Genomic DNA, 235,987 nt, shown 5'->3' on the forward strand with positions numbered 1-235,987 from the left:
TCAATGAAATGACCTCCCATTCTTCTAAACTCCAGAGGATATAGGCTTATTCTACTCAATCTCTCTGCATCGGACAACCTTCTCATCCCAGGAATCAATCTACTGAACCTTCATTGAACCCCCTCTGAAGCAAATATATCCTTCCATGGGCAAGGAGACCAAAATTGTACACATACTCCAGGCGTGGTCTCACCAGAGCCCTATATAATTGCAGCAAGACCTCCTTAATCTTATACTCCAACCCGCTTGCAATAAAAGCGAACATACCATTTACCTTCCTAATTGCTTGCTGTATCTGCATGTTAACTTTCTGTGAAACGTGTACAAGGACACCCAAATCCCTCTGACTCCCAACATTTCTTAGACTCTCACCTTTTAAAAAATATTCTGCTTTTCTATTCTTCCGACCAAAGTGGATAATTTTACATTTCCCCACATTATACTCCATCTGCCACCTTCTCACCCATTCACTTATCCTGTCTATATCCCTTTGCAACCTCTTTGTGTCCTCCTCACAGCTTAGTTTCCCATCTAGCTTTGTATCATCAGCAAACTTGGATACATTACACTCGGTCCCCTCATCTAAGTCATTGATATTATTGTAAACAGCTGAGGCCCAAGCACTGATCCTTGCATCACCCCACTAGTTACAGCCTGCCAACCCGAAATGACCCGTCATTCCTACTCTCTGTTTTCTGTCCGTTAACTAGTCCTCAATTCATACTAATATATTACCTCCAATTCCATGAGCCCTAATCTCGTGTAACAACTTCTTGTGTGGCACCTTATCAAATGCCTTTTAAAAATCCAAATATACTACATCCACTGGTTCCCCTTTATCTACCCTGCTAGTCACACCCTCAAAAAACTCGAATAGATTTGTCAAACACGATTTCCCTTTCATAAAACCGTGTTGACTCTGCCTAACCATGTTATGATTTTCTTCGGGCCCTGTCACTACGTCTTTAATAATAGATTCTAGCATTTCCAGCTTAAACTAGTTGATCATTTAAATTTGTCACTCACAATTGGGTCTCCATAATTTAAAAAAAAAGTATGTTGCTCTTCCAAGACGGGAATAACAATAACTGTGCTGGGAGGTACACGAATGACCCATAGAAATTCCCTCTTCGTTCTTTACCCTCTCCTTGTGTGGAAGGGTCTGAGCTCCACTCATCACCTTTCCCCGAGAACGGGCCAGAGACTGGGTACGCACCACGTGGAGAGATAAAGAAAGAAAGACTTGCATTTATATAGCACCTTTCATGACCTCAGGATGTCCCAAAGCGCTTTACAGTTAATGAAGTAATGTAGGAAATGCGGCAGCCATTTTGCGCACAGCAAGACAAACAACAATGTGTTTACGACCAGATTATCTGTTTTAGTGACGTTGGATAAGGGGCAAATATTGGCCAGGACAGCAGGGAGAACTCCCACTACTCTTCTTCAAAATAGCACCATGGGATCTTTTACGTCCATGTGAGAGGACTACAACACCAAATTGCCTGCAGCAGATCCTTGGATTCATTTCAAAAAAAGTCATTTAATTAATTTTTAAAGTACTAAACAACTGCCAGGTCTATCAGCAGCAGTGTGAACGCTAAAACATTGCTGAGTATTTAGGAAGTATTAGCCATAAGAAGCCACACATGAACAGGCCAGCTTGGATGACTTTACACAAAAAGGTGCTAATGTCACCTAACCACTAGAGGTACTCTAATCAATCAGTTTACATTTCCTCACTAAACGGTTCAATTTCCATATTTTGCCTACTTCTGCGCCTGCATCTTGATTTTCTATAAAGTGATAATCCCAACAACTTTCCTTGTGTCTTCCCAATAATACACCCATATCTCTCATCAACTCTTATGCTGGTTCAGGGATTCTCTCTCTCTCTTTCTTGTCCTAATAGATCAGTCCCTCCAAATTTCTCCTCTTCCTCCTCTGGATGCCAACTGGTCCCCTAACGGTAGTTATGGTGTAGGCACCCTAGCAGTAGTTATAGTGTTGGACAGAGTATAAATCAGGAAATTAGAGCAGCATGTAACAAGGGTAATGCAATAATCATGGGGGACTTTAATCTTCATATAGACTGGGGAAATCAAATTGGCAAAAGTAGTTTGGAGGATGAGTTCATGGGATGAATTCAAGACAGTTTGCTAGAACAATATGTCAAGGAACCAACTAGGGAACAAGCTCATTTAAATCTAGTATTGTGTAATGAGACAGGGTTAATTAGTAATCTTATAGTAAAGGATCCTCTGGGGCAAAGTGATCATAATATGATAGAATTTCATATTGAGTTTGAGAGTGTTGTAGTTAAGTCCAAAACTAGGGTCTTAAATTTAAACAAAGCCTATTATGTAGGTAAAGAGGCCGAGTTGGCTAAAGTAGATCGGGAAATTAGATTAAAAGATATGACAGTAGATAAGCAACGGCGAACATTTAAACAAATAATTCATAATTCTCAGGGAATATGCATTCCCTTGATGAATAAAAACTCCACGGGAAAAATGATCCAACCATGGCTAACTAGAAAAGTTAAGGATAGTATTACATTAAAAGAAGAGGCTTACAATGTTGCCAAAGAGAGTAGTAAGCCTGAGGATTGGGAGGGTTTTAGAAATCAGCAAAGGTTGAGCAAGAAATTGATAAAGAGGGAGAAAATAGAATATGAGAGTAAACTGGCAAGAAATATAAAACCAGAAATCGTGTTTGACAAATCTATTAAGAGTTTTCTGAGGGTGTAACTAGCAGGGTAGATAAGGGGTAGCCAGTGGAATGCCAGTGGCATTCGATAAGGGGCCACACATGAGGTTGTTGCACAAGATTAGGGTTCATGGGATTGGGGATAATATATTAGCATAGATTGAGGATTAGTTGATGGACAGAAAACAGAGAGTAGCAAAAAAAAAAGTGTCATTTTTGGGTTGGCAGGCTGTAACTAGTGGGGTGTCGCAAGGATCAGTGCTTGGCCCTCAGCTGTTTACAATACATATCAATGACTATGACGAGGGGTCCGAGTGTAATGTATCCAAGTTTGCTGACGATACAAAGCTAGGTAGGAAGGTAAGCTGTGAGGAGGACGCAAAGAGACTGCAAAGGGATACAGACAGGTTAAGTGATTGGGCGAGAAGGTGGCAGATGGAGTATAATGTGGGGAAATGTGGAATTATCCACTTTGGTAGGAAGAATAGAAAAGCAGATTATTTTTTAAAAGGTGAGAGACTTAGAAATGTTGGTAGTAAGAGGGATTTGGGTGTCCTTGTACACTATTCACAGAAAGTTCACATGCAGGTACAGCAAGCAATTAGGAAGGTAAATGGTATGTTAGCATTTATTGCAAGCGGGTTGGAGTATAAGAGTAAGGAGGTCTTGCTGCAATTATATAGGGCTCAGGTGAGACCACGCCTGGAGTACTGTGTACAATTTTGGTCTTCTTACTTATGGAAGGATATACTTGCCTTAGAGGTTCACCAGATTGATTCCTGGGATGAGAGGAGAGATTGAGTAGAATGGGCCTATATTCTCTGGAGTTTAGAAGAATGAGAGGTGATCTCATTGAAACGTATAAAATTCTTAGAGGGCTTGACAGGGTAGATGCTGAGAGGCTGTTTCCCCTGGCTGGAGAGTTTAGAACTAGGGTTCATAGTCTCAAGATAAGGGGTCGGCCATTTTGGACCGAGATAAGGAAACATTTCTTCACTCAGAGGATTGTGACTCTTTGGAGTTCTCTACCCCAGAGGGCTATGGATGCTCAGTCATTAAGCATATTCAATCATAGAAATATAGAAAATAGGAGCAGGAGTAGGCCATTCGGCCCTTCGAGCCTGCTCCGCCATTCAATATGATCATGGCTGATCTTCTATCTCAATACCATATTCCCGCTCTCCCCCCATACCCCTTGATGCCTTTTGTGTCTAGAAATCTATTTAGCTCCTTCTTAAATATATTCAGTGACTTGGCCCCCACAGCCTTCTGTGGTAGAGAATTCCACAGGTTCACCACCCTCTTAAGAGAAGAAATTTCTCCTCATCTCAGTCCTAAATGTCCTACTCCGTATCCTGAGACTGTGACCCCTCGTTCTGGACCCCCCAGCCAGGGGAAACATCCTCCCTGCATCCAGTCTATCTAGCCCTGTCAGAATTTTATATGTTTCAATGAGATCCCCTCTCATTCTTCTAAACTCGAGTGAATACAGGCCGAGTCGACCCAATCTCTCCTCGTACGACACTCCTGCCATCCCAGGAATCAGTCTGGTGAACCTTCACTGCACTCCCTCTATGGCAAATGTATCCTTTCTTAAGTAAGGAGACCAAAACTGCACGCAATACTCCAGGTGTGGTCTCACCAAGGCCCTTTATAACTGCAGTAAGACATCCTTGCTCCTGTACTCAAATCCTCTTGCAATGAAGGCCAACAAACCATTTGCCTTCCTAAACATGCCATTTGCCTTCCTAACATACCATTTGCCTTCCTATCAAGACTAAGGTCAATGGATATTTGGACACTAAGGGAATCAAAGGATATGGGGATAGGGCGGGAAAGTGGAGTTGAGGTAGAAGATCAGCCATGATCTGATTGAATGATGCAGCAGGCTCCAGGGGCCGCATGGCCTCCTCCTGCTCCTAGTTCTTATGTTCTTACGTTCCGCTTAGCTTTTTCTCACAGTGGCAGAGCCAATAAAAGACGTTGCTGGCATGAAAAATATGCACTGCTCCTTGGCGTGTATTGGTAATCCAAGGCAGACGCGTCCAACCTGCAGCCCTGAAGCCACTTGCAGCCCCGAACCCCGGCAATCTGGCCCCATTAGCCTTGGCAACTCAGTCCTACATGTGCTTATTTCTTATCTGCTGATTTGTCCTCTTTGATTTTTGAAGTGTGAAGTTTTGGAAAGGTCTCTTGCCCTTATTGGCAGATAAATCTTAAATCAGAGCACCAAGATCTGTTAGCATCAGCAACTTGAGATACATGCAAATTAGTGGGAACATTGATTTAAGCTTCATATGTGGCCCGAGGCTCCATGCTGTAGACCTAAGCTGCTCATAAATACAACAGGCTTGGATAGCCCTGTCCGGAGACGCTGCACACCCTCTAAACTAAGGTTGGCACCAGCTCAAAGATTAGCCTTACACAGAATTGAGCATTTCAACCGGAGATGACATAAAATTTGCAAACTCTGTGAATTTCAAAGCTGTAACAGCCAGAGGCAAAATCATCATTTGACGTCAATTGGAGCCGCTTCATCTACCAAGCAGCACGATACCAGTACGTCGATGTTGGGACTACAAATGACGCCACACCACGTAAGTAGGTGGAAGGAGGGGGAAAAACTGGCTTCTATTTAAAAGATGACTTTTGGTTTCTGGTTTGAGGGAACAGTTTGGAAAATTATTAAAAGGTGAATCAGATGGTACAAATCAAAACCATTGATAGTCACCCGACTCAAGGCCCTCAAATTGTCATTACTAGTACCACTGCAAAGGAAACCTTGCTCTTTCATACACTGAGATAGTTCTTGGCTGGTCTCGTCACCAAAGAATGTAACAGCAGCAAAAGTTTTGTGTAACCCAGATTCTTCAGATTTAATCATGGAATATTACTTACTAAACATATCCTGCTGCCATTATATACTTTGATGTTCATGGAAAGATTAGTATGGTTTACATTAGAAGAGTCTGCTACTTTAAATGGGTTCCAGGGGAGTCTACTAAAATTCCAGACTTTATAAATGGAAAACATTTTAAAGCCATGTGTACGAATTCTGTGTTGTACTGTGAAAAGCCAGTATGAGTTGTACTGTGTTCATTGTCTAAACTTTCCCTCCTCCATTCATCCCCATCCATTTGCTCAACAGTGTGGCTGGGAGGTAGTCAATCTAACCTCACCTTCCCAACAAGATCATTTTCGAAAAGGTCTGAAAGATGCCTTTTCCCTCCAGTTTTCTCTCCTGAGGGCTGTGACTCCTGCTGGAGTCTTCTCTGGTACCTTGCTTAAATGACCATCCTTAATATTGTGGGGGAGGTGAGGGGTACATCACAGTCAAATCTAATCCGGTTCTGAACTGATGTCCACACATGTACACTTTCCAGCAGGGGGTTTCATAGTTTCATAGTATGATACAGCACAGAACGAGGCCATTCGGCCCATTGTGCCTGTGCTGGCTCTATGAAAGAGCTATCCAGTTAGTCCCATTCCCCTGCTCTTTCCCTATAGCCCCGCAAATTTTTGCTGGATTATGATTAGCAGTTTGGAAACCCTGGCTGATTTTTTTTCCCTCTCCCTAGCTCAGGGCATTAAGGACAATTGCAATTCCTCTGCTTCTGCTACCAGTTGAGAATAGCTAATTTAGAATAGGCAAAAGGTGGATGAAAGAAAGAAAGAAAGAATGAATTGCATTTATATAGCGCCTTTCATGACCTCAGGACATCCCAAAGCACTTTACAGCCAATGAAGTATTTTACTGTACTCACTGTTGTAATGTAGGCACGTCCTGAATCCAAATGGCTCACTTCTGCACCACCCTGTCCATTTACCAATTTAGCCACAAGGGAACTCATGAAAGATAACATTACTGATTAAAAATCACTCGTATGGAGAAGTCAAAATGTAGAGAATGGGACGATGGAAGTTGTGGAATATTTTACTTACTCCATAAGTGACACATAATGTAGAACTTACAATGACTTTGGGTCTCTTCATGAACAGGATAAGCATCCATTTCCTATGTAGTACATTAGTTATACCATGTCCACATTCCAGTTTCATATTTTGTTGCAAACTTAAGACCTTCGGGCCCAAAGAAGATCGGAATGAGGAAGAGCGACACCAAAGATACCTACGTGCACAGTTCAGCTGCATTTTACTGCCATTTTGTTCTGTTTCCCCACACACACCCAGAAGCCAGTTCGCTGGGGGGGGGAGGGGGGCGGGGGGGAAACTACACATCACAGGGTGATTGCACATTGCAGGCAGGCCAAAGAACTGGAAGCTGAACCAGTCCAGTGTGTCAACATGTTCACTTTGGGATGCTAATTTGCGTCACGACGGAAGCACACTGAACCAGCCCAGCGCACTTAGCAAGCCATAGGAGGAGGAGGTTGTTCTGTCACTAGATCGGGAGACTGTCGACCGTACAGAGGTCAGATCAATTGCATTTATGACCGACGTTGCAGCTACGAGACCAACATCAGCAGTTGACAGCATTCTATTACAGCTTACAACTATATAGAAAGAAAGAACTTGCATTTATATACCGCCTTTCACATCCTCGGGTCATCTCAAGGCACTTCACGGTCAATGAAATACCGTTGTAATATCGGCAAACACAGCAGTCAATTTGCGCACAGGAATTGCCACAAAAAGAAATTAAATAAAATGACCACATAACCTGTTCTGGTGCCACTGGTTGAAGGATAAATGTTGGCCAGGACACCGAGGGAATCTCCTCTGCTCTTCTTCAAATAATCGTACGGGATCTTTTACATCCACCTGAGGGGGAAGGTGGGGCCTCGGTTTAATGTCTCATTCAAAACACAGCACCTTCAACAGTGCAGCACTCCCTCAGTACTGCACTGAAGTGTCAGCCTAGATTATGTGCTTAGGTCTCTGCGGTGAGGCTTAAAACCTTCTGACTCTATAGGTGACAGTGCTACCACTGAGCAATGGCTGACACCTATACAGCTTTTAGAGCAGCCTAACACCTCAAAGCACTTACAATTGTGAGGACAGACCCAAATAGGAGTAATGGGGGAGGGTTAAGGGATCAAGGGATAGTCAAAGAGACAGATCTAAAAAACCTTTATAAATCACTGGTTAGGCCTCAGCTGGAGTACTGTGTCTAATTCTGAGCACCACACTATAGGAAGGATGTCAGGGCTTTGGAGAGGGTACAGAGGAGATTTTCTAGAATGGTACCAGGGATGAGGGACATCAGTTATGTGGATAGACTAGAGAAGCGGAGACTGTTCTCCTTAGAGCAGAGAAGATTAAGGGGAGATTAAATAGGTGGGTTCAAAATGATGAAGGGTTTTGATCAAGTAAATAAGGAGAAACTGTTTCCATTGGTGGATGGGTCGGTACCAGAGGACACAGATTTAAGATAATTTTCAAAAAGCCAGAGGGGAGATGAGGAGAATTTTTTTTTATGCAGCGAGTTATTGTGATCTGGAATGCATTGCCTGAAAGGGTGGTCAATTGTAAACAATTTTACAACACCAAGTTATAGTCCAGCAATTTTATTTTAAATTCACAAGCTTTCGGAGGCTTCCTCCTTCGTCAGGTAAATGGAAGGAGGAAGCCTCCGAAAGCTTGTGAATTTAAAATAAAATTGCTGGACTATAACTTGGTGTTGTAAAATTGTTTACAATTGTCAACCCCAGTCCATCACCGGCATCTCCACATCATGAAAGGGTGGTGGAAGCAGATTCAATAGTAACTTTTTAAAGGAAATTGGATATATACTTGAAAAAGGAAAAATTGACAGGGCTACGGGGAAAGGGCAAGGGGAGTGGGACTAATGGGATAATTCTTTCAAAGAGCCGGCACAAGCACAATGGGCCGAACGGCCTCCTTCTGTGCTGTAAGATTCTATGATTCTAAGGCATTTGAAGGCGAGGAGAAATGCAGTAAGGCACAGAAATTTAAGGGACAAGGTGTGGTGCAAGGTGGCTGAAAGCTCTGCCACTGGTGGTGGTGGAGCTGGGGAAGGTATACAGTAGACCAGAATGGGAAGATCAGAAGATACAAAAAGGACATAAGGTTCAGGAGGAGCCAGTAAAATAAACTTACCTTTTGACAGTGGAGATTTGATGGAGTGCGATCAGTGCACCGAGAACTGCAGCAGTCGGCATGGTGATGAGTAGCATGCTTGCAGACACTGAGAGCGGGTACGGGTCCCCTCATTACACTGGGCCAGCTGTGCAGCACAGGTGTGTTTTTGCTTTCGGTACTGATGCCACAGAATGCTCAGCGGCAGTAAATCGGGGCAAGTTGCTACGGTTACAGCTGGCACTCACCACTGCTGAGTGCCAGTACGCAGCTGTTTGAAATCTTTTCCTGCAGCTCCTGGAAGCTTCCAGTAAAGTAGCTCTGATCAGGCATTTTATGTCTCGTTTATGAAAGAAAGAAAGACTTGCATTTATATAACGCCTTTCACGACCTCAGGACGTCCCGAAGCACTTTACAACCAATGAAGTACTTTTGAAGTATCGTTACTGTTGTAGTGTAGGAAGCACGGCAACCAATTTGCACACAGCAAGATCCCACAAACAGCAATGTGATAATGACCAGATAATCTGTTTTAGTGATGCTGGTTGAGGGATAAATATTGGCCAGGACATTGGGGAAAACTCTTCAGCTCTTCTTTGAATAATGCCATGGGATCTTTTACGTCCACCTGAGAGGGCAGACTTGGTTTAACATCTGATCTGAAAGACAGCACCTCAGACAGTGCAGCACTCTGTCAGTATTGCACTGGAATGTCAGCCTAGATCTTGTGTTCCAATCTATGAAACATATACACCCCAAATTTCATACTGCATGTTCACACAAAAAAACTTGCATTTATATCCCTTCACTTCATCACCTTCGCGGGACATCCCAAAGTGGGATGGATTACTTTTGAAGTGCAGTCGCTGTTCTTACAGCCATTTTGCAGACAAACAGCAAATGAATGAATGACCAGGTAAGCTATTTTTGATTGAGGAAGGAATGTTGGCCAGGAGACGTGGGGAACTTGCCTGCTTCTCTTTCAATAGTCCATGGGGTCTTTTTATATCCACCTGAGCAGGCAGATGGAGTCTCAGTTTAACATCTCACCTGAAAGGTAGCACTTCTGACAATGCTGCACTCCCTCTGTACTGCCAGATTATGTGCTCAAGTCCCTAGCAGGGTTTGAACCTTTATGACAGAGAAAAAGAAAAAATTTATACAGCACCTTTCATGACTTCAGGATGTCCCAAAGCACTTTAGAATCATACAGCACAGAAGGAGGCCATTCAGCCCATCGTGCCTGCGCTGGATGGCCAATGAAGTACTTTTGTAGTGTAGTCACTAATGTAATGTAGGAAACACGGCAGCCAATTTTCACACAGCAAGATCCCACAAACAGCAAATAATGACCAGATAATCTGTTTTAGTGGAGTCGGGTGAGGGATAAATATTAGCTAGGACATCAGGGAGAACTCCGCTACTTTTCTTCAAAATAGCACCATGGTATCTTTTACATCCACCTGAGAGGGCAGACAGGGCCTCAATTTAACACCTAATCTGAAAGACAGCATCTCAGACAGTACTGTACTCCCTCAGTACTACAAGGGGAGCGCCAGCTTAGATTATGTGCTACAAATCTCTGAAGTGAGACTTAAACCCACAACCTTCTGACTCCAAGGCAAGAGCCCTACCAAACTGAGCCACAGCTGACACCACAAAGAGGGGAAAGTGCTATCAAATGAACCAAGCTGACACTGTAGCAATGACACAGTTATCACATGGTGTGACTGGCCAGGTAAGTTAGATTTTAAAAATTCCCAATTCTGTGCAAGTGTAGATCAAGAGCACTGAAACCAGAACCAGGCTTGTGCAGACACATTAACTTAGACATGTATTCAACAAAAAAATTCAGTATATTTTTTTCTTTTGCTTAATTTATTTTGCTCACCAAGGCAAAGGGCATCAGTGCAGATTATTGGACTCTTTTTCCCACTGATTACACCCACTGTCCAGCCAGCATCAAACAAGGCCTGTCCATTGCTGTCAATGGTGCTTCCTGATCAGTGGACTGGAGGGAGCACAACCCAGGTAGACAAACTTATTTCCCACCAGAGGGCACCAAATACTCTCTGTGAGGTTGACTTTTCATCAACATTTGGTGGGATTTTAGCATCAACCAGTGGTCACAAATTCAACAATGTGAATGGAGTAAGTGCCTCAATTCTTAGAAATCCCATCTTGCTCCAAGTCAGGTTTCGTGTCAATATAGTAAATGTGATATCCGTAACATGAAAAACAAGTCAAGTGTTTCAAAAAAAAATGAGGAACTTTGACAGACTATTTATTATACAGAAGTCTTTTACTTCCTATTCCTTGGTTCTACTTTAAACCGAGCAGCTACTGAAACACTGTATTGGGAATGTTTGCAAAAATGCAGAACTCAGCATTTCTGAGCTCCTCCTGCTTCAGCACCTATTTATTGCAGATGTATAGAATTGCCTGAGCAATTCAGAGTCACAGTGTTTGCATTTTAATACGTTGATCCCCATGAATTTTAATCTTCACCTTATAATTACTGATTGAAAAGAATCGATGTCCTGAGTCTGGGAAGTGGTGTTTTCTGCATAGATCTACATAGGCTAAACAGAAAAATAAGCAGCCAGTTTGTTGACAATATTGTTCATTTTTGGCACATTTTTTTCTTTAAATGTGATACATGCTTTATCTGCAACAAATCTTTTTTTAAAAAAAAAACTTGATTGTGCAGAACAACTGCGAGCTTAAAAGGTTAATTATATCCTGTATCAATTTAACTCTGGCATCACATTTATTGAGAATGGGTGCGCCTGATTGGAGGGGTGAGATCTGCATATCCAACCAGTCGGTCAGAACGAGAGATACGATTCTCTGATTGGGTCCCTTTACTGTCGGTGGAGAAGTCCTTCTGCCGTCGGGTTACAGGGTAGAATCCAACTCTTCACTAGTGCATCAAAGGACCTCCTCACACCGGCACTCCCAGCCTGTCGGGCAATAGGCAATCTGACAAGTGACCGGGTCCCAGGCTTCCAACAGGACAACAAGGAGGTGTGCAAGACAAGAGCGATTTACTCCCTGGTTCCTCAACCCCTCCACTGCACCCTCCTCTCCTCTCCCTACCCCGCCCTCCTGACTCTGCCCTACCCCACCCCACCCCACCCTCGAGTCCCCCCTCTGAGCTGTGGTGACACCAGTCTAAAAGCATCGCCAGCACTCGCCATTCACTCACTAGTTCTGCGATGTTCAGATTTGTTTTTAAACGCAGGTGATTTTGACGCGAGAAGTTTTGATTTTTTAAAAAAGAAACACATCTCTCAAGTGAATTAAAAGAATAAAATAAAAATCCGCGCCTGAAAAAATTCCAGTAAGTCTGTTACGGTGCGGTTTGTCAACCCACATTCTACCGCCCTGGGCCAGTGTTCAGAGCATCAACAGGTTGTAATCAACGCACTAACCATTCCGATGATCTGTTGCCCACCCCAAAGTGTTTACCTAGTGAACAATGTGAGGAATGCATTACAAGGCCAAGAATGTGAACAACGCAGTATTATTCATTTACCCTCCCTCTTGCCTGGGTGATTCATGGAATTTTAGGCGACCAAATGTCAGTTTCAAGCAGAGCTAGCTGCAGCCTAAAGCTCCATCTCCCCCCCCCCCACCCCAAATTGGCCTAGGTTTTTAATCTGGTCTGTCGCCTCTCCCAGGATGGGGAGGGAAGTGTATATACATTGTGATGGCGGTTGTGTGGGACAGGCTGGATGGACCAGTGGGTCTTTTCCTTTCCGCCTAAGTTCGTACTGTTCCCCCCGCCCCCCAACCTCAGAAAAGCACCGCAGACGGCAGCAGTGTGAGATGCAACAACAACAAAAAAAACAGGCCCCCCCAACATCCTTATGACCCGAGTGAGATTTTGGACCAAGTCGCAGATAATTTTGCGCTGTGGGCCTATATCTGGCTCCTAACAACTGGCTTGGCATTGCCCAGACTTGTTTACATAGGATCCTTCCAGCCAACAGACGAAGTAGATTTTCATCCCACCACCTGTGATAGCTTTGATTCAAACCCAGATCCTAAAAGGCAAAAGGAATGTGTGGTAACCTACAGCACCATCCAGTTCTCCCGCCTCCCCCACACCGAGAGCACACGACTGACCTACAGGACTTTTTGCACCTGCTTTACAATCAAGGGGCTTCACTAGGAGAAAATTTGCCAAAGTGACTGCTACGCAATAAATATGCAGAGTGCGAAAAGTCAATTCAGTATTGCAAATATTTGCGTGCACACATGTTTTGTTATTTATTCATTCTTGTGATGTGGGCATCGCTAGCAAGGCCGTCGTTTATTACCCATCCCCAGTTGCCCTTGAGAAGATGGTGGTGAGCCGCCTTCTTGAACCGCTGCAGTCCGTGTAGTGAAGGTTCTCCCACGGTTGTTGGGTAGGGAATTCCAGGATTTTGACCCAGCGACGATGAAGGAACGGCGATAAAGGGAAAACCCTCAAATCCTACAGCCTATTAGGAATGGACTGAGATCAGGAGGAATCTTGCATAATTTCTAAGTTGCATTTAACAGCAACCTTTGGAATCACTATAAAAGAAAGAGACTGTACTTGAGTCATAGGATGCATTTTAGGGAAAGGCCTTTCAAACTAATACCGAGGCACAATTTTGCTGCTGTTAGTTTCAATCGTGCCCACTATTTCCCATTTACAGACACAGCGTAAGGGCTAAAGGTTTACACATCCTTAAAGAGGAAATCATTTTGGGCCGACTTACACTATTAATTTCCACTCACACCCAAGGCCATTCTCAGGCACAGATTAGACATAAGGTCTAATCAAGGAAACAAATATGTATTTAACTGCTTTTACAGTAAATGCCTGGGGATCCTTTCCATAGTCCTGAGTTTCTTGGCATTTTGGGGGGGGGTGGGGGGGGGGGGGGGACAGTCACATGTCAGCTAGGTATCCTACTAAGGCCCCTTTAGGCTGGCTGACTCGACCTGATTGAAAAAGTTGCCATAAGGACTACAGGACCATCCTTCTCCCTTTCCTCAGCAACATTCATCTCACTGCTGCCAATCACTCAAATGTACTTAAAACAAATGTTGTTTGTAATTTGTTGCTTGCCAGCGATGCCCACATCCCGAGAATGAATTAAAGAAAACATTACATGCTGCTAATATTGCAGTGGCAAACAACTCGTAGAGCCGAATCACTTAATGCTCATCCAATGATGACTATGCATTTTGAGAGTCATCCAATATGCAGCAGAGCGTAATATGACCTTAAAATGGTATTTCATACCATCCTTTTCTCAGAATGCGCCCAATGTATGCAGCACTCCCATGGGTGAAACTCATAAGTTATGATACTAAAATTATGAAAACATCAACTTAACTAAAACAAACTTTAAAGGTTAGATATTCCACCCATTGCCTATTGCCCTTAAACTATTTTAGGAATGTAGTCTGAATCTTAGTGTTATGTTTACAGACAATGTGTTTCTGCAAGATCCTTCTAAAAAATTAGCTTCAAATTTAAAATGCAATATTTATTTAATAGCCTAATTTTAAAAATATGCAATTCACCAAAGGGAACTGTCTCTTTTTCAAAAAAAAGACATTCCCATAATGAATGGGGTTTCATGCACGCTGAACATTTTTGCATGAGCTATTTTTAATACATATTTTAAAACTTTATGAATGTAGCTCTCAAGGCAACCACTTCCTCTCCAAAATGAAAGCAGAGCAACCGGTTAGTTAACAGAACTTACTGAAAAATTCAGATTAATTTTAAAAACTGACATGATGCTCTTTTTTAAAAGTTTTTATTTATAGTGTGCACATCTATCTGAAATGACTGTAGTATAGGTTTTACTTTCCTTAGCCTGAATGTATGACTGCAGACTCTGATAGGTTAACTGCATGACAGCAGTTTGCATTTGAATAGCACTAATCTGATACGGGATAGTATTACCCTCTTTACATGATGGGCGTGACTGTTACTCAGGTGCAACGTTCCGAAAACTGATACTAAAAACGGAACTGCTGATCGTTAGCAGTTAAGATGTGTGAGATTACACGACTGCGTGTGATTACACAACTGTTTGACTACATGATTGTGTGTAACTACATGACTGTAACTACATGACTGCGTATAACTACACAACTACAACTGTGTGTAACTACATGACTGCGTGTAACTACACGACTAAAACTGTGTGCAATTACATGAAAACTACATGACTATGCGACTACACGACAGTGTGCGACTACACGACAGTGTGCGACTACACACTACAGGCTTCAGCTTCACTCACGAAGATGTCTAGATAACTCACCAGTGAGTATGGTTGCTTGGAATTATTGCAGAGTTTCTCTATATTATATAAATACCTTCATTCTGGAACCACCGCCGACTACATGCGTTGAATTAGCAGAACATTCACACGACACATTGCTTGCAACCTCCTGCCTGATAGAGGGGGGTGCAGCTGACAGCAGAAATTAGTAATGCCCCAGGTATTTGTTAAAGTTAAATGCACAACATCAAAACTGACATCAAATTGTTTCACTGGAATAAAATTTTAACTCTTATGGAGTCCTATATGTAGGGTACAAACAGCCAAACCAAACCTTCTGCTATCACATTTGCAGAAGTGACCCCATATGCCTGTCACATGAAGTTATATGCCAGAGGTTTTTTTGTCACGATCCATCATGTGAGTACAGTGACCCACATTTTTCTTTCAAATCACCAATAAACACTACATAATGTATGTTGAAGCATTTGCCCCGATACAACGTCCCAAGATAGAGCCTACGTTCCTCCCAGTCTGGCATTCAATTGTTTCTTAAATAATTCCAGGGTTCCATCTCCACTGCTCTAGCCAAAAGTCATACAAATTTGTGGATGCCATTAAAAAATTACAAGTTTTACTTTTCTTGTTTTCTCTCTTGCAGGGAATAGAAGATGACAGAACAATGCTCTCGTTTCTGGGTCTGTTTGGTGCTTAAAACATACAAGTCCCTTTCTCTACAAGAATTTTGGACAAAAGAAAATCTATAAAATCTGCACATGGCATGTGAATAGATTCTGACTGAAGTCCCTCCAATATTTTAGATTTTCACTCCTCCCAGCACTAAAAGGAGTATTTAAAAGTGAATAGCCTACTTAGAAAAAACCTCGAAACACAAGTGTACAAAATGTGTCTGCTCTGCATCACAATATAGAGCCAATGGAATATTATGTAGTAAACTCACATCAGAAATGTCTTAACTACTGTGGGTTGAGTATTGCTTAAATACAATAAACATCTTTTATCCCTCTTTAGTGCACTACACTTAACGTGATAACTTGCATTGCATACAGAACTGGAAGGACACTACAGGGCTGTAACAGATGATGTTACGAACTGCCAGAGCCAAGCTCCAGTCTATCTGTTCCCAATACTGGATTACAGGGTTTAACTCCTTCCCGAATTAGTTTTTTGACACCTCGCATTGTTCCATGACCAGGGTAGCAGGGTGAGAAGCTCTCTGCTCTCTACCAATACTACTGTTCAGCTAATCCTGGATGCAATGCACAAGAACAACCTGAGCTAGGGCTAAGTGCCCAATTTCTGCTCAGCACCTCCCAAGTACAATTTGCACAAAATACATTGTGTCAATTAAATGCATTAAAGGTAACTGCAATATATAACCTGAATGCAATAGATATAACATTATCAGCTGCAACTCACTGGTTTAGATACAATTTAGTATATAATTACTGGACGGTTCTAAAACAGCTATCTAACATAAAACCAATTCAAATGATTGTGTTACACTACTTGCCAGCATTATGTGGTTTGAATTTTGTTTTTAAAAATTCCCTTAAGAAATGCGCACAGCTTCTCATTCATGCAAGGAATGTAACTGAGGCATTGTGCAATGCAGTGTAATTAGTATGTTTTATGATTGGTCGTGTTAACTGGAAACTTAATTGCAAGTAGCTTTTGCTTTGGCTGTGTTTTATCAACGCAGAGTCAAGTGAAATAGTTTTAGAGGAAGACTTCACGTTGTTGCTTGCAACTAAATTGATCTAAAAAGTAATGCATAAAATCAACAGGCTCTAGGTCACTAGCAGAATTATTTATACTAAGAATTTGTTTCAGATTTGCACAGAAGAGCTTCACTGGCGAAATTGCCCCCTGTTGCAAGATAGCTAGAAAGATGTTGTGGATCTTTAGCCTTAATTGACCCTGACCAATTAAATCGTGCTAGATTTTTTTTAAATTCTTTGAATTTTTGAAAAAAAAGAAACAGGAAGCTTTGTTATAACTTCAGGGCTCTTACTTACTATACCACATACTTCCTCTATAGAAACTGTGAACCAGCACGTTGAGAGACATTTCTCTCAATAATCTTGTTCAGTGACTACAAATCCAATACCTGTATTAGGTTCTCACAGAAAACAGGGTGCAGATCATACTGTATTTACAGATAAGACATATTTAGAACATTATCTGCAAGAAAAAATGTAAGATACTCAATTGATTAAGTGAAATTAGTTGTTAATTATTGTGCCACCTACAATGATTGTGGGTTTTATACTGATCGACAGTTAAAATCATTGGCTACATTACATATGCAAAGGTAGAATAACGTAAATAAAAATGTTCCAGGCAAATAGTAATATTGGAATATCTTGTCACTTACCATTGCAGGAACTTTTTCCTGCATGTGTTCTGAATAGGCGAGTTCCCCATTTATGCCTCGTCCCCTCAATGACAGTTCGACTCCTGTCAACCTACTTGCGCAAGTTCAACGAAACCCTTTCTCTCGTTTCCCCCCCCCCTCCCTTTCCAGAGATGTCCTTCTGGTGCTTTGCATTCCAGTCAGTTTGTTGTATGTTGGTCTCTGAGCACCGGTTGCCTGTAGTCAGTCAGTCAGCCTCTTGTGGTCACACCCCCTCTCCGCGCGCGCGGCCGGGGGGGGGGGCGGCGGCGGCGGGCTCGCGCTGCGCTTCACCTCTCTCCCCCTCACTCCTCGCGGGAGCGCGCATTGCAACCGGAGTTACCGTAAACCCAAGAGTGCACGCGAGTGAGTGATGCACATTGCAGCCTCCGCTCATGTCCGGATAAAGAGATAGAAGAGGGCAGGTGGGAGGAGGGGGTGGGTTGTTTTGCATTTAAGGTACGTTTGCAGTAGGTGCTGCAGTACATGGCCCCCGCTTAAGATGTAAAAAATATATATTTATTTTTTTTGCATACCACCTATCCTAGTTTGTCTCTGTGGGCAACTTGTGAGTTCATTTGAGGTACCTAATTTGCATACAGATAATTGCATTAGAATTGGAATTTAGATATTTGTTCATCCATTGCTGTGCGATAACTAATAGTTCAGTCACTTCCCTAAACTGGGGGTCCTCAGAGTCACGTGCTATCGACTTGGAGATCTGGATCCCTGTGGAGAACTTTTGTAGCACAAGGCCCTGGATGAAGGTTATGAATCTAACCTGGCCAATCACCACCCTATCAGACTCACCGATCATCAGCAAAGTGTTGGACGGAGTCATCAATGGAGTCATCAAATGGCTCCTACTCACCAATAACCTGCTCACTGATGCTCAATTTGGGTTCGGCCAGAACCTCTCACCTGATCACAGCCATGGTCCAGACATGGATGGAAGAGGTGAATGTCAGAAGGGAGATGGGAGTAGCTGCTCTCCACTTGACGGCAAAGTTCATAAGAAACATAAGAAATAGGAGCAGGAGTAGGCCACATGACCCCTCAAGCCTGCTCCGCCATTCTTTTTTTTTATTCGTTCATGGGATGTGGGCGTTGCTGGCAAGGCCAGCATTTATTGCCCATCCCTAATTGCCCTTGAGGAGGTGGTAGTGAGCCGCCTTCTTGAACCGCTGCAGTCCGTGTGGTGAATGTTGTCCCACAGTGCTGTTAGGTAGCGAGTTACAGGATTTTGACCCAGCAACGATGAAGGAACAGCGATATATTTCTAAGTCGGGATGGTATGTGACTCAGAGGGGAACATGCAGGTGGTGCTGTTCCCATGTTCCTGCTGCCCTTATCCTTCTAGGTGGTAGAGGTCGCGGGTTTGGGAGGTGCTGTCGAAGAAGCCTTGGCGAGTTGCCGCAGTGCATCCTGTGGATGGTACACACTGCAGCCACAGTGCTCCGGTGGTGAAGGGAGTGGATGTTTGGGGTGGTGGATGGGGTGCCAATCAAGCAGGCTGCTTTGTCCCGGGTGGTGTCGAGCTTCTTGAGTGTTGTTGGAGCTGCACTCATCCAGGCAAGTGGAGAGTATTCCATCACACTCCTGACTTGTGCCTTCTAGATGGTGGAAAGGCTTTGGGAAGTCAGGAGGTGAGTCACTCGCCGCAGAATACCCAGCCTCTGACCTGCTCTTGTAGCCACAGTATTTATATGTCTGGTCCAGTTAGGTTTCTGGTCAATGGTGAGCCCAGGATGTTAATGGTGGGGGATTCTGTGATGGTAATGCTGTTGAATGTCAAGGGGAGGTGGCTAGACTCTCTCTTGTTGGAGATGGTCATTGCCTGGCACTTGTCTGGTGCGAATGTTACTTGCCACTTATCAGCCCAAGCCTGGATGCTGTCCAGGTCTTGCTGCATGCGAGCATGGATTGCTTCATTATCTGAGGGGTTGCGAATGGAACGGAACACTGTGCAATCATCAGCGAACATCCCCATTTCTGACCTTATGATGGAGGGAAGGTCATTGATGAAGCAGCTGAAGATGGTTGGGCCGAGGACACTGCCCTGAGGAACTCCTGCAGCAATGTCCTGGGGCTGAGATGATTGGCCTCCAACAACCACTACCATCTTCCTTTGTGCTAGGTATGACTCCAGCCAATGGAGAGTTTTCCCTCATGATTCCCATTGACTTCAGTTTTACTAGGGCTCCTTGGTGCCACACTCGGTCAAATGCTGCCTTGATGTCAAGGGCAGTCACTCTCACCTCACTCTGGAATTCAGCTCTTTTGTCCATGTTTGGACCAACGCTGTAATGAGGTCTGGAGCCGAGTGGTCCTGGCAGAACCCAAACTGAGCATCGGTGAGCAGGTTATTGGTGAGTAAGTGCCGCTTGATAGCACTGTCGACGACACCTTCCATCACTTTGCTAATGATTGAGAGTCGACTGATGGGGCAGTAATTGGCCGGATTGGATTTGTCCTGCTTTTTGTGGACAGGACATACCTGGGCAATTTTCCACATTGTCGGGTAGATGCCAGTGTTGTAGCTGTACTGGAACAGTTTGGCTAGAGCCGTGGCTAGTCCTGCAGCACAAGTTTTCACCACTACAGCTGGCATGTTGTCGGGGCCCATAGCCTTTGTTGTATCCAGTGCGCTCAGCCATTTTTTGATATCACGTGGAGTGAATCGAATTGGCTGAAGACTGGCTTCTGTGATGGTGGGGATATCGGGAGGAGGCCGAGATGGATCATCCACTCGGCACTTCTGGCTGAAGATGGTTGCGAACGCTTCAGCCTTGTCTTTTGCACTCACGTGCTGGACTCCGCCATCATTGAGGATGGGGATGTTTACAGAGCCTCTTCCTCCTGTTAGTTGTTTAATTGTCCACCACCATTCATGACTGGATGTGGCAGGACTGCAGAGCTTTGATCTGATCCGTTGGTTGTGGAATCACTTAGCTCTGTCTATAGCATGTTGCTTCTGCTGTTTAGCATGCGTGTAGTCTTGAGTTGTAGCTTCACCAGGTTGGCTCCTCATTTTTATGTACACCTGGTGCTGCTCCTAGCATGCTCTTCTACACTCCTCATTGAACCAGGGTTGATCCCCTGGCTTGTTGGCAATGGTAGAGTGAGGAATATGCCGGGCCATGAGGTTACAGATTGTGCTGGAATACAATTCTGCTGCTGCTGATGGCCCACAGCACCTCATGGAGGCCCAGTTTTGAGCTGCTAGATCTGTTGTGAATCTATCTCATTTAGCACAGTGATAGTGCCACACAACACGTTGGATGGTGTCCTCAGTGTGTGGACAGGACTTCGTCTCCACGAGGAACTGTGCGGTGGTCACTCCTACCAATACTGTCATGGACAGATGCATCTGCGACAGGTAGATTGGTGAGGACGAGGTCAAGTAGGCTTTTCCCTCGTGTTGGTTCACTCACCACCTGCCGCAGGCCCAATCTGGCAGCTATGTCCTTCAGGACTCGGCCAGCTCGGTCAGTAGTGGTGCTACCCAGCCAATCTTGGTGATGGACATTGAAGTCCCCCACCCAGAGTACATTCTGTGCCCTTGCTACCCTCAGTGCTTCCTCCAAGTGGTGCTCAACATGGAGGAGGACTGATTCATCAGCTGAGGGAGGACGGTAGGTGGTAATCAGCAGGAGGTTTCCTTGCCCATGTTTGACCTGATGCCATGAGATTTCATGGGGTCCGGAGTCAATGTTGAGGACTCCCAGGGCCACTCCCTCCTGACTATATATCACTGTACCGCCACCTCTGGTCAGTCTGTCCTACCAGTGGAACAGGACATACCCAGGGATGGTGATGGAAGAGTCTGGGACGTTGGCTGAAAGGTATGATTCTGTGAGTATGGCTAGGTCAGGCTGTTGCTTGACTAGTCTGTGGGACAGCTCTCCCAATTTTGGCACAAGTCCCCAGATGTTAGTGAGGAGGACTTTGCAGGGTCGACTGGGCTCGGTGTTTTGCCGTTGTCGTGTCCGGTGCCTAGTGGTCCGATGCCGAGTGGTCCGTCCGGTTTTATTCTTATTATGACTTTTTTTTGCGAGATTTTACAACTGAGTGGCTTGCTAAGCCATTTCAGAGGGCAATTAAGAATCAACCACATTGCTGTGGGTCTGGAGTCACATATAGGCCAGACCAGGTAAGGACGGCAGGTTTCCTTCCCTAAAGGGCATTAGTGAACCAGATGGGTTTTTACGACAATCCAGTAGTTTCATGGCCACCATTACTGACACTAGTATTTTTTAAATTCCAGATTTTATTTAATTAATTGAATTTAAGTTCCCCAGCTGCCATGGCGAGATTTGAACTCATGACTCTGGATTATTAGTCCAGGCCTCTGGATTACTAGTCTAGTAACATAACCACTATGCTACCGTACCCTATTATTCAATAAGATCATGGCTGATCTTTGACCTCAACTTCATTTTCCTGCCCGATCCCCATATCCCTTGATTCCCCTAGAGTCCAGAAATCTATCAATCTCAGCCTTGAATACACTCAATGACTCAGCATCCACAGCCCTCTCGGGTAGAGAATTCCAAAGATTCACAACACTCTGAGTGAAGAAATTCCTCCTCATCTCAGTCTTAAATGGCTGACCCCTTATCCTGCGACTAGGCCCCATATTTCTAGACTCTCCAGCCATGGGAAACAACCTCTCAGCATCTACCCTGTCAAGCCCCCTCATAATCTTATATGTTTCAATGAGCTCACCTCTCATTCTTCTAAACTCCAGAGAGTATAGGCCCATTCTACTCAACCTCGCCTCAAGGGACAACCCTCTCATCCCAGGAATTAATCAGTGAACGTTTGCTGCACTGCCGTATGATCCCTGTTCTGATGCTCAGTGTCTGATGTACTTGGACCTGCTGTATGATCTCTGTTCTGATGTTCAGTCTGTGATGTACTGGGACCTGCTGCATGATCTCTGTTCTGATGTTCAGTCTGTGATGTACTTGGACCTGCTGTATGATCTCTGTTCTGATGTTCAGTCTGTGATGTACTGGGACCTGCTGCATGATCTCTGTTCTGATGTTCAGTCTGTGATGTACTGGGACCTGCTGTATGATCTCTGTTCTGATGTTCAGTGTGTGATGTACTTGGACCTGCTGCATGATCTCTGTTCTGATGTTCAGTGTGTGATGTACTTGGACCTGCTGCATGATCTCTGTTCTGAAGTTCAGTGTGTGATGTACTTGGACCTGCTGCATGATCTCTGTTCTGATGTTCAGTGTGTGATGTACTTGGACCTGCTGCATGATCTCTGTTCTGAAGTTCAGTGTGTGATGTACTTGGACCTGCTGCATGATCTCTGTTCTGATGTTCAGTCTGTGATGTACTGGGACTTGTTGTATGATCCCTTCCTTAGATAAGGAGACCAAAAATGTACTCAGTACTCCAGGTGAGGTCTCACCAAAGCCCTGTACAATTGTAGTAAGACTTCCTTACTTTTGCTTTCCTAATTGCTTGCTGTACCTGCAAGCTAACTTTTTGTGTTTCTTGTACGAGGACACCCAAATCTCTCTGAACACCAACATTTAATAGTTTCTCACCATTTAAACAATATTCTGTTTTTCTATTCTTCCTACCAAAGTGGATAACTTCACATTTCCTCACATTATACTCCATCTGCCACCTTCATGCCCACTTACTTAACCTGTCTATATCCCTTTGCAGACTCTTTGTGTCCTCCTGACAGCTTACTTTCCCACCTAGTTTTGTATCATAAGCAAACTTGGCTACATTACACTCGGTCCCTTCATCTAAGTCATTAATATAGATTGTAAATAGCTGAGGCCCAAGCACCGATCCTTGTGGCACCCCACTAGTTACAGCCTGCCAACCTGAGAGTGACCCGTTTATCCCTACTCTCTGTTTTCTGTCCGTCAACTAATCCTCTATCCATGCTAATATATTACCCCAACCCCATGAGCCCTTATCTTGTGTAGCAACCTTTTATGTGGCACCTTATCGAATGCCTTTTGAAAATCCAAATATACTGCACCCACTGGTTCCCCTTTATCTACCCTGCTAGTTACATCCTCAAAAAACTCTAATAAATTTGTCAAATATTCGACTGACTATGGCAACAAGGTAACAAAACTGAGGTCAATAGGGGTCAAAGGAAAACCTTCCAATGGCTGGAGTCTTACCTGGCAGACAGGAAGATAATCATGGTTGTCAATGGCCAATCATCACATCTCCAGGATATTGCTGCAGTGTTCATCAGGGCAGTGTCCTCAGTCCAATCATCTTCAGCTGCTTTGGCAATGATCTTACCTCCCTCATAAGGTCAGGAGAGGGGTTGTTTGCTGATGATTCCAAAGTATTCAGCTCCATTCACAAGTCCTTCAATAATGATGCAACCCATGCCAGCCTACAGCGGGGCTTGATTAACATCAAGGCTTGGACTCGGAAGCAGCAGGTAACGATTGCACCAGATGAGTAGCAGGTGATGACCACCTCCAACAAGAAGCAGCAGATCCACCTCCCCTTGACCTTCATGGCACCACCATTGCTAAGACCCCCACGTCTTGAGGCTGGGTGTTCTGGCCTCACCTCCTGAACGTTCCCCACCATCTACAGGGCCTAAGTCAGAAGCGTGATGTTAAACTTATCACTTGTTTGGTTGTGTGGAGTTGCAACAACACTCAAGAAGCTCGACACCATCTACGACAGAGCAGTTTGCTTGATTGGCACCCCTGCCACTGGGAGAATATCCACCACCGCCACACTGCGGCTGTCATATGTACGATCTACAGGATGCACTACAGCAACTCACCAAGGTTACTTTGACAGCATTTCTCAGCAACGCCACCTCTACCAGTGAGAAAATCAAGAGCATGGAAACACCATGGCCTTCGAGTCCCCCTCCAAGTCACACGCCATATGCTTGGATGTATATCGTCATACATTTGTTGTCAATGAGTCAAAAGCCTGGAATTACCCACCTAGCACCATTGTGGGAGAACCATCACCACAAGGACTTCTGAAGTTCAAGAAGAAAGCCCACCGCCAAGGCAACTAGGGATGAACAATAAATGCGGCCTTGCCAGTGATCCCCAGATTCTGGGAACAAATAATTTTAAAAATCAGGCCTGGATATGTTATGTTGTCTCTTACTCGCAGCTTATTCATTGGGCTCTTTACCGGTTTGGTATCTCTTTATTTTTGAATAATAATACTGTGGCCCTGACAATGCGCGGGCTGCACTCACAGCAATTACGCCAGGATCGTACCATCAAAGGACCTCTGCTGCTGACCTCGTCACAGTTTATGGGGTCAGCAGCAGATTCCTTAATCTGCATGTCGCGTCTCTAGAGGTGTGACTCAGGTGCCCAACCATAGTGAAAGTGCCGCAAATTGTGGCAATGCCATTACCATCCGGAAGGGTGCCGGGCCCCCCGGAAAATGGACCGAGAAATCCTCACTCCAAGCAGAATCTTCAGGGTCCAGGCTTGAGAAACCTGGTACACCTGGTTTGACCATCCATACCAGCCACTGATGTTCCGACAGGCCCCCAAGAGGCCAGGAGTGTTGGAACTTCTGACATAGAGAGTTCCTGCTCCCTCTCTGTCAATGGCCTTGTTTAGAGTGGGTGGTGGCTTCGCTCCCAATCAAAGGCCACCAGAAACTCCCTGGCAAGATCGGGACCAAGCACATAGGATTCTATCTAGAGTTACGGTAGATATGCACTGGAGGGACTGAGGATTTTTAGCCCCTGTGCCCGTTGAACTAATTAAAACCAGTTTGGGTATTTAGCAAAGCATAAGGGTAACCTACATTCTGGTGGAAAAAACTGTAACTATCTCAGAACATAACCATTTCTAGTCTGTACATTATGCAATACTATTTACAAAGATGCACTGCAGCAACTCGCCAAGCTTCTTTGACAGCACTTCCAAAACCAACGACCTCCACCACCTCGAAGGACAAGGGCAGGAGGTGCATGAGAACACCATCACCTCCAAATTCCTCCCCAAGTCACACACCATCCCAACTTGGACATATATCGATGTTCCTTCATCGTCGCTGGGTCAAAGTCCTGGAACTCCCTACCTAACAGCACTATGGGAGAACCTTCACCACACGGACTGCAGCGGTTCAAGAAGAAGATTCACCACCACCTTCGCAAGGGCAACTGGGGATGAGCAATAAATACTAGCCTTGCCAACGATGCTCATACTCCAAAGAGTTAATTGAAAAGTACAATTATATCAAGATTGTTGCATTGGTCTTTCCCTGACCAGAAAACTAAATAGTTTCAGCATGATGCCTCATGCTTACACTCCACTGATTTGACTACAGTTACTGCATCTTGAGTACTGAATTTGATTTGTCACAGAAACACATTGGAAACATCTAACCCTTAGATGTGGTTCAGAGAAAGACTCAATGGTTCATCCTTAGCATCACACAAAATAGACTTATAAGGAACAGTTAGAAAAACTTGGACTCTTAAGCCTGGAAAGGAGACAAATTAGAATGGAGCTTTAGAGATATATAAAATAATAAATGGAATAGAAAAACAATCAACTCGGAGCACTATTTCAAGTTAAACCATGAATATAGGAGATGGGACATAAGTACGAAATAGTAAAAAGCAAGTTTGGGACTGATGTCAGGAGACACCTTGATAGACAAAGGGTGATAAATACTTGGAATGGTTTCATTCATTCATGGGATGTGGGCGTCGCTGGCAAGGCCGCCATTTATTGCCCATCCCTAATTGCCCTTGAGAAGGTGGTAGTGAGCCGCCTTCTTGAACCGCTGCAGTCCGTACGCTGAAGGTTCTCCCACAGTGCTGTTAGGGAGTTCAAGGATTTTGACCCAGTGACCAAGAAGGAACGGAGATATATTTCCAAGTCGGAATGGTGTGTGACTTGGAGGGGAGCTTGAAGGTGATGGTGTTCCAATGCACCCGTTGCCCTTGTCCTTCTAGATGCTGGAGGCCACGGGTTTGGGAGCTGCTGTCGAAGTATGTGCCAACCATATGCTGCGTGACAGCTGCAGGTATCCTTGCAGCAAACGGCAGAGCACAGCTTCTGTCTCTCTGCTGACCTAGACACTGAGAAGTCACGGTCAATGGCAGGTAAATGCGCCTAAGCCTGCAGAAATAGTTGGTGGCATTTTGGTGGATGCAGCCAATCAGGCAACACTGACCCTTGACCACCCTGGCACTGATGTTTTAGTTTTTGATGTGGTACCAGTGAGTGAACATAAGAACATATGAAATAGGAGCAGGAGTAGGCCATACAGTCCCTCGAGCCTGCTCCGCCATTCAATAAGATCATGGCTGATCTTCAACCTCAATTCCACTTTCCCGCCCGATCCCCATATCCCTTGATTTCCCCAAGAGCCCAAAAATCTATCCCTCTCAGCCTTGAATATGCTCAACGACTGAGCCTCCACAACCCCGTGGGGTAGACAATTCCAAAGATTCACAACCCTCTTAGAGAAGAAATTTCTCCTCATCTCAGTCTTAAATCAACTTTTTATTCATTTAAAGATGGTACATAAATACAAGTGTTACTACTGCATTATTTATATTCAAACATTTAATCCAAATTGGTTGCTGTAGCAACTGGTCTGGATCAGGCCTATTGTACGTCTGATAATAGCCTGTGGCATGGGTGCTGTGGATCAAATTTGCATCCTGTTTAACTTGCATTGTAAATTACATTCCATTTAGATATAACAAGCTAGCACTCGATGCTCAATCCAAGAAGCCTGGCTGCATAAGATGGAAGCATAACAGAGTGTGCAATTCTACATCATCACATGATCAATGCAGGACAACATAGATTTATGTTTTTATTCCATTTTCCAAGCTCATTTTCTTCCCATTCTGTAATCTTTCCCCCACTCCCCCACACTCACTCCCAACCACAGTGTGCACCAATGCTTGAGTGAAAAGATGCACAAATCACGTCTGGCAAAAAAAATTATTCATTCCCAGCACTGAAAGGTATGAAAGAGTCATCAGGAACAATTGGTCCAATATTTTGTTCACTGCCTTCTATTGAAAATGCACTACAAAAGGTGCTCCTGCAAAAATTTAAAATGGTGTAGAATAATATATAACAAACCCATGACCTCAACCACCTAGAAGGACAAGGGCAGTAGGTGCATGGGAACACTATCACCAAAAAGAGACCAAAAAGGAGATCTACGCATGGAGGCAGAGGGCATGGCTGAGGTACTAAATGAGTTCTTTGCATCTATTTTACCAAGGAAGAAGATGCTGCCAAAGTTACAGTAAAAGAGGAGGTAGTTGGGATACTGGATGGGCTAAAAATTGATAAAGAGGAGGTACTAGAAAGGTTGGCTGTACTTAAAGTAGATAAGTCACCTGGTCAGGATGGGATGCATCCTAGGTTGCTGAGGGAAGTAAGGGTGGAAATTGCAGAGGTGCTGGCCATAATCTTCCAATCCTCCTTAGATACAGGAGTGATGCCAGAGGACTGGAGAATTGCAAATGTTACACCGTTGTTCAAAAAAGGGTGTAAGGATAATCCCAGCAACTACAGGCCAGTGTCAGTTTAACCTCGGTGGTGAGGAAGCTTTTAAAAATGATAACCTGGGACAAAATTAATTATCACTTGGACAAGTGTGGATTAATAAAGGATAGCCAGCATGGATTTGTTAAAGGCAAATCGTGTTTAACTAACTTGATTGAGTTTTTTGATGAGGTAACAGAAAGGGTTGATGAGGGCAATGCAGTTGATGTTATGTATATGAACTTTCAAAAGGCATTTGATAAAGTGCTACATAATAGGTTTGTCAGCAAAATTGAAGCCCAAAGAATAAATGGGGCAGTGGCAGCATGGATACGAAATTGGCTAAGTGACAGGAAACAGGGAGTAGTGGTGAATGGATGTTTTTCGGACTGAAGGAAGGTATACAGTGGTGTTCCCCAGGGGTCTGTACTAGGACCACTGCTTTTTTTGATATGTATTAATGACTTGGACTTGGGTGTACAGGGCACAATTTCAAAATTTGCAGATGACCCAAAACTTGGAAGTGTAGTAAACAGTGAGGAGGATAGTAATAGACTTCAAGAGGACATAGACAGGCTGGTGTAATGGGTGGACACATGGCAGATGAAATTTAACACAGAGAAGTGCGACGTGATACATTTTGGCAGGAAGAATATATAAACTAAATGGTACAATTCTAAAGGGGGTGCAGAACAGAGAGACCTGGGGGTATATGTGCACAAATCTTTGAAGGTGGCAAGACAGGTTGAGAAAGCAGTTAAAAAAGCATACAGGATCCTGGGCTTTATAAATAGAGGCATAGAGTAAAAAGTATGGAAGTCATGATGAACCTTTATAAAACACTGGTTCTGCCACAAGTGGTGTATTATGTCCAATTCTGGGCACTGCACTTTAGGAAGGATGTGAAGGCCTTAGAGAGGGTGCAGAAAAGATTTACTAGAATGGTTCCAGGGATGAGGGACTTCAGTTATGTGGATAGACTGGAGAAGCTGGGGTTGTTCTCCTTAGAGCAGAGAAGGTTAAGAGGAGATTTGATAGAAGTGTTCAAAATCATGAAGGGTTTAGATAAAGTAAATAAAGAGAAACTGTTCCCATTGGCAGAAGGGTCGAGGACCAGAGAACACAGATTTAAAGTGATTGGCAAAAGAACCAAAGGCGACATGAGGATAAACTTTTTAAAGCAATGAGTAGTTATGATCTGGAATACGCTGCCTGAAAGGGCGGTGAAAGCAAATTCAATTGTGGCTTTCAAAAAGGAATTGGATAAATACTTGATGGGAAAAAATTTCAGGGCTACTGGGAAAGAGCAGGGGAATGGGACTAACTGGATTGCTGGATTGCTCGATGGGCCTAATGGTCATAGAATGTAACCATTCTATGAATCTATGATTCTATTCTATGACAAGGGCAGCAGGTGCATGGGAACACCATCACCTCCAAATTCCCCTCCAAGTCACACACCATCCCAACTTGGTTATATATCACTGTTCCTTCATCATTGCTGGAACTTCCTACCTAATGCCATCAGGGCAACTAGGGATGGATAATAAATGCTGGCCTTGCTATCAATGCCTAAATCTCAAGAATAAAAAGCTGGTATTAATAATCAGGGCAACTAGGAATGGACATTAAATACTGGCCTTACCAGTGATGACCACATCCAGAGAATGAACTTTAAAAAAACATGAAAACAAGATTATTTGTTAATAACATTTTAAACAAAGCAGGAAGACTTCCTTAATGTAGCAAATCTGTTCCAAACGAATGATTTTACTAGCAGTAGTAGCCAGAAGAAACATGGCCCCAAATAAAATCAGTACACGCTGGAAGTAAACAGCAGGTCTGTCAGCTTTAGAGAAGAGACAGGTGAAGTGATAAAAGTTAAGCAGCAAAAATAACAACCCTATCTTTTCTCAGAGGCTGACAGATCTGCTGTGTGTCTGCAGCGTTTTCTGTTTTAATTTCAGATTTACGGCATTTGCAGTTTTTTAATCTTCTTTGAAATCCCGCCCCCAATAGATCTGATGTTAACCAAGCGTTCTTAACCCCATATACAAGTTGGCAAATGTAACAGTTTATATATATATATATATATATAGGTTATAGGTACGATCTTGCAATTCCAGCATTTAATACGTTTTGAAACAAATGAATGATGAATTAGGAACCCGTCACATGGTAGGTTTAACAAATATTTCAAAAGTATATGTTATTAGTGCTTATGAAGGTAGGAATGTTAGTGCCAGGGAATAATACTTTTACATTTTCAACACCCATTGTCAGCATCAAGCAATACATGGTCGACATAACACTGCCAGATACTGAATAAATCCTCCTCTAACTCTACAACATGCTTCCATCCAACCTGAGAAGACCAAATCCCTATTGCACTACTGTGTAATTTTTTGCCAATCAGTCTAAGCTGCATTCAAACCCAGGCCCCAGAGGTGAAAGTTCTGCGTTTGGGGAAATATTGCCACCCACTTACTGTTTCCAGTGGATTTTTTTTTAGCGGTAGTTGAATTTTTAGCCTAATTGCCTTGCACTCACATTTCTCTAATTGAATTGAACATAGCAACAATGAATTAGAACATAAGGACCAACATGCTAATTAAACTACTAAAATAAACCAAGGTGCCATTTTCTGCATTTTGAGTGTCTGCCAAACATCAGGAACAGCGGTTAACATCCAGTGACCTGCTCCGTTAGAGAAATGCTTCTTCAGAAATCTGCTTCACGTACTCTGCTGCACATGAAACTGTTGTGATTTATAGAACTATTGGGATTCATCATCATTTTACTGTGGTTCAATCACAGAGGACTCTTAGGATTTGTAAGTGTGGGAAATATTCAAATTACTTGCAGCTGACAATTGAGTCATATTTGGAATCAAATTGTACTGAAAGAATGGAGGCCAAAGCGATGTGAACAGGATGAAGCTGTTTACTATCCCTTATCCAGATGATCAGATAACAGTAACTCTTCAGGATTTATTTATCAACAATATACACATTTCCAGATCCCAGAAACGCATGTTTAAGAAACTTACACAGACAACGTTAACTGCTTGATTACAAATTTTAGAGGCATTTTTTAGAATTTTTAATCAAATATGGAGAATAACTTTTTGTTAAGAGACCGAACCTCAGATTTGCAAGAGTGTTCTCTCGCCTGCGAGTGAGCTTGGGAGAAGTGTTGCTGAGTTGCAGCTTTTTCTGTGGGTTTCGCCCCTCCCTATCTCTGTAAGCTCCTCCAACTCTACAACCCTCCGAGATCTCTGCGCTCCTCCAATTCTGGCTTCTTGCATATCCCCATTTTCCATCGCTCCACCATTGGCGGCCGTGCCTTAAGCTGCCTAGACCCTAAGCTCTGGAATTCCCTCCCTAAACCTCTCCGCCTCTCTCTCCTCCTTTAATTCGTTCCTTAACACCTATCTCTTTGACCAAGCTTTTGATCGCCAGCCCTAAAATCTCTTTATGTGGCTCGGTATTTTCTCTAAAGCCTCAATATTCTCCCTATAGTGTGACAGTTTGTGGGGGGCTGGAGGAAGCACTCACTGCCACTCACCTCTCTCCACACAGTCTGAACCATCGGTTTTTTTAGGGATTTTCTGCCCTCAGTCCCCAGGAGACTTTCTCTTTTGCACCATATCTCTGCCATAAGGACATGCACTAAAGCAGCACTAAACCTGTGAGTACTTCCCGATGCTGCCCCTTCCCCACTCGTTGCTGCACTGTTCTGCTGTTCCTTGCCAAAGAAAATCAGCTGCAGCGTTTGAGGTGCTACAGCACCTCTGAATCTCTATCCCTTCCAACCAATAGATAGTTGTTCTCCCGCTGCCATCCTGCCCCGCATAAATAATAAGCGCCATCCCAGGAAACTTGAGCTGGTTAGTAGTGGAGGTCACATGGGTGGGCAGAAGTCTGCCAATCGGAGGAAAATCCAGCCCATTGTCTCCAAACACAGAGAACTCCCAGCAGCATTTTCTCCCCTGTTTTTGTCGTCCATTTTTATCAGCCATCAATGAATTGTAAAACGGTGGATCCCCTCAGCGTTCCCTTCTTTCAACAAAAACTACCAGCTCTTAGGAAGGAACATAGCAACAGGAGTAGGTCATTAAGCCCCTGGAGCCTGTTCCACCATTCAATTAGATAATGGCTGATCTGTATCTTAAACTCCATCTACCCACTTTGATTTACCTTGCATTCTTTCTTTGGCCTTGGATTGCGAGTGTCAGCGTATGAAAACTTACCGCCTTTGTAGGACATTCCTCTGCTTGCTATTTTATTGTAGATCTGTCAACCCATTTAAAATAAATGGTTTAGCACCTCTGCTGAAACAGCGAACTAAGGAATTGCATACAAGTGCATAAACCAGAATTCTAGTCCACATTGTCCCCTACACTGAAGTATGCATCTCCATCACCTCTGCCCTTGCCAAGCTCTACCATTTTCCCATGTCCCAGAGGTTTTAAGGTTTTGTCCTAACCTTCACATCTTTTCATGATCTAGTCCCTCCCTACCTCTGTGATCTCCTTCAGCTCTATATTACTTATTATTATCTGTTCTAATCCAGAACACACTGCCAGCAAGGGTGGTGGAAGCAGATTCAATAATAACTTTGAAAAGGGAATTGGATAAATACTTGAAAGGAAGAATTTGTATTATGCTCCAAGTCTCTGGAGTAGTCCTGCTGTTTGTTCAGAGAGAAAGCCATGATATTGTCATGTATCAGGATCTAAAAGATACTTGAGATTTAAGGGGTGATCTCATGCTCCCAATTTGAAGAATTTGTATCCAATCGCCAATTTTGAGCGCAACTGGAGGACCAAAAGAAAACTGAACCCTGCAGCTGACAGGCAATGCGATCTATCTGGCTAATGAGTTCTTCAAAAACTAAAGGAATAATTCCACACTATCAGTGGGCAGCTGCCCTTGTAAGTAAAGCAGATCAGAGAATTAGAGTTCCAGTTTTGCAGCCCGATCTCCGACCTGTACACCCTGCGAATGCTGCTTCCCTGTTTAGAGCATGAGATCAGCCCTTAAAACATAGAAATATAGAAAATAGGAGCATGAGTAGGCCATTAGGCCCTTCGAGCCTGCTCCGCCATTCAATATTTTTAAGAAAGGAGAGAGAGGGAAACCGGGGAATTATAGACCAGTTAGCCTAACATCTGTTGTGGGGAAAATGCTGGAGTCTATAATTAAGGATAGGGTGACTGAACACCTCGAGAATTTTCAGTTAATCAGAGAGAGCCAGCATGGATTTGTGAAAGGTAGGTCGTGCCTGACAAACCTGATTGAATTTTTTGAAGAGGTGACTAAAGTAGTGGACAGGGGAATGTCAATGGATGTTATTTATATGGACTTCCAGAAGGCATTTGATAAAGTCCCACATAAGAGACTGTTAGCTAAGATAGAAGCCCATGGAATCGAGGGAAAAGTACGGACTTGGTTAGGAAGTTGGCTGAGCGAAAGGCGACAGAGAGTAGGGATAACGGGTAGGTACTCACATTGGCAGGATGTGGAGTCCCGCAGGGATCTGTCTTGGGGCCTCAATTATTCACAATATTTATTAACGACTTAGATGAAGGCAAAGAAAGTCTCATATCTAAGTTTGCCGATGACACAAAGATTGGTGGCATTGTAAGCAGTGTAGATGAAAACATAAAATTACAAAGCGATATTGATAGATTAGGTGAATGGGCAAAACTGTGGCAAATGGAATTCAATGCAGACAAATGTGAGGTCATCCACTTTGGATCAAAAAAGGATAGAACAGGGTACTTTCTAAATGGTAAAAAGTTAAAAACAGTGGATGTCCAAAGGGACTTAGGGGTTCAGGTACGTAGATCGTTGAAGTGTCATGAACAGGTGCAGAAAATAATCAAGAAGGCTAATAGAATGCTGGCCTTTATATCTCGAGGACTAGAGTACAAGGGGGCAGAAGTTATGCTGCAGCTATACAAAACCCTGGTTAGACCGCACCTGGAGTACTGTGAGCAGTTCTGGGCACCGCACCTTCGGAAGGACATATTGGCCTTGGAGGGAGTGCAGTGTAGGTTTACTAGAATGATACCCGGACTTCAAGGGTTAAGTTACGAGGAGAGATTACACAAATTGGGGTTGTATTCTCTAGAGTTTCGAAGGTTAAGGGGTGATGTGATCGAAGTTTATAAGATATTAAGGGGAACGATAGGGTTGATAGAGAGAAACTATTTCCGCTGGTTGGGGATTCTAGGAGTAGGGGGCACAGTCAAAAAATTAGAGCCAGACCTTTCAGGAGTGAGATTAGAAAACATTTCTACACACAAAGGATGGTAGAAGTTTGGAACTCTCATCCGCAAACGGCAATTGATACCAGCTCAATTGCTAAATTTAAATCTGAGAGATAGCTTTTTGGCAACCAAAGGTATTAAGAGATATGGGCCAAAGGCAGGCATATGGAGTTAGATCACAGATCAGCCATGATCTTATCAAATGGCGGAGCAGGCACGAGGGGCTGAATGGCCTACTCCAGTTCCTATGTTCCTAATATGATCATGGCTGATCCGATATCTCAATACCATATTCCTGCTCTCTCCCCATACCCCTTGATGCCTTTTGTGTCTAGAAATCTATCTAGCTCCATCTTAAACATATTCAGTGATTGGCCTGCACAGCCTTCTGTGGTAGAGAATTCCACAGGTTTACCACCATCTGATTGAAGAAATTTCTTCTCATCTCAGGATGATTCTTAACCGCACACTAAAAAGGCCTAGCAAGCCACTCAGCTGTACAATCTCACTTAAAAAAGTCATAATAAGAATAAAACCGGATGGACAACCCGGCATCAGACCACTACGCACCGGACACGACAAAGGCAAACCAAGCCCCGTCGACCCTGCAAAGTCCTCCTCACGAACATCTGGGGACTTGTGCCAAAATTGGGAGACCTGTCCCACAGACTAGTCAAGCAACAGCCTGACATAGCCATATTCACAGAATCATACCTTTCAGCCAACGTCCCAGACTCTTCCATTACCATCCCTGGGTATGTCCCGTCCCACCGGCAGGACAGACCCATCGGAAATGGCGGTACAGTGATATACAGTCAGGAGGGAGTGGCCCTGGGAGTCCTCAACATTGACTCCGGACCCCATCAGGTCAAACATGGGCAAGGAAACCTCCTGCTGATTACCACCTACCGTCCTCCCTCAGCTGATGAATCAGTCCTCCTCCTTGTTGAGCACCACTTGGAGGAAGCACTGAGGGTAGCAAGGGCACAGAATGTACTCTGGGTGGGGGACTTCAATGTCCATCACCAAGAGTGGCTCGGTAGCACCACTACTGACCGAGCTGGCCATGTCCTGAAGGACAAAGCTGCCAGACTGGGCCTGCGGCCGGTGGTGAGCGAACCAACACAAGGGAAATACCTACTTGACCTCGTCCTCACCAATCTACCTGTCGCAGATGCATCTGTCCATGACAGTATTGGTAGGAGTGACCACCGCACAGTCCTCATGGAGACAAAGCCCGTCTTCGCACTGAGGACACCATCCAACGTGTTGTGTGGCACTATCACCGTGCTAAATGGGATAGATTCAGAACAGATCTAGCAGCTCAAAACTGGGCATCCATGAGGTGCTGTGGGCCATCAGCAGCAGCAGAATTGTATTCCAGCACAATCTGTAACCTCATGGCCCGGCATATTCCTCACTCTACCATTACCAACAAGCCAGGGGACCAACCCTGTTTCAACGAGGAGTGCAGAAGAGCATGCCAGGAGCAGCACCAGGCGTACCAAAAAATGAGGTGCCAAACTGGTGAAACTACAACTCAGGACTACATGCATGCTAAACAGCGGAAACAACATGCTATAGACAGAGCTAAGTGATTCAACAACCAACGGATCAGATCAAAGTTCTGGAGTCCTGCCACATCCAGTCATGAATGGTGGTGGACAATTAAACAACTAACAGGAGGAGAAGGCTCTGTAAACATCTCCATCCTCAATGATGGCGGAGTCCAGCACGTGAGTGCAAAAGACAAGGCTGAAGCGTTTGCAACCATCTTCAGCCAGAAGTGCCAAGTGGATGATCCATCTCGGCCTCCTCCCGATATCCCCACCATCACAGAAGCCAGTCTTCAGCCAATTTGATTCACTCCAAGTAATACCAAGAAACGGCTGAGTGCACTGGATACAGCAAAGGCTATGGGCCCCGACAACATCCCGGCTGTAGTGCTGTAGACTTGTGCTCCAGAACTAGCCGTGCCTCTAGCCAAACTGTTCCAGTACAGCTACAACACTGACATCTACCCGACAATGTGGAAAATTGCCCAGGTATGTCCTGTCCACAAAAAGCAGGACAAATCCAATCCGGCCAATTACCGCCCCATCAGTCTACTCTCAATCATCAGCAAAGTGATGGAAGGTGTAGTCGACAGTGCTATCAAGCGGCACTTACTCACCAATAACCTGCTCACCGATGCTCAGTTTGGGTTCCGCCAGGACCACTCGGCGCCAAACCTCATTACAGCCTTGGTCCAAACATGGACAAAAGAGCTGAATTCCAGAGGTGAGGTGAGAGTGACTGCCCTTGACATCAAGGCAGCATTTGACCGAGCGTGGCACCAAGGAGCCCTAGTAAAATTGAAGTCAATGAGAATCAGGGGGAAAATTCTCCAGTGGCTGGAGTCATACCTAGCACACAGGAAGATGGTAGTGGTTGTTGGAGGCCATTCATCTCAGACCCAGGACATTGCTGCAGGAGTTCCTCAGAACAGTGTCCTAGGCCCAACCATCTTCAGCTGCTTCATCAATGACCTTCCCTCCATCATAAGGTCAGAAATGGGGATGTTTGCTGATGATTGCACAGTGTTCAGTTCCATTCGCAACCCCATCAGATAATGAAGCAGTCCGTGCCCGCATGCAACAAGACCTGGACAACTTCCAGGCTTGGGCTGATAAGTGGCAAGTAACATTCGTGCCAGACAAGTGCCAGGCAATGACCATCTCCATCAAGAGAGAGTCTAACCACCTCCCCTTGACATTCAACGGCATTACCATCGCCGAATCGCCCACCATCAACATCCTGGGGGTCACCATTGACCAGAAGCTTAACTGGACCTTTTAAAAATTTGTTCATGGGATGTGGGCATCGCTGGCGAGGCCAGCATTTATTGCCCATCCTTAATTGCCCTTGAGAAGGTGGTGGTGAGCCACCTTCTTGAACCACTGCAGTCCGTGTGGACGAACCATATAAATACTGTGGCTACAAGAGCAGGTCAGAGGCTGGCTATTCTGTGGCGAGTAACTCACCTCCTGACTCCATAAAGCCTTTCCACCATCTACAAGGCACGAGTCAGGAGTGTGATGGAATACTCTCCACTTGCCTGGATGAGTGCAGCTCCAACAACCACTCAAGAAGCTTGACACCATCCAGGACAAAGCAGCCCGCTTGATTGGCACCCCATCCACCCCCTAAACATTCACTCACTTCACCACCGGCGCACCGTGGCTGCAGTGTGTACCATCCACAGGATGCACTGCAGCAACTCGCCAAGGCTTCTTCGACAGCACCTCCCAAACCTGCGACCTCTATCACCTAGAAGGACAAGGGCAGCAGGCACATGGGAACAACACTACTTGCACGTTCCCCTCCACGTCACACACCATCCTGACTTGGAAATATATCACCGTTCCTTCATCATCGCTGGGTCAAAATCCTGGAACTCCCTTCCTTACAGCACTGTGGGAGAACCTTCACCACATAGACTGCAGTGGTTCAAGAAGGCGGCTCACCACCACCTTCTCAAGGGCAATTAGGGATGGGCAATAAATGCTGGCCTCGCCAGCGACGCCCACATCCTAAGAACGAATATATATTAAAAAAGTCCTAAATGTTGTACCCTGGATCCTGAGACTGTGACCCCTCGTTCTGGAGCCCCCAGCCAGGAGAAACATCCTCCCTGCATCCAGTCTGTCTAGCCCTGTCAGAATTTTATATGTTTCAATGAGATCCCCTCTCATTCTTCTAAACTAGAGTGAATACAGGCCGAGTCGACTTGTATCTAAAACTCAAATATCTTTTAGATCCTGGTACATGACAACATCATTAAGCTGAAAGGGTTGAATGGCCTACTGCTGTTCCTATGTTCCTTGCTTTCTCCCTGAACAAGCGGCATAACTACTCCAGAGATTTGAGCATATAATCTCGGCTGACACTTCAGTCCAGTCATGAGGGAGTGCTGCACTGTCTTTCAGATGAGATGTTAAACCTAGGTCCCATCTGCCTCCTCAGGTGGATTAAAAAAATCCAATGGCACTATTTTGAAGAAGAGCTGGATACTTCTCCTGATGTCCTGGACAACCAATACCAACAAAACAGATCTTCTGGTCATTCGCCTCCTTGCTGCTTGTGGGACCTTGCTATGTGCAAATTGACTGCCATCTTTCCCTACATTACTACCGTGACTTCAATGCAAGTTCTTTCTGTTTTTCTTTCTAACTATACCTATATAACTTGTCTTCTTTTGTGTATTCATGATTTCAAAGCTTATTCAGTTATACGTACATATAAGTTTGCATATAATTACCATTTATTGTAATTTGTAATAGATATATCTAAAAAGATTTGAATTACATTATGTTAGGCAGTATGGGTCTATCTTTCATTGTAACATTTAACTAATGCAAACCCTAACATAAAATACTGAAGATACATTTAGCTTCCTGCAGAAGAATTTTATTTAAGGTTCCCATAAATAACTCCACTTATGTACAACTTCCTGAATTGAGCACTAAGACTTCCCTGTAGTTATCAGACTTGCCTAGACCAAGCCTGGTTGCAGATAGTTACAGTAGTTCTGTAGAATAAAGGAGAAGACAGACGGCTCCACAGATAGTGAATAAGAACATAAGGAAATTCAAAGTGAGAGACGGCCATTCGGCCCATCAGGCCCACTCCATCCAGAGTCCGTTTACAATCATTCCATCATTTCCACCCACATTGCCTGTTGCTCCCCTATTTTAGGAAACATTCATTTCCATCCCCAACCTCCTCTGAAATAAAAATCAAGCAATGTTGTCAATATATTCTGTTTTGCAATCCATATAAGGTCAAAATGGGATTGTCAAAATTAAAGGCAGTTTTGTGCTGCGGTTTCTTCCCCTCAAACTCCTTTCCTGTAGGACCCTTACAATCAGAGGAGACTTTCATCCAATTAGTCTGGGCTGGATTTTGAAATCAGGTCACAGAGATGAAAGGCCAGTGTCTAATCGACTGCACCACCCAGTTCCTGCATTGATGTGTTTTGAAATGAATTGTGTCAAACAAAAAATGAACCCAGCAAACAACAGACCGGGGGGTTTGACTTTTGGAAACCCTTGTTAAAGATCATGGAGCATCTGGATATCATAAAAGATAGGCAACATGGGTTCATGAAGGTTGTGGGGCGGTGGGGGTTGGGGGTTGGGGGGGGGGTGGGGGTCTTGCCAGTTTAACTTACCGGTTTTCTTTGAGGGTGTGACAAAGGAGCTTGATCTGGGTAAGGCAGTGTGGTGTACTTGGATTTCAGTAAGGCCTTTGATACAGTTCCTCTGGAAAGGCTGGTACTGAAAATAAAGAAAGTGGGAATCAGTAGAAATATTTTACAATGGATACGTAATTGGTTGACCGACAGATCCCAGAGGGTAGTGGTACAAGGATTGTCAACAGCCTGTGAAATACTACCAGAGGGGTCCCCAGAGGTCTTTTTTGAGACCTCTTTTGTTTAATATCTTCATAAATGATTTGGAGCGCAGAGCCACAAGCACAGTGGCGCATTTTGCAGATGATACGAAGCTAATGAAGGTGGTAGACTCCAAAGCCGAACAGGATATGCTCCACAGAGGGAGTTGAATGCGCTTGGGAATTGAGCAGGCAGGTGGCAAATGAAATTCAATGTAAAGAAATGCAAAGTGCTTCACATGGGGACAAAAAATTCAGGCAGGGTCTACTACTTAAATGGAAAGAAAATAAGATGCATGGAAAATGAAAAAGATCTGGGGGTCCTGATTGACAATAAATTGAAGCTATCGCAACAATACTTGGTGGCAGTGAGTAAAACAAATCAGATATTGGGGTGTATTAAAAGATCAATAATGAGCCGAAATAGTGAAGTAACGCTGCCACTTTATAAACCTTTAGTGTGGCCACACTTAGAATACTGTGTACAGTTCTGGTCGTCACAGTATGAAAAGGATATTGCAGCTATTGAAAGGATACAGAGAGAGCAACCAGAATGATTGAGGGGATGGAGGGATTGGATTATGAGGACCGAATATGTAAATTGGATATGTTCTCATTGGAAAAGAGAAAGTTGAGAGGTGATAGGATTGCTGTTTTTAGGATTCTAAGGGAACTAGATAATGTAGACCATGACAAGCTATTTCCACCTTGTCCAGAACAGTAGAATCAGAGGGCTATGATAGAAGGGGGTAAATTCAAAACTAATCTGTGGAAACAATATTTTAGTGAGCAAGTGGTCAATCTAAGGAACAGGTCCCTAGGGAGACAGTGGAAGCAGAGTATTGAATCATTCACATGCAAATTAGATAGATTTCTTTCAGAAAATAACATTTTGGGATACGGTGTATGAGGAATTTGGGACATAACATGTGGTAAGTATAGTACGCTTGGGAGGAACAGGTGACTTTGTAGACTTTGACCAGGACTGTAGAAGGCGAACTAGATGGACCTTGGACTTTTGTCATCTTGCAATTCCCTATGGTTCCCAAAGCTCTCCACCACTGCGGTTTTCCTCGCCTCATGTCTGGGTCAGTTGTAGACTCATTGATAGAGATTGTTTGCTATGATTGGTCAACAACTCCATTATCATTGTACCATGTGACTACCAGGATTGTAGAAGGCAAACTAGATGGACCTTGGACTTTTTTCATCTAGCAATTCCTATGTTCCTATTTGCCTACAAAACTGATTACACTTCAAAAAATAATTAATTAGATGTGAAGTGTCTTGAGACATGCCGACGATGTGATAAGGTGTTATCTAAATACAAGCTCTTCTGAAGCACTCACTGTAATTTTTTTTGTGCTGCTCAACTGTGGTATTTTCTCACAAGCTGTGTTTACTTAGGAATAGTTTACCCAGAAGTATTTGCTGACCTGTTTGCTCGATGTCAACACATAGAGGGCTGATTACTCCTCTGTGTATCCGGCTGAGACTGCTTGTTTACATTGACTGATGATTCTTGACAAATTGGCAGGACTACAAATGCTTTGCAAAAAAGCTAAAGTTCAAATGTGTGCAAAACATTTACCTTTCTTAAAAAATTACAACTGCGCCACCCTACAGCAACTTGCGAGTGTAACATGTTATATGTTGTTTACTGCCTATATTAACTATTGGGAATTGTTTAAGAGACACCATTTCATGATGGAGGGCAGGCAGATAATCTGTGCCCGGATCTCCATCATTTCCCTTCATGAGCCAGGGATTCGGTGGTATGCGTGTGTATATACGGTGATGACTTGCTTTATGATCCTTTATTTTGCCTTTTTTCTGGGCAAGACTTGCATTTATATAACACCTTTCAAGACCTCAGGACATCCCAAGTGCTTTACAGCCAATGAAGTACTTTTGAGGTGTCGTCACTGTTGTAATGCAGGGAAATGTGCTGCCAATTTGCGTGCAGCAAGCTTCCAAAACCAGCAACGTGATGACCAGATAATATGTTTCTTAATGATATTGGTTGAGGGATAAATATTGTCCAGGACACCAGAAGAACTCCCCTGCTCTTCTTCAAAATAGTGCCATGGGATCTTTTACGTCCACCTGAGAGGGCAGATGGGACCTTGGTTTAATGTCCCATCGAAAGGACGCACCTGCGACAGTGCAGCGCTCACTCAGTACTGCACTGAAGTGAGTGCCTCTCCTCCATCATCCAGCTCAGATGGGAATTAACTCGCAGAAGACAGGAGTGTGACTCGCTGATCTCACCCTGGTTGTTTAGGGCGGGCACCAGCCTTCCATAAAGGAAAGACAACCACTTAGCTTCTGAACACCTGTTAACAATTAATTGCAGACATTTATGGTGTGCGGGGGTGGGTAGGGAAGAACTCAAAGAGCTGACCAAAATTAAAACCAGAAAAATGTTCACAATGACATTTTGCCGAATGATTTCACATTAAATTTATGATACAGTTTCGGATTCTGAAATATTCTGGATAGCCTCCAGAAAACAGGGATTGGTATCAATTGCAGCTAAAAGCAATGAAAGCTGCCCAGGATCTGGCAGAGGTTTTAAATGGCTACTTTGCATCAATCTTCACTACTGAAGATGATGCTGAATTACCAGCAATACATCGTATAGTCAACATTAAAGTTGAAAGCAGCAAAGTGCATGCGGATACAGTCCTGGCTAGAACAAGGGGTCGTGAAAGAAATCGGGCTGCTGGTCCTAGAATCATAGATTCATACAGCACAGAAGGAGGCCATTTGGCCCATAGTGCCTGTGCTGGCTTTTTGAAAGAGCTATCCAATTAATCCCATTCCCTTGCTCTTTCCCCATAGACCTGCAACTTTCTCCCCTTCAAGTATTTATCCAATTACCTTTTGAAAATTACTATTGAATCTGCTTCCACCACCCTTTCAGATCATAATAACTTGCTGCGTATAAAAAATTCTCATCCCACCTCTGGCTCTTTTGCTGAATTACCTTAAATCTGTCCCCTCTGGTTACCGACCCTCCTTATTTACTCTATCAAAACCCTTCACGATTTTGACCACTTCTATCAAATCTCCTCTTAACCTTCCCTGCTGTAAGGTGAACAATCTCAGCTTTTCTAGTCTGTCCACATAACTGAAGTCCCGCATCCCTGGTACCATTCTAATAAATCTCCTCTGCACACCCTCTCCAAGGCCTTGACATCCTTCTTAAAGTGTGGCGCCCAGAATTGAACACAATACTCCAGCTGAGACCTAACCAGTGATTTATAAAGGTTTAGTATCCTGACAGCATTTACCCGATGGTGCTCAAAGAAATAGGAGCCAAGCGCAGCAATCCCTTTGCTCAGATACATAAAAAACAACTGACCATGATCTGGGATTGTTCCCATGGATCGGAGGGAGGCCCATGTGATGCCATTATTTAAAAGGGGCAACAAGTCAGAACAGAGGAATTACAGGCCCATTAGCTTGACTTCAATTACAGGCAAGTTGCTAGAAGGAATCATTAGGGTTGATTTGGACGATCATCTTGACAGAGAAGGGTTATGAGAAGCTCTCAACATGGCTCAGGGGAGCAAGGGGGCTGGGGGGTCAGGGGATGGGCGCCTGGGTGTGAGGGGGCTGGGGGTCAGGGGATGGGGGCCTGGGGGTGAGAGGCGGTTGGGGGTCAGGGGATGGGGGCTGGGGGGGAGCGAGGGTGCTGGGGGTCAGGGGATGGGGGCCTGGGGGTGAGAGTGGACTGGGGGTCAGGGGATGGGGGCCTGGAGTTGAGAGGTGGCTAGGAGTCAGGGGATGGGGGCTCGGGGGAAAAGAGGGGGCTGGGGATCAGGGGACGGGGGTTTGGGGAAGAGAGGAGGCCAGGAGACTGGGGAATGGAGGGGGTGGTTAATGGATAGGGGTTCAGAGTGGGAGACTGGGGAACCAGGGGGACAGGAAATAGGAGTAAGGAGATGGGGCTTGGACACGGGAAAGGGAGATGGAACTCGGGGGAAAGAGGAAGGCTGGGAATGGGGGAGTGAGAGATGGGAGCTTGGAGAAGACAAGATGGGGATTAGGACTTGGACAGGTGAGAGGGAGACTGGGGCTTCAGGATTGGGGCTTATGCAGGATAGAGAGGGAGACTGGGCAAGGGGGGTGGATTGGGGCCCAGCATTTCTTGCATAGCAGCAGCGATGTGGCGAGTGGGAGCAGCGACGAGAGAGGAGCAGCCAGTAAAGCGGTGAGTGAAAACCAGGGACTTTACTGTGGGTAAATAGCAAATGATTGTTTCCACTATCGGATGAATGGGGAACAAGGGGATGGAGACTGAGGATTCTTACTGGAAGAACCAAGGGGAGAAGGAAGGTTTTCACACTGAGGGCTATTAGATGATAGCATGCTTCACCACAAAGGGCGATTGAGGCAGAAACTAGAACATCTCACTGATGTTTCCTCTCTCTGTCCCTGGGTCAACGGGTAGTGATCAGAAGCAGGATCTCACCAATGTTTCCTCTCTCTATCCCAGGTCAGTGGGTTGAAATCAGGGTTAGGGTCAGGTTGCCAACCCTCCCAGAATGTCTGGGAGTCTCCAGAAATGGAAGATTAATCTCCTGGAACTCGAACCCCAGAAGAAAAGTAGAGGTCGGACTTTAAATTCACAGTTAACACCTTTGTGCCTGTGTACTTTCTTCGCCTGCTCTCGAGAGGCCGCCAGGTCCTCAGAACTACTTGCACGACAGCTGCTGTGCGAAACCTTTATAACAACAACTTGCATTTATATAGCGTCTGTATCGTAGTAAAACGCCCCAGGTGCTTCACAGGAGCGATTATCAAATAAAATTTGACACCGAGCCGCACAAGGAGATTTTAGGACAGGTGACCAAAAGCTTGGTCAAAGAGGTAGGTTTTAAGGAGCGTCTTAAAGGAGGAAAGGTAGAGAGGGGGGAGAGGTTTAGGGAGGGAATCACAGACCTCAGCTGAAGGCATGGCTGCCAATAGTGGAGCGATTGATATCGCGGACACGCAAGAGGCCAGAATTGGAGGAGCGCAGAGATCTTGTAGGGCTGGAGGAGGTTACAGAGATAAGGAGGGGCAAGGCCATGGAGGGATTTGAAAGTGCAATATTTGTAAACTGCAGGCAAATGTCATGTGATCAAACGTCCAGGAATACCTCACATGGTGGGTGATAGAGGCCTTAAAAGAGAGCCACTAGACTCAGGATATGGGCTGGGCGATGTATGACTGAGATGAGGAGGAATTTCTTCACAGAGGGTGGTGAATCTTTAGCCCAGAGGGCTGTGGGTGCTTAGTCGTTGAGTATATATTCAAGACTGAGATTGATAGATTTTTGGACTCTAAAGGAATCAAGGGATATGGGGATCAGGCGGGAAAGTGGAGTTGAGGGCGAAGATCAGCCACGATCTTATTAAATGGCCTACACCTGCTTCTATTTCATATGTTCTTATGATACCTAGTTTAACAGGCCTTAGTTACCACAATCGGCTGAGAGAGCTGGGGGGGGCTTTTTACTCTCGGAAAGTAAAGAGTTTGGAGAAATTTGATTAAGGTCTTCAAAATAACGAAAGGGTTAGCATCAATCCTGATTGGCTATTTGAGATAGATAGGTTAAGGAAGACCAGGGGACATATGTATAAGTTATGTAAACGTAGAACCAGGTCAGAGAGTTGTCGACCTAAAGAACAAGTTGCCACTTGTGCAGCTAGTGCGGATTTGCTGCAAATGTTGAAAAGGGAGCTGGACAGGTCCCTAACCGAGGCTGACAGCACTATGTACAAAATGTAGGTGGGGTATTGGGGGGATTGTCTCCAAGTCACCGTGGTCTCCTGAACTTCGGGAGTCAGAGAGGAATTGCCTGGAGCTCCCCTCCCCCACCCAAAATAACATAGGGGTTTACTCTTTTTTTTGTCTCTCCCAGGAAATTGTGTAGCTGGGTGGCTGCAGGGGGGTAAAGAGAGGGGGAGTCATGGTGTGTATAAGTTACACCGTGACAGCGTAGGACACGTTTGATGGACCAGATGGTCTTTTTATATCCGTCATTTTTATATGTTCCTAAAGCAAATTTTACAAAAGAAAACACATCCAACTGAAAAAGTAGATGTTTTTATTCACATTCAGTTCATCTTCAGTTAACAGATACACATCTAAGACCTGATGGAAATGCACAGCAACGACTGGTGGGATTTACAGTGTTTGCTAACATGCTTTAGGACATTAACAATCTTGTATGTTTTTAAAAAAAAATTTTATTGGCACAGAATCCATTCCATTACTGGACAGTAGAAAGAATCTGACGATGGTCCTACTGGATCTGGAGCCTTAGTAAGCACAGGTGACTATCAAATCAACATTGCTTGGGGACGACCGAGAATCACTGGAGCTAACCTCAGCAGCGCCTGCACTGGTAAATGTAGCCGGCTGAATTTCAGCAGGAGTTCGGAAAAACTTGCAGTACCTAAAGAATAAAACACAAGTACAGTGCATGTGAAAACAGGAAATTCAGCTGTTTCAGGTCATCCCAAAGTGCACAGAGTTAGACACTGCAATCTAAAATCTGATGGGATACTGCATTTAACAGGGGGACACATGAATGAAGTGCAGAGAGACGTCTTTCAGATGAGGTCTCAAACCAAAACCATGTCTGCTCATTGTTTAGGTGAACCTAAAAGATTCCACGGCGCTATTCGGAGAAGAGCAGGGAGTTCTCCTAGTGTCCTGGCCAACACTCCTTCCTCAGCCACCATCATCAAGGAATGAATAAATAGTTGTGGATTTCATTTGCTGTTTGCGGGACCTTGCTGTGTATAATTAGCTGCGTTATTTGTCTACAAAAGTAATTGGTTGTGAAGCAATTTGAAATGTCCTGACAATGTGATACAGTGCTATATAAATGCAAATTTGTTCGCTCTTAACATTATTTTCCACAATGACCGGAACAGTCATCTGCAATATGTCTAATGTGAATTTTTTTAAATAGAGAACTTGATTTATATAGAATCATTACAGCACAGAAAGAGGCCATTCGGCCCATCGAGCCTGTGCCGGCTCTTTGTAAGAGTAACCAGTTAGTCCCATTCCCCCGTAGCCCTGAAAATATTTTCCCTTCAAATATTTATCCAATTCCTTTTTGAAAGCCACGATTGAATCTGCTTCCAACACCCTTTCAGGCAATGTATTCCAGATCATAACTACTCTGCGTAAAAAAGTTTTTCCTCACGTTGCCTTTGGTTCTTTCGCCTATGGTACCTTTCAAGACCTCAGGATATCCTAAAGCACTTCACAGCCAATGAAGTACATCTAAGGTGCAGTCACTGTTGTATTGTAGGGAAACACGGCAACCAGAAAGGTCCCACAAACAGTGATAAGATAAATGATCAGTTAATCTGATAATTTTGGTGTTGGTGGACGGATAAATAAGATGGACGAAAGTACCCAAAGGGAAACAGACCTAAGCAGATATATAGAGAGGAACTCCTTAAAGATCAGAGGGGCTGAATTATACACGGGTCAGGGACACTGGTGGGAATTGGTCAGTGCCACAGCAACGAATGCTCCCCCATCCCCATTTTTAAAAAATTTGTTCATGGGATGTGGGCGTCGCTGGCAATGCCAGCATTTATTGCCCATCCCTAATTGCCCTTGAGAAGGTGGTGGTGAACAGATTTTGAAAAGATAATCCTTGAAGCAGCCAATCCCATCGAGGGGGCCAGCGCAGTTAGGGAGTATGCGGAGCGTTATCCTTGGAGAGGTGGATGGACACCTGTGGAACTGACCCGAATGACAGGCTCTCAAACGCCAAAGATCCGGCTCAGCCACATCGACAGATACCTCCTGGAGGTAGCTGCCCAGCTCAGAGTTGTAAAATACTTACAAACATACAACCAGTGGCTTTTATTTTTAAGGAATTATTCTTAGATTAGGTCTTATTCTTATTATTCTTAGATTAGGTCTTATTCTTATTATTCTTCGATTAGGTCTTATGCTTATTATTCTTAGATTAGGTCTCCAAGGTAATGGGAATAAATGAGGATGTGCAGGTCCATGGGTAGCTGAAAAGAGAAGGCAAGTTAGTAATGTTTTGGGTAGAGACCCTTCATTAGAAGATTCCGTTAGTCGATCCCACAGTTCTGATGAAGGGCCTCTACTTGAAATGTTGAAGTACTTCTCTCTCCAAGTGCTGACAGATCTAATACTGATTTCCAGTATTTTCTTTTTTTTTAAATTTGCAGTTTCATTTTATAGTTGATTTCCTAATAGTTTTTCAATCTTGCATCACACAATCCATGTTCTGCAAATAACAAGGGACTTAGAATCATAGAGCACAAAAGGAGACCATTCGGCCCATCGCTCCTGTGATGGCTCTTTGAAATCCAATTAGTCCCATTCCCCTGCTCTTTCCCCGTAGCCCTGCAAATTTTTCCCCTTCAAGTATTTATCCAATTCCCTTTTTGAAAGTTACTGTTGAATCTGCTTCCCTTTCAGGCAGTGTGTTCCAGATCAGACTTGGGATAAAGTTTCACCCTTACCTTCAATTCCTGTTGCTGCTATTTGCTGGAGTGTAGGGACAGAATGATAAACTAAGAAACAAGCCAGCATACTGATTTGTGATTCGTCCACAGGCTGACTACTTAGGTAGGAATGTAACAGCACATCGCCCGATGCTAGAAGAGGAGGTTGGGGAGGAAAAAGACACAAGCATTTTGATCATTTTAATTCACAAGTATACAGTGGACTTTCTGTAACTGATTATTGATGTGTTTATTGTGAGCATCACATGATCTCCATTTGTCAGTCTTGTAAAGACAGTTCTGATACACCAACGTTTGTCTCCCCCCAATGAACTGATGTTTCTAACACCAGCCTACTTCCCATTCTCTGCTCTCTCATTTCTAACAGGTGCTTCCGCCATTTTGCTCCTGACCTCTCACCTTACCTCTTTTTATTTTTTATTGGATGAGGCTGGCAATTTATTACCCATTCCGAGTTGCTCTGAACAGTGGATATTGGGGCTCCTTCTTGAACCGTTGTTTTTAAAACTGATTGGGTGGCTCGGTCTTGTCAGAGGACATCAAGAGTCAGCCGCATATTGCGGGGTTGGAGCAACATGTGGGCCAGACCAGGCAGGCGTGGCAGGTTTCCTTCCCTGAAGGATATTAGTGAACCAGTTGGGTTCTTAGATCAATCCAGCAGTTTTCAAGATAATTTTTTCTGGCACCAGCCCGCAAATTACCAGATTTATTTAATTCAATTTTGCGACTTGCCCACGGTGGGATTTGAACCCACGACCTCTGGGTTGCTCGTCCAGTACCTTAACCCAGCCTTGTCATCTCCCCCCCCCCCCCCCCCCACTTCAAAAGCTATTTAAAGACCTTTCTTTTTGACGCTGCTTTCATTTCTTCCTATTCCCTCTCGACATCTATACTTTCCGAACGAGGCAACAATCGATGTTGTGGAGTCAACCCTCGGCACACTCTGACTCAAACCAACTCAACTAGCCATGTCCTTTGGACTGCCAGGTGTTGTTTCTGATGAGAGCTTGCAGCAGTGGTGGCAGTGAGAACTTACTGTGTTTGACCATTGTAATAATTTTCCCAGCAAACCACAACGCGTCAATTTTCAGCTTCAACATCAAAGAAAAATCTCCACAATAGGAGTCGGGAGTTGCCTGCTGGGTTGTAGGGTGCTCTGACGACATCATTGTGTTTAGTTGCTTGCTAATCTCGAGAACCAGTGTCTCAGGAGGGGAGTCAGAGAAAATAACCATTTTAACCTGGAGTATTAGGGTACGGAAGAGACACATCCTTTGAGGCGGAAAATGCTAGCCACACATCCAAAGCAGTTTGGGTCGCTTAGCTTACAGTGAAGGCAGTGTACCAAGGTCATTTCTTGCAGCCAGAGACCACCAGAACAATACTTTTAGTTCAACTTTCCTTCATAGTTCATGCCGAGGGTCAGAACCGGTCTCTCAAACCAAAATTACTAAGCCAAAGTAAAAAGTGTTGGTGAGATACCGCACAACCTACTTCCTGTCATAGGCGGCAGAATGACTGGTGACAGGAAGTGCTGCTGGGGTTACATAGCTGCTGCTGGGCGGAGGGAAGAGGTTGTGATACTTGATGATGTCATTGCCACTGTCTTCAAAATGCCTGCCCCAAATCATTGTAAAATTTAATGGCCAACTCATGAATAATTCCAATTTGGCTAGGGACAAAATTTTGAAACCGAAAATTGACAAATATTGCAGTTTGTTGGGAAAATTATGATGGTCAAACACACTAAATTAGTTAAGTTAATTATGAACAAGTTGCTTCAGAACATATACAGATAATTGAACTCATGGTCCTATAAAAACATAATTCTAAACATTATTCCCTTCCTTGTGTTAAGCCATTGTATATTTTATGCAGGCAGTCAAATTACACATTGATGACACACAAAGACTGCAGTTAGTAATACAATACTTTGATATGTTTGGACTCAGTCATAGCAGAAGCAGGCAGTGCAGAAGGTTTATTTGTTTATCAGACAGGAATAGGCTCTCAGCATTGGAGTATTATCTAGCTCCATTATCTAGTTGTGTTAAAGATAACATTCATGAGAACACCAGACAGATAAAATCATTCAATTGTGTTTGTCACTTCTGCTTTTAACACTTCAAGTAACCATGGCTCTCCCCCCTCCTTCCTGGCTTACAGTTCAACAGGTACCGGTTGCCTTCCGCCACCTAGCCCACGTGTCCATTTACCGTAGGCAGTAAGTGTTAGCAGGTCATTTGAGTGTAAGGGACATCATTGCCGAGCCCAATCCTGTCCTCGGCCGGAAGTCCACACACGCTTGTTTGCCAGCAGGGACCAAGAGCGAGAGCCTGGCTGATTTCCTCCTCCCTGGCCCAGGGGGCACCCACACTAATTGTAGCACACCGACTGCCACCCAGCTGAATATCAGCAAACTCAGCAGACCTGGGATTGAATCTGGGACCTTCTAGTTTGTAGGATTGGGCTACAAGCTGTCTTTAGCAACTGAGCATCAAGGGATCTGTGTGTATTATCTTCACCAGGAAGCCACACTGTTCTGCTCCGTCATTTTTAGGCCTCTGATTGTGAGACACAGATCAGGAAGGTCCTAAGATCCATAACTGTGCTGAGGAGAATGAGGCATTTGTGGTTGGCCTCAATGTCCTTGGGCTTAGGAATGGCATAAATAAAGAGAGTCTGGGGTCCCACTCCATCCCCGATTGCTATCCAGCGACCCCTGCTGGAAACGGCATGTATGGGCATCGAGTGAGGATGGCTGTGATGCGCTTTCCAAGGTCAAAATGCATGCCAACACCTACTGTAGGCTCACACATGAAGAATGGCCCCTGACATGAGGTATTGGAGGGCTGGAAGCATCCAGGGAACCTTATCTCAGCATGAGTCATGAGTCACTGCCTTCAGAGCGGAGGGGAGAAAATGGAAAGAGAATTATAACGAAATAGAGAAGGATTACACGCACCTTGTTCAGGGCCTGGGTCACCATAAATAAAACTCTAATTACACCGGCACATTTATTTAACTTATATCTCATATATATTTTGATTTTAAAATTATTTGATTTTTAAATGATAAAATCAGCACCGGTCAAATATAGTTAGGGCACAGGCTGATGTTTTAGATTTGGGGGTTATAAATTGAGCAGTGTTTATTTTAAAACCACATGACTTGCTGAGATTAGCACCTTAGAAAAAGACATGAAAAATTGAAGAATTTGAGTGTTGGACAATTTTAGTGTTTACAATTAATAGAAAAACAGCAATAATATTGTACATATGCATTACAGGAATACTCAATTGGAATTAGTGAGTAGTTAATCTTTTTTTGAGCTCTGAATTCTCAGTTTGCTGCATTATTTACGATGCTCAATTCAAAATTATTGGATCATTTGACTTGGAATTATCAGGAGGAGACTGCACTTGTTGAACAACTAGTTCTGGCAATGCCTGTCTCAGTATGACCGACACTCAGGAAAGACAACAGTAGCAGTTATCTCTGAACATTTACAGTTCCTCATTGAATTCTAAAACAAAAAGAGTCTCCGGGTAAGCCCAAACAATGAGGTTTTGCTTCTTACTTCATTATCTGCCCCGTGTGAAAGGATGAGTACAAGTTCTCGTGTGTTTTACCTTAATGTACCCTTGCTGCTGTTTCTTCCTCCCCTTCTAATTCATTTTGTGCAATCGAAAATATGGCTCACTCATTTCAATGCGATGGATGTACTGCAATGATACATGTCCAAGGACTCCCCACAGAATGTTTACTTAATAGGATTCATTTTTCTTCTTCTCCCCATGTCTCCCAAAGGTGTTGACTCCTTGACTGGGGTATGAGGTTTCATGAGGCTGGTCACCCTCCAGTACCTTGTCCAAGTGGCCATTATTCTTGCTTGCACCCTTGGCCGTTGGCAAGCAATTGGACAGTGGAGAGGGTACCACTGCTGAGCCCAATCCAGGCCTTAACTAATGTCCACAAATGCACACTTTCCAGCATGGGCTTTGGGATAACGATTAGGAATGGGATCAATGGCTGTTTTTTTCCCTCCCCACCGCCCCTCCCTAACCTGGGGGTACTGCAGCCGTCTTGCCCAAGATCAACTAACTCAGGTCAGAGCTTCCTAGGCTACTTGTCGCCGAAGCCTGTGGAGTCATTGGAGGAGCTGATTTTGCTCATCTTTTACCAATCATTCAGTGGGAATAGGAAAAAAAACTCCCCACAAAAACAACCCGAGAACAGTCTGTAAGAGGACCAGCCGCATAAATTGCAAGGTTTTCAATTTTCTTCTTCCAATACCATTAATGTCTCCCTTCCATCCAAATTGTTTTTGTTTTTAAAATTGGATTTAACTCAACTGTTATAATTTTTGAGATAAAACGTACAGGTTCAACTTTAAAATCGCACACCCCAACCGAAACGGCACAAGAGGCCATCGACAATCTAAACATAAAATTACCGCAATTGTTTACCGTGGAGCCACTGATCCAGGGTGTTATCTAACGTGCTCTTCATGGCAAGGAGAAACTCGGGGTTGATGAGAAGTCCAGTGCTGCTGTTTTTAAATTTATCCTGGAGACAAACACATTTATAGAACTGCTGCACTAATTTTATCTGCCACAGCTCGAAGGTTTCAGACATCTCTTTCCGTTCTAATCTCCTCACGGCCTGAAATGGGAAGAGTAAACGGTGCTAAATTGATCCGTTTTTTTCCTCAGTTGGACAACAATGCAGTGCAATTTAAAAAAAAAAATTACTTAGGAAAATACAGCGCAGCGTATCTTTGAACTATTTAGTGAATGAAAATTTTTTTTTCTATTTGGAAATTTCTATTTGGTTCTTTAAAATTCATAGGTTCTGTGGTTTAAAGAGAACCTTTTCAAATGTGCGATGGATGCTGGGGTAGCCACACTTCCTAATTGCAATTATTATGCTCGTGTTTTGTGAGCACCAACAGAAAGACTGTGGGAACGTCGGTTCCGGAAACATCTCTGCAACCCTACAGCAATGGCCACAGGTGAAACAAAGGTCTGGGTTACTAGTGGTACCCAGACTGTATCAGGATTACGAGTGCTCTATACCCACATATAGGAGAGCGCCGTACACTGTGGATTCAATGCATGGAGACAGGGAACGGGAACAGGTGGATTCATGGCTGAAATCCTATACGAGTTCCAGGTTTTAATCTCGGCCATTACGAGAAGTCACTCGACAGAAGCTGAGCACAACAAAGTGGGAGAGTTTCTGCGGGTTCACCCTTCTGCACCTCCCCAGTGGCTGGTTTCATGTGCAACTTAATGTAAAGAAGGGAGGCACTACACTGTGGAGGAAAAACAAGGAACGGGAGTACGTACTCAATGGAAAGGCACTGAAGGATGTGGATAGACAGAAAGGTTTGGGGTTCAAATATATAATTTCCTGAAAGCACAAATGCAGGTAGATGAAGCCATAGAAAAGGCCAATAGAATTTATCAATAGGGACATTGTGTGGAAGAGTGAAGAGGCAATGATAAATCTGTACAATGCAATGCTTAGGTTTCTGGTTGGTTGGTTGGTTGGTTACCAACTCCTCTGGTGTGGACACGTCATGCGCCACCCCGAACCTGACCCTGCCAGAGCATTCATCACCAAAGCACCATCAACATAGAAGAGGCCACAAGGTAGACCTAGAACAAGATGGGAGGACAACATAAAAGTGCTCCTTAACAGCATGAACATTACTGTTGACGAGGCACAAGCGAGAACCCTCAACCATAATGGTTGGAAGATGCTGGTGGAGGCAATGTCCTCTTATGGATAAGCCTCTCGAGGACAACAACAGTGCTTAGGCCACAGATAAGAGTAGTGCACACAATTTTGGGCACTTTATTATAGAAAGGATAATAAAGCTATAAAGAGAATGTACAGCACAGATTCACCAGGAAGACACCAAGGATGTTATGAGGAAAGACTTGAGATACTGGAACTATTTCTACTGGATCAGAGAAGGCCAAGAGGAGATTTAATAGTGGCTTTTAAAAATATGAAGAGTTTTGATTGGGAGAATGAGGAAAGACTATTTCCTCATTGGGTAGTCAGTGTCAAGGAGTCACCAATTTAAAATTGTCACCAAGAGAGTGAGAAGAGGTCAGGAGAAATTTCTTTACATAGAGTGAGAACGTGAAATGGTCTAACAGGGAGTGTTTACATACGAACATATGAATTAAGAGCAGGAGGAGGCCATTCGGCCCCTCGAGCCTGCTCTGTCATTTGATAAGATCATGGCTGACCTGATTGTGACCTCAACCCTATTTTCCCATCTACCTACTGTAACCTTTGACTCCCTTGTTAATCAGGAATCTATCAAACTCAGCCTTATAAATATTCAATGACCTGCCTCCACCGCTCTCTGACTCACGACCCTCAGAAAAAAATTTCTCTCATCTCCGTCTTAAATGGGAGACCCCTTATTTTTAAACCTAGTTCTAGTCTCTCCCACAAGGGGAAACATCCTCTCAGCCTCTACCCCTTCCAGTCCCCTCAGGATCTTATGTTTCAATAAGATCACCTCTGATTTTTCTAAACTGTATACAGGCCCAACTTGTCCAACCTTTCCTCATAAGATAACCCCCTCATCCCAGGAATCAGTCGAGTGAACCTTCTCTGAACCGCCTCCAAAGCAATTATGTCCTTTGTTTGAGGCCATTGGATCTTTTAAAGGAAATTGGATAAATATTTGAATTTGAGGAAGTTACAGGGCGAAGGGCAGAGCACGTGGCAGTGGAAATAGTAAAGGATTGGTGTAGCAAAGAGCTGACACAGACATGATGAGTCGAATGGCTTTCTTCTGTTCTTTAAACTTCTATGGTTCTAAGTGAAATTGGTAAGAAATCTGGGAATAGATTTCATGCTGGTCTCCTCAACCAAAGTTAGTTTGCGGCATGGAGAGATGGATGAGACAAGAAGGGGAATAAATGGTGAAAATAACCTAAGAATCCACAAGATAGCTATTTTACCTGGTCAATGGCCATATATGTAGGCAGCATTTCTGGCTTCTCTTGAGTAACGCATTCATACAGGATAGATGAGAGCAAGTCCAGCACTTCCTGTTTCTGAAGGGAGAGAATGGTTTTATTGATAAAAACAATATTATGTTATTAACAATCACAACAGGAACGGCATAACAATCAATAATAAACTACTTTCCGCCTTGTCATATAGATAGGTGAAATGTTCTCAGTAATGAAGCAACAACTCCAATGGGCCCGATTGTGGATAATTAACTTTAGCGTTCAGATTGGGCCTTAAGAGTGGATTTACTATGTTAAAAAAAAAAGTCTAACAATTACTCTACTCAGGCCTGAAAATCAAGCTTAGCTTCTGGCAAAAAAAACCTCTCAAGGCCTGAAACTTCACTATCTTGGTTTGATTGAGTTATCTGCAGGGCTGAAGTGGTGGGTATAGGAGTGCCAATGCAGAGTGGTGAATGTGCGTTTGGACCCAGCACTTCCCACATCTCCAGGTTTCCAACATCAGTTGCATCTCTGTGGGCAGATGTTGCACAGAGTTCAAGCACTCTACGCAGCAAAATACCCATGACCTTCCAGACTTAAAAGAAAAATGAAAGCAACACCCGACTGACGGTTTTTGCTTCCCTTGATTCAAAACAGAAGTAGCAGAGCATCAAATGCCAGAGGCTAAGGGTTCTTGCTCTGCAAGTTAAAGCAGTACCTGACACTTTCACCTTATAAATGCTGCCTCGCCCAGCTATTACACACTGTCTCCGTGCCATTGAAGGTTACAATTACTTTGCAATCATTAAGGGAACAAAAGCAAGTGCCCAGCAGCTCAGGGAGTGGCAGCGCTACAGAAAGGTCCCAGGTTCAATCCCCCCAGTCCATGCTGAGTTAGCTGATCTCAGACAGGGCAGCAGTTGGAGTGCTACAAGTGGCTGCAGCACCCTGCATTGGGTAGGACAGGGAATAAAAGAGAAACCTGCCTCAATCCCCACCTAGCAACCCCCTGCTACACATCAGTCGACAGTAACAGACTGTGGGAATCACATCAGTCGACAGTAACAGACTGTGCGGATCACATCAGTCTACAGTAACAGACTGTGGGAATCACATCAGTCTACAGTAACAGACTGTGGGAATCACCTCAGTCTACAGTAACAGACTGTGGGAATCACATTATACTACAGACTAGATTGATTCCTGGAATGAGGGTTGTCCTATGAGGAAAGATTGAGGAGAATGGGCCTATATTTCCTGCAGAGGATCCTTAAAAAAAGGGTGTAAGGATAAACCCAGCAACTATAGGCCAGTCAGTTTAACCTTGGTGGTGGGGAAACTTTTAGAAAAAATAAACCGGGACAGAATTAGCAGTCACTTGGACAAGTGTGGATTGATTCGGGAAAGCCAGCATGATTTGTTAAAAGCAAATCATGTTTAACTAACTTGATAGAGTTTTTTGATGAGGTAACAGAGAGGGTCGATGAGGGCAATGCAGCTGATGTGGTGTATATGGACTTTCAAAAGGCGTTTGATAAAGGGCCGCATAATAGACTTGTCATCAAGATTGAAAACAATTTTACAACACCAAGTTATAGTCCAGCAATTTTATTTTAAATTCACAAGCTTTCGGAGATTTCCTCCTTCCTCAGGCAAATGTTTCAAGAGCTCCTTGAAGCCTACGCATTTATACATATAGAACAATACATGGTGTTTACAGACTGCCCCTGCAACTGCCCGTTGCCAAGGCAATCACCGTGTTCAGACAGAGAGGTGTCACCTGCAGAACCCCCGAATACACATTCAACAAAAAAACAAACAGGGAAAAAAAACAGAGAAAAAAAACAGAGAGAGGCAGAAACATCCGGAAGGCAGAGAGAGCCAGCAAATGACCCATTATATTAAAAACAGATAACATTTGTTCGCTGGTGGGGTAACGTGTAGCGTGACATGAACCCAAGATCCCGGTTGAGGCCGTCCTCATGGGTGCGGAACTTGGCTATCAATTTCTGCTCGACGATTTTGCGTTGTCGTGTGTCTCGAAGGCCGCCTTGGAGTACGCTTACCCGAAGGTCGGTGGATGAATGTCCATGACTGCTGAAGTGTTCCCCGACTGGGAGGGAACCCTCCTGTTTGGCGATTGTTGCGCGGTGTCCGTTCATCCGTTGTCGCAGCGTCTGCATGGTCTCGCCAATGTACCATGCTCTGGGGCATCCTTTCCTGCAACGTATGAGGTGGACAACGTTGGCCGAGTCACAGGAGTATGAACCATGCACCTGGTGGGTGGTGTCCTCTCGTGTGATGGTGGTATCTGTGTCGATGATCTGGCATGTCTTGCAGAGGTTACCGTGGCAGGGTTGTGTGGCGTCGTGGACGCTGTTCTCTTGAAAGCTAGGTAGTTTGCTGCGAACGATGGTCTGTTTGAGGTTGGGTGGCTGTTTAAAGGCGAGTAGTGGAGGTGTGGGGATGGCCATAGCGAGGTGTTTGTCCTCATTGATGACATGTTGAAGGCTGCGGAGAACATGGCGTAGTTTCTCCGCTCCGGGGAAGTACTGGACGACAAAGGGTACTCTGTTGGTTGCATCCCGTGTTAGTCTCCTGAGGAGGTCTATGCGATTTTTTGCTGTGGCCCGTCGGAACTGTCGATCGATGAGTCGAGCGTCATATCCCGTTCTTACTAGGGCGTCTTTCAGCGTCTGTAGGTGTCCATCGCGTTCCTCCTCGTCTGAGCAGACCCTGTGTATTCGCAGGGCCTGTCCATAGGGGATGGCCTCTTTGACGTGGTTAGGGTGGAAGCTGGAAAAGTGGAGCATCGTGAGGTTGTCCGTGGGCTTGCGGTAGAGTGAGGTGCTGAGGTGCCCGTCTTTGATGGAGATTCGTGTGTCCAAGAAAGAAACTGATTCTGAGGAGTAGTCCATGGTGAGCTTGATGGTGGGATGGAACTTGTTGATGTTATCGTGTAGTCTCTTTAGTGATTCCTTGCCGTGGGTCCATAGAAAGAAAATGTCGTCGATGTATCTGGTGTATAGTGTTGGTTGGAGGTCTTGTGCAGTGAAGAAGTCCTGCTCGAACTTGTGCATGAAAATGTTGGCGTATTGGGGTGCGAATTTGGTCCCCATGGCTGTTCCGTGTGTTTGGGTAAAGAACTGGTTATCGAAGGTGAAGACATTGTGATCCAGGATGAAGCGGATGAGTTGTAGGATGGCTTCCGGAGATTGGCTGTTGTTGGTGTTGAGTATTGATGCTGTCGCAGCGATGCCGTCATCGTGGGGGATACTGGTGTATAGTGCCGAGACGTCCATCGTGGTGAGAAGTGTTCCTGGTTCAACTGGTCCGTGGGTACTGAGTTTTTGTAGGAAGTCTGTAGTGTCGCGACAGAAGCTGGGGGTTCCCTGTACGATGGGTTTCAGGATGCCCTCGATGTATCCAGAGAGGTTCTCACACAGGGTTCCGTTGCCTGATACGATGGGACGTCCGGGTGTGTTGGCTTTGTGTATCTTTGGGAGGCAGGAGAAGTCTCCCACGCGGGGATTACGTGGGATGAGAATGCGTAGGATGCTTTGAAGGTCTGGATCGAAGGTCTTGATCAGTTTGTTGAGCTGGTGGGTGTGTTCTTTGGTCGGATCTGCGGGTAACCGTCTGTAGTGTTCCTGGTTGTCCAGGAACACTACAGACGGTTACCCGCAGACCAACACACCCGGACGTCCCATCGTATCAGGCAACGGAACCCTGTGTGAGAACCTCTCTGGATACATCGAGGGCATCCTGAAACCCATCGTACAGGGAACCCCCAGCTTCTGTCGCGACACTACAGACTTCCTACAAAAACTCAGTACCCACGGACCAGTTGAACCAGGAACACTTCTCACCACGATGGACGTCTCGGCACTATACACCAGTATCCCCCACGATGACGGCATCGCTGCGACAGCATCAATACTCAACACCAACAACAGCCAATCTCCGGAAGCCATCCTACAACTCATCCGCTTCATCCTGGATCACAATGTCTTCACCTTCGATAACCAGTTCTTTACCCAAACACACGGAACAGCCATGGGGACCAAATTCGCACCCCAATACGCCAACATTTTCATGCACAAGTTCGAGCAGGACTTCTTCACTGCACAAGACCTCCAACCAACACTATACACCAGATACATCGACGACATTTTCTTTCTATGGACCCACGGCAAGGAATCACTAAAGAGACTACACGATAACATCAACAAGTTCCATCCCACCATCAAGCTCACCATGGACTACTCCTCAGAATCAGTTTCTTTCTTGGACACACGAATCTCCATCAAAGACGGGCACCTCAGCACCTCACTCTACCGCAAGCCCACGGACAACCTCACGATGCTCCACTTTTCCAGCTTCCACCCTAACCACGTCAAAGAGGCCATCCCCTATGGACAGGCCCTGCGAATACACAGGGTCTGCTCAGACGAGGAGGAACGCGATGGACACCTACAGACGCTGAAAGACGCCCTAGTAAGAACGGGATATGACGCTTGACTCATCGATCGACAGTTCCGACGGGCCACAGCAAAAAATCGCATAGACCTCCTCAGGAGACTAACACGGGACGCAACCAACAGAGTACCCTTTGTCGTCCAGTACTTGCCCGGAGCGGAGAAACTACGCCATGTTCTCCGCAGCCTTCAACATGTCATCAATGAGGACAAACACCTCGCTATGGCCATCCCCACACCTCCACTACTCGCCTTTAAACAGCCACCCAACCTCAAACAGACCATCGTTCGCAGCAAACTACCTAGCTTTCAAGAGAACAGCGTCCACGACGCCACACAACCCTGCCACGGTAACCTCTGCAAGACATGCCAGATCATCGACACAGATACCACCATCACACGAGAGGACACCACCCACCAGGTGCATGGTTCATACTCCTGTGACTCGGCCAACGTTGTCTACCTCATACGTTGCAGGAAAGGATGCCCCAGAGCATGGTACATTGGCGAGACCATGCAGACGCTGCGACAACGGATGAACGGACACCGCGCAACAATCGCCAAACAGGAGGGTTCCCTCCCAGTCGGGGAACACTTCAGCAGTCATGGACATTCATCCACCGACCTTCGGGTAAGCGTACTCCAAGGCGGCCTTCGAGACACACGACAACGCAAAATCGTCGAGCAGAAATTGATAGCCAAGTTCCGCACCCATGAGGACGGCCTCAACCGGGATCTTGGGTTCATGTCACGCTACACGTTACCCCACCAGCGAACAAATGTTATCTGTTTTTAATATAATGGGTCATTTGCTGGCTCTCTCTGCCTTCCGGATGTTTCTGCCTCTCTCTGTTTTTTTTCTCTGTTTTTTTTCCCTGTTTGTTTTTTTGTTGAATGTGTATTCGGGGGTTCTGCAGGTGACACCTCTCTGTCTGAACACGGTGATTGCCTTGGCAACGGGCAGTTGCAGGGGCAGTCTGTAAACACCATGTATTGTTCTATATGTATAAATGCGTAGGCTTCAAGGAGCTCTTGAAACATTTGCCTGAGGAAGGAGGAAATCTCCGAAAGCTTGTGAATTTAAAATAAAATTGCTGGACTATAACTTGGTGTTGTAAAATTGTTTACAATTGTCAACCCCAGTCCATCACCGGCATCTCCACATCATCAAGATTGAAGTCCATGGAATAAAGGGGCCAGTAGCAGCTTGGATACAAAATTGGCTAAGTAACAGGAAACAGAGAGTAGTGGTGAACGGTTGTTTTTTGGACTGGAGGGAGGTGTACAGTGGTGTTCCCCAGGGGTCAGTACTAGGACCACTGCTTTTCTTGATGTATATTAATGACTTGGACTTGGATTTGGGTGTACAGGGCACAATTTCCAAATTTGCAGATGACACAAAACTTGAAAGTCTAGTCAACAGTGAGGAGGATAGTGATAGACTTCAAGAGGATATAGACAGGCTGGTGGCATGGGCGGATATGCGGCAGATGAAATTTAACCCAGAAAAATGCGAAGTGATACATTTTGGTAGGAAGAACGAGGAGAGGCAATATAAATTAGAGGGCACAACTCTAAAAGGGGTACAGGAACAGAGATCTGGGGGTTTATGTGCACAAATTGTTGAAAGTGGCAGGGCAGGATGAGAAAGCGGTTAAAAAAGCATACGGGATCCTGGGCTTTATAAATAGAGGCATAGAGTACAAAAGCAAGGATGTCATGATGAACCTTTATAAAACACTAGTTCGGCCACAACTGGAGTATTGTGTCCAGTTCTGGGCCCTGCACTTTAGGAAAGATGTGAAGGCCTTAGAAAGGGTGCAGAAGAGATTTACTAGAATGATTCCAGAGATGAGGGACTTTAGTTACATGGATAGACTGGAGAAGCTGGGGTCATTCTCCCTGGAACAGAGAAGGTTGAGAGGAGATTTGATAGAGGTATTTAAAATCATGAAGGGTTGAGACAGAATAGATAGAGAGAAACTGTTCCCATTGGCAGAAGGGTAAAGAACCAGAGGACATAGATTTAAGATGATTGGCAAAAGAACCAAAGGTGACATGAGGAAAACCATTTTTACACAGCGAGTGGTTAGGATCTGGAATGCACTGCCCGAGGGGGTGGCAGAAGCAGATTCAATTGTGGCCTTCAAAAGTGAGTTGGATAAGTACGTGATAGGAGAAAATTTGCAGGGCTACGGGGATAGGGCAGGGGAGTGGGACTAGTTGGATTGCTCGTGCATAGAGCTGGCACGGACTCGATAGGCCGGATGGCCTCCTTCCGTGCTGTAGCCGATGATTCTATACTCTCTGGAGTTTAGAAGAATGAGCGGTGATCTCATTGAAACATAAGATTCTAAGAGGGATTGATAGGGTAGATGCTGAGAGGATGTTTTCCCTGGCTGGAGAGTCTAGAACTAGAGGATATAGTCTCAGGATACGGGGGTGGACATTTAGGACTGAGATGAGGAGGAATTTCTTCACTCAGAGGATTGTGAATATTTGGAATTCTACACCCCAGAGGGCTGTGGAGTCGTTGAGTATATTCAAGGCTGAGATAGATAGATTTTTGGACTCTAAGGGAATCAAGGGATATGGGGATCTGGCAGGAAAGTGGAGTTGAGGTCGAAGATCAGCCATGGTCTTAATGAATGGTGGAGCAGGGTCGAGGGGCAGTATGGCCTACTCCTGCTCCTATTTCTTATGTTTCTACAGTAACAGACTGTGGGAATCACATCATATTACAGCAACAGACTGTGGGAATCACATCATATTACAGTAACAGACTGTGGGAATCACATCACATTACAGTAACAGACTGTGGGAATCACATCACATTACAGTAACAGACTGTGGGAATCACATCATATTACAGTAACAAACTGTGGGAATCACATCATATTACAGTAACAGACTGTGGGAATCACATCACATTACAGTAACAGACTGTGGGAATCACATCATATTACAGTAACAGACTGTGGGAATCACATCATATTACAGTAACAGACTGTGGGAATCACATCATATTACAGTAACAGACTGTGGGAATCACATCATATTACAGTAACAGACTGTGGGAATCACATCATATTACAGTAACAGACTGTGGGAATCACATCATATTACAGTAACAGACTGTGGGAATCACATCACATTACAGTAACAGACTGTGGGAATCACATCAAATTACAATAACAGACTGTGGGAATCACATCACATTACAGTAACAGACTGTGGGAATCACATCATATTACAGTAACAGACTGTGGGAATCACATCAAATTACAATAACAGACTGTGGGAATCACATCACATTACAGTAACAGACTGTGGGAATCACATCATATTACAGTAACAGACTGTGGGAATCACATCACATTACAGTAACAGACTGTGGGAATCACATCATATTACAGTAACAGACTGTGGGAATCACATCATATTACAGTAACAGACTGTGGGAATCACATCATATTACAGTAACAGACTGTGGGAATCACATCATATTACAGTAACAGACTGTGGGAATCACATCACATTACAGTAACAGACTGTGGGAATCACATCAAATTACAGTAACAGACTGTGGGAATCACATCACATTACAGTAACAGACTGTGGGAATCACATCATATTACAGTAACAGACTGTGGGAATCACATCACATTACAGTAACAGACTGTGGGAATCACATCACATTACAGTAACAGACTGTGGGAATCACATCAAATTACAGTAACAGACTGTGGGAATCACATCACATTACAGTAACAGACTGTGGGAATCACATCATATTACAGTAACAGACTGTGGGAATCACATCACATTACAGTAACAGACTGTGGGAATCACATCATATTACAGTAACAGACTGTGGGAATCACATCATATTACAGTAACAGACTGTGGGAATCACATCATACTACAGTAACATAGTTCAGGATCACCCAAAGAAAAATACCCACATTAAAAATCATGACAAAAAACTGCCAAAAAAGATCAGGCAAAAATATGGAAATGTATAAGATACATAAATATCACAAAATTTGGCCATTTGTCTCTTCCTAGCCCACCTCGAGACAATAAATCTATAATCACCTCATCACATCATCCAATTGTTTGATAAACAATTCAGGGTTTCTGCCTCTAAAGAGGTTCAATTCACATTACGATCACACTCTCTCCAGTTTTTTTTTATTTCCAATCAACGAGCTTCTCAATCAAGGTGCAGTGTGACAAATAATTGACTATTTCTTACATTAACTACCAAACAGATTCCAGCTGAACCAGTTAAACACATTATTTCTCTCTTCACAGTGCAGTTCAAGAGCTAAATGTTTTGTTCATTATAGCAAAGTGCTTTGGCAAATATTCCACACAATAGCAGAAAAGAAAAGTTGCGAGCAAAGATCGGGTGGACCTTATAAAAGACACAGGACTATACACAAGGATTAGCATTTTATGTACTATTGCTACTCCAGTAAGGAACGCTTACCTGCCCTTCTTTCTTTGAATGTTTGCAGAAGTACTCTGCAAACGACAGCAGAGCTGGGTCAGAGGTAAAAGCTGAAATGGCTTCAGGCTGTAAAGAAAGCACAACGGAGTTTTAGAATCCAGTCGGCTCAATGAAGTCAAGATAAAATAATCGCTGCGCGTTTTTGTCATAGATTTTAGTAGCCAAGGCACAAGCCATTTCCTAGACATCAGTATACTTTGCAGAAGCAGGCCAGAAGGAAGCAGTCCTGTGGTTGTACCTTGATAGAAAGGAACTCGGGGTTTCTGTGAGTGAAAGTCTGAGCTAAAAGACTGCGAAACCCTTTCGGATCCTCGGTGTAGGACAGATGCCCGGCTCGGAGCTTGACGTAAAGAAAACCATCCTTCGACAAAATTGATCTGTAAGAAACAGACTCCATGAGCACTGGGTGATAACAAATTACCAAACGTAGACAGCACTACATTGCAGCATTCCAGTGTTCCTTTACTCAACAAAGGAATAGGACAAGATGGGAGGATTCAGAGAGGTGTAGAGGAACAAAGGGACCTTGGAGTCCATGTCCACAGATCTCCAAAGGTAGCAGGACAAGTAGATAAGGTGGTTAAAAAGGCATATGGGATACTTTCCTTTATTAGCCAAGGCATAGAATATAAGTGTAAACAATTTTACAACACCAAGTTATAGTCCAACAATTTTATTTTTAATCCCACAAGCTTTCGGAGGCTTCCCCCTTCCTCAGGTGGTGTGGAAATTTCCACACCACCTGAGGAAGGAGGAAGCCTCCGAAAGCTTGTGGGATTAAAAATAAAATTGTTGGACTATAACTTGGTGTTGTAAAATTGTTTACAATTGTCAACCCCAGTCCATCACCGGCATCTCCACATCATAGAATATAAGAGCAGGGAGGTTATGCTAGAACTGTATAAAACATTGGTTAGGCCACAGCTTGAGTACTGTGTACAGTTCTGGTCACCACATTACGGGAAAGATGTGATTGCACTCGAGAGGGTACAGAGGAGATTTACAAGGATGTTGCCAGGACTGGAGAATTTTAGCTATGAGGAAAGATTGGATAGGCTGGGGCTGTTTTCATTGGAACAGAGGAGGCTGAGGGGTGATTTAATTGAGGTGTACAAAATTATGAGGGGCCTAGATAGAGTGGATAGGGAGGACCTATTTCCCTTAGCAGAGGGGTCAGTGACCAGGGGGCATAGATTTAAAGTAATTGGTAGCAGGATTAGATGGGAACTGAGGAGAACTTTTTTCACCCAGAGGGTGGTGGGGGTCTGGAACTCACTGCCTGAAAGGGTGGTGGAGGCAGAAAGCCTCAACTCATTTAAAAAGTACTTGGATGTGCACTTAAAGTGCCGTAACCTACAGGGCTAGGGACCAAGTGCTGGAAATTGGGATTAAGACGGATAGCTCTTTTTTGGCCGGCATGGACACGATGGGCCCAATGGCCTCCTTCTGTGCTGTAACTTTCTATGATTCTAAGATATAGACAAGGTATTATGTTACAAGAATACTCACTGCAAACTTGGAGGTCCTTTAGAGAGATCCATCATAATCTCCCAATACTTGGGACCTTTCACTTTGATCTAGAAAGAGCAAGCAGTTGTCATCTATCTTCCATTTTCTCAATGAGGCTACTCATTTTTTTAACTAGGTCTGTCACTATTATGGCTTTGTGATTGGGTTATACGCAGGATAAGTTCTTTTACAGCACCTCCAATAACTAGAAGGACAAGGGCAGCAGGTGCATGGGAACACCATCACCTCCAAGTGCCCCTCCAAGTCACACGCCATGCTGACTTGGACATACATCGCTGTTCCTTCATCGATGGGTCAAACTCCTGGAACTCCTCACCTAACAGTATTGTGGGAGAACCTTCATCACATGGACTGAAGCAGTTCAATGAGAAGGCTCACCACCACCTTCTCAAGGGCAACTAGGGATGGGCAATAAATGTTGGCCTTACCAACGACACGCATATCCCCAGAATTAATTTTTTAAAAAGCGATTTGATATAGTGCCACTTCTCATGAATTTCCAAACTAGCCACGTGTGGTGTGATTTGCCCCTCAAAAGGCAATCAAAATGTTGTCCTTTCAGCAGATCCAAACAATAGCAAATCACTTGCCCTATGAAGCACCGTTATAAAAGAACAAGTGAACCATGTTAGTTTATCTTGGTTTCTCTCTCCCCACCTCCAATGAGCACTGCTACCACAAAACGCTCAATAACGAAGCTAAGAATTTTAAAAATGATCAATTTCGACTGGCCGTGCTGAAACTCAAAGCTATAACCATTTCATTGGGGAACGAATGAAAAAAATGCACTACTTTTCCAATATTATTGCATACTTTACACATTCATTGCATATTTAATCTACAGAAACAGTCAATAAAAATTGTACAATCAGGATGAAATACTGCAAGTTGTATTACTTTAAGTCCTACAATGGAAAATCATTAGGTTGATCTTACCAACAACACTCTTAGCAAAGGTCTACTTTACCTCTTTCAACAAGTGTAGTTCAGGAAGAAGGCTTGGTGCCATGAGGTTTACTGTCATTTCCTCACACCACTGAGAAGCCTAGATTAAAAACAAAGATATCAATCTATTGGTGAAATATTTGAATGGCCGTCTCTAATAATACTGCACAGTACAGGGACTCTGCAATGTCCTCCCTCAACACTTACAGGATTCTAGAATGTATCAAGTCAGGCCTGGCACTTTGTCTTGTCTTAACTTAACTAGCTTATCTAGTAATATGTTTTTTTTATTTTAATGTCAAGATTGTTTGACAGCTGGTCTTACAAAAACCCCAATTACAACTTTAAAACCCCCTGAATGTTAACAAGAATTGCTCATTTCTATATGGATAAAGTATCCGTTCTACTCTTTCCACTGTGACATAATTGTTCACTTGGCATTTTACAGTTCTGTAGTGCTTGAGAAAATCTGACGACTACATAATGAAGTGGGGACTGGGTAGCACAGTGGGTTAAACACACTGTCCTTTTACCTCTGGGACCAGGGCTTTAATCCAGAACATGTTGATTTAATAAAAGTTTCTCCTCTGTTGGCTGAAAATTTCCTCAAAGTTTGAGCCGTCTCAACTCAGTTCTAAAATGGACATAAGTACAAAAATACTTTTAATGAGAAAGCGCGAGCGAGAGAGAGAGAGAGCGTGCACAAGTATAATTGGTGTAGGAAATGTCATAATGGCTACACTGCTGTAGGAGTCTTTTTTTCAGGTTGAAGTTAAGGTACGTTGTGTACCAAATAAGGAGTTCTACTCTACATATAGCAAATGCAGTATCTGACTCGGTAATGCTTGCTGCCAATACTGGGAGCAAAAGTGGAAGGGTATTTCCTTCTACAGGACTGACAGCCCTTAGCTTGGTCGGCAGAAAAAAAATCCTCAAAATATTAGTATAAAAAGAACGCAATTACAATGAAGGCAAGAACCTCCTACTGCCTGATTATACAGGCAATATTTTAGTGAGTGCTATAAATGAACTTTTTTGATATTGGCGGCAGTTACCCTCTGCTCACTCATCCAAGCGGCCATGTGTTAGCTTTGATGGTTAGTGTCAGCAGACTATTTGATTAAGGGATGGCGGAGAAGAGAGAGCATGACAGCTGCGTCTGATGTCTATAAGTGCACAGGTCCAGCAGGGGTTCCTGAACATCAACCACAATGAAAACCACGGCCGATTTTCCTCCCTTGAACATAAGTTTAATTGTTGTGTTCCCATCATTGCCCTAGCTGGGATCAGCTAACTCGGAAATTGGTCACTGAATCTGGCATCTTTTTTTGGCTCTCTATGGCTCAGCTGCCTTAACTGGATGGCTGCTGAGGAAGCTAGAAATATCAAAATTCAGCTGTTGTGATTGAGCATTTATTGTATTTAACGTACAATAAGTCCTCTTGAATGGCCCATGTTGCATGCAGTTTGTGCATATTATTTTTTTCTTCCAATTTTCTCCTCTCCCATTCTCTTCTAAAGGCGTTGACCAGTTCCATGGGTGTTTTTTTTTTATCCTCCAGTACCTCGACTAAGTTGTCATTATTCATGCGCGAGCCATCACAGAGAATGTTGGCAGGCTATCCAATTTTGGGGGACCAAACTCCGTCCTCCTGCTTGATCCCCATACTAAGAATCACGAAGTAGCGATGAAGATGATTTTCTCTTTCCAAACCGAGGGCACTAATTCTAATGCCTCTACCGTCACCCCAGCTCACATCAACCCACTCAGCACAGACTGGAGATTGAACCTAGGACCTTTCCAGTGAGAGGTACACACCCAGAACATCATAACCTGCCTTTTCTCTCCATAGATGCTGACTGACCAGCTGCGTTTATATTTCAGAGTTCTGACATTTTCACTTCTTCCTTTTCATTTCACTTTCCTGATCTGAATGTGAAGCAAAGAAGTCTTGAGCTCTGAGCTACTGGGATAACTCGGAGATTTCTAAATTTCCAAACTGTTCACGTCAGCAGCCGACAGATTGTAGATCACTCGCAAGCAAAATGCCCATGCAAACAGAATGCTTCAAATTGTAACTCATTGTAAAATACGGACAACCTAAAATTCCTGGGGGCCCGCTCTGCTGTCACAACTGTGGTGGGGCAGAACATTTGCCTGCCTATGCCTGTAGCCGTTGACCTTGTCCCAAATTGCAGGGACTGGGTCATCTGCATGGTCGGGCAGGTATATTGTGCCCGTAAGGGTGCTTCAGCGGTGCCCTCCCTGATAGGTCCTTGTAAGGTGGAGCAGTCGCGGTCACTCTGCCCAAGGCGCTCCCAGGCTCTTCCCAGGCCGAAGAAAGAGGATTAGGAAGTCTTCAGTTCCTAGTGGAGCCATTCTGCCTGCAAACGCAGGGCAATTGTTTACCTTAGTTTCAGTAAGATTCGGGGCCTTTCGATGGGCCGAACTCCCGAAGTTGCCTGAGAACTCCTCGGCACGCCTGCTTGACGTACAATCCGCCCACTTGTACTTAAAGGAACACTGCAAAAGGCGGAGGGGACGGTGGGGATGGGCGGTGAGGGAGAGGGATGGCGCGCTCTTGTCCCTGGGCGGAAATCATCCAGTACACCTTTGCGCAGCCCAGCAATTTCAGGATCTAAGTCTTTCTCTACAGATACCCTTTAACTGCCACAGCAGGGCTGTGAACTGTCACTCATATTGCTTCAACTGAATGAAAACTCTATTCCAGTAATGTCTTTTTAAACAGTGGACATAAACTCGTGTATCTTTCTCTCAAATGAAGTTCAAGCACGATGCAGGCAAGTCGGTAAGTAGTGATCCTTCAGAAAGGGGCAGAATCCAGGGGTCGCAATCTCAGGTTATGTAAAGCCAGAACTAGGTTAGATGTCAGGAGGCGGTTCTTTCCCCAGAGAATAGTAGTGGACCCGTGGAACCAGCTGCTGGCTCGTGCGGTGAACGCTGTTTCACTGAGTTTCTTAGAGAGAGAGAGAGAGCTGGACCTGTTTCTGGCTGAGACGGAGATCAACTCGTACACAAGGTAGATACCGTACAACATTGATCAGGGCCAGAGTGGTCTCACGGAGTAGTCGCCCAAGGGGATCAGAGAAGAATTTTCCGGATATTTCCCCCTAATTGGCCTGGGTTTTTAATCTGGATTTTAACAAGATTACACGGCCACTGGGTGGGGTGGGGTGTGTACGTATTGTGATACACAAGACATCACAATTGTGTGGGACAGGCTGATGGACCAGAGGGTCTTTTCCTGTCCGTCACCGTTCGTAAGCGGTGCTTATGGAAACATAGCTCAGCAGGAAGCAGTCAATGCCTTCAGGGAAAAAGAGAAAGGGAGCAAAGTTGGAGGGAAATCTGGTGAGAAACAAAAAAGGGACAGGGGAAGACAATCGAGGAGGCCCAGTCAGCACTGGATTTGAGTTTGAAAATGGGACTTGGAGACGATGATTCTTTTTAATTGCTCCTCGTCCCTCAATGTTATCCTTTTGTGTCCACGCTGTCCAACTCAGTCGGGAGGGTAGGACAGTCCTGTCCATCAAGAGCTTCACAGATGCTACTCGTTGGTTGATTTGCCAGCAAATTCAATTGAGCAGTGAGGAGAGAAACCTTCCAAGCCAGTTTTCTCACTTTCCCTTAAAACAGCAGCTCCACAGATGAGGCTGTGAAAACTCATCTCTAGGGGAAACCAGAGTGTGAAGATTTCAATACTGCTCTCAGCCAGTAGTCCAACACTCCAGTGCGTTGTGGCTACCTAGTTGACTCTTTTTAAATGCAGCGTTTGATTGTGTGAAGATATTGGGGATAGCAACAGACACCAAAGGCCTTGAAACGACAGTTTAAAATCGTTTTCCAGAAGTCCAGAAATCAGCCTGTGCTACTGTCTTCGTCCTGTGACTAACACAAATATCTGAACAAGAAAAGCTTTGCCTTCACTGCAGATCAGCGTCAAAACGACTAGTGGTACCGAAGGAATAAAGGAACTAAAGCTAAAATAGAATTAGTGAGATGCTGCTAGTGACTGCACACGCCTCTGTCAGTCTGTGCACAGGACGCAGTCAGCTAAACCAGTGTTGTCCAATAAAGACTGGTGACTAGCCACAGGTATAGCTAAGGCAATACCGTTTCAGCCACAGGCACTAATGTTAGTGGAAAACTCCTCACACACAATACAAGTAAATGGACTTCACGTGTATATTTGCCTAACGAGCCCCCCATAGTTGTTAGGATCAGTAATTGCACTAACAGAAAGGGCAGTGGAATCAGATTCCATAGGAGCTTGCAAAAAGCAACTGGACAGGTACTTGAAGAGGACTAATTTGTCGGGTTATGGGGAAAAAGTTGGGCATGGGACTGAATTGGACAGCTCTTTCAAAGAGCCAGCACAGGCACGATGGGCCGAATGGCCTCCTTTCTGTGCTGCAAGATTCTATGATCCGACACATCTATCACCATTCAGTGCAAAACTTTGCAGCCTTTCTCCCAGCGGTAAGTAAAAACGGAAAAGACTGGCAAAGGCAAATGTGGGTCCCTTACAGACAGAGACGGGAGAATTTATAATGGAGAATAAGGAAATGGCAGAGAAATTAAACAAATACTTTGTATCTGTCTTCACGGAAGACGACAAAAAACCTTCCAGAAATGCTAGAGAACCAAGAGGAACTGAAGGATTCATGAAAGGGAAATCATGTTTGACAAACCTATTGGAGTTCTTTGAGGATGTAATTAGTAGAATAGATATGGGAGGAACCAGTGGATGCGGTGTATTTGGATTTTCAGAAGGCTTTTGATAAGGTCTCACACAGGAGGTTGGTGAACAAAGTCAGAGCACATGGAATTGGGGGCAATATACTGGCATGGATTGAGAATTGGTTAACAGACAGAAGAGAGAGTAGGAATAGATGGGTCTTTTTCAGGTTGGCAGACTGTGACTAGTGGGGTACCGCAGGGATCGGTGCTTGGGCCCCAGCTATTCACAATATATATCAATGATTTGGATGAGGCGACAAAATCTAATATTTCCAAGTTTGCTAATGATACAAAACTGGGTGGGATAGTGAGTTGTGAGGAGGATGCAAAGAGGCTTCAAGGGGATACAGACAGGCAGATGGAATATAATGTTGAAAAATGTGACGTTATCCACTTTGGTAGGAAAAACAGAAATGCAGAGTTTTTTTTTTAAATGGTAAGAGATTGGGAAATGTTGATGTTCAAAGAGACCTGGGTATCCTTGTACATGAGTCACTGAAAGCTAACATGCAGGTGCAGCAAGCAATTAGGAAGGCAAATGGTATGTTGGCCTTTATTACAAGAGGATTTGAGTACAGGAGTAAAGATGTCTTACTGCAAATATATAGGGCCGTGGTGAGACTGCACCTGGAGTATTGTGTACAATTTTGGTTCCCTTACCAAAGAAAGGATATATTTGCCATAGAGGGAGTGCAACGAAGGTTCACCAGACTGATTCCTGGGATGGCAGGATTGTGGTAGGAGAGATTGAGTAGACTAGGCCTGTACTCACTAGAGTTTAGAAGAATGAGAGGTGATCTCATTGAAACATACAAAATTCTTACAGGGCTCGACAGGGTAGATGCACGGAGGATGTTTCCCTGGCTTGGGAGTCTAGAACCAGGGGTCACAGACTCAGAATAAGGGGTCGGCCATTTGGGACTGAGATGAGGAGAAATTTCCTCACTCAGAGAGTGGTGAATCTTTGGAATTCTCTGCCCCAGAGGGCTGTGGAGGCTCAGTCATTGAGTACATTCAAAACAAAGATCGATAGATTTCTAGATATTAAAGGCATCAAGGGATATGGAGATAGAGCAGGAAAATGGCGTTGAGGTAGAAGATCAGCCATGATCTTGTTGAATGGCGGAGCAGGCTCGAGGGGCCGGATGGCCTACTCTTGCTCCTATTTCTTATGTTCTTACGAAGGTATTTCTTTTTTTTTTATTCATTCATGGGATGTGGGTGTTGCTGGCGAGGCTGGCATTTATTGCCCATCCCTAATTGCCTTGAGAAGGTGGTGGTGAGCCGCCTTCTTGAACCACTGCAGTCCGTGTGGTGAAGGTTCTCCCACAGTGCTGTTAGGAAGGGAGTTCCAGGATTTTGACCCAGCGATGATGAAGGAACGGCGATATATTTCCACGTCGGGATGATGTGTGACTTGGAGGGGAACGTGCAGGTGGTGTTGTTCCCATGTTCCTGCTGCCCTTGTCCTTCTAGGTGGTAGAGGTCGCGGGTTTGGCAGGTGCTGTCGAAGAAGCTTGGCGAGTTGCTGCAGTGCATCCTGTGGATGGTACACACTGCAGCCACAGTGCGCCGGTGGTGAAGGGAGTGAATGTTTAGGGTGGTGGATGGGATGCCAATCAAGTGGGCTGCTTTGTCCTGGATGGTGTCGAGCTTCTTGAGTGATGGAGCTGCACTCATCCAAGCAAGTGGAGAGTATTCCATCACACTCCTGACTAGATGGTGGAAAGGCTTTGGGGAGTCAGGAGGTGAGTCACTCGCCACAGAATACCCAGCCTCTGACCTGCTCTTGTAGCCACAGTATTAATATGGCTGGTCCAGTTAAGTTTCTGGTCAATGGTGACCCCCAGGATGTTGATGGTGAGGGATTCGGCAATGGTACTGCCGTTGAATGTCAAGGGGAGGTGGTTAGACTCTCTCTTGTTGGAGATGGTCAGTGCCTGGCACTTGTCTGGCGTGAATGTTACTTGCCACTTATCAGCCCAAGCCTGGATATTGTCCAGGTCTTGCTGCATGCGGGCACAGACTGCTTCATTATTTGAGGGGTTGCGAATGGAACTCAACACTGTGCAATCATCAGCAAACATCCCCATTTCTGACCTTATGATGGAGGGAAGGTCATTGATGAAGCAGCTGAAGATGGTTGGGCCGAGGACACTGCCCTGAGGAACTCCTGCAGCAATGTCCTGGGGCTGAGATGATTGGCCTCCAACAACCACTACCATCTTCCTTTGTGCTAGGTATGACTCCAGCCACTGGAGAGTTTTCCCCCTGATTCCCATTGACTTCAATTTTACTAGGGCTCCTTGGTGCCACACTCGGTCAAATGCTGCCTTGATGTCAAGGGCAGTCGCTCTCACCTCACCTCTGGAATTCAGCTCTTCTGTCCATGTTTGGACCAAGGCTGTAATGAGATCTGGAGCCGAGTGGTCCTGGCGGAACCAAACTGAGCATCGGTGAGCAGATTATTGGTGAGTAAGTGCTGCTTGATAGCACTGTCGACGACACCTTCCATCACTTTGCTGATGATTGAGAGTAGACTGATGGGGCGGTAATTGGCCGCATTGGATTTGTCCTGCTTTTTGTGGACAGGACATACCCAAGCAATTTTCCACATTGTCGAATAGATGCCATTGTTGTAGCTGTACTGGAACAGCTTGGCTAGAGGCGCAGCTAGTTCTGGAGCACAAGTCTTCAGTACGACAGCCGGGATGTTGTCGGGACCCTTGACCTTTGTTGTATCCAGTGCACTCAGCTGTTTCTTGATATCACGTGGAGTGAATTGAATTGGCTGAAGACTGGCTTCTGTGATGGTGGGGATATCGGGAGGAGGCAGAGATGGATCATTCACTCGGCACGTCTGGCTGAAGATGGTTGCAAACGCTTCAGCCTTGTCTTTTGCACTCACGTGCTGGACTCCGCCATCATTGAGGATGGGGATGTTTACAGAGCCTCCTCCTCCCGTTAGTTGTTTAATTGTCCACCACCATTCATGACTGGATGTGGCAGGACTGCAGAGCTTTGATCTGATCCGTTGGTTGTGGAATCGCTTAGCTCTGTCTATAGCATGTTGTTTCCGCTGTTTAACATGCATGTCGTCCTGAGTTGGAGCTTCACCAGGTTGGCACCTCATTTTTCGGTACGCCTGGTGCTGCTCCTGGCATGCTCTTCTACGCTCTTCGTTGAAACAGGGTTGATCCCCTGGCTTGTTGGTAATGGTAGAGTGAGGAATATGCCGGGCCACGAGGTTACAGATTGTGCTGGAATACAATTCTGCTGCTACTGATGGCCCACAGCACCTCATGGATACCCAGTTTTGAGCTGCTAGATCTGTGCTGAATCTATCCCATTTAACACGGTGGTAGTGCCACACAACGCGTTGGATGGTGTCCTCAGTGCGAAGACGGGACTCCTACCAATACTGTCATGGACAGATGCATTTGCGACAGGTAGATTGGTGAGGACGAGGTCAAGTATGTTTTTCCCTCGTGTTGCATCACCCACATTCCTTGGAAATACAGCCAAGCTGGATAGGTTCTGGGGAAATCATATGCTAAGCACACACATGAAAATATTTTCATCACATCACAGACAGATGGTGCCACGTGTGGTCTCTTCCTGCATCTAAAAAGCTCCAGAACCTGCGCCATTGAGTCAATTTGCTTTGATATGAAGGTATGAAAGAGTCAGCCATGGCTCAGCGGTAGCACTCTTACCACTGAGTCAGAAGGTTGTGGGTTCAAGCCCCACTCCAAAGATGTGGGCACATAATCTTGGTCGACATTTCAGTGCAGTACTTAGGGAGTGCTGCATTGTCGAAGGTGCCGACTTTTGGATGAGACGTCAAACTGAGATCCTGCCTGCTCTCCCAGTTGGATGCAAGAGATCTCATGGTGCTATTCGAAGAGGATCAGGAGTTTTCACAGCTCCTCTATTTTTTGGGCAGAAGCACAGGAGCATATTTCCCTTGAGAAGCAAACAGGTCTATCTCCACACAACGCTTAAAAATGCCCAAGAATGAATTGCAAGATGACTGAGTGCTCTTGCTGCTGTGTTATCTACCCTACTAAATGCTAAGCCAATGAAGTAATCATGTGAACCAGACACCAGCACACTAGAAGGACAACATCTTGACAAAGGGCGCTGGGACAGGCCACCTCCTCTGCTTGCTTAAGTAGTGGATCACCATGGGCTTTCCCAATACTGTGGTTCTCCAATCCTGTTCCCTCGATAAAGTCTGTGCATGTCTCAGTAGGAGGAGCCTTGCATGAGAACGATGCAGATGGGAACTGTGTCCTGCCAGTAGATGTGAATTAAGCATTCCCACAGCAAGGGCTGGGAGTACAAAGTCATGCTTGTTTAGAGGTGCTTTCTTTTGTTAGAATTTGAAAGAACTCTCAATGTTCCTCAGAGATATGTACGCACTTCATATCGACTATCCCTATGGCTTGAAGGACATCCACGCTAACCAGTAAGGAGGTTGTTTCAGTGATAACACGGGGGACATCTTAGCTCAGGGTTGTGTTTCTGTAGGGAGTCCTGTGTTACTGGACTGATAATTAGCTTCTTGGAGGATTTAGGTGCTGCCCTTGATTTACATCAAATTTGCCAGCAGTTGGTGCCAACACCCTTTTGGTGCTTGTGCCATCTGACACTGTTGAGTTCTTGGCAGCATGACTGAAATCATTCAGTCCTCAGCACAGTGTTGGCGCTTCCCGAGCACTGACTGGCGGTGTGTGTTCAGCAACACCCTACTTGGCTCAGCTGGATTTCTTTGTGGCTGATTATTCAGTACAAGATAGACAAGCGCAATGTGGGAAACGGTGGTGCAGCCATTCTTTACAGGTGATTTCTTCAACCAGAGACAAGCCTGGCAAGTCGCAGTTATCAGGTTCAGGTCAGAAGGTCAAATGGTTGAGATCCCAGCATCATGAATGGAAAAACCTCTTCAAGTGACAAGGCCCCTCATGATTTGTTTGCTTTGATAAACTGGTTGCTCACGCGATATGTGCAAGATACTGGAATGAAGAAAGTCATAACCAATTATTCAGTTCTGCTTTGATCATAAACACAGCCAACTCCAACTCACATACCTTGTAGGTAACCTTGATGAGGGCATAACATGGTGTGTTTGTATCCACATCAACGGGCACTAGGAGACGTGGTTCAGCGGCAAGCACGTACAAATGCCTCAGTGCCTGAAGGTGATATCTGTATATAAAAGAAAAAAGTACAATGACTCAGCCCTCACTGCTTCAAGGTCTCCAGATTGTGTTGCCCAAAAATTAAATTCTCAGCAGCAGCCTCAAATGTGTCTCTCATGGTTTACGTTCCCCTGCATTACGGCTGTTTGGCATGCATAGAAGCAGTATGGCCATTCAATAAGAAAGGAATCGTCAGTTTTAAACAACCAAGGTCAGATAGAGGCCAAAAAAAAAAGGCTAAAGGAGAACATCCTGTTCTTCCTGGATTTTCTATCTTAACTGATGTAAGCTTTTGGAGGATATAAATCCCTGTACTTTTTCTACCAGCCCGCTTGGCCTGTCAGACAATGCACCACTTGTGGCAGAGAAGATATCCAGCAATGGTGGCGGTTTTCAACCACCCATCCGGAAGCCCAAGATAAAAGCCTGCCCATGCCACTCGCACTTATTTTTTTTCTACCCTCTGTGTCACGACAAACACCCACAAAAAAAAAATTTGAAAATGGAAGGGCATAAAGAGGAAAGTGGATGGGAGAAATGGGCAACAAAATTGGGGAAGATAGCTTAGGTACGAAGTTGCTGAAAGTCAGTGTTCAGACCAGAGGACTACAAGACGATACTCTTCCAGAAGTTTGGTTCAAGCTTGGTCAAAACAGTGTCGGAAACCAGAGACAGAAAGATCAGAGTGATGGTGGTGGGGGGGAGGGGGGGGGGCGGTGAAGTAGAGAGCCAGAAGTAGCCAGGATAACATTTGGCAGACACAAAAAAAAGTTTGGCTAAAAATCTACATTTGCTGTCCACAACGTTGTGGAGACTATACCACAAGCAGGAAATACAGTCAATGTAAATTGCTGTCTCACACCAAAGAAGTGTTTGGGGCCCTATGTTGTGGCGTGGGAAGAAGTAAATGAACAGGGGTTGCATCTGTTGTGGTTGCATAGAGAAGTGCCTGGGGAAGATTAGAGTCAAGGTAGGATAAGACTTGTTCAATGGGACAAGAGCAAGCTGAAACAATGAGTTAACAGGGACAGGCCTGTTTGCATTATCTTGGGACGGGTGTAGAAATGGGCTGTATGGGATTGGAACAAGATTAGAGGGAGTGAAGGGAAGATCTCCGGAAGTTCTCAGATCAGGGACAGTCTAGGAATTGAAGGTTTGATATTTGGTTGTAGGACCATGGCCCAGAGAAAGATAGGAACAAGAGTCAAACAGTTGGTGTTTGACCTCAGCCAGGTAAAGGGACTTCCACCATACAACAGCAGCATCACCTCTGTCAGGAGGGTTGGAACTGAGAGCTGCAAGCTCAGAGGGAGAGAGATTAGAGTAAGGGGAGTGGAGAAACACAGTTCTCGATGAAAGTGCAAGAGGCCAAAGGGAGGTGGGTCTTGAGACAAGAGAAAGGGTCAGATATAAGGGCTCAGCGTCACATCAAGCTTGGAATTATTTGAGGTGTGGGCTTAGGGGGATGAAGATAAGGCCCCTACTGAGGGCAGATTGTTCAGAGTCAGAAGCGGAAGGGTGGAACGATGATGAAAACCCACCATGTCTGGATTGCAATGGGATTAGACCTATCAAGAGTTAGAGCACTCCTGGATAAAATCTATGGGATTCAAGTTGACATTGGTACGCTCCAATTTTTATTTAAGTAGCACAAATACACACTTACCTATTGTCAGTGCTGTGAGCTGGGAAGCGAGGATAAAGTGCACAAAGAAGAGCTGCGATAGCAGAATTAGATGTGCACAATGAGTATCTGTAATAGAAATTTAAAGGGACATTTAAAAAAAACACAAATAAAAACAGTTGTAGGAAGACTCATCTTTTTACAAAATAACTGTTAAAAGCAGGTTACCAGAACCCACAAAGGATACCGATTTCAATCACATAGAAAAGCATGTGGGTACTGTTTTACATCATAGTTGTGGCTATACAGAAAGTTCACCCGATTATCTCCATTCCGGTGTATTTTGCTGAGCCCATAGAAAAGGTGGGTTACTGAGTGAGGTGTGGGTGAGTATAGTGAAAGGAGGTGGCTGCAGTAAGTGAGGTGGGGTGGGTGAGTGAGATGTGTGGAATAGGGGGTAAGGGCAGGTGAGCGAGGAGATGGATGAGTGGGGTCAGAGAGGTGGATTCATGGCAAGGGGATGAGTGAGGTGTGTACAGGGGAGCGAGTGAGGCGGGCAGGCAATTAAGTGTAGAGGATAGGGGAGATGCGTGTGGTGAGTGGGATGGGGTAAGAGTGTGGGGTGGTGAGTGAGATGGGTGGGGCGGTTACGTGGGTGAGACAGGGACGGGAGGAATAGCGGTGAGGGGATAGGTGGACGGGCGGGACGAGCGAGTTACGAGGTGGCTGAGTGCGGCAGTTGGATGAGTTGAGTGAGCAGAGGGGCGAGTGAGAGTGGTCAAGTGAAATAAGGTGGGTCGGTGAGTGAAGTAGGTGAACAAGCAAGGCGAGTGAAATAAAACACCCATTTAGGACAATGTACACCTCACGTACACACAGTGATGAATCCCTCACATTTAACAATCAGTACTGATTTGCACCATTTAAAACACAATTGTGCTCTCTGGGAAAAGTAGAAAAATGGATACATTGTACCTGTGAAACATACACATCTACTGATAGTAATTGGAAATTGTTCTGTGATCCTATCAATCATAACTTGCTTTCCCTCTCTCCCAATTTTTCACGCCTCCTTTCCTGGAACGCAGCCATGGTATGTTGCCGTGGGCGCCGGCTGCCCTCCGCTACCTTGGCCAAGTGACCATTCTTGGCAGTGAACATCAGTGGGCTATTCAACTGTGAAGAGCATCACAGCTGAGCCCGATGTTGACCCCACCCGATACCTGCCGGTGCACTTACTGGCAGGAGTCACTGCACTGGGAGCAGGAGAGAGAACAGAATATGCTGGAGGTGACACACAGCAGGTCTGTCAGTGCCTGGAAAGATAAAGGATAGATTAGTGTTTCCTGTTTACACCATTTATCAGTTCTTATGAAGGTTCAACACCCAAAATGTTAACCTGTATTTTCTCCGACAGATGCTGACAGACCTGCTGTGATTTTCCAACATTTGCCGTCTTTTTCTCTTCCGTGATTAGAAATGGAACTTTTTCTTTCCTTGACCTGAGGAAACTGCGGCCAATTTAAAAAAAAATTCATTCATGGGATGTGGGCGTCGCTGGCAATGCCGGCATTTATTGCCCATTCCTAATTGCCCTTGAGAAGGTGGTGGTGAGCCGCCTTCTCGAACCTCTGCAGTCCATGTGGTGAAGGTTCTCCCACAGTGCTGTTAGGAAGGGAGTTCTAGGATTTTGACCCAGCGACGATGAAGGAACGGCGATATATTTCCAAGTCAGGATGGTGTGTGACTCGGAGGGGAACGTGCAGGTGGTGTTGTTCCCATGTTCCTGCTGCTCTTGTCCTTCCAGGTGGTAGAGGTCCCGGGTTTGGGAGGTGCTGTTGAAGAAGCCTCGGCGAGTTGCTGCAGTGCATCCTGTGGATGGTACACACTGCAGCCACGGTGCGCCGGTGGTGAAGAGAGTGAATGTTTAAGGTGGTGGATGGCGGGGGGGGGGGGGGGGGGGGGGGGGCAATCAAGCGGGCTGCTTTGTCCTGGATGGTGTCGAGCTTCTTGAGTGTTGTTGGAGCTGCACTCATCCAGACAAGTGGAGAGTATTCCATCACACTCCTGACTTGTGCCTTGCAGATGGTGGAAAGGCTTTGGGGAGTCAGGAGGTGAGTCACTCACCGCAGAATACCCAGCCTCTGACCTGCTCTTGTAACCACAGTATTTATTTATATGGCTGGTCCCCTTAAGTTTCTGGTCAATGGTGACCCCTAGGATGTTGATGGTGGGGGATTCGGCGATAGTAATGCCGTTGAATGTCAAGGGGAGGTGGTTAGACTCTCTCTTGTTGGAGATGGTCATTGCCTGGCACTTGTCTGGCGCGAATGTTACTTGCCACTTATCAGCCCAAGCCTGGAGGTTGTCCAGGTCTTGCTGCAGTTGTTGCAGGCTAAAGTTAAACTAGCTGAGAAAAACTAGGGATGACTCCTGATGCTTCCCTGGTGAGTATACTCAAAAATACTTGTAATTAGTGAATATTTAACAAGTTTTACATATTCACAAAAATTTAAAAAAATTAATCTTAAACGCTGGCCTTTCACCTCTGGGATCTGGTTTGAAAATCTAGGCCAGACCTATGGGATGAAAGTTTTCTGAAGGTCTGTGAAATGAGCATTTATCCAGTTCCTAGTGGGTGTGGGCCTACATAGCAAAACTGTCCCTAATTTGACATTAATTGGTAACCTTACTCTGATAGCCCACAAGATGGCTGCTGTGGGAAATTGGAAAATGTCACACTGGTGCAGTAGGGGGCGCTCTTCTGAGATTGGGGTTGAGGCACTTTGTTTGGGCTGAGTGGAGGGGGTTTTTACTCTGTATCTGGCAGTGCTATAAGTGACCTGGAGAACTCCATACCAACACTGGGTAACTGAAATAGGAAGAGTTCAATTGCCTGGCACCAACATTCCTCAGCTCGAACACAATCCTGTTAATGTAGTTGGTAAATAGAACGGTTCAAAGTTACCTTCCCCCTCCCAAGAACAGGAGGCCAAGAGCCATATGAGTCGCCATGTGAAAGCCGTAATTCATCTCTCCTCCAGTTCTTTTATGCATGAATCGACACAGTTGAAGGACTTTCAAGTTCCCAGTGCCTGCCATCACTAAGGCAAGGGAAAGCAGAACCACACTCAAACAGGTTTCCAGGTTGTGATGGCCAGCCTGTGAAGTTGAAAGATAACCACCTGTGAAAGTCAACCGGTTTCTTCCTTTCTTTTCCCCATCTCTACTTTTGTTATTTATTTTCTCCTGTTCTTCTTGAGGACCACGGCACTGTTCCCTGACTAAGGTGTTTGGGCAGGTAGCCCATTCCCTGGTCCCTGCTAACAGCGCCTTTGAATCAACTGTTTCAAAGTACAAGGGAGAAAGGTGACTCCCTCCTCGAATATCTCATCTTTCAGATTGCATTAGGCCATTTGACTGTGCTCACTGTGGAAGCAACCACAGTGCATCAACCACCGAATACACGTATGTCACTGGCCAACCCCTCCTTAATTTTGCGATACTATACTTTTGACTGTTGAACAAACGAGAAAGACCGTAACGTGTATTCACCAGTCATTTAGAAAATCAGACCTTTTGATAACGGTGCTTGTGACTGAAGCCTATTGGACCAAGTCTACTGGCAATTTCTATTGATTTTTTTAGCAAGAAAGTTATGCTAAACCTTTATACAAAAGTAAGGAAGGTATGGTAAACTTTTATAAATCACTGGTTAGGCCTCAGCTGGAAAAATTGTGTTCAATTCTGGGCTCCACACTTTAGGAAGGTTATCAAGGCCTTGGAGAGGGTGCAGAGAAGATTTACCAGAATGATACCAGGGATGAGGGACTTCAGTTACATGCAGAGACTAGAGAAGTTGGGATTGTTCTCCATTGAGCAGAGAACATTAAGTGGAGATTTAACATAGGTGTTCAAAATTATGAAAGGTTTTGATAGAGTAAATGAGGAGAAACTGTTTCCACTGATAGGAGTGTCAGTAACCAGAGGACACAGATTTAAAGTAATTGGCAAAAGAACCAGCAGGAAGGTGAGGACATTTTTTTTCACGCGGCGAGTTATTATGATCTGGAACGCACTGCCTGAAAGGGTGGTGGAAGCAGATTCAATTGTAACTTTCAGAAGGGAATTGGACATATGCTTGAAAAGGAAAAATTTGCAGGAACTTGGGGAAAAGAGCAGGGGAGTGGGATTAATTGGATAGCTCTTTCAAAGAGCCGGTGCAGACATAATGGGCTGAATGGCCTCCTTCTGTGATGTAAGATTCTATAATTTGAAGTCTTTAATGGTAAGAATCATTTATGTTGACAGGTTTAACAGCTTTAGTACTACAAAATATACTGTGGGTTACAACATGTAAACTTATGCACATCGCAGTTATTTCCAGCATCATCATCTTTGGTTAAAGCACATGCCTTTCTATTTCGCTCTTCCTCCACAAACCACGATCTTATCGGCCTTTCTTTTCCACTCCCTTAGGTGTCTCTTTGCTGGCGGACAGTTCCACATACACTGGTTGCCCTCTGGTACCTCGCCTGACTGACCGTTATTTAAGTGTGAGCCTTGACTGTTAGGGGTTGGTAGATAACTTGACTGTGGAGGGCATTATAGAGATCCTGTCGTCACCTAATGTCTGCATATGCACACTACCAGGAGGGGCGGCTGGACAGTGATCAGGAGTGGAACCCAAAGTCGATTTTCCCCCTCTTCCCTAACTGAGGGCAATTGCAATGCCCCTACGTACTGCCCCACCCGAGACCCGTAACTCAGCAGAGTACAGCTGCTAACTGGATAAACTCCCTGAACCATCAGGGAGCTTCCTTCGTTGCTGCTGCTGATCTTTCTGGCGCATGCATCGGCCGTAGCCGAGGAACTGGCCAGGTGAGCTGTTCCCAGCTCGCAGCCAACTTTGTCACTGCCGACAGGAAGGAGGTGAACAAGGTGGGACCTGGCAAGAATTCCCGCAGGGAAACTTCAGACCTCCAATTAACATGGCGAGATTGACAGCTCAGCTGTTTGGAAGGAGGGGGCACCTTACCATCAAGTCACACAGTAGCAGGCTGAAATACACTTTCCAAACACAATTCTGTAACGGGCCATCATTTAAGAAAACTATGTGAAGCATCAATTAAGGACACCCATTTTTTAAATGTTCCTTACAATTCGCTTATTACGTGTTTCACACTTTTGAATATTATCTTAAGATGAATGCATCCTCAAAAAAGTGGGAACTGTGGGTTTTTTCACCTCTGGGACCTGGGTTCAAATCCAGGCTGGATTGATGGGATGATGAGTCCTCTCTGGCTGTAAGTGTAATTTGTGAAATGAGTTTGGCCAGTTTAGTGAGCATGGATCTACAGGAAAAAAACTGCCCATAATTCACACTAACTGGCAATGTCACTGGGGCACATAAAAAGAAAGACTTGCATTTATATCGTGTTTTTCACGACCTCAGCACGTTCCAAGGCGCTTTACAACCAATGAGGTACTTTTGAAATGTAGTCATTATTGTAATGTAGGAAAAGTGGCAGCCAATTTGCGCACATTGGTGCAGCAGTGTAGAGTATACAGCAGGAGTAATTTGAGACATGACATGTGGTAACTGTAGCATGCTTTGGAGGAACAGGTGACTGTGGACCTTTTTTTATTCATTCATGGGATGTGGGCGTCGCTGGCGAGGCCAGCATTTATTGCCCATCCTTAATTGCCCTTGAGAAGGTGGTGGTGAGCCGCCTTCTTGAACCGCTGCAGTCCGTGTGGTGAAGGTTCTCCCACTGCTGCTAGAAAGGGAGTTCCAGGATTTTGACCCAGTGACGAAGAAGGAACGGCGACATATTTCCAAGTTGGGATGGTGTGTGACTTGGAGGGGAACGTGCAGGTGGTGTTGTTCCCTCGTGCCTGCTGCTCTTGTCCTTCTAGGTGGTAGAGGTCGCGGGTTTGGGAGGTGCTGTCGAAGAAGCCTTGGCAGGTTGCTGCAGTGCATCCTGTGGATGGTACACACTGCAGCCACAGTGCACCGGTGGTGAAGGGAGTGAATGTTTAGGGTGGTGGATGGGGTGCCAATCAAGCAGGCTGCTTTGTCCTGGATGGTGTCGAGCTTCTTGAGTGTTGTTGGAGCTGCACTCATCCAGGCAAGTGGAGAGTATTCCATCATACTCCTGACTCGTGCCTTGTAGATGGTGGAAAGGCTTTGGGGAGTCAGGAGGTGAGTCACTCGCCGCAGAATACCCAGCCTCTGACCTGCTCTCGTATCCACAGTATTTATATGGCTGGTCCAGTTAAGTTTCTGGTCAACGGTGACTCCCAGGATGTTGATGGTGGGGGATTCAGCGATGGTTATGCCATTGAATATCAAGGGGAGGTGGTTAGACTCTCTCTTGTTGGAGATGGTCATTGCCTGGCACTTGTCTGGCGCGAATGTTACTTGCCACATATCAGCCCAAGCTTGGATGTTGTCCAGGTCTTGCTGCATGTGAGAACAGACTGCTTCATTATCTGAGGGGTTGCAAATGGAACTGATCACTGTGCAATCATCAGCGAACATCCCCATTTCTGACCTTATGATGAAGGGAAGGTCATTGATGAAGCAGCTGAAGATGGTTAGGCCTACGTCACTGTCCTGAGGAACTCCTGCAGAAATGTCCTGGGGCTGGGATGATTGGCCTCCAACAACCACTACCATCTTCCTTTGTTCTAGGTATGACTCCAGTCACTGCAGAGTTTTTCCCCTGATTCCCATTGACTTCAATTTTACTAAGGCTCCTTGGTGCCACACTCGGTCAAATGCGGCCTTGATGTCAAGGGCAGTGACTCTCACCTCACCTCTGGAATTCAGCTCTTTTGTCCATGTTTGGACCAAGGCTGTAATGAGGTCTGGAGCAGAGTGGTCCTGGCGGAACCCAAACTGAGCATCGGTAAGCAGGTTATTGGTGAGTAAGTGCCGCTTGATAGCACTGTCGACGACACCTTCCATCACTTTGCTGATGATTGAGAGTAGGCTGATGGGGCGGTAATTGGCCGGATTGGATTTGTCCTGCTTTTTGTGGACCTATGGTTCCCAAAACTCTCCACCACTGTGGGTTTTCCTCGTCTCATGTCAGGGTCTGTTATAAACTAATTGATAGAGTTTGAAATCTATGATTAGTCAACGACTCCATTATCATCGTATCAAGCGACTAACAGGATGGTAGAAGGCGAACTAGATGGACCTTGATCTCTTTTCGTCCAGCAATTCCCATATTCCTAGAATGACCTTTCTCTGCTTTTGGCTGTGTTCTACCAGAGCTGGACTTGCTTGATAAAACATCCCTTACCTTGATAAACACAAAAAAAGGACAGCTACAAATAATTTAACCCTTTAGTTATTCATTGATCATAAAATGCAAGGAGACTAAAAATAGAACTTACCAGTGCTGCCACAGGTGAGGAGACAGACTCCAGAAACATTTTCACATATTTGTACTAGAAAATAAAAACAATAGTTACTACAGTACATATGGAAACATTTTCTGGTACATTAATTGGTAACAGCAGCCAACAACAATTGCAAAGTGACAAAAACTTCATGAATTTAAGGTTCCCCATTTAAAAAAAAAACAGCATTGAATTTGATGACATTACTCACCAAACAATTGAAAGCTGCTGCATTGGATGAACCTGCAAATCGAAGGCCCATTGCCATACAGGCACCAGCAATAATGTTGATATGAGCTTGGCTGTAAGGTAATTACATGAATGGGGTACAAATTACTCAAAGGAATAGTAACAATTTATTCACGTACACAATTTTGTTGTTAGAATGAATATTGTTTTTGACAGGGTGGTGGGGGTGGAGGAGCTCCACATTCTGAAACAAGTACCTGGATAACTTCTTCAAAAAAATACTTTCAGTTTCCATTTCTTCTGGCAACATGTTAGATCGGTGTTGCACATGCTGGAGGGGAATGGTTACCGTTGATATTTGCAAACTGATCGAGCACGGTCAGCAAGTTGCCCTTTGCAACTTCCAGTAGTCAAGTGTTGGGCCGAGGGGGAAAAGGGAGAAAGAAAGAAAGAAAGAAAGAAAGAAAGAAAGAAAGAAAGAAAGAAAAGATTTACATTTATATAGCGCCTTTCATGACCTCAGGGCGTCCCAAAACGCTTTACAGCCATTTAAGTGCTTTTGAAGCGTAGTCACTATTGTAATGTAGGAAGACGGACGACAGATGGAGGCAGGCCAGAACGTCCAGCTATTCCAACTAGCATTAGGCGGTGGGAAGGATGGGGTGGGAGGATGGAAAAATATTGGCTTAGTGGGTACAGGAAGCATCTATTTCAACAATTCTGTATTTGGAAAATTGTGTCTTAAGCAGTGGGTTGTCCACTTCCGATTAATTGAGGTGCAATGCTGTCTTGCATCCACAGACCACTCTGGATATATGCCTTATTTAACAACAACTTGCATTTATATAGTGTCCTTAATGTAGTAAAACGACACATGGCACTTCATAGGAGCAATAGCAAACAAAATTTGACAAACAAATGACAAGTAACTGGGGAGAAAATAAACCTTGCAGCTTAGTAAGATGGAAACTGAGGTTGAGGAAATCCAGATAAAGGTTTAATACAGAAGGGAAAATAATCATAACGGATGTAAGTCTGTAGGTAGCAATTACGTGTCCAAATTTTCATGCAGATACCCTGTCAAACTTGAAATTTGTAAAGCTAGGGACACTGTCCAATTAAATTGGAAGTTTATGTGTTCTTCTAATATGTGCATATTTTCAGCCTAAAAGCAATTCCATAGGTAAAATATCATGTTTTTTGTCTGAATTTTCTTAAAACAATTACAAACAGTAAATGAGTTGAAATCGCGTTGTGCGTTTAGTAACTAACGCATTAGTGCACAACATAATTTGAAACTAAAAGATAAAAGAAATGTCGGCTTAAGGCACAACTTGCATCTAATTTGCAATGTTTTTTTTCCCAAAAACCTTCTACCTTTCAGTCAACTCACAATTTACTGACTATTATTTCCTATTCTATTTTTGTTCCATCATTTATTCTACACCACTTTCCGATACTTGTAGTTCACACTGATATGGTTGAATCATATCAGGAACTTCTTCCTCTGAGTAATCTGACAGAAAATCACCTCCACCCTCCCCTGTCGAACCACTTCAGCACATGGTTTCAGAAAATCACTCACTCAAAACTCAGGTGTGTTTAGAAGAGGAACTCAAACAAGGAGGGAAGTGTGAAATCGTACAAAAGCGTCGTTTTACACCTTTTTGACTTAAAAAAAAAACAAATAAATCGCCTTTCATTCCATTTCTTAGTTTAAGTTGGACCACAAGTGCAAGTCAAGGTGCTAACTGGTAACAAGCAAGTCCAAGGCTGATGGTAGGAAGCAATTCTTCAAACAAGAGCGATTGATATCGGGAATAATCTTCCAGGTAGTATAGTGGAGGCAGAATGGGTCAGGAGATGGGTGCTGTGCTGGGCAGACCATAGGTTTCAGTTTAACGTCTCATCTGAAAGACGACACTCCAATAGGAAGGATGAGCTAGATGGGCTGAATGACCTCCCTCACCGGCGATACTGGTAACCAGCTACATTCCATAAATCAGGCTTCTTGCTTGTGATCCACTTTGTGAACAGTTTGTGTGTGGAAGTCTTACAAAAGAAGAAAGTCTTGCATTTATATAGCGCCATTCACGACCTCAGGATGTCCCAAAGCACTTTACAGCCAATGAAGTACTTTTGAAGTGTAGTCACTGTTGTAATGTAGGAAACGTGGCAGCCAATTTGCACCCAGCGAGGTCCCACAAACAATGTGATAATGACCAGATAATCTGTTTTAGTGATGTTGGTTGAGGGATAAATATTGGCCAGAACACCAGGAAGAACTCCCCTGCTCTTCTTCGAAATAGTGCCATGGGATCTTTTATGTCCACCTGAGGGGGCAGATGAGGCCTCAGTTTAACGTCTCATCTGAAAGACGGCACCTCCAACAGTGCAGCCCTCCCTCAGTACCGCACTGGAGTGTTAGTCTAGATTATGTGCTGAAGTCTCTGGAGTGAGGCTTGATCCTACAACCTACTGACTCAGAGGCGAGAGTGCTACCAACTGAGCTATGATTGACACTTAAAATGCTTCTTTTAAAAAAAAAGAATAGCCTGAACTTAAAACTTACCGCATGGTTTGCAAGTCAACATCTTCTGGTGCTTGCCCATCCATCGTGTTTAATGATGCATTGTTTTGTCTAACAATCTATAAAAAAGATGTGCCAAGTTGAAGTATTAATTGGAGGACACGGATGGAACAATATCATTCTAATGCAGTTAAACCCCTTTTATAATAGAAAAATGTTATCCAACAATGAAATTTCACCACATTACGATCCAAAGTAACTGCCACATTCAGGACATAGATTCAAAGCATCTAATCCAGAAGACACCATTTACGCTTGCTGAGTTTGTCAGATATTTACACTTCGTAAAACAAAAACCATTATCCTAACGCCAACTCTTTCATGTATGGGAATGGAGCAATTTTTTTTTTAATTTTCAAAAATCATACTAGATAAAATAGAAGTCAAAGAAATAAACACCAGAGAAAAAAACTATAAAGTCTTCAATCTTCCACCATTGTATTTTTCAGCATCAAAGGCTGAAGGGATGCTACAGCTGCAGGCATCTGTTAGTTGGGACATAATGCTCCTATTGACCAATCTAGGTTCAATGCTAATTATGTGAGGTAACATGATTTGTATTCGACTGATTAGCTTCCCAAGGTAACAACAAGGTCAGTTAAAGCAAAAGGTTCCGGCAGAACAAATGGATTATATCCTTGCCAACAGCACAAAATTCTGGGAGGTCAGCAATGATGGGTGCAGGCAAGGGGTAAAGAAAGGGTGGGGGGGGTAAAGAAAGGGTGGGGGGGGTAAAGAAAGGGTGGGGGGGGTAAAGAAAGGGTGGGGGGGGTAAAGAAAGGGTGGGGGGGGTAAAGAAAGGGTGGGGGGGGTAAAGAAAGGGTGGGGGGGGTAAAGAAAGGGTGGGGGGGGTAAAGAAAGGGTGGGGGGGGTAAAGAAAGGGTGGGGGGGGTAAAGAAAGGGTGGGGGGGGGTAAAGAAAGGGTGGGGGGGTAAAGAAAGGGTGGGGGGGGGTAAAGAAAGGGTGGGGGGGTAAAGAAAGGGTGGGGGGGGTAAAGAAAGGATGGGGGGGGGTAAAGAAAGGGTGGGGGGGGGAAGAGCGAGAGCAAAAGGGGTGGGGGGGGGGGAAGTGAGCAAAAGGGGTGGGGGGGGGGAAGAGAGCAAAAGGGGTGGGGGGGGAAGAGAGCAAAAGGGGTGCGGGGGGGGAAGAGAGCAAAAGGGGTGGGGGGGGGGAAGAGAGCAAAAGGGGTGGGGGGGGGGAAGAGAGCAAAAGGGGTGGGGGGGGGGGAAGAGAGCAAAAGGGGTGGGGGGGGGGAAGAGAGCAAAAGGGGTGGGGGGGGGGAAGAGAGCAAAAGGGGTGGGGGGGGGGAAGAGAGCAAAAGGGGTGGGGGGGGGGGGGGAAGAGAGCAAAAGGGGTGGGGGGGGGAAGAGAGCAAGAGGGGGGGGGGGGAAGAGAGCAAAAGGGGTGGGGGGGGGAAGAGAGCAAAAGGGGTGGGGGGGGGAAGAGAGCAAAAGGGGTGGGGGGGGGAAGAGAGCAAAAGGGGTGGGGGGGGAAGAGAGAGACAGAAAGGGGTGGGGGGGGAAGAGAGAGACAGAAAGGGGTGGGGGGGGAAGAGAGAGACAGAAAGGGGTGGGGGGGGGAAGAGAGAGACAGAAAGGGGTGGGGGGGGGGGAAGAGAGAGACAGAAAGGGGTGGGGGGGGGGAAGAGAGAGACAGAAAGGGGTGGGGGGGGGGGGGAAGAGAGAGACAGAAAGGGGTGGGGGGGGAAGAGAGAGACAGAAAGGGGTGGGGGGGGAAGAGAGAGACAGAAAGGGGTGGGGGGGGAAGAGAGAGACAGAAAGGGGTGGGGAGCGAGAGAGAGAGAGAAAGGGGTGGGGAGCGAGAGAGAGAGAAAGGGGTGGGGAGCGAGAGAGAGAGAAAGGGGTGGGGAGCGAGAGAGAGAGAGAAAGGGGTGGGGAGCGAGAGAGAGAGAGAGAGAGAGAAAGGGGTGGGGAGCGAGAGAGAGAGAAAGGGGTGGGGAGCGAGAGAGAGAGAGAAAGGGGTGGGGAGCGAGAGAGTGAGAGAAAGGGGTGGGGAGCGAGAGAGAGAGAGAGAAAGGGGTGGGGAGCGAGAGAGAGAGAGAGAAAGGGGTGGGGAGCGAGAGAGTGAGAGAAAGGGGTGGGGAGCGAGAGAGAGAGAGAGAAAGGGGTGGGGAGCGAGAGAGAGAGAGAAAGGGGTGGGGAGCGAGAGAGAGAGAGAGAAAGGGGTGGGAAGCGAGAGAGAGAGAGAGAAAGGGGTGGGGAGCGAGAGAGAGAGAAAGGGGTGGGGAGCGAGAGAGAGAGAGAGAAAGGGGTGGGGAGCGAGAGAGAGAGAGAGAAAGGGGTGGGGAGCGAGAGAGAGAGAGAGAGAGAGAAAGGGGTGGGGAGCGAGAGAGAGAGAGAAAGGGGTGGGGAGCGAGAGAGAGAGAAAGGGGTGGGGAGCGAGAGAGAGAGAAAGGGGTGGGGAGCGAGAGAGAGAGAAAGGGGTGGGGAGCGAGAGAGAGAGAGAAAGGGGTGGGGAGCGAGAGAGAGAGAGAGGGGTGGGGAGCGAGAGAGAGAGAGAGGGGTGGGGAGCGAGAGAGAGAGAGAGAGGGGTGGGGAGCGAGAGAGAGAGAGAAAGGGGTGGGGAGCGAGAGAGAGAGAGAAAGGGGTGGGGAGCGAGAGAGAGAGAGAGGGGTGGGGAGCGAGAGAGAGGAGAGAGGGGTGGGGAGCGAGAGAGAGAGAGAGAGGGGTGGGGAGCAAGAGAGAGAGAGAGAGGGGTGGGGAGCGAGAGAGAGAGAGAAAGGGGTGGGGAGCGAGAGAGAGAGAGAAAGGGGTGGGGAGCGAGAGAGAGAGAGAAAGGGGTGGGGAGCGAGAGAGAGAGAGAAAGGGGTGGGGAGCGAGAGAGAGAGAGAAAGGGGTGGGGAGCGAGAGAGAGAGAGAGAAAGAGAGAGAGAGAAAGGGGTGGGGAGCGAGAGAGAGAGAGAGAGAAAGGGGTGGGGAGCGAGAGAGAGAGAAAGGGGTGGGGAGCGAGAGAGAGAGAGAGAAAGGGGTGGGGAGCGAGAGAGAGAGAGAAAGGGGTGGGGAGCGAGAGAGAGAGAAAGGGGTGGGGAGAGAGAGAGAGAGAGAAAGGGGTGGGGAGCGAGAGAGAGAGAAAGGGGTGGGGAGCGAGAGAGAGAGAGAGGGGTGGGGAGCGAGAGAGAGAGAGAGAGGGGTGGGGAGCGAGAGAGAGAGAGAAAGGGGTGGGGAGCGAGAGAGAGAGAGAGGGGAGAGAGAGAGAAAGGGGTGGGGAGCGAGAGAGAGAGAGAAAGGGGTGGGGAGCGAGAGAGAGAGAGAAAGAGAGAGAGAGAGAGAAAGGGGTGGGGAGCGAGAGAGAGAGAGAAAGGGGTGGGGAGCGAGAGAGAGAGAAAGGGGTGGGGAGCGAGAGAGAGAGAAAGGGGTGGGGAGCGAGAGAGAGAGAGAGAAAGGGGTGGGGAGCGAGAGAGAGAGAGAAAGGGGTGGGGAGCGAGAGAGAGAGAGAGAAAGGGGTGGGGAGCGAGAGAGAGAGAGAAAGGGGTGGGGAGCGAGAGAGAGAGAGAAAGAGAGAGAGAGAGAGAAAGGGGTGGGGAGCGAGAGAGAGAGAGAAAGGGGTGGGGAGCGAGAGAGAGAGAAAGGGGTGGGGAGCGAGAGAGAGAGAAAGGGGTGGGGAGCGAGAGAGAGAGAGAGAAAGGGGTGGGGAGCGAGAGAGAGAGAGAGAAAGGGGTGGGGAGCGAGAGAGAGAGAGAAAGGGGTGGGGAGCGAGAGAGAGAGAGAGAAAGGGGTGGGGAGCGAGAGAGAGAGAGAAAGGGGTGGGGAGCGAGAGAGAGAGAGAAAGGGGTGGGGAGCGAGAGAGAGAGAAAGGGGTGGGGAGCGAGAGAGAGAGAAAGGGGTGGGGAGCGAGAGAGAGAGAAAGGGGTGGGGAGCGAGAGAGAGAGAAAGGGGTGGGGAGCGAGAGAGAGAGGGGTGGGGAGCGAGAGAGAGAGAGAGAGGGGTGGGGAGCGAGAGAGAGAAGGGTGGGGAGCGAGAGAGAGAGGTGTGGGGAGCGAGAGAGAGAGAGAAAGGGGTGGGGAGCGAGAGAGAGAGAGAGGGGTGGGGAGCGAGAGAGAGAGAGAAAGAGAGAGAGAGAGAGAAGGGGTGGGGAGCGAGAGAGAGAGAGAAAGAGAGAGAGAGAGAGAAAGGGGTGGGGAGCGAGAGAGAGAGAGAGAAAGGGGTGGGGAGCGAGAGAGAGAGAGAAAGGGGTGGGGAGCGAGAGAGAGAGAGAAAGGGGTGGGGAGCGAGAGAGAGAGAAAGGGGTGGGGAGCGAGAGAGAGAGAAAGGGGTGGGGAGCGAGAGAGAGAGAAAGGGGTGGGGAGCGAGAGAGAGAGAAAGGGGTGGGGAGCGAGAGAGAGAGAGAGGGGTGGGGAGCGAGAGAGAGAGAGAGAGGGGTGGGGAGCGAGAGAGAGAGGGTGGGGAGCGAGAGAGAGAGAGAAAGGGGTGGGGAGCGAGAGAGAGAGAGAGGGGTGGGGAGCGAGAGAGAGAGAGAAAGAGAGAGAGAGAGAGAAAGGGGTGGGGAGCGAGAGAGAGAGAGAAAGAGAGAGAGAGAGAGAAAGGGGTGGGGAGCGAGAGAGAGAGAGAAAGGGGTGGGGAGAGAGAGAGAGAGAAAGGGAGAGAGAGAGAAAGGGGTGGGGAGCGAGAGAGAGAGAGAAAGGGGTGGGGAGCGAGAGAGAGAGAGAAAGAGAGAGAGAGAGAGAAAGGGGTGGGGAGCGAGAGAGAGAGAGAAAGGGGTGGGGAGCGAGAGAGAGAGAAAGGGGTGGGGAGCGAGAGAGAGAGAAAGGGGTGGGGAGCGAGAGAGAGAGAGAGAAAGGGGTGGGGGAGAGAGAGAGAGAGAGAGAGAAGGGGGTGGGGAGCGAGAGAGAGAGAGAGAAAGGGGTGGGGAGCGAGAGAGAGAGAGAAAGAGAGAGAGAGAGAGAAAGGGGTGGGGAGCGAGAGAGAGAGAGAAAGGGGTGGGGAGAGAGAGAGAGAGAAAGGGGAGAGAGAGAGAAAGGGGTGGGGAGCGAGAGAGAGAGAGAAAGGGGTGGGGAGCGAGAGAGAGAGAGAAAGGGGTGGGGAGCGAGAGAGAGAGAGAAAGGGGTGGGGAGAGAGAGAGAGAGAGAGAAAGGGGTGGGGAGCGAGAGAGAGAGAGAGAAAGGGGTGGGGAGCGAGAGAGAGAGAGAGAGAAAGGGGTGGGGAGCGAGAGAGAGAGAGAAAGGGGTGGGGAGCGAGAGAGAGAGAGAGAAAGGGGTGGGGAGCGAGAGAGAGAGAGAAAGGGGTGGGGTGCGAGAGAGAGAGAGAAAGAGAGAGAGAGAGAGAAAGGGGTGGGGAGCGAGAGAGAGAGAGAAAGGGGTGGGGAGAGAGAGAGAGAGAAAGGGGAGAGAGAGAGAAAGGGGTGGGGAGCGAGAGAGAGAGAGAGAAAGGGGTGGGGAGCGAGAGAGAGAGAGAGAAAGGGGTGGGGAGCGAGAGAGTGAGAGAAAGGGGTGGGGAGCGAGAGAGAGAGAGAGAAAGGGGTGGGGAGCGAGAGAGAGACAGAAAGGGGTGGGGAGCGAGAGAGAGACAGAAAGGGGTGGGGAGCGAGAGAGAGAGAGAAAGGGGTGGGGAGCGAGAGAGAGAGAGAAAGGGGGTGGGGAGCGAGAGAGAGAGAGAAAGGGGTGGGGAGCGAGAGAGAGAGAGAAGGGGTGGGGAGCGAGAGAGAGAGAGAGAAAGGGGTGGGGAGCGAGAGAGAGAGAGAAAGGGGTGGGGAGCGAGAGAGAGAGAGAAAGGGGTGGGGAGCGAGAGAGAGAGAGAAAGGGGTGGGGAGCGAGAGAGAGAGAGAGAAAGGGGTGGGGAGCGAGAGAGAGAAGAGAAAGGGGTGGGGAGCGAGAGAGAGAGAGAAAGGGGTGGGGAGCGAGAGAGAGAGAGAAAGGGGTGGGGAGCGAGAGAGAGAGAGAAAGGGGTGGGGAGCGAGAGAGAGAGAGAAAGGGGTGGGGAGCGAGAGAGAGAGAGAAAGGGGTGGGGAGCGAGAGAGAGAGAGAGAAAGGGGTGGGGAGCGAGAGAGAGAGAGAAAGGGGTGGGGAGCGAGAGAGAGAGAGAAAGGGGTGGGGAGCGAGAGAGAGAGAGAAGGGGTGGGGAGCGAGAGAGAGAGAGAAAGGGGTGGGGAGCGAGAGAGAGAGAGAAAGGGGTGGGGAGCGAGAGAGAGAGAGAGAAGGGGTGGGGAGCGAGAGAGAGAGAGAAAGGGGTGGGGAGCGAGAGAGAGAGAGAGAGAAAGGGGTGGGGAGCGAGAGAGAGAGAGAGAGAAAGGGGTGGGGAGCGAGAGAGAGAGAGAAAGGGGTGGGGAGCGAGAGAGAGAGAGAGAAAGGGGTGGGGAGCGAGAGAGAGAGAGAGGAGAGAGAGAGAGAGAGAGAAAGGGGTGGGGAGCGAGAGAGAGAGAGAGAGAAAGGGGTGGGGAGCGAGAGAGAGAGAGAGAGAAAGGGGTGGGGAGAGAGAGAGAGAGAGAAAGGGGTGGGGAGCGAGAGAGAGAGAGAAAGGGGTGGGGAGCGAGAGAGAGAGAAAGGGGTGGGGAGCGAGAGAGAGAGAGAGAGAAAGGGGTGGGGAGCGAGAGAGAGAGAGAGAGAAAGGGGTGGGGAGCGAGAGAGAGAGAGAGAGAAAGGGGTGGGGAGCGAGAGAGAGAGAGAAAGGGGTGGGGAGCGAGAGAGAGAGAGAGAAAGGGGTGGGGAGCGAGAGAGAGAGAGAAAGGGGTGGGGAGCGAGAGAGAGAGAGAAAGGGGTGGGGAGCGAGAGAGAGAGAGAAAGGGGGTGGGGAGCGAGAGAGAGAGAGAGAGGGGTGGGGAGCGAGAGAGAGAGAAAGGGGTGGGGAGCGAGAGAGAGAGAGAAAGGGGTGGGGAGCGAGAGAGAGAGAGAGAAAGGGGTGGGGAGCGAGAGAGAGAGAGAAAGGGGTGGGGAGAGAGAGAGAGAGAGAAAGGGGTGGGGAGCGAGAGAGAGAGAGAAAGGGGTGGGGAGCGAGAGAGAGAGAGAAAGGGGTGGGGAGCGAGAGAGAGAGAGAAAGGGGTGGGGAGCGAGAGAGAGAGAGAAAGGGGTGGGGAGCGAGAGAGAGAGAGAGAGAGAAAGGGGTGGGGAGCGAGAGAGAGAGAGAAAGGGGTGGGGAGCGAGAGAGAGAGAGAGAGAGAAGGGGTGGGGAGCGAGAGAGAGACAAAGGGGTGGGGAGCGAGAGAGAGAGAGAGAAAGGGGTGGGGAGCGAGAGAGAGAGAGAGAGAGAAAGGGGTGGGGAGCGAGAGAGAGAGAGAAGGGGTGGGGAGCGAGAGAGAGAGAGAAAGGGGTGGGGAGCGAGAGAGAGAGAGAAAGGGGTGGGGAGCGAGAGAGAGAGAGAGAGGGGTGGGGAGCGAGAGAGAGAGAGAGAGGGGTGGGGAGCGAGAGAGAGAGAGAAAGGGGTGGGGAGCGAGAGGGAGAGAGAAAGGGGTGGGGAGCGAGAGAGAGAGAGAAAGGGGTGGGGAGCGAGAGAGAGAGAGAAAGGGGTGGGGAGCGAGAGAGAGAGAGAGGAGGGGTGGGGAGCGAGAGAGAGAGAGAGGGGTGGGGAGCGAGAGAGAGAGAGAGAGGGGTGGGGAGCGAGAGAGAGAGAGAAAGGGGTGGGGAGCGAGAGAGAGAGAGAGAGGGGTGGGGAGCGAGAGAGAGAGAGAGAGGGGTGGGGAGCGAGAGAGAGAGAAAGGGGTGGGGAGCGAGAGAGAGAGAAAGGGGTGGGGAGCGAGAGAGAGAGAGAAAGGGGTGGGGAGCGAGAGAGAGAGAGAGAGGGGTGGGGAGCGAGAGAGAGAGAGAAAGGGGTGGGGAGCGAGAGAGAGAGAGAGGGGTGGGGAGCGAGAGAGAGAGAAAGGGGTGGGGAGCGAGAGAGAGAGAGAAAGGGGTGGGGAGCGAGAGAGAGAGAGAGAAAGGGGTGGGGAGCGAGAGAGAGAGAGAGAAGGGGTGGGGAGCGAGAGAGAGAGAGAGGGGTGGGGAGCGAGAGAGAGAGAAAGGGGTGGGGAGCGAGAGAGAGAGAGAAAGGGGTGGGGAGCGAGAGAGAGAGAGAAAGGGGTGGGGAGCGAGAGAGAGAGAGAGAAAGGGGTGGGGAGCGAGAGAGAGAGAGTGAAAGGGGTGGGGAGCGAGAGAGAGAGAGAGGGGTGGGGAGCGAGAGAGAGAGAAAGGGGTGGGGAGCGAGAGAGAGAGAGAGGGGTGGGGAGCGAGAGAGAGAGAGAGAGAGGGGTGGGGAGCGAGAGAGAGAGAGAGAGGGGTGGGGAGCGAGAGAGAGAGAGAAAGGGGTGGGGAGCGAGAGAGAGAGAGAGAGGGGTGGGGAGCGAGAGAGAGAGAGAAAGGGGTGGGGAGCGAGAGAGAGAGAAAGGGGTGGGGAGCGAGAGAGAGAGAAAGGGGTGGGGAGCGAGAGAGAGAGAGAAAGGGGTGGGGAGCGAGAGAGAGAGAAAGGGGTGGGGAGCGAGAGAGAGAGAGAGAAGGGGTGGGGAGCGAGAGAGAGAGAGAGAAAGGGGTGGGGAGCGAGAGAGAGAGAGAGAAAGGGGTGGGGAGCGAGAGAGAGAGAGAGAAAGGGGTGGGGAGCGAGAGAGAGAGAAAGGGGTGGGGAGCGAGAGAGAGAGAGAGAGGGGTGGGGAGCGAGAGAGAGAGAGAGAAAGGGGTGGGGAGCGAGAGAGAGAGAGAGAAAGGGGTGGGGAGCGAGAGAGAGAGAGAAAGGGGTGGGAGACGAGAGAGAGAGAGAAAGGGGTGGGGAGCGAGAGAGAGAGAGAAGGGGTGGGGAGAGAGAGAGAGAGAAAGGGGTGGGGAGCGAGAGAGAGAGAGAAAGGGGTGGGGAGCGAGAGAGAGAGAAAGGGGTGGGGAGAGAGAGAGAGAGAGAAAGAAAGGGGTGGGGAGCGAGAGAGAGAGAGAAAGGGGTGGGGAGCGAGAGAGAGAGAGAAAGGGGTGGGGAGCGAGAGAGAGAGAGAAAGGGGTGGGGAGCGAGAGAGAGAGAGAAAGGGGTGGGGAGCGAGAGAGAGAGAGAGAAAGGGGTGGGGAGCGAGAGAGAGAGAGAGAGGGGTGGGGAGCGAGAGAGAGAGAAAGGGGTGGGAGCGAGAGAGAGAGAAAGGGGTGGGGAGCGAGAGAGAGAGAGAGAGAGAGAAAGGGGTGGGGAGCGAGAGAGAGAGAAAGGGGTGGGGAGCGAGAGAGAGAGAAAGGGGTGGGGAGCGAGAGAGAGAGAGAAAGGGGTGGGGAGCGAGAGAGAGAGAAAGGGGTGGGGAGCGAGAGAGAGAGAGAAAGGGGTGGGGAGCGAGAGAGAGAGAAAGGGGTGGGGAGCGAGAGAGAGAGAGAGAGAGAGAGAGAGAGAGAGAAAGGGGTGGGGAGCGAGAGAGAGAGAGAGAGAGAAAGGGGTGGGGAGCGAGAGAGAGAGAGAGAGAAAGGGGTGGGGAGCGAGAGAGAGAGAGAGAGAAAGGGGTGGGGAGCGAGAGAGAGAGAGAAAGGGGTGGGGAGCGAGAGAGAGAGAGAAAGGGGTGGGGAGCGAGAGAGAGAGAGAGAAAGGGGTGGGGAGCGAGAGAGAGAGAGAGAGAGAGAGAGAGAAAGGGGTGGGGAGCGAGAGAGAGAGAGAGAAAGGGGTGGGGAGCGAGAGAGAGAGAGAAAGGGGTGGGGAGCGAGAGAGAGAGAGAAAGGGGTGGGGAGCGAGAGAGAGAGAGAAAGGGGTGGGGAGCGAGAGAGAGAGAGAAAGGGGTGGGGAGCGAGAGAGAGAGAGAGAGAAAGGGGTGGGGAGCGAGAGAGAGAGAGAAAGGGGTGGGGAGCGAGAGAGAGAGAGAGAGAAAGGGGTGGGGAGCGAGAGAGAGAGAGAAAGGGGTGGGGAGCGAGAGAGAGAGAAAGGGGTGGGGAGCGAGAGAGAGAGAGAGAGGGGTGGGGAGCGAGAGAGAGAGAAAGGGGTGGGGAGCGAGAGAGAGAGAGAAAGGGGTGGGGAGCGAGAGAGAGAGAGAAAGGGGTGGGGAGCGAGAGAGAGAGAGAAAGAGGGTGGGGAGCGAGAGAGAGAGAGAAAGGGGTGGGGAGCGAGAGAGAGAGAGAAAGAGGTGGGGAGCGAGAGAGAGAGAGAAAGGGGTGGGGAGCGAGAGAGAGAGAGAGAAAGGGGTGGGGAGCGAGAGAGAGAGAGAAAGGGGTGGGGAGCGAGAGAGAGAGAGAGAGAGAGAGAGAGAGAAAGGGGTGGGGAGCGAGAGAGAGAGAGAAAGGGGTGGGGAGCGAGAGAGAGAGAGAAAGGGGTGGGGAGCGAGAGAGAGAGAGAGAAAGGGGTGGGGAGCGAGAGAGAGAGAGAGAGAGAAAGGGTGGGGAGCGAGAGAGAGAGAGAAAGGGGTGGGGAGCGAGAGAGAGAGAAAGAAAGGGGTGGGGAGCGAGAGAGAGAGAGAGAGAAGGGGTGGGGAGCGAGAGAGAGAGAGAAAGGGGTGGGGAGCGAGAGAGAGAGAAGAAAGGGGTGGGGAGCGAGAGAGAGAGAGAGAGAAAGGGGTGGGGAGCGAGAGAGAGAGAGAGAAAGGGGTGGGGAGCGAGAGAGAGAGAGAGAAAGGGGTGGGGAGCGAGAGAGAGAGAGAGAAAGGGGTGGGGAGCGAGAGAGAGAGAGAGAAAGGGGTGGGGAGCGAGAGAGAGAGAGAGAGAGAGAAAGGGGTGGGGAGCGAGAGAGAGAGAGAAAGGGGTGGGGAGCTAGAGAGAGAGAGAAAGGGGTGGGGAGCGAGAGAGAGAGAGAAAGGGTGGGGAGCGAGAGAGAGAGAGAGAAAGGGGTGGGGAGCGAGAGAGAGAGAGAAAGGGGTGGGGAGCGAGAGAGAGAGAGAAAGGGGTGGGGAGCGAGAGAGAGAGAGAAAGGGGTGGGGAGCGAGAGAGAGAGAGAGAGGGGTGGGGAGCGAGAGAGAGAGAGAGAAAGGGGTGGGGAGCGAGAGAGAGAGAGAAAGGGGTGGGGAGCGAGAGAGAGAGAGAAAGGGGTGGGGAGCGAGAGAGAGAGAGAAAGGGGTGGGGAGCGAGAGAGAGAGAGAGAAAGGGGTGGGGAGCGAGAGAGAGAGAGAAAGGGGTGGGGAGCGAGAGAGAGAGAGAAAGGGGTGGGGAGCGAGAGAGAGAGAGAGAAAGGGGTGGGGAGCGAGAGAGAGAGAGAGAAAGGGGTGGGAGCGAGAGAGAGAGAGAGAGAGAGAGAAAGGGGTGGGGAGCGAGAGAGAGAGAGAAAGGGGTGGGGAGCGAGAGAGAGAGAGAAAGGGGTGGGGAGCGAGAGAGAGAGAGAGAAAGGGGTGGGGAGCGAGAGAGAGAGAGAGAAAGGGGTGGGGAGCGAGAGAGAGAGAGAAAGGGGTGGGGAGCGAGAGAGAGAGAGAGAGAGAGGGGTGGGGAGCGAGAGAGAGAGAGAGAGGGGTGGGGAGCGAGAGAGAGAGAGAAAGGGGTGGGGAGCGAGAGAGAGAGAGAAAGGGGTGGGGAGCGAGAGAGAGAGAGAAAGGGGTGGGGAGCGAGAGAGAGAGAGAGAAAGGGGTGGGGAGCGAGAGAGAGAGAGAGAAAGGGTGGGGAGCGAGAGAGAAAGGGGTGGGGAGAGAGAGAGAGAGAAAGGGGTGGGGAGAGAGAGAGAGAGAGAAAGGGGTGGGGAGCGAGAGAGAGAGAAAGGGTGGGGAGCGAGAGAGAGAGAGAGAGAGAAAGGGTGGGGAGCGAGAGAGAGAGAAAGGGGTGGGGAGAGAGAGAGAGAGAAAGGGGTGGGGAGAGAGAGAGAGAGAGAGAAAGGGGTGGGGAGCGAGAGAGAGAGAGAAAGGGGTGGGGAGCGAGAGAGAGAGAGAGAGAGAGAAAGGGGTGGGGAGAGAGAGAGAGAGAAAGGGGTGGGGAGCGAGAGAGAGAGAGAAAGGGGTGGGGAGCGAGAGAGTGAGAGAAAGGGGTGGGGAGCGAGAGAGAGAGAGAGAAAGGGGTGGGGAGCGAGAGAGAGAGAGAGAAAGGGGTGGGGAGAGAGAGAGAGAGAAAGGGGTGGGGAGCGAGAGAGAGAGAAAGGGGTGGGGAGCGAGAGAGAGAGAAAGGGGTGGGGAGCGAGAGAGAGAGAGAGAGAGAGAAAGGGGTGGGGAGCGAGAGAGAGAGAGAGAGAGAGAAAGGGGTGGGGAGCGAGAGAGAGAGAAAGGGGTGGGGAGCGAGAGAGAGAGAAAGGGGTGGGGAGCGAGAGAGAGAGAAAGGGGTGGGGAGCGAGAGAGAGAGAGAAAGAGAGAGAGAGAGAGAGAGAAAGGGGTGGGGAGCGAGAGAGAGAGAAAGGGGTGGGGAGCGAGAGAGAGAGAGAAAGGGGTGGGGAGCGAGAGAGAGAGAGAAAGGGGTGGGGAGCGAGAGAGAGAGAGAAAGGGGTGGGGAGCGAGAGAGAGAGAGAGAAAGGGGTGGGGAGCGAGAGAGAGAGAGAGAAAGGGGTGGGGAGCGAGAGAGAGAGAGAGAGAGAGAAAGGGGTGGGGAGCGAGAGAGAGAGAGAGAAAGGGGTGGGGAGCGAGAGAGAGAGAAAGGGGTGGGGAGCGAGAGAGAGAGAGAGAAAGGGGTGGGGAGCGAGAGAGAGAGAGAGAAAGGGGTGGGGAGCGAGAGAGAGAGAGAGAGAGAGAAAGGGTGGGGAGCGAGAGAGAGAGAGAGAGAAAGGGGTGGGGAGCGAGAGAGAGAGAAAGGGGTGGGGAGCGAGAGAGAGAGAGAAAGAGAGAGAGAGGGGAGAGAGAGAGAGAGGGAGGGGAGAGAGAGAGGGGAGAGAGAGAGAGGGAGGGGAGAGAGAGAGGGGAGAGAGAGAGAGAGAAAGAAAGGGGTGGGGAGCGACAGAGAGAAAGGGGTAGGAGAGAGAGAGAGAGAGAGAGGGAGGGGAGAGAGAGAGAGAGAGGAGAGAGAGAGAGAGAGAGGAGAGAGAGAGAGGGAGAGAGAGAGAGGGGAGAGAGAGAGAGGGGAGAGAGAGAGACGGAGAGAGAGGGGGGAGAGAGAGAGAGGGGAGAGGGGAGAGGGAGAGAGAGGGGGGAGAGAGAGAGAGGGGAGAGAGAGAGAGAGAGAGAGAGAGAGAGGTGGGGAGAGAGAGAGAAAGAGAAAGGAGTGGGGAGCGAGAGAGAGAGAGCGAGAAAGGAGTGGGGAGCGAGAGAGAGAGGGAGAGAAAGGGGTGGGGAGAGAGAGAGAGAAACAGGTGGGGGAGAGAGAGAGTGAAAGAGGTGGAGGAGAGAGAGAGAGAGAGAGGGAGAGAAAGAAAGAGGTGGAGGAGAGAGAGAGAGAGAGAGAGAGATGGAGGAGAGAGAGAGAGAGAGAAAGAGATGGAGGAGAGAGAGAGAGAGAGAAAGAGATGGAGGAGAGAGAGAGAGAGAAAGAGATGGAGGAGAGAGAGAGAGAGAGAGAGAGAGAGAGAGAGAGAGAATGGGGTGGGGAGAGAGAGAGAGAGAGAGAAAGAAAGCGATGTTGGGGGAGAGAGAGAGAAAAAGGGATGTTGGGGGAGAGAGAGAGATAGATGGATAGATAGATAGATAGATAAAGGGGTGGGAAGAGAGGCAGCGAGAGAAAGGGGTGGGGGAGTGGCCACAGGGTAGACGGGATGGCTTGGAGATGTTAATCATCCATGTACAGCGAGATTCTGTGACCCACCCTGGCCATCGTGGAACTGTGACTATCTGGATCGGTTCAGACTTGCAAGGGCTCAAATCATTCGGCCAAATAGAGGTCACAGCAGGTAACCCTGACGTATCCATCTTGAAACACCAAAGCTAACAAAAGAAAACAAGACGACTTGCATTTATACAGCGCCTTTCACGACCTCAGGACATCCCAAAGCTCTTTACAGTCAATGATGTCATTTTGACGTGTCGTCACTGTTTTAATGTAGGAAACACAGCAGCCAATCAGCACACAGCAAGGTCCCACAAACAGCAATGTTGACAGTTGAAATTTGTTTCTAAAACTGCCATCAATATCCAGAAGAATGGAAAAATTCCAAATCATTGAGGTCCAGAACTTGCACAACTTCTCAGTGTGGACTCGAGGATTTGTAGAGACATCATGAATAGGATATGTTAATTTTCCATCCACAGCGGGAGATTTATATTACCTGTATAAACTCCCCGAGGCCCAGCTCACCAGATCTCCTGACAAAAGCCACAATGTCAAAAGTGGTTATGGCGGCTACTTGGTCCAGCCATCTTAGCAGTTGTTTTTGTTCTTCAGGCAGATTCATTCACTTTTAAGATCTAAAACTTTGTACTGGATTTGCTGCTGTAACTATGATCTCGCCAACTCGAACCTGGAGAAGCTCTTACATCTGCCTTTACCCCAAACGTCGTCTCAACACATAGATGCTCTCAATCCTACTCGGACGTTGGAAGTCACAAAGGGTCATAACTGTCGATGTGACTTAACTAAGATCGATCTTGGCAAAAATAGGGTAATGCAGAGTTAAAATATTATGCAAACTTTGTAAAACGCCTCATCATATTGATGGGGGATAGGTCACCAATCACTTTGCCCAAAACTTATTCCTCCACCAACGCTGATTCTTGTACTTCTTTTTAATATATTCAAGGTTGCTCATATTTAGTGAGTCACATCCCAGAGCACCTTAGGGTGCTACGTAATGGAAGAGCATCACTGAGATTTCCACTCAGTATGTGGGTGGTCATTAAACAAATTAAGAGTTCAGTTACATGATAAGTAAATGGGGGCATTGGAATCTTAAGTCTAAAAGAAATTGTACAAGCAATTTCCATTGCATTTAAATACCGTAGATTAAAATGTGCCACTGATCATAAATTAGAAAGTTAACTAATTTTTTTTTTTAAATGGCCTGCTTATTGCAACAAGGTCTGCCTGACATGCCTGAGTACTGTTTGAGATAAACATGGACACAACATGCGTTAGATTTTCACCTTTGGCGTCCCGTCCAATTTTCCTTTTAAAGGATAAATCAGGCAGCTGATCCGCTACAGCCCGTGTCCCGCCACCACCGATTGTTAAATTCTACCCCAACGTGTCAATAACCACCGAGCTAAGTGGAAAATCCCCTCAATACGCCGCCTCTGCTGTGGAGGTGGCAAACAGTGGACTCCACACTTCGGTCTATATCTAATTGTGTGTATAAGTCCCTAATGATGCTGCTGCCCAGTCCATCTTATCACATTACGTCATTCAGCCAAATCCTTTGCCTTCCCCTTGATCCACTGCCAACTTTTCCCAGACAGCAATACCAACAACTGTCCTGGTGATTCTCACATAACGTACCAACTGCACATCATTTTTCTGATCATAATCAACCCCCATCACTTTTCTCTCTTCTTGGGCTGGTGCAGGGACAATGTCATTATCGCTCTAACAATCTTTTTCACCATCTGGTGCGACAATCCCTCTTTAACTGAAAGGAGGAGAACGCAATACGCAAAAGGATGTACCATCAGGAGGTCCCAGAACTACTAATTTCACGAGATGTGCGCAGCAGCTCTGCGAACCAGCTTACATTATCGGGGGGAAAAAAAAAGACATCTGATAAGTGACCAGAAACTGGATTAGACAATTTCATAAAGGCAAGACTCAGAATGCATGCAGGAACTAGAACTCATAGTGGCCAAAGAAAACAGGAGAAAAAAAAATCTAGTGAGGGATGGAACGTAGGATGTGGGAAGGGAGGAAATAAGGCGACTTACAGTATGTCTGTTTTAGCAAAACATTTTAAAAAGGTTCTCCTGTTTTCTTTGGATGCTGTGGTGCCCCTCTGAGTTCCAGTTCCTGCATGCATACCTGTGTCAGTTCTCCTTTGAACAACTGAGCAATTTAAGTGGTATGTGCAGGATATGCAAGGGAGAATTTATCTTTCTTCCTTACTACTTGACCTCCCCAAGCCCTTCAGATGCTTCTCGCTAGATGGTGATCTCAGAAGGTAAGAGGCCCGGGAATTTAACTTGTACCTTTCAACAGCCAGGCAATGAAACAAATCTAACATGAATCCCACACTCTGATTGAAAATGGACCCCCGAGACCAGAAAGGAGCTGTAACAGCGACCCTGGCTCAGTTTGCCCATATTTTCTGCAGAACCCTGGAAAACAGAAGCGGAAACAGAGGAAAGCCATCATTAGGCTTCTCTAACAGAGAAAAAACAGTTGTACTTGAAGGCTACTGCTCATCATTCTTGAACGGCCTTCAGTTGCTCCATTTTTTTTGTGGCTTGTTTCCAGAGTGATTTGATTTGCCAGAAAACAAACGCAGTTTGGGCTGAGAAGGCCATTTATTGGGCTTGGTGCCAGTGAAGGACTTTCTGACAGAATGCTCAGGATTGGGTTCTCCTGTTTATCGGGAAAACATAACTATCCGATAATAGGTCCATCAGGGTCTGGAAGACCTCGGAGCAAAGCCACAGCATCAGCAGTTTTAGTTAGCCATTAGGTTTCAGACCTGTTTATCTAGGGAATAAAGATTCACCATCACAGTATGAAAGAAAGGCGCAGTTTGCAACCAGCATCTCAAAAAAATCTTTCTGGACCATGCAGCTTAAAAGCTACCATAGAAGCTCAACGAATCTCTACCCTCAGAAAAATAGCTGGGTAACTGCAGAGTTGAGGAACGCCAATGCAGTGATCTTAATGAATCTTGCATCCAGCACAACAGACACTGCCATCAACAATAAATCACACTTAGATGAAGCTTTTAACATAGAAAAAAGTCCCACAGCACTTCACAGGTATAAGGAAAAATGGACGCCAAGCTGAAGAAGAGATTCAAAAGCCTTGGTAAAAGGGTCAAGAGTTTTAAGAAGGGATTTAAAGAAAGTGGGAGATGGTGTAAGGAGGGTTTAAGGAGACAATTCCAGCGAACGGGACCTCTGAAGCACTGCTGCCGATGGTGGGGTGAAGGGAGGGGAGGGGTAGAAAGAAACCACGAGACCGAGTCAGAGGAATGGACAGTTCAGGAGCGATTATGGGTCTGGAGGAGGTTACGATGTGGGAGGAGCGGGGGAAGATATTGTAGGAATTTGAAGACAAGGATTTTAAATTTGAGGCTTTGGAGGATCGGGAACCAACGAAGGCCAATAGGGACTGGGGTGACGGGCAAGCAGGAGGTTTCTGCTACAAGGGTAATGAACAGAGCCTATGGTGCATGGCACTCTCAAGTTTGTACACCTTAACAAGGGATGCAAGCTATTGTCCAAGCCCTTTTCTGTCATGGCCCAAAAGGAAACCAAATGGAGGTGGTTTCGACAGGATGCGAAAAACCACATCAGCCTCTTGGAGCATAATTCTCGAGTGGAAGGATATTAAGCACCGATGCAACTTGGACAATGAGGTGTGCAATAATACTGTGTCATGATCTTTGTGAAGAATGGGGCCAAAGTCAGAAGTTGGTGCAATAAGTGAACAACTTGCATTTACATTGCGCCTTGAACGTCCCAAGGCGCTTCACAGGAGCGTTATCAGACAAGATGTTGGGTCCATTAGGGTGACAGCAATGGCAATTGGAGGTTGCAAAAGCATGCTTTCTATCCCCGAGAAGGATTAAGGCACCAAAATGGTCAAAACAGATCTAAGTTGCTTTGACTAATTCAGTGAAAAGGTAGCCAATGCAACGCACTGAGCACAGTATTAATGCTAAGACAAATATAACGAATGAGGAAGAATGGAACTGTGTCTCATCAACTAGATGACAACAGAAACATTGTCTTAGCTCATCTCCAACTAATAGTGAAAACATTTGTTGTTTTAACAGTCAGTTGATAAAAGGCACCATTGCACACTGCAACAGCACAGTAGCAGTTTATGTCATCAAGGAAATCTTCGGTTTAGAAGGCAATATTAAAAAGGTGTCATCCATCATCATTTACTGGATGACTACTCAAACGTTTGTGGGCAACATTGTAAAATGAACCACAAGGGCGTTTCAGTAATGAAGATGGACAACAAACCTTAACTGTAAGAAGTCTATTCATGCATGCTACTGTAAAAATAGAGAGCGTGGAGAAAGGAAATGCCATTTGGCCAATAACGCACGCTTCTTCCAGCAAATGTTGTAGAATCTGGACCTTCCCCAGCTCAGTGGAGGCATCAATTTGAGTTAGATGCTGAACGAGACAATTAGGTCAGGCAAAGCAGATATTAATCAAATAGCTTTCTCTCAAGACACACTGTTTCTGCTACGCACTCTTGTACTTAACCGGTCAGTTTCTCTGTTTCTACACAATATCTTTCCCACCTTCACTTCCTCACTGGAAACCCACATGGAGGAACCTTTGGCATCTTCCATGCACAGATCTTGTGTTTGTTCACTAGTTTATTTAATCTTTCCCAGTTTTTAAGAATGATCAAAGCAATTATTGTTAAACCCATTTTGTTCTTCATCCCCTCCCCAAAACCTTCCATTCTTCCCTCCACCCCATTTAACTTACTATTCCCCAACTAAGACAGCAGACAGAAGACAGACGCATCCTGATGGCAGGTCTCTGCTGACTTTCCCAAATGGTTAACCCCTCAGCAGGAGCAATTCAACCCTTTTTGATGAGTGCTGCAGATAGCAGAACCACAATCAGGAACTTAACATGTGGCAAATTCCCTGGGCAAACGAATTAACGTATTCACGAGTGTGCCACCAGGTGCCCAAGGTCTGTCACTTCTAACCTCAATAGATTACCACTGAAAGTTGTTTGGCGCTGGAAGAAAAAACATATCTTTGGAAGTACGTATTTTGTAACATCACAATTTGACAGTTCCCACAACATGACACTGAATAGCGTTGCTGTAAAACCAAACGTATATATGTTGCACCTTCCTACATTTCTTTGGCTTACAAACCTGCGGGTGCAACTAACACACCAGCACACTCTCACGATTTTGCCAGCCAGCAAATGGGAAAGCAGTGGGTGCCACTTCAACATCAGTGTAACTAATAAGTTAAATCTTACAGTAACATCCTTTAAACAGAAGTTATTTCTCATGAGTTTAGAAAAAAACCTTGAACTGTAGCATGAGGTGTACAGTCAGCAGTACGGTCGGTAGCTTGTATCGAAAGTAGTCACGGCAGGAATTTTAACGTCAATTTTCTCCTCCCATCTTTTTAACCATTCCCCTCGCCCTGATGTTACCTACAGAGAGATCAAGCAATGGGACCGGCTCTCAGCCCCTCTAGGCGTTCCCCTGGTATCCGAAAGGCTCAAATCCCCTTGGTACTCCAAGTTGACTTTACACACTTATAGCCAGTAACTCTCCGGTTCACCTTTACCTCCCATACAGGCTAGCTGAAGCGGGGGCTGCGACATGTGTGGAACTGAGGATGGAAATCTGGGAATTAAGCGCCCCTACTTGTGATATAGGCGTTTCCACAAATGTAGTTGGTATCCCGAAAAGGCTTCAAATCCCCCTTGGTCTCTTTGACTTTACACCTTATAGCAGTAACTTCCGGTTCACCTTTATATCACCTGCTAGTTACTGCTTGTTAGAATTTAATATTTTGAGAAACTTTTACTGACTCTTATGTTGGTGGTGATGTAATGAGGTACTAAAGCTCCTGAAAAGATGCAGGAAAAAAAAAACAGGTGCAAGAGAGATGAAACAATATTAAATGAGAAAAAGTACTTACAGGCGGTACGTTGCTATTAATCCACGTTGGGTTGGGCTTTATTTCGTCCCACATAATTAATCCCCTTGCCAGAGTCTGAGGAAAGAATCAAAAACATATTATGCATTGCAAAAATAAAATTCAGGAAGATTCTGTGTGATCTGATGATATCTAATACAATCCCATAAATTATTTGTTGCATTATGACAGGTAGAAGGAGCTTTGTTCCAATTTCCTCCCCATCTCTACTATAGGTCTTAAAACCTACCTCTTTGACCAAGTTTTTGGTCACCTGTCCTAATGTCCTGGTGTCAAATTTTGTTTGATGATGCTCCTGTGAAGCGCCTTGGGACATTTTACTGCGTTAAAGACGCTATATAAATGCAAGTTGTCTTTGTAGGCCATTTAGGACTGAGATGAGGAGAAATTTCTTCATCAGACAGTGGTGAATCTTTGGCATTTTCTACCTCAGAGGGCTGTGGAAACTCAGTCATTGAGTACATTCAAAACAGAGATCGATAGATTTCTAGATATTAAAGCCATCAAGGAATACGGGATGGTGCAGGAAAATGGCGTTGAGGTAGAAGATCAGCCATGATCTTGTTGAATGGCGGAGCAGGCTCGAGGGGCCGGATGGTCTACTCCTGCTCCTATTTCTTATGTTCTTATGTTGTTGTAGGTGTGTATAGATTAAGAGAAAACAGTTAGAAGTAACCAGCATGGATTTCAAAAGGGGCGATCGGGCTTGACAAACGCCCTGGTAGCAGACATGGTAGATGGGAGAAATGCAGTGGATGTAGCGTGTATGTAAACTTTAGTAATCTTCCGTGTGGTACCTTGTCTAAGGCTTTGCCAGAGATGATTTAGGAGGATGGAATTAGGGGGAGGACAGCAAAGTGGAATAAACATTAAAAATTAGAAAACAGGGAGTAGGAGTTAAGGGCAGTTTTCAGAGCGGTTGAAAAGGGATAATGGTGTCCCACAGGGTTCAGTTCTGGGGCCACTTCCGTTCACTGTACATATCAGTTATTTGGATATAGGCCCAGAGGAAGTGGTGTGCAAATTTGCAGATGATATCAAAATCGGAGGTATAGTTAATTCTTTACAACACCAAAGGAAGCTGTAAAGACATTGATAAGATGGGTGAATGGACTAGAAAGTGGCAGATGGAATTGTACATTAGCAATTGTAAGTTGAAGCATTTTGGTTTAAAATACTGGCAGTAATTATAATCTGAATGGAAGTAAGCTTGGTGCTGTAGAAGAGCAGTGGGATTTGGGAATATAATATAGGCAGCATCTCAAGTTAACGAGGTGTAAAAAAAAAATGGAATTCTAGGTTTCTTTCTCAAGAGGTAGGGAATATGAAAGCTAAGATCTCAGTTACAGTACTGTGTGCAGTTTTGGGCTCCGCACTATGGGAAGGATATTGAAGCTTTAGAGAGAGTACAACACAGATGCTGCCCGGTACGAGGAGATATAAATATGAAGAAAGACGTGAAAAATTGAGGCTTCTTTCGCTATAGCGACGCAGATCACGGGGCAATATGATAGAAGTATGTAACATTATAAAAGGTTGGGACAAGATAGATAGAAGCAGTCTGTTTACAGTAGTTGAGGGGTCTGGAACGAGGGGCCATAGATGCAAGATTAAGAACAGAGAGCAGGGGAGCCTTCTTTAGATAGTAGCTAGGCTGTGGAATTCAATTCTAAGGTTAACGGCTGAGGAGGGAAAGTATGTCAACATTCAAGATCATATTGGATAGGCAGAGAAGGAAAAGGGGATGAAGGCATATGGAAACAGGGTGGATAAGCATGATTAGGACCATTTGCCCACGTTGAGGGGAAATATCGATACGGGCTGGTTGGGCTGAATGGCCTTGATTCGGTGTTGTAACTTCTACGTGTGGTTCAGTACCACATGGAGCAGTGCAAGTGGGGACTGGCAGCAGCATCGAGGCACAGGCTGGAGAGTGGTGGTGGGGAGGGGAGGAAGAGGCAGTAACACAGGGACTCAGGCCAGCTGGCAGACGGATGTGTGGGAAGACAGAGTGCATTAAGACCCATTCTGCTGGAGTGGGCGGGGGGATTGTCTTGATTGGCATCGACTCCAGCAAGTTGGGAGGAGCCACTGCACTGCTGCCACCCTCTACGAGTATTGGTCAAAACATTAAACTCAAGTGACAAAGGTACAGCCTTCGTGAAATATTCCAATGAATAATCTAGCAAATTACAATCCATGTTTCTGTAAGACATTGGTGCTTTTTCACTGTGGTACCTCGATGAACAGATCTGCTTATTTGTAACATTAACTTCATACAACAAGTTACAACAGTCATAAACGCCATTTCTGCAACACAAAATAGCACATCTCATAGAAACAACAGCAAAAGGCCTGTGCTATCACTTCAACTAGAGCTATCTACTCATATCCCATTCCTTTTATATCTTCCCTTTTTAGATACTTATCCAGTTCCATTTTAAATGTTGTAGTCTCTCTCAATTGCGACTTGTGGTAAAGCATTCCACGTTTCTTCTCAACAACAACGACAACTTGCATTTATATAGCGCCTTTAACATGGTAAAACGTCCCAAGGCGCTTCACAGGAGCGCCCAAATCCACCCCAATCCTTCCTGTGATAATTCTGAGTCTATGCCTCCTTGTAACTGATTTGTGAATCAGCACTAGCAATTTTTCACTACCCTCTCAAAACCACTCATTTTGAAAACCTCTATTAGACTGCCCGTTAACCCTCTCTGTTCCAGTGAAAAAAGCCCCAATTTTTCAAGTCTATGATTTATAACTTCTCATTCTTAGTATTCAAGTGAATCTCCACTGCGCTCATTCCTTGGCTTTCACATCCTTCCTATAATGGGATGTCCAGAGCTGTATGCAATTCTCCAACTGTGGCCTATGTCTTGTACAAATTTAAGTAACTTCTTTGCTTTTGTATTCAATACCTTTTACACAAAGAGCTCCATGTGTGTTTTGAACGCCCTTTTGTACCTGCACTCCCACCTTTAAAAATCTATAGGCTAGATTTTCCACCTGTTCAGTCAATGGACAAATAATCCAGCTCCGTGTACCTGCATCTCTCTGTTCCTCTGTTCTGTTACGAATCTTACCATTTAGCGCACTCTTCCCTTCACTATTCCTTGCCACAAAGTGCACCACTTCTCTGCATTGAACTGTCGTCGTCCATTCTGCAAACCTGTTAACATCCTCTTGCATTCTCCCTCACATTTTACCGTGCCCCTGATGATTTGGTATCATCAGCAAATTCAATAACATTCCGTATGTGCCCATGTCCGAATCATTTACATAATTGGACAACATGAGAGGTCCCAGCACAGGCCCATGGGTCACACAAATACATCCTGCCAATCCAAAACACATCCATTTATCCCCACTCTTTGCTTTCTGTCCCCTAGCTATCTCTCTATCCATGCAGGTAAATTCTCTTTAATACCATGTGCTTTAACCTTTACACAATGTTCTTGTGTAGCATCTTATCAAACGCCTTCTGAAAATCCACATGCAGCCTCCACGGCCCTTTATATGTGTTTCACGTATTTCTACTGAACACGTGGCTTGCTCTCATGCTTTTGATTTCAATCCAACAAATGAGAGCACTGCTCTAATTATGTTCAGACAAAGAAGGTCATCACAGAATTTGCTTCATGTTGTTTTTTTTTCAATCTTATTACCTACCCGCATTAAAAGAAATTCTGGCTTCACGAAGTCCAACAAATACTGAGTGTCTGGGGCTCGTAGCCAGTCTGCTATAGATCTAAGTAATGTAGAAGGAGGGTTGTAAGTAATAATGTAGTAATAAGGGTTGGTTATACTACTGTACATCTCACAAAAACAATTGAAAGCAACATTTTTCAAATATGTGAAAAGGAGGGAGAAGGTAAATTAAGAATTTTCATACTACATTTTCAAAGGGGCTTGCGACTTCCTGAAGATGCCCCTTGCCTCGGCAATATTTTGAAGATGCTCCTCAGTTAGGCACCTTTCTGAAGATGCTCCTAGTCTAGGCTTATCAGCACAAGTGTAAATTTTGAAGACCTCCCTCAAGGTCATGGTTAGCATAGTTTGCTTTGTCGTCACTTATCTTTTTTACTTAACCATTCATTCTGTCACACACAGGCCTCATAGCAGCAGTTCAGTGTAACACACTGACGTCTCTTGCGACGTGTAGCTATGTTTCGAGCAGTTTATTACTTCAAGCACTGTATATTTGTCCTTCTGCTCCTCCAGGTGCTCAAGAGGAGGAACTGGCCCAGTCAATTATATAATCTCAATCCAGTACCTCATACAATCCAGCATCACCTATTCCTACAGTGGCAAGCATTAACAGAGATATATCAACTCCAGGCAGATCGGTTAGTGAGCATTTGATGAAGCACCGAGCGCAAGTGAGGAAGAAAAAGGGAATTGGAGAAGATGCAACCTGCTGACCCAAGGCCTCAGTCAGTTGCTGTGACCCAGGGATTCAGACCTCACAGGGCCAGCTTACAAACGTTCTTAAATAGCATAACTTGAGCACTTCATGGAGTAATACAAGCCACACAGCTTGTACAACTTGGAGGCATGCAACCCACATCTGTGCAGTGCTGCATGACCGTCTGACTGAGCTGCAGACTATCGAGGAAAGCTGGGAACTCCAGGATCCTACGCAGCAGACCACCCTCCCCCCTACCCCCAAACTTTGCTTAGGTGCTAATCTTGGGCTTTACTTCTCTCAGGAATGGCTGGATTGGTGCAATGGAGACCTTCAGCCCTTTTTTTAAAAAAAAAACCTTGGAAATTCCATCACAGACGCTTTACATTCCAGGTTCACTTTAGCTTTTGCCTGTTAAGTAAGTTTCTGTTGGAAGGGCAATTTAAATTAAAAGGAATTCCAGTCTGAGGGCTTTAGCTGATAACAAGTTACTGCACAGACGTAGAACAAGCAGGGACAGTCTTTGCTGATAAGAGATTCAGCAAGGCAACAGACTTTGTTAGCTCCAGCCTTGAAAAGGCACCTGCCATAGATCTGGAAAATTAGGGAATGTAGTCAAGTTATGGGAGTTATTCTTGTTAAAACTAAAGTCCAGCTAACTGTCGAGGTAGTACTTTGAAACATGTGACTAATTAGATAGCACTTTCAAAGAGCCCGCACAGGCACAATGGGCCGAATGGCCTCCTTCTATGCTGTATGATTCTATGATTAATGATCATGTGATAATTGATTACTCAGTTCTGCTTTTTGTTTTGCAGTGCGATGAGAAGATTTCTTATTCACTTTTACAATTTACCTCGGCAATAACGAGGTTACTCTGAAATAATCAGCTTTGTATTTTTTTTAAAAACGTCACTCGATGGAGCTGTGGTTAATTACTGTACAGTAACTACTTTGAAGGAGAAATAATGAAAATGAAGATCCCCCCACAACCGTCCAAGCAATACCTGCTTAGCTGGAGTATTTTACCTCTCTTGTACCATACCTGTTGTTCGTTTTCAGATAAAGTAAGGCCAAAGCCAGTGTAGCTCCAGGACATGTAACGTCCACATTCACAGTGTCCCCTTCCTGTCAGAGCAGAATTGTAATCAGTCTTTAAGAATCATCAATGAAAACAAACCTAGTCCTAATGCAACCGTTTCCCTCTCTAACACTAAATGACAGAACTTTAAAAGGAGAGGAGTAGAGGGACTTAAGGGTTCAGATACCACAATTTTTTTTTAAAAAGAGAGGACAAGCTTTTGAAGCAGTAAAATAAAAACCATATATGATTCTAGTGGTTTTTTTTTTAAGAACAGGTATAGAGTATAAAACCAAAGAGGTAATGCTAAACCTGTACAAATCATTAGCTCATCTGCAGTTAGAATATGAGGCCCAGTTTTGAGCAACTTACTTCAGCAACGTTGTGATGGAGAGGATGCAGAAGGGAGTCAACAAAGATGACCCCAAGAATAATATTCTTCAGTTATGAGGAGAGGCTAGAGAAACTAAGGCTCTTTCCATTAGAACAAAGAAGGTTAAGAGAAGGTCTGACAGGGTTTTTACAGGGTTCTGAGCAGATAAATTGGGGAAACCATTTCCAGTGATCAGCAAGTTGGGAACAAGAAGGCATAAACTTAAGATCATCACCAAAAGAACAAAGGGAGAGGTTAGAAGATATTTACTTATTTATTTACAGAGGTTTCTTAGGACATGGAATGTCCTCTCAGTGGTGAAAATGGAATCCATAAGAGCTTTTAAAAAGGGAAATGGATATATATTTGAAAAAGACAAAAATCAAACAAGATGGGGGAACGGAATAAAATAGATAGCTCTTTCAGAGGGCTGGCACAGGCACGATGGGTTGAAAGGCCTCCTTCTGTGCTGTAAAATTCGATAAGATTTCAATATTCATGAATCTCACATAGAAACTACAGATCCACAACGTAAAACTATCATTTAGGTTTTGTAGCATTTGTTAATATTACACACCACAACAACTGAACAACTAAATAAAAATACGTACCTTGATTTGGTAACTGGGCGATTTGTGCTTTTCTCTGTGGATTCCAGGCTGGGCACGTCTGTGTCCTCCTACCATGTATTGGTATAGCTGGTCTGGGACATTCAGGTCAGACATGCCTATAAGGTTACTCCCATGCTACAAGGAAACCCAGCAAGACAACAGAGTATGTCATGTTATTATTAACACAAAGGGATACAAGTACCACTTTGGAACTTAAAAGCAAGAAATGGGAGGGGGAAAGCTTTCAGCCCATCCGCAGATCATGTACAATCTGCACCATCAAGTACTCTGCTCTACCCGAAGACAAATTCAGCGCGGGTGATCCCTGCTGAAACCCTCATCCATGCCTTAGCTCTAGACCTGACGACTCCAATGCTCTCCTGGCCGGTCTCCCACCTTGCAACCTCTGTAAACTTGAGCTCATCCAAAACTCTGCTGCCCCTATCCTAGCCCACACCAAGTCCCGTTCACCCTTCACCCCTGCGCTCGCTGACCTACATTGGCTCCCAGCCGGGCAATGCGTCGATTTTAAAATTCTCATCCTTGTTTTCAAATCCTTCCATGGCCTTGCCCCTCCCTATCACTGTAACCTCCTCTAGCCATACAACCCTTTGAGATCTCTGTGCTCCTCCAATTCTTGCCTCTTGCGCATCCTCGATTTTCATCACTCCACCATTAGTGGCTGTGCCTTCAGCTGCCTAGGCCCTAAGCTCTGGAGCTCCCTCCCCAAACCTCTCCGCCTCTCTTTTCTCCTTTAAGACGCTCCTTAAAACCTACCTCTTTGACCAAGCTTTTGGTCACCTGTCCTAATATCTCCTTACGTGGCTCGGTGTCAATGATAATGCTCCTGTGAAGCGCCTTGGGACGTTTTACTCAGTTAAAAGTGTTATATTAATGTAACTTGCTGTTGTTGATCCCCAAAGATAATTAAGCAAAACTGCAAAACATTTGTCATCCCCACAATGCAGCCCTGTCTGGCTGCCCTTCTCAGACCCAGAGACCATCATGTCGTGTGCAGTACTTCACTGTCTTGATCTATACCAAGAAGCCTTGGGATGTTTTACTATGTTAAAGGCGCGATATAAATGCAAGTTATTGTTGTATACTTCTATACCAAGATTCAATCCCATTCTCAACCAGGTATTTATCCAACTCCTCTTGGAAGGAATTATCAACAGAGCGTCAGCTCCTTCAGGAGTCTGTTTCACATATCCACTACTCTATTGGGAGAGAAAAAGTTTCCACTCATTAGTCTTACTAGAAGCTGGCCAATTTTGAAACTGTACCCTCTATCTCTACAGCCTCTGTCCAAGTCAGACAGCTTGCTTACCTCTACATCATTTACGCCTCTCAACAATTCAGAGACCTGTGCCCCTTGCTTTTTTTCTCCTGCAATGAAAACAAGTTCAGCTCTGCAAGTCTTTCTTCATAACTTAGAGCTCCGAGTTCTATAATTACTCCTGCCGTTCTTTGAGCTCTTGCCAACGCTTCCGTTTTGAAGGCAGGGTGCCAAAATGTGACCTCAGCATTGGCTTAGAGGATGTTAGGATCTTTGACATGTTGTCAAATGCCCACCAGATCCATGTCAGCATTCGTAGCTTTGTTGACACCAGCTTCATATTGAGTAGATGTGTCCGATGAATAGTCAATAATTGCGCAGAAATCCTTTTGTTTTCCATCTTTGTTAATTTTAGACCTTCATCATGTACATAATTTCTCTTTCAATTATTGCCTTACTTCACATTTACCTAAATTAAAATCCACTTATTAGTCTGATTTGTCCAGACAGCTTTGAGTGTTACAAAGTCCCTGAGCCACAGAGGCTGCCACAACCAGCAAATGTTATATTGTTCAGTACTTTCCTGCTGTTCACCTTTAGTGAATAGGTGAACAGCAGGTGACCCTGAAAAGACCCTGGCAGATTCCACCAGTCACTGCTTCCCAGGTGGAGCTTTCTCCATTTATCACCACCATCTGCTTCCTATTGCCACAACAGGTTTCGGTTCAAACTTTCAAATACTTCCCTTGCGATTGCGAGAATTCTTCTTCTTGCAATAACGGAAGAATTAAAAATACACAGAAGAAAAAAATGAGTGTGGTACATTCAATTATTTGATCCTGATATAAAATTAGCCTATTTGTTGCATCTGGTGTATAGTCCAAAACAACAAAAAAAAACTGCAGTTGCAGTACTGGAAATCTGAAATCAAAAGAGAAAATGGTGGAAACACTTAGCAGGTCAGTCAGCAACTGTAGAGAGAACATTTCAGTTCCGACGTAGGGTCCAGATCTGAAATGCTAATTCACCTGTTCCCTTCGCAGATTCTGCCTGACCTGCTGTGTATTTGATGTACCTCACGTTACCTTGAAAAGGAATCCAGTCCTTCAAAGGCAGAAGCTACACATTAAAGTAAACCAGTGAACCCATCTCAGAATGCAATAATCACCTAACTATGTTCTGTAACCAGGAGAGGAAAATTACAGCTGAAAGTTTAAGTTCATGAGAACTTGGCAGGTTCATCAATGTGAAGCTGCATTACGAAGTTAGTTTGTCAATGACAAGTGTCAGATGGGAAAGGAACCAGGGGAGAAGATGAGGAGATTTTTTTTTAATGCAGCGAGTTGCTATGATCTGGAATGCGCTGCCCGAAAGGGTGGTGGAAGCAGATTCAATAGTAACTTTCAAACGGGAATTGGACATATGCTTGAAAAGAAACAAGTTTGCAGGCCTATGGGGAAAAAGAAGCAGGGAAGGGGGGACTAATTAGATAGCTCTTTCAAAGGGCTGGCACGGGCACGATGGCCTCCTTCTGAGCTGTACCATTCTATGACATGCTGTAAACTTCAGCAAAAGTCAACAAGAGGTCCTGCTCCTGATGTGTGTGTGTGTGTGTGTGTGTGGCGAGGATTGGACTCACTCTGATCTTCCCCAGGACCGTATAGACTGCCAATACCACAGCTTGAAGACGAAAGCATAACTACAGTTTTCAAGTGGTTAAATCCTTTATGTAAAGGATGTTGATAAATAAAACAAAATCACAACCATCTGTCCAGCTGATACTTACCCCAAGACAGACCATGCCAAGGGCCAGACCAGCCGCCAGTGAGTACGACTCCCGATCGGTACAGTTCTCCATCTCAGGTCCTGGAGGGCGACCTAAGCCAAAGAAACAGAATTTGTTGACTTGTAAGTAATTCTCAAATGAAATCATTTTTTAAAAAAAAAGATAAAATCTGCCACCAGAATAGTCAACTAAACAAGAGATGGATTCAACCTTTTCAAATTTTGTTTTATTTAAGAAAATGCTGACCAAAAGTCATCACCCTGAAACATTAACTCTACCTTCCTCTCTCAGCAGACTCTGGCTGACCTGCTTAGCGTTGCCAGCATTTTTTGATTTTTATTTCAGATTTCCAGCATCTGCAGCATTTTGCTATTTATTTAAGTGTTTGGTTTCCAGAAGTACAAGATCGTTATTTTCAATTGTTAAATCATTTACTTCAATAAACACTTGTGAGGTAAAACTTAATGTGCAGCATTGGCAGCTGAGTGTTGGCAGCTACTGCCACTTCAACAAAAGCACCATTTCTACATCATAATCACCCATGACAATCCTTCCACCCCACCCCACCCCCAAAAGATTTCTAAATGATTCCTGAACAGTTTTTACTGTATAGTTTTTGTGTATCTGAATACTCAAGACTTGCCAACTCAAAGATTTCTGAATATCAGCACGATCTTCAGTTGCTTCCAAGTCTTTATTCACAGCGATCGCCCTTCCATGTCGTGCATCCCCTAGACAAGCTCCCTCTTATAAATGGATACGAGAGTCTCCAATTGATACCCACCACCTCAATACAATTAACACTAATTGATACAATCCACCTGGATACAATTAACAATATTGAGCTCATAAACCCTAACGTAAAACCAAGACTGAAGGTCATGGAGGAGGTGCTGTAATGGCCTTTTAGCTGAGCTTAAAAGCAAAACCATTGTAACGTGAGGTTGAGAGATGAAGAAGGGACACTTAACCTAGGCTGTACTGGTCATCATTCTTCCTTCAGTCAACACCACCAAAAACAGATTAATTGGTCATATATTTCATTTGCTCTCTGCGGGATCTTACTGTGCCCAAACGTTGCTGTTGCATTTGCCATCATAATAACAATGACCGCAATTCAAAAGCAATTCATTCGAATGTGAAATGCTTTGCGATGTCCGAAGGATATGTTTAAGGCGCTACTGTAAATCCTTTCTTTCCTGATTTTTGTTGTTGTGAATTTCACGAGATTTAATTCCCAGCCCCTCCTTCAGCTGCAAACAGAGGTGATGTCTGATCTGGCCTGGGCATTGACAATTACAGGCAGTCAAACATCATCAATGGCAAGTCTACCTTTGGAGTCGAAAACTCAACGATCTCTACAATTTTGAACTCGAAAACGTTAACATCTATCTGAACCACTTGGTTTAATCTCTCTCATCTGAAGGACAGCACCTCCAAAAAATGGAGAGAAGCTTGAATCTTCTGACTCAGAGACAACACTTCTACCAACTGAGTCCAGCTGACACGACAGGCTTTCCCAGACTACTGCGGGTGTGGTGGAGTGAGTCAACGAGAGGTATGTAGCTGCTGTAGAAATATAGAATATTACAGTGCAAGATAACAACTTGCATTTATATCGTGCCTTTAACGGAGTAAAACGTCCCAAGGCGCAACACAGGCGCGTTATCAAACAAAAATTTGACACCAAGCCACATAAAGAAGATATTAAAACAGGAAAAGGTTGGTCACAGAGGTAGGTTTTAAGGGGAGTCTTAAAAGGAGGTGGGAGAGGCGGAGAGGTTTAGGGAGGGAATTCCAGAGCTCAGGCCCCAGACAGCTGAAGGTCATTACAGCACCTCCTCCATGACCTTCAGTCTTGGTTTTACGTTAGGGTTTATGAGCTCAATATTGTTAATTGTATCCAGGTGGATTGTATCAATTAGTGTTAATTGTATTGAGGTGGTGGGTATCAATTGGAGACTCTCGTATCCATTTATAAGAGGGAGCTTGTCTAGGGGATGCACGACATGGAAGGGCGATCGCTGTGAATAAAGACTTGGAAGCAACTGAAGATCAGGCTGTATGTTCCATCCTCCACCACCAACTCTCCGATTTTTTACAAACATATCAAAGACTCAGAAAGGCTCCGCAGCACGATTCCAGGCCATAATATAAAATAGCGTATCTATTTACTTGTATAGAAAAGAATAAACATGTAGATGTAATAAACATAAATGAGAAAATTAGAACTATCCCAGGCTATCTTATATTACAACAATTACAGCCTCACAGATTTGGTTGACATTCTACAGATATTGCCTGTCCGCTACATACGCAGGTTGTTTTAATTCTAAGATTTTAACCACAGAACCAAAAATGAAAGTGACACAAGTGATTCTTTCACATAAAATGGATTTTTTTTTTTTTTTAAAAAAAGAACTATTTCTCAATCTTAATCTCCAACAACCCGATCAGGTCACCTCTCAACTTTCTCAGCACGAGTGAATAATGCTCTAACTTCTCAAGGCTCTCTTCATAACTGTAACCTCCATGTCTCTGGCAACATCCTAGTTAATTTGTGCTGTATCTTTCCCATCACTCATATCCTTTCTATAATTAAGCATACATTTTTTGAGCACCACATGACAAGAAGCATATAATACCTGTCAGTCAATTCAACGGCACGCATTACCATAAAGGTTTCCATATCCTTATCATTCAGGTGATGAGCAATAATCAGGTCAACACGTCGCTTCTTCATCCGAAACCACTCTTATCTGCCTAGTTGAGATTAACTGACTAAGTTTCCTTTTGGCGGTAGGGGAACAGAAATAATGGTTTTGGAATGAACCCCTGACCCTAGATTCTGTAACTCTGCTTGTCTTTGATGAATAGTGTGTCCCGGGTCTTTTACAGAAAGGGATCACAGTTTAACATCTCCTTCAAAAGGACGGCACCTCGGACTTTACCGAAGTGCCATCTTATGAGGTCAAACTTCTGTCAAGGGCTAAAACGCAAACTTCTGCTCCACAGACCAACTGAGCCCAGCCAACATTTCAAAAAACATACGTATACTTTTTGAGTTCAGAGCTGAAGAGAGCTCACCTATTTCAGTTAGAAGTACTTCGGCAATGTGCCTGTGAGCAGTTCCTTGGTATACAAGCCCTACTCCCATAACAGCTGCAACCTGTAGGTTGTGGGGGACGTCCAGCTCAGTTGAGGTAGGTGGTAACAGTGCGGGGATATGAATGCTCAGGAGACGGGTGACTGATATATCCATCGTGCCTAGTTTTGCAGCTGAAATTCCCAGCAGCAATCCAATGCTGGTCATTTCATGGCCCTGCCATAAAACACAAGAAAAACATGTAATTTCAGAGATAACAGGTTAAAAAAATAAAAACTGAAAAAAGACATGGTTCTTATCAAAACAATTGTTGCATACCAGGTTTGTAAAGCAAGACTTAAAACTACATGTGGTACTCGTGAAATTTGTAGTAGAAGCAATTATGAAAGTAACAGTGGAGTCCAGGCAAGTGGTTAGAACTTATTTTTTTTAATCTTCATCAGCCCTGTTACCAGTTCCCAAAATAAATTCTGCATATGTCGCCACCAATTTTAGGTCACCACCCATTCCATGGGGAGAAGAGGCAGGGAGAGCAGCCAGCCTGCTATTTGGCCTTCAATAACACAGCCCCATGAATTGGTTGCTTGGTTTGCTGGCAAGTAGGCCCGAGTGACTGACAGATAATTTTGCGTCAATAGAACATAAGAACGTAAGAAATAGGAGCAAAAGTAGGCCATACGGTCCCTTGAGCCTGCTCCGCCATTCAATAAGATCATGACTGATATCCAACCTCAACTCCACTTTCCCGCCTGATCCCCATATCCCTTGATTCCCTTAGTGCCCAAAAAATCTATCAATCGCAGTCTTGAATATAATCAACGACTGAGCATCCACAGCACTCTGGGGCAGAGAATTCCAAAGATTCACAGCCCTGAGTGAAGAAATTCCTCCTCATCTCAGTCTAAAATGGCTGACCCCTTATCCTGAGACTATGCCCCCTAGTTCTAGACTCTTCAACCAGGGGAAACAACCTCCCAGCATCTAACCTGTCAAGCCCTCTCAGAATCTTGTATGTTTCAATGAGATCACCTCTCATTCTTCTAAATTCCATGATGTGGAGATGCTTTCGGAGGCTTCCTCCTTCGTCAGGTGAACATCGTTTTCACATCGTTCACCTGACGAAGGAGGAAGCCTCCGAAAGCTTGTGAATTTAAAATAAAATTGCTGGACTATAACTTGGTGTTGTAAAATTGTTTACAATTCTAAATTCCAGAGAGTATAGGCCCATTCTACTCAATCTCTCCTCCTGGGACAACCCTCTTATCCCAGGAATCAATCTAGTGAACTTTTGTTGCACCTCCTAAGGCAAGTATATCCTTCCTTAGATAAGGAGACCAAAACTATACACATTACTCCAGGTGAGGTCTCACCAAAGCCCTGCACAACTGCAGCAAGACTTCCTTACTCTTGTATTCCAACCCCCTTGCAATAAAGGCCAACATACCATTTGCCTGATGGATTTGCAGGCGCAAACCCAGAATATCACCAATCATGGTATGAACATGCTGCAGTGTTGACGAGGCTGCGCTGTTCTTAACCAGTTTATTTATCAATCCTTCAGTTTAAATAAAACTACAGCGACACACAATGGTAAACTTGATAGTAAGAGTTAAATTCAATAACCTCCGAATCCGGGCGCGAGGGTCGCGGCACACGATTAACCCGTGTCGTTGAGATGCAGGCAGTATGTGAGATTCGTGCTGCCTGGTCACGTACCTGATATCCGCGAGCAGCCAGGCCTACCTGCGCTGTTGAGTGGCTGCTCATCAGCAGGATGGCCCCGATATCACGTGTGTGGCTAACATCACGTAAAGGCAGCCTGCACCTCTTATTTGCAAAATATAAGATACGGGTCCACACGGAGATCAGACATCGCACACGTAAAACACAGATGCAGGTCCCGTCCCTACGTTTACAAACTGATGAGTTATGGTAAAATATTGAATAAAGGTTACGCACTACTAAATACCACATCCCCCAATCTGCATGCCAGACCTCACTAATCTGCCAGTCTGAGCTTGTATCAGGCCTGCGAGAGGGCGTGCACCAAGGTTCTCTAATGATGCACTGGGTTCTGCCAGGACCACTCGCCTTCAGGCCTCATTACAGCCTTGGTCCAAACATGGACAAAAGTGCTGAATTCCAGAGGTGAGGTGAGAGTGACTGCCCTTGACATCAAGGCAGCATTTGACCGAGTGTGGCATCAAGCAGTAAAATCGCTGCGACAGCATCAATACTCAACACCAACAACAGCCAATCTCCAGACGCCATCCTACAACTCATCCGCTTCATCCTGGATCACAATGTCTTCACCTTCGATAACCAGTTCTTTACCCAAACACACGGAACAGCCATGGGGACCAAATTCGCACCCCAATACGCCAACATTTTCATGCACAAGTTCGAGCAGGACTTCTTCACTGCACAGGACCTCCAACCAACACTATACACCAGATACATCGACGACATTTTCTTTCTATGGACCCACGGCGAGGAATCACTAAAGAGACTACACGATAACATCAACAAGTTCCATCCCACCATCAAGCTCACTATGGACTACTCCTCAGAATCAGTTTCTTTCTTGGACACACGAATCTCCATCAAAGACGGGCACCTCCGCACCTCACTCAACCGCAAGCCCACGGACAACCTCACGATGCTCCACTTTTCCAGCTTCCACCCTAACCACGTCAAAGAGGCCATCCCCTATGGACAGGCCCTGCGAATACACAGGGTCTGCTCAGACGAGGAGGAACGCGATGGACACCTACAGACGCTGAAAGACGCCCTAGTAAGAACGGGATATGACGCTCGACTCATCGATCGACAGTTCCGACGGGCCACAGTGAAAAATCGCATCGACCTCCTCAGGAGACTAACACGGGACGCAACCAACAGAGTACCCTTTGTCGTCCAGTACTTCCCCGGAGCGGAGAAACTACGCCATGTTCTCCGCAGCCTTCAACATGTCATCAATGACGACGAACACCTCGCTATGGCCATCCCCAAACTTCCACTACTCGCCTTCAAACAGCCACCCAACCTCAAACAGACCATCGTTCGCAGCAAATTACCCAGCTTTCAGGAGAACAGCGTCCACGACACCACACAACCCTGCCACGGTAACCGCTGCAAGACATGCCAGATCATCGACACAGATACCACCATCACACGAGAGGACACCACCCACCAGGTGCATGGTTCATACTCCTGTGACTCGGCCAACGTTGTCTACCTCATACGTTGCAGGAAAGGATGCCCCAGAGCATGGTACATTGGCGAGGCCATGCAGACGCTGCGACAACGGATGAACGGACACCGCTCAACAATCACCAAACAGGAGGGTTCCCTCCCAGTCGGGGAACACTTCAGCAGTCAAGGACATTCAGCCACCGACCTTCGGGTAAGCGTACTCCAAGGCGGCCTTCGAGACACACGACAACGCAAAATCGTCGAGCAGAAATTGATAGCCAAGTTCCGCACCCATGAGGACGGCCTCAACCGGGATCTTGGGTTCATGTCACGCTACACGTTACCCCACCAGCGAACAAATGTTATCTGTTTTTAATATAACGGGTCAGTTGCTGTCTTTTCTATGTTTCTACCTCTCTACCTCTGTTTTTTTTTGTGATTTGTATATTCGGAGACCTTGCAGGTAACACCTGTCTGTCTGCACACTGATTGCCTTGGCAACGGGCAGTTGAAAAAACTGTCTGTAATCACCAAGCATTGTTCTGTGAATTATAAATGCGATTTCATTTCGAGGATTTCATTTCCAACAACGTTCACCTGAGGAAGGAGGAAGCCTCCGAAAGCTTGTGAATTTAAAATAAAATTGCTGGACTATAACTTAGCGTTGTAAAATTGTTTACAATAGTAAAATTGAAGTCAGGGGGAAAACTCTCCAGTGGCTGGAGTCATACCTAGCATAAAGGAAGATGGTGGTGGTTGTTGGAGGCCAATCATCTCAGCCTCAGTATATCGCTGCAGGAGTTCCTCAGGGCAGTGTCCTGGGCCCAACCATCTTCAGCTGCTTCATCAATGACCTTCCCTCCATCATAAGGTCAGAAATGGGGATGTTCGCTGATGATTGCACAGTGTTCAGTTCCATTCGCAACCCCTCAGATAATGAAGCAGTCCGAGCCCACATGCAGCAAGACCTGGACAACATCCAGGCTTGGACTGATAAGTGGCAAGTAACATTCGCGCCAGACAAGGACCATCTCCAACAAGAGAGAGTCGAGCCACCTCCCCTCGACATTCAACGGCATTACCATCGCCGAATCCCCCACCATCAACATCTTGGGGGTCATCAATGACCAGAAACTAAACTCGACCTGCCACGCAAGTACTGTGGCTACAAGAGCAGGTCAGAGGCTGGGTATTCTACGGCGAGGAACTCACCTCCTGACTCCCCAAAGCCTTTCCACCATCTACAAGGCACAAGTCAGGAGTGTGATGGAATACTCTCCACTTGCCTGGATGAGTGCAGTTCCAACAACACTCAAGAAGCTCGACATCATCCAGGACAAAGCAGCCTGCTTGACTGGCACCCAATCCACCACCTTAAACATTCACTCCCTCCACCAGCGGCACACTGTGGCTGCAGTGTGTACCATCTACAAGATGCACTGCAGCAACTCGCCAAGGCTTCTTCGACAGCACCTCCCAAACCAGTGTCCTGTACCATCTAGAAGGACAAGGGCAGCAGGCGCATTGGAACAACTCCACCTGCACGTTCCCCTCCAAGTCACACAGCGTGCTTAGAAATATATCGCCGTTCCTTCATCGTCGCTGGGTCAAAATCCTGGCACTCCCTTCCTAACAGCACTGTGGGAGAACCTTCACCAGACGGACTGCAGCGGTTCAAGAAGGCGGCTCACCACCACCTTCTCAACGGCAGTTAGGGATGGACAATAAATGCCGGCCTTGCCAGCGACGCCCAGATCCCATGAATGAATTTTAAAAATACCCTTGGTTAACAAAAATCTATCAATCTCAGTTTTAAAATTAATAATTGAGCGAGCATCAACTGCCGTTTGCAGAAGAGCGTATAGAAGTGTTTCCTAACTTCACTCCTGCAAGTCCTGGCTCTAAATGTTAGGCTATGTCCCCTAGTCCTAGTATTCAAGTATAGAAGACCTCCAAAAACAGGTACCAATGCATCAGCAGCCAGAAGCAATAATCCAGCAACTAACCTGTAAATCCTGCATGATCTCTTTAAATAGCGCTGGTGGCGGGGGGTCTTCCATGCTGTTTACGCCTGTTCAGATGTGCGAGATTAGGACAGTGCGTTGGCTGGAGCGTTAAGTTCCAAATTTGTATTTGTCCCTTTAAATCGGCATTGCACACTGATCCAACATATTTTCTCCTTACTTTACACGCTGCCGGCGTTCGTTTTCTGCATGTGCGCAAACGCCTTCACCACGATGCTGTCCAGCACAAGTCACGCTGGAAGCTCGCGCGCGCATTCCGGATGTCATTTTGGGTCCTTAGGAGACCGCATCGCGCTTACAAAATGGGTGCTACACGGCCCAATTTACAGCCCTACATGTCTCGAATGAGGTCTGGAAAGCTCCAACGTGATATGTAGGTTATGCTTTTTTCTCTATAATATTCAGTGAAATAGAAGCACTAAAGTTTGAATCAGCTGGTTCAATTGCGAGAGCCTGCTGTGCACGTGAAACAGATGACTTTCAAACTGGCTCACTGCATGGACTTATAAATACCTTCAGGCAGCTGTTACCAAAAGAATATCGAGTCGGAGCATGTTTTAAGCCAGTAACACGAGAGGGGATCAAACCACATTGATAAATCACAACTGCTACAAATCTTGCAGTTCAGGACTTAAAATTCTGAAGGCTTCCATAAATACAAGCTATGATATCCTCCTATATATCTGTGACCTCCTGAGGATCTGCTGAGGTGCTATATAAATGTTTCTTTTCTTTACAACACCCGATGAAATAAGTCCCGATATCACGACGGTTTGAAGTGCTACAGTGATATTTCAGTTTAACTCATGCAAAATGATCCTTGGAGCTGGCTATCTGCCACAACAATCCCACCAGTAATCATTTTTATTGTTAATTATTTGTTCTAAAGATGCAGGCAATGCTGGCAAGGCCACAGTTAATGCCCATCCCTAGCTGCCCCAAGGTGGCGGTGGTGGTGGGCCTCCTCCTTCAACTGCTGCAGCCCTTGAGCTGACTGTGTTCCCATTGAATGGTGTTTGGGAGGGAATTCCAGGATTTTGACCCAGTGATGGTGAAGGAACGGGGCATATGTCCAAGTCAGGAACTTGGAGGTGGTGGGGTTCCCACGATCTTGCTGCTCTTGTTCTTCTCAGTAGGGCTGGGAGGTGCCGTAAATAAAATAGACACTAGCAAAACAGAGTTAAATAATTTAAATGTAGGCCAATTTTCTGTCACTGTTGTGCTCTGACTCTTTCATCTTCAGCAACAAACGTAACAGGGGAAAAAATGTAAAGTTTCCAAATATGATATGCATTATACCATACTCTGGAATGTATTCTCAGGCAGTGAAGCAAATAAAACCACTTGGCATTTTCTCCTGTATTTTAGGACATCATTTAAATCCCATAATGTGCTATAACTTTGTAACCTACTGCAGACTATGTAAATCCTCTATGTAAATCAATCATTCTTAAACTCACGGTTATTCTGTGTCTGTTGCAACTTCATAGTTTATATTTCTGATTCATATCTGAGCAAGATGTAAACCTGTGCACCTGAAACAAAAACTCAGAATAATATTTTATCTGATCATAAATTCCTGATGTGGCTGCTCAAAACCCTCATTACACAAGAGTTGTGTCACATCATGGCTTGTGCTTCCTTTTTTTAAAAAAAAAACTATTTTCCAAAATTTCAGATCTAAAAAAAGTATCAAGTTATTTGCGGGGTTATGTAGGATGCTGGAGGAGGAGTGAGGAAATGATTGAAACTTCAACACTGATGTCAAGGAAGATTTTAGCTGGAACTGCAAGAATTCTCCACAATGGAAAATTATACAGTAAAAGTGAAACCATACTCCACTTTTACATTTCCTTCTTCACTTTCAGCATAGTGAGAGCAGAATGACAAAACCTCAAAGTTGTGCAACGTGCTACCTTAACTCTCGTTGATCCCACAACACTAATGCTGCTCCTTGTCGACATGCATTACACTGAAGAAACTGTTTAGCACTTAATGAAAGATTGCTGTTATTGGCCTCATTCCTTCCTTTTACAAAAAGTATTAAGATTGTAATTCTTGCCGGTTTAAGGTAATAGAAAACATCAAGGGAGTCGCAAGGTGCAGAGGAAATTCTGCAGTCAAAGGTTACTTCACTCACCAGTAACTACCCTCAACCCTTTAAGAAGTGAGTTTCCCTTCAACCTCAACATTTGAAGCAGTTTTTTTTATTTTCCTCTTCCTTTCCTAATTACTTTCACTTCTGATCATGGGACTGTACCCTTTTCAAGTGTTAATGATTCTTTCAAAACTGCCCATCACCATGTTTCAATTATAGATGAGCTGTATCATAGTGCTGTACTGAAAGTAAGTGTAGTACAGCAGAAAGCTAGCTCACCCTGCATCTTCGGTCAGGAAAACATAGGCAGCATCTGCTTACAACTGGTGAACGGTCAATTTAGGACAGATAATAGGGAGACCTTCCTCATGCGAAGGAGCGATCAACACTTACAGCCTGCGGTAAAACTGAGACCAAGGTTTTATCAACTGACATTGCATCTTCCCTTGAAGGATATGTCACAGAACGCACACAACTCTCACTTTCCTAATGGATCTGGTACAACTGATTGTTTTTAAGGCTGTATTTATAATTTTGCTAATTTTCAGTGGAACTTTTCTCGGTCTTAAAAGGAATTGTGCATGAGGCCAATAACAATGGGAATAAACTACGCCCTGCGACAATACATTTTTTTTATTCGTTCATGGGATGTGGGTGTCGTTGGCAAGGCCAGCATTTATTGCCCATCCCTAATTGCCCTTGAGATGGTGGTGGTGAGCCACCTTCTTGAACTGCTGCAGTCCTTGTGGTGAAGGTTCTCCCACAGTGCTGTTAGGTAGGGAGTTCCAGGATTTTGACCCAGCGGCGATGAACGGCGATATATTTCCAAGTTGGGATGGTGTGTGACTTGGAGGGGAACGTGCAGATGGTGTTGTTCCCATGTGCCTGCTGCCCTTGTCCTTCTAGGTGGTAGAGTTCATGGGTTTGGGAGGTGCTGTCGAAGAAGCCTTGGCGAGATGGTATACACAGCAGCCACAGTGCGCCGGTGGTGAAGGGAGTGAGAATGTTTGGGGCGGTGGATGGGGTGCCAATCAAGCGGGCTGCTTTGTCCTGGATGGTGTCGAGCTTCTTGAGTGTTGTTGGAGCTGCACTCATCCAGGCAAGTAGAGACTATTCCATCACACTCCTGACTTGTGCCTTGTAGATGGTGGAAAGGCTTTGTGGAGTCAGGAGGTGAGTCACTCGCTGCAGAATACCCAGCCTCTGATCTGTTCTTATAGCCACAGTATTTATATGGCTGGTCCAGTTAAGTTTCTGGTCAATGGTGACCCCCAGGATGTTGATGGTGGGGGATTCGGTGATGGTAATGCCGTTGAATGTCAAGGGGAGGTGGTTAGACTCTCTCTTGTTGGAGATGGTCATTGCCTGGCACTTAAGTGGCAAGTAACATTCGCACCTGACATCAGCCCAAGTCTGGATGTTGTCCAGTTCTTGCTGCATGCGGGCACGGACAGCTTCATTATCTGAGGGGTTGCGAATGGAACTGAACACTGTGCAATCATCAGCAAACATCCCCATTTCTGACCTTATGATGGAGAGAAGGTCATTGATGAAGCAGCTGAAGATGGTTGGGCCAAGGACACTGCCCTGAGGAACTCCTGCAGCAATGACCTGAGGCTGAGATGATTGGCCTCCAACAACCACTACCATCTTCTTTTGTGCTCGGTATGACTCCAGCCACTGGAGAGCTTTCCCCCTGATTCCCATTGACTTCAATTTTACTAGGGCTCCTTGGTGCCACACTCGGTCAAATGCTGCCTTGATGTCAAGGACAGTCACTCTCACCTCACCTCTGGAATTCAGCTCTTTTGTCCATGTTGGACCAAGGCTGTAATGAGGCGTGGAGCAGAGTGGTCCTGGCGGAACCCAAACTGAGCATCGGTGAGCAGGTTATTGGTGAGTAAGTGCCGCTTGATAGCACTGTCGACGACACCTTCCATCACTTTGCTGATGATTGAGAGTAGACTGATGGGGCGGTAATTGGCTGGATTGGATTTGTCCTGCTTTTTGTGGACAGGACATACCTGAGCAATTTTCCACATTGTCGGGTAGATGTCAGCTGTACTGGAATAGTTTGGCTAGAGGCGCGACTAGTTCTGGGGCACAAGCCTTCAGCACTACAGCTGGGATGTTGTCGGGGCCCATAGCCTTTGCTGTATCCAGTGCACTCAGCCATTTCTTGATATCACGTGGAGTGAATCGAATTGGCTGAAGACTGGCCTCTGTGATGGTGGGGATATCGGGAGGAGGCTGAGATGGATCATCCACTCGGCACTTCTGGCTGAAGATGGTTGCAAACATTTCAGCCTTGTCTTTTGCACTCACGTGCTGGACTCTGCTACCATTGAGGATGGGGAAGTTTTCAGAGCCTCTTCCTCCCATTATTTGTTTAATTGTCCACTACCATTCATGATTGGATGTGGCAGGACTGCAAAGCTTTGATCTGATCCGTTGGTGGTGGAATCGCTTAGCTGTCTATAGCATGTTGCTTCCGCTGTTTAGCATGCATGTAGTCCTGTGTTGTAGCTTCACCAGGTTGGCACCTCATTTTTAGGTACACCTGATGCTGCTCCTGGCATGCACTTCTACACTCCTCATTGAACCTGGGTTGATCCCCTGGCTTGTTGGTAATGGTAGAGTGAGGAATATGCCGGACCATGAGGTTACAGATTGTGCTGGAATACAATTCTGCTGCTGCTGCTGATGGCCCACAGCCCCTCATGGATGCCCGGTTTTCAGCTGCTAGATCTGTTCTGAATCTATCCCATTTAGCACGGTGATAGTGCCACACAACATGTTGGATGGTATCCTCAGTGCGAAGACAGGACTTCGTCTCTACGAGGACTGTATGGTGAGGACCAGGTCAAGTAGGTTTTTCCCTCGTGTTGGTTCGCTCACCACTTGCCGCAGGCCCAGTCTGGCAGCGATGTCCTTCAGGACTCGGCCAGCTCGGTCAGTCGTGGTGCTACCAAGCCATTCTTTGTGATGGACATTGAAGTCCCCCACCCAGAGTACATTCTGTGCCCTTGTTACCCAGTGCTTCCTCCAAGTGGTGCTCAACATGGAGGAGGACTGATTCATCAGCTGAGGGAGGACGGTTGGTGGTAATCAGCAGGAGGTTTCCTTGCCCATGTTTGACTTGATGCCATGAGATTTCATGGGGTCCGGAGTCAATGTTGAGGACTCCCAGGGCCACTCCCTCCTGACTGTATATCACTGTACCGCCACCTCTGGTGGGTCTGTCCTGCCGGTGGGATGGTGAAGGAAGAGTCTGGGACGTTGGGTGAAAGGTATGATTCATGGTCCAAAGCATCACTTAATATTTTTACAAGGTATCTGGAGGAAGCTTCTTCAAAAGTACTTAATTAATTGTAATGCACTTTGGGATGTCTTGAGCTCGTGAAAAGCGCTGTATAAATGCAAGTCTATCTTTCTCTTCCATAGAATTTCTGCAAAAGTGCCTGCCATGAGTTCTTGGCCTATGGGCAAACTGCAAGTGAGTAAAATGCTGCACCACGACGCTAAAATCTGTAAATTAGAAGATGTCATGGTACTGTCAAGTGTTCTGGTCAGGCTGCACCTGGAATATTGTGCCTGGATTGGACACCAAGATACAAGCAATACATTCAGGCCAAAGAGACAGCGCAGAGAAGAGCAGCGAGGTTGACCCCGAACATCAGATGGTCAAGTCACGAGGAAAGTCTGGGGAATTGGGCAATTTAGCCCAGAAAGGAGGCAACTGAGAGAGAATCATATATTGGCATAAAATATTTTAAGCGTTGTAGATAAGGTAAATCTGAAGTACTACTTCAAGGGGGAATAGGTTAAAACTGGCGAAAGGTCAATTTAGGACAGATAATAGGAAGACCTTCCTCGTGCGAAGGAGCGATCAGCACTTGGAACGGTCTTCTGGGTGCAGCAATGGAAGCAAAATCCCAAGAGTCACTCAGTAGTCCAGTTTAGTGGAGTGACAGGAAGACTGGATTGCAAGCTTGTTTTTCCAGAAGGATAAGGTAAAATGGGCTGAGTAATCGTCCTCATCTGTATTCACTGTGATTTTTTTTTTGAAAAAATGTTGCCGGCAGATTAATAGCCTTTTTCCTCCCACTGTGGAAAAGTGACATTTCTTGTTTCGTAGCCAAACTGTGTGGGTGCTTTTTAAAAAAAATATGAAATTTTAATTCTGGTCAGTAAAAGATTTTGTAACCAAAACTTGTCCAACACCTTGAAACAACACAAACACAAGTTGGCTCCTTTCTTCAGAAAACTCACAGACCTGCAATTTTTTTTTAAAAAAAGAGATAATACAAATTGGACAACCAAACATCAACTTCGATGCAGAGAAGATATTTCCACTTGCGGGGTAGACCAGAACTCGGGGCCATATATATAAGATAGTCACTAATAAATTCAATAGGAAAATCAGGAGAAACTTCTTTACCCAGAGAGTGGTGAGAATTTGGAACACGCCACCACAAGGAGTAGTTGAGGCGACTAGCATAGATACATTTAAGGGGAAGTTAAATAAGGGCATGAGGGAGAAAGGAATAGAAGGATATGCTGATAGAGTTAGATGAAGTAGGGAGGGAGGAGGCTCCTTTGGAGCATAAACACCGGTATGGACCTGTTCGGCCAAATGGATTGTTTCTGTGCTGTACATTCTATGTAAACAGAATTGAATGATTGCCACATTAAAAGTTTGATTGAAGAAATGCTAATACAGAGGTAAAACCCACAAAAGAGGTAATGCTAAAATGAAATTAAACTTAAGTTTTTTTTAAAAAAAAGGGTATTTTAAATGAATTGTTGACAGTGCTGACTCAGTTCAGGCACGACACCATTCTCATTGGAGAATGAAATAACATTGTCCCTAAAATCTCAGTAGCAGTTTGCACACATATTCTCACTGAATCAATAGAGGGACAATTCTGTCAACTGTAATAAACGTACCACCCTTTCAACCACAGCCTTTATTTTATTCTTATTTTAATTCCCCCACCCGCCCCCAACTTTTCTCTGCCAATTTCTTCCCTTCCACTTACGAAGGTCCTGAACTTTTGCTGTGGTGTGGGTTCTATCGGTGGTGGTTATCCCCCGATACCTTGCTCAAGCCATCGTCAACTGCGCATGAAAATGACCATGAATCGTGCATTGCTCTAAAGAGTGGGTCTCAGCAGGCTAATCAGAAGGGAGATGGCAGCGGAGCCTCATTCTGTCCTCGCCTGAAGTCCACATACGTGAATTTCCAAGCAAGAGTCACCAGGTGGAGATCAGGAGCAGGAATCTTGGCCGACTTCACGTGCCCCTAGCCCACAGGCTCCGACGTCACCTGGCTGAGATCGGGCTCAGTCAGCATAACTCAGGGACTGAACCCTGGTCCATAAAGCTCCGTTACATGTTGACTTTACCAACATGTGTCAGGCAAGGCCCCTTGGATAATTCTAGTCACCACTTAAAATTGCAGCCGACAAATATCTGATACGATACACTTTTAAAGAGAGCAAAGGCTCCTGCGTTGGAAATCGTAAGTGGATAGGAAAACTGTGCCCTGACTGGGAGGAGTTTACGAATACTTGAAGTACCAGTTTAATGGCTGATTTACCCAACGCACCAGACATCCTGCTTCAATCCATCACGACTCTTAAGCACACAGGAGTTGCCACAAACGGGTTAATATTTTCTGCGCGTTCAACGCCTACCTTACTGAGGTAGTCATGAATGCTCATCGTAGTCAGTTTGCTCAGGTGCCCGTTGAGCCCCAGTGCCATTAGCAAGCCAGCGTACTCGTTCGTCAGCTCTGTGTTTTTCTGTCGGTTGTACACGATCCAGGCAGAGTCGATCTGGGAAGCCGGGGCTATCTTCAGTCCAGCAGCCACCCCATTATGAAAGCTGGCCCAACTGGCCATGTTGGGCGGCACATCAATATTCCCGCTGTTCAGGTCAACTGTCGTGTTTCGAGGAGGAGCTCGTCCTAATAATCAGAAACAACAACGCACAACGCCAATGAGCAGGGTAACAATGCTTATTTCTCACCAGCAGTTTATCATAGCAGGTGCAGCACAGAAGGAGGCCATTCGGCCCATCTTGCCTGTGCCAGCTCTTTGAAAGAGCTATCCAATTAGTCCCATTCTATAGTATTGTAGTAAAAGTCTTCAAGTAAAATGTAATAATGAAAGACTTGCATTTATATAGCACCGATCACAACCTCAGGACATCCCAACGCGCCACACTACCAATGAAGCACTTTTGATGTGTGGTCACTATTGTAATGTAATAATGCACATTACAATGTTGTATCCCTCTCCACTCACATCACCCTCCCAACCCCACTTCTTTCTGTGTCTGCCCCTGGAAAAAACTCTTCCCCAAGTCACTTACAACAGCACTTTCAAAATTCCCAATTGTCTAGCCTTTGGCCTTCCATTCACGACATTTCTGCAGCTACCGATCTGCTCAATCACACCCTCACCGCCACCTTTGAAGTCTTCGTCCCCATTAAAACCGTTACTCTCTCTCACCCTGGTCATTCCCCCTGGTATGGCCCTCATCTCTATGCCCTTAAGTCCAATCGACACATTCTTGAACATTTATGGCGGACAACCGGTTTCGCGATTCATTGCTAGATCTGGCTGGACCACATAAAGCACTATCGGGCCCTACTCTCCTCTGCCAAAACGGCTCACTGTTCCAGGACCATTCTGGATTGCAAAAATAACCCCTGGCTTCTCTTCACTACAAACCGTCTTCTTAAACCCCTCTCCCCTGCCCCCTTTACCCTCACCTCCAACGACAATTGCAAGGAGCACACGGACTTCTTTGTCACTAAGATTGAGACCATCCGTTCAGCTGCCTCTGCCGCTTCCCACCCCCTTCCCCTAGCCCACCAAGCTTAATTTTCCCGAAGAATCCCCCCGGTCCTAACCCCGAACTCGCACCTCTCTCTAGTTTCTCTCCGATCTCCCCTCATGCCCTTTCCGAGTTCATCTTTACCATAAGACCCATCTCCTGCTCCTTTAACCCTATACCCACCAAATTACCGACCACACAACTTCCCTTCCTAGCCCCCATGTTTGCTGGTATTCTTAACGGTTCCCTCTCCTCAGCTACTGTCCCCTTCCCTTTCAAATTTGCCGTCATCACCCCCCTCCTCAAAAAACCCACCCTTGACCCCTCTGTTCTTGCAAACTACCGCTCCATCTCCAGCCTCCCTTTCCTCTCAAGTCCTTGAACATGTTGCCTCCCAAATCCATTCCCATCCTTCCCACAACTCCATGTTTGAAAATCTCCAATCAGGTTACCGCCCCTGCCCCAGTACTGAAATGGCCTTTATCAAAGTCACAAATTGCATCCGATGTGACTGTGACGATGGTAAATGATCCCTCCTCGTCCTGTCTGCTGCCTTTGACAACACCATCCTCCTCCAACGTCTCTCCTCCTTCGTCCAGCTGGGTGGGACTGCGCTCGTCCGGTTCCTTTCTTATCTATCCAGTCACAGCCAGAGAATCACATGCAATGGCTTCTCTTCCCGCTCTGTTACCTCTGGAGTCCCCAAGGATCTGTCCATAGCCCTCTCCTTTTTCTCATCTACTTGCTGTCCATCGGCGACATCATCCAAAAACGCAATGTCAGGTTCCACATGTACGCTGACAACACCACCCAGCTCTACTTCACCACCACTTCTCTCGACCCCTCCACTGTCTCTCATTTGTCACACTGCTTATCTAATACTACAATATATCCAGTATTGGATAAGCAGAAATTTCCTCCAACTAAATATTGGGAAGACCAAAGCCATTGTCTTTGGTACCCACCACAAACTCCATTCCCTAGCCACTGATTCCATCCCTCTCCCTGGCCACTGTCTGAAGCTGAACCAGACCATTCGCAACCTTAGCATCCTATTTGACTCAGATGAGTTTCCGACACATGTCCGACACTATCACCAAGACCGCCTACTTCCACCTCCGTAACGTCGCTTGCCTCCGCCCCTGCTGCTGAAACCCTCATCCATGCCTTTCTTACCTCTAGTCTTGACTATTCCAATGCTCTCCTGGCCGGCCTCCCACCTTGCAACCTCTATAAACTTGAGCTCATCCAAAACTCTGCTGCCCGTTTCCTAACTAGTACCAAGTCCCGTTCACCCATAACCCCTGTGCTCGCTGGCCTACATTGGCTCCCGGTTCATAGAGTCATAGAAGTTTACAACATGGAAACAGGCCCTTTGGCCCAACATGTCCATGTCGCCCAGTTTATACCACTAAGCTAGTCCCAATTGCCTGCACTTGGCCCATATCCCTCTATACCCATCTTACCGATGTAACTATCCAAATGCTTTTTAAAAGACAAAATTGTACCCGCCTCTACTGCTGCCTCTGGCAGCTCGTTCCAGACACTCACCACCCTTTGAGTGAAAAAATTGCCCCTCTGGACCTTTTTGTATCTCTCCCCTCTCACCTTAAATCTATGTCCCCTCGTTATAGACTCCCCTACCTTTGGGAAAAGATTTTGACTATCTACCTTATCTATGCCCCATTAAAAGCACCATTAACATAGAAAAGCATTTGAAAGCATACCACAGAAGCGTAATTAGACAAAAAAAGACGCTGAGCCAAAGCAAATATTAGGAGGGTTAAGAGGTGCATTTTAAGAAGGGTCTAAAATCAAACAAATATAATTAGAGAGAGTATGTGTTTTACAATGTAGGAGGTCAGGCTGCATCAACGACAAGATGTTTAGAATATCTGAATGAGGGGAACGGGTGAGAGAGTATTTGCACTTTGGTCTTTAAACACTGGAAACTGGGTTTGGATCCAGTCCAGAATGATGGGATGAAAGATTACATCGATAGTTGTAAGAATACAATGTGAAATGTGTTTGGTCAGTAACAATCAGATTACTAGAATCCACAGCACAAAACTGTCCTTAATTTAACACAAGTGGCACTATATTATCAGTCACACTCAGAGAGGTCACAGGAATTGCTGGCATGAGAAATGGAATATTCTAAATGGTGCAGTAGAAGTGATCTTCTGAGATTGAGGTCAAAGAATATCGTTGAGGCAAAAGCAGATGGAGCTTTACTCTATCACGCTGTAATAGGTCTAACCTGGTAGTGCTTGACATTGACACTGGGAGACCGCTGTGGAAAATAAGTCTCCTATTCTCCAGTTCATCAGCAGCGATATCACTCAAACTCTGAGTACAAAAAAAAATCCAAAAATATCTACCGTACAGCCGTACATTACAGTATGATGGCATCATTGTACTCCATAATTCTCTACATGGTGAAATCTCACTCCCAACCAATACCATCTGGGGACAGAAAATCACATGTTACTCAAGCTACTCTTCCATACCTCCTGCTTCAATTTGGATTGGCAGCTATCCCAGATTCCTAAAAGCCATGGTCGCCCATTTAATAGAACAGGTGTCCCCACCTGTTATGTGGGACCAATAGCAGTCAGCCGTGGCTCAGTGGTAGCACTCTTGACTCTGAGTCAGAAGGTTGAGGGTTCAAGTCCCACTCTGGAGACTTGAACACATATTCCAGGCTGACACTCCAGTGCAGTAATGAGGGAGTGATGCATTGTTGGAGGTGCAGTCTTTCGGATGAGAAGTTAAACCGAGGCCATGTCTGCCCTCTCAGGTGGACGCAAACGATCCCATGGCTCTATTTCAAAGATAAGCAGGGGAGTTCCTGGCCAATATTTATCCCTCAACTAATATCACTAAAACAGATTATCTGGTCATAATCACATTGCTGTTTGTGGGACCTTGCTGTGTGCAAATTGGCTGCTGCGTTTACCTACATTACAACAGCAACTACACTTAAAAAAAAAAGTACTTCATTGGCTGTAAAACGCTGGAGTCGTGAAAGCTGCCATATAAATGCAAGTCTTTCTGTTCCTGTACCGTGAAAGGAAGCCATACTGTTGAATGTCAGTCGACACATACAAGGGAAACTCACGACGCGTTCTTTTGATTTCGATTGGTTCTTTTGCCAATCACCGTAAATCTGTGTCCTCTGGTTCTTGACCCTTCCGCTAATGGGAGCAGTTTCTCTTTATTTACTTTATCTAAACCCTTCATGATTTTGAACACTTCTATCAAATCTCCTCTCAACCTTCTCTGCTCTAAGGAGAACAACCCCAGCTTCTCCAGTCTATCCACGTAACTCAAGCCCGTCATCCCTGGAACCATTCTAGTAAACCCTCTCGAAGGCCTTCACATCCTTCCAAAAGTATGGTGCCCAGATTGGACACAATACCCCAGCTGTGGCCGAACCAGTGTTTTATAAAGGTTCAATATAACTTCCTTGCTTTTGTACTCTATGCCTCTATTTATAAAGCCCAGGATCCCGTATGCTTTTTTAACCCCTTTCTCAACCTGTCCTGCCACCTTCAATGATTTGTGCACATATACCCCCAGGTCTCTCTGTTCCTCCACCCCCTTTAGAATTGTATCATTTCGTTTATAATGCCTCTCTTCATTCTTCCTGCCAAAATGTATCACTTCGCACTTCTCTGTGTTAAATTTCATCTGCCACGTGTCCGTCCATTCCACCAGCCTTTCTATGTCCTCTTGAAGTCTATCACTATCCTCCTCACTGTTTACTACACTTCCAAGTTTTGGGTCATCTGCAAATTTTTGAAATTATGCCCTGCACACCCAAGTCCAAGTCATTAATACATATCAAAAAAACCAGTGGTCCAAGGACCGACCCCTGGGGAGCACCACTGTATACCTTCCTCCAGTCCGAAAAACAACCATTCACCACGACTCTGTTTCCTGTCACTTAGCCAATTTTGTATCCATACTGCCACTGCACCGTTTATTCCATGGACTTCAATTTTGCTGACAATCCTAAGATGTGGCACTTTATCAAACGGCTTTTGAAAGTCCATATACACAACATCAACCACATTGCCCTCATCAGCCCTCTCTGTTACTTCATCAAAAAATTCAATCAAGTTAGTTAAACACAATTTTCCATTAACAAATCCGTGCTGGCTTTCCTTTATTAATCCACACTTGTCCAAGTGACTGTTAATTTTGTCCCGGATTATCGTTTCTAAAAGCTTCCCCACCACTGAGGTTAAACTGACTGGCCTGTAGATGCAGGGTTCATCCTTACACCCTTTTTTGAACAAGGGTATAACATTTGCAATTCTCCAGTCCTCTGGCACCAACCCCATATCTACGGATGTTCGGAAGATTATGGCCAGCACCTCTGCAATTTCCACCCTTACTTCCCTCAGCAACCAAGGATGTATCCCATCTGGACCGGGTGACTTATCTACTTTAAGTACAGCCAGCCTTTCTACTCTCTCCTCTTTATCAATGTTCAGTCCATCCAATATCTCAACGACCTCCTCTTTTACTGTGACTTTGGCAGTATCTTCTTCCTTCGTAAAGACAGATGCAAAGTATTCATTTAGAACCTCAGCCACGCCCACTGTCTCCACCCTCCTCTTATTAACCGTTTACTACTTATATGCCTACGGAAGACTTTTGGATTCCGTTTAATGTTGGCTGCCAGTCTATTCTCATTCCCTCTCTTTGCCCCTCTTATTTCAGCCATGATCTCATTAAATAGCGGAGCAGGCTGGAGGGGCCGAATGGCCAACTCCTGCTCCTATCTCTTATGGTCTTATTTCCTTTTTCACTTCTCCTCTGTACTTTCTATATTCAGCCTGGTTCTCACCTGTATTATCAAACTGACATGTGTCATACGCCCCCTTTTTCTGCTTCATCTTACTCCCTATCTCTTTGGTCATCAGGGAGCTCTGGCTTTGGTTGCCCTACCATTCCCCCTCAAGGGAATTTACCTAGACTGTACCCGAACCATCTCCTCTGTAAATGCCGCCCATTGTTCGATTACAGTTTTGCCTGCCAATCTAGGATTCCAATTTACTCAGGCTAGATCTGTTCTCAACCCACTGAAATTGGCCCTCCTCCAATTAAGTATTTTTACTCCAGATTGCTCCTTGTCCTTTCCCATAACTAATATAAACCTCATGATACTTTGATCACTGTTCCCGAAATGTTCCCCCACTGACACTTGCCCCACTTGGCCAGCCTCATTCTCCAGAACCAGATCCAGCAATGTCTTCTTCCTCGTTGGGCTGGAAGCATATTGATCAAGAAAGTTCTCCTGAACACACTTCATAAAATCCTCCCCCTCTTTGCCCCTTACATTAATATCCTAGTCTGTGTTAGGATAGTTGAAGTCCCCCATTATCACTACTCTATCGTTCTTGCACCTCTATAAAAATTCTTGTGTCTGTGTCGGTGAGGTAGTATTGTCGTGATCCTCCATGTGACACGACAGATCAACTAAACCACTGGAAATAAATTACAACCATTTTTAAAAAAAAATGATAGTTCCTTATTTCCTTCCTACCAACCCACCCCCCCCCCCCCCACTTCACCCTCCCATTTCTTTAGTCCTACAATCAGGAAACTTCACCCACATTGCTAGGCCTTTCCTCTCTCTCAAGATACCTCCTCCCTCCAGAGTGTTCCGCTCCCCGCCTCAAGGCCTTACTCAAATGTTCCGGTGCTGTTCCCTCCCGCCCACAGATTAGATATATTTACCATACATGCCTGTTTGGCCTGTGTTTTTATGTAATGTTAGACAAGTGGCATTTAGCCACACGAGATTGAGCAATTCATTTTTAAAAAAATATGTAAAAGGGGGAAGTAATTAAGTACAATTTTAAATTGAGTGCAGCTGTTCACATAATAATCCCAAAAAGTACCTTCAGAAGCCAGCATAAGCAATAGTGACCATTTTATCCAAACTCTATGTCCATTTTGGAACTGGGTCAAATCAGGAAAAGATGTAATAACAATGGCATTCCAAGCATTTGCTTTACACTCCCCAGATTATCACAGAAGGAAGTTTGCACATTTATCATCAACGGAAATGTAACCTTCAGTTTTCTGAGGTTGCTCATATTTGTAAAATATTTCCCCTGCTCTCCTTGCCAGGGCAGGGTTCCAGAGACAACCTTTGGTCCTTGGGCCAGTGGCCATTATTCATATGCGAGCCTCGACAGTGACCATCAGCAGGCTACTCGACCTTAGGGGAGCCGGGCCCAATTCTGGGCTCAATTCAACCAGTGTTCACACACATACATTTCTAGCAGAGGGTGATAGATAGCGATTCGGGGCAAGAACCCAAACTCTCCCTTCCTAACTCGGGGGCTATTGAACCTAATTGTAGCAACTTTTAACCACCGGCCTTGGCTTGAGATTAGCTACTGCAGTACAGACTGAGGGTCAACCTTGGGAGCTTGCTGCTCAGCTATTTTTTAAAAATTCGATCATGGGATGTGGGCGTCGCCAGCAAGGCCAGCATTTATTGCCCATCCCTAATTGCCCTTGAGAAGGTGGTGGTGAGCCGCCTTCTTGAAACGCTGCAGTCCATGTGGTGAAGGTTCTCCCACAGTGCTGTTAGATAGGGAGTTCCAGGATTTTGACTCAGCGATGAAGGAACGGCGATATATTTCCAAGTCGGTATGGTGAATGATTTGGAGGGGAACATGCAGGTGGTGATGGTCCCATGTGCTCACCACCATGGTCCTTCTAGGTGGTAGAGGTCACGGGTTTGGGAGGTACTGTCGAAGAAGCCTTAGCGAGTTGCTGCAGTGCATCCTGTGGATGGTACACACTGCAGCCACAGTGCGCCGGTGGTGAAGGGAGTGAGTGTTTACATGGTGGATGGGGTGCAAATCAAGCGGGCTGCTGTGTCCTGGATGGTGTCGAGCTTCTTGAGTGTTGTTGGAGCTGCACTCATCCAGGCAAGTGGAGAGTATTCCATCACACTCCTCACTTGTGCCTTCCAGATGATGGAAAGGCTTTGGGAAGTCGGGAAGTGAGTCACTCGCTGCAGAATACCCAGCCTCTGACCTGCTCTTGTAGCCACAGTATTTATGTGGCTGGTCCAGTTAAGTTTCTGGTCAATGGTAACCCCCAGGATGTTGATGGTGGGGGATTCGGCGATGGTAATGCCGTTGCATGTCAAGGGGAAGTGGTTAAACTCTCTCTTGTTGGAGAATGGCCATTGCCTGGCACGAATGTTACTTGCCACTTATCAGCCCAAGCCTGGATGTAGTCCCGGTCTTGCTGCATGCGGGCATGCACTGCTTCATTATCTGAGGGTTTGCGAGCGGAACTGTACACTGTGCAATCATCAGCGAACATCCCCATTTCTGACCTTATGATGGAGGGAAGGTCATTGATGAAGCAGCTGAAGATGATTGGGCCCAGGACACTGCCCTGAGGAACTCCTGCAGCAATGCCCTGGGGCTGAGATGATTGCCCTCCAACAATCACTACCATCTTCCTTTGTGCTAGTTATGACTCCAGCCACTGGAGAGTTTTTCCCGATTCCCATTAACTTTAATTTTACTAGGGCTCTTTGGTGCCACACTCGGTCAAATGCTGCCTTGATGTCAAGGGCAGTCACTCTCACCTCACCTCTGGAATTCAGCTCGTTTGTCCATGTTTGGACCAAGGCTGTATTGAGCTCTGGATCTGAGTGGTCCTGGCAGAAACCAAACTGAGCATCGGCGAGCAGGTTATTGGTGAGCAAGTGCCGCTTGATAGCACTGTCGACGACACCTTCCATCACTTTGCTGATGATTGAGAGTAGACTGATGGGGCAGTAATTCGCCAGAATGGATTTGTCCTGCTTTTTGTGGACAGAGCATACCCGAGCAATTTTCCACATTGTCAGGTAGATGCCAGTGTTGTCGCTGTACTGGAACAGTTTTGCTTGAGGCGCAGCTCGTTCTGGAGCACAAGTCTTCAGCACTACAGCCGTGATGTCGTCGGGGCCCATAGCCTTTGCTGTATCCAGTGCACTCAGCCGTTTCTTGATACCACGTGGAGTGAATCGAGTTGGCTGAAGACTGGCTTCTGTGATGGTGGGGATATCGGGAGGAGGCCGAGATGGATCATCCACTTGGCACTTCTGGCTGAAGATGGTTGCAAACGCTTCAGCCTTGTCTTTTGCACTCATGTGCTGGACTCTGCTATCATTGAGGATGGGGATGTTCACAAAGCCTCCTCCTCCCGTTAGTTGTTTAATTGTCCACCACCATTCACGACTGGATGTGACACGACTGCAGAGCTTTGATCTGATCCGTTGGTTGTGGAATCGCTTAGCTCTATCCAGAGCATGTTGCTTCCGCTGTTTAGCATGCATGTAGTCCTGTGTTGCAGCTTCACCAGGTTGGCACCTCATTTTTAGGTATGCCTGGTGCTGCTCCTGGCATGCTCTTCTACACTCCTCATTGAACCAGGGTTGATTCCCTGGCTTGTTGGTAATGGTAGAGTGAGGAATATGCCGGGCCATGAGGTTACAGATCGTGCTGGAATACAATTCTGCTGCTGCTGATGGCCCACAGCACCTCATGGATGCCCAGTTTTGAACTGCTAGATCTGTTCTGAATCTATCCCATTTAACACAGTGGTAGTGCCACACAACACGTTGGATGGTGTCCTCAGTGTGAAGACGGGACTTCGTCTTCACAAGGACTGTGCGGTGGTCATTCCTACCAATATTGTCATGGATAGATTGGTGCGGACGAGGTCAAGTAGGTTTTTCCCTCGTGTTGGTTTGCTCACCACCTGCCGCAGGCCCAGTCTGGCAGCTATGTTTTTTTAAAATTCGTTCATAGGATGTGGGCGTCACTGGCGAGACCAGCGTTTATTGCCCATCCCTAATTTCCCTCGAGAAGGTGGTGGTGAGCCGCCTTCTTGAACCGCTGCAGTCCGCGTGGTGAAGGTTCTCCCATAGTGCTGTTAGGAAGGGAGTTCCAGGATTTTGACCCAGCGACAATGAAGGAACGACGATATATTTCCAAGTCGGGATGGTGTATGACTTGGAGGGGAATGTGCAGGTGATGTTGTTCCCATGTGCCTGCTGCCCTCGAGCTTCTAGGTGGTAGTGGTCGCGGGTTTGGGAGGTGCTGTCGAAGAAGCCTTGGCAAGTTGCTGCAGTGCATCCTGTGGATGGTACACATTGCAGTCACTGTGTGCCGGTGGCGAAGGGAGTGAATGTTTAGGGTGGTAGATGGGGTGACAATCAAGCGGGCTGCTTTGTCCTGGATGATGTCGAGCTTCTTGAGTGTTCTTGGAGCTGCAATCATCCAGGCAATTGGTGAGTATTCCATCAAACTCCTGACTTGTGCCTTGTAGATGGTGGAAAGGCTTTGGGGAGTCAGGTGGCGAGTCACTTGCCGCAGAATACCCACTACTCTGACCTGCTGTTGTAGCCACAGTATTTGTGTGGCTGGTCCAGTTAAGTTTCTGGTCAATGGTGACCCCCAGGATGTTGATGGTGGGGGATTCGGCGATGGTAATGCTGTTGAATGTCAAAGGGAGGCGATTAGACTCTCTCTTGTTGGAGATGGTCATTGCCTGGCACTTGTCTGGCGTGAATGTTACTTGCCACACATCAGCCCAAGCCTGGATGTTGTCCAGATCTTACTGCATGCTGGCACGGACTGCTTCAGGAGTCGGCCAGCTTGGTCAGTCGTGGTGCTACCGAGCCACTCTCTGTGATTGACGTTGAAGTCCCCCACCCAGAATACATTCTGTGTCCTTGCTACCCTCAGTGCTTCCTCTAAGTGGTGCTCAACATGGAGGAGGACTGATTCATCAACTGAGGGAGGGCATTAAGTGGTGATCAGCAGGTGGTATTCAGTGCATAAACCCTGAACTTGCCCTCTATCATTTTGTACCTTTCCCCCCCGCCTTGTGCTACAGTTGCTGTTTAACTTGAATCAGTGCTTTGGATTAACATTTTCTTTTCCTATTTTATAATAATCTCTATAAAGTTTACTCTTATTTGCCTCCCTTCAAGAGCTAAGAGTTAGTTTCTCTTAACCTCTCCTCATAATTCAAACCCGCTGACACAAGGGATCAATAACAACTTGCATTCAAAAAGCGCTTTTGATGTCGTAAAATGTCCCAAGGCACTTCACAGGGGCGTTGTCAAGCAAAAACTGACACATAGCCAAAGAAGGAGGCATTAGGACAGGTGACCAAAAGCTTGGTCAAAAAGGTAGGTTTTACGGAGCATCTTAAAGGAGGAAAGAGGCTGAGAGATTTAGTAAGGGAATTCCAGAGCTGAGGGCCTAGGCAGCTGAAGGCACAGTCACCAATGGTGGGGTGGAGGAAGTCAGGGATGTACAAGAGGCCAGAATTGGAGGAATGCAGAGTTCTCAGAAGGTTGTAGGGCTGAAGGAGGTTACAGGGATAGGGAGGGGCAAGGCGATGGAACGATTTGAACACTAGGATGAGAAGTTTAAATTCAAGGCATTGTTGGACTGGGAACCAACGTAGGTCAGCGAGCACAGGGGTGATAGCTGAACTAGACTTGTTATCTAGGAATTAGAAGTTTCCCTTGCATGTTAGCTGACCAGAACTAAACTCAGTGCTCAAAATGTGGCCTGACCAGAGCACTACATGGCTTCAGCTTGTTGACCTCAGACTTGTACTCTACTGATTTGGCCGCATAACTCAGCATTCAGTTTTCTTTGTTAGCTGCTACTCCACAATGACTCAGCATAAGTATTCACTTAATCAGATCTCTTTAAAGTCACACAGCAACCTGACTTATATCGCGGCTCCTTCATCGTTGTTGGGTTAATAGCCTGGAATTCTGCACCCAAAGCCATTGTGGGAGCACTTTCGGCACAAGGACCACAGTGGTTCGTGAAGGGTTAACGTCACCTTCTCAGGGCCACTCGGGATGGGCACAAAATGCGGCCTTGCCAACATCGCCCACATCCTGAGAACAAATTTTTAAAAAAACATGTTCCCATAGCTAGCTCAACACTGTTGATTAAGCATGTCCCCGTTTCTTCAAACTTTAACACCTTGCACTTATCTGCATTGAATTTCATCTGTCACATGCAAATTTTGTCTCGATTCTTCTGTAGATCCATGGATGATTCAGAGCAGCAGTTCACAAAAAGTCCAATGCAGAAAATACCCCCAGAGGGGCACGAGTTATATTTTGAAGGATTTAAATTTTCATTTTTCATTGCCCAAATATTTTGCAACTCACTATACGTGTCAAAACCAAACATTAAAACCAAATATTGCCATCAGGAAAGTCTCATACAGTACAGTCCGATTATATGCAAATGCACAAGGACACAAGAACATTACAGATTACAAATCTGCTTTCAACCAAATGAAACAGTACAACCACATTTGAAAAGTCATGTAAAAGTGAAACCATTTCAGGTATATATATTTTAAAAATTTTGTAACCATTAAGTGTTTTCCAATCTAACAGCAAATTCTTGACTTGGCATATAAAAATTAAACTAAGGTACAAAAAAAAAATCTATCAACCCAAAGTGATGATCAGAATGGCCAGTGTCAATCAATTGTTAAAATTCATCCCAGAATACTCAATCAAATGTCATCCCAGTAATGAACTGACTTGTCCTTAGGTCATCATTTCACATTCAGAGGGGGATAGGGGCGAAGAAGTACAGGGGGGAAAAGAAGAGAAAAATGAGTAAAGAAGGGAAAAGAGGGGTAAGAGCCCAGATTAAAGGTTCTTCAACCAATAGCACACTGTAACCCCAAACCCACTGCACCAGTGCAATATTTCTATTTCTCTTATCAGTCATCGTCATGATTCATCTGAAACAAGATTGCCAGCACGTGTCAGTTAACTTTGAATGAAGGCAGTTTTACGCTGTGGAGTCTCACCCATTAAGCACCGAGTTGAGATTCCCCAAGCTTGTTGCACAGAAGACATCTATAACCAGCAGAGAGGGCCGACTTTCATTATTAGTCCGGGTCGAAACTCTGATGCCTGAGGTGAAAGGACAGCGCGGGCAACCTAAACTTTTCAGCTAGATGGCAGGCAGTCTCCATACAACAACCTGTTACAATGTGCAAAACCAGCTGATCCCCAGGACAAGCATCAAAGCGAACAACCATGGCAACAATTTGAAAAACATTACCCGTAACAGATTTAGGTGAGAAATACATACCGGTCAGATTTAACTTCGGAATAGGAAGCGGTTCAGTTGGCACGGGATGGTAGGAAAACAGAGTGAACATCCCTCTTCCTGCAGGAAGCGCCATGGTTCGTTGGCACAACTGTAGCAATCTGGCCCAAGAAGAAAATACTTGGATTATACAATAAGTAATAGATATTTGAAAATAAATTGCAAGGTGTAACAGTAGATTGACTCCTACAATATACAGTGTATGGTGACCATATCATGTATACATTATACAAGAGCAAAAAATACAGTGACCTCTTACTTTCATGGCTATCCTTTACATAGATGCCTGGATGAGTGCAGCTCCAACAACACTCAAGAAGCTCGACACCATCCAGGATAAAGCAGCCCGCTTGATTGGAACCCCATCCACCACCCTAAACATTCACTCCCTTCACCACCGGCGCACTGTGGCTGCAGTGTGTACCATCCACAGGATGCACTGCAGCAACTCGCCAAGGCTTCTTCGACAGCACCTCCCAAACCCGCGATCTCTACCACCGAGAAGGACAAGAACAGCAGGTACGTGAGAACAACACCACCTGCACGTTCCCCTCCAAGTCACACACCATCCCGACTTGGAAATATATCGCTGTTCCTTCATCGTCGCTGGGTCGAAATCCTGGAACTCCCTTCCTAACAGCACTGTGGGAGAACTGTCACCACACGGACTGCAGCGGTTCAAGAAGGCGGCTCACCACCACCTTCTCGAGGGCAATAAATGCCAGCCTTGCCAGCGATGCCCACATTCCATGAACGAATAAACAAAAAAGAATTTACAGCATAGAAACAGGCCATTCAGCCCAACTGGTCTATGCTGGTGTTTCTGCTCCAAACGAGCCTCCTCCCATCCTACTTCATCGAACCTTATCAGCATCTCCTTCTATTCCTTTCTCCCTCATGTACTTATCTAGCATCCCCTTACATGCATCTATGCTATTCACCTCAACCACTCCATGTGGTAGCGAGTTCCACATTCTGACCATTCTCTGAATAAAAAAGTTTCTCCTGACTTCTTCATTGTATTTCACGTAATCATAGAATGGTTACAGCACGGGTACAGTAGCACAGTGTTTATGTTACTGGATTAGGAATCCAGAAGCCAGGACTAATAATCCAGAGTCATGAGTTCAAATCCTGCCACGGCAGCTGGGGAATTCAAATTCAATTAATTAAATAAAATCTGGAATTAAAATACTAGTATCAGTAATGGTGGCCATGAAACTACCGGATTGTCGTAAAAACCCATCTGGCTCACTAATGTCCTTTAGGGAAGGAAACCTGCCGTCCTTACCCGGTCTGGCCTATATGTGACTCCAGACCCACAGCAATGTGGTTGATTCTTAATTGCCCTCTGAAATGGCCTAGCAAGCCACTCAGTTGTACAATCTCGCTTAAAAAAAAGTCATAATAAGAATAAAACCGGACGGACCACTAGGCACCGGACACGACAACGGCAAAACAAGCCCAGTCGACCCTGCAAAGTCCTACTCACTAACATCTGGGGACTTGTGCCAGAAGTGTCGAGTGGAAGATCCATCTCAGCCTCCTCCCAATATTCCCACCATCACAGAAACCAGTCTTCAGCCAATTCGATTCACTCCATGTGATATCAAGAAACGGCTGAGCGCACTGGATACAGCAAAGGCTATGGGCCCCGACAACATCCCGGCTGTAGTGCTGAAGACTTGGGCTTCAGAACTAGCCGCGCCTCTAGCCAAACTGTTCCAGTACAGCTACAACACTGGCATTTACCCGACAATGTGGAAAATTGCCCAGGTATGTCCTGTCCACAAAAAGCAGGACAATTCCAATCCGGCCAATTACCGCCCCATCAGTCTACTCTCAATCATCAGCAAAGTGATGGAAGGTGTCGTCGACAGTGCTATCAAGCGGCACTTACTCACCAATAACCTGCTTACCGATGCTCAATTTGGGTTCCGCCAGGACCACTCGGCTCCAGACCTCATTACAGCCTTGGTCCAAACATGGACAAAAGAGCTGGATTCCAGAGGTGAGGTGAGAGTGACTGCCCTTGACATCAAGGCAGCATTTGACCGAGTGTGGCACCAAGGAGCCCTGGTAAAATTGAAGTCAATGGGAATCAGGGGGTAAACTCTCCAGTGGTTGGAACCATACCTAGCACAAAGGAAGATGGTAGTGGTTGTTGGAGGCCAATCATCTCAGCCCCAGGGCATTGCTGCAGGAGTTCCTCAGGGCAGTGTCCTAGGCCCAACCATCTTCAGCTGCTTCATCAATGACCTCCCCTCCATCATAAGGTCAGAAGTGGGGATGTTCGCTGATGATTGCACAGTGTTTAGTTCCATTCGCAACCCCTCAAATAACGAAGCAGTACGAGCCCACACGCAGCAAGATCTGGACAACATTCAGACTTGGGCTGATAAGTGGCAAGTAACATTCGTGCCAGACAAGTGCCAGGCAATGACCACCTCCAACGAGAAAGTCTAACCACCTCCCCTTGACATTCAATGGCATAACCATCGCCGAATCCCCCAACATCAACATCCTGGGGGTCACCATTGACCAGAAACTTAACTGGACCAGCCATATAAATACTGTGGCTACAAGAGCAGGTCAGAGGCTGGGTATTCTGCGGGGAGTGACTCACCTCCTGACTCCCCAAAGCCTTTCCACCATCTACGAGACACAAGTGAGGAGTGTGATGGAATACTCTCCACTTGCCTGGATGAGTGCAGCTCCAACAACACTCAAGAAGCTCGACACCATCCAGGACAAAGCAGCCCGCTTGATTGTTACCCCATCCACCACCCTAAACATTCACTCCCTTCACCACCGGCGCACTGTGGCTGCAGTGTGTACCATCCACAGGATGCACTGCAGCAACTCGCCAAGACTTCTTCGACAGCACCTCCTAAACCCGCGACCTCTACCACCTCGAAGGACAAGAGCAGCAGGTACATGGGAAAACCATCACCTGCACGTTCCCCTTCAAGTCACACACCATCCCGACTTGGAAATATATCGCCGTTCCTTCATCGTCGCTGGGTCAAAATCCTGGCACTCCCTTCCTAACAGCACTGTGGGAGAACCTTCACCACACGGACTGCAGCGGTTCAAGAAGGCGGCTCACCACCACCTTCTCAAGGGCAATTAGGGATGGGCAATAAATGCTGGCCTCGCCAGCGATGCCCACCTCCCATGAACGAATAAAAAAAAAGAGGCCGCCATTCGGCCCATCGAGCCCATTCCTTTTTGAAAGCCACAATTGAATCTACTTCCATCACCCTTTCAGGCAGCGCATTCCAGATCACAACTATTCGCTGGTAAAAAAGCTTTTCCTCATGTCGCCTTTGGTTCTTTTGCCAATCACCTTAAATCTGTGTCCTCTGGTTCTCAACCCTTATTCTAATGGGAACAGTTTCTCTTTATTTACTTTATCTAAACCAGTCATGATTTTGAACACTTCTATCAAATCTCCTCTTAACTTTCTCTGCTCTATGAAGAACAACCCCAGCTGCTCCAGTCTATCCACGTAACTGAAGTCCCTCACCCCTGGAATCATTCTAGTAAATTTTTAGTGACTCTTATATTTATGGCCCCTAATTTTGGACACCTCCATCCTGACCAATATTTATCTCATGCACAAAATACTTGCTCAATTGCCTTCTTTAATTTTAAAAAAAAGTTGGTTTCTTCTCAGGACAAGTTAGCTGCAAGGATATGCAGGACAATAGTGACAAAGAATAGGGTGGGGTGGTGCATTCGTCCTCCAACAGATTGTAGACCGCACATCTGAACCCACAATGTGCCCTTCCCCTCCGTACATCTACACACAGATACGCTGCACTCCCATCCGCACCCACGCAATAGGTCCTGTTCCAAACAAGAGCGAGCCGTCTACCCAGGAAGGAATGAAAAAATCAAAGGCACTGTCACTCGAGGCTGCACGTGCACACCCCCTAGTGATCAACTGGAAATCTGCACGGGCAGAGACAGAGGCAGGGCGCTTGCCTGCCAATGAGGCCAGGTGATGGTGCGTGGAGCAAGGGAACATCGGAACAGGAGGAGGCCATTCAGTCCCTTGAGGCTGTTCCACCATTCAATTAGATCATAGGTGATCTGTACCTCAATTTCACCTTGATTCCGTACCCTAGAAGTAAAGGGAATTCTAGAAGTAAAGGGAATTAGGGGTTACGGGGAGCGGGCAGGAAATTGAACATGAATTTAGATTTGAGATTAGGATCAGATCAGCCGTGATCTTATTGAATGGCGGAGCAGGCTCGAGGGGCCGATTGGCCAACTCCTGCTCCTATTTCTTATGTTCTTAATACTCTTGCCTAAGAAAAATCTATCTATCTCAGTTTTGAAATTTTCAATTGACCTAGCCTCAAAACTGAGGGAACATATTAACCACCTCTTCAAGATGCTGTGAACTTCTAGAATAAGAAGATGCACAACATTGCTGCCAAAATAATACAATCCTTCATCACAAGTTGCAATACAGGTTAGTTTCCCCCTCTCAAAATGGCTGCTTTAGAGACTTCACTTTACAAGCCAAGTGGTGGTTTTAGGGGGCATGGAAGGGAGGGAGGGAGGGGGAAAGTCTAAACTTCCCACCAGGAATCTGTTTCATTTCTGATTCAAAAGGTGAACAAAAGGGCAGACCAGTAATTTCCTGTTTAGTGGAATTCAGAAACTGCGATGCTGAGGTGTGCATTATGTCAGAGCCCTGCCCAAACCACAGAAAGAAAACAGATCTGTCGAAAACAAGGTTCAGATTAAAACACTTCTGTTCGGTTCTCCCAATTCGGTTTAACCGTGCTGATTAAAACAGTGAGTAGCTGAGTTGTACAGGACAGGAAGGTCACAGGTTCAATCCCCGGTGTATGCCGGATTAGCTCATCTCAGCCAGGGCTTCCGACTCTGATGGCTAACCGGACGCCTCCTGGAGGTCCGTGCGCGTATGGACGTTGGGGGAGGGCAAGAGCGAATTTGGCGGCGATGCTTCCCCCGCGGTTGAATTACCTGCCAACGTTTGGGTTCGCAATTTAAGGATTGTTGCTTGGGGCAGATATCGGAGGGCAACTCGCGCCCGTGGAACCATACCCCAGCTGGGGGGTGATCGATGCCTTCAGGGAGAAAACTGGTGACAGAAGAAGCTGGTGGAGAAACGGAAATGCTGTAGCCCGTCCTTTAGTCCTCATTACTGGCTTTAGGTCTCATTCTTAGAAAGAAAGAACTTGCATTTATGTAGCGCATTTTATGACCCCAGGATGCCCCAAAGCGCTTTACAGCCAATGAAGTGCTTTTGAAATGTAGTCACTGTTGTAATGTAGGAAATGCGGCAGCCAATTGGCGCACAGCAAGCTCCCAAAAACAACAATGAGATAATGACCAAATAATCTGTTTTAGGTGTTGGTTGTGGGATAAATGTTGGCCAGGACACCGGGGAGAACTCCCCAGCTCTTTTTTTATTATTCGTTCATGGGATGTGGGCGTCGCTGGCAAGGCCGGCATTTATTGCCCATCCCGAATCGCCCTTGAGAAGGTGGTGGTGAGCCGCCTTCTTGAACCGCTGCAGTCCGTGTGGTGAAGGTTCTCCCACAGTGCTGTTAGGAAGGGAGTTCCAGGATTTTGACTCAGCAACGATGAAGGAACGGCAATATATTTCCAAGTCGGTATGGTGTGTGACTTGGAGGGGTACGTGCAGGTGGCGTTGAACAGCGATATGGGATCTTTAATGTCCACCTGAGAGGGCAGATGGGGTCTTGGTTTAATGTCTCATCTGAAAGACGGCACCTCTGACAGTGCAGCACTCCCTCAGTACTGCACTGGAGTGTCAGTCTGGATTTTGTGTTCAAATCTCTGGAGTGGGACTTGAACCCACAACCTTCTGACTCAGAGGTGAGGGCTGACACCTGCTGGAGGATCCCTCCTATTCTATCAGAAAACCATGTCCAGCACAACACCTTCTATTTCCAAGATATAATCTCCATAAATTAATGAATAGGTCACAACAGCACTCATTTTATCAACGTTTGTTGCGATATGTTCTCCCTTTCTTGGATCTTCAAGCATCACTTACTATTCTGGAACCAGAGAAGTTCACAGCACAGAAGCATGCCATTGAGCCCATCATATTTGTGCCGGCTCTTTGATAGAGCAAATGCCCTCGCTGAGGAAGCAGGCAGCCCACTGACTCCAAGACATCCACAAACGCTGCTCTGAAACCCAGCTGCTGGGATCTGCTCAAAGACGGCGCAGAATCCTTCTCTGGATCGTTCCCTTCCCTCCCCCAACCGACGGGCGACTTTCCACTTGCCATCCCTCAGGAGACTGCTCGCTGAGATCTGCGTGGTGGACTGCAGACATGGACTCGTGTTCCACTACTCCCATCACACACCACTCCCGGGGCTTCAATGTGCTCTCTCTGCACCAGCCCGTAAGTTTTTAAAACTGTAACAATTGCAACTCTGATCAGTTTTGTGAAAACTAAACTTGTAAAAGAAAAAACACAAACCTGTTTTCTTTCTCCTCAATATACTCGTGGTCGCTCACTTCTGGCATCTGTACGACGTTAACACGTACAGGGTGTGTGCTCTGGAGGAGACGTCGAACCTCCTGAACACGCAGATCTTCGTTCCAGATTAAGGATATCAAATCCTGATTCATGTCATTCATTCCATCTTCCTCCTCCTCGGCTTCATTTCCAGAGGCTCCGTCAGAGGGCAACAAGTGTCCAATAGCCTACAAATGAGAACAGATTAGCAGACGGACGTTTCTGGACATTTCGAAGAGGAACAGCTTGCAGTCCCCTCAAGGCCCAGATGATTAAGGTGCTGAATAACTCAGCCACACAGACCATGAGGATCGCAGTCACGATCCCGGTCTGTGCTGAGTTACCTGATTTGGGGCGGGGCAGTGTTACAATTGGCCTCAGCGTCCTGGGTTAGGGAGGGAGGGGAAAAGTACCCAGGGCTCCTGCTCCTGATCAATTTTCAGCGATCCCTACTGGAAGTGTGTATATGCGGACATGGGGGAAGGACAGGACAGGGCTTGGCCTGTGTAGCTAGCTAGCTGACACTCAGTCGAGACTCACATACAAACACACTAGCCACTTGGGCAAGGTAGCGTTGAGTGACCAGCGTTTGTGGAACTGCACCCTGGCCAGCAGTCAACGCCTTCAGGAGGAGGAGACAGAAAATTGGCGAAAAAAAGAGGGGGAATATACAAACAGCAGGATGGCTGCAGATCTCCGAGCAGGAGCCCCTCAACCTTGGCCATGGGTTGAGTGGCCCAGGAAGAACAAACAGATATTCAGGAATACAATAGTAGTATTTAATGAAACGATACCTTCATCTATATCAATAGTTTTAGGTCACATCGGAGGAGTGGTTTAGTTATTTAATGCACTGTCATGTTGGAGAAACCAATTGTTCCATACACAGCCATCTATAATCTTCCAACGTTCACTGGTTTCAATTTAATGTGATCACTGCCTAGATCTTTACAGGCATAAACCCACAATATTGAAAGATATTTCATAAGTTTCTCTATACTGTAGCTGCTGCTTTGGCCCCCCCCCCCAGGCATCTCCAGGACCTGCCCTACCCCCACCCCGGGCATCTCCAGGTCCTGCTCCACCTTCCCCCCCCCCACCCCACACCTCCCCCAACCCCGGCATCTCCAGGACCTGTTTCCCCCTCCTCCCCCCGGGCATCTCCTGGACCTACCTGCCTGCCTTTGAAGATGCCAGAACCGTCACTGGAGCTACAGTAGATTATTCCACACAATGCAAAATTCAAATTAACATTGGTTCCCCTATACCCAAGGGACCTGGAACATGAGGCTCAAACCCACAGCCTTCCGATCCAGAGGCAGGAGTACTATCATAGAGTCAGGGTAGCTGACACTTGTTCAAGAGCAAAGAGCACACACTCTTAAAAATTTTCTGTAGCATTTTAAAAATAAGGCCCTCATAGCTCAGACCACAGGCATGCGCTGTATATGGCAGATTTTATAGTAATTTCGGATTTAGATGCCTCTTGCTTCTAGCTACTCAAGGAATGCCACCAGTTCCGACTTAGATTTCAGCGTAAATTCAACATCTAAGTTATGTAGGAATCATATTAATGTTTCGTTGAAACTAAATTCATAGTTGAACATTCAGAGCAACCTTCAGGCCTCGAGAACAAAACCTTCCATTCTTACAGCTCAGATTGCCAGAAAACTTTATATGAACCTACAGATTTTGTCTTGTGTAGCTTTCCTTCATGTGCCTGTTTGGAAAGATCCTGACGTCCAATAAGCGAACAGGCAGCTTCAGACCAATCTGAGCAAGGCTGCTCACGGCAGTGATAAATAGCGTCCCGTATGGGGAGTGCAACCCCAAAGGGAACAGATTCCAAATCCTTCAGGGTGAATCCTAGAAAGTAATACAACACAGGTGACACTTACGCTGAAAGCTCCTCCTTTACAAAAGGTAGTAAATATACAAACAACTGGTTCACACTCATGAATGCACAAAGTCTCTGACTAAGACGGGTATTTCCCTTTTTAAGTCTAACAACGCTACAGTTTTTTTTTGTGGGAAAGGGAAAGCAAGAATGTTTATTTTTTTATTCATTCTTGGGATGTGGTAAGCCCGCAGTTAAAGCCTCCCAACTGAATGGCTTCCTAGCCCACTTCAGAGGGCAGTTCAGAGTTAACCGCACTGGTGGTAAGGCACATGTAGGTCAGCCCTGGTAAGGAAGGCAGGTTTCCTTCCCTAAAGGACACCAGTGAACCAGTTCGGTTTTTATGACAATCCGACAGCTTCATGGTAGCTTTTACTGATACCAGCTTTTGATTTCCAGATTTATTTTAAAAAACTGAACACCAAGTCTCAGACTGCCGCAGCAGGATTTGAATTAACGTTCTCTGGATGATTAGTCCAGTAGTTTAACCACTACCATATTGTACCCCTGCGGTTTGGATGAAGACCATTTGATCCCGCCCATCCACCCAACTGTCTTCCCATACGGCTTTTAACATCCAACTGAACATCCAGGCAGGACCTCAGTTTAACACCTCATTCAAGGGTGGCATCTCGGACTTGGAAGGGTAGTAAACAGTGAGGAGGATAGTGATGGACTTCAAGAGGATACAGGCAGGCTGGTGGAATGGGCGGACACGTGGCAGATGAAATTTAACGCAGAAAAATGCGAAGTGATACATTTTGGTAGGAGAGGCAATATAAACTGGAGGGCACAACTCTAAAAGGGGGTGCAGGAACAGAGCGATCTGGGGGTATATGTGCACAAATCGTTGAAGGTGGCAGGGCAGGTTGAGAAAACGGATAAAAAAGCATACGGGATCCTGTGCTTTATAAATAGAGGCATAGAGTACAAAAGTATGGAAGTTATGATGAACCTTTATAAAACACTGGTTCGGCCACAACTGGAGCACTGTGTCCAGTTCTGGGCACCGCACTTTAGGAAAGATGTGAAGGCCTTAGAAAGGGTGCAGAAGAGATTTACTAGAATGATTCCAGGGATGAGGGGCTTTAGTTACGTAGATAGACTGGAGAAGCTGGGGTTGTTCTCCTTGGAACAGAGATGGTTGCGAGGAGATTTGATAGAGGTATTCAAAATCATGAAGGGTCTAGACAGAGTAAATAGCGGGAAACTGTTCCCATTGGCGGAAGGGTCAAGAACCAGAGGACATAGATTTAAGGTGATTGGCAAAAGAACCAAAGGTGACATAAGGAAAAACTTTTTTACATAGCGAGTGCTTTGGATCTGGAATGCACTGTCCAAGGGGGTGGTGGAGGCAGATTCAATTATGGCCTTCAAAAGGGAACTGGATAAGTACTTGAAAGGAAAATATTTGCAGGGCTACGGGGGTAGGACAGGGGAGTGGGACTAGTAGGATTGCTCTTGCATAGAGCCAATGCGGACTCGATAGGCCGAATGGCCTCCTTCCGTGCTGTAACCTTTCCATGATTCTAAGATCTCTGACAATGCAGCACTCCCTCGGTGCAACATTGGAGTGTCATCTTACATCGCCTGCTTAAGTCCTGAAGTGGGGCTCAAACCCACAACCTTCCATCCAGAGGCAGGAATGCAAAAGGTATACTCTAACATTTTCTGTAGCAATTTGAAAATGCAGTCCTCATAGCTCGCAGAAACTTGTCCAATTCTGTGGTGTTCAGACGGCATTACGCATAAAAACAAATCCAGTACAACTTATAAACCAGCCCTCTCCCTCCCCCAGAGCGGAACAGCAAAAGTATAAGCAATAAATGTACAACAAAAACAAATCGTGTGAAGGGATGGAGGATCTGAAGACTGAATTTCTGCAACACATTCTCACCAGTTGGCACAACTCTGCTTCATTCACAAATTTAGACAGTTTCAGTACCTTCTGAATTAAAGAAACTCAGCAGTAGAAATTCGTCGTTTGATGGTGCAAAAACGGGTGGTATCAGATCCACTGCCCGTTATATTGCTTACCCGCTGCCCGTTATACGCCCCGCTTGATATTCAATTCTATTGAAGTCAATGGATCTGAGTATTGTGCGAGGAACGTAACGGGCGGCCGATGCGAGGAACGTAACGGGCGGCCGATGCGAGGAACGTAACGGGCGGCCGATGCGAGGAACGTAACGGGCGGCCGATGCGAGGAACGTAACGGGCGGCCGATGCGAGGAACGTAACGGGCGGCCGATGCGAGGAACGTAACGGGCGGCCGATGCGAGGAACGTAACGGGCGGCCGATGCGAGGAACGTAACGGGCGGCCGATGCGAGGAACGTAACGGGCGGCCGATGCGAGGAACGTAACGGGCGGCCGATGCGAGGAACGTAACGGGCGGCCGATGCGAGGAACGTAACGGGCGGCCGATGCGAGGAACGTAACGGGCGGCCGGCGCGACATGCCCCCTTTAGCGTCACCGCTCAAGTTAAATTTCTGCCTCCCAGTGTGAGTTATAACAAGAGTACAATCTAAACCAATGGATTCAGATGGCCAAATCACAAACTGAACCTCAAATTTATAACACAGCCTTAAATTCACGTCCTGATATCGGGTACCTTAGTTCTTGATTTAGAGGGGCCACAGTTTGCCACGACTGTAATTAAGTTAATGAAATGTGCCACCATTTTCCTCCAAACACCTAGAGAATCTGATTTTGCACTTCTGCTTTTCGAACTGTTGGATGCAAATAATTACAAGCATCCAGTGCCAGCAATCACCAATGGGTTACAGTGGGGATGTTTTCTACTCTTTCCCCAACTATATTCTTGAGGGCAACCCATGCCCCTACCAATGTTACTCTAATGTTACCTGTTAAATGAGCTGAAGCGGCAGAGGAGGACTCTGCTGCTCAGCCCCTCCCCAATGGTTAAAGACACAGAACTCATGGGGCTCACCTCGTAACTCAGTAAGTTTCTTCATTGCCAAGTTGAGCCTTGTGTTCAAATCCCTCCATGGCCTCGCCCCTCCCTATCTCTATAACCTCCTCCAGCCCTACAACCCTCCGAGATCTGCGCCCTTCCAATTCTGGCCTCTTGCGCCTCCCCAATTTCTTACGACCTGCCATTGGCGGCAGTCCCTTCAGCTGTCTAAGCCATAAGCTCTGGAATTCCCTCTCTAAATCTCTCCGCCTCTCTATCCTACTTAAACATGCTCCTTAAAACCTACCACTTTGAACAAGCTTTTGGTCACTTGTCCTAATACCTCCTTGTGGGGCTCTGTGTCAAAGGTTGTGATTGTACTCCTGTGAAGCACTGTGGGATGTTTTACCACGTCATAAATGCAAGTCGATGTTGTTGTTGAGTCATGCAGATTCGCAATGTCCCAAGTTTGATCGCAGTCTGTGTCGAATTGGCTGATCTCAGCTGGGATGGCGATAAATGCACTACCCCTGCCACTGGCCACCCCCCCCCCCACTTTCCTTTGCTTCCCCCTCACGAGGGGAAAGTATTGGCCTCTGCACGAAAACCCTTCCCCACAATAGCACAGCTCAGTTCTCAAGAGCTTATAGTGTGGGAAGCAGCAGCTGTGAACCCACTCGACTGCCCGGTGTCCCTGTGCTCCGACTTGATGTATCGCTGGTCACGCCTGATCGGGTATCCGAAACAATACAGTAACATTTCAGGCTTGGAAGCTCACCTAGGTTTGTAAGCGAGACCACCAGCTTCGCCGCTAAGCTGGAGGACAAGGTGCACGGATTCAAACTGAGCCTGAGGAGAGAGAAATATAAAAGTAAGCACGGGGCTCTGCATTAGCAGAATGAGCAGGAGAAAATTGCAATGTTTCGACGTTCGTTACCTTTTGCTGTCTTCCTCTGCTTGCTGTTTCCTTTGCCCTGTTAAATTGTTTAGAACATGCAGCGGTTCAAAAGTGACGGAGATATTACATGAGAGGATATCACTTTACCCTCAACCCTTCCAATCGCTATTTAATGCTGCTGCATCTTATTAGTAGTGTTATGACTCCACTCTGGATGCACACATTTCACCAATACTTTGTACTAAGCAGAAACCCAAGCATAGGATGACCATCACTGGGGGCCTTCTTATGAGCTCATATGATGAAGAAACATTGTGAGGGGCAAAAACACCGTCGTGCCATCAAATTTCACTCCGCCCATTTCGCAGGGAAAAACAAAATGGGAAAGAAACAGCATTAACTTAAAGTTCTCTCAGAAACCGGAACTCAGACCCTTTATGGAACATGGAGGGCATCATGATTGAAGAGAACAATAATGAGACGGGTATGCGTTCTGTTTGTTTAATTCATTCACTCGGTCTCTTGTAATTCAGCCTGATTCTTCCAACACTACGGTTGGGACCATCACAGTCCAACAAGTGCCATGAATTTGTACACTTACCCCATGTAGCATGATTCTACTGAGGCCCAAGGGACAGTGAGAATGTCACTCTCTGTGTGACGACGAATCACCCACCCTATTACGCAGAAAAACAGGCAAAGCAAAAACTGATAGCAGGGTGTTCCTTCTCCTTCGCAATGTGTGTGTCCACCATTCTCTGTTTTTATTTCAGACTTACAGCACCTGCAGGTTTTTTTTTAATCTCTCTTGTTTTTTCTATTACATGGGCTCCCAGTGAAGGTCATCCTCACTCTCAAGTTTCTGAAAAGTACAGTTAAAAAGAAATCAAAGAATAAATGCAGCAGGGAGGATTGTTTGTTAACCCATGATTGACCCAGGTTGATTGATTGAAAGAAAGAAATGAAGGAAGGAAGGGAGGAGAAAGAAAGGAGAAAATGAGAGCAAGAAAGAAAATGAGAAAAAGAAAAAAAAGAGTAAGCAAAATAAATTAGAAAGAATGAAAGGAAAGAACAAAAAAATTTGCATTTATATAGCGTCTTACACGACCTCTGGGTGTTCCAAAGCACTTCACAGTCAATGAAGTACTAGCAAAGTGCTGTCACTGTTGTTACGTAGGGAAAAGCACAGCAAGGTCCCACAAAGAGCAATGTGATAAATGACCAGGTAATCTGTTTGAGTGACTTTGGTTGAGAGATAAATGCTGGCCAGGACACAGGAAAGCTCTGCTTCGAATGGTGCCATGGGATCTAAACAGATTACTTTTGGTGAGTGGAGGACAACTGAATTCCCTTTTAACCCCTGCTGCTTATAGCTAACTTCTAGTTACTCGCTGGTACAGAACGCCTATTACGGACACACCTTTTACTATAAGTATTTGATGATGTGCTCCCAGGACTTCACCTATGCCCTTCTGAACTGGTTGCCTAGGTGATTTTCCAAGAACAACCTGGGGGATGGTTTTCTTTCTTACATCCCTTGCTAACGCTCAGTTTGTGCCTCCAATCAGTAATATGATTAGTTCTTTGGGGGTGGGGAGGTTGTGTGGGAGACAATCAAACCTGCATCTCATACCTTTCTATAAAATGCTTTTTGTGTTGCTCCAATAATAGTCTTATCTATAACATTGCACCAAAGCGATTAACTTAAAAGCATAAAATGTAATTTCTGGGACACAGCAGCTTTAAGAGGCAGCTCCCCCATAAATTCCATTACTGGGTCACATTCCTTGCTGTTCTTGTTGCCTTTAGCAGTGAGTGCATTTTAAAACTGTTCTTCGCCAAGCAAATTCTTTGGGTGTAGTTAAAACTCGTTGTGATTTTCTGACAAACAAATGTGCCTGGCATCCTTATTACTGGCTCTTGGGGAGTGTGCACTTCAAGTACATAGTCCTGGAGTCCTGTACTCAGCAGAGCAGCTCTCGTGTTGCTGGTTTCATTTGTGTCAGGGGATGGAAGGGATTGCATCCCTTGCCTGTGTTTATGTGCTTAGGGCCGTATTTTCTGATCTCTCTGTCCCCCACCAGCTACAACTTTGGTGTGCGAGTATTTTACCTGTTGGTTGCCAGCGGTAGTGGAAAATGGACCAAGTGGTACGTAGGTTGGTGGAATTACTGCCAGCAGTAGCCTGCACTACCTACTGAAAGCAGTATTTGGCCTGCAGTCTTTGTCACGAACTGGTTGCAAAATTGCGGCGCACATCAAAATTGTTTGGTTGTTGTATTTACCATAAAAGTAGAATTTTCCCAGTGTTCTTCCCAAATATGGTAGACAACTGAATTCATATTTGAAAAAAGACTAAAGTACCTGCTGAGATTCTGGATAAATACATGGATGGCTCATTGGAAAGTGCCTTTTCATCACCAAGTATGTACAACGCAAAACTCTGCAACGCAAAAAAAGGATGTACAATTTAGCAATAGAATACCACGCAGTACTCTATCTCTCGTAGGCTCCAATCATTTTGTCTGCCAAATATCCATCCAGTTCCCACTTGGCTTTGCCAAAAGCATTCCCCCTCCACTTCTTCCCTGGACAGTCTGTTCGATATATTCAATAACCCGTGTTAAGTAGTTAAATTTAAATTGTCTGTCGACCTTTTCTTCTTATTATCTCAATTCCGTGCTCCCTGGCTGTAGAACTGTAAGTTATTTCCTTCTCTTTTTCTCCCCTCAGGAGTTTCTCTACACTTTCCCAATCTGAAATTATGGTCTAGATATCTGCACCCTGGCCCCTGCCGACGACATTCTATAAGTGGCTGCAAAATGTCCTAAGAATAAGGACGATGATGACTGAACCATCAATTTCCTTCCCTGCTGGGAAACATGTGACCTCAGCTTGACATCTCCCCATAATGGTATTGTGGAGATTGGGAACTCACCACACTGGCCAAACATGGATCACAACCTGCATCCTATCGCTCCACCGTATTGTGCAGCCTGCACAAGGAACAATCTGTATAAAACATGGTCTCCCTATACACAATATAAGCCTGCCTTCACTTTCAAGATGAGCTCATTACGTTTAACTCTACCTTTTGCAGGATTTGTGAACTGTTCCTAGTGCCTGAGAAGCTAATATCTGTGGACTTCAACTTGCTGATAAGAATGTGTACTGTTAGCAGACCCACTCTCCCTGTTCTCCAGAGCATGAAGTTAGAACATAGACTGAGGGGAGGCTGCCAGTGCCAAAATAGGAAGATAAAAGTCCCAAACATTTTACTTCTCCTGTGTTATTTTCCAGTGACGGTAGTGGGAGATTCTCAGAGCCAAGTCTCAGAGTGAAGGGTAGGTATAATTTCACCTCACATATGTGAGGGACATCGATAATCATCAGTACAAAGTCTTCAATGGGGGTTTCCGGAGCAGACCGAATGCTATTGGAGTTTGGCAAGGGTCATTTCCTTTCAGATTCAAGGATCGCAGTTTAATGGAATCTTATTTGCTTTGTTTTTCAAATCATTCACAGATTTTGCAGTAGCTATTTGAACGCAGGGCAGAATCAGTACACTATCCCAGCTATTTTCCTCTGTTTATTAGTAGTAACAAATTCATGAATGTATTCTTTGTAAATGCATTTTGAACTCATTAAAAATGATCACGCAGGAAAGTATCAAGGTATCTGCTACAGCTTAGACTGTACAGCTTCTTTACCTTGGCATATGCCAAGTTTCACAAACATCAGACACCGAGCAGGAACTGGAAGGTTCGAGGAGGTGACCAAAGCCTTGGTCAAAGAGGTAGGCTTTGAGGAACCTTTTCATAGAATATAATCATAGAATGATACAGCACAGGAGGCCATTTGGCCCCTCGTGCCTGTGCCGGCTCTTTGAAAGAGCTATCCACTTAGTCCCACTCCCCTGCTCTTTCCCCATAGACCTGCAAATTTTTTCCTTTTCAAGTATTTATCCAATTCTCTTTTGAAAGTTACTATTGAATCTGTTTCCAACTCTCTTTCAGGCAGTGCATTCAGATCATAACAACTCGCTGCGTAAAACAAATTCTCCTCATCTCCCCCCTGGTTCTTTTGCCAATAATCTTAAATCTGTCCCCTCTGGTTACCAATCTTCCTGCCAGTGGAAACAGTTTCTCCTTATTTACTCTATTAAATCTCCCCTTAACCTTTTCTGCTCAAAGCATAAAACCCCAGATTCTCCAGTCTCTCCACATAACTGAAGTCCCTCATCCCTGGTACCATTGTGGTAAAATCCTCTGCACCCTCTCCAAGGCCTTGACATCCTTCCTACAGTGAGTAGGATGGAGATGCAGCAAGGTGGAGAGGTTTAGCAAGAGAGTTCCAAAGCGCAAGGGTGCGACCTTGACCGTCTGAAGCAGGACACGATGTGCTCAAGATGAAAAATTGTTTAGCTGAACAGTTTGAACAAATTGAAGGTCAATACGTTTAACTAGACACCTAGGATTTCTTTTAAATTTACAGATCTAATATTCAAGGATAAAACCGTTCTTGTCTGATTATTAAGGGGCTTTTGTTGGAAAATGTTGAGATGACCTAAATTAAAATGGTTTGTTTAGGAATACAGTGACCTGGTTGTTAGTGGGTTACTGGGAAACATTGATATGCCAACTAATGTTTATAACTGGTTTACCAGGGATACAAAAAGGTACATCTGAGAGACATCACCAGCATACAAAAATAATCTGAAATGCGACTATGGAGAGAGGTCCTTGATAAAAAGAAAAAAAAACTACAAATGCGGAAAAATAAAAAAAACATAAGATGTTGGAAATATGCAGCAAATTGGACAGCATCTGCAAAAGAAAAGATAGTTTAACAATTTCGGGCAGAGTGCGTTCCTCAGAACTGTTTTGACACAAGGGTCTAAGTTGTTACTCAGAGCCAGGAAGAGGGTGGGGGGGTGGAACTCCTGACAGGAAATCCGGAAGTACGGATCGTTGTGGGGGGGGAGGGGGGTCAGGAATCGTTGTGGGGGGGGGGGTCAGGGATCATTGCGGGGGGAGGGGGAGGGGGTCGGTCAGTGACCATTGTGGGGGGGGGGGGGGGGGGGCGGGGGTGTTGGTCAGTGACCGTTGTGTGGTGGGGGGGGGGCGGGAAGAGAGGGGGAGGTCAGGGACGTGGTGGGGGGAGGGGGAGGCCAGGGATCGTGGGGAGAGGTCAGGGATCGGAGATCGTGGGGGTGTGTGGTCGCTTCAGTTAGGCTTGTTGGGTCTGGGGGAAGCACTCCTGCTCCTCTGGGCCCACATGCTGTGTATAAAAGGAACTTACTTGCTGTTTCGGGCCTTCTCGCCTTCTCTCATGTGGCGTGAAGTAGAAGGCCCAGGAATCCCAGTCCCCAAGGGTTAAAAACAAAAAAGCTGTAAAAATGGAGGCCCGCATCCTTCTTGGAAGCTTTTACTGGCTGACCCACCTCCTGAGAGCAGGTTGGTTGCATGCCCCTCGTCCCGCCTCCATTAAGAATGGAAATGGGTGGGTTGGAGGCAGATTGGGTGGAGGTTTTAGATTTAAAACTATTACTGCCGCCCCCCCCCCACCCCTGTTATTCCCACGTTAAATTTTAGGCCAAGATCTCTACCATGTAGCATTAACCCGTCTCTTCTCTTTCGGGATGCTGACAGGTTTGTTGCAGATTTCCATCATTTTCTGTTTCCATTCAGTCATTGGTACAATCAATCAATCAGATAGTAGCAGTGGCATTAAAAGACAATGGCGGTCTTTCACTTTCAATTGGGTTTCAATCAGAGAATGAATTTTCGAAAGAAATCTGTTGCTTCTTGGAAGGGGGTCAAAGGATGGCGTGCTGACCGTAGGACTGCTTGCATTTTCTTTGGCTTCTAGGGCTGTAGCAATGCATAGCCTGGAGCCTTGGGGGTTGCTCACGCCCATGGGCCTTGGTGTGCTCATTTAGGATTGATTCAGCAATGAGGCTAAGTGCAAAGACGAGCTCTTTCCAAATCTCCAGTCCCATAAATAAAAAACTGGACAACTCAACAAAATAAAAAAAACATGTCCACAAATAGGGCTTCGAGGGCCAGAATCCCAGAGCTCATTAGTTTGGACATCTACTCTTTGATTACATTTGGATCTCTACTTAAAAAGCAAATATTTGCAGGGCTAAGGGGGAAGAGCAGGGCAGTGGGGCTAATTGGATAGCTCTTTCAAAGAGCCAACATAGGCACGATGGGCCGAATGGCCTCCTTCTGTGCTGTATGATTCTGTGATTGTATGGCCTTTGATTTACTGTAATAAAAGGCACCCTAACTTCTGAACAGCCATGACAGTGAAACACAAAAAAAATTATTTGGTTCGTGTCAAAATTATTCTTGGCTGCTTTGAGACTAAAGACGGATTTTGATGCAGTTAAACTCTCTTATTCTCTGCAACAGACTGAAGAACGATCCGTTTACAAGTTATACTTTGCTCCAGCGCTCAGCCATTTCTCGATGTTTAAGTCAAAATAGAATAAAAGACACACTAATGATTTTCTTCAAACTGGATCCCAAAATTATTCACATGCAAAGGGTATGATTGTTAATGCTTCTCATACTGGGGTGCACATTCCATCTTGTAAAAGTGCATTAAGACCGGAAAAGCTGTTTGATGTTATTCATCAATAAATACACAATACACAATAAATGGGGGGATGCTGAGAGGTGCAGAGGAACAGAGGGACCTTGGAGTGCATGTCCACAGATCCCTGAAGGTAGCAGGACAGATGAATAAGGTAGTTAAGAAGGCATACAGGATACTTTATTAGCTGAGGTATAGAATATAAGAGCAGGGAGGTCATGCTAGAACTGTATAAAACATTGGTGAGGCCACAGATAGAGTACTGCGTACAGTTCTGGTCACCACATTACAGGAAAGATGTGATTGCACTAGAGAGGGTACAGAGGAGATTTACGAGGATGTTGCCAAGGCTGGAGAATTTTAGCTATGAGGAAAGATTGGATAGACTGGGGGCCTAGATAGAGTGGATAGGAAGGACCTATTTCCCTGAGTAGAGGGGGTCAATAACCAGGGGGCATAGATTGGGGGCAGGGTAATTGGTAGAAGGATTAGAGGGTAAGCTGAGGAAAAATTGTTTCACCCAGAAGGTGGTGGGGGTCTGAAACTCACTGCCTGAAAGGGTGGTACAGGCAGAAACCCACATTGCATTTAAAAAGTACCTGGATGTGCACTTGAAGTGCCGTAACCTACAAGGCTATGGACCAAGAGCTGGAAAGCTTTTTTTCTGCCGGCACAGACACGATGGGCCAAATGGCCTCCTTCTGAACCGTAAATTTCAATGATTCTATGAAACTATGTGCTAGCACTACAGCTTTCTGCTGGCACCACTCAACCACTTCAATACTAAACAAATGATTCATTTTAGTCACCGTTACAGGGGCCACACCAGTTTTGAAATGCATCTTGGCTATTACATTCTCTCTCTCTGAATGTGACACTGCGCGAGCTCCCATGTTGTGTGTTTCGTGTTTTTGAAGTACATTAAATATTGCAAGATCGGCGAGAGATTGCAGGGGAAAAAATGGCTATCACGGCGATCTCTAGCTGGCAAACAACGGATTTTGCACTGAAACTGCTGGCTCCATACCCAACATTACGACTTCAAATCAATGAGGAAAATGTTATTAGAAGGAAAATTTTACAGAAGAGCATCAATAATGCATTGAACATTTTAGCCAATGTATTATCATTTAGAAACAAACAACGCAAGGTATAGACTTGCTGCCTATGTTCTACAGTTCAATGGAAATACGTAATCAGCTTGAATTTCATATTAAAGTCACCCTCTCCCAACTCCCGCCATCACCCTTCCAAAAATATAGAGCAATCTAAAAGTAGGGTAATAAAGTGACTTACCTGTACCACCAATTTTGTTCTTTCACAGATACCAGGCAGGTAAGGGAAAGGGGACATTACCTCGCCCTTCAGACAAGAACTCAGCCAGTGATAGATGCTTGGAGGCTCAGCGGTGAGATAAGGCGGCTGGTGCATGAGTCTCGTTTGCGCTGTGTTGAAGAAGCAAGATCTTAAAATCTTAATGGCTTTGTAACATTCTACGGTTTAGATCGGTAACTAGTTTCCTATTAGATTCATCTCCTGGTGGCAACAGCAGAATCCAGTATGTTTAAATTCTCTGTCAAAAAGTATTTCTTTCTTAGTTTTTCTTGAGATTCACATTGAATATGTGGTCAGTGCATAATCACTGTTACATTAGGTGTCTATAGTTGTAGCTCCCCCAATGACTTGTGGATAAATGGACTGCCTAGTGAGATACCAAGTCATAGCGACCAGGATGGACTCAGATTCAAGCCCCCAATCAGGGCCGTTAGTTGATCTTACCCAAGGCTAGGTGAGTTCGGTGGAGACCTGCGATCACGTGTCACCATCAAATGGACACAAACTCCCACGATGTCAACAGCAATGGTTACCTGATTACTGATCAACATCGGATATTGCAGAAGTCGGGAGACTGTGTAGTGGTCACTTTTCTGCTACAACATGACACTCAGTGCAAGTGCGGTGTGTGGATGTTGTGGTTGAAGAGAGGATCAGCCTCAGCGGTGTTGTCTCTAGGGTTATGGAACCTGAGAGCACTCATTGTCAGGGCTCACATATGATTACCAGCCACTCCGACATAGTACAAGACGGCAACAAGCACCCATGGCAAAGAATCGAGATCTTCAGGAGACGAGGGGAGGGGAGTGGAGAAACCTGGCATAAAAAATACTGCAAATGTAGCAGATCATCGCTAAAAGGCTCTCATACAATATGCTACGCCATAAATAACAGAGGACGTGAAGCGGTAACCTCCGAGGTAAACGAGATGAAATGTTACTATAAAACAATTCAAGTTTTATAACCAGCTACTTACTTTACTGTCCCAAATTATTTTCTCTGCCTCCCCGTCTCGGCGAGAATTTCTTTCCCCTTCCTGCCTATTTACGTTACTTGCAAATTTTCCCTGCTTTACAGTTCAACCTCCCTCACAATCGCGTTTCTTTATGACCTGCTTTGCTTACACTTTTAATCCGAGCTCCATTAATGCCCAAGTACATCATATGACCTGTGACCTTTCGTCAACACTACCACAGAAGTTTGTTGTCTTCAGACCACAAAAATAGAAGTTCCACAATACTTTTTTTTTTGCCCTGAAAACAAATCATTGCATAGGTGGAGTCCCACACTGGGACTGGTATGAAGCAACACCTAAATCAAAGACCAAAATAACACGCAAGTAACTGTGCCTTACACAATCCACGTGTTTAAATATTTTCATCACACGTTTCTCAATACAGTAAGATCAGTTCATCCTCTGTAGTTCCAGCCTGAGGAATCTTCCATAGTTACACCTTCAATGAAGTACCAGGGCAGACACTACTTCAGTCTCAACGGCACAAAATAAATCCCACACTTAAGCTGATGTGAAAAGTGATGTTACCTTGATCAATTTTACAGGTTTGTTTTAAAGTCTTCACCAACAAAGGGTAGTCTCTCCAATAGAAATCCATGTAGGCGTCCAGCTTCAAATCTCTGATAGAGGAAAACAACCCACATTACATAGAATGTACAGCACAGGAACAGGCCATTCGGCCCAAGAGGTCCATGCCAGTGTTTATGCCTGCTTCCTCCCAACTTCATCTAACCCTATCAGCATATCCTTCCATTCCTTTCTCCCTCGTGTTTATCTAGCTTTCCCTTAAAAGCATCGATGCTAGTTGCCTCAACTACTCCTTGTGGCAGTGAGTTCTACATTCTAACCAGTGTCTGGGTAAAGAAATTTCTCCTGGATTTATTAGTGACTATCTTACATTTATGGCCCCTAGTTCTAGTCTTCCCCACAAGTGGAAACATCTTCTCTATGTCTGTCTACCTTATCAAACCATTTCAAAATCTTAAAGACCTCTATCAGATCGCCCCTCAGTTTTCTCTTTTCTAGAGAAAAGAGGCCCAGCCTCCTCAATCTTTCCAGATTGGTATAACCTCTCATTTCTGGTATCATCCTAGTGTATCTTTTTTGCACCTTCTCCAGTGCCTCCACATCCTTTTTGATAATATGGAGACCAGAACTGTTCACAGTACTCCAAGTATGGTCTAATCAAGGTTCTATACAAGTTTAACATAACTTCTCTGCTTTCCAATTCTATCCCTCTAGAAATGAACCCCAGTGCTTGGTTTGCCTTTTTTATGGCCTTATCAACCTGCATCGCTACTTTTAATGATTTGATGTGGAGATGCCGGTGATGGACTGAGATGGACAAATGTAAGGACTTGCACAACACCAGGTTATAGTCCAACGGTTTTATTTTAAATCACAAGTGAGTCACTCACCTGACGAAGGAGGAAAGCTCCGAAAGCTTGTGATTTAAAATAAAACTGTTGGACAAAAACCTGGTGTTGTGCAAATCCTTACATTTAATGATTTGTTTATCTGTACTCCCAGATCCCTCTGCTCCTCTACCCCACTTAGACTCTTATCATCCAAGCAGTACGTGGCCCTCTTATCCTTCCGACCAAAATTTAATACCTCACATTTATTTATATTGAAATGTATTTGCCATTTACACGCCCATTCTCCAAGTTTATTAATGTCTTCCTGTATTTTGTCACAGTTCTCCTCGATATTAACTATACCCCCCAATTTGGTGTTGGCTGCAAATTTTGAAATTGTACTTCCGATTTCCTAGTCCAAATCATTTATGTAAATGGTAAACAGAGGTCCCAGCACTGATCCTTGTGGAACACCACTTCCCACCTTTTGCCAGTCTGAGTAGCACATTATGGAATGTACTTGCAATGAGTTTTTAAAAAATGACTACTGAAATAAACAGATACCTTCTATGCAGAGAGCTTCTATGCATCAGTTCAACATGTTATTTTATGAAACAGGATTTTAAACTTAATTGCCACAGCTTCATATTTTCAACCAGCAACCCTTTACAATTTAATACCTTTTTTTTTTAAATCATCAGTATACGAAATCCCCATCCTTGGACAGTTATTCTGCTCTGATAATCATGTTGACAGTTTATCAAGTATCCTAGGTATAGCAATGCTAATTTATAACATAGATGAAACAGGACAGTAATTCAACACCTTTCTATTTTACAGTGGTAGTTCGACACCTAGTTTTTATAAAGTCTATAGGCATCGTGACAGTATACCTGTATCCACACTTTTCACGCGTATTAAGGATGAAAACAACTTGTAGCTTTGCACTGACAGTTACCCCGTCAGAACATTCCAGCCCTATGCGATCTATACATGGTTTCATTATTGCAATGTTGATAACCAGCTTTTGTAAAAGCTGTATCGCCATTAGGATTTCAGTAAAGCCGAACAGTAATTGTGAAAGATGTATGCAGTGTCCATTTGGACTGTGAAAAATACTAGCAGCACAAATAAAAATGATATCCTTCCAAACTTGGGTTGTGTTGGAAGAAAGCATTTTGAGCTGTATGCACAACATTAAGGTGAAGTATTGGTACAGTTACAGCTCTGTCACTGGTGGTGGGAGTAATTTGAGGTGATAAATTAAGCGCATCACACACGAGACACATATAAGGAACAACAGTGAAGCATATTGGCTTGAGTGCAATTTTTCCTGCACCATATTGAAATCAATGTTTTAAAAAAGCCTATTGGCCACAGAGCATAATTTGGCCCTCAGCGACGTCCTTGAAGGGGCATTTTTATAGTTACCTCGCCAGCTGATGGAGAAGAATGACAAGCGAACGTGCACCTCCCCTCATCAGATTATCCAGCTTCAGCTCCTCGTAGATCAAGTGCAGCACAAAGAAAATGGCAGGAATGTGATTGAAAAGAAGAGTCGTTGAATCCAGGCCAAGGTTCGGAAATATCTCTTCTTTGGGATGCAACACCTCTAAAGGGTCTAAATGAAGAGCACCGGCCAAAAGGTGAGATTCAAAATTACGATGATAGTCACATGCCAGCAGGTATTCCCAGTCCTAAAAATAAAATATATTTTAATTAAATCTAGCATACATAATAGGGCTCTGCAACTTTCTTACATAAAAATATGAATGATGAAACAGTTTGTCTCGAGAACCGGTGCTACGAGTAATACCTTGGCATCACACACTCGCTTGAGTGCAATTTTTCGAATAGCATTTCCTATACAAATCTACTTTCTTTTTATGTCCAATTTTGTTGCTCCTACAGTGTGATCAATAGGCTTTCAAACACTGAGTCCAATATACTGTAGCAGAAATTGCACTCAAGCCAGTATGTTTCATTGTTGTGCCAATATGTGTCTCATGTGTGATACGCTTAATTTATCACTTCAGATTGCTCCCACCACCAGTCACAGAACTGGAACCGCACCAATACATCACCTTGGCATTAAGTGTACAGGAGCACTTGTCTTATGCAAAGCTACTGTTCTTTTTCAGGTGAGGAGGTAACCAAGTGAGGAGGTGAAACAACTTCCTGAATAACTGAAATCGTGGAGTCGCATGGGCAGCAACTGGGAAGAAATAAGTGACTCACAACATACTGCGTATTGCAAGATGGAGGATGCATGAGGGCAAGAAGAATATTAAAAAAAAAATCACCATTCACAAAAAAATAGCAAAAGGAGCTTCCAACATCAATTTGATGCAAAGAGCGAATGGACTTCCAAATAGGGTAGCGGAGACAAAATCTTTTGGAATCATGGGAGAGACAGTTGGATGTAGGTGTTCCGAGATGGATGAGCTAAAATGAGCCAACTGGTCTTCCTCATCCATATTTATCTCAATACCTTTTTTTATTTGTTCTTGGGACCCTGGCAAGGCAGTTTTTATTGTCCATTTCAACTTTCATTAACATTCAGCCATTGCATGGACCTGGAGCGACATGTAGGCCAGACCGGGTAGGAGTTCCCTTCCCTGAAGGATATTAATGAACCGGCTGGGTTTTTGCAACAATCTGATGCAAGCCCACAAATGACCAGGTTAATTGCCATATGGCCTGATTTGAATTCATGACCTCTGGGTTGCCGGTCCAGTATCAGAACTACGAGGCTACTGCACCCTTCAAGTGCAAACAATTCAGATGCAATGGGAATACCTCTCCCCAGCAAAACAATAGTTTAAATTATTTCCTGTTGAAACATTTATGGAATAATTTCCTTACCTCATCCGAGCCAAATTCCGAAGGCCTGGCTTTTTTGGCAGCAATCACAGGGGACAGCGACCCTTCCAAATCAAGCTGCGTGAATTAAAGCACATTTTATCAGCAGTGCTTTTTTTAAAAAACAGCACAACTGTTTTAGACTCATTTGCAACAGTCACGACAATCCAAAAGTAATTAACTGTGTGAAGCACTTTGAGATATTCCAATGATGTGAAGAGGGCACTTTATAAATGCAAGTTTTTTTTTCCCCTTTAACATACTCTGAGAAATATACAAAATGCATCCACCAAAGAAGTATACTTGCGGGCAAGTCTACACTTACATACCTCTTCGTATTGATGCAAACTTGTGGTATCGTGCGTTCCAATCTTATCAGAAAAGCTTTTCAATAAACAGTCAAAGTTTTAACTTTTACATGCAATGTTATATAATCTTTTAATTTTACAGCACAGAAGGAGGTCATTCAGCCCATCGTGCCCGAGTCGGCTCTCTGATAGAGCTATCCACTTAGTCGCATTTCCCTGCCCTTTCCCCACATCCTTTTAAATTTTTCTTTTTCAACTCGCTTCAAATAGCAATTATGGATTCTGCTTCACTGATAAAATGTGTAATTCCCACGAGAATTAACAACCCACTGTTTTAAAAAAAAATTCTCCCAATCTTTCCCTTCCCTCTGACGATTTTAGATATATATCCTCTCGTTACCAACTCACCGACCAGCAGAAAAAGTTTTTTCCTTTTTACTTTAATAAAGATGTGCATGGTTTCCTATTTTAATAATTCAAGTTTTATTTTGCTGCACGATGCATTATCCCCATCTGAGGTGGTAAGTGCGTCAATGTAAATCTTTCTTTTTAGCAAACTGCTCCAAAGCCAATGACAACACTGCTGGACTGGGCCTCAGGGAGGTGACGGGCTGGGTATAGACCAGAAATTATGCAGCCAGTGAGGCTTTTCCTTCCTCCTTCTTCCTCCTCATGGGGAAATACTTCACTTCTCTCACTCCCATCAAATAAAACAAAAACCTCAGCTCTGGTGGAAAGTAAACGGCTCAATACTTTGCACAATTGGGATCAGAAAGACTTGCATTTATAGAGCATGCCTACAATTCTCTCTGAAAGGCATCGAGGTGTTGCCCACACAATCAAATGCAGTCCGTGGTTGTTTAGGCAAATGGTGGTGGCCACCTTGCACAGAGCAAGATCCCACAAGCAGCAATTAGATAATAGTTAATCCTGCCTTCCCTGAACTTCATTGGATCCGGCCTTCCTGTACTTCATTGGGGTAACTTTGGGATGTCCTGAGGTCATGAAAGGCGCTATGGAAATTTAAGTCTTTTCTCCCCCCCTCCAATCACAAGCGCCGACTTCCACAAAATTTGTGACAGATAATGGGCTTGCGGAAAATCAAGGTTCTACTGCATTTCGAAAACATTTTTAGCAACATTTGTACTGCATTAAGATCCAGCATCAAAAACGTGTGCTTTTCAACATCTGTCCCCCTCCCCAAAATGAAAGCCACTCGCATTTCTAAAGTGTACTTACATTGCGTGTCCACGTGAGTCGGTCTGTGCTGTAGCCCATCATGTTCATGAGGCAGGTCACAAACATGTTCCACTCTGAATGATAACTGGGTCCTCCAGGTGCATTGTATGCGTTATACCACTTAATTAAAACTTGCACCGCAACCTCTTTTGGAAGGATATATCTTACTGCTTGCAAGCATTTTTTCACTGTTGGAAGTTTAAAAAAAAAATTTTTGTTGGTCAAAACTTTGTCCATAATGCTCATTGAAATATTAACAAAATTCATTATAATTCATCATAAATCTAACCACAGATCCTGTGATTTTTATATATAATTAATTGTGTTTAACTACACAGTTCTAATTGAGTAACATTAAGATTCGTTAACACTCACCCAATTGAGAGTTAGTTATTTCGGGTGTAGTGATCCGAATCAAATTGCCATTACTCATTTCCTGAAGAGAAAGAAAGCAAAATGCTCAACATTAAAAAAAGAATCACTGTATGAAGACACACATAAGGCACACTTTATAAAAGCAAATAAAGTTAAAATCAGTTTAAGCTGGCTGTGTGGCCTTCATGCAATACGTCAGCTGTGGCTCAGTGGCAGCACTCTTGCCTCTGAGTCAGAAGGTTGTAGGTTCAGGTCCCACACCACAGACTTGAGCACAAAATCTAGAATGGCTCTTCTATGCACGACTGAGGAGGTGCTGCATTGTCGGAGGTGCCATCTTTCCGATGTGACGTTAAACCGATGCCCCGTCTGCCCTCTCAGGTGGATGTAAAAGATCCCATGGCACTATTTAGAAGAAGAGCAGGGGAGTTCTCCCACTATCCTGGCCAACATTTATCCCTCAACCAACATCACAAACAGTTTATCTGGTATTTCATTGCTGTGTGTTGGATCTGGGCAAATTGGCTGCCACATTTCCTACATTAAAACTGTGACTACACTTCAAAAGTACTTAATTGGCTGTAAAGCGATTTGGGATGTCCTGAGGTCGTGAAAGGCGCTATATAAATGCAAGTTCTTTCTTTCTACATTAGGTGGACTTTATAAAAGCGAAGAAAAGTTAAAATCAGTTTAAACTGGGTGTGCAGCCTTTATGCAATGTGTGTGGTACTCGTTCTCCACCCCCTCGCACCCCGTCATTCAGCATGTACTGCATCACTACAAATACAAGAAATTGACAGGCAGGAAAAGACCAGCTGGTCCATTAATCCTGCCCACACATGATGACCGGACCATCATGGCAACACTTCTTCCCTCCCCGACAGCCGTGTAATCTCCTGGGAGAAGCAAAAAACCAGGGCAAAAACCCAGGGCCAATAATAGAAAATATACTGTGGAAAATTCCTCTGCGACCCCCCTTGGGCAATCAAAACCAGTCCAGGAGATCACATGGACCAAGTGTTATCTATAAAGACACTTACGGTCCATATGATGTGATCTCTGCCCCACGAAGGAACTGGTCCAGCTCCCCCTTGAAGGCAGAGAGTCAGCACCCACCACACCAGCCGGCAATGTATTCCAGAGGCTCACTACTCTCGGGGGGAAAAAGAACGGTCTAACATCCAGCCTATTCCTGCTCTTACACAGTTTAAACTCATGTCACCAGGTCCCCCCCAATCTGTTGAATTGGAATAGTCTTATCAATAGGGAAACTATCCAGCCCTTTCATTATTTTATAGACCTCTATCAGGTTACCTCTAAGTCTACGCTGCTCTAAAGTAAATAATTGTAAACAATTTTACAACACCAAATTACAGTCCAACAATTTTATTTGAAATTCACAAGCTTTCGGAGGCTTCCTCCTTCCTCAGGTGAATGTTGTGGAAAATTTTCCACAACATTCACCTGAGGAAGGAGGAAGCCTCCGAAAGCTTGTGAATTTCAAATAAAATTGTTGGACTATAACTTGGTGTTGTAAAATTGTTTACAATTGTCAACCCCAGTCCATCACCGTCATCTCCACACTAAAGTAAATGGACCAAGGTCCTTGAGCCGATCTGAGTAGCTAAGGGACAGCACAGTTACATAATCAACGAAAATCCCATCAAGCAGCACCCCCGGGGCAGAAAGGTGTTGAGATTCCGATACGTTGTGCCCCACACTTTTGGTTTCCAATATTATCTTTGCTGTTGTAAGAAAATACTAAGCAGAGCTAGTGCTCACAAACTTCTCAACCAATGCTGGAAACTCTAGAATGTCAATGCTTCCACCAGCAAGTTCCATAACACAAACTTACCAGGGTAACTCTGTTTTGGACAGGATCCCGCAGGGAGTGAATGTATGTTCCAATCTGCTGGAAAGTGCAGTCGTCCATGTATGACGAGTCATGAATCTTCGTGGAATCGCTCAGCTCAGGGACCGGAGAGGGCCACACAGCCTACGCGATTTTTTAAAAAAAGACGCCAATTAATAATTTACATAGAAACGTAGAAACATAGAAAATAGGAGCAGGAGTAGGCCATTCGGCCCTTCGAGCCTGCTCCGCCATTCAATATGATCATGGCTGATCATCCATCTCAATACCATATTCCCGCTCTCTCCCCATACCCTTTGATGCATTTTGTGTCAAGAAATCTATCTAGCTCCTTCTTAAATATATTCAGTGACTTGGCCTCCACAGCCTTCTGTGGTAGAGAATTCCACAGGTTCACCAGCCTCTGAGTGAAGAAATTTCTCCTCATCTTAGTCCTAAATGTCCTACCCCGTATCCTGAGACTGTGACCCCTCATTCTGGACACCCCAGCCAGGGGAAACATCCTCCCTGCATCCAGTCTGTCGAGCCCAGTCAGAATTTTATATGTTTCAATGAGATCCCCTCTCATTCTTCTAAACTCGAGTGAATACAGGCCGAGTCGACCCAATCTCTCCTCATAAGACAGTCCTGCCATCCCAGGGATCAGTCTGGTGAACCTTCGCTGCACTCCCTGTATGGCAAGAATATCCTTTCTTAGGTAAAGAGACCAAAACTGCACACAATATTCCAGGTGTGGTCTCACCAAGGCCCTGTATAACTGCAGTAAGACATCCTTGCTCCTGTACTCAAATCCTCTTGCAATGAAGGCCAACATACCATTTGCCTTCCTAACTGCTTGCTGCACCTGCATGTTTGCTTTCAGTGACTGCTGCACAAGGACACCCAGGTCCCTTTGTACATCAACATTCCCCAATCTATCACCATTTAAATAATACTCTGCCTTTCTGTTTTTCCTTCCGAAGTGGATAACTACACATTTATCCACATTAAGAACATAAGAAATAGGAGCAGGAGTAGGCCAATCGGCCCCAAGAGTCTGCTCCGCCATTCAATAAGATCATGGCTGATCTGATCCGAACCTCAAATCTAAATTCATGTCCAATTTCCTGCCCGCTCCCCGTAACCCCTAATTCCCTTTACTTCAAGGAAACTGTCGATTTCTGTTTTAAATTTATTTAATGGTGCAGCTTCCACAGCTTCCTGGGGCAGCAAATTCCATAGACCTACTACCCTCTGAGTGAAGAAGTTTCTCCTCATCTCAGTTTTGAAAGAGCAGCCCCTTATTCTAAGATTATGCCCCCTAGTTCTAGTTTCACCCATCCTTGGGAACATCCTTACCGCATCCACCCGATCAAGCCCCTTCACAATCTTATATGTTTCAATAAGATCGCCTCTCATTCTTCTGAACTCCAATGAGTAGAGTCCCAATCCACTCAACCTCTCCTCATATGTCCGCCCCCTCATCCCCGGGATTAACCGAGTGAACCTTCTTTGTACTGCCTCGAGAGCAAGTATGTCTTTTCTTAAGTATGGAGACCAAAACTGTATGCAGTATTCCAGGTGCGGTCTCACCAATACCTTATATAACTGCAGCAATACCTCCCTGTTTTTATATTCTAACCCCCGAGCAATAAAAGCCAACATTCCGTTGGCCTTCTTGATCACCTGCTGCACCTGCAGACGAACTTTTTGATTTTCTTGCACTAGGACCCCCAGATCCCTTTGTACTGCAGTACTTTCCAGTTTCTCGCCATTGAGATAATAACTTGCTCTCTGATTTTTCCTGCCAAAGTGCATAACCTCACATTTTCAAATATTGTATTGCATCTGCCAAATCTCCGCCCACTCACCCAGCCTGTCTATATCCCCTTGTAGGTTTTTTATGTCCTCCTCACTCTCTACTTTCCCTCCCATCTTTGTATCATCTGCAAACTTTGATATGTTACACTCGGTCCCCTCCTCCAAATCGTTAATATAGATTGTAAAGAGTTGGGGACCCAGCACCGACCCCTGCGGAACACCACTGGCTACTGGTTGCCAGTCCGAGAATGAACCATTTATCCCAACTCTCTGCTTCCTGTTGGATAACCAATCCTCCACCCATGCCAGAATATTACCCCCAATCCAGTGATTCTTTATCTTGAGCAATAATCTTTTATGTGGCACCTTGTCGAATGCCTTCTGGAAGTCTAAATACACTACGTCCACTGGTTCCCCTTTATCCACCCTGTACGTTATGTTCTCAAAGAACTCAAGCAAATTTGTCAGACATGACTTCCCCTTCGTAAAGCCATGCTGACTTTGTTCTATTAAATTATGTTTATCCAAATGTTCCGTTACTGTCTCCTTAATAATAGACTCCAAAATTTTACCCACCACAGATGTTAGGCTAACTGGTCTATAATTTCCAGCCTTCTGCCTACTACCCTTTTTAAATAAGGGTGTTACATTGGCAGTTTTCCAATCTGCCGGGACCTTTGCCGAGTCCAGAGAATTTTGGAAAATTATTGCCAAAGCATCCACAATCCCTACTGCCACTTCCCTCAAGACCCTCGGATGTAAGCCATCAGGTCCAGGGGATTCATCCGCCTTGAGTCCCATTAATTTACTGAGTACCAATTCCTTAGTGATTTTAATCGTATTTAGCTCCTCCCCCCCTCAAGCCCCCTGTTTGTCCAGTGTTGGGATATTCTTAGTGTCCTCTACCGTAAAGACTGAAACAAAATATTTGTTCAGCATTTTTGCCATCTCCATATTTCCCACCATTAATTTCCCGGTCTCATTCTCGAAGGGACCTACGTTTGCCTTAGCCATCCTTTTTCGTTTTATATAACGATAGAATCTCTTGCTATCTGTTTTTATATTTTTTGCTAATTTATTTTCATAATCTATCTTCCCTTTCTTAATCAATCCTTTAGTTACTTTTTGCTGTCTTTTGAAGACTTCTCAATCTTCTATCCTCCCACTAAGTTTGGCTACCTTATATGTCCTTGTTTTTAGTCGGATACTATCCTTAATTTCTTTACTTAGCCCCGGATGGCTGTCATTTCTTTTACACCCTTTTTTCCTCAGTGGAATATATATTTTTTGAAAGTTGTAAAATAACTCCTTGAATGAACACCACTGCTCATGTACCGTCTTACCCTTTAATCTATTTTCCCAGTCCACTTTAATCAATTCCGCTCTCATACCATCTTAGTCTCCTTTATTCAAGCTCAGTACGCTTGTTTGAGAACCAACCTTCTCACCCGCTAATTGGATATGGAATGTAACCATGTTATGGTCACTCATTCCAAGGGGATCCTTAACTAGGACATTATTAATTAATCCTGGCTCATTACACAGGACCAGGTCCAAGGTTGCCTGCCCCCTTGTAGGATCAGTTACATACTGCTCAAGAAATCCATCCCTAATACACTCAATAAACTCTTCCTCAAGGCTACCCTGCCCAATTTGATTTGTCCAGTTAATATGATAGTTAAAATCCCCCATAATTATAGCTGTTCCCTTATTGCATGCCCCGACTATTTCCTGATTAATATTTCTTCCAGCAGAGTTGCAACTATTAGGAGGCCTATATACTACGCCCACGAGTGTTTTTTTCCCCTTATTATTCCTTATCTCTACCCAAACTGTTTCATTATCCTGATCCTTTGTCCCAATATCATATCTCTGTATTACAGTGATTCCTTCCTTTATTATCATAGCCACCCCACCTCCCCTTCCTTCCTGATAGTTAAATACCCTGGCATATTTAATTCCCAGTCGTTGTCACCCTGCAGCCATGTTTCTGTAATGGCCACAAGATCATACCCATACGTCGTTATTTGTGCCGTTAACTCGTCCATTTTGTTACGAATGCTACGTGCATTCAGATAAAGAACTTTCAAATATGTTTTGTGACACTTAGTTCCTGCTTTTTCCTTTTTTAACACTTTACCTTTTACTCCATACTTTCTGTCCCTTCCTGACACTCTTTCCTCTGTCTCCCTGCTCAGGTTCCCAACCCCCTGCCACAGCTTTGATGCTGGGTTAATCGCCTTATGCCTTCTAGTTTTTATTTTATCTGTCGTGCCTAAAGTACACTTTCTTTCCGCTGCTCTACGCTTTTCCCTTTCACTCGTTCTTGAACAACTGTTTGTACTATTTGTATTGTGGGTCTTCCCCTCTCTTGCTGCTCTCAACTTTATTCCCTTCTGACTCCCCGCTCAGGTTCCCATCCCCCTGCCACTCTAGTTTAGTTATACTGCATCTGCCATGTATTTGCCCACTCATTCAACTTGTCTGAATCGCCTTGAAGCCTCTTTGCATCCTCCTCACAACTCACAATCCCACCTAGTTTTGTGTTGTCAGCAAACTTGGAAATATTACAATTTGGTTCCCTCATCCAAATCATTGATATATATTGTGAATAGCTGGGGCCCAAGCACTGATCTCTGCGGTACCCCACTAGTCACTGCCTGCCACCCTGAAAAAGAACCATTTATTCCTACTCTCTGTTTCCTGTCTGTTTACCAATTTTCAATCCGTGCCAGTATATTAACACCAATCCCATGTGCTTTAATTTTGCACACTAACCTTTTATGTGGGACTTTATCAAAGGCCTTCTGAAAATCCAAATAAACCACATCCACTGGTTCTCCCTTATCTATTCTACCAGATACATCCTCAAAAAACTCCAGTACGTTTGTAAAACATGATTTCCCTTTCATAAACCCATGCTGACTTTGTCGAATCCCATTGATATTTTCTAAGTGTCCTGTTATCACATCCTTTATAATACTCTAGCATTTTCCTTACTACTGATTATAGGCTAACCGGTCTGTAGTTCCCTGTTTTCTCTCTCCCTCCTTTTTTAAATAGTGGGGTTACATTTGCCACCCTCCAATCTGTAGGAACTGATCCATAATCTATAGAATTTTGGAAGATGACAACCAACGCATCCACTGTTTCCATGGCTACCTCTTTTAGTACTCTGGGATGCAGATTATCAGGCCCTGGGGATTTATCGGCTTTCAGTCCCATTAATTTCTCCAGCACTATTTTTTTTTTTAACAAATACTAATTTCCTTTAATTCCTCCTTCTCACTAGTCCCTTGGTTCCCTAGCATTTCTGGGAAGTTATTTTTAATTATTTCCTCACAACACTCTGCCAATGAATTCTTTGCCTTAAACCGTGGTTTGCAAAATAATGATTGTTCCTCATAGAGAAGTATTTTACTGTCAAGAACCACAAGTAACACGTGCCATCTGGAAAAAAATACTACTGCAGTACTTGACTACTGGAAAACTTGCCGTGTTACAAGTTGAAATAACAACGCGCATCTAATAAATTGCTGGGTTTTTTTGTATTATTATTATTATTTAGATATTTGAGTGTCAAAGGCTGCTATTATACTACCAGCTCAGCACCGCTGCAATGTGTTTTCGGAGTACGAACATTAGAGATTCGGTAATACTCAGAAATGATGCAAGTCATCTGACTCCTTCGCATGTTGAAGCCAACATAGAATCATAGAAAATTTATGGCATAGAAGGAGGTCATTCGGCCCATCGTGTCCCATGGACAAACTTCTCTCCTGGCTGGGGAAGTGCATCATCCATTAGGAGGCACAGTCAGCAGTATAACCTGAGCCTGCTGGGTGCGTACTGCACTATACAGATACTGTTCCCATCATCAATCTCATTGAAACATATAAGATTATGAGAGGGCTTGACAGGGTAGATGCTGAGAGGCTGTTTCCCCTGGCTGGAGAGTCTAGAACTAGGGGGCATAGCCTCAGGATGAGGGGTCGGCCATTTAGGACCGAGGTGAGGGAAAATTTCTTCACTCAGAGGATTGTGAATCTTTAGAACTCTCTACCCCAGAGGGCTGTGGATGCTCAGTCGTTGAATATGTCCAAGACAGAGATTGATAGATAGTTGGACAATAAGGGAATCAAGGGATATGCGAATAGGGCGGGAAAGTGGAGTTGAAGTCGAAGATCAGCCATGATCTTACTGAATGGTACAGCAGGCTCAAGGGGCCGTATGGCCTACTCCTGCTCCTACTTCTTATGTTCTTATCAACAGTACAATAAAAAAAAGTTTCCGGAAACACCATTATTCTCTATTTAGCTACTCGTAGCAGCTAACTTGATAATGCCGCTTGTCTGAAAGGAGGCGGCTAGGGAGTTGGACCAGTGAGAGAACAGCAGAAAATTGGAAAACATGATACAGAATAGTACTGTTCTATTTCTACACTACAAGCTGATACATGACCCAGAACGAAACTATTAACATTGGTCATTTTCTGAAACAGGCAGAATTCTTCCTGGAATCGTAAGGTGTCTGAGAAGAGCGGCATTAAGCGACATCTGGAAGAACAAATTGATATAGCCTCCTACCTCATCCAGCGCTCCAGGGTGCCTGCTTGAAGGCCTAGCTGGGGTGCTAACACTGCCCAAGGGAGTGCTTGGTCGTGGCATTGGGTTGGACACAGATAATGATGGAGTTGGAAGTCCAGCAATGAACACCTTTCCTACCTTTAAAAAGAAACAGAATTATACACCTTACAGTTTCCCTGTCCTTTCAATGTGCATATTCATTCACAAATACGTAAACAATAGTGGCATTCTTGGAAAATTCCACCAGGCTTGTAGCATGTAGCTAAGGAAAACAGAGGACGCCTAGCAAACTAATGTAATAAGGAGCAGCACTTACTGACCTTACATAAATATGGTTTTATAGGTAAAACACCAGCTCTAAAATTCCTGGGGAGAGGGAGCAATCCTAGGCCAGTGGCATTGACTCAGTTGGAAATCCCAGGGTCAGGCTGCTTTCAATATTTTGGGCAGAACATAAGAAATAGGAGGAGTGGGCCATACAGTCCCTCGGACCTGCTTCGCCATGTGCAGGTCACTGCACTGTTTCCAGTGCATCCAGGGGCACCCACTTGAATAGGAATTGGCGGTCCAGCAAAATCCTATTTCGTCAAGTGTGGCTGTCCTCTTCCATCGGTTTAGGCAATCCAATCAATCACACTACAATTGGTTGTACTGCAAGTCTGCACTTTCACATTTCACACCACAATCCCCACCATCCTTGCTGCTCCTGCTTGACTGCTCGCCAGTGACACATGCATGCATACACCATCAGAATGCAAGACGGGGACAGAACCAGGCTCAGCAGCGACACTCCCTGCAGTCAAATAGCCTGCCAACACTGATCGCCAAGATTCACGCATGATTAATGGACACTTGAGCGAGGTACCATAGCAACCATGGATTGGTACTCCAGCAAGGAGTGAAAGTCCTGAAGTGGGGGGGTAGAAGGAGGGGAGAAAATTAACAGGATTTTTTTTTGTTGCGAGAAACAGGCAAATTGCAGAAGAAAAATAACTAAGGCAGAGGGCAGCGGTGCATCACGCTGGGGAGGTCAAGCAGCGCCATTTCTGGTGAGTTACTGGTCTTAGGCACGCTGATGGGAGGGCAGACACCTTTCAATAAGGGGGAGCCGTTCCTTCATTGTCGCTGGGTCAAAATCCTGGAACTCCCTTCCTAACAGCACTGTGGGAGAACCTTCACCACAGAGACTGCAGCAGTTCAAGGCGGCGGCTCACCACCACCTTCTCGAGGGCAATTCGGGACGGGCAATAAATGCCGGCCTCGCCAGCGACGCCCACATCCCGTGAACGAATAAAAAAATTTTTTAAAAAAGGAGAGTTGGATGGGGAATCTTCTGCAGGCTGCTGTTGTTCGCTGCCAGCTAGCTAAATAAGCTGCGTCAACCCTTGGCTCCATTCAGGCCACCTGCACTTCTCCTTTTGGCTTAAGAAAGTCCATGGCTTGAAAGAGGAGAAAAAACCAAAAACCATAAGAAACATAAATCTGTCCTGAACCATCGACAACCAGTTCAAGAACGAAGCGCGTTTTGGATTTTTAACCCAGTCTTTACCTTGATCCCATTCCCAGAACCTCAGTACTTATTCCAGATATGACAGCTTACGTTCCAGTACTGCCGCTCCGATTTACATGTTGCTGTTTTCACACAGGCTCCCTGAATTTATATCAAGAGCCCATACCATAAATGAACATCCACCATCATCACGACCACGTCGCCTTTCTCCAAACATACACAACACTGACATCTCCCTGCTCTGGGCATCAAGTTTCTTCCCTTCTTTGCCTCCTTCCTCCTACAACTCAGGGAACCTTAATGAGAATTCCATTCTCCATCATAACATCGTCACATTTTGTAAAAACAGAAAGATGATGGTAAGTTTCTGAATGTGGCTTTTAACGATTCTGAGGACAGTCTGTGGAAAACTGTGTACCTCAGGAATTATGCGACCAACTTGTGCACTGATATCTGTGTTTAATGATGTCCCCATCCACCAGCTACCACATATAAACTGGTCTCCTTGCACAAGTTTAATAAGAACATAAGAGATAGGAGCAGGATTAGGCCATTTGGCCCTTTGAGCCTACTCCGCCATCGAACGAGATCATGGCTGATCTGATTCTGGCCTCAACTCCACTTTCCCGCCTGTGCCCCATATTATTTGGCTCCCTTGCTGATCAAAAATTTGTCTAACTCAGCCTTGAATATATTCAATGACTCAGCCTCCATGCTCTTTGGGGCAAAGAATTCCAAAGGTTCACAATCCTCTGAGCAAAGAAATTTCTCCTCATCTCCGTCTTAAATGGGCAACCCCTTATTCTGAGACTATGCCCCCAGTTCTAGATTCCCCTATGAGGGGAAACATCCTCTCAGCATTTACCCTGTCAAACCCCCTCGGAATCTTATATGTTTCAATAAGATCTCCTCTCATTCTTCTAAACTCCAGTGAGTATAGGCCCAACCTGCTCAATCTTTCCTCATAAGAAAACCCTTCCATACCCGGAATCAACTTGGTGAACCTTCTCTGAATCGCCTCCAATGCAAGTATATCCTTCCTTAAATAAGGGGACCAAAACTGTATGCAGTACTCTAGGTGTGATCTCACCAGCATCCTGTATAGTTGTAGCAAGACTTCCCTGCTTTTATACTCTATCCCCCTTGAAATAAAGGCCAATATTCCACTTGACTTCCCAATTACCTGTATGCTAACATTTTGTGTTTCATGTATGAGGACATCCAAATCCCTCTGTACCGCAGCATTCAGAAGTCTTTCTCCATTTATATAATATTTTGCTTTTTCATTCTTCCTACCAAAGTGGATGACTTCACATTTTCCCACATTTTGCCCACTTGCTTAACCTGTCTCTGTCCCTTTGCAGACACTTTGTGTCCTCCTCACAACTTACTTTTCCACCCATCTTTGTAATGCAAAATATCACAAAACATTGGCCCGGAAACTGCTCATAAAATAATGGTGACGCTAACAGGGCTCACCGTTATTTCAGGGCAAACGGAAGAGCAAGTACAGGCGAGCGCACATGCGCAGTCAAACATGGAAATCCGGAAATCGCTCTAACATTTGGCCTGCTCCTCCGAAACCTGCGCGGGAAGGACAGCTCGCCGGCTGAATGAATGGACCAGTGTGAACTTGCTCTCCTGCCCAGCTGGAAACGAACTAATCTCACCATAAAAAAGATACGCTGGGCTTTTTAAGGTCAAAACTAACTTTCAACGGTGTGATATATCTTAATGACTGCCAAACAACCTCTCTGGTGTTAATTGCACCCATGTGGTTTATATCAATTAGTGTTTATTGTATTCATGTGGTGGGTATCAATTGGGGACGCTCTTGTATCCATTTATAGGAGGGAGCTTATATAGGGGGTGCACACTGTGTAAGGGTGAGCTCTGTGAATAAAGGCTTGGAAGCAACTGAAGACCAGGCTCTAGTGTTCTATCCTTCATCTGGTTTTAAACTTTTTTTTTTAGGATGTATTGGGCAGCGTGACTCAACACAGCAGCCTATGAATTAATTACTAATGTAAAATTATCGTCGCAACATACCCGAATAACACCTGTGTATAGCACCAGATTCCCGCTACTCTCCAGGACCACCATTGTGTTGACGCTCTGTTCAAAACAAAAGGGAGAAATAAAACAGTCTGAAGTTGCAGAATTAATGCCAAGATTTTATATTTTTCGGAGTCTAAATAATTTGTAAAGTCGGCCTCATTACAATTAACTGCGCAATTCAAAATGGATATTAGGGGAAAAAAATTAAACAGAAGAAAAAGAGGCCGTTAAAGCATGTAGAGAATATAAATATGGAAAGGCGGACCATGCCCGTGTCTTGGGGTCCACTGTTCACACAATGGGTAAAAAATAATTAATATCCTGCAACCCCCCTCATCCCTAATCTGAGAGTGGGTGTTTGGGAACAAATTCCTTCTGTCCTCATCTCACCACTGATTTTGAGGGGAGCGAGGTTGGGTTGAATAAGTCCCCAGGTGGAATAGGCAAAAAAAGCAAGGATAATTTTAGATGAAGATCATATAACCTTTAGGGCAGGTATACTGAGCACGTTAATTTAACCCCATCACAATAGGGTAGTTGGAATCTATTCTGAAAATTTCAAACAAATGTTGACAATATCAGAGCCACATACTAGAATATATATATATAGACAGTTGTTTCCAGGATAACAAATGGACTGCTGTATGTTTTAAGTTAGTAATACTTCAGTAACATTACAAACCACAACATCAATTCATCAATGTCAACAAAACAATGATGTGTTGTGCCCTGAAAGCACATTCCAATCTGCTTTATTATTTATCACCTGTGCTGTTTTTTGTTGGCTATTTCATTTTCAGTCATTGCTTCTCAGATGCCAATACAGAAAGCATTTTTTTTATATATAGAGCACAATTTGAACTGCAGTGCTAAATGGTTTATTTCACTATGTTAAATGGGAAAAACAAACCTTTCCATAGAATAATGGATCCAATCATTGGGTTCAGGTGACTCCATAATTTGAGAGAATGAAGCTTGTGCAGTTTATAACTGGGACACGTGATTTGTTATCACTCACGCCTGCTCAGAAACCAACATTGGCACGGCATCCATGAGTTTTAACTGCAGGTCCTGATACTCAAGCAGCAAATGTGCCATTGCATCTTGCTGCAATCATTGTAAATGGCAAATCAATTCCACACTTTTTTTTAAAATTAGGGTAGCACAGTAACAGAGGACACAGTAACGACCAACAAGTTGTGATATGGAGCAGTGGAAGACTGTTTCACTCCCTGAGCTGGCATTCACGGTTGTATCACTGTGGACGGGCACTGGGTGCAGTCTCAGCACCTCCTAACAGTGAAGGTGGTAGGAAAGAAGGGAGGGGAACAAAAGGCCATCATTACACAATACACTTGCACAACTGGTAGAGACTGGTTGAGATTTGCCATCCTATTAGCCCCATGGTATTGGATCAAAAATTAGAGGGGAAAAAAGATATCAGAAAAATAAATCAGAGTATAGTTTTTATTTTCCACATGTATTCTCACTTCGTGAATGTGAATTAGTGAATAAATTCCCCAATTGAGCCAGTTCCACCTCCCTCCACACTGTCAGCTGGAGCCACACATAACAGTGAGGTCATATCGAGTTACTTCAAAACTATAGCACAGAAACAGGCCATTTGGCCCAACTGGTCTATGCCAACATTTGTGCTCCACACGAGCCTCCTCCCTCCCTACTTCATTTAGCCCTATCAGCATATCCTTCTATTCCTTTCTCCCTCATGTGCTTATCCAGCTTCCCCTTAAAATGCATCTATGCTATTTGCCTCAACCACTCCTTGTGGTAGCGAGTTCCACATTCTTACCACTCTTTGGGTAAAGAAGTTTCTCCTGAGTTCCCTATTGGATTTATTAGCGACTATTTTATATTTGTGACCTCTAGTTTTGGACTCCCCCACAAGTGGGAACATTTTCTCTACATTCACCCTATCAAACCCTTTCATTATCTTTAAAGACCTCTTACCAGGTCACCCCTCAGACTTCTCTTTTCTAGAGAAAAGAGCCCCAGCCTGTTCAGCCTTTCCTGATAAGTACATCCTCTTAGTTCAAAGTGATCCATCCATGGCTAACTAAAGAATTTGAGGAGAGTATGAGATTGAAAGAAGAGGCCTAGAATGTTGCCAAGAATAATAATAAGGCTGGGGATTGGGAGAGTTTTAGAAACCAACAAGGGACAACCAAAAAATTGATAAAAAGGGAGAAAATAGAATATGAAAGTAAACTAGCAAGAAATATAAAAATGGATTGTAAGAACTTCTACAAGTATGTAAAAAGGAATAGAGTAGCAAGAGTAAACATTGGTCCCCTAGAGGCTGAGACAGGAGGAATTATAATGGGGAATCAGGAAATGGCAGATGCGTTAAACAAATATCTTGCATCTGTCTTCACAGTAGAAGACACAAAAACATACCAAAAATAGTAGGGAACCAAGGGATAAATGAAAGTGAGGAACTTAAAACAATTATTAACACTAGAGAAAAAAGTACTGGACAAACTAATGGGTCTAAAAGCTGACAAATCCCCTGGACTTAATGGCCCACATCCTAGGATTCTAAAAGAGGTGACTGCAGAGATAGTGGATACATTGGGTATGATCTTCCAAAATTCTCTAGATTCTGGAACAGTCCCAGCGGATTGGAAGGTAGCAAATGTTATCACGTTATTCAAGAAAGGAAGGAAGGAGAAAACAGGGAAGTTAGCCTGACATCGGTCATCGGGAAAATGCTGGAATCCATTATTAAGGAAGTCGTAACAGGGCACTTAGAAAATCATAATATGATTAGGCAGAGTCAACATGGTTTTATGAAAGGGAAATCATGTTTGACAAATTCATTAGTGTTTTATGAAGATGTAACGAGCAGGGTAGATAAAGGGGAACCAGTGGATGTCGTATATTTGGATTTTCAAAAGGCATTCGATAAGGTGCCACATAAAAGGTTGTTACACAAGATAAGGGCTCATGGGTTGGGGGGAATATATTAGCATGGATAGAGGATTGGTTAAAGAACAGAAAAGAGATTAGAGATAAACGGGTCATTCTCAGGCTGGCAAGTGTAACTAGTGGGGTGCTGCAAGGATCAGTGCTTGGGCCTCAGCTATTTACAATCTATATTAATCACTTGGATGAAGGGACCGAGTGTAATGTATCCAAGTTTGCTGACGATACAAAGCTAGGTGGGAAAGTAAGCTGTGAGGAGGAAACAAAGAGACTGCAAAGGGATATAGATAGATTAAGTGAGTGGGCAGGCAGATGGAGTATAATATGGGGAAATGTGAGGTTATTCACTTTGGTAGGAAGATTCGAAGAACAGAATTTTTTTTAAATGGTGACAAACTATTAAATGTTGGCGCTCAGAGGGATTTGGGTGTCCTCGTACAAGAAACACAAAAAGTTAGTATGCAGGTACAGCAGGCAATTCGGAAAGCAAATGGCATGTTGGCCTTTATTGCAAGGGGGGTTGGAGTGTAAGAGTAAGGAAGTCTTACTAGAGTTGTACAGGGCTTTAGTGAGACCTCACCCGGAGTACTGTGTACAGTTTTAGTTTCCTTATCTAAGGAATGATATACTTGCCTTGGAGGCGGTGCAACGAAGGTTCACTAGATTAATTCCTGGGATCAGAGGGTTGTCCTATGAGGAGAGGTTGAGTAGAATGGGCCTATACTCTCTGGAGTTTAGAAGAATGAGAGGTGATCTCATTGAAATATATAAGATTATGAGAGGGCTTGACAGGGTAGATGCTGAGAGATTGTTTCCCCTGGCTAGAGTGTCTAGAACTAGGGGGTATAGTCACAGGATAAGGGGTCGGCCATTCAAGACTGAGATGAGGAGGAATTTCTTCACACGGAGGTTTGTGAATCTTTGGAATTCTCTACCCCAGAGGGCTGTGAATGCTGAGTCATTAAATAAATTCAAGGCTGAGATGGATAGATTTCTGGACTCTAGGGGAATCAAGGGATATTGGGATCGGGCAGGAAAGTGGAGTTGAGGTCGAAGATCAGCCATGATCTTATTGAATGGCGGAGCAGGATCAAGGGGCCATATGGCCGACTCCTGCTCCTATTTCTTATGATCTTATGTTCTGGTATCATCCTTGTAAATCTTTTTTACACCCTCTCCAATTCCTCTATATCCTTTCTATAACATGGAGACCAGAACTGTGCGCAATCTGCCAAAAATTTATTGCATCTCCATTCCACAATTTAAAAAACATTATTGTGAAGCACTAACTGAAAAGACCTCGTCAAGCGATATACAGAAACAGGGTCGAGCTGCAGGAGTACGGGAGTAATTAGTCCAACAAGATAACTGAAGTAATACTAAACTTTAAAATTAAATGATCTAAATAACACTCTGATTTTAAATTTGGAGGGTGCATTGCCAATAGAATTGCAATCAGCAGTTACATCACCAATGATAATGCAAGCAGCTCTTTTTAATGTACCTCATTACACGTTCTGTATGAGAAGCAGCAGGGTTTAAAACACAGCTCACCTCCACAGGGGCAGCATCCTTCGCTTGTATGACAGTAACTGTTCCAAAAATCAGCTGAGTCAAGTCATTGCTTTCTTCAAATTTCACACATCTGTTTAGGATTTAAGCAGATCTATCAGTGCAAAGGTTTCCAGGTGACCTGCATTTCCAAACACTGAATATGCAACCAACTGCCTAGCCAAACCACCACACCATTTTTACCAGGTAGTCATCTTATCAACTCGATTTAAAATAAATTATAAAATCTTAAATCTAAATTTCATCAGATTTAAAAACTACGGTTAGAATGTGTGATCACAAGGATGTGAAATCAGAGCATGACAGCAGTCACTCTGCGCTAATAGCCAGCTCCTTCCATTTACAAATGGACCTTCCCGCCTGCTTGACAAAAAAATGGCTGCACACAAGTGTATAAAATTTACTGAAGTGCAGTCCCCACGTGATTTTCTCTCATGATCGATGGACAACAAATCATATTTTTTGCATAGAGCTTGAATGAACATTCCTCACTTTCAACTTCTATAAAATTATGAACAGGGCAAAAATCAGGTGCCGCTGGATTACGGAAAGTAATGTGGCCGGGAGTGAGTTATGTATCTGAATCCCCAAGTTAAATCTTACAAAAACTCAATCCAAACACTTATTGTTCTGTATAAATCAATTATAAATAAAGCTATACAGTTAAACTCAGTTATATTTCAGCTTTTAACCTAAACATCTTTGTTTTGTAACTTAGGTTTTCAGTGGACACACTTACCGCAGCTGATGGCGAGACTCCACCAAGTAACATAAAAACTTCTGACCGCAGAGATCACTGGTAATAAATACTTTTGTGGCCTGAGAATTCTTTTCTCTACGAAGAAAGAAGTCAACACTTGAGGTTTGCGAAACGCGCACAGGTGTACTGCAATGGCTCGGTGTTGCTGGAGAGAGATTACTCCCTGTGGTTCCGGTGAAGAGTTCTCCCCGAAACGTTGACCTTTCGGATGCTTGTTAGGTAAGGGTATCAAGGGTTACAGAACCAAGGCGGGTAAAATGGAGTTGAGGTACAGATCGTGATCTAATTGAATGGCGGAAGGGCTGAATGGCCTACTCCTGTTCCTATGCTCCGAGATGCTGACCGACCTGTGGCCCATTTCTTTATTTTATTATTTTTTGTCCAGAGCAACACGTTTTTTTTTTCTTCCAATTTTCCCTCCTCTCTAAAATCCCTGCCTCTTCCGGATATGAACCCACAGGTAGTGAAAACTCCACGCTACCTCACCCAAGTGGCCATTCTCCATGTTTGAGCCTGGTCAGCAAGTATTGACGGGTGATTTTTTTTTGACCCCAAACGATATCACAGCTGAGTCTGTTCATGATCTTGCCCAACGTTCACACGTAGGCATGGGCAACAACAACAACTTGCATTTATATTGCACCTTTACAATAGTATAATGTCCCAAGGTGCTTCACAGGAGCGTAATCAGATAAAATTTGATACCGAGCCAAAAGGTGATATTAGGCCAGGTGACCAAAAGCTTGGTCAGAGGTAGGTTTTGAGGAACACCTTAAAAAGGAGAGAGAGGCGGAGAGGTTTAGGGAGGGAATTCCAGAGCTTTGGGCCTAGGCAGCTGAAGGCACGGCCGTCCACGGTGGAGCGATTAAAATCGGGGACGTGCAAGAGGCCAGGATTGGAGGAGCGCAGAGATCTCGGAGGGTTGTAGGGCTGGAGGAGGTTGCAGAGACAGGGAGGGGCGAGGCCGTGGAGGGATTTGAAAACAAGGATGAGAATTTTAAAAATCGAGGCGTTGACAGACCGGCAGCCAATGTAAGTCAGTGAGCTCAGGGGTGATGGGTGAACGGGAGTTGGAGCAGGGGGTCACTAGAGATAAATCTGGAGCACGAACCACAGCGGATTTATTTTTTTGCTCTCTCGCCCAGGGGGATCGGAGCCCACTTGCAGCATCTTTACTGCTGCACCGGCTGAGATCAACCAACTTGGCACAGACCTCGAATCAAACCTGGGACATGCGGGTCTGGTTACTTTGGTGTCACAACGAACGATGCACTGCTGGGCATTCCTAGCATGTTGCCTACGGTAAAATGAACTCCATGTTATTTTGTTTCACGTGATTAGAGAGAAAATACAACAGCTGAGGGTGTGCTACATGACTGAGAACTCACATGAGGGATCTGAATCAGACCATCGACTACAGGATCGAAATCCAAACTGACGACATACCCCGAAGATGTGTTTAAAATTATATTAACATGTTTTGTCATTTTTTTCAGGGCTTTCCCACACAATTTTTCTGGTCGTTTGTATCTTTTATTACAGTGCGACATGAACTTAAGAGTTTTTCTCCTGTAGTATTCTGCACTATATGACAAGTGAGGTTGTACAACATATGGCATCTAGATTTATAATGGAAGTTAATTAACTAAAAGAGTGCTTTGCCCCAAGAATACACATGCTCTGGGTTTACAACACTCCAGTCTTAAATCCTTTCCATACTTCAGTTGAGTAGAATGGGCCTATACTCTCTGGGGTTTAGAAGAATGAGAGGTGATTTCATTGAAACATATAAGATTCTGAGGGGGCTTGACAGGGTAGAGGCTGTTTCCACTGGCTGAAGAGTCTAGCTTCACACTGCAAGCTGATCAGATGCCAGTTCATGCCCATAATTCCCCAGATGGCGCAAGGCCACTGTCATCTTTGCCAGTGCAGGAATGCCAAGCGGACGCCTGTTGTTTTCCACGTACAGGGAGCGCGAGAGGCATTTGACGGCAAATCGTCCTGGTTCACGCACATACCCTGCGGTTGGTTACAGCGCGGCACTGGCTTAGGTCTCAGAGGAGATCACCGGACCTCTCTTCTCCTCAGCACATGAAAGGACCAAAAAAAAACGAATGGAAAAGAAACAATATACATAATTTATTGAGGGAAAAGCACCTGCGAGTGCAGCATCAGCTGTACAAACTCCAGGAGGTGACAGAAATGGTTGCGTCTCTAAACGTCGCCTTGGATTTTTCTTTCTGGACTGATACTAACTCAAATATTCGAGAAAAAAAAAGCCTGCTTCTCATTACAAATACCCTCGGCTCTGACCTCATGTTGAGCAAGATTTCTGTCCACAAGTGATCAAGGCACAGCTCCGGAATGACCGGCTCCGTTTCAGGCACCATCAAGGAGTCACTCAGAGTACTGTTCGGGGAGTGGGAATTTCGACCACGCTTCGGAGACGGGGTGTAGGTTGATAAGTTGAATCGCTGCACGCCAGAGAACGCTGAACTTCCCAGGGACGGGGAATGAGAGCGACTGGAAAGGAGAAAGTGCAACAAAATTATACACGCACGAGACAGGGAGAGTAAAAAACTACACAAAAATCTGGCACTGCGTGTCCAACGGGTACCATTAATGGAGCGCAAGCTGCTGATTTGGAGCACTAATGCAGAGAAGGAATCTTTGCTCTCTGCATTGGAGCTATGGTGCTTTTTTCTGCCAGGCAGAAAAGTTCAGGATATTTAGGAGAGGTCGGACGCTCATTAAAAAGAGATGAGTTGGTGGGAATCGATGAAATAAGTAACAGGCAGAGCTGAGCAAAATTAGGTTTAAGTGTCCCACTTGGAATATGAAGGATGCAGGGTTCTTCTTTCTCGGTTATTGCCCGACTTTGGTAAAAATAGCCAGTTCTTGTGCAGAATTTGGGAGGTAAACGGTGTTTGTCCATATAGTGCCTTCTGGAGGATGTTAGTACCGGAGTTATGTGCTGTGCCTCAAGCAGGTAGGAGGGTAGATTAGTCACCAATATAGAAAACTCCTGGAATTTTTTTAAAATGGGGAAAGCTGGGATCACAAAGAAAAGTGCTTACAAGTAAATGTTGTGGAGAAAACAAAAGTCGGGGGTGGGGAGGGGGGGAAAGAGAGAGGAGGTAGTAAAACAGAGAGCGAAAGGTTAAGTGTTTTATATTAACGAGTTAATACCCTGGGCAGAGGCTGGGGATGGGACTGGGTGCAGTATGTGGCCGAATGGTTTGAGGCTTTTTAAAAAAAAATTCGTTCATGGGATGTGGGCGTCGCTGGTGAGGCCGGCATTTATTGCCCATCCCTAATTGCCCTTGAGAAGGTGGTGGTGAGCCACCTTCTTGAACCGCTGCAGTCCGTGTGGTGAAGGTTCTCCCATAGTGCTGTTAGGAAGGGAGTTCCAGGATTTTGACCCAGCGACGATGAAGGAACAGCGATATATTCCAAGTCGGGATGGTGTGTGATTTGGAGGGGAACGTGCAGGTGGTGTTGTTCCAATGTGCCTGCTGCCCTTGTCCTTCTAGGTGGTAGAGGTCGCAGGTTTGGGAGGTGCTGTCGAAGAAGCCTTTGCGAGTTGCTGCAGTGCATCCTATGGATGGTACACACTGCAGCCACTGTGCACCGGTGATGAAGGGAGTGAATGTTTAGGGTGGTGGATGGGGTGCCAATCAAGCGGGCTGCTTTGTCCTGGATGGTGTTGAGCTTCTTGAGTGTTGTTGGAGCTGCACTCATCCAAGCAAGTGGAGAGTATTCCATCACACTCTTGACTTGTGCCTTGTAGATGGTGGTAAGGCTTTGGGGAGTCAGGTGAGTCACTCGCCGCAGAATACCCAGCCTCTGACCTGCTCTTGTAGCCACAGTATTTATATGGCTGGTCCAGTTAAGTTTCTGGTCAATGGTGACCCCCAGGATGTTGATGGTGGGGGATTCGGCGATGGTAATGCCATTGAATGTCATGGGGAGGTGGTTAGACTCTCTCTTGTTGGAGATGGTCATTGCCTGGCACTTGTCTGGCGCAAATGTTACTTGCCACTTATCAGCCCAAGCCTGAATGTTGTCCAGGTCTTGCTACATGCGGGCTCGGACTGCTTCATTATCTGAGGGGTTGCGAATGGAACTGAATACTGTGCAATCATCAGCGAACATCCCACTTCTGACCTTATGGTGGAGGGAAGGTCATTGATGAAGCAGCTGAAGATGGTTGGGCCTAGGACACTGCCCTGAGGAATTCCTGCAGCAAGGCCCTGGGGCTGAGATGATTGGCCTCAATTTTACTCGGGCTCCTTGGTGCCACACTCGGTCAAATGCTGCCTTGATGTCAAGGGCAGTCACTCTCATCTCACCTCTGGAATTCAGCTCTTTTGTCCATGTTTGGACCAAGGCTGTAATGAGGTCTGGAGCCGAGTGGTCCTGGCGGAACCCAAACTGAGCATCGGTGAGCAGATTATTGGTGAGTAAGTGCCACTTGATAGCACTGTCGACGACAACTTCCATCACTTTGCTGATGATTGAGAGTAGACTGATGGGGCGGTAATTGGCCGGATTGGATTTGCCCTGCTTTTTGTGGACAGGACATACCTGAGCAATTTTCCACGTTGTCGGGTAAATGCCAGTGTTGTAGCTGCACTGGAACAGCTTGGCTAGAGGCGCAGCTAGTTCTGGAGCACAAGTCTTCAATACTACAGCCGGGATGTTGTCGGGGCCCATAGACTGGTGTGAGCATGGCAGGTACAGGAAGAGGGTGCAAACTAAGGCCAAGGCTGAGCTTGAGCCACTTGTGGGCATGGCAAGGGGAGAAAATAAGGGAAAATGGCCCCAGCAAGAGGGTGCAGGCCACGGGTGAAACACACGCGAAGCCCTCGGCTGGTGGGAGACATGGCAGTCGAAATCTCCACGTTTACACAACTTGGAAAGTCAAGCAATTACGCACACAAACTTATATAGGAAATATACTGTCTCATAAACTCACACAATGTTGTGACGATCCCCCAACCCAATAGCATCACTTTCTCTTTTTAGTAGGACAACTAGGACCCCAACAGACTGTCAAATTCCCTTCCCCAATGTTACTAACGTCAGAAGAACCAAAATGATTTCTTTTGTTTTTGCAATGAACAGCGCAACTATTTACTGTGCTCACACTAATGTAGAATTCATTTGATGCTGCAATATTTTTTTTCTCCAAATGTTTAATGAAACTATTGAGTTTGCTAACCTCAGGGCCGCCATGTTTGAAATGGAAGGAGAATGAGAGCGGGAGTGTGCACCAGGAGAGACCGTGGATCTGTTCTGGCTCGGAAAGGAGGAGAAGTTTTGGAACGGAGACGCTGTAGGTGACTCTCCCTTTGAGACGCTCCTGAGGTGGGCAGTCAGAGAGCTGCTGGTGGCAATCTGCTGAGGAGTGCCTGACGAGCCTGGATACCTTAGAACTGTGTTTTGCTCCTGTCGGGAGAAATAGAAGAATTAATGCCAGGCATTAAGAAGTAGGGCAAATATATATTAGGACAAGGCAAAGGCCAGCTTGTTGGATAATGTTACATTATTTACATACGAACATACGAATTAAGAGCAGGAGTAGGCCATTCGGCCCCTCGAGCCTGCTCTGCCATTTGATAAGATCATGGCTGATCTGATTGTGACCTCAACCCTACTTTCCCGTCTACCTACTATAACCTTTCACTCCCTTGTTAATCAGGAATCTATCTAACTCAACCTTAAAAATATTTAATGACCCTGCCTCCACTGCTCTCTCAGGAAGGAAGTTCCACAGACTCACGACCCTCTGAGATAAAAAATTTCTCCTCATCTCAGTCTTAAATGGGAGACCCCTTATTTTTAAACTGTGGCCCCTCGTTCTAATCTCTCCCAAAGGGGAAACATCCTCTCAGCATCTCCCTCTTCTCATCCCCTCAGGGTCTTATATGTTTCATGGAAACATAGAAAATAGGAGCAAGAGTAGGCCATTCGGCCCTTCGGGCCTGCTCTGCCGTTCAAAATGATCACGGCTAATCGTCTAACTCAGTACCCTGTTCCCACTTTTTCCCCATATCCCTTGATCCCTTTAGCATTAAGAAATATATCTATCTCCTTCAATAAGATCACCTCTCATTCTTCTAAACTCTAGTGTATACAGGCCCAACGTGTCCAACCTTTCCTCATAAGATAATCCCCTCATCCCAGGAATCAGTCAAGTGAACCTTCTCTGAACCACCTCCAACGCAATTATGTCCTTTCTTCAATAAGGAGACCAAAACTGCACACAGTATTCTAGATGTGGTCTCATCAATGCCCTGTATAACTGTAGCAAAACATCTCTACTTTTATATTCCATTCCCCTTGCAATAAATGACAACATTCCTTTTGCCTTCCTAATCACTTGCTGTACCTGCATACTAACTTTTTGTGATTCATGTACTAGGGCACCCAGATCCCTCTGTACCTCAGAGCTCTGCAATCTCTCGCCATTTAAATATACTGCTTTTATACTCCTCCTGCCAAAGTGGTCAAGTTCACATTTTCCCACATTATACTCCATCTGCCACTCAGTTATCCTATCTATATCCCTTTGCAGACTCCTTATGTCCTCTTCACAACTTACTTTCCAACCTATCTTTGTGTCATCAGCAAATTTAGCAACCATACATTCGGTCCCTTCATCCAAGTCATTGATATAGATTGTAAATAGTTGAGGCCCAAGCACTGATCCCTGTGGCACTCCACTCGGTGCATCTTGCCAACCTGAAAATGACCCATTTATGCCGACTCTCTGTTTCCTGTTAGCTTGGATAAAGGATTGATTAGCTAATATGTTACCCCCTACACCATGAGCTTTTTTTTGTGTAGTAGCCTTTGATGTGGCATTAATCACAGGTTTCCATTACTAACCAGGAGCAAGCAAGCTGGGCAGTGACAGTGGAACATGCTCCACTGTGTTATTGCCCTGCAGAGTGGGACTCATCTGGGAAAGTTGGTGCCCATTCCAATCTGCAGTAACCGCATCTTAGACCAACATGCGGAGGGCTCCTCCTGAGAGCAGCAGCTTGAAGGATAATTACCTCAATCTAGCTGCTTAAGATGCTCTCGGGAATTCCCTCCGTAAACCCCTGTCTCTCCCTTTTTTTTGCCTCTCCCAGGAGATTACATGGTTACAGGGAGGGGAGGGTGGGGCAGTGGGGGAGGGAAACAAGAAGTGTTTTGTCATGATGCTCCGGCCATCAAGAGCATGGGGCAGGCTTCATGGACCAGCGAATCTTTTCCTGCCCGTCCATTTCATATGTTTGTTCGTCTCTTCACCTCCCTCTCCTCTGTAAGAGCCTCCTTAAAAGCTACTGCTTTGACCAAGCCTTTAGTCGCCCTCTTAATACCTCCTTCTTAGGTTCAGCATCTCAAGCCTCCACGAAGCCCCTTGGGATACGTTTTCTATGCTAAGTAAAAGCAAGTTGTTAATTTTTTTCTCTGATTTTATAATCGAACATTAGTAACCTCACAAGCTCTGTGCATCCCCACTACCGTGAACCCCTAGAAAACTACTACAGAATCCCTGTAGCTGCTGTTCTCAAACCAGAAGTTAACAAAATAGGAGGAGTAAGAATAAATGTTTAAAAAAACTCTGCAAAGTAGGTACCTCTGTTTTAATTTTGCGTAATGCCCAAACTGTGTGCAGACACTGGACTGTGTCATAAGTCATGACGATTGATGGCTCCGTGCTAGAGAAAACGATTTTCAGGGTATAGTCAGCAACATACTGTACTCTTGTTATATTGGTCATGCCTAATGAATGGAAGAATAAATTAATTAATTCTGTCACAAGTAATTAATTGTACAAAGTGCTTTGTGATTTCAGCAATGTAATGGGACACCAAATAAATGCAATTATCATCAATAATATTCCTGATATCTAACTCGAGGGCAGATTCATCACATGGCCCCAAGAATATATATTTTAAATGTACTAGCATAATTATTAATAATTCAAAGTTATTTTGTTTTTGTAAATACTAGTTAATCTCCCATGGCATTGCTCATGAAAAAAAATTAAACTTAAAACTAATCTTAAAATTAATCTATTGCAATTTCCTAATGATTTGTGTTTGATTGCTCGCCACAATTTATATTTAAAATTTCTTCCTTCTCCAATATGTGACTTGCAATCTTTGTTAACTTTGTACTCAGTATAACATTCCTTCTTTTGTAATTTCTTCCACTGGTCTAAAATAGGTTTGTTTCCGCGAAGTTACAATTTATCTTTAAATCGAACCTGTGCGTATATTTATATATTATGCATTTACCCCTTAATAATATTAACTGATTAAAAGTAAAGCTCAAGTTTAATCACAATGCGTCCAGTCGATTTAAAAAAAGGAGGAAAGGGAATGAATGGAAAAGTCTGGAAGGAAGGAAGGAAGGAAGCGGTGAAGTCCAGGATTGCATCGGAGAGCAATGCATGGCTGGCCTGTTCCCACTGACCACTCCTTCCAACATCAAAGTAGATTGTTGCCGAGCTGGCAATCGAGTAAATGCTTTCACTGTTTGGTTAAAATGGAGCTCACACCTTGAGAGCAAGCGTATGTCCATGAACCTCACAGTCATCCAACCCGCAGGACATATTCTGCAATAAGGAAATTGGCGCACATCACAGAACCATCCCCAATAAAAGTGGAACAACTTCAACAAGCTCTCTGATGGATTCTATATTGTTGGTACGCAACACTGCAGATAATTTACAGATTAAGTTGAAAAGTTCAAACTAGGTAACACATTTTACTTCCCTCCGCGCAACACACACACACACATCGGGTTGCCAACCCTCCAGGATTGTCCTGGGGGCTCCAGGAATTAAAGGTTAATTTCATGGGCACTGCTGCGAGCAGCCCAGGAGAAACATCATAGGGGTATTAAAAGAAATGTGTTATTTCATTTTCTTTGAACGCTTTCATTTATGATTTATAAAAAATATTGGACATTTGGTGGCGGGGGGGGGGGGGGGGGCGGAGCGGTTAGAGGTGGGGGTCATGTGATGAAACCTCCAGGAATACGTCCAACCAGAGTTGGCAACCCAACCTTCCAGTCCAGTCCAGTCCAGTCAGTAGCAGATTTGTTTCAGATTTACCGCTCCCTCCACAAAAGTGGCTCCTTCCTCAGCCCCAAACTGAGATTGGGAACTCCCTGCGTGGGGAATCGCTGGGGTGAATTCAGATACTGTATTTGCGCTACTGGAACTACTCTGAAGGGCACTGTATACTTGTTTGATCATTACCCTTGAAAAACACCAATTACTCAAGGCATTTCCCATCACAAATCCGAAGAAGGAACACCTCTCGGAACTAAAGATAGGTAATAAACAGAGTCAGCTGCACAAAATAACTTGCTGCTCAATGTCATCCTCACCTCCTGACTTACACACAAGGGGTGCGATTTCATCCAGCGGGTGCAGCATGCTGAACATCGTGGGCAGTGGCTCCCTGCAACCAGTTACACAGCAACAGTTAACAAAATTGAACACAGCACCATTCAACGAGATTTCCCCCTGCGCAAACAGAGCGTGCGAGAGATTTTAGAACAAGTCGGATCCGACAAAGACACAAAACCTGTCCTGCCTGGAATATTCCATCCCCGCCGCGTCCTGCAAACCGTCACTGAGCCATTAATGCTGCAAAAAATATCGAGCTAAGCTCCTCCGTGGCTTAGTGTGTGCTTGGCGTGACACAAACGAAGGACGTCACCGGTTAGGGCTGAGTTAACTCATGTCAGCACAGTGCAGCAATAGGAGCATCCCAGAAGGGTAGAGAAGAGGGGGCACCAGGAAATTAACCAAGGTCCCCATTCGCTACCCAGTGAGTGACACCCCCCCCCCCCACAATGGAAAGTGTGCGCGTGCGCAAACACATGCCAGGCAAAGACGGGACAGGTCACGCCTGTGGTGCCTCCCTCCATGGTCAGACAGCTCGTTGACACTCACCATCTGTTCACACTCGTAGAATGATCGGTTGGGGTGTGGTACCCAAGGTTCTTTGGAGCCTCTGGAACTGTACCCCAAGCACGAGTCACCAAAAGGGAGGGGGGCAGAAAATTGGGAGCGGGGAACAAATCAGTTTTTCCACACGTAGCATATGGATAGATTATTCTTTTTATATGACCTATTGTTGATGCATTTAGTTTTTTTATGGTGCGTAAGCGAGACCATTTTTACAAAATTATGTGTAAATATTAAAATATTTTTGTAGCTTTAGAAAATTCAATGTTGCAATGGCTTCATAATGTCAGCTGGTGGTGAATTTGATCTCGTCATTTCGCCTATTCAGAAGATAAAATAAGTTGGGGAGGAGGAAATGAGAGACATTTGAATCCGAAACCAGACTTGAATTGTGAGCTTGGCTCTCTTACACTGATCAGCTTTGCCAGTTTTAGCCAGGCTGATAAACAGAGTATCTCATGGCAAAACTGGTTGGGAGACTTGTCCCACCTCCACATAACGCGCCCTCCTCCCCTCCATTTCAATCGAAATGGCACAGCACTGATGTTATCATGGAGAGGTCCAAGTTAAGTCTGCATCTTCCAACTAACTAAAAGCTATGGTAAGATGGTAGGGTTGGTTTTCTGCTAGAATGAGGTCAAATGGGCTGAAAGGTCCTCCTTAATCCAAACCTATCTTGTGAAAACAGTGCAAAGTCAAAAAATAGGAGTGATAAACTTACAAGAGCACATTTAACAGGAACAACCTTAGGCATGTGTTTTGTTTTTTTTAAGTTGCCTACCTCAGAGGACTTAAAGGTATTTCTTGTACAGGATTACTACGTTCGAACATTAACCCATACTTGGTTGCCCACACATCTGCAACCTAAGAGGAGATAGCAAAATATTACTTAAAATAACTCATTTACAAAGAAAAGCAGCATATTTTAAACCAAGAATTGAAGGGGAAAACACAGAGTTTCAGAAATAGGTTTGACCTAGTTTGTTTCAATAATATTAAACTATGAACCAACCATTTACAAAACCAGAGTAGGAATTTTTTTTCTTGGTGACGTGGTCAGAACTTGCCAAATAACATCACCATTTCCTTTCAGCTGTTGTCTTAACAATTTAAGAGAGACGAAAGTTTTATTCATGTAGCTCCTTATCACAACTCTCAGAATGTCACATAAAACAAATTACTTTTTGAAGTACAGTCACAGTTGATGTCTAGTCATTTTGCTTACAGAAAGATCTTACAAACAGCAGTGGGATGAATGACCAGTTGATCTATTTTTGGCGATGCTGGTTGAGGGAGGAACATTGGGCAAGAAATTTTTAAGAACAGAAACTATGACCTGGAAAGGTAACGGGGCAATGTAGTCCTTCCCGTCCACAGTGTGCACATTCACACAGGACCTCTGCACTATGCACACGCACTTCTCTCTCTTCTCTTGAGCTGAAAGAGGAAGAGTTTTATCACAGTTCATGAGTCAAGACAGCAAACAGGCCAACAGCGACGTGAATCAAGAATGAAATTCACAAGAGTAACCTTAAAAAAAAATCTTTCCTTTACCACAACAGTATTATTAAGAAGCACATTTAAGGCAAACATTTTTTGTTTTCTCAGCCAGGTGTCTGACAGAAGCCCAGCACGATGTTGCAGAGACTCCCAAGCTACTGGAAAATCTACATAAGTAGGGTTTCTATTTGCCCAACCAGGAACGCGCACACTCTCCCTGGAGACACACACCCCGCTTACCCAATTTAGTGGTTCTGACGAAAGATCACCAATCTTAAACGTTAACTCTATTTCTCTCTCCACAGATGCTGCCTGACCTGCTGAGTGTTTCCAGCATTTTCTGTTTTTATTTCAGATTTCCGGCATCCACAGTATTTTGCTTTGGTTTGAATTTCGGTGCAGGTTTGTCAAGAGCCAAGGCTTTGGGATATCCAAGCATGCATGAGGGTACTTTTTTAAAAAATCGTTCATGGGATGTGGGCGTCGCTGGCAAGGCCAGCATTCATTGCCCATCCCTAATTGCCCTTGAGAAGGTGGTGATGAGCCGCCTTCTTGAACCGCTGCAGTCCGTGTGGTGAAGGTTCTCCCGCAGTGCTGTTAGGAAGGGAGTTCCAGGATTTTGACCCAGCAACGATGAAGGAACGGCGATATATTTCCAAGTCGGGATGGTGTGTGACTTGGGGGGGGGAACGTGCAGGTGGTGTTGTTCCCACGTGCCTGCTGCCCTTGTCCTTCTAGGTGGTAGAGATCGCGGGTTTGGGAGGTGCTGTCGAAGAAGCCTTGGCGAGTTGCTGCAGTGCATCCTGTGGATGGTACACACCGCAGCCACAACTGGACTTTAACCAGCCAAAACCATGTAGCTTACCATGCAGATAAGACGCTAGTCCAGCTAGGACCACCCTGCTTATTAGGCATTGGATTGCAGGTTATCTGGAGCCAAGAACCCCAGACCTTAGTAACACAGGTTTACCCCTCCTGATACCATCAGTGTTACAGAAGGATTATGAAAGTCCCAAAAAAAAACAGAAAAAGCCCAAAGGCTGCATTTTCTGTTCAAAATACTCCCCCCAATATCGACCTAGAAAAACAGAATTAGAGACGTGTTTTGCAACAGCAAAATCTCAAGGCTTCACAGACCCCGGCCATTTTCAGTCTCCTTCCGTGCAGGGACAGAGCCATGCTGGTGGCAGTCACAGGGAGCATCCCCATTCGTATTAATGGCGAGCTGATCTGCATGCGTCCTCGCCCAGGAAATCTCACTATCAGCTTAACACGTTGCTTAGACCCACCACCTTCTCAAGGGCAACTAGGGATGGGCAATAAATGGCGGCCTTGGCAGCGATGCCCACTTCACAAGAACGAACACAGAGAGAAAAAAAAATCTTCGGAGACTCAAAAATGGCCGGTCACACTGAAGTTTGAAGGTTCTAGAATATTTTGCCAATGGTACAGTATATATTTCTGGTAATTTTCTTCACAGTTACTCAGGTTGTACACTGAATAGGAACAGAATACGGGTCGCAGCATTGTTAGAACAAATTTATTGAATAAATTGGAAGATGTAAGGCAGGCAATTACTTTTATAAAAGCTATTAGATATAATCGTTCTCTAATTAATTTTTTCCCAGTAAGCAGGCAGCGCATTCAGCAAGGGAGGGGAATGGAGAAAATCAGCAAGAAAAATATATTTTTTTTAAACTGAGAATTGTAATTTAACGTTGAGTGCAAATTTACCTTCTGTACCTTCGGTCTTGTCCTGTGGTATGCTGAAATCACACCATAGCGCCTAAAATCGAGACAAAAGGATGTTTTTCGTTAACTGTTCACTTTTTGGTTTTGGTTTTCCCCCCTGATTAGTCTACCTTGAAAACCACATAATTTAATGCAAATACACTGGCCAAGTTCAAAACATTGGCAGTCTTCCACAGCACTGCTCATGGGGAGTTAGATGACGCAATTGGGGTGATATCAACCAAGTGTGACGGAGAAAGTGTTAGGGAATTAAGTGTGTCGCGTGCAGGAGGTGTACTCGATACACAACACTTTCAATATGCCACTAATCCACCTTCTGTGGCATTGCACACTGGCAGGGGGTGGGGTGCGCGCAGGGGTCAAAAGCAAGTATAATCTTCAGGTGAAGTGAGATTAGAGGCTGGCGGACAATTGGTCCAGAACGCAGAGCTATCCGGCGTACCGGTGCTCCGTATTGAATCCAGACAAGCGCTGGGTGGGCTGCGTCTAGAAGCGCTCACTTATCGTCATATTCTGGTCATGCTCCCTCATCTGGCATTCCAGACAAGAGTCCAGAAGATCACCAGGAACATGACCGGCATCAGGAGGTCAGAGGAGCTCGCTCGGTGCTTGCTGGGTCTGCCCACTGGACAGAAAGGATCCCGGCCCCGGAACCAGCAGATTAGCACGGCTCTCGCTACTAGCATGGAGACCGTGGAGTGTAGGCGCGACCATGACAGGCACATGATTGCAGCACTAGGGACATCTGCCAATTGGAAAGAGTCATGTTTGGTTTCCCCTTGGAATTGACGATATGCCTGGCAAGTCTGGAAACCCACTTAACACACACTACCACCTCAGTGCAGCAACCCAGCCGTGAGAGGCACCAACCCGAACGTGATGAGCGTACAGAATACCCTTTGCACCACCCCAAACCTGAGGCCAAACAAGCTGTCTTAGCCCTTCAACCTGCACTGCTCCAAGTGAATGCAGCGATACCTTGCTCTCTCATGCCACACAGTCAACATATGCAAGTTCATAAACTATGTATCTCAAAGTATACAATGAGCTCATAAAATATCTAAATCAAAAGCAAAATACTGCGGATGCTGGAAATCTGAAATAAAAACAGAAAACGCTGGCAAAGCTCAGCAAGTGAGGCAGCATCTGAGGAGAAAGAAACAGAGCTAACGTTTCAGGTCAAAGACCTTTCGTCAGAACTGGAAGATGCTAAAAGAGTTCAAGTTTTTAAGCAAGTACAGAGCCAAGGAAAGGGGGGGGGGCGGAGGGAGGGGAGGAAAGAACGGGAGGGGAGGTCTGTGTTAGGGTAGAGGGCACGAGAGATTGAATGACAAGAGGGATGATGGTGCAAGGCAAGGAGGGTGGTAATGGGGCAAGTAAAAAAAAAACAAAAGATTGGTCAGGAGTAGCTGTGAATGGCAACAGCAGAACCATTACCAGCACCTGCTGTCCGAAAAAAATGGGAGCAGTGGTTGTGATCTGAAGTTATTGAAATCGATGTTGAGTCTGGAAGGTTGTAAAGTGCCTAAATGAAAGATGAGGGTTCTGTTCCTCGAGCTTACATTGAGCTTCATTGGAACAGTGAAACATTGGAACTCTCAATGAAGCTCAACGTAAGCTCGAGGAACAGCACCTCAGCTCTCGTTATTTTTTCAGCAAAATCTGGCCCAATAATTCCATTACACAAGGGGGGCAGGAAGGAGTGAAAACACTTAGTTTTCAAGGCAGTGATCCTGAATATCAAATCCAGACACCTCAATGGAAGGATGTGAGAAAGTCTGAAGATTTAGGATTTGGACTTCTTTTAAAACGTGTTTTCAGGCTGAGGGTGGCACTGGCAAGGCAGCATTTATTCTCTATCTCCAGCTGCAGACCTTTTTCTTGAACCGCTTCTGAGTCCTTCTGATGGTGTTCCCATGATGGTTAGGTTGGAAATTCCAGGATGAATTCCAGCGACAATGAAAGAATGACTGTACAAGTCAGGAGGTTGTGCGAGTTGGAGCAGAACTTGGAGATGCTGGTGTTTTCATGATATTGCTGCTCTTGTCGTCCTGACAGCAGAGGGAGCTGCTGTCTGAGTTGTATCCTTCAGATAGTACATATTGCAGCTACAATATACCGTTGGAGGAGCGGGTGAGTGTCGAGTGCAGAACACATCTTCATGCCAAGATTGTAAAGGAATAGAAATGAGTGACTGGGAACTGCCAGAGGTCAATGGAGTAGCAGAAAGGTTACTAGACTGCTAAAGGTGATGTACGAAGCAACACAGGCATGCGTGGTACTGAAGGAAAAATATCAGTGTGGTTGAAGTGAGCAAAGGAGTCAGTCAAAGCTGCATCTTTTCACCACCTTGTGCAATACAGCAATAGATCCTATCATGAGTGAGGCAATGGGATGTAGAGACAGAGGAGGGGGAGCGTGATGGTTGAGGGTAGACCAGGACCTGGTAAAGGACCCAGGATATGCAGATGACGCTTCTATTTTCTCCTGATTATTGACTTCCACCAACGTAATGACGAGGCAACCAGCCGATCAATACAAAACCGAGGGCTCAATATAAACTCCCCAAACATGCAAGTTATGTCCATAGTACAAAGAAGAACTTTCAAAAGGGAACTGGATACATACTTAAAAAGGAAAAATTTGCAGGACGATGGGGAAGTAGCAGAGGAGTGGGACTTACCAGATAGCTCTTTCAAAGAGCCGGCACAGGCACGATGGGCCGAATAACCTTCTTCTGTGCAGTAAGATTCTATGAAGAACACAGAGAATGAAGGTAGAGCGTAGCTCCGTTCTGATGAAAGGTCTTCGGCCTGAAACGTTAACTTTGTTTCTTTCTCCACAGATGCTGCCTGACCTGCTGAGTGTTCCCAGCATTTTCTGTTTCTATTTCAGATTTCCAACATCCGCAGTATTTTGCTTTTGAATTATTGTAGATTGTGGGCACTGATGGTGAGAAGGTAGAAAGTAGAAGCATTGGGCAAGTTTGTTTTTTTCCCTACGGGAAGTTGGATACACGGCAAAGAAAGATCAAAAAGGTGAAATGCATTTTCTATCTATGGAATCATAGAAGTTTACAACACGGAAACAGGCCCTTCGGCCCAACATGTCCATGTCGCCCAGTTTATACCACTAAGCTAGTCCCAATTGCCTGCACTTGGCCCATATCCCTCTATACCCATCTTACCCATGTAACTGTCCAAATGCTTTTCAAAAGACAAAATTGTACCCGCCTCTACTACTGCCTCTGGCAGCTCGTTCCAGACACTCACCACCCTTTGAGTGAAAAAATTGCCCCTCTGGACCCTTTTGTATCTCTCCCCTCTCACCTTAAATCTATGCCCCCTCGTTATAGACTCCACTACCTTTGGGAAAAGATTTTGACTATCTACCTTATCTATGCCCCTCATTATTTTATAGACTTCTATAAGATCACCCCTAAACCTCCTACTCTCCAGGGAAAAAGTCCCAGTCCATCCAACCTCTCCCTATAAGTCAAACCATCAAGTCCCGGTAGCAGTATAGAAGTGTTTGTGATGGGGAACCATTCTAGGATAGAGGATGTACAAAGCAGACTAAATGAAACTAGTATCCAATCAACACTTCTATATAATGCTGAGAGTTCATTCCTGATAAAGGCACAGAAGCAGAGATTGAATTATTTTGGAAAGGATTGTACAGAATATCAGCTGAAATGACAGGATGGCCATCACTGAAGTGGTGAGGAGTGGCTTCTATGTGCAACAGAAAATGTTATGCCATGAAGATTGATATCCTTGTAATGGGTCTCAGTAGGGAGAAAGAAACACATGAAAAGTCAAACCCAAGATGATGGAACTTTGTACGGGAAGATCTGAACAAGAGCGTCAGTGGGCAAAACAGCAGCACAAGCTCGGAGAGACAGAGCCCGATGATGAGATCTTTGGTCAGCTGATTACAATTACGCAATGTGGGTTAAGGATTCTGAAGAGGGAACACATGGAGAGGCGAAGACCAGGTTAAAGTGTGGTGCTCGAGATTGTTCTGAAACCACCTTTTTGCCCTGTTCACAGCACCCCTATTTACTTAGAATGTACAGCACAGAAACAGGTCATTCGGCCCAACGGGTCCACGCCAGTGTTTATGCTCCACACGAACCTCCTCCCATCCTTCGTCATCTAACCCGATCAGCATATCCTTCTATTCCTTTCTCCCTCATGTGTTTATCTAGCTTCACCTTAATTACATCTATGCTATTTGCCTCAACTACTCCTTGTGGTAATGGGTTCCACGTTCTAATTAAAATCAACTCTGATTCGAACAGAGTATTTGGATAGCTGAATAATGGGGTCATGCAGGTACAGCAAAACCACATACCCAGAGTACTTCAATAAATGGTGCACGTTTCACACAGGTAGACTTGAAATCTAACCCCTTCCAACCCAGCAGCACCCACCGTTTAAAACAAAAACATTTCAGGAAAATGAGCAGAAATAGAATGTTTTTCACGCAATCCTAGTTATGCAAAGAAATGTCATTGGAACACTTCTTCCAAACATTTCAAAACTGCAAATGGACACTATCTTGCTTGTAAATGACAGCATGCAAAGGTATGGCCAATTCCAATCTGACCAGGGAACAAACATAAATTAAAAAGCAAGGTTATATTCTGTGGGTTTATGAAAAGTAAATGTGGTAAATCATCATCTTGCCTGCAGGACAGGGCTGTCCACTGTGAATGCCTTATAAACTGAAGAGGCGTGGCTTTTACTTCCTCTGCTCCAGATGACCATGTTACCAGCCACGTACAGCTCTTCATCATAGTCCAGCTCTTCGCCAACATCACAACAGCCTTTCCTTAGATGCCAGCTCTCCTGCAACAAGACAAGTCACATCAGCCTCACACTCGTGCCAAGAGGCAATTTGCCCATTGAGCACCATGGTATCGCATTATCATTTCGATTTAGAAATGCTCTAAATTAGGTAAAGTTATCTGGTTCTGAAAATTTCTCCAATTCGACTTCAAAAGGTTTTATTTAAATGTTAAATGAGAGTATTAGTACCTTCCAAAGGAACATGGGCACTTTTAAAAAATATATATTTTTATGTGTTTGCAAGAGCTTTTCATATTGGATTAAAGACTTTCTACCAGCTTTTCTGATGGTTCCGTGAGTTTATCCAGTAGTAGCTGGGCTATAAAAATAAGGAACATCCACATACATTTAAAAAAACAGGACAACACAAGCCCATTTATAGCTCTGTATGTTCTATAATTTCACAAACTTATCAAATACCAAAACATGCTAAGCACCAACATTATAGTTCTTGATTTGTTTATTTTCAACTACTTTTCAGCTTCAAGAGGAACCAGCTAAGTGAAAACGCCAGAGTGAAATTGGTCCATGTTCCTCCTTTTTGCTTTCAATACTAATCCTAAATCTATGCCCCTAGTTACTGATTCGCTAACCAGTAGAAATAATTTTTCACTATTTACCCTCTCATGTCTTTTCCAAATTTTGAACCTTTCTTTTAGATCCTCCCCTCAGCCTTTCCTGCTCCAGTGAATACATCCCCAGTTTTTCCAAGTCTCTCCCGGTAACATGCGAGTGAATCTACATGCACCGTTGCACTGTCAGCTGTGACTCAGTGGTGGCACTCTCGCCTCTGAGTCAGAAGGTTGTGGGTTCAGGTCCCATTCCAAAATCTAGTCTGACACTCTAGGGAGTGCTGCACTGTCGGAGGGCTGTCTTTCCAATAAGACATTAAACCGAGGCCCCATCTGCCCTCTTGGGTGGACGTAAAAGATCCCATGGCACTATTTTGAAGAAGAGCAGGGGAGTTCTCCACTGTGTCCTGGCCAATATTTATCCCTCAACGAACATCACTAAAATAGATTATCTGATCGTTATTGCATTGCTGTGTGCAAATTGACTGCTGCAATTCCTACATTACAACAGTGACTACCTTGACTGTAAAGTGCTTTGGGACGTCCTGAGGTCGTGAAGGACGTTATATAAATACAAGTTCTTTCTTTTCCTTTTCTTTCTTTCCAATATCCTTTCTATAATGGGACTTCCCAAAACCTGCACACATTACGCCAACTGTGACTTAACCAATGTCTTGTGCAGATTCAACATCACATCCTTGTATTCTGCAAAATGGTAGATCACCAGGGACGATGTTCTGCTCTAGTTCAGGATCTACTTATTATTTCTATTAAGGCTTGTAATACTGTACCTTTTGTTTCTCATGGATTGTAACTTCCCTCAATGACCCCACCAATCCCGCATCGCCATCAGAGGACCACAGTTCTGAAGCAGGTTGCAGCTGCCGAAGTTGAAGATTCGTGGCATTAGGGTGGCGCCTGCAGTGGTCACGGCCAAAAGGAACAAACTCCTGCATTTCCCCTGCTGCGATCATCGTTACCCTCTCTTCATAGACGTTCGACATGGGTTCCAGATATCAGCATTATTTCTGCATGACGAAAGGCAGTTATTTACAAAGACGTAAATTTCAAAGCATGCTCTCTGCAGGCGTCAAACCGTCTCAGTTGATCACATTCCTGCCTCTGGGTCAAAAGGCTGTGGGTTCAAGACCCACACCAGGAATTGATCGAACAATCTGCGATGATGCTTCAGTGCAACATTGAGGGAGTGCTGCATTGTCAGAGATGCCATCCTGCGGATAAGACATTAAATCAGGGTCCCATCTGCATGTTCAGGTGGACATTAAAGATATCATGGGAATATTCAAAGAACAGCAGGGTCCTCGCCAAAAATGCTCCTTCAAATACCAAATATCAAGTGGTCACTTGTCTCATTGCTGCTTGAGAGATGTTGCTGGCAGCAGAATGGCTTCTGCATTTACTCCAGCATTAAAACTGGAGATGGAGGGACCAAGGCGGCAGGAGGGAGGGCTGAGGGGGGGGGGGGAGGGTGAGGGGGGGGAGGGTGAGGGGGGGGAGGGTGAGGGGGGGGGAGGGTGAGGGGGGGGGAGGGGGAGGGGGGGGAGGGGGGGTGAGGGGGAGGGGGAGGGGGGGTGAGGGGGAGGGGGAGGGGGGGTGAGGGGGAGGGGGAGGGGGGGTGAGGGGGAGGGGGAGGGGGGGTGGGGGAGGGGGAGGGGGGGTGAGGGGGAGGGGGAGGGGGGGTGAGGGAGGGTGGGGGTGGGTGGGGGAGGGGGAGGGTGGGGGTGGGGGAGGGTGATGGGGGAGGGGGGAGGGTGATGGGGGGAGGGGGGAGGGTGATGGAGGGAGGGGGGAGGGGGGAGTTGGGGAGGGAGGGGGGAGTTGGGGAGGGAGGGGGGAGTTGGGGAGGGAGGGGGGAGGGGAGGGGAGGGGAGGGGGGAGGGGAGGGGGGAGGGGAGGGGGGAGTTGGGGGGGGAGGGGGGGTTGGGGGAGGGAGGGTGATGGAGGGGGGAGGGAGGGTGATGGAGGGGGGAGGAGGGAGGGTGATGGAGGGGGGAGGGGGGAGGATGGAGGGGGGAGGGGGGAGGATGGAGGGGGAGGGGGGAGGATGGAGGGGGGAGGATGGAGGGGGGAGGGGGGAGGGGGGAGGATGGAGGGGGGAGGGGGGAGGATGGAGGGGGGAGGGGGGTGGTGGGTGGGGGAGGGGGGTGGTGGGTGGGGGGGAGGGGGGTGGTGGGTGGGGGGGGAGGGGGGTGGTGGGTGGGGGGGGAGGGGGGTGGTGGGTGGGGGGGAGGGGGGTGGTGGGAGGGGGTTGGGGAGGGGGGTGGTGGGAGGGGGTTGGGGAGGGGGAGGGTGATGGAGGATGGAGGGGGGAGGATGGAGGGGGGGGGAGGATGGAGGGGGGAGGGGGAGGTGGGTGGGGGGGGGGGTGATGGAAACTCATTGGGCTCCAACAATTATCAAAAGGCGATCAAACTAACCTGTTAAAATAACAAGTGGAACTTGTAATAACTGTTTCTCTGCGACCTTCCGCTGCTGAAATCCTAAATCCGGGGAGTTTATTTTCTGCTCCGAATCCGCGCCAAAAACAAAATTTCAGTTTTGATCCGAATTCCACTTTCAGATGGGCGCCGCCATCTTAGACTCCCATCAGTCACCGCGCTCAGTCAGCGCCTGCGCAGTCAGGGTTTTACCTCCCGGGCTCGCTCCAATGAGACAGAGACCCCTGCTGGCAATGGGGAGAATGCAGAGAGGCAGCATTTCTCTCCCTCAATACTTTCAGATAGTTGTAATTCAGATACCCAGTAGTCGGATGTACCTTCCTCTCTCCTCTTCAACTGAATGGGATGTAGAGGTGGGTGGTTCAAGATTTGGAAAAATAATATGCTACTAAGTTAATAGAGAATTAGTAATAATTCTGAAACCAACCTTTAGGAAAGCTCCCACCTACTGCAGTGTTGCAGAGGGAACGAAGATGTAAACAAAACCAGCTGCTGTATTTCATGACCTCAAGACGTCCCGAAGCGTTTTACGGCCAATTAAGTATTTTTGAAGCGTTGTAATGTAGGGAAACACAGTGGCCAAATTAGCGCACAGCAAGGTCCCACAAACAGCAATGAAATAAATGACCAGATAATCTGTTATTTTTTTTTGGTGTTGTTGGTTGAGAGATAAATGTTAGCCAGTACCCTGCCCTTCTTCGAATAGTGCCATGGGATTTTTTATGTCCAGCTGAGAGGGCAGACGGGGCCTTGGTTTAACATCTCATCCGAAAGACTAGTCAGACTCGTCAGATTATGTGCTCAAGTCTCTGGACGGGGCTTGACTCACAACCATCCGACAGGCGAGAGTGCTATGAGGTCACGAAAGGTGCTTTATGGATGCAAGTTCTTTATTTTTCTTTTCTTTGAGTATTTGCTAGTTATTGGTTTTTTTTGTGGTGATGGAATGCTGCATTTTAGAAGTAAAAGATAAGATAAGCATCTGTCTGGTACTGGCAAGTAATTTTAATAATTGAAAAATGACAATTTTTGATAATTATTTTTAAAAAATCTACTGTGTATGCAGATCAGAAGGTTCGGAGACACTGGGTTGCCCCAGTGTCACCAACCCAAATTGAAGAAAACTAACACATGTGCCCCCTTATTTTGAGGCGGCACAAACAATATACACCCAAACTATACAAAGAGAAAGGAAACGTGTCAAATTAAATAAAAATGTTTGGAATGGATTCTTTTAGTGCATGTGTGCATGTATTTTTTAAATGCTCTACGCCTATTTGGTTTTAGACCGGCTGCCTTTTTGACCACAAGCAATGGCTCAGTAATTGCCTTACAGTGAATTGCATACTTTGGGCTTTGTTTGTTTAATGGTCTCAACGACTTATTCCCTGGTGTTCTTACATAGTGATGGAATACTCTCCACTTGCCTGGATGAGTGCAGCTCCAACAACACTCAAGAAGCTCGACACCATCAGGACAAAGCAACCCGCTTGATTGGCACCCCATCCACCACCCTAAACATTCACTCCCTTCACCACCGGCGCACAGTGGCTGCAGTGTGTACCATCCACAGGATGCACTGCAGCAACTTGCCAAGGCTTCTTTGACAGCACCTCCCAAACCCGCGACCTCTACCACCTGGAAGGACAAGAGCAGCAGGTACATGGGAACAATACCACCTGCACGTTCCCCTCCAAGTCACACACCATCCCGACTTGGAAATATATCGCCTTTCCTTCATCGTCGCTGGGTCAAAATCCTGGAACTCCCTACCTAACAGCACTGTGGGAGAACCTTCACCAGATGGACTGCAGCGGTTCAAGAAGGCAGCTCACCACCACCTTCTCGAGGGCAATTAGAGATGGGCAATAAATGCCGGCCTCACCAGCAACGCCCACATCCCATGAACGAATAAAAAAAAATAAGAACTTACTTCATACGATAATTTCCTGAGATTACTTCTCAGCCTTTTTGAAACTCACTTTGTTTCTTGCAAGCTTCTATTTCACATAGCACTGTACAATCTTACACAACTTGTATTACTTTGTTTTTCTTTCTCCCTCCATTCACTTTTTCGCAGATATTGGCCACCCTTCGGCATGCTTCACGTCTAAGCTTGTGCGTTGAGTGTCGATCAGCTAATTGTCCGCAGTGGGATCGCAGCCGTGCTGGGTTCTGCCCTTGCCCAATCTCCACGCACACCCGCATTCCAGCAGGGATGGGTGGATAGTGATCAGGAGCAGCGATCCTGATTGAATGACCTCCTTCTGTACTGTAAGATTCTATGATTACACCAGTACAAAATTTCCAAACCTAAGCACGAAAAAGAGGTATAGTGGAGCTCACAGAACCACAAGGAGAGCGCACTCTGTGGACAGATCAGACCACAGCCTTAGATATGCAAATATTTTGGCACCTGTTGAATCTGACAGAATATAGGAATGTTGCATGACCCCAATCTGTCAAATGAGACAGGCAATGCTGCAAAAGCGCAGAATTGGGTTAAGGACTCTGATTTTGTTGGCAAATGTATCCACTCTAGCAAAAGTGCCAGGGAACATAACAAGTCATTTAAAGGCTTATATTTGGATGGTGAATTGGGAGTTTCGAGCAGCAGCAGCCCTAATGCAATAAGTCAAATGACCCAGGGGTGACCCCGTGCAATGTTTGAAACTATCGGATTCAATTTCGCATTTGGTTTCTGGGGTTGCAATGTGTCAAATTAAGACTCCTTGTTAGAGCAATGAGTCTTAACAAAGCACTTTTGCAAAACTGCCAGGTCTCTGGTCACTCTAACAAGTAACGGGATGGTTCTTGCTAATCGAAGGCCCCCAAACCAGTTGCTGTTAAATTTGGGCAGCAATTACTAGAGATTTCTGACTTGCACCCGTTTAATGTACCTGCAAGCGCTGCTGGGGCATCTCAGCACGGTTCAGAGACATCTGCAACATCTTTCTCTAAAGGTTGAAGCTGCTACACGGAGCAGCACATCAGTCTGAAAGACCATAAATGTGCTAAAAATAGGAAGTGCAGTGGCATCTCTTCAGCAGACGAACAAACCCATCTCGCTAAATATGACCGTATGTGTAAACAGTTGAAGAATAACTCTTAGCCACGGAAACCTCATAGGGCCAATTTGCAACAATCATGCAAATGGGCCGGCCAAACCACTAATTAGTTTTTTTAAAAGTGCTCGTAAATTCTTAACTGAGTCCCGTCTTACTCCAAATAAAGTGACACAAGTGGAAGTGGAGTTCTCCAAAGTGTTTGGATGAATGACCATGGAATTGTGCATTAAATATTTTTTGTTCCACAATGTGTGATGGCAGACATAACTTTATGATTATTAAAAAGAAAAACAAAAGTTGCGTTTAGAAAGTACTGTTTCAAATCAAAATATTTCAAAGTGCTTCACATGATGGATTACAGACTCTGGTCTCTCAGTATTACCAAACCCTTGATCCCCTTCGCAAGTAGTCCTAAATTCCCCGACACTCTTCTCATTACTTAGACATCCCTCCTACTGCTCACACACCCTAGGACTAGCGCAACATTCCCTTACACTTGAACCCTCTTTCCGGTTTCCTCTCTCTTGTTTCCAGACCCCACAACCCTCTTCAGTACTCCTAGATCACCGGACTCTCCCCGGTGATCCCAAACCCTGTGACTCCCCCAGTAACGCCAACAACTTGCATTTATATAGTGCCTTTAATATGCAAAAGCTCAGAAGCAGCGGAAGGGTCGAGAGAGGTGGTGGAGGGGTCGAGCTGGGTGTCGCTAGCACAAATGTGGAAGCCGACCCTTTGTCTCCAAATGATGTCACCAAGGGGCAGAGTGTATTAAAATAACAACTTGCATTTATCTAGCGTTTTTAACGAAGAAAAACATGCTAAGATGCTTCACAGAAGCATAATCAGACAAATAGTTGGAGGAGTAACCAAAAGCTTTGTAAAGAGGTGGTTTTTAAGGAAGATCTTAAAGGAGGAGAGGAGGTGGAGAGATTTAGGGAAGAACAGCTGAAGGCATGACCGCAATGGTGAGGCGAAGAGAGTGGGGGATACAGAAGAGAGTTGGAGGAATGCAAAGTTCTCAAAGGGTTGTAGGGTGGAATGGGTTAAGAGACAGGGAAAGGAGAGGCTGTATGGAATTTAAATACGAGGATGAGAATTTTAAATTTGTGGTGTTGGGGGACTGACAGCCAATGTAGGTCAGCGAGCACAGGGCTGATGGGTGAGCGGGACTTGGTGCAGGATAGGATAAGGGCAGCACAGTTTTGGATGAGCTGAAGTTTATGGAGGGTGGAAATGGGAGCAATTGGAATTGTCGAGTTGGAGATGACAACAGTATAGATGAGGGTTTCAGCAGCAGACAGGCTGAGGCAGGGGCAGAGACGAGCAATGTTATGGAGGTGGAAGTAGGCAGTCTTGGTGATGGAGTGGATATGGGGTCGGAAGCTCAGCTTAAGGTCAAATAGGACACCGAAGTTGCGAATTGTCTGGTTCAACATGAGCCAGTGGCTGGGGAGGAGGTTAGAATCAGTGGTGAGCGTATGTTGTTTGTGGCAGGGGCCGAAGACAATGGCTTTGGTCTTCCCAATGGTTAATTGGAGGAAATTGTGGCTCATTCAGGACTGGATGTCAGACAAGCAGGCTGACAATAGAGTTGCAGTGGAGGGGTTAAGAGTGAGGTGGTGGAGCGTTGGAGCTAAGTGCCATCAGCATACATGTGGAACCTGACCCCATGTCTTCAGATGATGTCGCCAAGGGGCAGCATGTAGTTGAGGAAGAGGATAAGGCAAAAGATAGATTCTTGAGGGACTCCAGGGGTGACAATACGGTGGGAGAAAGAGAAGCCATTGCTGAAATAAAAACAGAAAATGCTGGAAATACTCAGCAAATCAGGCATCATCTGGGGAGGAAGAAACAGAGTTAACGTTTCAGGTCGTTGACACTTCCAGCATTTTCTGTTTTTATTTCAGATTTCCAGCATCCGCAGTATTTTGCTTTTGAAGCCATTGCTGAAGATCTTCTGGCTATGACTGGTTAGGTAGGAGCGTAACCAAACAAAGGGAGTCCGACAGAGCTGGACAATGGAGGAGACGCATTGTAGGAGGATGGTGCATTCGCTTGTGTCAAACACTGCAGAGAAGTCAAGAGGGACGAGGAGGGGTAGTGCACCATGGCCACAGTCACAGAGGATGGAATTTGTGACTTTAGTTCGGGCCGTTTCGGTGCTGTGGCAAAGAAACCTGATTGTAAAGGTTCAAACATGGAGTTGTGGAAAAGGTGGGCATGGATTTCGAGAGGGAAGGGAGGCTGGAGATGGGGTGGTAGTTTGTAAGGACGGAGGGGTCAAGGGTGGGTTTTTGAGGAGGCGGTGATGATGGCGGTTTTGAAAGGGCAGGGACAAGAAACTAACACCTTCTGACCCACCCCTGGGTATTCGACTCCCTGCTCAATACTCCCGATCCCGACACTTGTCCACTTCACCCACACTCCATAACCCCTTCCCACTGCCCTCAGACCCCATGACTCTCCCTCCCCAATACTGCTATACATCTCCTCCCAACCAGCAACCTGGAACATCTTCCCAATTGTTTATATGCATATCCTGGGTTTTTTTTTAAATGTCAGTTAAAATTGAGTACACAGCTAAACATAATCAAAGTCATTGACTTATAATTGTCACAAAAATATAGTCATAATCATGTAATTTGACCTGAAAACATGGCTGACACTCCCACATTTCTGTGTAACAAAAATTGAATTTCACTTATTCAATCATTGTAAGTCAGTGGCCCTGATAATATATTATACATTACATCAAGTGCTTTGGGACGCCCTGAAGTTGTGAAAGGCACCGTAAAAATTCAAGTCTTTCTATCCTCAGACTCACGATGAATAATGCCACAGGAGCTACACGAGTACATATATATTAGTAGAAATCCATGGCATTGCATACAATTAATCAGAAGGCAATGTTTTATAACAAGGGGTGTTGAGCCACATATTGCATAAGGCCATTGATTTACAGTGACTTGAATAAGTCAAATTTTGCTTTCATTACATGGATAGTTGGGATTTTTAATCAGTGTTTTGTGAATTGAATTCCACAATTCTACCCATTTTTCTTTGTAAACTGCAGATCGATGGTCTTGATTATTATTATATGCTTCTTTACGGTATCCCTAATTTTACCTCTTACCTTTTTTAAAGCCCGGGTTACACATCAATACGGTAGCCAAGATGTATCAGCTTGGAGGTAGGTATCTGGAACCTGGCAGCACTGCAGAGGTGAGTGATGGGGTTGGGCAGCACTCGGGAATGTCATGGGGTTTGTTAACAGTGGGGAATGGTCCTGGCGCTTGGTGTAACTAGGGTGGGGTTCTGGATTTTGCAGCAGGTCAGTGGGGTGGTGGGTGGGGAGGGTTGTCCAAAGGTTTTACAGAATTGGGGAGGGTGGGGGGGTGATGCTGGACTTTACCATTGCAGGAGGAGCATTCTGAGGTTTGACAACATTGAGGGTGTGGTCCTATGATTTCATAGCACTGCAGTGGGGGTTCTGCAGTTCGGTGGCACTGTGAGGAGGCCCTGGAGTTAAACAACATGGGACTTCGGGGGTCCTGTATTTTGGTCGCAATGAGGAAGAGGTCCTGGGGTTTAATGAGATTAGGGTGAGGGTTGTTCTTTGATGCATTTGGTCTTTATGTGACTGATCAAACCTCTCCCAAAATGAGTCAGAATTAAGTTTAGAACCGATGCTGCAAATGTTGATTTTGGGCTCCTTAAATTCTCTGTAACAAGGGTAATGCAATAATCGTGGGGGACTTTAATCTTCATATAGACTGGACAAATCAAATTGGCAAAAGAAGTTTGGAGGACGCATTCATGGAATGCTTTCGAGACAGTTTTCTAGAACAATATATCAAGGAACCAACTAGGGAACAGGCTATTTTAGATCTAGTATTGTGCAATGAGACAGGGTCAATTAGTAATCTTATTGTAAAGGATCCTCTGGGGTAGAGTGAGCATAATATAATAGAATTTCATATTGAGTTTGAGAGTGATGTAGTTAAGTCCAAAACTAGGGTCTTAAATTTAAACAAAGCCAATTAGTAGGTATGAGGAGCGAGTTGGCTAAGGTAGATTGGGAAATTAGATTAAAAGATATGACGATAGATAAGCAATGGTGAACATTTAAAGAAATAATTCATAATTCTCAATGAATATACAATCCCTTGAGGAATGAAAACTCCATTAGAAAAGTGTTTCAACTGTGGCCAACTAGAGAAGTTAAGGATAGTATTAGATTAAAAGAAGATGCTCACAATGTTGCCAAAAAGAGTAGTAAGCATGAGGATTGGAAGAGTTTTAGAAATCAGCAAAGGATGACCAAGAAATTGATAAAGAAGGACAAAATAGAATGAGTGTTAACTAGCAAGAAATATAAAAACAGATTGTAAGAGGTTCTACAAGTATGTAAAACAAAGAGATTAGCGAAAGTAAACATGGGTCCCTTAGCAGCAGAGACAGGGGAAATTATAATGGGGAATAAGGAAGTGGCAGAGACATTAAACAAATATTTTGTATCTATCTTCACGGTAGAAGACACAAAACACATATCGGAAATAGTGGAGAACCAAGGGTCTAATGAAAATGAAGAACTTTAAAGTCATTAAGATTAGTAAAGAAAAAGTACTGGAGAAATTAATGGGACCAAAAGCCAGAAAATCCCCTGGACCTGATGGCCTACATCCTAGAGTTTTAAAAGAGGTGACTGCAGAGATAGTAGATGCATTGGTTTTGATCTTCCAGAATTCCCTTGATTCTAGAACGGTCCCCATGGATTGGAAGGTAGCAAATGTAACCCCGCTAGTCAAGAAAGGAGGAAGAGAGAAAACAGGGAAATATAGGCCAGTTAGCCTGACATCAGTAGTAGGGAAAATGCTAGAATCTATTATCAAGGATGTGGTAAAAGGGCACTTAGAAAATCATAAGATGATTAGGCAGAGTCAACACAGTTTTATGAAAGAGTTTTTTGAGGATGCAACTAGCAGGGTAGATAAGAGGGAGCCAGTGGATGTAGTATATTTGAATTTTCAAAAGGCATTCAATAAGGTGCCACACAAGAGGTTGTTACACAAAATTGGAACTCATGGGGTTGGGGGTAATATATTAGCATGAATTGAGGATTAGTTGATGGACAGAAAACAAAGAGGAGGAATAAATGGGTCATTGTCGGGTTAGCAGGTTGTAACTAGTGGGGTGCCGCTGGGATCGTTGCTTGGGCCTCAGCTATTTACAATAATATCAATGACTTAGATGAGGGGACCGAGTGTAATGTATCCAAATTTACAAATGATACAAAGCTAGGTGGGAAAGTAAGTTGTCAGGAGGACACAAAGAGGCTACAAAGGGCTATAAACGGGTTAAGTGATTGGTCAAGAAGGTGGCAGCTGGAAGATAATGTGGGGAAATGTGAAATTATCCACTTTGTTAGGATGAATAGAAAAGCAGAATATTTTTTAAAAGGTGAGAGACTATGAAATGTTGGTCGTCAGAGGGATTTGGATGTCTTTGTACACGAATCACAGAAAGGTAACATGCAGGTACAGCAAGCAATTAGGAAAGCAAAAGCCTATATTGCGAGGCGGGTTGGGGTATAAGAGTAAGGAGGTCTTGCTGCATTATATAGGGCTTTGGTGAGACCACACCTGGAGTACTGTGTACAGTTTTGGTCTCCTTACCTAAGAAAGGATATACTTGCCTTAGAGGGGGTGCAACAAAGGTTCACTGGATTGATTGCTGGGATGAGAGTGAATAGGCCTATATTCTCTGGAGTTTAGAAAAATGAGAGGTGATCTCATTGAAACATATAAAATTCTTAGAGGGCTTGACAGGGTAGATGCTGAGAGGCTGTTTCCCCTGATGGGAGAGTCCAGAACTAGTGATGAGGATAAGGGTTCGGCCATTTAGGACTGAGGAAAGGAAAAGTTTCTTCACTCAGAGGGTTGTGAATCTTTGGAATTCTCTACCCCAGAGGGCTGTGGATGCTCAGTCATTGAGTATATTCAAAACTTAGTTTGATAGATTTTTGGACACTAAAGGAGTCAAGTGATATGTGATAGGGTAGGTAAGTGGAGTTGAGGTACAAGATCGGCCATGATCTTATTGAATGGTGGAGCAGGCTCGAGGGGCCATATGGCCTAATCCTGCTCCTATTTCTTATGTTCCTTTGATCTTCCTCCTTCTGCCAAGCACCGAGCAATTCTGAGTGTCCATTTTAAACTGGTGAGAAGACGAAACAGCCCAAATGAGGCAGAAGTGACAGGAATTGGGGCTCAAAAGTCATTTTCGCTTCATAAGTGTACAACTGCGTGAAAATGGGTGGGTGTTTATTTAGGTTGATGGAAATTATGATTTAAAATAGGACTGGCATAAAAGTGGGTGGGGGCCCAACTTCACAAAACTCCGCCCACTTTCTGATTGGGTCTGCAGGATTTATGCCTGCAAATCAGGTGGACTCAATTAGAAAACCCAGGTTTATTTAAGAGAACTTGAAGCATTTTACCATTGAAGTTGGGATCCAGAAAATGATACCTGTTTTCAGTTTGCATGCTGTTATCATCTTCCCAAATTCACATTGGAACCATTGGCGAATTGGGAATAGTAAGTGCTAGGTTTAATGCACCTGAATCCAGAATAAATATAGACCTCATTAAAATTTAGTCGGAAAGACTTGCATTTATACAGCAATTTACCACTCCTCTTGGAAATGTCTCAAAGTGCTTCTTTTTTTATTATTCATTCATGGGATGTGGGCGTCGCTGGCAAGGCCAGCATTTATTGCCCATCCCTAATTGCCCTTGAGAAGGTGGTGATGAGCCGCCTTCTTGAACCGCTGCAGTCCGTGTGGTGAAGGTTCTCCCACAGTGCTGTTAGGAAGGGAGTTCCAGGATTTTGACACAGTGACGATGAAGGAATGGCAAGATATTTCCAAGTCGGGATGGTGTGTGACTTGGAGGGGAACGTGCAGGTGGTGTTGTTCCCATGTGCCTGCTGCCCTTGTCCTTTTATGTGGTCGAGTTTGCGGGTTTGGGAGGTGCTGTCAAGAAGCCTTGGCGAGTTGCTGCAGTGCATCCTGTGGATGGTACACACTGCAGCCACTGTGCGTCGGTGGTGAAGGGAGTGAATGTTTAAGGTGGTGGATGGGGTGCCAATCAATCAGGCTGCTTTGTCCTGGATGATGTTGAGCTTCTTGAGTGTTGTTGGAGCTGCACTCATCCAGGCAAGTGGAGAGTATTCCATCACACTCCTGACTTGTGCCTTGTAGACGATGGAAAGGCTTTGGGGAGTCAGGAGGTGAGTCACTCGCCGCAGAATACCCAGCCTCTGACCTGCTCTTGTAGTCACAGTATTTATGTGGCTGGTCCAGTTAAGGAGATTAGTTAAAGTGGTTAGACACTCTCTTGTTGGAAATAGTCATTGCCTGGCACTTGCCTGGCGCGAATGTTACTTGCCACTTATCAGCCCAAGCCATGGACTGCTTCATTATCTGAGGGGTTGCGAATGGAACTGAACACTGTGCAATCATCAGCGAACATCCCCATTTCTGACCTTATGATGGAGGGAAGGTCATTGATGAAGCAGTTGAAGATGGTTGGGCCTAGGACACTGCCCTGAGGGACTCCTGCAGCAATATCCTGGGGCTAAGATGATTGGCCTCCAACAACCACTACCAACTTCTTTGTGTTAGGTATGACTCCAGCCATTGGAGAGTTTTCCCCCTGATTCCCATTGACTTCAATTTTACTGGGGCTGCTTGGTGCCACACTCGGTCAAATGCTGCCTTGATGTCGAGGGCAGTCACTCTCACCTCACCTCTGGAATTCAGCTCTTTTGTCCATGTTTGGAGGTCTGGAGCCGAGTGGTCCTGGCGGAACCCAAACTGAGAATCGGTGAGCAGGTGCCACTTGATAGCACTGTCGACAACACCTTCCATCACTTTGCTGATGATCGAGAGTAGACTGATGGGGCGGTACCTGACAGGACATACCTGGGCAATTTTCCACATTGTTGGGTAGATGCCAGTGTTGCAGCTGTACTGGAACAGTTTGGCTAGAGGTGCGGCTAGTTCTGGAGCACAAGTCTTCAGCACTACAGCCGGGATGTTGTCGGGACCCATAGCCTTTGTTGTATCTAGTGCAGTCAGTCATTTCTTCATATCACGTGGAGCGAATCGAATTGGCTGAAGACTGGCTTCTGTGATGGTAGGGATATTGGGTGGAGGCCGAGATGGATCATCCACTCAGCACTTCTGGCTGCAAACGCTTCAGCCTTGTCTTTTGCACTCACGTGCTGGACTCTGCCATCATTGAGGGTGGGGATGTTCACAGAGCCTCCTCCTCCCGTTAGTTGTTTAATTGTCCACCACCATTCACAACTGGATGTGGCAGGACTGCAGAGCTTTGATCTGATCCGTTGGTTGTGGAATCACTTAGCTCTGTCTATAGCATGTTGCTTCTGCTGTTTGGCATGCATGTAGTCCTGAGTTGTGGATTCACCAAGTTGGCACCTCATTTTTAGGTACACCTGCTGCTGCTCCTGGCATGCTCTTCTACACTCCTCATTGAACCAGGGTTGATCCCCTGACTTGTTGGTAATGGTAGAGTGAGGAATATTCCAGGCCATGAGATTACAGATTGTGCTGGAATACAATTCTGTTGCTGCTGATGGCCCACAGCACCTCATGGATGCCCAGTTTTGAGCTGCTAGATCTGTTTTGAATCTATCCTATTTAGCACGGTGGTAGCGCCATACAACATGTTGGATGGTGTCTTCAGTGTGAAGATGGGACTTTGTCTCCACAAGGACTAGTGCAGTGGTCACTCCTACCAATACTGTCATGGACAGATGCATTTGCGACAGGTAGATTGGTGAGGACGAGGTCAAGTAGGTTTTTCCCTCATGTTGGTTCGCTCACCGCCTGCCGCAGGCCCAGTCTGGCAGCTATGTCCTTCAGGTCGCGGCCAGCTTGGTCAGTAATGGTGCTACCGAGCCACTCTTGGTGATGAACATTAAAGTCCCCCACCCAGAGTACATTTTGTGCCCTTGCTATGGAGGAGGACTGATTCATCAGCTGAGGGAGGGCGGTAGTTGGTAATCAGCAGGAGGTTTCCTTGCCCATGTTTGGGCTGATGCCATGAGATTTTATGGGGTCCAGAGTCAATGTTGAGGATTCCCAGGGCCACTCCCTCCTGACTGTATATCACTGTACCGCCACCTCTGGTGGGTCTGTCCTGCCGGTGGGACAGGACATACCCAGGGATTGTGATGGAAGAGTCTGGGACGTTGGCTGAAAGGTATGTTTCTGTGAGTATGGCTATGTCTGTGGGACAGCTCTCCCAATTTTGGCACAGGTCCCCCAGTTTTATTCTTATTATGACTTTTTGTAGCAAGATTGTACAGCTAGGCCATTAAGAATCGACCACATTGCTGTGGATCAGGAGGCACATTTAGGCCAGACCGGGTAAGGATGGCAGGTTTCCTTCCTGAAATGGCATTAGTGAACCAGATGTTTTTTTTAACGACAATCCAGTAGATTCATGGCCACCATTACTGGTGCTAGTTTTATTTTTTAATTCCAGATTTTTAAAAATTTAATTAATTGTATTTAAATTCTCCAGCTGCCTTGGCAGTGATTTGAACTCATAACTCCAGATTATTTGTCCAGGCCTCTGGATTATTAGTCTAGTCACATAACCACTATGCGACCACACCCTGAGGCTTCATAAGCAATGGCATGGAAACACAGCAGCATGTTTTGCACACAGTATTTTGCACACAGCATGACCCGACAGACAGCAATGAGATGAGTGACTAACCTATTTGTGAGAATATTTTTTTAAAATTCATTCTTGGAATGTGAGTGTCACTGGCAAGGCCAACATTTATTGTACGTGCCTAGTTGGCCTGAGAAGGTGATGGTGGGCCCACTTCTTGAACTTGATAGAACTCATTGGCTTAGTAGGTCACTTTAGAGGGCAGCTAAGAGTCAACGACGTTGGTGTTGAACTGCAGTCACAGGTTTACTTCCCTAAAGGACATTAGTGAACCAGTTGGCTGTTAACAACAATCCAGCAGCTTCATGTGTACTTCAATTTATATCAGTTTATTTATTACCAGATTCTTTAAAACTTAATTCAAATTCTCTCATGAGATTTGAAGTTGTAATCTCTGGATAATTAGTCCAGGCTTTTGGTTTATTAGTCCAGTAACATAACCATTACACTACTGCCGCCCTAATATGAATTAAGACGTTTGGAGAACCTCTTGCTGTTTAAATAGATCCCATGGGATCGTTAACATCCACTTGAAAGGACCACAATTTAGCTTTGGCCCCCCTCCAACAATGCAGCAATATACTGAAACATCAACTTCAATTTAAACGCACAACCTTCTGATTCAGAGGTGAGAGTGCAACCAACTGAACCGAGATGACACATGAAAACAATAGACTAAAAAAGTAATTCGTAGAAACTGAATTTGTCATTTGAATTCTAAATTCCAGTTTTAAACGATATATATGCTGAAAACAACTTACTTTGTGAACTGTGCACAAAAAGTTTCTTCAAGTTGGTAGCGATATTTGTGGTTCAATCTGTTCTATGTTCTAAATTTTGATATAACTTCTAGTTTAGTTTAACTTGTTCATTTCTGTTTCAATATGCAAGTCTCTGAACCTCCTTGTGAGGACATTGGTTTTGCAGCACACTGGGACGATCCTATATTGACCATAGAAAATGTGCTGTACTCAGTTTGTTCAAGTGAGAACATTGGAGTTTTCAATGGAATCCGTTCGTCACTAACCAAAGTCAATAGTTGAAAAGTCAAAGGTTCCTACCATCAATAAACATGGCAAAATCACTACAGAAATCAAATACACTTAGATTTGAAATTATGGCTTCAGCTGAGAGAACATAAATTGTTTCTGAAGTTTCTTTCCGTTTCTCTCCTCTCCTGCAGGCATTGGCTCCTTGTCGGGGCATGGGTCATGGGTGTTGATCACTCTCTGCTAAAGTGGCCCAATATTCATGTGTGAACCTTGACAGTGGATGTTGACAGGTTATTTGACCAAAAGGGGGCACCCAAGCCAAGCCTAAGCCTGTCCTCACTATTTTTCATTCCCAAACCCAAAAGAACTGAGTCTAATTAAAAGCAAGGCACAAGTTTGAAATCAAAATGGCAATAGATTGTATACATTGTGAAAGAAAGGCGCATTTATACAGTGCCTTTCACAACCTCAGGACGCCCCGAAGCTCTTCACAGCTAATGAAGTATTTTTGAAGTGTAGTCACTGTTGTAATGTTGGAAACGTGGCAGCCAATTTGTGCGTGGCAAGGTCCCACAAACAGCAATGTGATAATTACTAGATAATCTGTTTCTTTTTAGTGATGTTGTTTGAGGGATAAATATTGGCCAGTACTCTGAGGAGAACTCCCCATCTCTTCTTCGAAATAGTGCGATGGTATCTTTTATGTCCACCTGAAAAAGTACATGGGGCCTCGATGTGTGCTATATCTCCATCACAGTGACATATCTCCAAAACATTGGGATCGAAACAGGACAAGAATATTCATCAAGGGCACCAGATGAATCCTTAACCCTTTCACTTTAACTCTTTGTCAAAGAACTGTCTGGGGTTTACCACCCAGTTTATGCCTAAGAGTTAATGATGCTTAAATTTGGCTTGCTGAACTGTCGTACATCAACCAGTTCTGATTTTATTAGCATTTAAGTACTAACCTCCAATTAGGATCCGCACAAGCTACTGAGTGAATAAATTTACCCCTTCTTGCCGATTATCGAAGAAGTCAGACAACAAAGTCATGAACTAACAATTGTTCATTAACTTTAGAATCTCACTTAACAACACTTAAACTTAAACATTGAGTATGCAAATAATTAGTAGATAGGGTTCATTGATGAAATAACAGAGGTTACAAAGGCAGTTCAGTTATGTCACAGTAATTCAGCATTAACTGCTTGTTGATTTATATACAGTTGAGATCAGTGTCTGAGATTGAGATAAATTGGTGATGTTAATTTAGGATTAGACTCTTTTGATAGCTGATAAGTTAAGAGCATTAAATAGCCAGTCTATTGAATAGATTAAAGTCTATGTTTGCGCTTAGTAATGTTTCAGAACTTCTACGACCTTGTACTTATGAGCAGGTGTGGATGAACTCGTTGTGTCGCCTAACTTTAGGAGGATGATGTTAGCCTTCTGAGACATCAGAGTGACGAACCACTGTCTGTCGAAGTCATCCATCTATGTGACAAACTTATATCTGCCTGTATCTGGCTGGTATAGTTGTACAATCGTAACTTCTATAACCTTTCTCTCTCTCTGTCGGAGATGCACGTTCCAATTTTACACTCTTCTACATATACTACAAGAACTACTAAAATAACTAGAACTAAACTAAGAGCTGAAGACTGAAAACTAAAGGCTGAAGACTCGGTGAAAGACACTATCTTATTGTCTTTAATTTCCAAAGAAACCTCCTCAATTCTATTGACCAATCTGAGTGACATGTGTGTAAGAAGAGTTCAGTCCTTCTGCTGTCCATCACCTCATACTCCTGATAAATCAATGAAGCAACTGCACCTGGACATGCCAGGTTGCTTGTTTACTCCCTAGCTTCTCAGATCTTTGCAAACAAAAGGGTTATACATAAGTCAACATAAGTAAGGAAATATTTATGTTCTCTTTAATGAGCTTTCTCCAGGCCTGTGATCTGGATAGCTTGTCTTCTATCTGTACTAAGGAATGTTTTGTTTGTTTAAGCTTACATGGATTAATTAGCATTAGCCTTTTTTTCCAGCATTCAGTCTGACTACTGACTCCATTTTGAGGATACATTTAACGACAACAAATTGCACTTATATAATGCCTTTAACACAGGAAAATATCCCAAGATGTTTCACAGCAGCGTTATAAGACAAAATTTCACACTGAAGGCACGGCCGCCAATGGTGGGGGTGTTGGAAGTAGGGGACGCACAAGAGGCCAGTGTTGGAGGAACGCCAAGTTCACAGAGGGTTGTAGGGCTGGAGGAGGCTGCAGAGATAGGGATAAGAGCATGCAGGGATTTAAACACAAGGATGAGAATTTTAAAATCAAGGCGTTAGTGGACTGGGAGCCAATGCAGGTCAGCGAGCACAGGGATGATGGGTGAACAGGACTTGGTGCGAGTTAGGATACGGGCAGCAGAGTTTTGGATGAGCTCAAGTTTATGGAGAGTAGAAGATGGGAGGTCGACCAGGGGAGTATTGGAATAATTTAAGCTGATTGGCGGAAGGATTAGAGGGGACATAAGGAAAAACTTTTTTACCCAGAGGGTGGTGGGCGTATGGAATTCGCTGCCCAAATTGGTGGTAGAGGTAAGGACCCTCAACTCTTTTAAGAAGTACCTGGACCTGCGCCTAAAGTGCTGTAAGCTGCAGGGCTCCGGACCGGGTGCTGGAAGATGGGATTAGAATGGGCACCAGTTGTTCTTCGAGCATGGACACGATGGGCTGAATGGCCCTCTTCTGTACTGTACCTTTTCTATGGTTCTATGGTTCTAATCGAGTCTGGAGGTAACAAAAGCATGGATGAGGGTTTTAGCAGCAGATCAGCTGAGGCAGGGCAGAGTCGGGCGATAATAGAGAGGTGGAACTAGGCGGCCTTTGTGATGGAGAGGATATGGGTTCAGAAGCTCAGCTCAGTGTCAAATAGGATGTCGAGGTTGCAAACAGTCTGGATCAGCCCGAGACAGTGGCCAAGGATGGGAATGGAATCAGTGGCTGGGGAACGGAGTTTGTGGTGGAGGTTGATCACAATGGCTTTGGTCTTCCCAATATTTAATTGGAGGAAATTGTGGCTTACCCTGGACCGAATGTCGGATAACAGAGAGGCGATGGAGGGGTTGAGAGATCTGGATGTCGTCAATATAGAATCATAGAATCATAGAAGTTACAACATGGAAACAGGCCCTTCGGCCCAACATGTCCATGTCGCCCAGTTTATACCACTAAGCTAGTCCCAATTGCCTGCACTTGGCCCATATCCCTCTATACCCATCTTACCCATGTAACTGTCCAAATGCTTTTTAAAAGACAAAATTGTACCCGCCTCTACTACTGCCTCTGGCAGCTTGTTCCAGACACTCACCACCCTTTGAGTGAAAAAATTGCCCCTCTGGGCCCTTTTGTATCTCTCCCCTCTCACCTTAAATCTATGTCCCCTCGTTATAGACTCCCCTGCCTTTGGGAAAAGATTTTGACTATCGACCTTATCTATGCCCCTCATTATTTTATAGACTTCTATAAGATCACCCCTGAACCTCCTACTCTCCAGGGAAAAAAGTCCCAGTCTATCTAACCTCTCCCTATAAGTCAAACCATCAAGTCCCGGTAGCATCCTAGTAAATCTTTTCTGCACTCTTTCTAGTTTAATAATATCCTTTCTATAATAGGGTGACCAGAACTGTACACAGTATTCCAAGTGTGGCCTTACTAATGTCTTGTACAACTTCAACAAGACATCCCAACTCCTGCATTCAATGTTCTGACCAATGAAACCAAGCATGCCGAATGCCTTCTTCACCACCCTATCCACCTGTGACTCCACTTTCAAGGAGCTATGAACCTGTACTCCTAGATCTCTTTGTTCTATAACTCTCCCCAACGCCCTACCATTAATGGAGTAGGTCCCAGCTCGATTCGATCTACCAAAATGCATCACCTCACATTTATCTAAATTAAACTCCATCTGCCATTCATCGGCCCACTGGCCCAATTTATCAAGATCCCGTTGCAATCCTAGATAACCTTCTTCACTGTGCACAATGCCACCAATCTTGGTGTCATCTGCAAACTTACTAACCATGCCTCCTAAATTCTCATCCAAATCATTAATATAAATAACAAATAACAGCGGACCCAGCACCGATCCCTGAGGCACACCGCTGGACACAGGCCTCCAGTTTGAAAAACAACCCTCTACAACCACCCTCTGTCTTCTGTCGTCAAGCCAATTTTGTATCCAATTGGCTACCTCACCTTGGATCCCATGAGATTTAACCTTATGTAACAACCTACCATGCGGTACCTTGTCAAAGGCTTTGCTGAAGTCCATGTAGACCACGTCTACTGCACAGCCCTCATCTATCTTCTTGGTTACCCCTTCAAAAAACTCAATCAAATTCGTGAGACATGATTTTCCTCTCACAAAACCATGCTGACTGTTCCTAATCAGTCCCTGCCTCTCCAAATGCCTGTAGATCCTGTCCCTCAGAATACCCTCCAACAACTTACCCACTACAGATGTCAGGCTCACCGGTCTGTAGTTCCCAGGCTTTTCCCTGCCGCCCTTCTTAAACAAAGGCACAACATTTGCTACCCTCCAATCTTCAGGCACCTCACCTGTAGCTGTCGATGATTCAAATATCTCTGCTAGGGGACCCGCAATTTCCTCCCTAACCTCCCATAACGTCCTGGGATACATTTCATCAGGTCACGGTGATTTATCTACCTTGATGCACGTTAAGACTTCCAGCACCTCCCGCTCTGTAATCTGTACACTCCTCAAGACATCACTATTTATTTCCCCAAGTTCCCTAACATCCATGCCTTTCTCAACCGTAAATACCGATGTGAAATATTCATTCAGGATCTCACCCATCTCTTGTGGTTCCGCACATAGATGACCTTGTTGATCCTTAAGAGGCCCTACTCTCTCCCTAGTTACTCTTTTGCCCTTTATGTATTTGTAGAAGCTCTTTGGATTCTCCTTTGCCTTATCTGCCAAAGCAATCTCATGTCCCCTTTTTGCCCTCCTGATTTCTCTCTTAACTCTACTCCGGCAATCTCTATACTCTTCAAGGGATCCACTTGATCCCAGCTGCCTATGCATGTCATATGCCTCCTTCTTCTTTTTGACTAGGGCCTCAATCTCCCGAGTCATCCAAGGTTCCCTACTTCTACCAGCCTTGCCCTTCACTTTATAAGGAATGTGCTTACCCTGAACCCTGGTTAACACACTTTTGAAAGCCTCCCACTTACCAGACGTCCCTTTGCCTGCCAACAGACTCTCCCATATACATGTGGAACATGACGTCACGTCTTCAGATGTTGGCATCAAGGGGCAGCATGTAGATGAAAAATAGAAGGGGACCAAGGATAAATCCTTGGGGGACTCCAGAAGTACTGGTGCGGGGGTGGGAAGAAAAGCTATTGCAGAAGATTCTCTGGATAATACTGGATCGGTAAGAGTGGAACCAGGCGACGCTCCATTCTTAAAGCAACTTTTAGGGCATTTCTCCTACAGAGTTGGATTCAGAAACTCAATGCAAATGGGTCAAATTTTCAGATGATACCTAACTTGGACGGGAAGTGGAATCAAAGGAGGCAGCCCAGAAATTAAAGAATGAGCTAAACAAAATATGCGAGATCGCCAAAAATGGCAGATGAAATTTACTGGAGAAAGTGTAAAGTATTGCACATGGGAACATAGGAACATAGGACAGGAGTAGGCCATTTAGCCCGTCGAGCCTGCTCCACCATTTGATAAGATCATGGCTGATCTGTGATCTAACTCCATATACCTGCCTTTGGCCCATATCCCTTAATACCTTTGGTTGCCAAAAAGCTATCCATCTCAGATTTAAATTTAGCATTTGAGCTAGCAATAGGAAGGGGGAAAAGGCAGCACACATACAATATGCATGCTGAAATAGCCAAGTACGAGGTTAAAAGATGTAAGGAGTCGCACAACACCAGGTTATAGTCCAACAGCTTTATTTGAAATCACAAACTTTCGGAGCTTAGCTCCTTCATCAGGTGAAGTGAGGAGGAGTTGCATAAAAGGCACAACATATATAGTCAGAGAACAATGCCTGGTGATTACAGATAATCTTTCTAACTGCCCGTTATCACACCTCGGCAGACAGATAATCACAGCAATCAAAGGAGTGTTCAAACAGGTTAGTCAGGGAAACCTTACATCCAAGAATACTGAGGTGGGGTCACAAGGGGTCAAATGTAGCAGATGCTGGGGTTTGTATTAAAAACAGATAACTTTTTTTGCTGGAAATCGCAGCAGGTCCGGCCGCATCTGTGTATGGAGAACAAGCCAATTACAACTTGAGTCTGGATGATTCTGCGTCAGGTGGGGTTACATGTAGCGTGACATGAACCCAAGATGCCGGTTGAGGCCGTCCTCATGGGTGCAGAACTTGGCTATCAATTTCTGCTCGACGATTTTGCGTTGTCGTGTGTCTCGAAGGCCGCCTTGGAGAACGCTTACCCGAAGATCGGAGGCTGAATGTCCTTGACTGCTGAAGTGTTCCCCGACTGGGAGGGAACCCTCCTGTCTGGCAATTGTTGCGCGGTGTCTGTTCATCCGTTGTCGCAGTGTCTGCATGGTATTGCCGATGTACTATGCTCCGGGGCATCCTTTCCTGCAACATATGAGGTAGACAACGTTGGCCGAGTCACAGGAGTATGAACCATGTACCTGGTGGGTGGTGTCCTCTCGTGTGATGGTGGTATCTGTGTCGATGATCTGGCATGTCTTGCAGAGGTTGCCGCCTGACGAAGGAGCTAAGTTCCGAAAGCTTGTGATTTCAAATAAAGCTGATGGACTATAACCTGGTGTTGTGCGACTCCTTACATTTGTCCACCCCAGTCCATCACCGGCATCTCTACATCATGGCTACTATCGACACCACAAACTGCCGGCTCCAAGTGGAGAGGATCTCCAAGAAGATTGCGCATATCGACACATGCTGTGCCTTAATGCAACTCCTCCTCACTTCACCTGACGAAGGAGCTAAGCTCCAAAAGCTTGTGATTTCAAATAAAGCTGTTGACTGCACCCTGGTGTTGTGCGACTCCTTACATTTGTCCACCCCAGTCCATCACCGGCATCTCCACATCGAGGTTAAAAGAGACCTAGGAGTACTGGTAGATTCAACACTCAACATGTCCATCCAATATAAAGCAGCAAAGCCAATAGAATGTTAAACTATATAGCCAAACAGTAGAATACAAGTCAGAATAAAACATGCTATGGTTAGATTGCACTTTGAGCAAGGTGTCCAGGATCGCTGAGAAGCAAGGGAAACATTCAAGCACTAGAGGCAGTGTGGAGAAGAGCTGTGAGGCTTATACCTAGTGTTGGGGGTCTGAGTTATAAGGAAAGACAGTGGAGACTTGGACTTTTTAGCCTGTAAAGATGGCAGCTGAAAATTGATCATTTAGAAGTATATAACATAATAAATGGTTATCCTTCCATACAAGCCGCCCGTAAACAGTGGGAGTAAAAAAGAAAGAACTTGCATTTATATAGCGGCTTTCATGACCTCAGTTATAATGTTGGAAACGCGGCAGCCAATTTGCGCACAGCAAGGTCCCATAAACAGCAGAGGTAATGATCAGATAATGTATTAATGATGTTCGTTCAGGGGTAAATATTGATCAGGATAAGGAGACACAGGTTCAAACTAGTAAAAGGTAACTTCGGGACAGAGAGACAGATCAACACTTGGAATAGACTTCTGGGCACAGTGGTGGAGGTGAAAACCCTGGAATCATTTAAGAAGCAGTGAGATGCAGCAATTGGGGAAGCTTTGGGTTATTCTGTATGGATGAATTAAGACGAGTCAAATGATCTTCCTCATCCCTGATAAGGAAATGTAATTTTTCTAAAAAAGCATTACAATCCGCTGTTGGTTTCAAAGTAACTTAATTCAAATTATTTGTTAACTTTCGAGCACAAACTGGCTGTTTTGTTTACATTAACTGGAATTACTGGATCATTCGCATTTTGAATTAACATCACTAACGTGGTTTGTTACAAATATCGCACAGTGTGATTTAAACCTCCTAACAATTTAATTTTTGGACTCGAATTGTTTAACATATGTACATAAAATTTCTTTGACCGTTATTTTAACTCAGTTGTTAATTCATTTATTTTAGACGAATTAATAACTGGGATCACCTCGGGCACAAAGGAATTTTTCTCGAACGCGTTGAACAGTGTGCTGCGAGAGGAGAGGTGTTACTTTGTTTGTTTTTGTTAGTCATGTAGATTTTGTAATATTTATTGTTAGTTTATTTGTATTGTTCTAGTTACGAGGCATGGTTACACAATCTAATTTCGTATCCCCGCAATCTTAACTATTTTAAGAGCTTTCGTTTGCTTCAGAGCTAAAATTTAAAATCTGTAAAAAGCCCCAGACCGTATTCATTTCATGATAATCGGGATATATATCCAGAACTTCGTTCAGAATTCCTCAGAAGTGAGGAAGCTATTTAGGAAGCTGGAGGATTGTTGCTATGTTTCCGTCAGACTGCTGGTTGGACTTCGCGATTTTCCTGAGATGCCATTGCTCCTCCTCTTTAATTGCACGCTGAACAACCCGCTTTCACCGGCAATCTTTAATGAGATGGACACTCATGCCTCGCCGACAACTTTTCTCCAAAATCACCGGACCACAATGTTTCCTTTAACAGGAGAAGTCCGCCACTTCGCTTCTTTTTTGTTTGCAACAAACTGAAGCTTATCTAATTTCACGATTCGCGTCGCAAACTTACCCCTGAAACCTCAAGTTTTTTTTTTAAGTGTTGTCTCACTTTTTTTTAAAAAAAAGGTCACAATAAAAGTTACGTAAGTGTCTTTCTGTCAAATCCCTGGCATTTTATTATAAACGTTGGTTTGTTGATCCACGTTTCTGTACAGCCGACCATATGTTTTGTTCACAGCTCCAGTCCAAGACATTTCCACAATTATTTCAAGAACAAGGGGCTTGAAATGACACACTCAGATCTTTTTGCATCAATTCTTTTTTTTTACAGCGACTCTTCTTTTTTTGTGTGTGTTTTAGGCCCCCTTTTATAAGTGGGGGGGGGGGGGCGGTTAGGGTGTGTTTATGTGCAAAGAACCCAAAAAAAAACCCAAACAAGTGTCAAATTAAAATTTCATTATGCTGGTCCGGGATGCACTCCAGTCCCTGCGGTGCCCACCGGTACAATCGACCATATTTATTATCGGTCCAGTGACACTCTTTTAATATAAATTGGAACACCTGAATATATTTGTCTGCTTGATACCCCGCCAGCCCCTTACAGATTGCACAGAGATCGGTGCAAGCGGTCCGAGGGTTCGCCTGCAAGAGCCGCAGACCCTTTGCGGACAAAGGTAGCGGGTGCGTGTCCCAGGCCGGCAGCTGCTTGACCCGGAGCCGCTGGGTGCAAGCGGGAGGCGAAGCCAGAAGAACACTATTCTCTGAGTTTAGCGTGCAATCCGGATTTAGTGCAACAGCAACAGTGGAGAGCGCCAGTTTCTCCCCCCAACCCTGCAAAAAAAAAACCGGCCGCCGATCTGCTCGGTGTAAACCAGCGGAATTCGTATTATGCTCTTCTCA

The 235,987-nt window shown here is 45.4% G+C and overlaps 1 protein-coding gene across 2 annotated transcripts; it reads right to left on the reverse strand.

Annotated features, from left to right (window-relative positions):
• Positions 1 to 45,773: 45,773 nt before the first annotated feature.
• Positions 45,774 to 214,471, reverse strand: anapc1 (anaphase promoting complex subunit 1). Of its 2 annotated transcripts, none has more exons than XM_067985100.1 (48): positions 214,445 to 214,471; positions 210,844 to 211,080; positions 209,319 to 209,480; positions 204,610 to 204,661; positions 202,712 to 202,812; positions 202,157 to 202,239; positions 200,790 to 200,863; positions 199,027 to 199,172; positions 196,618 to 196,844; positions 193,707 to 193,916; positions 191,373 to 191,468; positions 190,616 to 190,706; positions 186,110 to 186,175; positions 182,551 to 182,688; positions 176,147 to 176,287; positions 174,292 to 174,352; positions 173,917 to 174,104; positions 172,373 to 172,447; positions 170,939 to 171,204; positions 168,678 to 168,769; positions 167,096 to 167,244; positions 161,561 to 161,639; positions 159,236 to 159,272; positions 159,077 to 159,147; positions 155,172 to 155,350; positions 153,446 to 153,672; positions 146,929 to 147,047; positions 133,597 to 133,868; positions 120,562 to 120,796; positions 117,475 to 117,566; positions 114,410 to 114,544; positions 113,390 to 113,472; positions 111,609 to 111,687; positions 107,919 to 107,993; positions 88,438 to 88,514; positions 85,888 to 85,978; positions 85,671 to 85,724; positions 81,232 to 81,425; positions 78,306 to 78,392; positions 76,529 to 76,646; positions 66,696 to 66,773; positions 65,708 to 65,775; positions 64,437 to 64,575; positions 64,178 to 64,264; positions 55,208 to 55,303; positions 52,685 to 52,880; positions 48,213 to 48,347; positions 45,774 to 46,141 (listed from the first exon to the last, which is right to left on the reverse strand). In XM_067985100.1, the coding sequence occupies exons 2-48, from the start codon at positions 211,054 to 211,056 to the stop codon at positions 46,026 to 46,028; spliced, it is 5,850 nt and encodes a 1,949-aa protein (XP_067841201.1). In that variant the 5' UTR covers positions 211,057 to 211,080; positions 214,445 to 214,471; the 3' UTR covers positions 45,774 to 46,025. The 2 variants fall into 2 exon arrangements, with proteins under 2 accessions (XP_067841201.1, XP_067841200.1); XM_067985099.1 differs by lacking the exon at positions 214,445 to 214,471 and adding an exon at positions 212,491 to 212,653.
• Between the last annotated feature and the right edge of the window lie 21,516 nt (positions 214,472 to 235,987).

Source organism: Heptranchias perlo, chromosome 5 (assembly GCF_035084215.1).
Source record: "Heptranchias perlo isolate sHepPer1 chromosome 5, sHepPer1.hap1, whole genome shotgun sequence".
Classification (NCBI taxonomy): Eukaryota; Metazoa; Chordata; class Chondrichthyes; order Hexanchiformes; family Hexanchidae; genus Heptranchias; species Heptranchias perlo.

Excerpts from the sequence above, each read along its gene's own strand:
- anapc1 (XM_067985100.1), bottom strand. The coding sequence starts at position 211,056 with ATGTCGAACGTCTATGAAGAGAGGGTAACGATGATCGCAGCAGGGGAA. Across the intron at positions 200,864-202,156 it reads ATACCTTTAAGTCCTCTGAG|GGAGCCACTGCCCACGATGT; the intron begins GTAGGCAACTTA and ends AACTGGTTGCAG. Across the intron at positions 66,774-76,528 it reads TCATCAAGGTTACCTACAAG|GCTTCTCAGTGGTGTGAGGA; the intron begins GTATGTGAGTTG and ends TTTTTAATCTAG.